We start from the raw sequence: 271,855 nt of genomic DNA on the forward strand, positions 1-271,855 counted from the left end.
GACTGTCTCTGACAGGAACTCAGTGGCAGGCCCTTTAATCACCTCCCCCTGGTAGGTGCAGCCTTGCCAGGCCACAGAGGAAGATGATACAGCCAGCCTTGATGAGACCTGATAAGCCAGGGTCAGAGAGGAGGGGAAGAGGTCCTCCCTTATCAGGTAACTAGGAAAAGGGCATAGGGGGAGAAGAGGGAGGATGGATGGGACTGGGAAGAGACAAAGGAGGGGGCTACAGCAGAGATTCAAAGTGAATAAATTGTAACAAACAAATAAATAAAAATTTTAAAGGTATATATTCTAAAGAAAAGTATAAATCCAGGCCAGCGAGATATCTCAAAGGGAGGGGCTCTTGCTGTACAAACATGATAACCCGAGTTCCAGCCAACTCCCACATTGAAAGGAGAGAACCAACTCGCCAAATTTGTCTGTTGATCTACACACACACACACACACACACACCAAAATAATTAAAAACTACAGGGGCTAGTGACATTGTTTAGTGGTTAAGAGCACTGGCTGTTCTTCTGGAGCACCCAGGTCTAATGCCTACATGGGAGCTCACTACCATCTGTAACTCCAGTTCCATGGGATCCTTCCTCTGGCCTCCACTGGCATCAGGCACACATGCAGCACACAGACATACATGCAGGCAAACACCCATATGTGTATAATGATAATTTTCGAAGATTGTTTAAGAAGAATTTAAAGTGGAGAGCTTTTCAGACAGTGTTCATTTGGAGTCAGTTTTGCTCACCTCAGTCCAGACTCCCAATCAGACCATAAAAGCTTGAAAACACGTAGGGAGAGGAAGTGTGCCAGACACTTTAGGCCTATTGCACCGTGATAGGGTGTGTGGTCATTTCCTGCTTAATTGTGGTGTCTTTTTTTCCTCCTTGTAAGGGTGAGGGTAATTCACAGAGATCCTCTTGAGCTTAGGATGTGGAAGGATGAGTTTTTCATTCTCTGTCTAGGGTGGCTTTTCTTGATTGGTGGAAACAGCTAATGAGTTCACTCCATTGTCCTCCACATGCCTGCCTTCTCTTTTTGCTGGCTAAGAGACTCTTCAGGCCATCTAATTTTTCCTCCTTGAATCTAAAAAGATAAAGTTACTGGAAATGTCACATCCACATCCAGGTAAGTGTCCACTGACTCTCCCACTGAGATTAATAACCAGTGTAAAACTTTTTTGTAAAGAAAACCAAGGAAAGCAAACCCAACACTTGACCGTAGGACTTCTACAGTTTGGAATGATTTATGTTATTTTTGTTTGTTTTGTTTGAGGCTGAAACAGTCCTGCTAGGTGGCCCAAGCTTGTCTCAAACCTCTAATCCTCCTGCCTCAACCTCCTGGGTGCTTGGGATTATAGGATGTTCTGCCATCCAGCTTGATGCTACTTTTGAAGAGAATTTAGATCCTTTTCCCTTTCATCCATCAGGATTCTTTGTTCTTATGAGAGAATTCCTTAATTCATACACAGTCCTTAAGGACTGGACTGTGAAGCCAAACAACTTGGGTTTATATTCTGGTTTGGTCACTCTCTGAGCTTGGGTTTTTCCGTGAACTGATGGTGAGAAAAGAATGTGGGTGCAAGCAGCGAATTTGAGAGGCTGTGGTAGGAAGACCAGAAAGGAAACTGGGACATGCTGCAGTAATGGTAGCCAGTCAACATGGTACGCCCTGAGAAGCAACACCCCACAGACTGTTCAAGCTTCCATTCACCGCCTCCATGGGAAAGCTATAGCGTACACACACAAAGCTCGCCACCAAGGAATAAGGAAGCTATTGCTTATATATCAGCTTCCATCTTCTGCAGGCTGAGGGTTGCTAGCTGTGTGTGAGCTCTCTAGAATCTGGAGACTGTCTCCTTGTACAGAAGTATTCTCTGGTGACTCTTGCTGAGAACAGAAAGGACTGTTGACCCCATGAGACCAGTGGGAACCAAGAGGATATGGGAGCTACTAATTGTTCCAGCCCACTCTTCACAGCCAGATCCACTCATGCAACTGTCCTACCATTGAGTTTTCAACATGTCTAGATAGGTTTTGCAAATGAAAGTAAAGATTTATAATAGGCTGGTTCATCTAAATGTGAACCCCCTCAAGAAAAAAAAATGTGTTAGAAACATACTGTCTGGTGTAATGCTATTAGGAGTGGGACCAAATGAAAGACTTATAGGTTAGGAGGGCTCAAACTTCATAAACAAATTAATGCTAATTATTATATATAGGGGCTTAAAGCTGTAAAGTTGACCTTTTGTTTGACCTCTTTCTCTCTTCCCTCCACCCCCATCTCCACCTCTTGTTTCACCCTCCATCATGGGATAAAGCAGCTGAAAGTATCTTACCAGCTGTCAACATAGCATGCCCCACTGGCAGACCTGTGAGGAGATACTTTCCTCTCTTTAAATATTACCCAGTCTGTACCATTCTGTTATAGCAGCACAGTACAGGCATGCTAGTTACACGGCTAGTGTCTTCTGCTTTAGACTGTCTAAAGCTTTCAGCCACTCTTCTCCACACAACTCTGCACCGCCCCCCCATGAATTTCCCTGCTCTTAGTAAACCCTCATCATTCTCAGTGTGTGCCTAGCAGGTTAGCTAGCTTCTGGTCTCTGTGTCCTTGCCAAGCAGTGATAGTGTAGTTGTCCACACACTGTGTGTAAACACACCACAGAGTGACCCAGATGTCCCCAAAGATCCAGGCATATTTCCTGCTGCCACTGTGTGGAAGTAAGCCCGCCCCTGTGGTAAACTTCATCAACGGACCAGGCCAGGATGGAAAGTCTTCTTTTTGAACTAACCTGTTATAAGTTACCTTTTTGTTGCTGTACTAAAACACCATGACAAGGCAACTTGCAGAGGAAAGAATTTATTCTCGCTTGCAGTGCCAGGGAGTTAGAGACCATAATGGTGAACACAGTGTGGCAGTAGACAACAAGCATGGTGGAAGGAACAGGGAGCTGAGAGCTCACACACATCTTGAAACATGAAGCAGTAGAAGCTTCATGTGAGCCTTTTAATCTCAAAGCCCACTTGCCACTTGCCCCCCAGCAAGTCTACACCTCCTAAACCTCCCCAGACAGCACCCCCAGCTGGGGACAAGGTGTTTAACTGCCCAAGACTCTGAGGTACATTTCTCATTCAAACCACTACATTGCCCAAGGACCATATGATAACCAGATGGCATGTATAACACTACGTTTAGAGAAGTTTTATTTATATTCCTTGATATTAGATTCCATCCACCTCTTTCTCTTTTTCAACTGCCTGGTTTCCTTCAGCAACCAGTACCTTCATTAGGCAAAATGCAATGTGGAGTTACAGAAACAGGAAGCACATTTCCCCAAAGATGAGGATGAGGATGAGGTCGTAACTTCCAACTTTAATTTCTTGAACTTGTCTTCCAGAGGCCCAGCATCACTTATAACCAATGCATGTGTTGTTTCCTGAAGCCCAATATCCCAGCCCATGGCTTTAACTTCCCAGATAGAATTTTAAGCTAAGCTTTCGCAAGGCACCTGACTTTTTAAGCAGTCAGTAAATAAGGCTGTTAGACCTGTAAACGTTGATGAGTACTCTCCTTGAGAGTCTGTATTCAGATCATAAAACCTCATGAGAAACATCACATGATGAGTCCTCAGGAAAGACAACCCTTGGAAGTCTGAAAATTCAAATGTGTTGAGGTTTATCACTGTCATTAGTTGTTCACCGTCTTTCCATCCCAAGACCCTGTGCTCAAGGTCATCAGAAGTAAGATCAGTTTCTCCCTGGATCTCAATTCTTCCATCTGAAAATTAGGTATAGAATCCCTGCGCTCATTACCTGCTGATTAAGCAGCATGTGGGTGCAATGAGTTCTTGAAGTTAAAAGGATGGGAAGTAAAAGCAGGTGGATGAGACTTGTCTATACAGTGAGCTTGAGGTCAGCTTGAGCTACATAAGTCCCAGGTTGGAAGACTTTAGTTTTGTCTGTTTGTCTCTTTTGTGCTGTTGTTGAAAATAAAGTTGTCTTGTACACTATATCCTTATCATAGTTTGTTCTACCTTATCTCTTCCCAGCTCCTCCCTCTACCTTCCTATCTCTCCACCCTTCCAGCACTTAGCCTTCTTTCTCTCGCCCAAGAAAATAAACAGGCAGAAGGGTGTGGTAGATCTTTGTGAGTTCAAGGCCAGTCTGGTCTACAGAATGAGTTGCAAGACAGCCAGGGAGATCTCTGTTACACAAAGAAACTCTGTCTCAAAAAACAAAAACAAAAAAAAGCAAGGATACAAATAAAGGAACAAACTAAACAAAGAAACAAAAGATCAAAAAAAAAATAAATAAAAGAAGAAACTAAGGAAAAAACATCAGAAACACATGCACACACCATAAAAACTCAAAACCAGGAACCCATAATACAAGGTTTATATCCTTTGGAGGAACTGATTTTACTTTGTAAGATGTTAATTGGAGACAGCTTTTTGGTTAAGAAAGGGAGCTTGTGTCTGCTGCTGTAGTCTCTCTGAGTTTAGACGTGTGTCAGTCGTGTTCTGTCTGACAGGCACTGCTTTCTTGGTGTTTTCCACCCCACTGGAGCTTCAAATCTTTCCCCCTCTTCTTTTGCACCTGAGCCCTGATGGGATGGGTTTGATGGAGACACCCCATTTAGGGTTGAGGCTCTAAGGTTTCTCACTCTGCACGGTGTCCAGCGGTGGGTCTTTATATTAGTTCCCGTCTGCTGCAGAAGATGGTGCAGGAGATGATGCATGGCTGAGAGAAACTCGGACCTATGAGTAGAGCAGAATGTTGTCAGCAGTCATTGTGTTGCTACACTCCTTTCAGGCAAAAAAGTAGTATTTGATTTACCCCTAGGTCCATGACCTATCTAGTCTCAGGCTCTTGGCCACCTGAGCAGTGTAAAGCCTGGGTTCCATCTTATAGAGTGATCATTGATATATATATAGGTGGTATATTCAGTAACAGGGACTTATCAGTTTGTGGAGAGCAACCAATAGCCTCCTTGGCAATAGTGTTAGTTGTTTGGGGGTTTTCATGGAGCCACTTTGGCCAACAACTCTATTAGATGTAACCACTGCAGGTTTCACTTGGTGGGAAGACACCACTTGGTGTCTATTTGGGGCTTGTTCCTTCCTGTTCCTTGATGATTCCACTTAGATTTCTTTGATATATGTTTATACTTGAAGAAGCTGCTGCTGTATTAGATTTCCATATAACAACACCTCGAGTGGCCCTTAGTGTTAGCTGTCCCTCCCCATATTTCCTCCCCATCTCTGTTTCATTCTGAGTAGAGGCCACTGTAATGCTACTTCATATAAGTTTATATGAGAAGTAATTGTTATCCAGGCACTAAGGTACATTCAGAAAGCTGAAGCAAACCAGTCTAGGCAATGGAAAGATATCACAAAATTCAGTCTAATTTACTTTAAATTACTTTCAATTTACTTTAAATTGTCTGTCCTGTAAGAGTTGGAATAGGAGCCATTGAACATTATCTTTAGAAAAGTACATTCATAGAGTCGTCTTTTGCAATGTAAGAACTAGGGTTCTCCAAAGAAAAAGAACAAATTACATATATAATATACATACCTCCATATGTGTGTATGTACATATATGAATGTGTGTATACATATATGTACATATATATGTATATATATATACATATATATGGTATATATATAGAGAGAGAAAGGGAGATTAGATAAATGATAGATGGAGAGACAGATAGATAATAGATAATTGATGATAGATAAATAGGTAGATAGATAGATAGATGATAAATTAGAGAGATGATACATAGACTGATAGACATGTAAGAGTAAATTTGTGATGAGAATCAACCCATACACTGTGAAACTGAAAAAAATCTCACTATAAGTTGATCACACACTGGAAAGCCAGTGATATAGTTCAGCCCAAAGCTAGAAGAAAGGCTAAAGAGAACCAGGGAATGGGTTGTAAGGCCCAGAGCCCTAAAGATCAAAACCAAGAACTCTGATGACCCATGAAGACAAATGTGGATAACCTAGCTAAAGAAAAGAAGACAAATTGCCCCTTCCTTCACTTCTGTGTTCTATGTGGGCCTTTGTATCCGAAGACATTTTCCACCCACACTGCCAAGGACAGTCTCCTTTACTAAGCCTGCCCATTCCTGCTGGCGTCTTTGGGAAGCACTCTTAGAGTCACGTCCAGAAGCAGTGCTTTCCAGATGATTATCACTTAGCCTGTCAGGCTCACACGCAAAGTGAATTATCATGGCTGTATTTCTTGCTGCCATTCTAGTCCCCAAACCTAGTCTTGCAAACCTCGTACCTCTTCTCCTTCTGTCACATTTCCCTGTCTCTTTTCAGATGCCCATCTCCTCACTCCGGTATCTGACTCCGGTATCTTACATACATGTCCTGTGCTTTATGTGATGCCTGGAAAGCTCTCTTTAGAGTCTCCAACTTTGTCCTCAGATTTGAACTTGAATATTCTAGTTCCCTTCCTGCCCAAATTCTTCTTCTTTAACCAACCTCCAACACTAGAACAAGAATTTTGCTGTTACACAAAATAACAGAGTATAATTTAACCAGTAAACATGGACAGCTAAGAAATTTCTAACCAAGAAGAAGAAGAAGTCAATTAAAAGAAGTGATAGGGCATTTGGTAATGTCACAAACAGCTGTAAACACAACCACTAAAATTCGGTTCATCATTTAACATATTAACATACCACACAAAGGGAAACCATGCCTCAGGATGGCTAAAATATAAAGTCACAGTAAAAACTCATTAGCTTGAAATAGATTGTGAATCAGGAAACCACAGGATGCAATGCAAAAAGCATGAGCCTAGGCTAGTGGCACATAATGGTGACACATTACAGGGGAGTGCCTATTTTAACATTTTAAATCAAATTTTGTTGATAACTTTGCTACTAACATATTCACGATATGGCTCTGAATAAAAGACTTAGATTCCTAGGATGCACTTTTTTTTTTCATGTTAGAATTCAGCACTTTTGTGGTTCTTCCCAGATCTAAAATTCTCTTCCATGAACTGAGTTAAAGTTCAGTTTTGCACCATCCATGTAATAAGTATTCCCTTCGGTTATGTGCTTGAAATGTCTCCCTGTTAGAGTATACTTTCTTGATAATTCTATATAAGATAATGTCTCGCTCTTTCCCCATGGTTCTCCCTCATATTATAGCACTCTTGTGTATTACTCATCTGCCTTCTGAAGCAAGGGCTTCGGTATCTGAGAGCAGGGCCACAGATGTGTCTCTATCACCTAGCACAACGCTTGACCCCTTCTGTGAGGCCAGTATATATGGGGCTCAGTGTATAGCTGCTGTGCTAACACAGGACTTAAACAAGCTCTCAGGAATACAAACTTGAGAAGAATGTGAACGCTGTTTAAGAAAGCAAGTTTTCAAATCTCTGGATCCTGTTTCGGAAGAACTCATTGCTGCAAAATTAATGTAGCTAACTCCACCCCTCCCCCTATTTCCTTTCTTAAAACCAACTCCTCCAGGCAATGCTTTGCAATCCTGGTCCTAATTATTCTCCATCATGAAGGTAATCCAACAACACACATTTCTAATAAAGAAGATTCAATTTTGTTTATTCAGGCTGGCTTTCTCTAATTACAGTGCTCCAGACCATGACCGTTTGGTAGCAGAGAATTTATTGTCATATGCCATGCTGCTAATCCCCTAGAGAAGATGTTTTAGAACGTAGTCTTGTCTTCCATTTGGTAATGTGACTTTCCAAATTTTTGTGCTGGCTTTGCAATGTTAGTTGCATGGTTTGGGACATGCTATATAGCTACTCCAGGTCTTCATTCCAGCATCTGTAAAATATGGATAGTGATTATTCGAGTTTGTTTGTTTTTTCCTGCCTTCCCAGTCATCCTCCATTCTGCCCTGTGTTGAAATCTGACTCAGACCTCAGAGCCTTGGATCCTTGGACTGGAAGAGCAGGACACCCTGGTAGGAGATCCAAAGGCAGAAGGAGTAAGGTGGAGGAGTAAGGAGTAAGTAAAGGCTAGGCTTTACCTCATGGGGACTTTACTGTGAGGGGCTACAATCTAAGTACTATCTCAGGATAGCATTTGTTTCTGATGATGCTGTACACTCATCTGGCCCTTTCAGAACTGAGGTGCTGAGTTCACAGCTCTGACTAGATACAATGTCTTCCTTGAAGACTCCCCTGATCTTTCCCAAGCTTCACAAAGTTATCTCCCTAATAATGACTGTCAATCCTTGGAGCTGGTGCTTTCCACCATACACCAAAGACTGTCCAAAGTTGCAAACATACACAGTGGAAACTGAAAAGATGAACACATGAGAGGCCCTTCCAGGGACTTCGTCAGTTCTCGTCTCCTGTTAATTACCACCTACATTAAGTCAGTGGGGAAGAGTTTTATAAGATGGCATGTTAGCATGTGTGAAAATATTGTTCAGAATCCAGAATCTCTACGGAAAAGAACTTGCTTTGACCTTAGAGAAACTGGCTCTGTCCTAAGTGTTTTCCTAGACAAATTGAGATATTTGACTCCGTCTTCTGTAGGTGGAGAACAGCTTTCCTGCCGTAGCCCTTCAGGACCTGAAAATGCACACGGGCTTCAAATTCAGCTTCACCCCTTCTTTCTTGTGAGCTCACCTTCTCTGCTGAAAAGATACAGGACAGTGACAGATCAGATGTGTTGCTATTCCACATCCCCTGGACTCACCTGTTCCTAGCTGTACCTTCTAGACAACGCCATTTGAAGGATCGTCCACACACAGCCATTTCTCTGAGACTGGTGTCTCTGGCTCCAGGGCCAGCCTCGGCTGTGTTCTACAGCCTCGTTGCTGGGCCTACAGAATGCTTTGCTGAAGCAACAGCTTTTGCCCTCTGCTATTCTGAACTTGGCTCTCTTAGAGCAGTAGGCCCTTACATTTTCATCCTGTTTGCCTATCTTCACATGTGGTTTCCACCTCTGGTGGCTTTCCCTTTTACGTGCCCTCTGCTATCCATAAGCACAGCGAGCACCGAACAAATGAGAGGAAGTAAGTAGACGGGCAAGGGAAAGTGGTCAGCACAGGTTTGGGCAGCAGGAAAACAAACAGACGAACAGACGCTTGGCTTTTCTCTGGTAACTGTGAGAATGGCAGAACATGGGGCACACTATGGGGACAGGAGCAATGTACACCAAATGATAGGCTATCACACATGTCACTCAAATGCAGACTATAAATGAAAGCTCCTGAAGAGAAATTATGTCTGTAGAAATTGACTGACTGATTAGGACTGCAGTTCTATGGAGAGATTGGAATGTTGCAGGACCAAAGGCTAATTACCTGATCTTTGGGCTAGTTCTAGTCCTCCGAAGCAACCATTCCTTGCCCACCTCTGTGTCAGAGCCAGCATCCTGTGACTAAAATCTCATCACAAAGTTTGAACACAGGAGCCTGACACTGAAGTCTGTACTGAGCTCCACACACGATGCAGCCATCCAGCAGAAAGCCTTCAGTCTCATTTCCCAGTCACTGATACTGTTCTGTAAACAGACAATTTCTCATCGCACCATTTGGATTCATCATCATTGGGCACAGGAAAATGAGGCTGCTAAAAGACAGCACGCAGTGTCACAACTGTATCCTTCAGCTAACAGTGATCTGGTGATGGCTCCTAAGTGTGAGACACTGTGCCAATCACTCTTTGAACCCAAGTGTCCCGCTTTGCAGCTCCCAGATGAGCTGATCAACATGTGACAGACTTGGAACTGACCTTGCTGTGAACTGTTCAGTCAGATCTGTGGCATCTGAGTCTTGGGGAGAAATGAGTTTCATATTTCATCACAGAACTGTGACTTGGATTTGGACAGTGAGTCACACAAATTTGAGAGGGTGAACAAGCAGCTAAAATCCTCCTATTTGGATTTCAAAGTCAAGGAACAGCACATCAGTTTTCATCTGATTTGAGGAACAATGCTTCAGTTTTCCAGCACCCCAGGCCTGTACTCTGGAAACTGCAAAGCACCCAGCTCTGTGGCCTCCTCAGGGTAGAGTTTTACAGCCATGGGGTGCTTTGACCATGATGTGTGGAAAGAGTGAAAAACAGGACAGTTTGGCCATTTAAGGAGAAGAAAAAGAGTAGACCAAAGATGAAGGAAGGCAGAACTGTTTGCCTCACAGCCTGATGTTAGCCTAGTAATAACATGCCTCCCAGACAGCAGGAGGGAACACCACCAAGCCCTGCATGCTTGTTTGTTTCTTGGTGAGCGAGGAAAGGTGTGTATCCCTCTGGGAATCTGCCACATTTCTCTGAATTTGAATGTTAGTAAGTGGGCCAGAACTCGGGAGCCTCATTTCTTTGATAATGAATTTAGGAACCTAGTTTCTTTGTGTGAATCATTACATGACAGGGCTTCTCTCTCACATGTTAGCACACATACACACAAGAAAAGCCAATAAGCTTGCCTTTATAAAACTAAGATATCCCTAAGACTGAGTAAAGAAGAAAAAGTAGGGCAGATATGGGGGCAAGGAAAGAGGTAAAGAAGGTAGCGATTTATAGAAAGAGTTGTAAAAGTTAAAAAGGCGAGTTTTCGAGACCATCAGTTATAGGACCCTAGGGCTGCTTTGCCATCAGGTTTTGGTCAATACTTGATTCAGAGTTAGACTCATTATGAGTTTAGACTAGAACCAAAACCAAGGTGAATGTGGTGATTTTTGCAAGTTCCAGGAAGCTGATCTGAAACTGGTAGGCATTGCCTTTTCTCCTTCACTTGCTTTTGTTTGGTTTTGAGATCTACTCTCACTATGTAGACCAGGCTGGCCTTGAAAGCACAGAAATAGGCCTGCCTCTGCCTCCCAAGTCCTGGAATTAAAAGGTGTACACCACTGCACGTAGCTTCTCGTTCATGTTGCTTTTGACGTTTTCATAAAAGTGAATAAAAATGTTTGAAGAAAGGAAATGGACACAGAATGTGCTATGCTGCGCATTTTAGATTCTCTGGAGTGTTATATCTACAGGGTAGGCAGAGGATGACTATAGTGAGTACATGAGTAAGGAAACTCATGGCACTGTATATCATAACTTTGGGGTGTAGATGGTAAGAGAAGAAAAATGACCCAAGCTAGCACTAGTCACAGGGTATTGCCTTGGGAAGCCCAAGAGACAAACAGGGTGGGGAGTGCTCATGAGCCAAAGGTCAATGGTGAGTCAAAGGCAGCCTCACTAATCAAGGCAATGGCCAAGTGATGCTTATTGCTAGAATTAGATCTTGGTCTTGGGTTTCTGTTATCTACAATGCAAGGTGGGTGTGGCTACTTCATATGCTAATAAACCATGTGATAACAGGAAGTGTCTTAAAGATTTGTTGAATGGGTGTTGGTGAGTGAGCAGTTCTATTAAAATTTATGTGTCATTTATTTATTTATTTATTGGTTTGTTTGTGTATTTATTCCTTTAAAGTTTTCAATATTTCTTTTATTTTTCTGAGATTTTTTTTCTCATTAATTAATTTATTTATTCACTTTACATGCCAATCTCAGCCCCATCCCTCCCTTCCTTCCGGTCTCATAATCTTCCCCCACTGCCTTCTCCCCTTCTGCTAAAAAGAGGGGAGGCCCCCAATACCCACCTACCCCAACACATCAAGTCATATCTAGACTAAGTGCATCCTCTACCACTGAGGCCAGACAAGGCAGCCCAGCTAAGGGAAAGTGATCTAAAGCAGGAGACAAAGTCCATGTCAGATACAACGCCCACTCCACTTGCTAGGGGACCCAAATGAACACCAATCTGTCTATCAGTTATATATGTGTCAGGGGCCTGGGTCCAGTCCATGCATGCCCTTTGTTTGGTGGTTCAGTCTTGTTGTGCCCCCTTGGGCCCAGGTTAATTGACTCTGTTGGTCATCCTGTGGAGGTCTTGTCCCTTCTGGGTGTCTCTATCCTTCCCCCAACTCTTCTACAAGATTCCTGGGGCTCTGAGCTCGGCCTAAAGTTTGGCCTGGGTCTCAGCATCTGTTTCTGATCTGCTGCTGGGTGGAGCCTCTCAGAGGACAGTTACGAGAGGCTCCTGTCTGCAAGCATAGCAGAGTGTTGTTAATACTGTTAGGAGTTGGCTCTCTCCCATGGGGTGGGTCTCAAGTGGGGCCAATCATCAGTTGGCTATTCCCTGAATCTCTGTTCCATCTTTATCCATGCACATCTTATAGGCAGCATCAATTTTAGGTCAAAGGTTGGTGTCCCCCTGCCTCCACCAGAAGTCCTGCATGGTTATAAGGAGGTAACCAGTTCGGCCCTCCATATCCCCTGCTGTTAGGAATCTTGGCTAGAGTCGCCCTCATATCCTCTAGGAGCCTACCCTGTCACAGGTCTCCAGCCTGTCCCAGAAACATCCCTATCCCATCGGTTTTTCTTCTCTCACCCAGTCCTCTCACATTGCACCCCCACCCCATCCCATGCTCCCACATCTGATTCCTACTCTCTCTCCCCTCCCCACTTCCTCTCCCTCCTAGTTCCCTCTCTATCTACTTCCAATGTCCATTTTATTTCCCCTTCTCAGTTCTATTAGGATCCATTTGTCTGTTGTTTTAAAATATTAATTTGTTACTGTAGGTTCATGCTTGTCATAAGGACTAGAGTGTTCCACCCTGTGTCAGAGCCCACGGATATCAGGTCTCTGTGGCTGTGGGAGGCACTTGTCTTTGTCATCTCAGCGTCTGGGGCTTTTTGTTTTGTTTTACCTACTTCACCTTCACAGAGATCCTGCGGGAGTCCAAGTGAATACTGAGAATATTCAGTTTACTTGGAAGGTTGGGAAAAGGAAAGACTCACCAGACCCAATCCCTTCTCATCCTCTCTTCCTCATCAACTCCTCCTCCAATGATCTCCCTCTTCTTCAGACTCTTTTCTGTTTTCTGGCTTTCTCATTCCTATCTACTGTCTGTTTGGTATTGTGTCACATTCAATGGAGATGTTGTAGACTAAACTAAAAAAAAAATCAATCTAGATATTCACAATTTTCATTTTCTGATAGATTTATGTTTAATAATGCTAATATTCTATATATTTGGAATCCCCTTCCTTTGTTGACATCCTATGATATATATTTTGGGTTTTTGTATTATTTCTAAATTGGGAGGTGTTAGAGTCCTTAGCCTCTAGGTGTCCTGAGGCTAACTTATTTTTCCCCACCATAGTCATAGCAATTGTAACATTTAAAAGGTTTGTAAAAGAAACAAGTAGAACAATGGAAGCTTAAGCGGGTGAAGTTTTATTGAAAAGTCTGTAGGAGCCTTTACCTAGGACAAACTGGAATGGATCTTCAAAAACATGTTGAATCCTATTAGGCCAAGAAGAAAGAGGATTTTAGTGAGAGGAAATGTTAAGTAGGGGAAGAACCATAAATGTCTAAATGGCAAGCAGAGAATAGAAAGCAGGCTGGAGTAGTGATGTCCACCTAAGCTAACACAGGGAAACAGATGAGAACAATCTGTGATGCCTACCTTTGGGGATGGTCTTATAAGCTACAACAAGCCTTGCTCTAGACAATTTTGGATACAATTTTAAAAACCATCACCATCCTGTAAGCCAAAGGGAGTAAGATAAACTTAAAAACAAAGGTATCTGAAGCCCTGAGGGTAGGACTGGCATCTGATCTCCCCAAGGCCTAGACCCAGGAATGAAAAGCTTCCCTAGTCTTGATTCCTCCATTCCCAACCAGCCATGTGCTGTCTCACCTTGACTTCTCTGCACCTGTCTTAGCCTTTCCTCTCTGTGATTTTCCTGTGAATGTAATTACACACACACACACACACACACACACACACACACACACACAAAACCCACCTCTCAATTCCCACACCCCATTTCTTCAGTTCAAATGACAGATAGAAAGTACCTGCACTTTGGCTCCTATCAGCATAAAGTAACAACTCTGCCTTAAAGGAAATAAAGAGAATAGTTTATTCTAAGCCAAATATGAGTGAATATATCCCAGAAATCTGCATTCAAGTCACCATTAGTGCTCTACCGTGAACTTTCATAGTCATAGAACAAAAGAAGTGGTGAATAACACATGTGCCAGTTTATATCGGCAGTGATGAACTGCATCCCTGAGCAGCTGAGTCTGATGTAAGATTCACACATTCTCAGCTTTAGGGTTGGTAGAAGTTAAAATGCATGATTCATTCTAGTTTTTATCCAGAAGTCCAGTGGATGTTAGGTCAGATGCAGGAGTTGATTGCAAATGTCTTTTAAAAGAGACTAAGGATGAGTACTCGATCACTGACTCTTGGTGTTCAACACTTCACCTTCCCATGATCGCAGTGCTCTAGTCGGCTAGGCTCAGTCTACAAGCTCTAAGACACAGATGTGGCGTCCTCAGAAAACCATAGTTCATACTTTCAATTCCATTTTTTTACGAAAAAGAATTTGACCATGTGGTGGTACAGCATGGAATAAGCCTGACTTCTGGGCTCACCTCCCAGGCAACACTTTTCAGAGACAGAATATAGAACTTTGGGCTGCTCAAATGCACTAAAGGATGCCTTTAGTAGTTTCAAAGCCAAACAAGTGTTTTGGGGCTGGGGAGGAGATAATGAAAGTTTATGATCTTAGTGTCAATAAGATGCAAGATGGGTCAGAATGGAAGATCTTAGAGGCAAGAAGACTAAAAGGCAGTTATCTGAATATAAGCTTTGAAAACTAGAAATCATGTGGCCATGGTTAACCTGACCACTGATTTCTTTAAAAAAAAAAAAAAAAGTACATTTGGCTCCATTAAAAATACTCTTAACCACCAAAGAAACATTTCTTAATTTGTAATTCAGAACCAAGCTGTTTGATATTACATGCTACTTATGCTTTGTTGGTCTGTCCCTCTTTGCCCAGTGGCTGTCCAACTCCCTGCTTTGAAGTTAGAGCTTGGATAACCTAAATTAATAGCAGGAAACCCATATGACTAGGTAATCCTCATGCTATCGCACTCTAACTATTACACAGGGCATTATAAATTTCATTCCCTGAAGCTAGGCAAAATTATTTGCTCATCTGTTGTTAATAAACTTGATTGGTTAGCTGAGGTCATGGTTGTTGGTCTAAATCCATGAATTGGACAATCAGCTTCTCTCTTTGCCTTGACCACAAACCATATCCTCAGAAGACTTCAGCTCCAGGTTCAATTATGTGAGGGTTAGAAAACAAGAAACTAAAGTAATACCCTGGCTCCGGAGCAAAATGAAAATTCTATCATCCTTCCACCATCTTCTGCTTCCTCCCGTTTCTGGGACGACCTGTTTCTCCCTGTGTTTACAACACTCAGTGGTCCTGTGTGTCATGCTGGCCTTTGACATTAGGTGTCCTCAATCTTGCTTTCACTTAGAATGTAACAATACTACATCAATATCTTTGTGTGCTGTGAACAACTCTGTTAGAATGGTGGCACAGACCTGTAATCCCAGCACCCAATCATCTGAGACAGGAGAATCATGACTTCATTCAGTCTAGGATACCAAGGAAGACGTTGTTACAGAAATAAAAAGACAGAAAACCACCGCAATGAAGCAAATTACACAGCCTTACACGTCACAAAGTTCAAAGGTAAAGCAGTGAATCACTTTGCTAGGGCTGTCATAGCCAAATGTCTCAAACTGGATACCCTAAACAACAGAAATTTATTCTCCCAACTCTGTAGGTTGACAATCCAAGATCAAGGTTTCAATAGGTTTGTTTTCTTAAGAGATATGACTCTTGCTCTCTCTCTCTCTCTCTCTCTCTCTCTCTCTCTCTCTCTCTCTCTGTGTGTGTGCATGCACTAACCTTTTCTTCTCATTACAAGAGTTAAAGGAGATTAGAACTCACTCACGTGATTGATGACTTTATTTTAATGATCTTCTTATAGGCACTGTCTCCAAATCCAGCCTTCTTTTTAAGATATCATGGATTAGAATTTTAATGAGTGGGTGTGGAGGGTCATTTCAAAGTACTCACCATGCAACTCTAATTCAGAGGCTAAATATGTATCCTGTTGCTTTGTACAACAAATATTGAGCTAATAAAAAAAATTAGCTTAACTCCAAACCAGATGCAGGAATGACTTTAAATTTCTCTTGGTTTTAAGTTTCCCAAATTCTAAACCTGTTATTTGTTCTTAACAGTTATGAGACTCCTAAAATACGGAAGGCACTGTGTTGAATTTGCTAGAAAATTGCTGTTGAACCAAGTATGGTTTTCCTCTGGCATCTCTTACTCCCGGCTTCTATTGCCGAGCCAATTCTCTCCCTCTCAGACTTAAAAGCAAGGCCCCTACTTCTCCAGTGAGCACCACAAGGAGCAAGGGAGACAAACTCACACCAAACACCAGTGTGCACTGTTGAACTTAGGCTTGCCAGAGCAAGAAGACTTTTGAAGTCCTATAATCTATCATATCCCTCATTTCACAGTAAGAAAACTAGGGCTCAAAAATCCATGATACAGTGACAGAGTGGTACAATGATACAGTGGAGCATTGGCAGCTAGATTATAGCTTGATCAAGACTTACCTGGCTTGGAGAACTGGATCTAGCATTTGTGAAACCATTTGCTTTATATCTTAGTTTCCTCCTTTGCAAAATAGAATTAGGAACTCCCAATCTCATAGAGCTTTGTAAGAATTATGTACCTATTTCATCTGAGTGGAAATGTTCCCTTCTGGAGGAAAGAGGAAGACTTTGAAGACTCCGAAGTAAATGAAACTACGAGCCTCAGGAAGCTCATGAAACTTACACAACTCAAAAGATCCCTCCCCAAAGTGATGTAAGTGATACCAATTGCTGAGAGAGCACACCGGCAGTCTGAGCTGCCTAAAAGTTAGGCATGGAGCTGCAGAGATGCTGTTTTCATGAGTCCACAAACATGCAAGTGTGGGCTTTTTACCAATTCAGCTGCCTTTGAGTCAATAACGCATCTATTAGCAGTCCCTTATCCATAGTCCTACAAATAACTTCAATAAACACATTGGCTCACTAAGCTAAGCATGGATGGAATAGTTTCTTTGTTTTTCTTTGGTGCCCTGTCTGGAATGAAAGGGCATACAACAGGAGTGTGAGAATATGAAAACAAGCACACTGTATAGTCCATAAAGAATCCCACACACTTGATAAAGGTCAACTATATTTATGACAGTATTTGGGGCGACTGAGGAGACTCCCTATTGAGTTGATTTCCTCTCTGGCTCTTGGGATTCAGATGGAAACCAGGCCTTCATTTGTCAATAAAACCCTAGAAAGAGATTCTCACTTGAAGTGGGATTTGGAATAGATGACTTCTAATGTTCTTTCTTCATGATCCCTTAAAAGCCAAGAACACTATTTGATTTATGGCACTTTCTAAGATAACATTTACTCTACTCTGCCTTACAGTATACCTGTGGCAGCAACTCTGGGGTACTGTTTCTGATTCAATATGAGAAAAATGTGCCTCTTTATTCATTCACTCATTCTTTTGTTCACTCATTTATTCATTCACTCATTCTGTACAGTTGCAATGTGCTTATAAAATAAGCTCAGTTCTGCGTTAGGCACAGTAAAAAAGAAATATTAATGAAGGCGAGCTTCAACCTTCAGGATCTTTTGGTTCATCAGTGGAAGCACACAGAGAAGTTAAGTGAACTTGTACACAACAATGCCTTGAATAAAGAAGAGAACGGAAGCATGTAGCGGGTAGTGGGTGAGTAAAGGATCCATCTCTGTGTTCAGTGACAACAAGAGCAAAATTGAGTTTTGAAAGGTAGGTCCACTGTTCATATGGATAAGGTATTATAGAAAGAGGTAACAGAATGGTCAAGGAATCAGGAATGAAACAAATGCTGAATTTTGATGGTCTGCTTTGCCATACTGAGAAATTAGAGGATATGTTGCATAGAATGAAAGGTCACAACAGACTTCATTTCTTTTTTTTTATCTTATGTTTTATTTTTTTTACAATTAATTCATCATATATTCTGATTGAAGCCCCCTCCTTCAACTCCTCCTAGTCCACCCTTCCTTCCTCTTCCTTCTATCCCCTCCCCCTAGTCCATTGAAAGGGGGAGTTCTCCACCTTTGCCATGTGCCCTGGCTTATCAAGTCTCATCAGGACTTCCTGGATCCTCTTCCTCTGTGGCTTGTCAAGGCCACATCACCAGGAGCAAGTGATCAAAGAGCAGGCAATGGAGTTCATGATAGAGGCAGCCCCTGCTCCCCTTAGTAGGGAAAGCCACATGGAGACTGAATTGTCAATCAGCTACATCTAAGCAGGGGGTCTAGGTCCTCTCCATGCATCGTCCATGGTTGGTGCTTCAATCTCTGCAGGACCCCCTGGGCTCAGTTTTGTTTTAGCTCTGTTGGTCTCCATGTCCTTCTATCTCCCCCTTCTTCCATAAGACTCTCTGCACTCAGCCCAAAGTTTGGCCATGAGTCTCAGCATCTGCTTCAATATCCTGTTGGATGGAACCTTTCAGAGGACCCTCTATAGCAGGCTTCCATTCTGTTCCTTCTCTTCCACTGCTTCTGGTATCTATCCTGTTTGCCATTCTGAATGATATTTAAGCATCCCTAGGGGCTTCCTTGTTATTTAGCTTCTTTATGTCTGTAGCTTTTGGTATGGCTTTCCTATATTATTGGACTAATACCCACTTATAAATGAGTATACACCATATGTGTCTTTCTGGTTCTGGGTTACTTCATTCAGGATGATCTTTTCTAGTTCCATCCATTTACCTACAAATTTCATGATTTTCTTATTTTTTAATAGCTGAATAGTATTCCATTGTGTAAATGTGCCACAACTTCTTTATCCATTCCTCAGTTGAGGGACATCTGGGTTGTTTCCAGATTCTGGCTATTACAAATAAAGCTGCTATGAACATAGTTAAGCAAATGTCCTTATTGAATGATGGTGCATCTTTTGGGTATATGCCCAGGAGTGGTTTAGCTAGATCTTGATGTAGTGCTATTCCCAATTTTCTGAGAAAATGCCAGATTGATTTCCAAAGTGGTTGTACAAGTTTACATTCCCACCAGCAATGGAAGAGGGTTCCCTTTTCTCCACATCCTCTCTAGCATATGTTGTCACTTGAGTTTTGATCTTAGCCATTCTGATGGGTGTAAGATGGGATCTCAGAGTCATTTTGATTTGCATTTCCCTGATGACTAAGGATGCTGAGTATTTAAGTGTTTCCCTGCCGTCTGATACTCCTCTGTTGTGAATTCTCTACTTAGCAATGTACCCCATTTTTAATTGGATTATTTGATTTGTTGGTCTTTAGATCTCAAGAAAGCAGACTTTCTTCCTTGACTTCTGCTTACTTAATCCAGTGCATTGCCTACTTTGCTCACTCTACCTAGCTGGGAGCTCTTTCCTGCCTCCTTCTAGTCTTCCATGGTAGTGGGAGGGAGACAACAGTGCTCCAAGAGATGTGTGGTCCTCTTTCCTGAAGCTGAAGTGCCATGTCGAGGCCATGTTTGTTTTGTGAGAAACCCTTGCTACTCCGTTAAGTCAGTGACAAAATCGCACATAAAAGAAATCACACCCTCAGCCTTTCTGATGTGTGAAAGAGTCTCCACACTATGTGTTCCTTCATCTCGGGACATGGCTGGGCTTCTTGGCGCCCTGTTCCACAGTTTCACATTTGGTAAAATGGAAATTTGATAAATTATCAATCATACCAATTTTATGCCTGATAATTATGAAACCAGTTGGAAAAAAAATACCCCACAAATGACTTTTATCTGAGTCTAAAATAGCTCAGTCAGGTGATGTCATAGGCTATTCCACTTCTAAGTTCTGGATTACTGGGTAATTTCAACAAGGACTATCTTGGGCAATTACTGAGTTAGCCACACTCTTGGTTTACTGCCTTTTTCAGCTTTTACAGTGGAGTGGAGAAATGAGTCACATGTTACCACATAGCATTTGTGTGCTCTTGAACTTCAAGCCATCCTATTTAAAATGCCAACCACTATGAAGGATATTTAAGGAAAAATAATAGAATATCCAACTTTATATTTAAGCAGCTTACATCTCCAAATATTCCAAACTTAAATATGAATGCTTTAGAAAGCAAAGACGATTCCAAATTTGGAAATATACCCTCTGCTTAATTTCACAGAATGTGGTTTTTTTCCCTCTCTCCTTCAAATTGGCAGGTTATATTTGTTAAGTTTTATGTGAAACTTCTGAGTTTCGAGCAATTGCATTAAAATTAAGTGCTTCTTCTAGAGTTGGATCCAAGCCAATTAATAAAAAATGAGGAAATGACTCATTGAAGAATGTGAAATACTCCATATTTTAGAAGTTATATTATCTCCTCCCACACTCACTCAACGAATTTGAGCAAAATCTCCAACGGCACATACAGCCTCCCTCCCGTGCACATGCGTGAGCTAGCAGAATGGTGCTGGAGACATGTGAGCAGAATGAACTTGCCCATGCAAGCCGCATTGTATAACCATTCACTGTACTAGACCCTTTTTTCAAATTCTTTGTACCCCACATGTGAGAGAGGCTCTTGGAGTCGGAGTTTGATAACATTTAACATCTTTTGAACTTTGATTAGCAAGCTTAGAGCTATCAATTTCACCTTGAACAAGAACGTCAATTTCAGCTCACAACATCTGTAAAGCAACAGAAGCCGTTGGGGAGGAAGGCTAGGCCAGTGATAAAGTTTCTCTATCACGTTTACAAAAGAAACACTGAGAACTCTGAGCACCAAATCCCAAGCTGCTTACACGCTCCTTGTGCTCAAGACATTGCGTAAAGCTACTCATTAAGCAGCCTTTCCAAAGAAAAGGCTGGGGAGCCTAACAAGATAGGCAGTGTTCTGGGCTGAGCTATTAGACCAGACAGAGAGTAGTTCCCTTTTTAATCATGAGAAGAAAGGGCTTTTTTTTTTTTTTCACCTTGATCATGCATCCAACCTCAATTAAATGTGACAGGCATGGAGAGAAATGAGACTATTTGGGAGGAAAATGAAAGTAAATACAGCTTGGGTAGGGGAAAAAAAAAAAACAGAGGAAAGGCTAAACAAAAAGCCCAAATGGAGAAGGAAATGTGCTGGAGCTGTTACAAAAGAAACAACAATCAATGCGAGCAAGCTCATGCATCAGTTTATAGGCAAGGAGCTGAAAAGGAAGACAGAGCTTGAGGGGAGGAAAGGAAAAAAGGAGCAGGAACAGGGTATAGCATGTACTAGTACGCGTGATAGGTGGCTCATCAATCTTTACTGAATTTTTAAAACAGTGAGACATTGTGCCATGGGAATTCTAAGACTGCCCACTGAGGAGATTGTATCATCCACGGCATTTTTGTGTAGGAAAATAAACAAACCACAGGCCCAGCCTCTCTTCTCTAAACATGACTGCTTGCCCATTGGTGAATACCCAGCTCTTCTTAGCCTAAGAATGTGTTCCTGGAACACCACCTATAACCCACAGGGGAAATCTATCTGAAAAGGTTGCCCTAGGTCACACACCCACTTACAAGGAAGCCTGTGATCTACAACAGTTCATTTAGGATTTCGATATTGCTCTCTCTGTGACACTTCATTGTCCTTTACAGATCTTTGCCTACTGCAAGCGCAAGTGTGCGCGCTCCTTACGCTGACAGGGCTCTAAATTCCAGCTGTGCCCTGGGTGGATGTGTTTCTCTTTCTCTCTATTGATCTTGTCCAGAAGCACAGATGCCTGCCCGCTTTACAGAGGGTTATGAAAGATTTCCCAAAGAGAAGGCTGATGGCTGGTGGACTTGAGGATTCGGGGGCTCAGGGTTTGACGATGGAGGAGATTGGAGCTGAGATCTTTATATATTGATGAAGTTGAAGGTTAAGAGCTCACTCTTGGAATTCAGGCATAGAATTCAGCCTCTGCTTGTCTATGCGACAGGAATGAAATGTCTCCAGGGACTTGTAAGCAGACTGGGTAGGGAACACATACAAGCCAATGATTATAACTCATTCAATAAAGAGCAGAAAGAGGTCTTGTTTTGCTTTTTCAAATTACAGGATGTGGTTTTAGTGTAATTTTTATAAATCCTGATTCAGCACCATGTGAACTTGCTGTTATATGTAACCATAAGATGCAATTATAGGCAAATAGAATGTTTGGACAATCTCTTGGTGGTGATCTCGTTAGGGTAATTTTCACCTTCACAGTGGTTGCCTAGACTCCAAATCATGAGAAAGAAACATCATTTATACCTTCATTGTAGCACTCCTTCAGCTAAAAGCTAGCTTTAGGCATGAATTAATTGCAACCTCTTACCCACCCACAAACCCAGTCTGGATATGACTCTTAAGGATGCTACCCAACCCTGAATCCCTGATGGGGCTAGAACTTGAAAAGCAGCTTGGGGTGGTGACTGGACAAGCATCTATCAGTCTGTTCAGATCCTTAACTCAGAAAACTTACTTCTGGGGTTGCAGACAGGGCGCCGTTAGTAGAGTGTTTGGCTGGTAAGAATGAAGCACCAGTTCAATCTCCGGCACCACATACACCAAGAGTATTGGTGCAAGCCTGTAATCTGTTAAGAGGAGGAGGCAGGGGTATGGGAAATTCATGTTCAAGGCCTGCTGTGATTCATATGACTCTGGCTAAAACCCTAAAATTTTTAATTAAAAATCTCAGTTCTAAAGCAGTCATCCAGGACAAATGATAGCAAAAGCATATGATTTAAAAAAAAAAAAAAAAAAAAACGCCTATTTATCACAACATTGTTTTCAGGAGCTAGAGATGAGAATCCATCTATCTAAACATTAAGCCACATGGGTTAGTTCATCTACTATAAATCTGATTATTGTGTGATATGCTAAGATAACACACAACAACATGGAATCATCTCAAGATACTAAAGGAAAGAAAACGGAACTGTGATACAGTGGAGAATGGAACCAGGCAGGGTGGGGCATGCCTGTGATCCCAGCACTCAGAAGGCTGAGGATGGGCTGGGGACTTTCACGCTAACCTGTCTGAAAATAAAAGAATGAAATAAAACAAAACCAGAGAATATGAGTTTATTTTGTTTCTTTAGTAGCGCGCGCGCGTGTGTGTGTGTGTGTGTGTGTGTTTGCACGTGTGTACAATGTGAGCATGCTTCTTCAGTGACTTAGACTATGGGTGATTTTCCTTTTAATTTCTGTTCTTCAGTAATGAAATGCTGAGTTTTCAATTATTAGAGATGTGTAATGACTAAAGAGGCTAAAAACTGTAGACAGAAACTGCTTTTTTCAAATGGAAAAAACAAAACAAAAACAAAAACAAAATCCAAAGCTTATATTTTGATTGCTGCATATAGAACCTGTTTCTTATCTGCAGCTGCTGGTACTCTGCAAAATAAGTTGGTTAAGCAGCTGTGAAGGGAAAGAATCCCAGGTGAAAGACTAGGATTACATTCCTAGGGACATTCCACATCTCCCTGGAATTTGAGATAGGGCAACATGTCTCTATCTCACTGGCTTAAGACCCAATTGTTTGCCAGTGAAAGTCATTACCACTGCCCTTTCTGTAGACTGGGTCCCCCACGAACCCTCTTCAAGTATTTAAGGTCCCTGCCTCATGGCATCTTGAATCTCTAAGCCTTGTGTCTGCTCACTTATTCTTGGACATTTGGAGGAGACCCAAAATCTAGCAGCTCCACTAGGACATATCCAGACTCTTAGGTCAACACCCTAGTCCTTCAGGCTAATGTCTTAAGATACCCAGTAGGACCAGCTGTAGAATGCTTTCTCCAGGCAAAATAGAATGAGATTTCTTCTTCAAACTTTCTGAGCATTTCAACACAGCAAAGATAAGAGGATCAATCACAGCGCCCTTTGTGACTATGCAGGCTGCCCTCATATGGCTGTCTAAATACCAACCCCGTAAGTCTCTTTAGCTGTAAAGTATGGGCAAATCCATTTGTTCCAGACTTTGAGAGAGGGGCCCATAATTAGAAATTGAGAAAGTTAAAGGGCTTTACTTAAAGGTGCTAGGGATTGTAATTCATTAAATAGATTCATTTATTTTGATTTTATGTGCATTGGCATTTTGCCTGCATATATGTCTATAGGAGGGTATTGGATCCCCTGGAATTGGGAGTTACAGGCAGTTGTGAGCTGCCATGTGGGTACTGGGAATTGAACCCAGATCCTCCAGAAGAGCAGCCAGTGCTCTTAACTGCTGACCCACCTCTCCAGCTCTTGATACCACAGATCTCTAAATTCATGTTCCAAAGGAGGCAGGAAAGGTGGGCACATCTACTAAGCACACAGGGCTCGTTTGTTACCAGGCAGTGATTTCTCAGTGGAGAAACTTGAGTTGGAGGACATGGTCATGGGGTCAAATGACAAAGGCACATATACAATAAAAGGTCCATCAGCCACAAGTTGTTGATGGGTAACTTGGGTCCCTATGTGCAGTGTAAATATCTGTTCTACATGCCATAGTCATAGGGCAAAAGTCACCAAAGTTTGAATTTTTAGGCAGCCGCTAGCACAAGTCCTGCATCTAATGGCCTCCAGGCTCCACTGGAAAAGGCACTTCCAGTGTTGTTTCCATCATGGCTTTTCCTTTAATTTTTCACAAGAGGCCATTTAAATACAGTCAAGATGAAAGGCTGGTAACAGAACTCTTCCTAGCAAGAGCAAATTCCATATTACTGTGTTGTAATAGACAGCCAAGATGAAAGGCTGGTAACAGAACTCTTCCTAGCAAAAGCAAATTCCATATTACTGTGTTGTAATAGACAACCAGATTAGTCCATGGAGTCTCCATGTCAGAGAAGAAGACAGAAGAGGGGGGAAGTGAGAGAGAAAGAAGTCTGTGGGGGATTGGGGTGGGATGGGGTTGGTAACTCAAGCAAGGAGAAGGAAACCTCATAGCTCTTAAACTGACTGACCCTTTTCTCCTTGGAACCACCAACCGTGGGTTTCACATACCTATTATTTAGCAGCTTATTAGCCAAGGAAAGGAGTTCATTGGGCAGTTCATGAACAGAACAAACAGAAACCTGTTACCCAGAGTTTGACGGCGATCAGAGCTCCAAAGTGATAATGTAATTAGCAGTTTCACTTTTTTTCCCCTTAAAAAGTTCAGAAAACTGAACAGACAGGACCTCCAAAGAGGAGCAAAAACTAGGGGTGGACCATGGTGGGAAGACTGTCTTGTAGCAGATTTGGAGTCCACTGCAACCAGTGCTGGGTGTTCTGGTGGGACAAGCCGCTTGACTGCTCTGTATTGTCACCAGAGATCACACTATTCACAGGCCTTCTGGGGGGAGAAAGGAAAATAGAAGGCTTGGTAAGTTCTGTGGGTGGATTTCCCCCAGACTATCCACGTAAGTATTAGTGAGCTGTTATCCTAAGTAATAGCCCCTGGATGTGCAACAAAGGGAAGCGATCAGTCACTAAATATACACTCGGGTTGTTTTGAAGGAAATGGTTTCCTTTCCTGTATGTAAGTTCTCAAAGTACATTAGTACAAAGTGTTTCTTTGAAAAAATGAAAAATACCCACCCAGAGGTAAGTCTTTCACCTTAAAATTTGGACAAGCCTACTCCTCCTAGAAAGGTCATTGTGGTAAACAAAGGAAAATATTTCCTGCCTGTAGTTGTAACTAATTTATTTCGAGTAGCGGTGTGTGTTTCTAACTATAGTGTAACACAAGGTTCTGGACACGGCCTTGAAATATGACTTAGTTCATACTTCATCTAATTTTCACAAATGTCTTTTCCAACTGTACTGAGAGTCTATGTAGATGTTATCCCTGGGTCATTATGGATCCTCAGAGGAAATATTTAAGGACGGAGCTTTGCACTATTATCAGCATTTGAAACCTGGAAAGTGAATAGCTAAGTTTGCCCATAATGAGGCTCCACAGGTCATGGAAGCACAAAGAACGTGTGCTTTGGCCAGAGCTGATGACACCCTTAGTGAGATGTGCCATTAGCTCCCAGGGATCCACAGCTGAAGAAAACCTCAGAAGCCACTGTCCTCAACAAAAAAGGATTCATTAAAAGCTTCCAGACCTTATTGCATGTCCACAACTAGGCCTTTTAATGACTGTGTTGTAAAAGGTGGTCAGACCTCCACAGGAAGATGCGTGACCATGATACAGTAATGTCTTCATATCTAAGAGCCAAATGTGGTCCAGTAGGACACAGGTTAGGACTCAGCCTCTCTGAACTGGCTTCCTTCTCTGAAAAGTACAACCCCTTCTTTGAAAACTCCAAGCCTCAAATTGTGCATGAGGTCAGCTATTCAAATGTGTTTTGTAAAGTTCAAACACTGGGTATATAGTGTCAATTAGGGAGGGAAGGAGTCTTAACATTTAGTGGCTGATATAACATCATATGAAGGAATTTTGAGCCAAAAATACATATATATGTGTTTTGTTTTTAGCTGAGGAAATTTCATGAGACATTTAGAAAAATTAATTGCTTCACTCAGGCCTCCACTAAAAACATATTCCTGCCAAAAGTAAAGAAGAAGAAGAAGGAAAAAAAAGATACACCCGGTGAGTGAAAGCAATTTAAATTTCTCTCGAGGCAAACTATATTTCTAGAATTATGCATTTTTAGAAGTAAATATCAGAGGAATGAATTTTAAAGTTCTAAGATTGTATAATAACCTGTTTTAAAGCACTAAAAGAGAAAGCAGGGCAATGGTATTAAACTTGAGCCACACTTGGATTCAGTTATCTGAAGAAAAGGAAAAAGTGGAGAAGAAAGATGAAGAGGAGGAAGGATGTAAAGAAAGAAGAAAAAGGGAGGTCTGAACTAGTTTCTGCTGCTGGTGACCTGGCTGAACACGGAGGCTACACTCTGGACTTAGAGGCTACACTCTGGACGATATGATTTTCCACTGTTTTACATTTGCCCTTTGACATTTGAAAATCATAGTGTATCAGATCTTACTGAAAGCACATTCCTCCCAAGCAAGCTAGGACACATTTGCAGAGGAAAAACTTTTAAAATATAATGGTGGCTGGAGTGGGGGGCGGGGGCACTTCTCAAAAGGTGTGAACTCAGAATTGGATACTAAGGGAGAGGGAGCAAGCTTTGAAATACAAACAGAAAATAATACAAGAGATTCAGTTGTTCATTCCCTATTCTGTTCCCTTCTGAAACAGGACTGCCAAAAAAACAAGCCACCCCATTCTCTCACACTCACATTCTATTAGAGGACACAGAACAGAAAAACAAGGGAAGTCCATCAACAAATGAGCAGGATAATAGCAATTGGCAGTGACCAGAGAATGTAGTAGAGTGATCAGCAGACATGTGCCACATCTGATGGGGCAGTCTGTGTTATGTTTTGCAGGCAATTCAACTGGCCTTTCCTTAGGGACCCTTGCGGTTCTAACAACGTCCTATGTCAGTCAGTACCTGCATCCTATGACATCATGTGGGCCAGGTACATAGAGACTTGTCGGCCACTCCCACTCTCTTGCTTTCTCTCCTTTCTCTGTTGGGGCACCCCCCACACACACCATGTCTCTCTCTTTCCTTTTCCTCTCTATCGCCCCACCTCCATCCAATAAATCTGTTTCCTATAATACCTGTTGTGTGTGTGGCATCATTTTTAAATAAATACTAACAGTCTGGAAAGGACTAGCCAAGGAGGCAATATTGCAGCTGAGACCTAAGAATGAAATTGAAGGAGCCAGGAAATGGAACTCCAGGCAGACAGAGTAGCAAGTTCCTAAGGCTTTGATGGGGAAGAGTGTTACTGTTTGGCATGTTTGGCAGAAAAGATGGAGAAGCAAGCTGCTGGCTGGAGCCTATGAGAAAGGAAGAGATGATGGGCCATGAGATTGCAGGGGTAGTTAGTGCCCAGAACTTCCAAGGATTCGTGTTTGATTTCTGAGCACAACTGTAAGCCATTGAAAGATCTGAAAATTGACTTGTGGTGTGCAAAGTTTATTGTGCTTCAGTGATGATCCAGACAGTAGTGGAACTAGGGACTGGTTAGGAGTTTCCTGCTATCAACAGAGCAGGAATGGAAGAGGAGAATTAAATTCTTTGGGCACAACCACAAAGCCCAGGAAATGTACTCTATGTGAAGCAATCATTTTAACTACAGTCTCATGTCCTAGAGGCTGGCTTGGTATATAGTTGTGGGCGACCTTGAACTTCTGATTCTCTTGCCTCCACTTCTGGAACTCTGGGATGACAGGAGTACATCACAAAAGCCAGCTTTATGGGGGCCCAAGGATCTGTGCTGAAAGCACCACACATTGCTACTTTCTTATATCAACTGGGTAGCTCAGGAAAAGAAGTATCTTTTTACAGATGCAGGTTGTATCAAGCCCCAACACACAAGTAGTCACAAGGAAGAAGTTTCAACTTATATAGTAAGGGTGCCCAAGCACCAGTCCCTCCCTGAATGTAGCCATTGAAACTTCTAGAAGCTCAGAAAGAGGCAGGAGTAGCCTCATCATTCTTGCAACCTTCCCTTTTGAAGTCGGGCATGGAAACTATTAGAGTTAAGGAAATGACTGAAATAGTTTTCCCCAGTCATGAAGTTATATCAGCTCAAAAGCTCCAGGAACATTCGGCATCCTCAAAGCTAGGGTGGTAAGCCCCAACTTGCTTGCTTTTTGCACATAAATGAAGATAATTCTTTAAATTGAACTTCTCACTGAGATCAGAAATGAAACATTCCAGCTTATCACTGGTCTCTAACAAAATTTGGAAACAGCCTGCCTTTGTAGTCAGGATTCATATGAAACAGTTCAATGGGTGGAAAGTATCTTTGTCCATGTTTGGCTGTAATTGTTTCATTCTTGAGGTTTCTTATCTACAAAGCCTCCCTGGACAAGACAATCACCAGAGGCTTGTTTTTTGGTTTGTTTGTTTGTTTGTTTGTTTTGCCTTTATAAGCATGGGAAGCATCTCCATCTGAACCACAAAGCAGACACAAGTATTTGGACCAGACCCCACTCTCTAACCTTTGATATGTCTCTCAATATCCCAGCATGCAAGACTCCAAACACAGGAAATCTTGACTGCAATTGCTTCAGTTGTTGCTGTCTGTTTATTTAATTGATAACAATAACTGGCATTTCCTTCTTCAACTTTGCTATTTTAGACCATAGAAGATAGAGGCCTGTGTGGAGGTTTGGAGGTTTAAGTGTTATAGGAAAAGAAAATGTCAGAGGTGACTTTATATCTTATTTATCTATCTATCTTGAAGCTCTCGAAATAAATAGAGAAAAATAAAATATCCCCATGATCTGGAAGAAGAATTGGGTTATTTTCCTCATTTAAGAAAAGCAGGAGCATCCTGGATCAACAGTGGCTGGTGTCAGGTCCCAGAAACTTGACTTCCTCTCTGGGTCTCACAGGTCCAGAGGACCGCCTATAGCTTCAGGATGTTGGCTCCTTGCCCAAAGCAATCCTGTAAAAGGGGGAAGAAAGGAGCCCAAGAGGGGAGAGTGGAAGCCCATGATGATTCAGGCTCTCCTCACAATTTAACTAGCCCCTAAATTCCCAAAGCAGAGACTCAGAAGAACTCAGGGAGTGACCTTAAATGGTATCATCTTAAAGACTCTCAAGAGACATTCACCCTCACACATACAGTCCTTGGCCAAACACCAGGACACCACACACACCACACACGGAGGGGCCAGAACACAGGCCAAGCTCAGGGAGAAGAAGGTTAGGAGAGGCTTCTAGGAGGTGATATCTGGATCACATGATTTTCTGTAGCAAGGACTCCAGCATTTCAGACAGCCTGAGATGTGCTTTCATTTTCAATCTGTAATATCTCTGAAAGTTGGATTCAACTTTTAAGCAATGGAGACTTGGGATGGGTCTGGGGTCAGGTGGCTTCCCTAAAAAGGATGTGACTGACAGTTTTGAAACAATCTTGAGTAGCCTGTCACCCATTCATTAGAGTTATTTGAAAGGCAAACGTTACATATGCGGGTTTTAATTGACATGTTACATTTAGTTACTGAGATACTAACAATAATCATAATCATTGTTTATCAGACATGAAATTGCAGGACAAGGTGGGAGAGGTTTATAGTAACAGAAATAGATTCAGGGACGTTATCAGATGAGCCAAGGCTGATGCTGCCGACTTCCTACAAGATGCAAAACTGTCTCTACAGTTGTATGTATTGTGGTGTTAATAGACACTGTAGTTTTCTCTCTTTGCTGGTGGTACATATTTAATGGTGCCTTAACTTAATGGACATATTTGGTCACAAGGAACAGAACCCCACTCACTTTAGCTTCAACCGAAGACACTGGTGTTCTAGAGCACCTTCTCACAAAAGAGAATGTCAGCACAGAGCTTCACTCAGTGACTTCACAGTCACTTGAAATACACCCAGCGTGGGAGCAGTTTCACATTTTAGAAACTGGCAAATTCTACAAATCGGGATTTTGTTTGCTTCTTATGAACTGACTTTAAAACGCACTACCACCACAGGGGGGTTCACTCTCTCATGGACATTTGCTAAGTTTGGAGCCAGGTAATAAACAGTTATGAAGATCAAAGCTACCTGCCAACACTGCTTTCCTCCCAGGCTTCCTGGAGCCACATTCTCTGTTTACATCCACACATCTCCAATTCTCCTTGCTGCAGAGCACCAGAGATGCCTCTCAGACAAGGCTTTTCTAGGACTGTGGCTACGGTAGGGTCTTGAATGAGGAATGGTAGAGGCAGAAGAGAAAGAATGAGCTTCTGAAATTGTCTTCCAAGGAAACGGCTGGGGTTAAAAAGTAAGATTAGGTGGGGTATTTCAAGCAGTGGGAACTGGCAAGTACAAGTCCCTGGTTGTTGCTGAAGGGATAAGTAGAAATGGAGGGGCAGAGATGAGGCCAAGGAAAGGAGCAAGGTGGGACACGGGGCCTTGTGCAACTGATTAAGGCCTGCAGTTTTTATTTTGCACCTGCAGGATTAAAAAATCAGAAACATTAAATCCGGCAGACCTATGGTCTAGAGGTTCCTCAGTAAGGTGTACCCAAGGTAATCTGAAGCATGAATTTATGGATGAACACTGAGTGACTCTTTCCAGGTCTTGAATGTGTCTCATATAATCCCAAAGAGGCAGTAACTAACACCTCCCCTCCCACACCTCAAAGAGCAGTTAGGGAGGTGAATGATATTATCAACATGAAAACCCTGTAGGACTGTAAGACATGGTTCCAGGATGAGAGAGTTACTCATCTGTAAAATGAGGGGTTAGCTTAGATGGCTATAATGTACATCTAGTTCTCAAATTCTACAACTCTGTTATTATCCTTATTATCTGACGACCATGCTAAAATTACAGGTTTTATGGAAGCACCCTCCCCTCATCTCACCAGAAAGACTTCATGCGAAGCCTCTTAGGCTGGGGATGCCACTTCCTGGGTGGTTGTTTCCAGAGTGACACCAATAACCAGAAAGTTATGCAGGGATGGGAACTGTTTTGATCTGAGTAAGAAAAGGAAATTGATTTATAAACCAAGAAGTTGAACTAAATCTCTTAAAAAGAAGAAAGACTTTTTCCCCTCTATGCATCACATGTAAATTCGTAACCAGATCCCTCATTTGGTAAGTGCTCTGGTTTTTTTAATGTTGCATATTTTGCTACAACCAAAATACCAAATGATTTAACAGTGGTTTTAAAAAAAAAACATAGATAAAACAGGGAGGTTTAGAACCATGAGGTTTGAACTTCTTTTTCTTTGTCGTTCCTAAATTGCCCTTGAACCTCAATGTTTCATGTCTGGTAACTTTTCTCATGTTTTAGAAGCGGAAAATAAGTAAAATAAAACACTTTTCATGGAGGCAGCTCATCAAAAGTGGTAACATTCGTGACTAGTTATAGACTGGAGCCTTTGCTGGTACAAAGGACTCTTTGTGTCAGACACTAGGCAGACAGCCTTGCTTGCCTTTAGATCTCACAGAACTCCCAGTGAGATGCTCCTTTTTGTCCCAGGACAGAGATGGGAAGCTGAGGCTCAGATCTACTAGTTGCTTGCTCAGGGCCTCACAGCCAGCAAGTGGTAGTGCTGGGATCCCAAATCACAGAGCTTGGCTCCACACTTCCTCCTTGTTGTTGCTTTACGGCGGCTTATCTCTGGCCACTGAATATAATTTCCGAAAGACTGCTTTTCCAAAGCCAAAGATAACCCTGTCACCTATATGAAGGTAGAAGGATGTGGGAATAATTTCAGCTAAAACAGAAGCTCTGTGGTCTGAATTTGCAAAGAATGAGTCGTCAGAACAAGCCTTATCACCTATGCCAAGGTAGATGAAACGGGACAATTTTGCTGAAAGAAGTGGGCCAGATGGAGAGGATCACTTAGCAAGCATTTCCCCCATGTGCAGATTATAAATGAGAAAGGGAGGGGTAAGGAAAGAGGGGGAGAAAGGGGAAGGGTAGGGAGATGAATACAGAGAGGAAGGAGAGGAAGAAAATACAAAATGGGAGGGAGGTCTATTAGAAGGGAAAGGGTTTCCGGGAGGGGTGAGAAGGGAGAAGAAGGTAATGGAAGGAGGAACATAATAAAAATGTTTTATAGGCATAAATGAGTTGTCACAATGGCAGTCGCTACTCTGTACAATTAACGGATACTGTTGTGGTTTGAGTACTCTTAGCCTTGTGTGTTTGGTTCCCACATGGCGGCTCTCTTCTAGAAAGCTGTAGAACCTTTAGGAAGTGGAGACTAGATGGAGGAAGTGGGTCACCGGGGGCAGGCCTTGGGATTTGACAGCCCAATTGCACTTCTAATCCACCCTCTGCTACTTCACAGCTGTCTCTGCCACCATAGTCTCTATCTTTTCCTCCTTTTCTTTTTGTTATTTATTATGTATGTCTTAACACATGCTACAGTATACAGTTACATAGAGAACAGAAGTCAATAGTTAGTTGTTTTCCTCAACCCTTCCCCATCTTATTCTTTGAGACAGTCTCCACTGTCCCTGGAGCTCACCTATTTGACTAGACTGACTGGGTTATAAGCCCTGAAGATCTATCCCTGAAGGTCTATCTCTTCAGCACTGGCATGAGTTGCATGCCCAGCTTTTACAAACTGATGTCCTCATTCCCACTTTAGCACCTAAGCGTTCATATCCCTAGTCCAGATATCCAAAAAAATGAATGTACTTCCTGAAGTTGTTCTTGTCCAGTATTTTGTCAAAACTTTGAGAAAAGTAATTGATACATGTAGTAATAAAAAGCAGAAACAATAAGTAAATAACCTCTGACATTTGTAACAGATACACACCATTCATGCTTTCTGGAAGGTACCACCTAAAACATCAAAGGCATCACATCTGTGGAAAGACTGAGTCTCAAAAGTCCTTTGCCCCATAGCGAAATGGTAGGTTCCTCATCCCAATTAGCTCAGTGAGGACTTGAAAGAAGAAAGAAATTCTCTATCCCAAACCTGGCTCCTCCCTAGCAGTTGATCAAAGTCAAATAAGCAATTGCAGCTGTTTCTCCCTATAGTTAAAATGATAAAATTCATGGGAAGTAAGAGCCTGTGGAAAAGATTCTCTCCACATTTCCGAGCAATGCTCTTCATTCCAACAACTTTTTCCCCCCTTCCAGATGCCTTTAAACAGACTTTTCAAAGACAGGCAAGGAAAACCTTTTTAAAAGTATCTTATATTTTTTTCTTTTCTTTGGTTAACCATAAGTGTTAGTGAGGTACAAAAGCCCATGGGTGAGGAAGTCAGCAGATCAGTTCAGAAAAGCACTCTATTTCTAGGACATAATAAGCAGGCAGAGCAATCACGTGGTGCATTTATTGAGCAGTTACTAAATGCCTCCCTGTGTGGGCTAAAAATCCAAAGCAGTTATATATTAACAGATGCCTGGGAACTAAACTTGGAACAAACAAAAAGCAAACAAGATTTTTAACTAAACTATGGTAAATAGCATTGCATAAGAGTATGAGAACATTAAATAGCGAATTCTAAAGCTCTGTTGCCATGCTCCAGTTTGGGGGGTGCTTTCCCCTGGCTGAGGAAAAATGGCCTCTCTTAAATCCTTTTCATCCATTAGACACAGTGGCCAGGCTCTCCTGCATTTCTGGCTAGGAGCTGGGAACACAAGAACTGGGCTCTCCCTTCCCCTGTGATTGTATAAGTCCCCTCACAGCCCTGCCTTCTCCATCACCTCCTGCCCCCAGGAACGCAGACTGTGGGAAGGAGCCATTCACACTGACATATGAATTGGCCAACTATATATCAACTAAATTTTATTCAGACTGTAAACATGACTACTGCCATGTTACTGCACTATAAATCTGTTTCTTCCACTTGTGGGGAAAGACATTCAGATGGCATTAAAGAGATCTGAGCAGAGGAGGAAGGGCTAGAATTCCCTCAGTCCTGTCAATTGAAATGACCCTGAAAATCAAGTTTAAAAGTCAGCTCTTTGAAGATCCCTTCCATAATATCGATTTTAATGTGGGATATTTTTTCCCCAAAACACTTTCTGAATGTTCTTGTTTGTTTATGTATTCATTTATTATTTGTCTCCATACACTTTGCTCTTAGCACTGAGAGTAAGTTACTTTGTGTTGTGGTTAAAATATTTGTCTCTCTCCAATATTCGTATTGAAACTTAACCCTTACTGAAACTGTGTAACATGCTGGGGCTTTTAGGGTGACTTGGGTCATGAGAAGTTGGCCGTCATGGGCTCAATGATGGCCCATGCTCAAGGACTAAGATGGCACCTTTCTGTGCTGCCCGTCTCTTCTGCCCTGTGAAGGCAGGGACTTGGAAGGAGAAGGCAGCTCCACCAGACAGTAAACCTTTGTGCCTTGATTCTGGACCTCCTAGACTCCAGAACCATGAGAACTATGCGTCTGCTCTCTATAACTTACCCAGCCTAAGGTATTTCGTTAAAACATCAAGAACAACGCACACTTGGTCATCTTTGAGTTTTCCTCCTTCCCCATAGTCTGACACACTAAAACATGAGAGGCTAACAGAGGGTCCCTGTTGAGGGGACATACAAGTGCAAGAGAAAATGAACGGACGCCTGTATTTGACAAACTGATAGTGTTCCTCAAGACTGGTTGAAAAAAACTCGGGAACCTAGAAGAACCGGGCATTGGTCTCTATGTTCTAGTAGAGTGGCAGGCAAATTACAGGTCAGGTGTTTTGATGACTAAAAGTGTTATTTAAACCTAATCACACCCATTAGCTTACTCTCTCTAGAGCCACTTCAGGCATCCAGTGACAGAGCCCAGTAATTCTGCAAACAAGCCCACATAGGCCACAATCTGAACACATTTATAATCTGAATCTTTTAGAAAAGAAAAAAAAAATCTGTTGATGCCACAATGACGTTGATCTGAAACAGTTAAATGCCAGATTGTGTGACTTGTTGGGGGTGACATTCAGTGCCTTTTCCTTAAAAAAAAAAAAAAAAAAAAAAAAAGTTTACCTCCTAAATCAAAAGTGACTTTCAAAAAATCAGTATAAATAAAAAAATCTTTTACCTCAAACACACACCAAAAAAAAAAAAAAAAAAAAAAAGTAAATCTTAATGTCTTACTAGCCCTCTATTGTGTTAGCTGAAGCGGGGGAGGTTGTTCTGCCGTCACCCACATCTTGCTTTTGTCCCTCTGCCCACGAGGACTACCAGGAGCTCTTCAGATAATTGTAACTCGGGAACTCAAGGCCAGCGAGGCTGGTTTCTACTTTATGCCACAGTTGCCCAAGGCGGGGGTAGGCCCCTGAGCCTGCGGTGAGGCTCACACAAGGTCCTAAGCGTCTGCTTGTGGGTGAGTCCTGCACCTCCCTGTACGTCTCCCCTCCCACAGCAAGACTCACTGTCATACCTCAGTTCGCCCGGGGATGGGCGTTCAATCCTCCCACAGAGGCAAGTACTGAATGTCTGTGGGAACCTTAAATACGTTGGTTAGGAGGGAGAAATACCAGATAACTAGCAGTGGTGGCACACAGGCTGAGGCAGGAGAATCATGATATCCAGGCTGGCCTAGATACAGAGGTAAGAGGATCTGTGTCAAAGAAGCAGGGTCTTGTGCTGGGGAGATGGCTCAGTACAGCGATTGCCTGAGGACCTGACTTTGGATTCCAGGAACTAATAGAAAAAGCCAGATGCAGCACGGTAACCCTGGCCCCAGGGAGGTAGGCAGATTCTTGGGAGTTTCTGGTCAGCCAAGATAGCTAAATTCAAAAGCTCCAGGCTCAAAAGAGATCCTGTGGCAGATGATAAGCTGGAGAGAGACAGAGGAAGATAGCGGATATTGACCTCTGGTCGCCACACTTTTGAGTATCCTTGTGGCGTGCACACACACCAAAATGTATAGACAATCCACGATTCACAGGCACACACACAAATAAAAAGTACCACGTTGAAAATTAGGACCACAATTCTAATCCCTAGTAGAAGTGCATCCAAACACAGTGAAGCAAGAATGAAGGGAGCTCAGAGCACTCGGTGCTTCTTCCGAGGACCCAGGTGTTGGCGTAGGTTTTTTTAATTTTTTTTTTTTTTAAGATTTATTTATTATGCGTACAATCTTCTGTCTGCATGTAAACCTGCATGCCAGAAGAGGGCACCAAATCCCATTACAGATGGTTGTGAGCCACCATGTGGTTGCTGGGAATTGAACTCAAGACCTCTAGAAGAGCAATCAGTGCTCTTAACTTTTAAAAACTCTTTTATTTCTGTTTTTTTAAATATATTTTTCTCCCTACTCCACCCCAATTTCTTCCAACACTAGGTAGGAGAGAGAAAGGGTTAGTGGGAGAGGGGGCGCAGTTCTCTTAGCTGTTTCCTGCTGGTTAGGGTTGTTGGGTTTCTTGGAGCTGGTCCAATCCTCATTTCAGGAAACTTCTTGTTTCACAACAGCAACTAGGAGCGGCAAGGGGGAAGTAGAAGCGTTGTTCGTTTTTCCTTCACACTCTCTGGGCTCTGACATTTATTCTCTCTCCAAGAGTCCTCAGATTTAAACATTCCGCAGCTGGCGAAGAGCTCCTCTCAGAGCCTGCATGAAGAAAATAGTCTGCTGCTGTGGACCATCTGAATCAGTCCCACATCCCATACCTGGGACCAAAACAAAAACATGTTTCTATCCACAACACCCAGGTATGAATTCTAGTACCCACATGGCAGTTAACAACCAGCTGTAACTCAGAGGTTCCAACATTTCTCTTGGGCATTGCATGCATATGGCACAAAGACATTCATGCAGGCAAAATACATACATACATAAATTAAAGATAAGTTAATCTTAAAAAAAAAAGAAAAATAATGAAGGGACTCTTTCCTGAGGTATTTTGAGAATCTATGAGTTCCAAGTGCTGCTCGATTCTGTTTGGTTTTAAAGAAAGAAAGAACTGGTTGACTGTAATAGTCTATCAGACACATTACTAAGTTTAACTTTCAAACCTATTAATACCAAATAGTCTACCAAATAATACCAAAGCAACACAAATAATATTGAGTTCAATAGAACTTCCCATAGCGCTCTTCATTTGCCTAGAACGCTCAAGATCTCCCGGCCTCCTCCTGTGTCTGCCGGGAGGAGAGATGTTCTGCATTCCTTCACATAACTGCAGCATGCCTCTGTGCACAGCACAGGAAATATTTGTCTCTTAAAGTTTCCCTATCAGGACTGCGGGAGGGCTGGCTTGCTCTTTCAACATCTTAACCAGCACACTTTGGGGAAGAAGCACAGATCCTAGAGCCAGAGAGTCAACTTTTGGGTCATGAGCACTGTAAAAGAGCAGAGTCATAGTACAGCCAGGGAAAATCCAACTCTTGCTTGTGGGGAATCCCGGGAAAGGATCCATGAGGAAGGAGTCATTTGGAAAGAAAGATGGGAGGTACTAGTTAATGGTTTCACTCCAGCCCAAGGCTGAGCTTAGTTATGTCCATGCAGCCAGTGTGACTGGCCATTTCTAAAGCAATATAGCATGTGAGTTTACCACTGATTAAAGTACCTGGTCTGCTTGAGCATGTGACACCATTTCCACAGATGGGGAATTCTAGATTTCCCAATGTAGCCTGGACTGGCTCCAGCTCATAATCTTGTCTCAGCCTCATGAGCATTTTTAATTGCGGGCACATAGCATCACACCCAAGCAAAAAAAATGATCATGTAGTGCCACCTTTCCCAACTGGAACCTGTATATTAGTATTAGGCATAGGAAAGTGATGTACAGAAGTGAGATTGTCTTAGTCAGCTAGGGCAAACCAGAAACAAGTCCAAGACCAAGGTGCAACAGGAAGGGTTTCTTTTGAGGCCCTGCCACTTGGCTTTCAGACAGTTGCTATCTTGCTACCTCTGCACAAAGTCATCCTTCTGTGCCTCTGTGTCCTCATTTATTAAAATGAGCACCGAACTAGAATATGGCACACTCAAGCAGCCTTATTTTACCTTACCTCTTTAAAGTCCCTAACCTTCTTCCCCAAGTCACATTTTGAGGTGTCATGGTATAGAGCTTCAGCATAGAATTCAAGTTGGGGAAGTAGAATTCTATCCATAATATGAACTGCCCAATACATGCTTAAGAAACTGAAACTCCTGATTCTGACCACAAATCAACAGTATTACATAGCACTGCCTTCTGGAAGTTCCTCGCCAATACTTTGAATATACATACATACATGCATGCAACTTTGATGTATTGTTAAAAAAAAAAAAAAGAAAGAAGAAAGAAAAAAAGGAGAGGAAGCAAGAAGAAGGGCTAGAGTATAGAGGTAAGCATATAGTGTCATCTACCAGCTTTTACTTTCTAGAGACCCAAAAAACACAAAGAATTTTAGTGGTGCTGTCAATGCCATACAATGGTGGTTCAGTACAGTCTATAATTTTTTTTTAATAGTGGAGAACTGTGTAGTGGGGACAAGTGTAAAGAATCTTCTGAAGAAGCCAAGATGCATAATAATATCATCTATATTCTTCTGAAAATGTCTTTAATTTGCTCTTAACCTTCAATGGTAGTTTAGCAGGGTATACGATTCTAGGATGAATTATTTTCTCTCAGTACAACGAATTGTATCTTTAGGATCTAGAATCTCTTTGGTTGAAAAAAACAAGTAGTTAATTATTCTTTACTGAGTGATGCCATCATTTTCTCTAGGTCTTTTAATTAAGTCTATGACCTTAGCCTTTCAAATTTTCATCACATTAGAAATTCGCTTATTTTTGCTTGATTTCTCTACCAAGCTGAAAAATCATGTTCTTGCTAATTCTGAATATTTATGTTTATCATCATCACATCAAACATTACCTTAATGTTCTTCTATTCTTCTAGAATTCCAGTTACATGAATTTTGAACATTTTTTTTTCCTTTCAAGCCATTTAGCTTCAATTTCATTGTTTCTATATTGTCATCTCTGCATAGAGCACTGTGCAACAATTCTGAAACACTTCTAATTTACTAAATGTTTTTGTGCTGTATGCTATAACAGAATTCCAGGGGTGAGTAATTAGCAAAGATTTTAGTCCTCACAGAGTTGGATGCTGGAAAGTCCACACTCCAGGTGATCAGCATCTGAAGAAGGCCTTCTTTGTTATGAGCTCAGATGTCAGAAGACAGAGGACCTGAAGGAAGAAACCTCGACCCCTCACCTGGCAGGAGAAGTAGGCTTCATTTCTGTATATTCTTTTCATTGCAACACTGTAACCCATTCCCAAGGATGGAGCCACCATAACCTATGTGCCTTCCATCATGCTTAAACATTGTTTCAGTACATGACGTTTAGGTAATATGTCCAGATATATTAATTCTCTCACTATTTATGATAAAGCTGCTTTAATCCACCCACGATGCTTTAAGTTTCAATTGCTAAGTTCAGAATTTATGGAAATTAAGTTTAGTTCTTTTAAAAAAGCTTTTTTATTCTTGATGGTCTTTTGTTTGTTTCTTAAATTTTCCAGCTTGATAGCTCACAAATATTTTAAGGATATTCATTTTGTAGTTTTTATTAATGGATGAAACTGCCAAAATTCTAATTCTGCCCTCTAGTTTCTGCTGACCCCAACTTAGGGTAGTTTGTTTCCTTATGAACTTACAATTTATGGTGATTGTTTCTGTGAGATTCCTCTTAAAGATCAGAATCCGAAAAAAATCTGGCTGAAGGAGTATCCTCTCACATGCTTTGAAGCAGTCCGAATTAAATTCATTTTTTATAAAATATTTTTCTACCCAAGACTCAACAGACCACAGAAGTATTTGCACTAGAGTCTCACAAGGTCAAGTTTTAAATTATAAACTCTCAGAAAATTCTTGGTTTTGTTTGTTTTTCATTCCTTTGACCACTACCCAAGAAACCCACATTTCTTTCTGGACTTTATTTTGGCAGAGGATGATTTTTTTTTCCTAACCCAAATTTGTTTGAGGATGTGGATGTTTGATATCCTGGGCTTTCTCCTTTGCAGAGAACAAAGCTCCCACGATCAGTAGAGGCCCACAGGCTCTGCCTGCATTTCAGTGCTTGGTGTCACTCTGGGTGCCACATTGTGGCCTTATGAATCTCACTTTAAGATCTGATGACAAAAAAATTATAAATTTATAAAATTCCCTGTGTAAAAAAGGGGAAATCACATGAGTGTGATCACCTGTGAACAAAGTTTTTTTTAGAATGTTATGTACTGTCTAGATGAGAGGAGGAGAGAAGGTGATCTAGCAGAGGAACAGTAAATGAGTTTTAGGAGGACTCAGTGGGCTTATTGAAGATAAAAATGGCCCGGGACAAAGTCCACTGGACTGTCTGAGCAGACAATAGATTGTTAATGATTCTCTGTGGAGCCAAAATAAAGGATACTGGTGTAACACAGATCTGTCAAGAAGCGCCGGCAGGTTTCAGTGCTTTCTTCTATGGCACAACATTTGGAAAAGGGACCAGAGGTAATTGTTTTCTTTCTTGGGGTCGGGGTACAGACTTTAAGAAGACAGGATACTTCAGAGGAAGCTCTCTTGCAACAGGTAGTGCTCCCCACATTCCTTTAACGTGAAATAATCCACATTCCAGGAGGTCATAATTGGGGATGATGTTCCCCGGAACCCTTCATCTTACAGTAACAGAGAAAGCCAGTATCCAGTCTTGATTTTCTACTAGTGGAAATCTAACTTTGTATGGTGTGTGATACCCCAAAGTTGTAACTCTTCCTTTCCCTTCTTCCCTTTTGGTGGTGTGTTCACATGGTGCCTCTCACCCAACAAAAGATAAATGATGAAGCTTTTCCCCACCTCTTTCTTTTTAAAAGTTAATTTAAATTTTAATTAAAATTAATTTAAAATTTGTTTTTGACAGTATCATAGACATATTCAAGGAGGCTTGATTATGCTCACCCCACTTCTCAGTTCCTACGATAGCCCCCAACACATGCCCCTCCCACTTTCATATCCTCCTTCTTAAAAAAAAAATGTATGTGTATGCTGTTTTGTCTACATGCATCTATGTGTACCACAGGCATGTAGTGCCAATGGAAGTCAAAAAGGGGGCATTGAATCCCCTGGTTCTGAAGGTTAGAAGTTTGTGAACCAGCATGAGGGTGCTGGTGCTGGAAATTGAACACAAGTCTCCTGAAACAGCAACAAATGCTCTTAACTACAAAGCCATTTCTCCAGCCCTGCTTTTTCCCCCCAATAACCCACTGAGTCAGTCCAATTACTACTACCTCCATGAGCATGGGAATGGACCCAAACCAGGCCTAGTGGCTTTCTCTTCCTTCCTGATGCCTGCAGATCCAGGTCTAGAACTCCCAACTATGTCTCCAGCACCACATCTGCTTGTGTGCTGTCATGCTCCCCACCATGATAATGGACTAAACCTCTGAAACTGTTAGTCAGCCCCCATTACATGCTTTCTTTTATAAGAGTTGCCATGGCAATGGTATCTCTGCACAACAATAGAACACTGGCTAACACAGGTGCCAAAGTGTTAACTAGAGAGCTGTGTGTCTGTTTTGCAAGAGGTAAGGAAAATTACTCCTTTTGGCAGAAGGGAACCAGCTTCACAAACTCCTGAGCAATGCTGGCTTTTATCTAACTACCAGAAACCCTCTGTAGTCCATGTTTAGCTCACTTCTGGATATCTGGACTGCCTTTTGGAGTCTGGGGACCTGAAGTCATTTGGACCTGACAATTATTAGCTTGGGAGCTGTGTAGTGTGGTAGGTAGTTCTCAGTGCTGGCTACATTGGAGTATAAAGGCAGCTGAGGAATAGTTTGCTCACATTCCACAGTGCTATAAGATTTCAGCAGAATAATATGTTCACCTTTCAAGGGCATGGCTGGTCAGGTAATACATCTTGGTAAAGCCATAGAATGCTACTGAAGAACCAGAGAGCAACATAAAATCACTAGCTGCCTTCTCATGCCGGCTCTTTTTCATGGAGAAGTTTGACGTTTGGTCGTCCACCTCTGATAGTTTAACAGTCTACAGATAAACTGAGCATAGGCACATTAATTCTGGGGAAAGGATGCGAGAGAAGCCACACAGAGAGCTTGGAGTGTAGATGAAGTATCCCAGGGAACAGCCCTGGTGGTGGGGAGCCCACTTCTGTCTGGGCCAGGTGTCAGACATCAGATGTTTTCTTTCCATGAAAAGATGATTCCTAGGGCAAAAAGGAGGGTGCCAACAGAGGAACAGCATCCACTGGTTATTTACTCACTAACAGCTTTCCTCTATAAATGTAAACTTCTTGAGAAAGGGTAGCCTCTTGCAACAATTGCTGTGTTTGGACAGGTCTGTAGGTTATGTGAATAATAATAAACCGGAAGAATTCCAAAGGCATACATTAGGATGAGGTATTTACTCTCTCACACTTCATGCTATCTCTCCAAGTGGAATGGGGGTTCTGTAAGGACCAAAAATATCTCTTATTTCCTTGTTTAACTTTGTAACTTATGAATTATTGGATAAAGTTTCTTTGTAAGATCTTGCAAATCGTATCCTCTAAGTTACAGCCTATGGGTTCCACTCTTTACTTTCCCCTAGCTTTTATGACTCTTAGAAGATGCTCCATATTACCGCTAATAGTATTATTTTGCTCTTATTCTGTACCAGGCAGAGAACATGTGCTTCCTTTGCATTAACTGTTTACTGTCCAAAAGGTACAGTCTGAAACCAAAAGGACTAACTAACGATTTAACATAGCTTTTAAGTATAGATGCCACTTACTTAGTTTTAAATTTACTATCTGAGCACATCAGCTTTGTGTGCTTAAAAAAATGTTTCTTTCTCACCTTTACTTAGTGTTTAAAAGTAAAGAGACTCTAAAGACCAGTTCCACCATGATTCTGACAACAGCTCTGGGCTGGAAAAGTACCCTCTTTAGACCTTCTTCAGAGGACTCAGCTCATAAAATTTCTCCCAAGAAGCCTTCTAGTTTCTGATCAGTTTCCCTCTCTCTGAAACAAACATTCAGGAGAGAATGCCCAGACTCTGGGGCAGGACACAGAATCTGGGTCAGCAAGGGAGGACCAGGAAGAGGAGGAAGACATGGAATGTTCCCATAATTTATATTTGCTAATATGAGCATATTAAGTTGTAAGCAGAGAGCCCTCTTAAGACACACAGTTTAAATAAAAATGTTTAAACACACTTCCCAGAAGCCTACAGAGCAAATACGAGATCCATTTAGAGCTCCTCCTCCCTTTCTCTGTCCCTGAGCTCTGTGTCTCTGGGTAAGAGGTTTCCCAGCCCTAGTGCCAACTTCTTTTGTCTTCTGCTTCTTTTTAAAGGGCCTCCAAAGTTTTCTTCCTTGTTACACAATTCAAAGTACCTACTTCCCTCTGGGTGACCAAGAGCTGCTTGGATATCTTTCATCCCAGAACTTTCTTTGTCCCCACTTACTGCTTTACTATTATAAAGACAATTCATCTTCCTGCCTTTTGTGTTCTCGGGGTTCTAGGAATCTAGGAGAGCCTTGCTTCCTGCTTCCTTCCTTGGTTTCCACTGGCTTTCTTTTCCCCAGCTTAGCTCTGTTGAAGGAACATTTGCTACAGACACCTCTGGATCCTCCAGTTCCGCCCTGCTTTCCAACCAGAACATATTCACAATCATCTTCATCCTCCAAAACTCAACCCAGAAGTCTCAAATGAGAAATTATAGGGGTTTTTTTATGAGAAGCAAGGATGAATTTTATCTTAGAAGACTCCCTATCCTGAAATGTGAAAACCCTACCCAGGTGCACATTTGGATAGCTGGAGGAATTTGCACTAAGGAAAAGCAAACAAGAGTTTGTGGAATTCCGTCGAATATTTTCACAGCGGTTCAGTCAAGCACCCTAAGCAATAACAGTCAGCCCTGTGTATACCTCCGCAATAGGGAGATCAGTTTTGAAAACAACAAGTCGTCCATTGCATGAGGTTACTGAGGATGTGAGAGAGGATGGAAAAGTGAAAAAGTGACAATGTCAGAAGTCAAATGCCTACAGTGTTTGAAGACACACATTAGCAGATTAAAAAAAAAAAAGTTATCAGTAGAAACAGTATTCAGATTTACCACAGGTGAACTAACTAGATAGAGGAGGAGTACAAACTAAAATAGCCGAACTAAGCAGGACCTGATGTACCTCAAGTGGAGAGTATGAGATTCTCAAAGCTCATGTTAAGCACCATAACAGAAAACAAAAGCAGAAACAGCAGCCGGGCTTGGAATCCTTCTTTCTAGAGCAAGAACTTGGATCATTTGCGAGGCCTCATGCAAGAGCCACTGTACCTTTGTTACTTGGTCTCGGTTTGAAAGGCTTAGAGTCAGAGACAGCTGAGTCCAGCCCAGCTGGGGTAGCTAACCCTAGAGGGCCTATGTGATGGCGACCTAAGAGAGAGAGAGAGAGATACTGATGTCACAACCCACACGAGACCATTTTAAACAGCATCCAAGGATATGGGCCTGAAACACTGTTGTGGAATGCTATCCCCCAGGCATAACTGACTGATATCAACTGTGTGTGTGTGTGTGTGTGTGTGTGTGTGTGTGTGTGTGTGTGTGTACATATATGAATGTATGGTTGTAGAGGTCAGGGCAAGATATTGGGTGTCCATGTCTATCTATCACTCCCTCAGTGCCTTAGGATGGAGTCTCTCACTGAACTGGAAGCCCAGGTTTTCATGTGGGTCCTGGGGACTCGCTCACACACAGATCTTCCTGCATGAATTGTAATTGCTCTTAGTCACTGAGTCATCTCTCCAACCTCCTATTACCATATTAATTAGAGCAACACACACACACACACACGCACAAAAACCTCACAAGATTAGACCTGTTGATGTTCAGACAGAGTGGAGTCATTAGATCCTCACCACAGACCCCAGCTCCCCCTCCCTCCCGTGTCCTCCACCTCCTGTTGCCTGTGGTTCTGCCCCAGCTGCAAATGGGCCTTAGCAGGTGCAAGTGTATAAATGGATGGTTATTGAAGGAGAATTTTGGAGAGATGAGGGTGCTTTGGGGTCATTCATGCTCCTATAAGCCCAATAAGTTCATTAGTTCATCAAGCTGAACTTGGATGTTGTGACTTTGGTCTGCCCTGGTGTTTTATGCCGAGGCAGGCAAGGGTTTCTTTACATGTCCCGGGAAACTTAACTCATTAGACACTCAGTGGTGAATTTTTTTTTTTTTTCATTTTCTTTTCTCTCAAAGGTGACTTTAAAGGGCTCCTGAGACCGTGACGTCTAGCAGAGGACACTCAAAAAGCCGTGCACTTGGGGCCTATAGACTCAAATGCCAAGGTACTGCTCCTGACTGTGCAGCTGGTGAGGGCTGCTTGAGATGGTTTTAAACCCTTTAGAACACGTTCTTCCGTAGCCTGAATGTGGGAATGCTTTCTGGCATTTCTGATGAGCACAGTAAAAAAACCAACTTGGCACCAGGATACCAATAAGGATTAGCTTAAACTGTTCTAAGAAACAAAAGGCCAAGGTCAAACTCTTCATGCCTTTGGTTGATTGTACCCAGGGTGATGCCAGCTGGAGCTTTATCCATAATCAGTTTTCTGCAGAACTGGAAAAAATCGAAGAGATTGATCGTCACTTGTTAGTAGAGGTGGCCTGATGCCCAACAGACTAATGGCTAACAGGATCATTCTAGACTTGGGCAACCATGTTTAATTGTTACCTCTGCCAGTTTCTAGTTCTGTGATTTGGGAAAATTTCTGCATCTGTTTGAAAGTCAGTTTCTTACTTATAAACATAGGTTGACATACTGCTCAATTTGGTCCGGGTATTAGGAGAAACAATACTTGGGAAATCCATGTTAGCTCTCATGCAGATAGGAGCGCACAACAGTTAAGGATGAAGGTTCTCAAGCCAGGCTGTCCTAAGCTGAATACGTATCTACCACCTGATGACTTTGGGCAAATTACTCTTTCTGTGCCCCAGGTCCTTCTGATCCATCAATCTGACATAAGTATTAATTGACCTAACATGCCCACAAGCTTAAGATGTTGTCAGTTTTTGCCTTTGGTCCTCTATTCAGACCTGCCCAGAATTTGCAGCTTGCCCTTAACATCGAAAAATGCCACAGAGTGGACACTGAAGTGTATGGTCACTGTAGCTGATGTATATATCACTTAGAAAAGAGCTTGATATGTAGTGAGTCCTAAAGTGTAAACCTCAACCATTAAGGCAGTGCCACCAAATAGAAATATAGCGCAAGTTGAATAAAAATTTAATTTTCTTCTAACCATCCGTGTTGGTGTGTGGGACTGGGAACTGAACCCAGGACACTGTGCCTGCTCTAGGCGAGCAGTCTACCACTTTAAACACCCAGCTCTAGCAACTACATTTTTTTTAAATTAAAAAAATACAGGTAAAATGATGTTGACATAAAAAATACTAACATTTCTATTCAATATAAAAAAAGAATTTGATTTTTTTTCTTCCTACTAGTACATGAAATTGTGTACATTTTGCATCCATAGCAGATCAGTAGACCTGTAGCATCTGTCACCACCAAACCAAACAGGACAGCACTGAGGAGCTGCACTCCCAAGTCCTGGTCAGAGTCATAAAGCTTCTCAGGTGTGTATTGCCAAGGGTGGGATGCTCAGCTCCCCACTGCCTTCGGCAAGAAGGGTACTAAGCCAGGGCTTTCTGTAGCCCCTGCCCTGAGCAGCCGTGCAGCGTAGCTGAGAAGCAAAGCTAAACAACCTACCTTTAGAAAGGCATCTGCTGGCTTTCTGATAAGTCTAAAACCCACAAAGCAATTAGTGTTTGAGACTGCTTTACCACCCCCGGACTTGTTACATTTTGCAATCTAAAGTTGCTTCACTAATGTTTTTCCTGTGTTAGTGGCTTCCTCCTGGGAAATATAAAAAGAGTGTTTTCTTTCTATGAATATTTGAGCGTGTGTGTAGTGGAGATTATTTCCTCCCAGCCTTCTGATTATGTAATGGTTTTCCAGAGCTCCACATTTTTCTCAATCTGGCGGCTTTTTACTAGACATATTGGGGGTGGGGATGGGTTTCAGATGCTGAGTCAGCTTCCCATCGCTGTAACAAAATACTAGAGATAATCAAACTATAAAAAGATAAGATTTAATTAATTAATTTGGACATTTGAGATGAGGTCTCACGTAGCCTGATGTGGCCTTGAATTCACCAGGAAGATAAAGATGACTTTGTACTCCTGATTCTCCTGCCAAGAGCTGAGATTATTGGCACGTGCTATCACTGCTGGCTGAAAGCCTCATTTTGGTTCACAGGTTTAGAGGCTGCAGTCCACGCTCCATTGACTGTGGTGCTCTTAGGCTTGTGGTAAAGCATTGCATGACAGCCAGTGCTCATGGTACAGCCAAGGACCTGCTTCATGGCCAAGAGCAAAGATAAAGAGGGAGCTACTAGGGTACCACAAAAATCCTCTTTAAGGAACACATATCTTGGGACTAAGAAGTCCCTCAGCCTATACCTCCTAAAAGTTTCATCACCTTCCAATAGCACTGTCCTGGGGATCAAGCCTTGGACACACACATGGACATTTCAGATTCAAACTGTAACCCTGACCACATGCAAAATAAAGTATGCTGGTACTTTGGTACTGGGGTGATATATATTTTCTTTGGCAGGGATGGGTAGTTTTCATTTATATTAATTATCTTTAAATATTCCTAATCTGAGAGCCAATCTGACGAGAGATTGAGCAGGGAAGAAGGGCTGTATTAATATATTTAAACTGTGAAAACAAAACTGAGCTTTACCAGTCAATGTAGTTCATTCATGGGCTCATACTAAGTGCTAGATGGCTACGCCCTTTGGAGTTTACAGAGATATGATTAGAAGAGTATTTTAACCTGAAAACAACAAAGTAATTTTCCTTGTAAAGGCTCTGCAAATTAAGGACAGGCTTGGAGGGTCCAACTGAAGACCTTCTGAGAGGTCATGTAGTTCTTTCATTGATTAGGGAAGTGAGACCAGAAGAGGGTGAAACACTTGAGGCTCAAAGCAGAAGAAACGGACCTGGTCATCTGGTCTCCTTGCTTTTAGTGTTTGTTATGTATATGCAATATATGCTGTGCCACAGTTACCGGGCTGGGGAGAAAGGGATGTGACCTGTTTATTCCATCAGTTGTTAGCAGACCTTAGACAGCAGAAGCTCATTTCATTCTCACTGCCCATTTACAGTCCAAGACGTATTCAAATATCTTGAGCTCAGTTAGCATTTCTAAAACTTCGGGGCCAAATGAACAAAAAAAAAAAAAAAAAAAAACAAAAACAAAAACAAAAAAAACAAAGCATGGAAAAGATGATACTTAACCATTTCCATGCAGGAGGGAGAATTTTATCGGTTGTCTAGGGCAGGTGAAGACTGGATAGAAAACACTGGGTGTCGGTTCTGAGTTTGAAAAGAGTGAATCTGCACATGGTTTGGGCACAGTCTTCGCTCCACACATCAGACTTGCTGATGAGGGTTGGGTTAAACGCTAATGAGCCTACGGGAGCCCGGCAGTGTGATAAAGGCTCTTTGCAGGTGACTGGGAAAGATTAGCAGAAGTGAGGACTCGGGTGCAGAGAAGGCTGGTTAGACACTTGTTTAATAGTTTAACTACTTCAGCTTGTCATCAGTTCCTAAACAATAAGCACACACTGACATTTCCACGCTACCATCCTCCCAGCTGCCTTTGATTTAACACGAAGCAGAGGTTGAGAACTCCACGGGTGGTTATGCTCAGCACTGCAGGTTCAGTAAAGGGTATTTAAATAGTCTGTGGTAACTGATTAAATGAACCAAGATGAAAACCTGGGTAGTAGAGACTGCCAGCATTAGGCAAAGTGCTTGTCAGTTATGTTTCTTTTCGTGTGGTTTAAGTTGTACATCACACGTATAAGAGTCCACATCTTTCTTTGAAGTGGCTCCACGCCCCCCCCCCGGGGGGGGAGTACTATCTGTTTGATGCTTGGTGTGATGAAGCAAAGACTATTGAGCTAACCATGAGGTTTTTGTTTTCTAGTTGACAAGTTTACTCATGAAAGCTAAGGCAGGGTGTTGTCTTGGGGCAAGGATCTGTGTAAGGGGTGGGTAGAACACACAGGGTCTGATGTTTACACACAGCCAGGATTACTATACACTGCTGTCAGAGTGGATCTCAGGTCTGCTGGAAATGGCTGGTTTTAGCCTCCCAACGTCAGTAGTAGATCCTAGCAAAATCAGGTACTCCAATTACTTACTCTGGGAAGCCTTCTCTCTGTGTGAAAGGACGCAGGAGTCCCATGGAGCTTTGGTGAGACGAACTTTGCAACTAGCTGGCCACTGGGACTAAAATGCGCGGGAAAGCCTGCTGAAATTAGAGGAATGAGCGGAGAGGTCTGAGATCCTCATAATGAACGCAGAGTAAATTCGGTTCCGAGGTCCGGCCTGGGGCCAGCAGAGGGAAGCTTCAGGGGATCTGAGGACTTCCAACTCAGACACTCCGCTGAGGGCGCTCCTGCTCCTATCTGGCCTGTCAGTGCAAGCTCGCGGATACTTCTCCCAACTCCTGAGAAGGGGAAAACCAAGTTTTGTGTTGCTACCTGAGGAGTGTTAGAAACAGTCGCTTTAACCAACTGGTTCAGCCCAGAAAACGTGAGTAGGTTCTGGTTTACTTTCTGTTCGATTACTGAGGAAACGGAACCAATTCGATTCTGGTTCGGAGGAGCTTGGGTCAGCGACTCTGCCTTCTGCTCCGGACTTGCTTTGCCCAAGACTTGTGGATAACTTGGGATATTGACCAGAAACGAGTACGTTTCGTCCCCTCGTCCTACCCCGGCGGTGGGGCCGGCGTACCGTTGTTCTCACTAACTTTGAGGCGCGAGACAGACCCACGTAAGAGGCTCTGTCCCACGACCTCGCAGAAAACCAAAAGTGAGCGTGGACGCGCTGGACACAGCGGGCGGGGCGTGGGCGGGCCGAGAGCACCTCCCGGCAGGTCCCGGGAGCAGCACCGGGGCCAGGTCACCTGACTCCGGGAATTTGGGGCCGCACAGGGTGGGAGTGGCTAGCACCTCCCTCCCCGAGCCCACGGGACCCAGGTCGGGGGCCGGCGGCCACGTGGTGGTGCTGCGACTGCCCCCGCCCTAACGGCGGAGCCCGGGAGCCGAGCGCCCACTGACCCGGCGTCGGGAGGAGGAGGGACCCAGCGCAGGAAGCCGAGCAGGAAGCGAGCCCGGCGGCCGCGCTTTCCTGGGGAAGCGCCGGGCGGGACAGCCAGCGGGGCCGGGAGCCGAGGCTGCCGCTTGGATGGGGTGAGTGGCGGCGCCGAGGAGGCAGGCCGGGGTGCGGGTCTGGACTTGGTCCCCTTCTTTGTGTCTGGGGCTGCTGAGAGCTCCGGGAGCGGGGCGGGAGTTAGGGTCTGGGTACACGGCTTTGGCCGCCCGCAGCCCGCGGAAGACGGTTTGCAGGGGAAGAGGGAACCGGGAGGATGGTGGGGGTCTGGCGGAAAGAGAGGACCGACCAAGTTAGGGAAGGGGGCTCGCCTCCTCCGGCGGTCTGGCGCGGGGCGTCCGCGGAGGGAGCGCGGCTGGCAATGAATGACCGGACCCGGGAGGACGGTGTGGTCGAGCCCCCGGGGCAGCCCGTCCCAGCTGCGTGCCCTGCCCGGCGTCCCGCTCCCCTATGCCTGCTCTCGGACTCGACCCGCCTCTTGGCTGAACTTGGAAAAGCCGTAGACGGAGGTGCGAGCGGGAGACGCCGGGTGGCTCTGGAGACCCACGGCCCGCTATTGTTCCTTGGAGGACTCAAGGGAGCGGGTGAGCTGGCGGGAGGACGCGGGCCAGACCATCCCGGGCCCACCACGGCCCCCTACCCCCATCCTCCGTGTCATTTCCCCCTCGCCGTAGCTCCCAGGGGGGGCGGGAAGGAGGATGCTGGAGTTGGGGCACACTCCAGGCAGACCGGCCGCTATCCTTCGCGACCCGTCTGGCAGGGCGGGCATCCTTCTTTCAAGTCATCACTGCTGGCTTGGGCCAGTTTGTGTCCGCGATTTAGGTACTGCAGTTTACAGCAGTTTTTCTGTTTGGATTTCGAACCTCGTGTTTTGGGGTGGGAGGTGGGTGGGTTAAGGCAACAGATTGGGGGGTGGGGTGGGATTAAAGCAGATGGAGCCCACTGTGACTTAAAAGAGGCGGGGGTGACCTCACAGAGGCCTGGGCTTTATATAAAGCCAGGCGTTCTTTTCCAAGAAGTCCAGTTCGGTGAAACTTTACTCGCGGATACCGAGTGTACAGATGCACCGACCTGCCGCTTCCCGTCACTCTGGGCTCACAGGTGATTTGAGTGCGATCCTTTTTAGGAAGAATAGTCGGAGCTGCCTGGGACCAGGAGACTCTGCTCATTGTCTCTGGTGTGAGATTTCAAGGCTGTAAAGGCTGGCCTACGGAGGAACTTATTTTAATGTCAGTTAGTAGGATATAGTTAGCTTTTTTAGCGCTAGCTTCTGTCTCCAATGGGTTTGAACATACTTGGAAAAAAATCCAGGGAGTTTGGACTTTGCTTTTTCCCAAGAGCGCTGGATCCTTGTTTACACGTGTGACAGCAATTGTTTTGTTTTTGACCGGTGGGTTTAATTTTATCTTTTGTTATTGATAACATACTCTCAGGGTCTTTTCTCCCTTAGGCTTATAAGGCAGCCAATTTTATCAGCAGATATCCAATTCTTGTTGAATACGGACTGGGAGAGACATCCTGTGCTGGGCTGTCAGTTTCAGCTCCATTCTCAGAGATGCTTCATTAATGAATTTATTGTTGTTTACATCCTTAGATCTGTTTTTATGACTTTAAAGGGCAGTGCAGGCGTTCATAGCACAGTTGAAAGATCTTTGTACTGTTATTGTGAAGTTAAGAATGTATGCCCCAGTCACAGGGAATTCAGTGAGAAAGTAATGTAGTGGCCGTACACATTTACTGTCCCTAGACTACCACTTCCTAAAGTATGTCAGGGGGAAGTGCAAAGGCCATCTCCCTTGTTTTTATTTGCTGTGTGTGTGTGTGTGTGTGTGTGTGTGTGTGTGTGTGTGTGTAAGAGGGGAGAGTATGTATGTATGCTTTCATGTGGGCATCACAACGTGCTTGTGGAGGTCTGAGGACAAGTTGCCAAGTCAGTTCTCTCCTATTAAGTGGGTTTGGGGAATTGAACTCAGGCGGTCTGGCTTGGTAGAAAGCTCCTTTACCTGCTGGGCAAGCCGGGCCCATTGCTTGTTTTCAATGTCACTGGCGGTCAAACTCAGGGCCTGTCAATATGCCAATGGGCTCTACCACAATGTTAGCCCCAACCTGACTGCCACCTATCTCAGTAGGTAAAGATACTGAAATTTGGGTGTAAAGACCTTGGAGTTAACAGGATGCAGTGAATTCTTGTCTTCCCTTCTCTTCCTTTCCTAACCCCCTGTCTTCCAAAATATAAACCCATGTGAAATATTTCAAAGGTAAATAAAAATTGAGCATAGTTAGGCATTCATCTTTCCATTACATTGGTTTAAGACTTGCTAATGAATCCATCCTTCAAATTCCCTCCCTCAGATAAAAGTAAATTATAACAAATACTTTGTCTTTTCTTCTCTGCTTCTAGCCTCAAGTAAGAATGAATGTCCAGTTAGTATGTACGTGGTTTCCAAACATGTTTGATCTTTCTGTGTATCTGTAAAAATGCATGAGCATTTATGTACACAGTTTTATATTGATGGCATAATTCTGTATACAAACAACTTGCTTCTTTAATGATTTTTTTTGAGGTCCATCTCGGTCTTTACTCTCATTGCTTGGCTTCTACAAGCATATGTGAACAATACAGTATGCCCATCCCCTCGTCAAGTGAAAACTGGTTTCCAGGGCTTCATGGGTAAAGGCACCCCTGTTTATTTACTTATTCTTTGTTTGTTTGTTTAGATTGTAGAGTGCTGTCCTGTAGCAGTTCACATCCCGAGACAAGTTTCTTTGTTCACAGATTCTCCCTTCAGCTAGTTTCTGAGATAGTGAGCTCTTGGAGGCTGCATCGATTCATTCATTTCTCAGTGAATATTTAGGTACTGTCTCAGCCATCTGTCAGCTGAAAAAGTGAACAGTGATCTCCTTTAAATTCAGACATTTAGATTAAGTTAGTTGGCTGGATTGTTTTGTTTGGGTTTTCTTTTCTTTTTAAAATAAGAACAGTTCTTCATGATAGCACTGAGTTTTAGGATACTTGTGTTGGTTGTCTGATGTGGGATTGCTCACTCACTGTCCTCTTGCTCATTTCATTTTTAGGCCTAAGGGTTTAATTAATACAGCCACAGAAGCAGGATGCCTGCTCTATGACAACGTGGTTGTGTTAATGGCATAACTTGTCCCTAATGGTACCCAACTCCTCAAAGAGCTAGGCATTTCAACACATTGGCTTCCATCTTACTCCTTCAGACTCTGAAGCTCATTCTGGCCTCTGAGTCATTGTCTTTGCTGTTCCTTTTCCCTGGAGCTCCTCACTCCGACACAGGCTCTGGCCATTTCCCCCGAGGTGTTTGCTCAGATGCTCCCCACCCAGTATATCTTGCGACCTCTTCCCTGCTGTTTCCTGTGTGGCCCTTGCTACTTGCCATATATGTTAATGGATGTTAGTACAGTCTTTCTAAACTAGAGTACAGGTCTATGAGGGCAAGAGTTTTGGGTTTTTTTATTGTGGTTTTCTATGAAGAACAGTGTTGGCACATAGTAGTTACTCATATTGGGTAAATATGACTGACTATAAGGTGCTTTTTTAAAAAAAATTTGAATCAGTGTCTAATTGTGCAGTCCTACTAGTCCGGACTCTTACTCCTACCTCTGCCCAAGGTATAGAATTACAGGGACATGTGAATGAACCCACCTATCAATACTATGCTTGTTTTCTTTTCCTACTTGGTATTTTTCTCCTCTGCTTTCTTCTTCTCCATATGTTGGATGTTCTGTAGTACTCCAGTGTCATTTACAGGCTCTAACAAGATAAAAAGATCTTTAAAAAATGCACTCTGTTTCACTGTGTAAGTTAGCCCACAAAATGCTTGAGGTATTTTTTATCCACTTTCTTGCCTGAATCTAAATTCAGGGAAAAGCGAGGAACATGATGCTTGCTTGCACGACCATCTCTTTTCTTGGTAGCTTTGCCTTCCCAATGCTACTAATGTGAAAGGGGCTGACCTTTCCCTTCCCACAGCATCTCTCTCCAACAGGTCTTCACAGTCAGGAACACCAGACATAATGAATTTCTAAGAACAGAAAAGCATTGCTACAGAGAAGTATGCCCATCACCTTGACACACTCTTATCTAGAACGATTGTGGTATGGGCTGTTTTTCATGGTGGTGGGAAAATGACAACCTTAATCTGAAGGTCTGAGAGCAGCCAGTGTGCAGCCAGTGTGCAGCTAGGGACCTCAAAATACTGTAAGAACAGTTGCATCAGAAGGCCCTTAACTCGCGGTACAGACAACATTCACTGCACAGCACAGGCTTTATTTTGCTGGAAGCCAACTGAATTTTCTCTACCTTGGATGATGAGCATAGGAGTTGGCAGATGCTAGATATCTCAAAGGCCTTTGTGTGTTTTAAAGGAGGGGTGCATTTAAAGTATATATAGGTAAGTGATACTGACAGGCACCCTTAAAAAATGAGCAGAATGTTGAATTACAACCATTTTTGTCCTCGAAAATAAAATGACAGTGAGCTGATCAGTATGGTATGGTTTGAGCTAGTGTTGTCTAACCACAAGCAATGGATCATTTGATCATTAGTAAGATGTTAAATGAAAAGATTTCTTCTTTTTGGTTAATCCTTGCAGGCAATTCGACAAAAGTTAGAAAAGGATTTCTCACCACATTTCCCAGTTTATAGCTCCAGCCTTCTGTGGAAAACAACAAAAACAAAACAAAACAAAAAAACCTGACTTGCTGATGGATATCATAATTTAGCCCACATTTTTTACATTTATTTTTTTAATTTATTAAAATTTATTCACTTTGTGTCCCAGCTGTAGCTCCCTTCCTTGTCCCCTCCCAATCCCAGCCTCCCTTCTTCTTTTCCTCCCATGCCCCTCCCCCAGTCCACTCTTAGGGGAGGTCCTCCTCCCCTTCCTTCTGACCCTAGCCTATCATGTCTCATCAGGACTAGCTGCATTGTCTTCCTCTGTGGCCTGGTAAGGCTGCTCCCCCCTGAGGGGGAGGTGATCAAAGAGCCAGCCACTGAGTTCATGTCAGAGACAGTCCCTGTCCCATTACTATGGAACCAACCCACTTGGAGACTGAGCTACCATGATTAGCCCACATTTTTTAAAGACATTGTTTGGGGCTGGAGAGATAACTCAGTGGTTAAGAGTGCACTCTGCTCTTCCAGAGTACCCAAGTTCAACTCCCAGCACCCAAATGGCAGCTCACAACTCTCTGTACTCAGTTCCAGAGTATCTGGAGCCATCATATAGACAATTGGCTGACCACAAATGCATGTAGAAATAAATAAATCATTTTTTTTAATGTGGTTCTGACTTAAAAGCACATTTAAAACAACATTTTCACTGAAAATGTGCCTTTTTCTTCAGCTTTAAAATTCATGGAGTCTGATAGATGTCTACCACAAGGTACATGATTAGTATTTACTAACTGCTACATGTACAAGCATGTCATTTAGCCCCTAAGTCTAGCCATCTAGGGTAGAGATGAGTTTAAATGATAACCAGAAAACTGGTAGGCTGCAGCAAAATGCAAGCTGAAGTTGAGAAGATGTGCAGGAAGTCCCCCTCCCCCATTCCTTGGAGAAGTTTGCACTTTGTGTCTCCACTGCTCCGCCAGCTGTGTGTTGGTGACTCATGTCCTCTGGCTTTACCTGTGATCTGGTCTAATCCTTTCTGTAGTAAATGGACTTGTCTTGACATATAATTCCATGTCTGTTTGCCACCTGGACATGTTTATCATGATTAGTTCAACCTGTTATTAAGCAAGCAGTCTAAATATTTATTATTTTATGTGTGTGAGTGTTTTGCCGGCATGTATGTCTGTGCATCATATGCATGCAATGTCCCTAGAGGCCAGAAGAGGGTGTTGGATTCCCTGGAACTGGAGGTACAGGCAGTTTTGACATTTTCCCTGCCCCACCCCATGGGTGCTGGGAACCCAACTCTGGACCTCCGGAAACTCAGCAGGTGCACTTAACCACTGGGCCATCTTCCTAGCCCAGTTTCTTTTTTCTTAAATTTGTATTTGTAAATACCAATGGTCATAATCATGTAAGTCCATAGAAGCAGTGTGCGTACTACATCAGTTTTCTTTACTGTCAAAGCCCAATGAAAGAACACTCACACTTCAGGATTGTATCTTGTTATAAATGAGAACAAAATCATCCCCTCAGCCTTGAATTTGCAACTCTCTTGCCACAGCCTTGGAATGTTGAGATTGTACAACATTGTACAGCCCTGGTTTTTTGTTTTGTTTTGTTTTGTTTTTGTTTTTTTCTTTATGATTTCTAGATGAATTCACTTTGCTTAATCAAGAATTTTTGCTTTATTTTTAAAGCTCTATCTTCCCCCTCCCCCTTTTTTAAACTTCCACTGCATCTTTCCAGTTGCTGTTGCTGGCTCAAGTACTAGAACTTAGCCAGGAAAAAAAAGCTCTGGCAGAGCTGGCTGGAAAAGTGAAAGGATCAAGAAAAGTTCCTTTTACACTTGGGCAGCAAGGCCCTCTTTTCCTCCAAAAGGAATCCATTCTTCAAAGAAGACCTTGTTGCAGTAATCCTGGAATATTTTGGCACTGTCGAAGGGCACATCAGATTCACATCAGATGCGGGGCTTGGACCATTTTTCCGTGGAGGAAATTGGCTGATTTCCAATGATGCTATATGCTCAACAATGTTTTCTAAATCAGTTTTAAGAGGTTTGTGGGACTTTTGTACTCTAAAGCAACTTCTGAACCTCCTTGGAATACCCAGGTCTTTGAGAAGCCAAAAATCTATGGAACAGACCTGGAAACCCTTATTGCATGTATGCTGCTTCTCAAGGGAGTCTGTTCGCTTTCATGTGCCTCCACCCCTCAGGAAGGGTTGATAGCATGTCGTGTATGCCAAGAAGAACTAATTGCGGGCTTTATAACCACACTTGGGGAACGCAGTCACTGGTTACCACACTAGCCAGTCCATGCATGATCAACCATGTTTTAGAACTAGTTCCACTGCCTGTAGTGCGATACTATTTAGAAGAAATAGAATGTGGCTCTGGGGTCCGGTGAGATGGCTCAGTGAGTAGAGGCCCTTGCTGCCAAGCCTGAGGATCTGCTGAAAGGAGAAAAAAAAGACCCAAGTCATCTTCTGGCCTGCACATGCACACTATGACGTGTCCCTCCCTCTCCCGCCAGAAAGTTTTTTAAAAATCATTCCAAAGAAGCAAAGTGCTTGTTCTGTGGTCTGACTCTTTCCTTAAGGCCTGAAGATCTCTAAAAATTGAGCTTCAGTTCCTTATCTGAGGGTAACAACCCTTGGTCTGGAATTGGGCCTGTGTTGTCACTTGTTCACCACTAGGCAGCAGCCCCTTGTTTTCCCTCTGAGGGGGCAAGGTGGACAGGCCTTGCCTGACAACACTTAGCAGGAACACCCCAACCTGGTTTCTTCCTCCCTCTTTCCCTCTTCTCCCCCTTCCTCCCCTCCTCCAGCTAGTCCTGGCCTCCTTGACAAAGGGGGCTGTCTCAGAAAATCCTGTGGAATACAGAAAACCCCGTCAAATGCATATCTTCTCACTGGCAAGCCAGCTCTCAGGGGGCTGCTCTTGCAGAGGAAAACCTCTTCCGGTGAGACCTCCACACCCAGGCGGAAGACACTGCCCTTGTGAGCCTCACTCTATAGAGGTGTGCCACGGTGACATCTCAAACCACCACTTTCCAGAAATGTACCACAGCAGAGCCTGGCCCATATGTAACGTTATTCTCTTTCAGCACAACAGGTAGTTGAGCTGAACACCTGCTCCGTGGCAGACACCTTGCTGCTGGGCTGTCAGGGAACAAGGTCAAGGCTGGTCTTATTCTGACCTAGGAGTGTGGTGGGATTTCTCAGAAGTGGCAAAGATTGACAGGAAAGTTGAATGTTTCAAGGTCCCTGAGTGACAAGCCCTGCCCTCATGGACTCAGTATTTCAGGGTTCGACATGTTTGTAGTCTGATACTATCTCTGGTAGCTTGTTGGTGTCTGGGCTGAGGTGGTGGGGAGAACTCATTTTGTGGAGGATGCTGAGACCCAGGGAAATGAAAATAACTACCTGGGCAGTATGTGGCGGAACTAGACATGACTGTAGGTCTGACTGCTCACAGCAGTGGGCTCCTAAACATACATTGTGTGTTTGTGTGTGTCTATCTGTCTGTCTGTCTCCTAACCACAGATTGTGACTTGGGAGACCTGTGTAAAGATAATTAGTATTGTGACAAACACAGACTTGTTTAAACCTGGACAAGCCACTTTAAAGAATACATGAACACTGAGAGTCTCAGGTGAGGCAAATATTGGTCACGAAGGATGGAAATGACGTGGAACCCAAGCACTTAGCAGCCTGATGGCTGAGAGGGAAGAACATAAAACGCTCACACACTGTCAGGGAATTAACAGCTTCTGTTTAGAGGCTCAATTTGACAGGAATGTTCCAAGTGATCTGAACATCTCCTCCCATGAAAGTTGACACAGTGATGATTGAACACTTCTCAAAAAAAAAAAAAAAAAAAAAAAGAAAAAGAAAAGAAAACCGAAGGTGTGCTGCTGTGGTGCTGAGAGAGGCAGACAAGGCATGGTAACCCCCTCCGAGCCACCAGTGGACAGCCACAAGGAAATTAAAATGTGGCTCTTCCACTGGCAGGCCAGGGCCCCAGGAGGGGCTCAATGAACCTCATAAGCCTTGTCTGCTGGAAGGTTATAACACTGGACACAGGGCTGAGCAGCCATTTTTCTCAGTAGAAAAATCTTTAGGCTTCCACAGGCATCTTGGGTTTTGAAGCATCAAGTTGCTTCAAATGCTCTCAGAATCTCTTTGAACTTTTGTTTAGAGATATAAGCAAATCCTTGGATTTTTCTTTGTGGGGCTAGTAGCATTTTTCTCTTGAAATTTTTACCTTTCCCCTGTCATAAACTTCTTTCACTGTTATTAGAGTAGAAGAAAAATGCTGTTCAGTGTAGGATAGACACTATGGCCCGTATCAACATTGCTACAGTGTAGGATTGTTTTAGAGTTGTTTTAAAAACTCACTTTGAATCCACCTTATGTGCATGTATAGTCAGTGTTCTTGATGGATTCTCCTTCTTCAGATGTCATGCAACTTTATTCAGTGTTTGAGTGCAGTTTTACCTTTTCTTTCATTCTTCTAGTCTCTCAAAGCCAGCCAGAGGCACGGTCTGAGGAACCCCTCCAAATGACTTCTAGCTAAAGCTTGTATGGGGTCAGTCCACCGATGGCAGTAGCTTGCTTTCTTCCTCTGCCCTAACGCCACCCCTGATTACTCTTTAGTGCGTATCTCCCCCCCCCCCCAGAACAAAGGACTTTTGAGTCACCTAATAGGCAAAGTGAGTATCTGTGTCCATGGTGGTGAAAGAAAAAGAAGGAGCAGCTCCTACAATCTTGTCACCTCTGCCTCGGGCCAAGGTGGATGCCTGCAGCCTGTGGTCACTTAAGTGTGTGGCTGCAGGGCAGATGTCACCAGCTCTCCCCTGCCTTGCCCCTTGTCCTGTTAGGCAGCTTTCCTAGAAATGCCCTTTAAAAAAAATAGTATCACTGCCTTTCATTATCCTGAAGAATTAACAATCTTTATGGCATTAAGAAACGAGGCAGGATTGGTGAGAATTGTACAAGGCAATATAATTTCTTCAGGCATAGAAATGCCCTAACAATGGAAGTATCGAAGTATTAGGGGTTGTTGCCAGGAACATGGATGCCTCCGCTCCAGCTTTGACTGTCATCCTATCTGAGTTATAAAAAGGGCCACTCCACTTCTCTATCTTTCTGTTTTCTTGGATACTCACGTGCTATCCTCAGCAAAGCTAAGGGGAGAAGGAGTTGACTTGGTGTCTCAATAAACTTGTTGTTTAAGTATGAGAGGCAGGGGTGTGGGAAGGAGGGAGCAGCTAGAGGGAGTGCCCTTCACAAGCTTGCCATGCAGGCTCCTCAGAGGGAGCTCTCTCCTGCCAGCAGCTATTCTAGAGTTGTTCCACCTTTCAAGGAAACTTATTTATTATTATTAATTATTATCATTTTAAGTGCTAAGAAGGTGGATCTAGTCAAGCTTTATTTTTGTCTAAATATGTAACCCGGAGTCATGTTGGGTGCAAAATTTAGACTTTATTGTCGTTAATAAACTTTGCTACTTCGGCCAGTTAAAAGTTTTTATCCTATAGTTTTTCTGATTTGGTAGCTGAAAATGATAACACCATTTAATTCAGAAGTGGTTGCATTAAATAAGGTAGTTCTCATGTGTAATGCAATTTTAAAAGGAAAAAAAAATCAAGCAATCATTTAAATCCCAGCTACCCAAACTGTGGTTCATGATCCCACATCAGCTGAATATAAGGATTGTGGAAAATGTGGCAACAGTGAAGGGTTCTGAATGCACAGTGACCGAAAATTAGTTTAAAGGCAACACAAAATGACTCTGAGGTATCCTGGGCAACGCTTACCCATGATGCACTGCATGAGTTCAGGGTAGCGTTGGTTCGGGACACTGCACAAGGTTTTGCAGTGTGCATGCTCTGAGCCGCCACCCAGCGCCAACGCTCACTGCTTGAAACGGCTCGGCTCAGATACTACATGTTAACTGCAGTGTTGGATTGTGCTTGTGCTCTCACAGAAACACGCTGGCTTAATCACAAAAAAAGAAAAAAAAACACCTATCAAGTCAGTATACCTTTGTATTATCTTGTAGGAGAAAGTTTGGTTTTAAAAATGAACCAGCTGCTGGTTTGAGTTTTATTTATAGAAAATCACACAGAGTGAGTTTGGCCTGGAAGTGACTCTAAACACGTTGCTGCCGTCTTGTGCTGTGTGTTTGTGTAAGGTGATGCACTCAGCATGTGGCAATTATAAATTTGAAATTATCGATCAGCTCTAAGTACAGTTGAAGATCCTCTGGGCCCTGCAGCATCAAATGTTCGGCCAAGATATAGTCCTTCATGTAAAACAGAGTAAGCACACCTGTCTCATTAGTATGCAAGATTGTTTCTTCATTAACAAGTGGTAAAATTATATGAATATATAAGAAGTTAAAAAAAATTAATTTCCTTATGACTTGTCAGTGTATTCTTATTCTGTTACTAGGGCCACAAAAGTTTTTCTGGTGAAAAGCTGGGTGGTAGTGGGGCATGCCTTTATTTAATCCCGTCATTTGCGAGTCAGAGGAAGGTGGATCTCTGAGTTCGAGGCCAGCCTGCTCCATAGAGTGAGTTCCAGGACAGCCAAGCTACAGAGAAACCCTGTCTCCAAAAACCAAACCAAACAAAACAAAACCCCCCAAAAAACAAAACGGACAAACAACAATGAAAAAAGAAAAGGGTTGCAGATGTACAAAGTTGAAGAAGCCCTGATTTAGGTAGATGACACTTGTTTTGGCTGCAATAGCATGTTATAGCTTGCTGCCAACCTCTTAAAGAACTGTGGGTCTATTGACAAAAATTGTCATTAGTAACCTTTGGCAATAAATAAAGCTTGTCCCGTAGGCTAATGCGATGCAGGATAGTTCCCAGGTTTTTTCTTTTTACTAATCCATGACATAGTTATATAATTTGAACAGTGTGAAGACCACCGATTTTTAAGTTCCTCGGAGAACTTCCTTGCTTCAACCACCTTGTCAGCACGGCAGTAAAGTCCTGCTTAAGTTAACCGTGGTGGCACTCAGAATGAAGTGGATGCAGTTACATTCCTTGTTGAAGGCTTTGGAAAACTATCCTCCTGTCCAGCTCCTAAGAGACAAAACTAGAGACATAGTCTTTGAATAGTACAGTATTGGGAGTAACACTGAACCTGCGCAGACCGGATGTCTGTCAGTCTTAAGTAGAACAAAATTGTTAGTTTTTCCTTCTGCCTGTGTCTGTGGAAGCCTTTTAAACTACAGCTTTACCTCTAACTTGCAGTATTTAGTAAATTAGTAAAATTAAGATACTGAGGTAATGTTAAAGCTGATAGCATGTCCATTTTAAAAAATTTTATCTTGCTCCATTAATAATAAAGTGAAATGCTTTCGTACGTAGTCACTGCATGGAAAAATGTAAATTGTCATCAATAGATTCATGTCCCAGGTAGAGACTATATGTGCAATTTTAAGATTCTTAGTATCCACAACATGGAAGGCATAAAATGGATAATCCATTCAAATGCTTCCATTTCGAATATGTAACTAACACAACATGTATTAGTGATAACAGGCGAACATTTCTTTTTCTGAAAAACCCTTGTGTTCCCCGTTTGCAGCGTACCGTGGTTTACATCAGTTACATCTCAAATGTTCCGTAGTAATCTGTGGCAAGCGGCGGCCTTGGCTAAGTAAGACACCGTCGCCTAGGTGTGGTAGCTAGCACCACTTGGGATCTAGAACCCTGTCAGTGGGGCCGGGGATGTGGCTCAGCAGTAGAACTTTTACTTAGAATGCATGTGGACAGTCCTAGCTGTGTCTACGGGGCACAAAAGAAAAAAGGCGCCATGTGCTGTTTCCTGCATTCCAGGAACGCTTATGCTTGCCTGGGGCGCTCAGCCATGAGACCAAAGAGTTGCAGTACATTTGTTCAGTCTGTCTGACTAAGCTGCCCCAGTTAGCTTGGGTTTTCACCTCCACTTGGGTTACTCCTGTGCAGTAGCTACATGGCATAACAGTTATAACAGATGAGTTCTGCCTGTGCAAATCTGTATTCCTGTTTTTGTGCAAGTGCATCTTTCACATGGATTTTTTTAGTTTAGCAGTATTTTTTTATTTTAGCAGTAAGGCTGATTTTGTAAGCGGCAGTTTTGTGATCCACCTATCTACATGAGCTGTGCCTGTCCATGGTAGTTCACACTAAAATCTGAGTGTGACATCGGAGACTTCTCATTTCTGCATGTCCACTTAAATAGCAAGGCCCTGAGTAGCCATGTGAACCTCGTAGCATCAAGTACAAGGTATGTAGGTCTGTGGCCGTGTAAATTGGGAGGACATTCAATCTTATTTCCTTTACACAGAAGCTATTTGCCTTTTACGGTGGAGCAGCAAGTGCTGCTGCTCCAGGAGGCTGGCGTGAGAGTTGTCTGAACGTAGTGTTCAAATGCCCAGGCGTGAGAGTTCAAATGCCCAGGCGTGAGAGTTGGGGCAGCAGAAATCAAATCTGGGATTCTTTACCCACTCCCGTTCTTCTGCTCCCAGTTTTTGTCATTCACAGGGATAACTTATAACATGTATGTGTCCCTTGTTCTGACACACACTTAACACACCCCACGACTGGGTAAAGACAAGTCATAGGCCGAATGGAGCTGCTGTGATCACTGTAAGTGACATTGCCAACACTGCCAAACTGGTGGAAGGCCCGAGACTGATGAAATACATAGTTAGCCAACTTTTAGAAACAAAATATGTTTTTAAGACTACAGCAGGATATTAAATATAACCCTGCCTAGAGCTGTCTTCTCACTCACTGTAGAGAGTTTTCACAGCCAATGCCTTCACATATGGACCTCCTTTTTTATGTTCTGCCTTTGATATCTTTAGAAACAGCTTTACTGAGGAGTTATTTATATCCTGTCATGACTGACTTCACCAATTTCGGTATACAAGTCAGTGACTTAATAAATCGACAAAGATGTGCGATCCCCCGGCCATTTGCAATCACTCCCATTGCCAGCCATCCCCAGACAACCACTAATCCACTTTTGCCTTTAAATTGTCTTTCTCAGACATGTCATAGACGTAACTCGTGTGTCGTGTGGTCTTAAGTGTCTGCCTTAGTATCATGCTTCTGGGCCTCACCCATGCTGGATCCTGGCAGGCAGCTGTGCCCACCATTGTACCAGTACATCACCAGATTGGCACCGTGGGAGGCAGCTGTGCTCCGTGCCATACTGTCAGCACACCCCGTACTGTACCGTGGGGATATACACAGCACATTCCAGTTTCCTGCAGGTAGTCCTCTACTACATAGAGATGTCAGACTTTATTTCCTGGAGTTTTACTCCTGAGCAATTACGAATGTGTCTATAAATAGCCAAGTACAAGTCTATGTGTGGATATATGTTTTCTTTTCTCTTAGATACATACAAATAGAATTGCTAAGTCAAATGATAAGCTTATATTTAACTTTTCGTTTGTCGTGGTTTTGGTTTTTTGAGACAAGGTTTCCCTGTGTAGCCTTGGCTGTCCTGGAATTGCTTTGTAGATCAGGCTGGCCTCGAACTTGCAAAGATCTGCCTGTCTCTACCTCCCCGAGTGATGGGATATGTTTAACTTCTAAGGCATGTGCCAGACTGCTTTCCACAATAACTTTATATTTTCACTTTTTTCTTTCTCACTATTGTTATGATCATACCCGAAAATAGTAATTTATTTTTGAGTCAGAGCCTTACTAGGGAGTCTCAGTTGGTCTTGAACTCCTGACCCTCCTCCTTTAGCTTTCTTGATGTTAGGATTCCGGTGTGTTCTTCCATACCCAGTAGACCTATTTTTTTTTTTAACTTAATAACAGTTAAGGAGTGGATCCCGGAAGAAGGAGCTAAGGAGCCCTTGATTAAGGGTCAGGTATTAGGCCTATGTAGGCATTGTCTTCCTTAAGTGGGGAACACGGCATGTGCTTAGAAGGTGATCCTGAAGTGAGCATCAAGTGATAAGCAGTCTGTTGAGAACATTTGAGAGACTGGAAAACTAGCCTACATGGAAGGCATTGGTTCTCAACCTGTGGGTCATGACCCCTTTTGGCACACCTGTCTCCAAGAATATTTACATTATGATTCATGGCAGTAGCAAAATTGCAGTATGGAGAAGCAATGAAAATAATGTTATGGTTGGCGGTCACCACAACACGAGGAGCTGTATTAAAGGGTCAAAGTATTAGGGAGGTTGAAAACCACTGCCTCGAGGGATAGTGGCATCATGTTTCTTAGTCCGAGAAAGATTTGCATTGCCGAGATAGCTTGTTTTGTTAAGGCTGAGGTTTTGAAATCGGATGGACTTAGGGCAGGAGCTAACCATGGGACTTCTTGGTCTGCTCACTCCAGCATGAGTAGCAGGTTTGAGAGGTGGGAAAGCAATGTTGCCAGAGCCACGGGCAGTTTCACATCAGTGCCTAAGGCTCTGGCTGACTCGTGGACTGACATCAGTCCTGATAGATGTCAGAATTTATATCTAAAGAAGAAAGATATATTTGGTTCTCAAGAAAAATGCCATCTCCTGGATAACTGCACGTTGTGAATATAAGATTAATGTTCTTAGGAAAGTTTTAGTGCATGCCTGTTTGGATGTAATATCACAATGACATTTATGATCCTAAAAGAATGTGCTCATTTATTTTCTTTGAAGAAAAAAAAATGAGCTATTACACTATCTTAGAAAGATCTTATCGCCAAAAAGAAAATCTTTTAGAAATTATTTAGAACATTTAAAAATGCTAGCTGATCCACTTTATGGAATACAATAAGATATTCTGGTGTATGTGTTCACTGTGAATGACAGAATCAGTTATTAGCATATTCATGAACTTAAACATTTCTTAACACATTAATATTTTTTAAAGCCTGTACTTTAGTTCAATCATAAATGATACAGCATATATGAAAGCACCCAGCCCATAGTCAATGCTCAGGAAACTTTTCTCATTTACATATTTACATATATCTATCTGATTTGAAGAATTAACAAGATTTATGAAATATAATCATAAAACTAATTTGTGTTCTGCTCAGCTGTCTGAAAGGGTGTGTTTTGTATCTTCACTTTTCTGATTTTTACTGATTTTAAAAAGTTCCATGCTCTGTTTCAATGGTTAAATACTCTACTCTGAATTCCAAACTTAGAACGCCTGATTCCTTGTTTTTTGTTTTTGTTTTTGTTTTTTTTAGACATTCTACCACTGAATCATATCCCCAGCCTAGAATGTCCAATTTCAGAAAATTAGAAAAAGATAAAATGGAATTTAAAGTTAAATCATTTTCCATTTTCTTTCTGTACTTCTCCCACCTCCTCCATCTTCCTGTCATGGTTTATGAGTTGTTAAGAGTCCTGCTTTGAACAGGGTAGTGGTGCTGCATGGCTTTAATCACGCGGGAGGCAGAGGCAGGTGGATCTCTGTGAATTCGGGGCCAAAGCTACACAGAGAAACCCTGGGGGTGGGGCGGGGAGTCCCACTTTGATAAAGCTGGAGCTCTGGAGGACTGGGATCTGGAAGTTCAGTTTTAGTTCTGTGGCTACACAGTACTGTTTTCTCAGAGCTGTTTAGGGGTTCTGAATCTTGTTTTTGAGATTCAGGGTGTTAAGGATTGAACTGTGTGCTCCCAAATTCATACGCTGATGTCCAAATCCCAAGTACCTCAGAATATGACTATATTTAAAAATGCAGGTATAGAGAGAGGTAAACAAAGGTATATGGTCAGGCCTCCTCGATGAACCGTGATGTCCTCTGAAGAGGCAATTAGGGCAGAGGTACACAGAGGAGAACAAAATGAATACCAAAGAGAAGGTGGACATCCACAAGCCCAAGGGAGAGGCTGGGACTGGAACCAGCCTGCCTGCCCCTTCCCAGGGGGCTTGCAGAGCTGTGAGGACTATATTTTGGTCAAGCCCTAGCAGTCCCCTGATCCTTTGCTATGGCAGCCCCCACAGAGCAGGGGTACCACTGGAGACTCCTCCACTCTCTTTCCCCCACTCACATCTTGGGGGTTGTGCAGAGGAGGGCAGCATTGCTGGTCTCTGGTTCTTGCTTCTCTCCTAGGCTGTCAGCTCTCCCCATTCCGGAGGTCTGAGACCATCTGTGGCTGACTGTCTGCGCCTGACACGTAGGAAGCATGTCTACACACAGATAGAGCCCAGCACTGAAGCTGCCTGCCACACAGAGGCAACTTCTTCCTCCTCACTCTAGAGTGTAGCCAGCTTCTCGCACACCTGTTAGGTTCTCCACGTGTGACTCGGACATTTATCTAATTTTTCCAGAGTCTCGTGCAGGAGGCTGAGTAGGTCTGGGGGGAATCGCTGCATGTTTTTGTTGTTTTGTTTTGTTTTGTTTTGTTCTTTCCAAAGAAAGATCCCTTCCAGTCTCTCCTTTCTGGTCCGTTAGTCTGCATGTGGAAAGGCATTCAAGGTCATTGCCACCAGTTTTCTGCTAAATTCCTAAATCCTTTGGAAACTTGCATTTTGGGCTGGCCTCACCGGAATGAAATGCGTTGCGTTTTTTTGTGCTTCCATTTCAACACACACTCATTCGTTTATAAGGTGTTTGTCCAACTAAAGTGTGAAGTCTGAAGAAAGCATTGCTGAGGTTAAAGGTGAAACTGTGGCCCTGTCTACAATGCATATGTAATATTCAAGTCTAACAGTTTTGTATTAATAATAATGCCTTGTAGGAATTATCAAGATATTTTGATTAAGGTTATAGTTAGAAGAGATTAAGCTCTGACTGAGAATTGCAATTTTTTAAAAAGAGGAAAATTAATAAACCTGTTTGTATTTGATCATTCAAATGCTATGACAGCAAGGATATGCATTTCTGATTGCTTGGTCCTCATTGATTAAGGCTCTTTATGTGCTGATTGGAGATAAGTGGTGGAGAAAATGATTCGCTGACTCATTTGGCATTGAGCAGGGGAATGCCCATGCTAAATAAGGCCAATGGTAGAATCTCGTGGAAATTATGGAATAGGCAGATTGCCTCGCAGGGAATTACTGGGCTTGCCCACAGCTGTCTGCACAATCAGGATGACAAAAATCTCTCTATTCTAAGAACTTGTTTCCAAGGTTCTGTTTGATGATTCTCAGTCTCTGCGGAGCCTAACAATTCAGCGTCTGCCACTTGGCTGGGCTTGGCATGTGGCTGTGGAAGATGGGCGGGGTAGGGGGGTCAATGAGGAAGGAGGGGAGAAAGGCAGAAAGGGGAATCATTGTGTGAAGGCATCACAGGCCAAGGGAGCTTGGAGCCTTTAAGTACTCAGTGCTTTGATCAATATGTGTCGAAACCTAGTCATTATGTTGCCTTCACACAAATCCCAGTGAAGCTAACTGATGTACACTCCAGACCAAAAAGAACTCTGCTGAGGTTAAAGGTGAGCAGGCACCTAATTTGTATCTTCGCCCCAGGCCATCATTCACATTGATTGATGATGGTTAGGCACACGTAAGCAAAATGAAAATTCTACCCTGAAAAACCGTCTATTCCAAAATTAGTGGGCAGCCTGAGATGGAAATTTCCAGATTTTTCTGGAAAATGGTAGCAGGGCTGCCGAACTCTCTAGTGCTAGATTCTAAAGTCGTCCATCTTGGGGAGGATCGTGGAAAGAACTCTGCGACGATTCCCAGTGAGTGCCCTCGGAATCCTGAGGGACACTGGAGGTGGCACAGATGTCTGATTTAGGCCTGGAGGGACACCCTGTCCGTCCCACTTCTCCCCCAGCCGAAACCCTGTGGTTAAGGCCACTTGAAATCCTGTCCCATTTATAAAGGATTCTCTGATTTGTGTTGTTGCCCTCAAAGATTTCCAGGGATTATGAGTATTACTACCTAAGTGTAGGAGTCTTTCCCAAGGCCACTCTCTACTTGTTCCTTGCATCAGTTGTGAGTCTCCTATGTTGCCAATTCTCCTCCTGTAGCCTGCATGTCCAAATGTCTTTAGAATTCAGTGTTATAGACTAGACTAGTCTGCTATAGAAAAATTGAGTGGGCTAGGGGAACTATTTACCTGGTCCCGATCCTTTGTTTCTGAAGCTGACTAGTAACTCCTGGAAAGGTCAGCTAGGAGGCCACGCTAAAGAAGCCTCAACAGGGTCAGTGAGATGGTGGCTCTGTGAGGGCCTTCTTCCTGGAATAGTTGGCCTGGAGAGGCCTTTTGGAGAATGTTTTTGTTCTGCTGGTTTAAAAGAACCACACATTTGTGTAGCCCTTGGTCGGAATCCATCTTTGTTGCTGAGAGATTATTGTCCAAGGAAACAAGAACTATTTTGGTTCCTCGCACTTGATGTTTTTGTCGGTGTGGATTTTAAATCTGATGTTCTTTATAACTCAGAAGAGGGAAAAAAAAATCTCAAAGCTTGTCTGGGTGCATGTTAGTGTCATGCTGTTACTGAGGAATCCATGCCATAATTTCCACATTCCAGATGCCAGGATTAGCTAGACGGCCTTGCTCCCCTAATTCTGTGGTAATTCAAAAGATTTGGGTCATGGGGTTTGGTCTGCCAGGAGCTAACGTGTTCTTGTGATTCAAACACTAAATATGTGTGTATACAGCCATGGTCTGCTTTCATGAATTAGTGTTATTACTCATTGGCTGTGCATGGCCAGGTAATTTCTTTGGTAGAGTTGGGTATGAGATTCTTCCTCTCACATCTGCTCCCAGCTCCCTTGCCCTGTTGTGTGAAAATTCCAATATAGTAGCTGCTCAGAAATAGTGACCTTAACCACTTGTCTAGTATCTGGAGTCCAGAGAAAGTGCTTCCATATCTTATTGTATGTCCTTAACCAAGTTTCACCTGATGGTAGCTATCAGGTGTCAGGGGCCAAGAAAATGGTCTCTGTGCTGTGTTGGTAGTAGGGTGAGCTTAAACTTCAAATCAGTGATGGCATATAATAGAGAAATAGCTAAATAAATCTTGTAGGTATAATTACCTTTTACCAGCTCCAACGTAGAATTTTTCTAATTCTAAGTATTGGAGAAGAAAGGAAGAGTTTTGTTTTGCTTTGTTTTTAATAACAGCTTTGTTGAGATTCCATGTAACAGCCAGTCATGCATCATGTCCTGATGCATAGTCAAACCATTTTTAATATGTTCGCAGGTTGTACTGCCATCATGACAATAAATATCAAAACATTTTATCACCCCAGAAGGAAACCTAGACCGACTGTACATATTTTAAATAAGCAAATCTAACTTTTTTTTTGTTTATGGTCAAGGCTAATGGCAAAGTATTTTGATGGAGGCTTTAAGTATATGAGCTAAGGCTCTAATTGAGAGCTATAGTACTGTTTTTAAAGAGAACAGGAGTGTTGCATATGGTCTTTCATAATGAGAGGACAAGGATTTATTCTATGCTGTTTCATCCCTGCTGCTTAACGTGAGTCCCATCATGTGATGATTGGGAACTAACGATAGATGGTATGTTTTAGTGGCATATTTTGAATTAATCAGATAGCAATTTCAGCAGAGTGGATAAAGTGTTATGATCTGCTTGAAGTGAGAAAATGAGGCCAGGTTGTTTATCTATAGGTGTTGTCATCTTCCTGTGCATGTTTAGTTTGCTACCTTTCTGTGAATACCTAATGACACTGCTCTTCAGCTCTTTGGCTGCAATTCTCCTGTAAGGTACATCCAAGAAGTTGTGATGGGGATAATTAATGAATGATGAGGCGCACAACAGATTTTATATGACAGAGGTTTATTGGATAGAGATGAAGAGAGGGAAAGAAGGGGAGCAGGACATGATGAGGGGAAAGAGAGGGGGTGCCCCAACAGAGAAAGGGGAGAGGGCCAAGAAGGCTAGAGGGGAAGCAAGAGGCAAAAGAGGCCAAGAGAGCAAGAGAGAGAGACCACGCATTGGGTTGTTCCCTTTAAGGGGCCCAGTAACCACGCCTTCTGGGTGTGGTCACCTGGCCTGCAACACATGATAATATCATAGGTTGCTAGGCAACCCAGAAGCAGGTTCCTAAATACTTAAAAGTTGTACATGGCTAGCCTGAAATAGGCAACTCAAGTGGCTTTTTCAAGGACTGCCATTAGTGTCTCCTTGCTGTAATTGTATGTCACTTCACCCAGCACAAACTGTAGTTCATCCTGTGCATTGGAATTTGGACTGTAAAATCCCAGTTGACCAAAGGAAAGCAAGTCTGTGTAACTTACTTTCACAACATCTTCTAGAAAAGAAGATTCTGAGGTATCAGCTATGGGCTAGGTGACCTCCCACTAGCCATGGCTTCTGGTGTTAGCTTCTTTTACAAATACCAGGATTAATACCTCTAATTACACCCAGTTGGAGGTCTTGTTTCTCGGGTTACTAATCTGTTTCCACAATTGTCTTTAAGCATCAGTCTCTCTCTTCATGGAGCTATATCCATGGACCACCCAGCTCTCATACAGTCAAATTCTGGGCTCCAGGAAAACATTCATTTAGTAGTTCATACCTTTCCTTTAGAAGTTTTGGAATTTCTTACTTTATTTATTCAATTCTATCCAAATAATAGTTTGAATACTTATCACTGGCAGGTTTTTAAGGGAATAAAAGGGGGGGGAGAAAGCCAAAGATAAACATACACACACACACACCAACCCAACACCCTTACAACTCCTGTGACCTCAAACAAAATCTTACCCACTGTTGCCTGAGACCTTTCTGGGAATGAAGGAGTGCTGGGTGGTTCTGCGTTGGTGGGCTACACAATCTGTGGTTCTTCCCAGCTATGGTTTCTCTTCTCTCCCTCTCCACTGCATTCATTTGATCTCTTTCCCTCTTTCCTTGGTTATTTTGAAACAGTGGGAAGAATTGAATTTAAAGGAAGGTTTCCATTGTTTAGAAATGGTTGGTCCAGTTAGCCCTAGGTAGTTTGGTGGTATTTGTTTATTACTATTATTTCTGTTTTGCAATCATTTCATCAAAAAAGCAGTTTGTTTTCACATGGGAAGAAAACAGCTCAGTTTTGGTTTATCAGTGAGGTCCACTTGGACAGGTGTATTGCTTGTTCTGTTCTAGGTACTCTGTGATTAAGTCCTGAGCAATTAACAGTGTGTAATTATAGTCGATGCACTTCCTAAGGCAGTGTGCATTCTGTCACTTCTGCAGAGGCTGAGAAAAGTGGAAGGACCTTGAAAGGTCTCACTCAGTGGCATGTGACCTCTAAATAAATGCCATCTGAGTTGTCATGCCCTTCATCCACGGGCTCTATTGGATGGCGCCAGCAATGATGGAAGCGAACACATCAGAGGGTAGCGTCCACGTGACTTCTGGAGGGCAGCCACAAGACTGTCAACAGAAGAGGGATGAGTAGTCATCCACCTTATCATGTCTACCCCACTTCTGACCTCATAAATCATGTTTGTTTCAAATAAGCATGTGGAGGGGGGCTTTGAATGGCCTTTAAGAACAACAGCTTAGGAGCATTAAGCATTTACCCACCATTCCATAGCTCCCCACTGTAAGGGTGCTGCTAGTTAGAAGTTCGCCCCGTTACTACTTCTGTCATGTACTTACTGAGTATTCACTGTGTTGGGAACTTTCCACGAGATTATTCGGCCCTTCTGACCTAAGTGCCCTTTGGTTTCTTTTTGATCTAGGTTAGTGAAAACGATAAATTCTGTACTGTATTTTAACACAGGTTTTGGCTTTTTGGTTTTGAATGTGAAGTTGTATAGGACAGTGGGAAAGTATGCTCTGGGATGGCAGAAAGTGTTAAAGTCTTTCCAGAGTCTTGACCTTTTCGTCAAGACCAGTTGGAGGAATGGCAGGTAACTTGTGGAATCCAGTGAAAACTAGGAAGTTTCTTCATATGTGTGTATGTATGTATACAACATGTAACATGCATGTGTTTATATATATACCTACATACATAGTCTGAAAAACATGTCAATTTTCAGGGGCCTAGAGACTTCTCCTAAGTGTGGTAATTCTAGCACCAGCTCAAGAGTTGCTGAGTCTCAAAAGGCCTAGAGAGTCTTACAATGTTTAGAGTAGGCCCCCTGAGGAATGAGGTATTTATGAGGGAGATTTTGTTGTTCCTGGCATTCTCTACCAACTACACTGTGCACTTAGGAGGATCACAGGAGGGAGGCAAACACTGGAAAAATAAGGAGTGAACAGCATGTGGAATAGGAACTTTTGTCTATCACTATTATTCCAGCCTTCGAAAGAGGGTAAATTTTATAATTGCAAAATGAAGGGTGTATAAAGAGATAACTTCAGTAGACATGTATTAGTTTTGTTTTCATTACTATAATGAAATGCTCGTGGCTGGTAATACTATCAAGAAGGAAGGATTATTTACAGCTGTGGAGGTCCAAAGGATGTTTCTCTAGAGAAGGCCTTATAGCAAGTGACAGTGTGGGAGGTCCTGAAAAAGTGAAAGCTCAAATTGCCTGAAAGGCAGAGATTTAAGGGTCAATTTACTCCTACCTCAAGAGACCAGTATTCTCTTCAGATAGGTCTCCCCCAAAGACCTGAAGACCTCCCACCAGGCCTCAGCAAGCTTCCAGTACAATCCCAGAGGCAAGCCACACCCCAACCACAGCAATGCAGATAGCCAAGGCTTGACTCACACATGTTCTACTTTTAATGCTTGGAAACTTATCTATGGAATCTAAAAGTCTCAGTCACTGAAGCAGAAGACTAGAGTGGTTATTGAGAGGGGTTGTTGGTGAGAAGCCAGGGGATTGAGTAAATGATAATTAAAGTGATTCTGCTTGACAGGAGGAATGGACTCAGGAGCTCCACTGTGTAGCCTGGTTACTCCTGTAAATGGCGGTCTGTGTACTTGAAATGACTAGGACTTAAAGATTCTCATCGCAATAGTGAGAAATGTGTGAAGTAATGTGGGGGTTAATTGGCTCATTTGCATTTTGCAATGTATACATATTTCTAAATATTACACTTCATATGTTAAGTATATGCAATTTTTATAAGTCAGTTAGATAAATGAGGAGGATAAAATTTTTTTTCTTCTAATTTGAACTTGTCAGAAGGTCTGAGGGAGGGTGCATATCCTGAGTTGGTGAGCTTATGTTTTTCGCTGCCTCCCAGCTGCTCACTGACAGTCAATTCAACCCAACCCCATCTCCTCCTCGTAGACCAGTGTTGTAATCCAATCAGGGAAGACAATCTGGAGTGTCTATTTGGCAATCTACATTCATTCATTTTTTTTTCCCCTCTGCTTAGGTGTTGACAAATCTCCTAGGACTTTGGAAGGCTGAATGGACTAAACATGAAGAGCCTGAAAGCGAAGTTTAGAAAGAGTGATGTAAGTATGCTGTGACTCACGGTCTGGCTGCTCCACCGTGCTCCACCAGTGCACAGAAACAGCCCTGCTCCTGCCCTGATAAGGCTCTGGGTTAATAAACTACAGATTTCCAAAGCACTAGGCGCCAGCTTAGTGTGGTGTCTGTGAATGAACGGGCTTTAGGTTTGCTGTTTGGGTGTACAGCTTTCAGAACTGCGTGTAATAAACTCTTCAGGTATACGTTGCATAGAAAAAGGAACAGTCAGATTAAAGAATCAGTAAAAGCTAGTATTTCTAAGATACCAAGATCCTGATTTAGAATGTCATTTTAATAACTTAAATTTATACTTATTATTGATTAATACATATATTTTTGTTTTGAGAAAGAATCTCATGTACAATGGATGGCTTTGACCTGATGGCAAGCCTGCTTCAGCCTTCTAGGTGTTTACTCACTACACTTGGCCAGAGTAGGGGTGATTAAGGAATTAAATTAGCAACATTGTTCCTCTTAGTCTTTTAGAAACTTGAACTTAGTATCTGCTGTTTACTATTGCTTCACTTCCCTGCAAATTCTTGGGGTTCTTTCTTGTTCACTGTCTGTCATAAAAGACTTTGGATTGGAGGAAATGGAAATAGGATCTAAATCACGAAAGTCTCACATCAGAGAAGACGACAAGGGGTTACATAGTGATATATTCACAAATTCTTAGCTCCGCACTGTGCTGAGATCTGAGTCTTGTAACGAGCTGCATTCCAAAAGCTTCAAGCAAAGCGGTTGCACTAGAGAAATACATGGAAGAGCCTTAGATAGAAGCCCAGATAAGTCCACCTTCAAAATAGGCTTTGCTCTATTACTGCTTAAGATTACATAATTAAAGGTGAGCCTGGATTTTTGTGCTTCGCCATGAATTTACTGTGGCAGGTTGGCACAGCTGCCTGCTTGCTGTGAATAAGGCTGTATCTTTATGGCTTGCGTGCTACATGCACACATACCTACTTATCTCTTAGACTACGTTGTGACATGTAGCTATGTACTTACTGCTCTGATAAGAGGCCAGACAAGATGCTTTGGGGATGACTACAAAGTACCGTTTCATTAAAAAAAGGGGGGAGGGCGGTGGTAACAAGAAATCTTGTGGAAAAGCTCACTTCACTATTGAGGTAGATTAACTATGACCTAGAGACTGTCTCGTGACTTGAGCAAGGTCAGACAGCCAAACCATTTGCCCCACAGAAGTCATGTCCGTTCTTCACATGCCACTCCTTTATCATGCCCACCCTCTGGGCAGTGGTACTAAGTGTGCATATCACCTTTGGCTTCAATTAAAGAGGAAAGGCAAGTAACACACAGCTTTGCCCCAGTTCCGGAGATACAAGTCTGTAAATTGCCAAATAAGGGAATTTGGGGAGGAACTGTAGGTCAGTGGAAGAGCATTTGCCTATCGTTCGTATGGCCCTGTGTTCAATTTTCTAGGACTGCCAAGGGTTTTAAAAATCTGTTCCAAGAGAATTTGGACAGCTTCCATCTATACACATTGAGATTATTGTAGCAGGGTCTCATCATCTGGGGGTTGTGGTCTATGAACCAGGACAGGGGGGTGACGGCTACGTATCAGGCGGGTTGAAACACTTTAAATTGATGGCCAGAGAGAGGGTGCTGCTGGAATATCAGTTTTAAATAAAAATTGAAACATTTCCATGAATTAAAAAAAAAATCACAATAATAACACTAGTAAAAGCTTCTGAGATTTGGCAGCAAGAAGGTCTTGATTTTGGCAGTGACTGCTAAGAAGGAATGTCCAAGGAGCGGCCCTGGGGGAGGAGAGCAGAGGAAATTGGTTGAATGGAGCCAGACCAATCTACAGGGCTTCCCAAATTTATCCCAAATTGTTTCCTCAACCTACATCACCGGATAACTAAATGGAGGGAATGAAAACACAAAAAGAAAGCGCTTTGCAAACAAACTCCATTGTGTTAGCCGCCATATGGCGGTCCTGAATCTAACTGTTTAACTTTTCATATCTTATCCTCCATACTCTACCACATACGAGATTTGTTCTTGCCACCAAGCTCACTTGATAGCTGTCATAATTAGCAGTGTTTCATATTAAGGAACTGAGGCCCCAGAGAGATGCAGCAATTTATATAAATTCCTGTAGCTCTAAGTTGTGAAACCAGTTTTTGCAGCCAGGTGTTAGAAGTCCAGGTTTCCTCAATACAGGAGTTTAGGGTGGAGATTCGGGGTTTTGAAATGGTAGCGATATCTAGGTAGCAACTCTGAACTTGGATTGAGTTTTATGGGCGTGGACAACTGTCTTCGTCTTCTGATCCTCAGTCTTCATCTAAACAGTTAAATGTGCTGTTGGAGGTCCGACACACATCTTAGGGCCTGATGCTTAGAAGATAGTTGGTCAATATGTCTTCATCCTCCTGAGGAACTTACAGATTATAAAAAGGAAAGACCTAATAATTTACAGGCTCCAGGGAGAAGGAAAACAAGAGTGGGGTGAGTGACCTGGAAGCAATTGGGACATGCCTTTCTTTCACTTGGAAGTATTCAGTAGATGACTATATGTATTACTAGTTACATATTCCAAGAAAGCAGGGTTACCTAATGATTATGTTCAATTAAAGGGGTTGAAGTATAATCTTTACTGAAGCACATGGTGTCTCCTGAGTGTCCTGAGCCATCAGCCATCCCACCTTGTTCCTGCTTGTGTGAAAAGGAAAGGGAAGAAAGGGTTCTTTGTGTTTCTAAGGGTAGGTAGGCCAGGATGGCAGATCAGGTTTGTGATTACATAAAGAGAAGACAGGTGACCTGCTGGCGTGATCACGTTTCAGCCAGGCTGTGCGTGGGAGGGCTGCAGCCAGGTGACCTTGTGGCTATTGAGCTGAAGACTCAAGGTAAGCCATAAGGTGACAGTGGCAGTAAGTAGTTCTCCGTGGGTGGCCTTCAGGTCCCTAGGCTGCTGTAGGACCATTGTGCAGGTGGAGATTCAGTCAGGGCGTGCTCTCTGGAAGCCTCCTCTGCTGATTCCCTGAGTAGGGCAGCTTTATTTGTATGTCATGGGGAGTTTGATGTGAGGCTGTAGGCTATGGTTAGACAGATCCCTGACTGTGTTTAGGACCCCACAGATAACCTACAGACGCTGGTGAGGGGCTTCTGAAGTGGGTACTTGTTTTCAGTTTACATTAATAACTTGATTTGGGGCATCCTTACACGTGAGCTAGACACTGGAGAGGAGACACAAAAGTAACACAGAGTGTTGAGATTTTGTTTTTGTTGTTGTTGTTGGTGGTGGTGGTGGAGGATTTATTAATTTATTTATTTTTGTTTGAAAATAAGGGTGCAGTTGCACAAACTTGACCAACATATGGGAAGTGAAAGCTTGAGGATTGGGAGTTCAAGCCTAGCCCTGGTGGTGTGATGAATCTGTCTCTCCACATCCCCACCCCCACCCCTAGAAGCTGATAAACCTAGGTAGGAAGAGAAAAATAAACACGTGTCTCATATACTCAAGACAAAACAAAAATAGAACATGGTACTAACTGGACCTTCAAGGTGAGCCTAGCCAGAAAACCGGAGCTAGATGTGGGGACTAATTGTTGGACGGTGAAGCCAGCTGGCAAACACTCTCAGTTTTGACAGGGCCAGATAGGGAGAGTCTAGGGAGCTTTGTGAAAGGGGAGTTTCAACCCAGGGGATTGCTGTGAATGGAAAGGCTGATGTCAGAGTGGTTGGGGGGCAAAGGCTCAGCACATTGAATCCCGAAGACTTGAGGAATCCAGACAAGTGCCTTGCTTTGGGGTATGGCTATGAGAATTTTTCGTGAGAACACCCTAAAGTATGCATTCTGTTTTTCATATGGGGAGGGTGACATTCCTGCTTATGAAATAAACCGAGTCCAAATCATCATTATTTATATCCTTTCTGACTGTCTTTTAGATCATTTATCTTTTAGTTCACACATAGCTCCATACCTTTTGAAGTATTTGCAGCAGCTAGCATGTAGTTCCATGTGGAAAAAATCAGCTGTCCCCAGGAGAAATGAGGTCAGAAAGGTTGGGATTTCCCTTTGCAAGTCAAACACTGTGACTTCTGGAATGTCCTTGCACACGCCAGAGTGAAATGGGTAGAAGTTTTGAGGGATGGGAAATGAGATTGAAAGATCTTTGTGACAAACCCTGGGAAGTACCATTCCAGCGTGATTGAGGGAGCAGAGTTTACTTTGTGGGTGTGTGTTTGCTTTTACGAAAGATTTATTCCAAGTTATGTGTTCCATTATAGTAAGGATGGGGCTTACATAGCATGGAGAAAATCAGGGCAGCCGGTTTCAAATGACTGCAGTCAGAATAGAGTAAGTGGATGGTGAGACCTTAATGTAGCAGCTACTGACAGCTGAAGCCCTGAGCCAGCCAAGGAAATGCCCACACCCCGTGAATCTTGAGGAACCAGGCATATCCTGCTCAGTCAGGATCTGAATTTGTTGCCTGTTGAGATAATAGTTCTCATGAAGGCCAAAGACATTGCTGCCAAGGTTTTTTTTTTTTCCCGCCTAAGTTTTTAGACATTTATACTAAGTTCTTATAGATGTCATTGTGTACACACACACATGCACACATACACACTCACGGGGACTATAAAATTATAGTTTCCCTATAGACATACAGTCCTGGGAGGAGACATAACTTTAAAAGGTCTGAGAGATGACCCCCTCCGGTGGAGGCAGGAGACTCCTGTAAAGAGCTGGCGAGAGCTCTGGTAGGCGATTCTCAGGCTGCATACTTTCCAGGTCTTGTCAGCCTTTCTGAAACAGAGAATCTTCTTGCCGCCTGATCTCACCTTGTGTTAATTGGCCAGGTGCCATAACAAGGTGCTACAAGCTGGGTGGCCTAAACAACAGGAATTTATTGTCTGTTGGGTCTGAAGGCTGGAACTGTGTTAGGGCCGGTGCGGAGAGGGCTGTGTAGGAGAGCCTGTGTGTGCCTCTCCCGGACTCTAGCTGTTTACAGAGAACTTTGGCTTGTGGGCATGTTATCCCAATTCTAGCCTTCATCATTGTTTGACATTCTCTGGGTGTATGTGTCCACATTCCTAGGTTTATATTGGATATACTTCCAGGGATATATATTGGATTAGGGCCAGTTGTATTGTATTAGGACCACTTTGTTGACCTCATTTTAACCTATATTAACATGTAGACTTTTTTTTTTTTTTTTTTTTTTTTGTAAAAACTCTACTTCTTAATCTAAGTAAGGTAACATTCCGATGTGGAAGTTTTAGTACTTCAGCATAATTATATTATGGATATGACACAGTTCAAACACAGTTCAACCTGAAGTGCATTTCTATTTTAGAATAGTTTTTGTTGTTTTTGTTTTGTTTTGTTTTGTTTTTTATGTTGCTACCTTTTCCCACTGAGTACACACAATGAAGAGACCCCATCCCTTCATCCTGTGGATGATTCTCTGTGTCTCAGGAGGTAAGAGCATGATAGTCTTGCAGAGTGTTTTCCAACCCAATGCATAGAAGTTAAGAGTAAACATTTTTCTCTTTGTTTTAAAGATTTATTTGTGTGTATGTGTGAAGAGGGTGTTGAGTCCCCTTGGGCTGGAGTTACAGATTGCTATAGGCATCCTGATGTAGGTGCTGGAAACAAGAGAAAGCACTGTTCACCTCTGAGCCATCACTCTGGCTCCACATTTTAATTTATATCCTATCTTTCTCCCTTCCCCTTCTGTCTCTGTTTTTCTGTCTCTGTATATATGTATATGTGTGTGCTAGCACATGTGGAGGCCACAGGTCAATGACGTCAAGTGTCCACACCGTATTGATTTATTCATTTTTGAGTCAGGATTTCTCACTGAACCCAGAGCTCGCCAGTCTGATGAGGTTGGTTGCCCAGCAGGCTGTGGATCCTCCTGTGTTCCCCACATTCCCCTGTGCTGGGGTTACACATATGCACCTCCATGCCTGGCTTTTACATAGTGTTAGGATCCATGCTCAGGTCCTCATGGCTGTGCAGCAAGCACCTTTCCACCGGGTCATCTCCTAATGTGAAAACTCCCTACTTGTTCATCTCCTCATGGCAACAGTGAGAGACATTCCCATGCATTGCATGCTGACCACCATACAAGGCCAAGTCCTTCGCATACTGCTTCTTGTTTTATGTTCAGACCTTATCAGGTAAAGACCATCTAATGACAGAATTTTACAGAGGAAATAAGGAAGGCTGAAAAGTGATCTGGAAAAGTCCTGGGTGCTTTGCTTGCTGAGCGCCACATAGATCTCAGATCAGCTGTGAAGGGGAGGCCGGATGTTCCCCTACTATTCACTGGAGCCACCGTTGCATCCCTTTGTGGTGCTCCAAGGCTGGCTCAGGGAGTCATAACTTCAGCCATTGCCCCAAACGGATTCTTCCTTAACCGTGGTATTTTCCAGCAGGAGACCAATGTGAAATGACCCCTAAACTTGGGGAAATCTGATAGTCTACAGAGAAAACGAGTCACCTGTGTCATTGTCTCTTTATCTCTTTGTTATGAATTATTTACCTGATTATTTTCAATGAGGGCTATTGTGGGACCTACATGTTTTCTTGCTTGACAAATTTGTTGTGTGATTTTTCTTTGGTGACGAAACAGGAATTGCTGTGGAATCATCCTGTAGAGGTTATGAGTTGAGTTTCTGCACAGAGATCTTTGTTGTATAAAAGTGTAGAGTTTCATTTCTATGACCATTGGGTGGGGGGAGGTCAGCTAAATATTCAGTTGTGTCTTTAAAGTTGCTGGCCTGCACTTTGCTTCTCCCTCAGTTCCAGGCTCCATTGAAAGGAGGAAAGGCCTTGAGCCTGACTCACACAGTTATGTCCGTTCCCATTATTGCTGAGAATACTCTCCCTGTTTTTGGAAATGATGCCTGAAAGTATTTTGTTTTATGTCTTCATCTTCTTAGGAGCCTATTGAGCTGATGCTCCAGCTTTCTCCTGGGCTTCCCCATGTAGCGCTCTGTTGGGGGGAATAGGATAGGTAGAAAGAGAAAGTCCACGGAGCCACATGCACTCTCCTGGTACATGCTTGGTTTGAAACATGTTTCCTAAGGCTCAACTGAGGGTGGGAGGTCATTTATGTTCAGCCTTTGTTTTTGGAGGGTTTTTGACAAGAGGTCAGTGCCAACTCATGAAGCTATCCATTCTTTGAAAACTTCTTTTCTAACCAGGAAGCTGCAGGATCCTTCTGGAACCCACTGGATGTATTAATTAGTGATTGGATAATGTGTTAAAACAAAATGCCAAAATACAGTGACTCTTTCCCTCTGAAGTGAAAGTTTCAAGCATCCAAAGGGTCTGCAGCACGGTTCCCTGCATAGATTGTACCAGACCCCAAGCTATACTTCCCTTCTCTCCCCTCCAAGACTGCCTCTGCCCAGGCCCCTGTGAGTCCGAGCGTTTGAAATGGTGCCGATTTAAGTGAGACGAACGGAAAATACAAGTCATGCAGCAGATTTCAAAGACATCGACGTGCCCCACCCTAGTGTGTTAAATATTTGTGTGAAATCTTTGTCACTGTAAAATACTCAGCAGAATGCTGACGGCCTAGATCTTACAAACCAGTAAAGTTTATTTCACTGGCTTCTGTTTATGTATTCTATTGTGGTGATCACAAATTTATTTGTTTGTTTGTGTGTACGTGTGTTGGGGGAGGGTGCAGTGTGAGAGCACACACAGGTACACACCTTCCATGGTGTGCATAGAGAGGAGTGAGAGCCAGCTTCACCTTTTTGAGGTAGGCTCTCTTGTGCTTCCTGCCACTACAGTGTACACTGCCAGCTAACTGTCTAGCATTCGGGCCATTCTCCTGTCTCTGCTTTTCAGTTTTGCTGTGGGAGTACCGAGGTTACAGCTATACACTACTGCATCTGGCTTTATTGTTGTTGTTGTTAGTTTCTGGGATGGAACTTGGGTCTTCAGGCTTTATGTAGCTAGTGCTTTTTTCCCCCCACTAAGCCATTTCCCTAGCCTCAGAAACTTTTTTCAATGGTGTAAGTTTTCCAATATAATTATGTTGGACAGTACTTTTCTGGGCTTGCTAGCTGTGTTGCATGGTCAACCTTTAAGTTTTAAAGACAGTGAAGTATAACATTTGCACATTTAAAAGATGTGCCGAGTGGAACATTTGTTGCCCTCATGTAAAACTTGAGGGAAACAGGTGATCATATTCTCTATCGCCCAAAAGACCAGCTAAACCTCAAGGGCCACAGTTAGTTCAAAGGAGAATGGATATTAGAGACAATTAGCATCTCCATAAGCAGGCTTCACAATGTCATTTGAAACTTGAATGTTAAAGGCATTCTAGAATGTTCTCAGTCAGTCAGTTAGTGACTTCCTGCTGTTGGGTGCCACTTGCCCAATAGTTTTGTGTTGGTATAAACCTGTGGTAGCAGGCTGTTTCACATGAAATTAAATGCCTCTCCCACACTAGGAATGGAGACTCCTCGTGGATGTTATCAGCTGGAAACATTAGGTAATTAGTCAAGTTTTTCCTTCAAGGCTAGTAATCTAGTACTTGAATTGATCTGATTAGATGTGGGATTAATAAGGGTCTGCTTAGGTGTCATTTATGGTTTTAATTTTGAGGTTGCTCACACAAATAAGATATACCATAATCTGATCTCACACCTCCATTGAAAAGGCTGACAGTTGTGTCATCTCCCAATTACATATTATAAACTTAGTTTCATATTACCATAAGCTTATGTATTGAGTCAATGTGCATCTTAATGTTCTATTGTGAGGAGACACCATGACCCTGGCAACTCTCATAAAGGAAAATAGTTAATTTAGCTGACTTACAGGTACAAAGGTTTACTCTGTGATTATGTGGTGGTAAGCATGGCCATGTATGGGCAGACATGGTGCTGGAGAGGTAGCTGAGAGTTCTACATCTGTATCTTCAGGCATCAAGAAGAGAGAGTGACGCTGGGCCTAGTTTGAGCTTCTGAAACCTCAAAGCCCACCCCAGTGGTACACTTCCTCCCACAAGACCAAACTTAGTTCAACAAGGCCAAACCTCCTAATTTTACTCCCTAAGCATTCAAATACATGAGCCTATGAGGGCCATTCTTATTCAAACTACCACAATGTGTAATTTATGAACTTGTGAAAGCTGTGTGTTTTCAATTAGGTCATCAAGTTCCTTTGAAACCTAGGTGACAGCTTAATTCTGGAGCTGTGGCCCAGCATTCTGAGCAGAACTCTAGATTTGTTCCAAAACAACAATAACAGCAACAACAATAATAACAATCTCCACTTCCTAGTCTTGTTCTGCTGTTGGCATACACTGAGATTAAATTAGCTGTTTTGGTAGCCACATTGTCCTCCTCATTCCTACTGGGTTTATTATTAATTCTTTTCCTCAGATGTTTCTTTTCATATAGCTGTCATCAGATACTTGAACTCAAAATCAAGACATTGTATTTATTCCACTTAAATTTTACTGTAGTAGTTAAGTTTATTAAATTTGGCTTTATATTAGATGAACTTATTTCTGTAGTTTTGGCATCACTTTACATTTTAGTTCTTATTATAACATTGCCATTGAGTCATCCACAGTCTTGGTAGACAGGCTCATCTAATTTTAGTCTAAGTCACAAAAATCATTGAGCAGCTAAAGAGCTCAACCTTAGTGTGTGTAAGTCTGGTGTGTGTCTGTTTGTGTGTGTGTGTGTATGTGTGTGTGTGTGTAATAGAGACTATGTGTATGATCTAAAAGATACACACACACATAGGATATTAAATCTATGTTTATTTCCAGATCTTTGCTACTGAGCTACCTCTCCAGCCCTTGACATCATCTTTTCACTAGTCCTAATCCATACCCTTTGGGGTCTGGTTATTCAGCATACCCTCTTGTCTTTTGACTATGTCACTTTCATCCTTGGGTATCAATGTGATACCACCAATTTCCATAATTGATCTTTAATTTTTTTCATCTTTAGTTGAAGTGAAACCTACATGTCCTTTAGAGCAGCATGAAGATTAAGGTGAGACCTGGGCACATAGTAAAATCAAAGTATCTCCTGGCGCCTAGCATAGGTCTGTAACGGGTGAATGCTTGATGATGTTTACTGTCTAACTGAGCTCATATGACTAACCTTTTGCCATTCAAAATCAACTCTGGTGTGTGGACAGCCAGCAAATACAAGAGTTTAGGGAAAGCTTCATGGAAGAGAGAAATGGGCCTGGGGATGGACCAGCTTGATGCAGAAGGTTATGATTAATAGAGGAATCCACTAATGATGAGGTCCGGATGTCAAGTTGAAGTGGAGCAAAGAGATTTAACCTAAGAGCAGGGCTTGTATGGGCAGCTAAAAGGAAATGAAGTTGCACGGGAGAGATGGGTGGCTCTGAGCAGTGTTGAAAGCCCAGGGTGGGGTGAGTTGAAGCTGAAGAATGAGGTTTTGACATGATTATATTCTGGCAGTAGAATGACTGGGGGTTTTGAGAAACTGTAACCAGAGAAAGGGGCCAGGCCTAGGGCCAAGGCTAGGGTGGTGGCTGCTGCTGGAAGGAAAGGATGGGATTTGAGTGGGTGTGGAGTGAAGAGCAGGGAGGGAGCCAGATTCCGGTTGATAATGCAAAGGAAGGTCTCTTCCTGTGGCCACACCCTGCCAGCCCAAGCTAAGTGCCCCTCATCACCTGAGAAATCTGGTGTGGGATTATTTTGGCCTTGCCCATCACCCAACAGTTTGGTGGGGCAAACATTAGGAAACAGTAGGAGAAGATGACACTATTCTACCTGAACAGGGAACAATTGAATAGCACAATGATCTTTTCTGCCAAGAGCTAAACAAGCAACTTCAATTATAATTTGTTGATTCCTTTTTACTCCACGAGACCTGTCCTTGTCCCATTTTCCAGCTGGGGAGACTGTAGAGTAGAGAATCGATGTTGCTTTGCTAGTGCCGATGTAACAAACTCATCAGAGTGACTTAACCCCTGGGTGGCTGGGGTGGGATTGATTATATCCCATTGTCAGTATGTAGAGGACAGAACTGTCGTTCTTTCTGAGGGCTGTGTTTGCCTCTCCAACTTCCTGCAGTTTATCCATTCCCTCATTATTTACCTTCATCCCCAAATGTGCACACTGAGCGCATGTCTGTGCCCAAATTTCCCCTTTTAATAGGAAGCATCCTGTGCTGATTAAGGCCTACCTCATTGATAACTAATTTCTTTGGTACTGACTCTATTCCTCAGGGGGAGGATTTCAACAAATAAATTCAACTTCTAACACTTATCCCCATCCCCAAAGTCAAGTAGGAATTAGGTCTTGTCCCTGGGGTCTTGGCTCTAGGATAGCTGCATTAAGCACAACTGTGGGTGTGCGCACCTGTGGTGGCGTCAGGAGGTAGGGAATAGGGTGATTCCAGCCAACTGAGGGAAAGGCTGGAATCGAATTTTAAATTCCTCATTCCTACTGCAGCTGGCAGCTAACTGAAAGTTGACAGTCCAGGGTAAACTTTGACCAAAACACGCCTCAGTGAAGCCTATTGGGCCAGTCCAGGATTAGCAGTCTGAAAAGCTTTGTGGCCAAAGATAAAAGTAGGGTGGAGAATATGGAAATCAAAGTGGTTAGACCTGTTTTGGGGAAAGATGGAGTGAAAAAAACGTAAAAGGCACACTGGAACATGAGACTTAAGGAGTGTGTGTGTGTGTGTGAGGTGAAGCTTTCAGATTTTAAAAATACAAGGGGTATGATTTCACCTTCTGAAGGTGGGAGCCACAGTTCCCCTTGGATGGTGGTTCCTGGTTTCTGGGCCTTTAGACAATGTCCTTATGCTGGATTGTTTTTTGAGTCCTGGATGTAGAATTTAATAAGGACCACCCTCGTGGGAGTGACAGGAATCTGTTACTGTGGATTCCTGCTTTAAGTGCACTTAGAAAGTTCACCATGCTTTTCATCAGTGGCAGACAGGTGGTTTGCAGTAGTGAACTGTACTCTTGGGCTTCTGGGATTATTATTCCGGCTCCCAGCACCATCCGTCACAGTACTGGGGGAATATTGACCAAAGCGTGGAATGAGATTACTGAGAGTTCTCAACACCGAGTTCAGTGGGTGCTCGTCTCTCATTGAAAAGAAAATCCACATGGCATTCTAATGTAACCTGTGGGATCCTCTTTTATATATATATCACAATGTCTCTGGATTTCTTAAACTATCTATACAGTGCAACTGCTGTGTACACGGTTGTTCTGCATTGTTTAGGAACTAAAACGAGAACACACACATAAACACATCTGTATATTTTTGGTGTAGACACTTTTCCTACATATTTTCAATTTGTGTTCAATTGAATCTGTGGATGTAGAACTCAGGAATATAAAGGGCTGACTATTTTATCACTCTTATTGACTAGTATTAATTCACAATAAAGAGAGTAGTTATCAATTTAGACCTTAAGTATGCTAATAAAGTAGCTACTTTTCTAGAAGCTAGATTTAGACCTCCTGGAGTATTGTCTTATTTTTTTTTTTTTTTTTTTTTTGTCTTCCACAAACCTGTATTTCCAAATAGCACTGTTGGCTTGGCCACTCTTCTGATTCTTGACCCTTTAATGAAAGCCCTATTAACAAGCTACTGGGAAAAAAGGGAGAGTTTGTTCTAGTATATTCATTGTACTGAAGAATTAAGGGTGACCTAGATATTGGAGGAATAGGCAAATTGCTGCAACCCTAGAGAAGCATGTCCTAGTCATTCAAACCAAGCTTACAAAACAGAGCAGCCAAGAAAGTACATATGATAAATTAAAATTATATGGTACATGCCAGTTTTTCTTCTTAGAGAAATCCTGTGGAAATAAGGATGGTCACAACTATTTCTACTGGAGAGTCACCATGGTGATAATTATTTTTTTAAAAATTACTTAAAAAAATAGAAGGTACTAAACTATTTGAAGGGAAAAATAGACTGAGACTATTTGGGCTCCACGTATTATAGCCACTTAAAATGTTGCAGAAATCTGCAAAGTGGTTCCATGTGTTATTACTAAGAGTGAAAGCAGGTTTCTAAATGTGTTTGTGATTTTGGAAAAAGGATGTTTTTTCTTCCTAGAAAATACACACACGAATACATATATACATGTATATACATACATACATGTGTATGTATATACATATATATCTGAGAGGTCTTCAAAGGTAGATCTAAGTTTTGTGAAGACTCAGATACATTAAGATATTTATGATTAGAGAGGCTGGAGAGATGACTCAGAGGTTAAGAGCTCTTCCTGCTTATGCAGAGATCTTGAGTTCAATTCCCAGCAACCACATGATGGTGGTTGCTGTAATGGAATCTGATTCCTTCTTCTGGTGTGCATGAAAACAGAGTTCTTGTATACACCAAATAAATAAATAAATCTTTCAAAAGAGATATGTGTATTTGAGGCCTTTTTAAGAATGCCTTGGAAGGGGCCCTCAGTAGTGGAAATCAGTCCTGGAGAGTAGCCTGTGTCTTCTGCACATTGAAGCAGGTACTTTCTGGGTACCCGTAGTCTGATGCAGAGGCAAGCCTATTTCTTAAAGTTGTAGTAATGTCATGGTGGGCTTTTTTTTTCATTTTTTTAATTTGTATGTTTTTATTTTTTATTTTTTAATATAATTTTTTATTTATTACCATTTATTCACTTTGTATCCCAGCTGTAGCCCCCACCCTTGTTGCCTCCCAATTCCGTCCTCCCCTCGTCCGTCATCTCCTCCAGTGCCCCTCTCCAAGTCCACTGATAGGGGAGGTCCTCCTCCCCTTCCATCTGACCCTAACCTATCAGGTCTCATCTGTACTGTCTTTCATAGTCTTCCTATGTGGCCTGGTAAGGCTGCTCCATCCCCCATCAGGGGGAGGTGATCAAAGAGCCAGCCACTGAGTTCATGTCAGAGACAGCCCTTGTTCCCCTTACTAGGGTTTTGAAGCAGATGCTGAGACTCATAGCCAAATTTTAGGCAAAGGGCAGGGAATCTTATGAAAGAAGGGGAAGATAGAAAGACCTGGAAAGGCCTGGAGCTGCACAAGGAGAACAACAGAACCAAAAATTCTGGGCCCAGGGGTCCTTTCTGAGACTGATACACCAACCAAGGACCATGCATGGAAATAACCTAGAATCCCTACACAGATGTAGCCTGTGGCAACTCAGTCTCCAAATGGGCATTTTTTTTTCTTAGTCAAGTGAAGCTTAGATCCTCAGCATATCTGGGGAATTTGATGGAAATGCAAATTCTTGGTCTTGAACTCATATTTACCTAATCAGAAATTTGGGAGGGGGCATAGTTAGTGCTCTGTATTTCAGCCCTCACTCCCAGGTGATTTAGAAGCAATGGAAGTTTGGGATTTTTACCTGGCCAGTAGTTTCTAATCTTTATGATATATTTCTATATCTACCAAGAAAGCTTTCCCAAGTACTGCTTGCTAAGACTCACCTACTAGACATCCTACTTCTGGGCAGGAGAATGACTGGAGGAGTCTATTTCTCGAGAAGCAGAAGGGTATATGGGCAGGTATGGTGATGAACATTTCCACTAGTGATCTTTCTTGGGACTGTTTAGGGAAAACAGGAAGTAAACGGTAACTTCCGTTTCGAATAGTTGACCGTTGTTTGTGTGGACAGACCTAGAAGTATATCTAAGAGTTGTTTCAGCTGCTCGCTTAAGCTCAGAGTCTGTCCTCTCACTATCTCTGAGCCTTATAGGAAAATAGGGCTTTACAAAAAAAGTGCCTGTGACGGCCTGGCTCAGTGGGTCACGTCTTCTGTGCAAGCATGAGAACTGGAGTTTGTATTCTCATCGTCCACCTAAAAGCTGGGTGTGGCAATTCACACGTGTGACTTACAGTGGAAGGGGCAGAGCTGGGTAGAGCCAGACAGCTCACTCACGAGCACTCTGGCTGAATTGGTGGGCTCCAGGTTCAGGGAGAGTCCCTGTCACAAGGTGGACCATCCCTAGAGGACTGCTAATTCAAACTGCTGGGAGATATCACTTCACTCCTGTCAAAATGGCAACTGCAAAGAAATCTGACAAGTGCTGGTTAGGATGTGGGGAAAGAGGAATCTTTATTTGCCATGCGTGGCAATGCAAACTAGTACAGCTGGGATAGAGGTAACTAGGGAGGTTTCGCTACAGATCATATCACACTGCTATGCTATTCCTGCACTTAACTCAGAGGAATCTGCGTTCTGTGGAAATATTTGCACATATGTGTTTATTCCTGCTCTAGTCACAATACTAGGGAAGTGGAACCAGACTAGATATCCATCAACAGATGAGTGAATAGTGGAAATGTTATATATGTGCACAATGGAATTTTATTCTGGTAAAGAAAACTGAAAATTTGGTAGGAAAGTGGGACTGTCTGGGAAGTATGATGTTAAATGAGATGAACCAAACTCAGAAAGACAAGATCAGCATGCTCTCTTTCCTGTGTGGATCTCACCCTTGTGTGTGTGTGTGTGTGTGTGTGTGTATGGTGTGTTTGTGTGGTGTATGTGTTGTGTTTCTGTGGTATGTGTGTGTCTGCACATACATACACTCACACATGCAATGTGGGTAAAGCTTAAAAACCTAAAAAGGAAACCAACAGAGGGTAAAAGTAGGTGATGAGGAAGGACAAGGGATCTGCAAAAGGACATGTGCGATATGAAAAAGAAAATTAGTGAGGCAAGGTTGCAAGTGGAGATGGAGTTTAGGGGATAGGAGGCAAGAGAAAAGGGAATCTACTAAAACAAACTTTGGTTAGAAATGCCATAATAGGATTAATACATCATATGATAATTAGAAAACTAAAAAGAGAGTGATCAATGTTGACCTCTGCCCTCCCGCTCCCAAACAGGCAAGTGTACTTGAGCATAGAGATGCATACAGAACACATACAGGATCTGCCTCTTTGGGAAACTGAGGATTGACTAAGACAGAAATGCAACAGATACTATTCTTTCTTTTTCCATTTCCAAGTACTTTTAAATTCAGACTTCTGGAAATTTTGTTTTTGTGTTGGGGTGGGGCCAAGGATTGAATCCAGGGCTTTGTTTATGCTGATCAGGTATTCTGTGGTGAACCTATATCCCCAGACCCTAAATATATTGTTTTATGTTGTTGGGTATTAACCTTTATTATTGTTTTATCTTTTAGTTAAACAGTGGTTATTCCTAAACCAGCTGTATACCCAAATCACCACACAGAGACTGGGATTTATTTAATTAACCTAGAGCACAATGCAGGGAAATAGTTACTCCATCTTAAATCTCCAAGTCTGCATAGCTTCATACCATTCAGATTTCCCACACTATACTTGCTTTTAGTCATATCTTAGGTCCAGTTCATCTCTCCTCATGGTTCCAAATCCTCTCCTCCCTGATCTCTGCTCTCTGACCCTTCCCACTCACTTCCTTCTCCTTCCCTCCAGACCAGGACCAGGATGGCCCATCCTATTCTCTCCATTGCCCAGCACTGGCTGGTTGTTTTATTGAAATTACAGAGAACAAATGGTGGCATGTTTACATAAACTTGAGACAGGTGATGCTTAGAATAAACATCACAATGCAATCAGATTGAAACCAAATAGTGGAGTAGAGAAATAAGCATTTGAATGAACAAGGGTAAATTGTATACATTCCACAAGAACATTATACCAGCAGCCAATGATTTTGTAGTTCTACGCTGCCCTTTAAATGATATGTTCATGGTGAGTACAGGTTCGAGTGATAGGTCCTATCTGTGAACATCAGCATGATGCTTCTGTTAGCTGTCACACCAAGCATCATTAGTCAGGGACATAAGCAATTAGAAACTATCTGCCCTCCACCCTCCACCCCCCTGCCCCCCACCATCCCGTGGGCATAAAGGACTACAAGGCTAACAATTTCTGATAGATTAGTAGCAAGTGAGGTATCAGAGAATCAGCTGTTTAATCTTTGGTTGTTAGCATCCTGGATGCCAAGATAACTTCCTCACATCAGCTTCAAGTTTGTGCTCTAAGAAAGAAAGTGAATAGCAAAAACAACAGAAAGCCAAGGCCAGCTAAAGAGCTTTACTAATTAATTAATTAATTAATTCCCTCAGGCATTACCAGGCCTGTGACTTGGCTGCAAGCTGACCACGAATGGGCCTTGGCCCACACCTCTGCTGTTCTCAGCACAGCAACTTGACCAAAAGCTGTAACACTTTGTAACGCCGAGCTTCCACTGCCACCAGCGACCTCATACTAAAAGAGCCAGACTCTGTGGAAAACCTTTTCTACACCCCTGCTTAGCACACTCAGTGTTAGGACCAAGGAACTGATGATGAAATGAAGTTTATTAGATGGAGATGAAGAGAGAGAGCAACAGAGTAAGAGAGCAAGAGAGCAACAAAGTGGCGGGTTGATCCTTTTAAGGAGCAGCTTAACCATGCCTGCCAGGTGCAACGCCTGGCCGGCAACACATGACGACATCATAGGTTGGTAGGCAATCCGGAAGCAGGCTGCCTAAACACTCGGGCCTCACCCTAAGGAGCTCTAGCTGCCCCTCAGAGAAACGAACCTCCGTTCTCTGTCTGGAAGCCAGACTCCAGCCGAAATCTAGGACCCCGCCAAAAGGAGAATGACACTCAGTTATTTTCTTTTTAGTTTTATTTGTTTTGTGGGCTTACATTTTAAAAGATACTGAATTCTAAGGTTAGAATATGTTTAAAAAAATATAAATAGGTAGATTAGATAGATAGTAGATTAAAATATGTTTAAAAAAGATGGATAAATAGTTGAATCTGTTTAATTTTAGAACAGCTTGGGTATGTGCATCTATTTTAAGTGTAAAGCTCATGGAATGTAAATACATGTCAGGTATTTTCAATAAGCATGTAACAGGAATTGAGCTATACTACAAGTCGACTGAAATTTTAGTATGAAAAATGTAGTTTCATAATATGAAATTGCCTCTGATTTTTACCAGAATGATACTTTGGATGAAGTGAAAAAATGTTGTTTTACTTTCACTAGTTTCTTTTTTAAAGCAGTATGCTTCTCTTGGGCATTGGTATGTTAGAGCCTGGAAAGCAACTCAGAAATCAAAATAGCAAAACTCAACACTGAAAGTGAATTCAGGCAGGTCCCTGGAATGTCCTTACATCACAGATGTGAGTCTTCACACTTCATGGTTACTTACATCTGCCTTTGAAGGATTTATGGCCACTTTCCTGCCTTTCACACATGAGCGCTTTCCTGCCTTCTTCTGCTGTATGCAAATAACCCTCTATTTGAGGATATTGTCTTTGTCTACCGTTTGTTCACTGTGCTTTGATACCACTAATTTCAACCTCCACAAAACACATTTTTTTTAATGTTGTGGTCTTGGCCTTTGTGGCATGCATATGCATGTGGTGTGTGTATGTGTTGGTCTGTGTGTTTGCTTCTATGTGTCCTCTGAGCTCAGGAATGTAATTGTTCGGCCCTCGTGTTTTTCCCTGTCCATAGGAGGGAGTTGCCCTTCTTGGAACTCAGCTTTATAACCACTTCCTTATTTTTGTAATGTCTCCTAATATGCTTTCTAAAAGGGGACTTGACCTTCCCATCATCCAGTTTTCCTTGAAGTGTTAAATTACCCACTTAAGCAGTATTAGCTTTCTGTGACCTATGGAATGCGAATGTCTCTCCATTTTTGAATGTGAACTGAGCACAAGGAAGATTTCTCACAAGGTAAACATGAGTATAATAGCATTTAAATATTTTCATTTACATGCTGTCCTCCTCTCCTCACTTGAAAGATCTTTATTCAGAGTATTAATGTCCCGGGCTGAATGTTAGTTCTGAGGTTTGTTGGATACTTGTATTGAACTTTTTTTTTTTTTCTTTTTGCACACTAGAGATTGGGAAACCTCCACTCCTTTCTGGAGGACAGTGCTGGGGATGGAAGCCAGGGACTTGAGATTGTAGGTGATTGCTGTCACTCAACTACAATTCTAGCCCTCTGCTTCTTCTGAAATGTGGGTTCACCCACATACCACAAGCTGACCTGGAACTCAGGATCCACCTGACCCTTGTCTTCCAAATGCACTGGTCATCAAACCCAGCCCTATGTTGACATCGTAAAGGTGATGCTTCTGCCATGGGAAGAATACTTTGATTTTAGGGCCCTTTTATGTTGGTGTTGGACCTGTGGTGTGATTGATTATGCTATGTAATAGTTTTGTGGGTTTTTTTTTTGTTTTGTTTTTGTTTTTTGGTTTAAATTTCTGATTGGTCTAGTTTTTTTCTTTGTTACTGTCTCCTGTTACTACAGCAATGTCTTTCTCTGAACTGCTGACTTACTTGAGTAATGTACAGTGTGTTCAGAAGTAATGTGCTCCACCTGTCAGATAACACAACCTTGAATTTTGTGCTATGGATTGCTTTTTATGGAAAAATACCTTCTTAAAAAAAAAAACTCAGGAAGAGATTTTTACCTTAACAAGAAGCATTAACTCAGTCAAGACCATCGAAACTTCCATCTCTCCCATCAGTTACTAAATTATAGATTATTGAGGGGTGATAACTTCATGAGACATGAGCAGAGAGGCTGGTCCCACAGGTACTGTTGACTTCTGGATTGCATCAGAACTTGGCACATACCATTGACAGAACAGCGTCTGTATTTATCGACCCAAATCCTGCCAGTTACCTAGTCCTGACTCCTGCTAGTTGTTTTGCCTCCCTGGGTTTCCACAGGAGTAAAATAAGATGCTCTCGGAAGTCTCATTATGCTTTTAGAACCGTGTATTTCCTGTCCAACACTCTGTTCAACTCCCTCGGCTCCTATCCACCTTTGCACTCACTGGTAATTGCTTCTTGAAGACAGTGCGGAAGTAGTATATTTTTCTTTACTAGAGCGGTACAGAGTCCCACGGGCATCTGGAAAAAGAAAATACATTTCTTTCTTAAGTGCAGCATGTTCGAGGTGCTCCGGCACCATGTCTTTCAGTCCATGACTGTTCTTGGAATTGCTACCAGTTAGGAACAGCAGGGGAAGAAAGCCTGTGGGCTGTGGTAAGCAGTGATTATCATAACTGGCCTTTGAAATATGCATGTCTTCTTCCCACGTTGCCTTAAGCACAAGCAGAGCTATAGACAGGAAATCCCAGTGCTCAGACCTCTAGAAGACCCACCCTTTCCCCTCTCTTCCTTCTTCTCTCTCTCCCTCCTTTCTTCCCCTTATCCCTTCCCCCTTCTTTTTCTTTTTCTTTATTTTTATTTCTAGTGCTGAAGGTTGAACTCAGAACCCAGGGTCTTGCATTTGCTGGCAATTGTGCTGATGCCTGGCCTCTCTCTAAGGAGAAATAAACTTTGAAAAAAAATGTCAAGAGAGATTGACAGGTGAGGAACCTCAGAGAATGGGGTGGGGTGGAGACTTTTTTTATATATATCTTTTTGTATGTGTTACATTTATGAACTTGCTTTCTTTTGAGAGTCAGGAAACGTCCTGTCAATTAGGTAGTATAAAAGCTAAGCACCTGGATTTTTATGTATTTATAATTGAAGATTTAATTTAATATAGTCTTTGCAGCCATATTTGAAGTGATTCAACTACTAAGTATGAAGGAACTTGGTGTTTTTATGAAATCGCCAGGGCCTGCTGAGATGGATCAATAATTAAGAGCACTTACAGCTCCTCCGGAGCCATTCAATTCCCAGCTCCTCCATCAGGCTTCTCATAACTGTAACAGCAGCTCCAGGTGGTCCATTGCCTCTGTCCTCTTTAGGTATCTGCACTTACCACATGTCCAAACACACGCACACACACACACACACACACACACACACACAAACACACACACACACAATTTAAAATGATAAAGATAAATCTTGAGAGAAACCTGCAGAGTTCTGACAGGATAATCATCTCAGCCATTACAGTTGTCCACTGTTAACTTACCCTTTTCTCCAAAATACAGTGAGGGAAAAGAGGAGAAAACGTTTCCCTCTTAAATTTATGTAGCTCAGATCTCAGAGGCTACAGATCTTTTTGGCTTAAAATACTTGAATATTTGCCAAGTTGTAGCAGTCAGACTGTCAGGTACTGTTATTGTCTCAGAGAAGCATTATGTGTATTTTTTATCGTTTATATATGTGCATCCCTCCTTTTATCTCTTTCTTTCCCCCCAATATTAGAGCTGTGTTGATGTTTGAGATGAAGTTAACTACATAACTCAGGCAATTGTTCTTACATCCTTACCTAGGAAGCTCTAAAAAAAAATTCTTTACTCTCCAGTCCTTCGTCTCCTACAACTGATCAAATATGGAATGGAGAAGGAGGTATAAATGTAAACAAAATATAATAATATACATATATGACAATACAATGAAAACATCATTTTGATGTAAACTAAATATTTAATAATAACTAAAAAATTGATTCAGTCTTACTTGAAAACAGGGGGGCTGGCGTTTTAAGGCTGTTTGGGAGAATTTCAGCCTCATTTGCTTAGCTCCTTCCTTGCTTGTTCTGGCTGCTGGTAGTTTGCGCACTGGCCCTGGCATTCTTGGACATGGAGACATTCCATTTCCAGTGACCCATATTCATACCATTATTTCTCTCTGGATCTTTTCCATGTTCAAATTCTCTCTCTCTCTGAATTGATATACACATTGAATTGATACACCCCGATTACATCATTTTTAACTTGATTACCCCTATGAAGACCCTACTCCCAAATGAGGTCACATTCCACAGTATTGAGTAGGGGAATTAAAACTTCAGCATATGATTTTTGGGGGTGGTCATAATTCAGCCCATAGCATCAGAACATGCAAGCGAATCTCCCTTCAATATGTATATCTTATTTCTTTATTCAATACATTCTAGAATTACCTGTATAGAATGTCTGGAACGAAACATCAGACAAAATGTTTCGTGGACATCATTTTCCCTCTGGAAAGCTCATGTCGAAGATTAGCTCTCTCTAATACAGTTGGGGCTGTTTCCCCCTGTCCATCTCTCCTCCACATTCGCTCAATCTTCACTGTGACAGATGACAAATGAAATCAGAATCCTCTGCCAGTCCTAGGGTTCATTCATTATGTGGGACTGTCCTGAGGTCTCCTTGGAGCTAATTGAGGATGGCAATCCCAAGCCACTAGCGTGATCTTCCATACTTTTGTTTAGAGGGAATGTATTTAGGAAAACATTGAGGATAAATCAGTGAAAGTGAACCTTTAGGTGTGACAAGGTGGTTGTGTCTTTCAGTGCCTATCTTTTAATCTTCAAGGAGACACACATCCACCTACTAGATAAATAAGGTCCAGCAACTCAGGCAGCATCAGTGGAAGAGTCACCAAAGTTGGGGCTAAGCTAAGGAACCCAATAGGTACAGGACATGCACAGCCTTGGCTGTTGACAAAAATTTATATTCTCCTCGGTCACCTAAAGCCTTCTGTAAAGGAAAGGACGCACTTTTTATCTTTCTTTCCTTATATTTGCTATTGTAGTAGAGCTGGCTGATTAAGTTAGTTGGCTGATTTACAATGATACTAAGCCTCTTGTTGCTTCAGGGTGCAGGATTCACTGAGGGAAGCACCACAGAGGTAGGAGATAGACTTCCTCAGACCTGCCTGATGTTTTTAAATGTAAAGAGTCCTTGGATGTTACCTCGAGTATAGCCCCAGAAGAATTTGGTTTTGGGAAAGATCAGGTAAACATGTATGAATATTTATTTAACATAGTAGATCTAAGGTCATGGAGCTGTATGTGACAGGTGAGACATGGTGTTTTTTTAAAACCTGAACTTTTAGCAGACAAGAAAGGGGATATAGGACCTTTACACGAGGAAGAATAAAATTCTGGGGAGAATATATCTGAGTAGTCTATACCAGACTATCTCTGAGTACTGTATCTCTGAGTATCTCTGAGTACTCTATCTCTTGAGTATTCTGAGAACTGTATCTCTGAGTACTCTGAGTATCTCAGGCATGATAGAAATGCATACCTTAAGTGCTTAGAGGAAAGTGCAATATCTATTTTAAGGTAAATAGCATAAGCATTTTCTGAGCACTCCCATTGAAGGTGAAGAGAATTAGTCCCTGCCTTCTGAGTTCCTCTACTTTGGGACCAGTGATGGTGGTGGATCAGGAATGGGATTGGGAGTGAGACTGGGGAAGAACAGACAGTGAGGGAAAGTTGAATGAAGAAAACTGTTATGCCCAAGGAAAAAGGTAAGAAGAAGAACAAAGGAGTAGTTAAAAGATCTTATAAGAAGAGCAGACTAATGGAACGTGAGCTCTGGGCTCTTCTTGGTGAAGCTGACTATAGATCCCCAAAGGTGTGGAGGTAAAACACAGCCAGAGGCATCTGCATAAACCACCTCTTACAGTAGGCACACACCTGAGAGATTAGCAGTTAGTTAATGTAGCAGTCACATGGACTGCTTAGTTCATGAGGCAGAGTCCTTATCACTTCTCAAAATTCTCACCTGGTTACACAGTGTATTCCTTTATGACAGGGAATAAATTCCAGCATGAGTTTCTGAGGAGACGAACTATGGGGTGTGCCTCTCTGATAGACTCATCCCAGTGGGGTAGCCTGGAGAGTCATTACAGGCTTTTGAGTAAGCAGCTGGCCCCAACACTTGTTTTAGGCAATTGAATGTGACAGAGTGAATGTCTTTGGGTTTATCAGATTTGGCAGCCTGGGGTGTGGCTAGCCAGCAATTTAGGTGAGATGGGATGAAGAGCCTACGGAAAAATCAGACTTGGACAGAAAGGAAGCTAGCTTCAAGAGGCATGTTGGAAGTGGGATCAGGAACGCCTCGGTGACTGGAAGATGAATGATGATAAAAGTGAAAGGGAAAACCTGATTTAGTCGTGAAGTGTGGGCTAGCATAGAAGGGCGTAGAAATAGTTTATGACTTAAGAGACTGAAGTGTAGCACTCAGAGGCTCTTGAGTGTGGGAGTCAGACAACAGGGATTAAGTTTGCAAGGTCTGCAAGTAAGCCCCCTCCTGACACACCGTCTGCTTTTTGTGTATCGTGAGAGTGAAGTGAGCTGATGCACTGGTTTTGTTGTCAGTAACCTCTACTGGCCGAGACTGTCATGTGACGGTCAGCCCAGTGCCAAGAGTATTGTTTGAATTCACAGTATTTGAAAATAATGGCTAACATACTACTCTAATAGATCTGGAGCCTAGAAATTTGAGGTGTGGGTTCCTATGTGGCCAGGGCCTTCCAACACTGAAACTCTATTTTGAATTTTTTTAAATATTTCTGTTTTGGAGTGTGGGGCCAGGTAGCACCTTTAAGAGGGTTCTGCTGTCACAAACGGATCATTTAGTTCCTCTCACTGCCACCAGTGAGGGGAAACACCTAGTGGGCCATTTCTAGAGTGTATCTAATAGAAGCCAGTCTTGCTAGCTGTCTCTTGCAGTACTTGATTTTCTCCAGGGTGCCCTACCCTGCCTTTAGTTGCTGCAGCAAGATGGCTACCACAAGACACAGTCCCTTGACTTTGGACTAGAACCCAGAACCCAGATAGACCTATTTCTTCATAATTTCTCCAGTCTGTGATTGTGTGATTCAAGCAACAGAAAAGGGAGCGAATAGGACTTGCCTCCCCCTAGCCCATCCCTGCTGGCTTCTTGTTGCTTCCCCACAAGGTGGGAAAATGACAGAGCTCCCTTGGGTCCTGTGTATATAAGGACACTACTACCCTTCATGAAGGGTCTTTCCTCAAGACCTATTTATCCCCCATGTTCCTAGCTCCGGAGGCTCACCACAGTGAGGCTTAGGATTTTCATACAGGAATTTGTGGGGGGGGGAGGAGACAAAACAAATTCATTGTACATTGGAGCACTGCAAATAGTCCTTTGGAAGAACAGTTTTTAAAACATTTGTAGTTAGAAAAAGGAAGCCGTTCCTCTCTTTCTTGAGGACAGCTTTTAAAGGAAATTTAGAGACCTGTTTGTCTTCTAGGTATAATTCCTAGGATAGTCCTTCTGCCTTGGTGTCTATTATGTTTGCATTCTCTTTTCAACTATTTTTTATTGCATTATATTTACTTCTTTTGTGAGATATTTGGTCTTGCATGCCAGGACATGCATGTGGAGGTTCAAAGGACAACTTGTGGGGGTCAGTAGGTTCTGGGGGGTCAAACTCAGGTTGTCGGGCTTGGTGGCAAGCATTTCTACCTTCTGAGTCTTCTTACTGGCTCTTCTAGGGTCGGGGTTTTTTGTTTGTTTGTTTTTGTTTTGGTTGGTTGGTTGGTTGTTTTTTGTTTGTTTGTTCTTCTTGAACAGTGAGGTATTTTTCCACTAAACATAAACAGGTTTAAATTCTTAAAATAGATTTGTCAATTTTTAATTTATAAAAGCTTTACAGCCATATTTCTCTATTTCTAAGGTGTGCCTGCTAGACCTTTTTTTTTGACAGCTTCTATTCTCTAATGTATTGTTCTTAGAATAATACTTGTGTTTCTGTTTAATTTAATTAGTCTATTTTAAAGAGTTTAAAACTTTTATATGTGTGAGTGTTTTGTCTACACGTATGTATTGGTGCCATTTGTGTGTCTCTGTTGCCTGAGAAGGCAAAGAAAAAAAAAGAAAAAGAAGAAAGAAAGAAAGAAAGAAAGAAAGAAAGAAAGAAAGAAAGAAAAGAAAAATCACATTCTCTGGAATTGGAGTAGCAGATGTGCTAGGAATTGAACCTTGGTCATCTACAAGAGCAGCCAATGCTCCACCCCAATATTTATCTGTCTGTGTCTCTGTGTGTATGTGTCTGTGCCTGTCTTTGTGTCTGTATGAGTATGCTACATATAAAAGGCCAAACCAGGCATTGGTTCCCTCAGAACTGGAATTGCAGGCAGCTGTAAGCCTCTCACTGTGGATACTGGAAGGTGAAGAAACACTCTTGACCGCTGAGCTGCCTCTCCATCCTATTGTATTTTTGGAGAAAGACACTCATCCTATAGCCTAGGCTGGACTGACACCTACTCCATAGCTCAGGCTGGCCTCCCAGTTACTGTGATTCTCCTGCTTCAGCAGAAGGCATGTGCACATACCACCATGCCCGGCTTAGAAAAGCCTTTAATATATATTTAGTCAACACAAATGGTATCAGCAAAGTAGTATTTTAAAAGCAGAAACCATATAAATGTGGTGTTTATCTGGGATGGAAAGTGGAAGGAGCCACATTGAGGGCTTGTACATCATAGAAAGCACAACACTAATCTGCTTGATTTGGATAACCAAGTGCTTTCACTCCTTGCTAGTCAAGGTCATATGATGTTGGGGTCTTGATCATACATCTATGTAAGTAAGAAGTGTTGGACTAGATGTTATTATTGGGCAGGAAAGGAGGCAAGAACTCTCAGCTGTAAGATCCAATACTGCATAGTAGTGATTAACTTTATGTTGTACAACGACTACAAAACCAGGAGTGTTTAACATGAAGCGTACAGTGCGCAGATACGCTGCCCAGGCCTGAAATTCTTAGCCCATGATTGTTTTTTTTGTTTGCTGTGTGTGCCTATGTCTCTGATAAAGGACATGGGTGTTGGATTCACTGATTTGTTGAGTTTAGAGCTGCAGTATAACTCAACCTTGAAAGCAACAGCTGTGCCGACATTGTAAGAATATAATGAAAGCTAGCATAGGGAGTGAGACCTGTCGAGCAAACGCAAGTCATCTGGAGAGCTCCCTAATGAGAACCTTGTTTCTTGAGGGGTTGGGGCATTTAGGTTAGCCACAGATAAAAAGACCATTAAAATTTTTATTTATTTATTTATTTTAAAATAGCACCTGGGTACGGTAATGGATTTCTAAATGTAGTCATTTTATTTTGTAGGGTGAATAATTTTACCTCCATTTAAATGAGGAAAGAACAGAGACTTGGAGAACTTAGAACATTTATTTTTCCAGGATTCCACAGCTTGTAGGTGGCAGAGCTGGATTTGAACCCAAACTTATTTACTTATTATTATTTATTCCTTATAGCAGATCATCAAAACATGATAGCGTTATCTTCAAAATCTGCTCACAAATGGCCATTCTTGCATCATGCGCATGGCTACTAGCTCTGTAGTACAAGAAACTCTTCTGTCTTACCAGACTCTTGCTTCCGCCTTTACCCTCTGTTGCTCACCCCACGTTAGTGGCTCACCATCCTCCTCAGTAAAGCTTAGTCCTACTGAGGTGTGTGGAGCCCAGCCTGTGCCCCAGGCAAGGCTCTGCCTGTCCTCTTTGCTCATGGCCATACTGCTTATGGCTTATTTGCACCTTTCCAGTTCACCCAACTTTTGAACCTCAGGACCCTTCACTTACTCTATTCAGATCACACTTGAGGCTTTTCACAACCTTCTCTAGTACAAAATCATGCTTCTGGTTTTACCGTCCTTTCATGTTGACTTTTAAGTACATCCCTGCCTTGGCATGCCACTTGTTTGATGGTGTACTTGTTTGTTTAGGTCCTGTATCCTCGTGAGGAATTTGCCCTGGGTGTCCCACTGCAGCCATTCTAGCCGGGCACAAATGGCACAGCAAATCCTTGCCGAATGATTGAATAGATGGATGGATGAATCACAGCTACCTCGCCTATAAATTTAGGATGTTATTGTTCATCTTCCCAGAATCCTTTCAAGACCAGGCACTTGAAAGGAAGTGAGACTTTAAAAAAATAAAAGTTAAAAAAAAATTCCTGGCAGGAATTTCTGTTTGTATGCAGTACTTGGGCAGTTATAGTACAGCACAAGAAAAACAACCACATTTCTTGTTCTGTAGGAATGTGAAGGCTAAAGAACTCTGACCCTGGGAATGCCTGATAGCACACATCTGGAGCTGTTTTGTGCCATAGACAAGGCAGATAATCTGCATTATAAGAAAGGTACAGGGAGGAATAGGTTGATTGAAATGTCCATGTTTTGAGATACACAGGCATTTTAATATGGTTGTCCCTGTGAATTTGAGACTCCTCAGTGTGGAGCAGTTCTACTGGGGCCATTGTCCTGTGTATCTGGAGTGTGCCATTCAGTCTCCATCCAGCAAGAACACAGAGGGAAGTCAAGATGCTCAATAGCTTTGGCTCGCTTCTAATACTTCTTCCATTAACCTCTTAGGACCTTCTTCCCACAGATACATTTCCATATTCTGCTTCCTAGAATCCTCTTTGAAAGAAAACAGAGAACATGGAGTTAGATCAGCTCCCCCAGTTGAGGTTATTCTCTGCTTCCATCTTTAACTATAGCTGGGAAATAGACCATATTCCGGAGGAGGAAAATGGGGAGTCCTTCAGGCTTCAGCCCCACATTCTTCTCCTATAGCAGTCAGATACTTTTTGTGATGGATGAATTTTTTCTTCTCTATAGTCAATATTTCTTCTGACAGTATATAATTCTAAAGTTGTACTTTTTTTTATGTGTGTGCATGTGTGAGGTATATGTGTGTTTGCACATGTGTGTGTGTGAGGGTGACCATTCATGTATGCAGATGCTTGAGGCTGATACTGGGTCTTCTTCAACCTCTCATTCATCTTCTTTATTCTGAGGCAGAGTCTCTCAGTCAGGCCTAGAGCTTGATGCTGCAATATCATGGTTAATCTTGACAGTTAGATAGCTTTGTGGATTTCCTGTCTCTGCCTTTTAAGGCTGAATTTTAGGCTACCATCCGCACCTAGCCTTTACTTGGCTTCCGAGGCCTGAACCCCCTCCAGTTAGACATATGACTAGTGCTTTTAACCTCCAAGCCATCTTTCCACCCTGCCCCTACTCTCTTTTTCAAAAGTTGGAATCTTATTTATGTATCCAAGGCTTTCCTGGAATTTCCCTATGTAGCCAAGGATGACAGGATGACTTTGAATTTCTCAACTACCAGCCTCCATGTCCTCTTTGCTGGAATTAAAGATTGTGCCACCATGCCTGGTTTATGCAGTGCTGGAGATCAAACCAAGAGCTCTGAATGTGCTAGGTAAGCACTTTACCAACTGAGTTACATCCCCAGAACCCATGCATTTCATTTTATACATTAAACACTAGAGAGAGAAGTGGGGAGAGTGGATTTTAGCTGTGTACTTAATAAAAGATGTACATTTCCTTCATTTTTAAATTAAACAGTGCATAACTGTCCTTGGTTTTCAGACTGTTTGTTTTAAAGAGTCACCACAAAGAATGTCTTTAAATTGTTCACATGCCTAAAGTTAATGATAATAAGAATAAGATTTGTGAAGCACATTTTTTCTTTTCCTCTCTCCATTCAACCGGAGATGAACATCTCACAGGTAGACATTCTGGATCTTGGAACACAGTCAGACAAGATTCAGAAGAAAAAGCGTAGTGCAGTTTCAATAAAATGCACCTTTGTAATTTGGAGTTTCTCATTTATTCCACAGAACTTGACCTCACTCAGCATTATAGTCTGTGTCCTGTCCTCTGTTTTTCCCGCTTGGGAGACCATCCTTGTGGAATGCAGTGACTTAAGTACTTAAGGAGTCTCAAGGGGTGGAAGGTAGGGGTACTCACAAATTAGGCCCTTGAAGTACTGAAGCAAAGGATTGTGGTTGTGAGTTCTGATTGCTGTAGCCACAAGAAGAGGAAGTGTAACTATAGCCATCCTACCTGAAGGGTGGGGGTCGCCCTGAGTACTCAGCTTAGCATCCCTCTGTAAACAGGAGCTGCGTTGCTGCTGGTCTATTGAAGGGAGAAGCTTTTCCAGACAACACTTGGTGCTGGCATGCCTGCCTCATTAACACAGATCTGAAAAGGAGCTGGCTGTCCTTTTCGCAGGGCAATGAACTCAGTCTGCATTCCTCATGTAAAGAAGTTGTTCCCAGACCTATCACCACCATCTCCTCTGGCCCTAACCTTCAGCTTCTTGGGAGAGAGAGGCAGTTGGCTCAACAGGACAGCCTTAAAAGTCAGAGACTGGGAGGGGACAGAGCTGAGCTCACTTCTCTCTGTCTACCTGACCCAACTAAGGGTGTGGGAATGGGAATCGGTGGATGGTAGATCTTCTCTTTTGGCCAACACCCAATGGGAAGCACAAATAAACAAGTTAATGGATATGGCTTAGGGGATCCACTCTCAAAGACCATAATGATATGAATACAGCTTGATAACTGATGAATACCGTCCCTTTGCAACTGTGTTTTCCTGAGGTCACAGTTGTCCAAATCTATCATGTCTGAATGCTAATTACACACAGGACATTGTGTGGTGGATAGTTCCAATAGATTTAGAAATGAAACCCGTGTTCTAAAAGGTTTCTTACAGTTGAAATTTTATTGTACTCCTGGCACAGGAAGATGACACTTAAATATTTGTTTCTCTCTCCTGCTTACTTCCTGCTTTCAAGACAGATTTGAGGCCCAAAATGACAAAGTCAACATTAAATGGAGCTGGGGATGTAGCTCAGTGGTGGTGTCCTCGCTTGACCTCGGCAAGGGCTTGCACGGGATCCCAGCATCCCCGCCCCCGTCGGAAGCTCTTCCCTGCCTCTTGGTGTAAACTTGAGCTATAACATAGCTTTCAATGACCAGTACTATTGAATGAATGACTACTACTCCATTTAATTGCATATAACATTTACAATATGGTGGGTGGGGACAGTTTGTATCTAATCCATAATGCAGACTTTTTCTGGGGCTAGTTGAATTAAAGCTTAATTACTCTGTCTGGTGGTAGATGCTGGCTGTCACCTATGTTCTTAGCTGAGGCTTCTGAGGAGAACCCTCATGACCTTGATGTGGCCCAGGTTTTCTCACAGCATGGTAGCAGGTTCTAGAACCAAGCGTCCCAAGAGGCAGCCAGGTAGAAGCCTCAGTCTTGTTTCATAGCATAGTCGTGAAAAGCCCTCACTCCCACCATAGGCCATCAGTTGAGGATGTCACAGAGTCCCACCCAGGAAAAAGAAATGTACTCTGATGTAGGGTGCTGGTTCTGGAGGATGATAAGGGGACAGCAGTCTTCCCGAGATGCCTGTGGAGTATCACCTGGCACAGTATGGGAGCAGCTGGTAAGTTTATTTTTGCAGGTTTTGTCACTACAGCCTTCAGAGCTGTCCTCAGGTGACTGTCCTGGGTCCTGCCAGCCCAGGGATCAAGGCCTGGAGTATGGCACTTGCAAATTCTGTGCCAGTTTGGAGTAGGAGCTTGGGTTCTCACCCCAAACCAGACCGTTCTGTGTAATGGCTAACCAGGTTGATAACCACGCTCTCTGGACTGTGTATGTTCATAATGGTAGCAAGACATGCTACGACCTTCAGAGCCTGACTGTCCCCCTGTTCCTCTCCTATTACTTGGCCTTGATTTTTGCTGCATGATTAGAACCATGTTCCCTGTCTCCAATTTGCCCAGTAATTAAACTAAAAGTTTGATAACATTGTTCCCTGAGATTAGGACAAAGGCATTTGAGTAAACATAGAGAAGTTGTAATATTTTCTGAGAGGCAGGGGATTGACGATGAACCTCAGAGGGACACAAATTGTTTTGTTTTTTTTTTTTTTAAAGAAATCAGGCTTCTTTCTTGTAGTGTTATCATGGACATTTTCTCCAGAAAGTAATCACTTATCACCCTTCTCTTGTTTGAAAGTGACAAACCCTTGTGGCTAAACAGTTTATAAACTATGAGGTGTGTGAAGCCAAAAAGAAGATTTGAGGAAAAAATATCTATACACAGAGTTTTTTATAATGCATATACATCCACAGCTTAACCTGGAAATTTAAAGGAGAGGTGGGTAATTTTTTGGTTCTTAAAACAAACAAACAAAAACACAAGCTGTGATTTTATTTATTTATTTATTTATTTAACTCTCTGATATGGGCAGAGTGAGTGTGAAATGCTCAGTTGCTTCTAGACTCTGAAAGCCATCTTGATGGCAGCCTCCTTGGCTGTGTGGTGAATACAAGGGATGAGAAAGGTGGAAAGTCTTTGGGAGTGCATGCGTGATACGGTTCTGCATTGTTGTTAAAGTCACAGAGAGACTTCTAACTGTGAGCCATTAGATACAGACACAGACCTGCCTTCTCACACTGTCCCCTTACCTGGTTTGTTTGCTTTTTACCATCACCACCCCATTCCTTCTGCCCTTTGGTTTTGTTTGTTTTCCCTCCTTGGAGACAGGGTTTCTCTGTGTAGCCCTGGCTGTCCTGGACCAGGCTGGCCTCAAACTGATGTCTACCTGCCTCTGTCGACCAGTGCTGGAGTTAAAGACACTCACAGCACTGCCAAGCTTGTTTGTTTGTTTTGTTTTTTAGACAGGGTCTCATTATCTATCCCTAGCTGGCCTGGAATTCTCTATGTAAATCAGGCTGGTCTTGATCCACCTATTGAGTGCTGGGATTAAAGCTATGCACCACCACAACCACCCTTCTTTTCTGTTTTGCCTTCCTCTTATATTACCCTCTTTTTAAAGATTTAATTTTAAATTATATGTCTAGTGTAAGGGCATGTGTCTGCGGGGTCCAGAAAAGAGTGTTGGATTCCCTAGAGCTGGAGTTATAGGCAATTATGAGCTACCCGACATGGATATATGTTCTTAACAGCTGAGCCATCCCTCCAGCTCCTTATGGAACTTCTTGCCTCTTTCAGTATGTTTTGTAAGGTCTTCAGTTTTCCATTGACACTTATTGATACAGCTCACCATTTCTGAAGTCTGAACAAATTCTGTTCAAAACAATGTCCTAAGTATGTATTTACAGAGATTGCATATCATGCATAGCCCAGGACTACAGGGATTTGGCATCTAACTTTATTAGAGAATGATGAACCGTAGTTAAGTAAAATCCTGTCCGTGTGACAAGTCCATATCAGAAATGTAACGGTGTCTTTTTGGATTGAACTTTTGTGGACTGAGCTTTCATGGATTGAACTTGGCTGTTATTTAAATTTTTTTCTTCTTATCTTTTATTTTGTAACCAGTATGTAGTATATTATCTCTTTTCCTTTTTTCTATTTATTTATTTTGTGTGTGCATTATACATACATACACCTGTGGATGGATGCGAGTGTGCATGAATGCAGTGCGCATGACTGGAGGTCAGGGGTTGATGTCAAATGTCTTACTCCATTGCTCTCCCTTACCTTTTGAGAGAGGCTCTCACTGAATTTGTCAACTCAGCCAAGTGTTTCCCCACACCTAAGGCTTTAGACCTCACCGTGGATGCTGGCGATCCACACTCAGGTCCCCTTGTGCTGCAGTCCCAGCTCGACAGCCTGTATGTTCTTGATGCCACACCTGACTGGAGGAGAGCTGCTACTTAGGTTACCTCCACAGGGAGTTCCACACAGGCCATGCTAGAACTGTCTGCATGTTAGAGCACATATTTCTAAATAGACCCTCTGTCCCAGTGACTTGAGTCGTCTTGCCAAAATTCGTGCACGGAGCGCAAAACCCAGTTCTCAGTGTCTCAGAATGCAGTCGTATTTGGACACAGGGCTTGTATAGAGGAAATTAAGTTACCATGAGGTCTTTAAGAGGACCCTTATCCAATTAAACTAGTATGCTTACAAGAGGGAGAAATTTGGCTGTTAGAAGAAACCTCAGGGCTATGTGTGCACAGAGGCAAAAGTGTGTGAATACACAGTGGGGCACTGTCTGCAAGCCACAGAATGAGATCTCAGGAGAAACCTGCTGATGCTTTGCTTAGATTTCCAGACCTTCTGAGACCATCCATTTCTGCTAACAAGGCTTCCCATGGGATAGAGTCCTGTTATGGAGGTGCTAACAACCAACACTCTCCAATTTAGTGAAATTTTGTGAAGACATGTTATGGCATATGCTAACAAGTGAATTAATTTAGTGAATTAGCTGCATTTAATTTAGCTTTTATGGATCAGCTATAGACTTGGCTGACTTCAGCTCAAAACTGACAACATTCTGGAAGTGGAATTCTGTGGTCTTCAGCTCTTTTGAATAAAGCCTATCTATATTATTGAAGGTGCTCATCTTTCCTCAAAGTCTCCTGGTTTACAAGTCTTTGAATAATTTTCCTTCACAGCCATGTCTAGACTAGCATTTGAGCAAACAGCTGGACTCCATGGCTTATCCATGACTACATGTAATGTGGACACAATGATAAAAAAAAAAAAAGTCATAGTATGGGCACATTTTCTAAAAAAGTCGGAATTTCAGAAACTGAAGCATAAAATCTTCAGATGTCGTTTTTGATAATGATGTTTTCACATGCATTACCTGATTTGGTTCTTTGCCCTTGTCTCATTTTAATATATGGATGATCAATATATTGATCACATATTAAAATGTAGCATGCTTATCATCCCTAAATGTTTGTGTGTTGTGCAAGCATTAACTGTGATATCAGCTGTTAACTGTTATTTCCATGTGACTCAGAAATCCAGTGCCCTTTAAGGCTGGTTGCATCAATTGCTTAGTCTCCGCTTTAATGTCTCCGGGCTTTGCTAACCGTGGGAATTCATGCTTTATAAACAGCCCTAGGACTGCTGTTGAGGTCATATTTGAGCGTCACTTTCCTTCTGTTATTCCTTCCATCCATTTAATGGAGGCTTAGAAAACTGGCCATCTATGTTAAGTTGAGCTGCTTTTCTGAGGTGACAGTCTCTGGTAGACTGGAGAGGGGTTCTCCTAGGTTACCAAACTTGTTTAATCAATGTGCTCCTTTAAAAGGGCTTGGGTCTGTTTGAATTGTGATGGTTACAGTTAAAGAAGATGCCATTAAAAAAAAACAAACGACTCCATTGTGATTTAAATAAATCCCCACTTTTCATTCTTGCATATAACTGGCTAATGCCCTAATTGCTTAGAAAGCTCTACCATGGAAGAGGATGAGGACTCCCCTTTCTTAAGAGATTGGATTCCGCTTCACCCCCTTAAGAACATATGGAAATGTATTTGTAGATAGTCTGTAAAGTAATTCAAATTATTTAGATATGTGCAACTATAATGAAACATTTTTTTCTGTCAGTGGGTATAATCTATTGGTAGTTAAAATAAATTTTGTGCTTTATACAGTTTAAGTAGCTGTACTTATGAAAGATGAAAGACCCGAGTGGGACATTTTGGATTACCCTGAGAAACTAGAACAAAATGGATAGGAGAATCAGTATAACCCTGATGGAAGGAAGTCATTCTGAGCTTAGCAACAGCAGGAGCCAAGGTGCACTTTCATTACAAAGCCTTAACTTATTGGGTAGTAGGAAATTGCAATGGCTGCTTGGCTATTGTCAACTTGATTAAACTGGGAATTAACTAAAACCTGTAAAGGTTTTTGTTTTTTAAATTAAATCATTTAAAGTAGGAAGACCCACTTTGAATCTGGATGTTTTGAGGCAGGAAGATCCACCTTTAATCTTGGCCACACCTTTTGCTGGCAGTCTATACAAAGGATGTGGAAAAAGGAACCTTGTTCTCTTGCCTGCTTGCCCTCAACCTCACTGGCATTAGAGCCTGTTGGTTTGAGATTCTGGTGTATATTGAAGACCAGCTGAGACATCCAGTCTCATAGACTGAACAACTACTGGATTCTTAAGACTTTCATTTGGTAGACAGCCATTGTTGGCTTAGCTGGACCACAGCCTCTAAGCCACTGTGTACCTCTAGAGATTCCTGACTAATGCAGAAGTCACGAGGGTCCGATCTTTACTCCTACCCCATTTGTAGGCTAACACCAGACTGAGATAATACTTGTAGCCAAATTAGCTGCCTTTGTTTATTATTTTAAACTTACTACCTCAGAACCAAAACAAGTAGAAGATAAAAGATAAAAGATTATAACCAGTAGCATGGCAGAAGAATTTTTTTTAACCAATAACTAATGTAGCAGCTGAAAAAATGTAGAAAGTGTATGTGCATGCATGGGTGCATGTGTGTGTCAGCCTTGAAGTGTAGTATTCTTCAAAATGATTTGGGAGTAGTCTCACCCTGGGACCTGGACTTGCTAAGTAGACCAGTGATTCTCCAGGACCCAGTCTTTACCTCTCCAGTGCTGGGGTTATGAATGTGTGCCATCATGCCCAGCTTTTTACAAAGGTTCTGAGGATCTAACTGAGGTGGTCTTCATTTCTGCATGGCAGGTACTTTATGGACTGAGCCATTTCCCTAGCTCCAGGAAATATCTTATAATATAGTTTTAAAAAAACAAAAACTCTTGAGAGTATGTCTAGCCATCCAGTGCTACTAAGGAACTCCTAAAACTTTCACCTGCTCTTATATTAAAACAAGACTGGTGCAGAGAATCTAGTCAGATAATGTGCAGACACATCATTATTAATGACAACATTTAAAGCCTACCTTTAATTAACTTCTGAAACTCTACTTCCTTAGAAAATTAGCCCACACTTAATTTCACTTTTATGGATCAGTTGTTAAGAGTATCAGTGATGGTGTGTGTTATAGTTCTCTGGAGGAACAGAACCAATAGAATGTTTATACTGAGAGGGCAGGACAGTGACAGAGACAGATAGATGCATGCATGCACACTTGCAGGCGTGTGCACACACATACACGCACGGGGGGGATTAGAGAGTAAGGGAATTGGGCATGATGGTATAGACTAGTGACCTCTATATTTAAGAATCTGAAATAAGCTAGCCTTAACTTGAGTTTGAGGGTAGCCTAGGATACATAGTAGCCTCCTTTCTCAAAAGACAAAGCAATTAAAATGACCTATTTCTTTGAGAGTATACACTGAAATATTGAGAAATGAAATTATATGCTATCTCAGATTTGCTTCATCATAATCTGTAGGCTGGGATAATTAGAGCAATGATAAAACAGAATGAGAGAAAAGATAGTGTGAGTTGATACTTGTTGAAGTCAAAACTTGATGAAACAATTGGAAAATTTTGGGTACTGAAAAATATTTGATTTTTAAGGCATTAGTATAGTTTTTAAAGGGTATATTATTGAAGTCATGTTTTAAAAAGAGACATGTACCAAAATATGCATGGATATAATGGGGAAGAGTTTATGATCAGGGGAGACAGTGTTCACTTGGTAGCCCCTGGAGTGATATATGGTGTATTAGATAGGGTTCTCTAGAGGAACAGAACTTATAAAATGGATATATATACACATATATGTATTTATACATATAGCTCACATATATGTATATAACTACCTATAATGGGGAGAAGTAGCCATTAAATAAACTTCCTGTATATATGTATGCATATATGTATATATGCACATATGTGTATATGGGAAATTTGGGTATTTCCCATATTTGTGTAGTATACGCACACACACACACACACATACACACACAAATATATGGTATTTATTAGACCGGCTTACAGTCTGTTATCTAGATAGTTCAACAATGGCTGTCTACCAACTGAAAGTCCAAGAATTGAGTAGTTGTTCAGTCCTTGAGGCTGGACTCCTCAGCTGGTCTTCAACATAAACAAGAATCCGGAGGAAGTAGGCTTTAATGCCAGTAAAGGAATGGACGTTCAGGCAATAGCAAGAGCAAGGAGGCAGAGAGAGAGAGAGAGAGAGAGAGAGAGAGAGAGAGAGAGAGAGAGAAAGCTTTTTCTTCCATGTTTTTTATATAGGCTGTCATTAGAAGGTATAGCCCATAAAGATGGGTCTTCTCACTTCGAATAATTTAATTAAGAAAAATCCCCCACAGTGTACACAGTGCTTGGTTTTTATTTACAGATATAGTCAAGTTGACAACCAAGAACAGCTATCACAGAGCACAGAGGGGAAGTTTTTCTCCTTATTTTTGTAGAAATATTTGCCTGGTGCGAAGTAAGAAAAAGCTCAAGGTTTTTTTTTTTGTTGTTGTTGTTTTTTTCAGTGATGCTGTCAGTGCCCTCATATTTTGCTGAGGTTCTTTATGGTTAGAGTTTTACCTAAGGTGTTTTTGTTTAAAACTATAGCAGCCCAGGTACAGCTCAATAGAACACTTACATAGCATGCGCAAGGCCCCCACGTTCAATCCCAACCCTGCAATAGGGCAAACTGAAAACAACGTATAGACAGGTTTCAGGCCTGTCTATAGGTTCTTTATATTTCCTTGCCGATAACCTAAATATTGGGCAACAAATGCCAAGTAAATTAAGGTCTTAAAATCACTTTATGGAATGTTATGTGTCCTATAATATAATAAGTTTATTGCCTCATAAAAGTGCTTTTAATGTATTCGAGTGGAAGAAAATAGGACAAAGTGATTATGGTAGAGAAGGGAAATTGATGGGAAATGAAACATTAACTTAAGTGCAGTAGTAAGTTCTGTATGTACATGTGAACATATACTGCCATGTGGTCACATTTAGTTTTGAAAACCTTACAAATAAAACTGTGTAACTGTTGCAAAGCATGACATATACTTGTAATCTTATGTGCTGTGAGGACAGAGGCAGGAAGGATCCAAGTCCCAGGCCAGCTCAGGCTATACAGGGAGTTGCTGACCAGGTATAACGCAGGCTGGTACAATGTTATACACTGAGAAAATAAGCCCACATACATGTATTTAAACTACACTTATCTTCACCTAAATAAAAAATGCTTTTTCTAACAAAGTAATATATTAAGGGCTTAGTTTATATTTTATGAGAACGGTTTATTTCTATAATTGTGTGTTTTAGATAAACTAGGGCTTAACATAGTTATTATTTGTTTATCTATATACCTGCTTACTTATTTTTGAGTGAGGAAGAAGTTAACTTTCCTACTGTGGGATCAGGAAGATTTGCATTTTTTAGCCTATACAGGCTATTTGTCTTTGTCACATGCTACCTGCCTTGCTGTTCCTGGTACTATTACCTCAACCAACCAACTGAACAAACAAACAATTACAAGTCAGCAGGCATTCCCTTACTAGTTTGTGAAGACAATGGCCCAAGGAACTGGGAGTTGATTTTCTAACACTGTGATCATTAAACTTTCTCTGTAATCGTGGTTCTCTCAAGAGAGGACAGTCGGGAGGTTACAGTTGTTCTACTGTCTGGGTGAACTTGACACTGATTGAAAGTCAGACAGTTGAGGATTAATTAAAGTGAAGAATGGCTTGACCTTCCTGGAGCCAGACATGACCCAGGAGGCTTTTGCTATGGAAAGAGACTCCATTACACATTACTCCATCACCTCTGCGGTCTGGGGAAGGAGACATCTTCCTGATGTCTGCTTTTAGTCTCCCAGAGCCGTGACAAAGAGATAACCACACGCCCTAGGAATGGACTCGACCCTGGAGATGAATTAGGAAGGAAAACTGAGAAGTGGATCAGGCTACGGTTAGCCAGCCTTCCAGAAACTGCTCAAGAGGCTGGACCTCATGGGTGGCCACGTCTACTGCTAAGGAAGATACTTGTTTCCTTCTTGGGCTCTCTGTCTCCTTTGTCACAGTGCTAAGCTGTAACTCACAGCCTAGTACCCTGGAGAAGGTTCACCATCGCAAATCTACCAGGATAGGTTCTTCTGAATCTTAAAATAATGTATGTATTGGGATACAAAGTGAATAAAGTGTAATTAATAAAATAATAATAATAATAATAATAATAATGTATGTAGTGTGTGTGTGAGTATGCCACAGTACTCCTGTGTAGATCAGAGAACAGCTTGTGCAAATCCATTCTCTTTTACCATGTGAGTTTTGGGGCTCGTACTTAGGTCATCAGGCTTTGCAGAGATGTGGGTTTACATCTCTTTGGCCCATGAGCCTTTCCTACATCTAAAAGTTGGAGTCAGGCTTGATTGTCCATGCCTGTCATTTCAGTAGTGTGGAGGCAGAAGTCAGGGTATTGGAAGTTCAAGTTCCTTGAAACAAGCCATCTCAAAAATCGAAAACAAAGCAAAAAAAAAAAAAAAAATTAGCAAAGTGTTTAGTTTTTACAGATAATTTTATGAAATACTTAGCCTGTTGATATTATGAATATGATGAATATAGGGGCGGTTTGTTTTTGTTTTTTTTTGAGGAGGTAGCAGATTTACCCCCATTTTATTTGGAAATAATATTGGCAAGGCAAGCTCTTCCAGGCTGCCCCTCTCTCACAGCCCTTTGCCCTAGCTCTTGTCTGAGGACTTGGGTATTTATAGTCTGTGTTTAGAAGCACACATGTGGCCTGTGCTTATGTTTTCTGAAACACAAGCTGTTTGACTTGATTTTATTGCCCAGAGTGTATGTTGCTTTAAAAAAAAAAAAGACCCAGATGGTTTTTACTATATTTCATTTCTGTGCTTTTTACAAATTAATTAGAGGAGGAATATCAGAACAAGACTAAGGAGTTCGAAGGAGCCAGGATTCTGGAGGAAGTTCTCCAGAATCCCTCCCACCCTTGGAATGTACTTCCCAGAGCTCTGGGCTGTGCTGGGCTGTTCTCCCACAGGCACTCAAAAAAATGTGCTGGATGAATGAACAGCCCAGCTAGGACCTAGTGCCCTATTTATTGAGCACAACATTGAACTGTCTTTGAGAGAGAGCTGATTTCTCTCCAGTCCGTGGGGTGTATGTTCAGTAGGATCTCTACCTTGTGAGTTTCTCCTTTTCTTTGTCTTCCACAGCAGGCGGTATTCAAAAGTTTCTGAGGCCAATCCAAAAACTCACTCTCCAACTTCATTTAAATTTCCAGCATTGCTCCATCCAGCATCAAAACACCTGAACAGGGAGAAGGGGTATTGTGCCCTTGTTCTTCTGTTCTGCTTGGGAATGAGTGACAAAACCCCTGGAATTTGGAGGTGGAAAGGAATTTGGGGGTCTAACGGAGGGGTAAGCATAATGGACATACCTAATTAGCTAGGTATGATGTGCTCTTTTGGCTTATTGGTCCAATAAGCTAGTTCAGAGAGTATGTGCTAGTCTCAGCTCCCTGACTTGGGGTTCTGGCCTCCAGATAAAGCCATTACCAACCCTCCTACTCTTATAACAAGGGTCATATAAATGAATACAGACAGACAGCCTGGTTAGAGTGTCAGTAGACTAGCTCTAGCCTAGCTACATGATGGTGTCAGATTGATATCACCCAGGGCTGTTCATCCTTGTCATTCTAAACTGGGTATACTGGTGGCTTCCCCAGTGCTACTTCCCCGAACTGGACTTTCTTTCCAGTTCTTGTCAGAAGCTCAGAGACATAGTAGGAAACAGCCAATGAATAACCTATATAGTTGTGAAGCCAATGAAAGAGATTTTATGTCTTCCTTTCTTGCAGGAACCCTAATCTCTGTAGGATTCTATTGATTGCCCCCCTTCTAGCTGGAGGCCAAGAGCTTGGAAGCTGATGTGCCTGGAGGCATGAGCACTTCCTTCTTCCTATGGGGAATGGAAGCGTGCTTTGCTCCCCAGTATTCATTAATGCCGAGGCTACCTCTAGCAAGGGCTAGTTCTCTTTCTCCAGTAGTTTGTCTCTGGAGAAGACGCTTGTCCTGAAAGTGTGGTTTCCAGTGCAGCAGCATTCAGGGCTTTGGAAAGATTGCACCACAAGGCCTATAACCCTGTGACTGAATTTGCCCGTTGATGAGTTTGTATTTGATGGTGTTACTTGAGGGTGGTGGAAACTTTAGGAAGTGGGACCCAGTGGAAAGCAGTAGGTTACTTCCCCCAAAGGGTAGATTTTGTTCAGGGTCCATCATAAGATGAGGAAGATGAGGCAGTTTGGCTGTACCTCAAGTTTTCTGCCGTGCTGTTATGACTCACCACTGTCCAAGAACAGCAGAACCAGGGAACCCTGGCCCAAAACCTGAAACCATCAATCAAGATTTATCTTTCCAGCTTTATGATGATCTTTTCAGGTGTTTTGCCAGTTGATGGAGTAACACAGTTACCCTTCAGGTAACCTCTGGAGGAGGTGTGTGGCCTCAATATTTTTGAAGTAAGTCCACAGTAGTTTTGTTCTGAGCAATGACATTGGTGATATCGTAGGGGATTTATTTCTGGTGATTAAGGTGCCGTACTCATCTTAATAGAAGAGAAAGCACTTATGTTGAGTGATATCAGTGATTCCACGGATTGGAAAACATGTCTAAGCTTTTGAACTGAAGTTCAGGAGTCAGGTTGGGAAGGCAGGATCTGTTTGTTGAAGTCAGTATAAGCATGGCAAGACACAGGCATGCATGTACAAAGATGCTTCAGAGCTGCTCCAATATTGGAAGGCTGGTAGCATCCTGGGAACTCATTACATTGTGCTGGCTAGTTTTTATCACCTTGAAACAAACCTAGTGTACCTGGGAAGAGGGAATCTCATAAGGAATTGCTTTCCTTAGATCATCTTATGGACATGTTTGTGGGGGTATTTTCCTAATTGCTGGTTGATGTGGGATGACCCAGCCTACTGTGGTTGGTACAGCCCCTGAACACAGGTGGTCCTGGGTTGTATATGGTAGCAAACTGAGCCAGCCATAGAGATCAAGCAGCATTCCTCTGTAGTCTCTGCTTCAGTTCCTGCCTCTAGGTTCCTGCCTTGAGCTCTCATCCTGGCTTCCCTTGATGATGGATTGCAACCTGTAAGCTGAAATAAACCGCTTTTTTTCCAGAGTTGTTCTTGGTCACACAGCACTGGAAAGCAAATTAGGATGGCTACTTAGCCACAGAAAATGTCTGGCTGTAGAGCTCTACTGCCAGGACACATTTGGTTGATACACAATCCTTAAGAGTCTTCTAAAAGCAAATTGACATGGCGATGCTTTACTTAACCTCTTTATACAAAGGAAAGGGAGTGTATCCCTAGCTCTTGAGTAAAATACTAAATCAGTTTCTTTCTATAGTAGGAAACAGCCAATGGACAGCCTATATAGATGTATATGCAATCAAAAGCACAATGAAAAGTTCTTATCCTTGGGTGGTAGGACTAAAAGTGATACTATTATTTTATTATTTTTTATACTGTGTAATTTCTACCCTTAATCTAGTTTTTTATATATAACTGAATGCTGCTCTTAGAGAGGACTCACTTCTGTTCCCAGCACCTACATCAGGCAGGTCCCAATGCCTGTTACTCCAGCTCTAAGGGGCTCGATGCCTCTAGCTCCCAGGGACACAATCATATATACACACTCCTTCCACATAGTTAAATTGTTTTTTGAAAAATCAAAATTTACACTATTAATGTGATAAAAGGCTAGAATACGAACTTGTGTCGGGTATCTACTAGTTCGAGTGTTCTGTGTGCTTAATTTTCAACATTTCCTCACATCCCCGCATTTTAAAATCCCTTCACAGAAAGTTTTTAGGCAATTATTTTTCATTCTGTCTTAGTTGGCCTAATAACTATTACCTCATTCCACAGTCTGGCTCATATTTCAACAACTGAATGTCCTAAATACTATTTGGCATTTGTAATGTATGTGCTAATTTGGAAAAATGCCTTTATTACAGTATAAATCTTCCAAGTAACTTTTAAACTAACTTTTAAAAGTATCTTGCAGTCCTTATTTTGAAGACCAGAAAATGAGAATGCACTTAATTTGTAAAAAGAGCCCCCAAACACTATTCATCTTCTCTTGTAACTATTTTGTAATTTATTAAGAAAGTATTTCAGGGAAATTAATTTGGTAGGGTTTATTTAAGTGGCTAGAGTGTAATGAATCAGGGTGGAGTTTTAGCATGTCAGGTGATGATGGCATAAGAGGTCTGTTTTCTTGGTATAAGAGGTCTATACAGACACGACCAGTGTGAGCCTGCAACGCTGAGTTAAGAACCTGATGTGGCTCTGATTTCCTGTGACATCACCAGGCCCTAGTCCTGCGCAGCACACATGACACTAGTGATTTGGTAACAACAAAATCACTTATCACTTATTCAGCACCTAATGTGTACAAGGCACATTTCCACATACTTTAACTCATTAACTTATTCAGCCCTCACAGCATGTCTCTGTGGAAAGCAGTTTTAAACTCCCCCTCCAGAGAAATAAACAAAACAAAAACACAAACAATGCAACTAGTTTTAAAATCCTGTAGCTATAGACATACCTTGGACAAATTTTTGGTTATATAGGTTGGAGTTTCAGTTAAATTTAAATATCCTCTTGGAAAGATGCTTAAAAAAACAAATTGCGATAACAGTGAGAAAAGGCAGGGAATCCTTTATTGTTACACAAAAACTAACAGTAATGGTTTTAGTGTTTGCTGTACCTAGTTGTTGTACCTGGTTGTCTAAATTATGTACAATCCCAGTGTGGGATAGAGAGCGATTATTGTGTTCAACATGCTATAAAGAACTAGGCCAAAAGAATGGTCAATGCAAACATAGCAGTAAGTAGTGCAAGATAAAGGGAAAGGTGGCAGCATTTTGAATGGGGTAGAAGGACTTTTGAGAAGTTAAAGAAGATATTATGAGCACAAAATTAGCATAAAATTCATGAGTATAGTTTAGTCATTAAAATTTAGGGTCTGGCCATAGGGCTCTGATTAAGAGGGCTTGGTGCATTTGCAAAGACCCGAGTTTGGTTTCTAGCCTCCATATTAGGCAACTTACAACTGCCTGCAACTCCAGCTCCAGGGGACCTAACCCCTTTTGTGGACTCCAGACACCTGGACTCATATGCACATATCCACACATTGATATAAACATGTACACATAATTAAGACATGACATCTTTAAAAAATGCTATTGGGACTCCTGGGCTTTTCTGAATTAATACCTGTCACTCAGCCCATGTAGACTACTTTCTCAGCAGCATGCTGTTGAGGGAAGGGCGGTGAACTCCAGGAGAAGATGCTGTACTTAAACCTGCAACTCCAACTCCGTCTTTTCATGTAGACCAATGGCAATCAATAGCACATTATTGTCTTTAAGCTGCACATTTATTTTAGAATTTTGTGATTTTGTTTTGTTTTTTTTGGTATAGTATCTAATTTTGCTTCTTGTCATTCGTTTCAATTCACATATTTGTGTGTTCTTATTTTTATTTACTTCTTGATCAACTGGCCTAGATTTAAAAAAACAAAACAAAACAAAACAAAACTATTGTGTTTGGGCAGAGGCAGATTCTATCTGCGCCTGTCTGAGGGTGACCCTATTGTCCTCATGCCAGGGAGAGGACAGAGGTAATGCTTGGTTCCTCTGACCTCTGCTTAAAACAGTCCACTGTTGCTTGGTGAGTGGTGTTCTGGGAAAATTTGAGCCAGCCTGAATTGGAGACAAAGCCTTTGGGGCAGGGAGATAACCTGTTTTTTCCCTGGATAGCAACAGTTTTTATTTTTCCTTTAAATAAATAGGAATTCACTATGTTTTGTACCTCAAAGCACCAGTCTTCTTAACAGCACACCTTTTTAAAAGCTCAGGGTAGGTTTGTTTTTAATCTTTTATACTTTTATTCTTAGTTTTGTTTTGGTTCCTAAATTATTTATTTCCTGGATCTTCCATTAGTAGTATCTTCCTTCCTCCTTTTGCTTCCATTTGTTTCTTTGCCTTGTTAGCCTTTGAGTCCATTTTTTTTTTTCATTACTGAATCTTTTCCTCACTGCTTCCAGCATATTTTAAATTAGCCTCAGCATACAACATTGTCTGACTCCAGATTATTCGGGGCACTGTCATAGACAAATCTCTCCCCTTCTCCCCTCCCCATTGAACGCCCACTTTTTTCCTAGCAGAATGTAATTTTATTTTGTAGAATAAATGTGCTCTGATTACTCAAAGAACTTGTTTTCCTTTAGGTGGCTGGAGCTTTTCTTAGGAATTGTGCTAGTTCTTACAGAGCACATTCATATAGGGAAGGGTGTGTTCCTGTGGACTGTTAAGGAATGAGGCAGAGTGTTGCCTGCCATAAAGCTTTCTTCAAATATCTTATTCCACTGAAGGAGGAAAAAAGTAGAAAGGACCATCCTTCTCATCACTCTGTGTTGGCACTTTGGAAGTCCAGGTGCCTGAAGAACATGTGGTCTGGGGGCAGTTGCAGCAGGAGGCCCTTAACGATGAGAGTGATTAGATGGCAGGAGAGGCCAGGAACAGTGGAGCAATGACCCTTCCCCGTGGGGTTGCCTTCTAGACACATGGACCCCACAGGTCTGTACAGTTGCCCTCCTGTTTATTGTTTTGCTGTTGACAGGTAGTGTGCCTCGTGATGACCAACTGGACGTCAGGAATGCGTGAACCAAGCTTACCACCACTTATCCATCTGACTTAGGCTCAAGAAGTGGGTTTTTGTTGGGCTTTTTCCCAAGGGTTTTCCTAGCAGACAAGAATATAATTTATTAGCATTTGTGGACCAGGGGCCTTATTTCAAATTTGTCCCACTTGACCTAAAACTGAAAGATATATCCCACAGTTTCTAGTTTAGGCATACCCTTCCATCATTATCTGTGGAGATGCAAATTGTCCCTTAGTTTATATTGTGCAGGTCATTTGACTGGGAAAGTGATGTATCATTTAAAACTGTTAGGACTTTAATGAATTCCCCCACAGTTCATACCACTCTGGTAGCTTAAAAAGCAGTGATTCTCTGGGCAAGCAAGATTGTAGGCACTTCTCGGCTTGCTTACCGTCAGCAGTATCTCTCCTCTGCTAGAGCCAGTCAGCAGATCTGAACATGGCCCTGTACACTGTGAATGTGAATATCCACTAAAGCCTAGAGAAAAAGGACCATTATTTAAAAAACAATGGAATTTCCCTTGGGACTGTGAGTAATGACCAAATTAGTTGGCACTTCCTGAATGCTTTACTCTCAGCCGGATACTATTTTAGAAATATCTGATCCCTTTAATTCTCACAACAGCCTCCTAAATAGGGGTTACACTTACTGTCTTTTACTCTATGACTGAAGCACACAAGGATAACATAACTTGCCGAAGTCACAGGATAGAGACAACAGTGTGTGACCCCAGAGGGGCTGATTTCGGGGTCCACACTTTTTAGCATTATATAGCTTTTCAGAATGTTGGGAGTGACATGGGAACTCTGTGTTTTTTCCCTTACTGGTGTCTAGAGTTTGACTTCACTTTGAAAGAAGGGAGCCGGTATGAGGGAGCTGTCAGGATGAACATGTCAAGATAATAAGATTCAAATAGTTGCAGTGGGCAGGAGGAGAGACTGTCTCGGTACAGACTTGAGGACGGATTTCTTTCAATATTTTTAGTAGCAGTGTTGTGTTAAAAGCTCGGTAGACTACTGGGTTTTTTACTTATCCCCTTAGTTAGCATCTGTTCCTATGTGTTGGAGTACCTTCCATTCTAGGTACCCGAGAGAAGATGGAAAAGCCTCAGTGCCTTGAGGGACACAAGTAGCTGAGCACATGATGGCTTTCTGTAGAAGTTGTTTCTATAATAAGAAATAGTAAGTTGTGTGTCCTGGAACATACAGTCTCAGAATTTCAAAAGCATTATTACCTTAAATGATTTCATTGTTTCTAATGGCTGGTAAACTCACTGGTTTTAAATGAGCGGTCAAGTGACAGGTGCCTGATACTTACACTAGAGTAGCATCAAAATCCATGGCCCAGGACATATAGTAAAGCTCTGGCTTTGTTTAGTTAGACTTCTCTCTCTTTCAGTGATTCTTGTTTGTGTCCATTCATCACTCAGGATCTATCTGAACCATAAAACTTAAGGCAAGGCTCCCCATTGGGCTCTGAAAAGGTCATACCTAGAAACTTCCGTGAGGTTTTCTGAAATCTCCACAGCGGCCAGCGTTTTTCACTTTGGATTCTCTGTTGCTCTCAGAACTGTGTTGTTGAAGAGTTGGGCTTTTCTGGGTCTGCCTCGGAGGCCTGTGTCCTCTGGGACCTGGGGTGATGATGGTGTCGGGGAAGGACTCTTCTGAAGTCAGGGACAGACCAGACGAACAGTGACCCTTCCTGCTTACTGTCTACACTCTTAAGAAGCACTGACCTCTGCCTTTCAGCATCAGGCAGAAGTAATTTTTTGGAACTAGATTTGTTTTTTCCCTTGTGGGTAGATATTGTAGTTTATTCTGAGTTTGCTATTATTTGAGTATGGAAAGGCTACAACAAATATGCTCTTTCTTTGAGAACTGTAAGTGTGTAGTTATAAATAAGTCAGTAGTATATTTTGCCTCAAATCTATTAAAATATCTACTTAAGATTAACCTGGCTCTGGGGACACAGCTGAATAGTAGAGCATTTGCGTAGCATATAGAAGCCCTGGGTTCAATCTCCAGCACTTTAGAAAGAATAAGCAGGTAACATCTGAAAACAGTTAAACACTAGGTTTATGTGTGTAGTATTTTGACTACTTAAATCACTTAATAAGTTCTGAGCTTTCTGTTGCAAAATGTATAGAAACTTAGAATAGTGACCTAAAGCTTTGGAATGTCATCTGGTATCCAAGCCATAGTTGGTTCTATTTTCATAGAGTGATTCATTGCAAAGTGTCCAAATGGCATTGTGGCATCCATCCATCAATATGTAAGGTGTGTTATTAGCAACTGGGTTGTACAGTTTGGGAAACTGAAATTCACAATGTAAATGAATTTAGGGCCAGGATTTGAACCCAGCTAAGCACAGTGCATCGCTCAGGGATTGAGAACAAACTTGGAGCAGATCAGTGAGGTGTGCGGTTGCTGCAAAGGTTATGGTGGACCTAAAGTCAGCCTGGATGAAGGATCAAGGGTCATCTGGTGGGAAATGAGCAGCCTTCTCTTTATATGTCACAGTGTTGGTGTCCCGTGACAGCAGAATACCACAAACTGTGAGGCTTAAAAAGGAGATTTTTTTTTTTTTTTTTTTTTTTTTTTTTTTTTTTTTTTTTTAGTTCAGGAGGCCAGAAACTCCAAAGGCAAAGTGTCGTTTGGCTCACATCTGTGGAGGTCCCAAGGAAAATTTATCCCATCTCTGTCCTAGCCTCTGGTGGATGCTAGTAGTCCCATATTCTTAGCTTGTAGGCACTTGAGTGTAACGGGTAATCTCTGTCTCCATCATTAATGTTGTGATGCTTTCTTTCCTGTGTCTCATGTGGTTGTTTGTTTTGCTTTGTTATAAGTAGTTGTTGGGTTTAGGAACCATCCTAAAATCAGGATAATTTTGTCTCTAGATCCTTAACTGGTTTGCTATACAAAGACCCTGTTTATAATTCAAATAGAAGTCTGAGGTAGAGATGTTTGGGAGACACTGTTGAACCCCATTATCACTTATGGCTTATCGGCACCCTAAGATTAGGACATCAAGACTGAGTCTCTTAACCTTTTTCTTAGTCCCCAAATGAATAATAGGCAATTTCAACAGATTTTAAATGCATTGACTATCTCTGTTCTGTCTTGAAAGGATTCTGGGCACAGCAGAAAATGGAATGTTGAGTTGACACTGAACATGTTTCTTTAAGGGCTCTTTTCATGACTAGTAAGTTTCTTTTGCCATCATTTTGTCACATCTTATATTTTAGTAATGGGCATGGTAGAGCATATGGTTGGGAAGAAAACCACTCTGGCCCCTGACTTGGTCTATGTAGACTCTAAAAGATATGTGAGCAGGCTTTGTGGACAAACCCATTATCTGGATGCTCCATGTGAACACACTATTGTACCACTTACTCAAAGAACAAGGCTTAGCAACTGTAGCTGTTTATTGTGTTTAAATACATGTTAAAAATCGTCAGACCATAGGCCATTCTCTCAAACAAGGAATTTTAAATAGTAAATAATATCTTGTGTATGTTTGTACATAAAATTAATCAGAGCTTGCTCTTCACAGAGGTCTTACTGTGAACATGTTTGTAAAGCAAATAAACACGCTTTAATTGCTTTTTCATAACTACCAGCATCATGGGTAGTACTGAGTTTGCCTTAGGTGTGGTTCCTGTGTTTAAAAGGGAGTTACAGAGTCTGGGGGGTATAACTCAGTGTTCAAGGCTGTGTCTCGGCTGTGGAGGAAGGGGAGGAGGGGGAGGAGGGAGGGGAGAAAAGATAGAACATTTTAGTTCTCTTTCCAACCTTAATGCTGTTAGACCTAGTTCTCACCCTCCACCCTGCATGGCTGTCTCTTGGTGTTCTATTTCAGCCAACTAGTTCATCAACCCCTGTCCCAAAAGTATTTCTGAGGCAAGAGCTCCTAGAGTCTAGGATTTGACCTTTAAGGTCTCCATATTCTGACACTGAAACTCTGAGCAAGATCTATGTTCTGAGGAACACTGTGCTTGTCCACCTCTTCAGTTGCTTTCCTGAGGTCACGCTGTAATGGATTGCCATGACCAAATGAGTTTTAAGACCACAGGAATGCATTCTGTCACACACTGACATTCAGAAGTTCAAAATCACAGTGCTGCCAGGGCCATGCTTCCTTCAGAGGCCCAAGGACAGACTCTCTCTCTCTGTCTCTTCTAACTCGTGGTGGTTCCTGAGGTCTTGGGGTGCCTCTCCTCCTGACAGCCCAGCTGTAATTCTGTTGCCATCACTGCAGTCGCATTTCCCATGTCTGCAATCTCTCTTCCTAGAAAGATACCACTCATTGGACATAGGACCCATCTGACACCAGTAAGGCCTCATGTTGATGGCATGTGCAAAGACTATTTCCAAATAAGATCCCAGTCTGAGGCTCTTTGACCATGTTTCTCAACCTGTGGGTCATGACCCCCTTATTACTCTTCCACAGAGGTCACTTAAGACTATCAGAAAATACAGATGCTTACATTATGGTTCATAATAGTAGCAAAATTATAGTTATGAGGTTGCGATGAAAATAATTTTATGGTTGGTGGTCACCAAAACGCAAGGAACTGTACTAAAGGGTCACAGGATTTGGAAGGCTGAGAAACACTGTTCTAAGAAGATGTTGATTTCCCAGTGTCACTGCTCAGCTCTCTATAGGAGATTATGGAGATTTAAATGAAATAAATAAGCTAGAAGGAACCGTACATACAGGAAATGAACAAAACACGCAGTAGCCAGTCAGTTGCCACACAGCACCATCACCCATCATCTCAGCTGTCAATTACTCAGTCAGCTATTGTGAGTCACTCCATGTCACCTTTTCCCTTTAGGGGTGGCTATTCTAACATCTGGGTTATTCCCTGATGTTATCCAGTATTCTCATTTCCTTTCTGAACTTTCACATCTTCTGTAAATATCCTACCTAACACCTAACATCTATAGGACTAAATGCTGGACCTGTCTGTACCCTGTCTCTATAACACGGTCATTTCCAGTTATCTCTTAATGGCATGCCCCATTTCCTTGACCCCTGAGTCTGTGCTTGAGTCCCTTCTCCCAACCTCTGCTCTGGATTAACCCATTGCGTGTGTCCTATTCGATCGTCCAAGAAAACATCACCCGGCATGACCATATAGTTCTTTCATGTTGTTATTTCTGCTCCCCAGTCAGACTTTCAGGCTGCTTGAAAACCTCCTTCCTCATTTTACATTAGGTTCATCCCCTATTTACATTACTCTCGTTCCCTATTGGGAACAGCACTGTGAAGTTTGTTTTGTTCTTTTACTCACCACTGACTATTTGCTTTGGCTTCTTCATCTCCAAGAACGCATGAAGGCCACAAAACACACATTGTGATACCCCACCCCCACAGCCTTGCCTTTATGCCCCTTCTCTTTCCCCTCATCACTGTCTCAGAGGCACAGCACAGCCCACTTAAAGATCAGCTACCCGCCTGAGTCTGCCACCTCTCAGGACCTCTTTTCAGATATCCCAGCATGCTCTCTTTTCCCTTCCATCCTCTACCCACTTATCCCTTTGCTTGTCTGGTCTCTGCATTTTCTTCACTATTTTTCATTGTGAAAGTTCCTTCATTCCATTTCCATTGAGCTATTACTTTCTTCTCTTGAGAAAAGCAACTATACTGTGAATGGAATGACCTTATGTGAGTCCTCTAATCTTTCTGTGCCTTAGTCTCCTCATGGGTAAAATGAGCTGTGAATATTACTGACCTCATGGAATCATTGTTGATCTTAAAGCCTAATGTAGTGAAGTTTCTAGCTGACCATTTTTAGGGATTTTTGTGTGCTTGTTTGTTTGTTGTTCTTGGTTTGGTTTGTTGTTTAGTGGTAATGATATCCTCTATGGGTCTTCACTAGACTTCTGGGTGTGTTTCTGCACTCAAAACCTAGAGGCTCCTTGAGAGACAAGATGATTTTGACCCCCCCTCCCCCTTTTTATTACCAGGACTAAACATAGTTGCTACCTTAGATGTATCTGTCCATCCCAGTATGAATGTAAACAAACGAGTGGCTAAGACCATTGAATTAGATGGAGCAGATTTTCTTTATACAGGGTAAAATTGGATTTCCTCTTTCTAAGCTTATGTCAATCCCAATGAGTCCCTGGTCACATGTTGCCTGGCTTTGCTAATTATTTGCAGAGCTTGGGCTCAGGCCCAGGTACCAGGCAAGCACTCTGCCACTGCACCACCGCCCCCGTGGATTTAGATGTTGTGTTTTAACATCGATCAACATAGTCAGAGAATGGACTATGGTAGGATGATGAAGAATGTAATTTCTGCCTGAGACAAAAGAACAAGTAGAGAAGGGGTTTGTCCATGCTGGCTTGCAATGCCAAAGAAAGAACAAGAAGGTATTCAGTGGCTCCTTTTGCTGTGATGGACGACTGACAAGAACTTAAGGGAGAGTGTTCATTTGCCTCACAGGTCAGGAATACAGTACACCATCTCAGGTCAAGGAGTCAGGACCTTGAAGCACTCATCTCCACAGTCAAGAGTAGAGAAAGAGCGAATCTATGCATGTCTGTACCTTCTGCTCCTCCATTTTTCTGCAGTTCAGGATGCATCCCTGAGCAATAGTAAGAGAGTATGTTGAACTCTGTTGGCAAAATGGCTTGGTTGATCTTGGTAGGATGCACTTACAATTATCTGATGTCCATAACATAGCGTTCAGCATTTATATGGAAAGGCATCAAGAACCATGGAGAGTGACAGATTTCAGGGTGAGTAGCACACACAGTCTAACCTAGATATTTGAATAACCTGTGATGAAATGTAGGGAGTGGAAACTCATTCCCAAATGGACATCTCAGCTGCTGCTCCAGAGTCACTGAACTTATGTGGAAAGGTTTTCATGAAAGTTCTGGGCTTCCTGCAGTCAGAGAAAAGTCAGATATTTATGTCATGAGGCACTGGTAATCTAGGCTTTCCTTGTTTGCTAAAGAGAGCAATCTTGTAAAGCTTCATTTGGATCAGCTCCAGTCTACAGCATCTACCTAATGCACCTGCATCCTTCATCCACATCCACAGCACAGAATGTGTCTGCATCCTTCATCCACGTCTACACCATTTACAGAATGCACTTGCATCCTTTCACCATCTACTGAATGCATCTGCATCCTTCACCCATGTCTCCTCCCCATGTACTGAATGTACCGGCATCCTTCACCATGTCGCCTCTCCATTTTCCTAAATACTACTCCCTGCATGATCTGGCTCACCATCTGGTGCAGAAGTGTGCTTTCCTGACTAAAAGGGTTTTTGTTTGTTTGTTTGTTTGTTTTTCCTCCTATTTATGGGGTTGGCCCTCTGTTTCACACACTTCCTAAAACATACTCCTGGTAATGTTATAACTTATCTTTGCAGTGTTACAGAAAATTCAGCAAAAGCTATGCTGGTCATGTAAAACAAGGTAAATAAATACTTGTTGGATGACTGAACAAATGATAGGGCTTGCGTCTCATCTGTGTAACAAATGTCTATATCCTCTTTATTACTTACATTTAGTAGGTAGACTTTACTGAGTACTGCCTGTCCCAGTGAAACTGTAGAGAAAAGTAGGTAAGGCCATGAAGCTTGCCTGTTTATTGTCCAATTTTAAAGTTTTGACAGGCATGCTATTTTGTTTTTTTTTCTGGGTGGCATGAATCTGAAACCTTCCCAGTACAAATACTGTTTGCTTTCTGCCTTCACCTTACTGATTGTATTGGCAAAGCAATCTGCTCTTCTCCATAAACTGGAGGGGAAAATGAAACGTTTCCAAACATAATGTCTCCAATAGATTTCCCCTGATGGCTGCTCCAGAAGACCAACACACAAGAGTTGCCTCAGTTTGCAGTGGTTTGGGCTTTAGCATCTCTCGTAAGGACTCAAAGAAACTATCTTTTTTTCCTTCCTGGCCACTTGTGTGCCACTAGACTACTTTGCTTGGACTGATATATTTTAAAATTCAATTCTGCCCATCAGCCAGATGTCTATGACCACTGGATTTCCACTAGTTTTCCAGTTTTCCATGATTAAACCAAAAATAAAAGATGATGCCATGTCAGGCCAAGAGCAGATGTTGCTGGTTGCCAAAGTCCCAGCATTCATCACCAGTTGACATGCTGTTTGCTCTCCTGGATGGAAACAGTCAGGGCTCTCAGAGGCCAAGATTCAAGGGAAGAGTTGTGAGCAAGTAGGTGCCATTTGGAAACAATTTGATAGCTGGGAGACTCACCGGCTAGCCACTGAAAATCTCATTTGTGAAATATTAGCAGGAGTGTTGGGAGCCCACATTGAGGGTAAGGTCTGCCTTTCCCACATGCAGCCCTTCATAGCTGACACATTACACATGTCTCTGGAGTCTAACATATGGCTTCCTGAACTCGCAAATGTGGCCTCTTGCTCTGTTGAAATAATGTCTGTTTAAACAGTCTCCTGGAAAAGTGAAGCCGCATTCAATAAAATAATTTCATGTCCAGGAAGCTTTCCCTAGGGTCCTTTAAAATGTGATTTCTAAGGCACATAGTATAGAAAGGTTGCATTAAGGTGTTACCTGCCGCTATATCAATAATGGACTGTCAGATTGTAGCTGTACAAGTAGATGTTTATTGTATATGTTAAAAGATTTATGGAGTATTGGGTAGGCAGGAATGGGCCAGATCAAGAATAGTAAAGCTCAGTGTGATGGTATAGACCTATTGTCCCAGCCAATCTACAGGGTGGGGAAGAAGAACACAAGGTTAAGGCTGCCCTGGCCACAGGTCAAGTTCAAGGCCAGTCTAGGCAACTGAGTGAGACCCTTTGAAACTACTTACATATTTTATGGGTATGTGCATGAACCTGACAGCAGCCTGTGGCTTCACCACCATGTGGGTTTATGAATCTTCCAGAAGACTAAGAACCAGGGTTCAGCAGCAGGTTTGTCTTCATAGTAGACATAAAGAAACAGTTGGGAATGTGTCCCAAGCATCCTTGCCCCAATGTCAACTTAACCGGAAACTGACCCACACGATGTTTTTGTCCTGATATGGGAGAGGGGAGGAGGAGGAGTAACATGTGATTTATTAATTACCAATAGAGAAATACATGTGAAAATACTATATATCTTTATATCTTTATGTAGATAGTTAGATAGACAGATACGTTGATTTCTAACTACCCGGTAGTAACCAAGTGAGTGTCTGTGGAGCCACCAAGCGGGTTGCAGAACAGACCAGGGACTCTGTGTAGTCCTGTGCATCCCCTTCTCACCAGACATAACACCCCAACTCCTAACCACCATTCTGACTTTTACCTCATTTCTACACAATCTGGTTCCATTTCTCCTGCTTTTTTCTTTATATGCATCCAGCCATACTAAGTACAGCTTTGCATGTTAATCTTAACTTCTCACAACACTTGTTTCTAATAATCCTCTGGGCCATAGCATCCCATTTTCTTCACTTTAGCTGCCCTGAGCCTCCCCTTCTTTGACTGTACTGTAATCTCCTCGGGTATTTATAAATGTTGTCTCTTTTGGGTGGTTCAGTTAACATTCTACAACAGATCTTATGGACACATTGAACTTGCATCCCTGAATGAAGGCCTCGAATGCTGCGCTTTTGTAGGAGATAACGTAAGTAGTTCTGGAGCGAAGAAGTCTTCTCTTTTTTCCCATCCCATTCCTGTTAAAGCCTGTGGAGGACAAAATTGGTTCAAATAGATTACCTATCAAGCCTTGGCATAGATTCTGCATGTCTCTGAGAAGTGCCAGAAAGCGTAGTTGCTGGACCATTAGGTCCATTAGGTCTATTAAGACCTTAAATCACTGGGTCGGAATCTTCAGGACAGGACTGGGAGGCAGTAGACTCAGCCAGCACCTGGGTGGGTTCTCATGAGGGAGACACTGGCTCACTCCATTTGAATTTATGAGCTCTGGCATCTTAGTCCTGAAGCAATTTGAAGAAAGTATACACGATTAAAAATCTTGGAAAACTGGCCTTTTTTTGTGGAAAAAGCGAAGGAAGTTGGACTCATTTACTATAATTGTATTTGAAAAAGACTGAAACATGATTTAATTGTTTGCAAGAGACTGAAAGAATTTTATTATGACAGTGCAAATATTTGCTAAGTCAAGAGAGATTTAGATTAGTCGAGAGTTAGCACATACTGAGCATTCTCCAGGCACCAGGGATGTAAGAAACAAAGACTGCAGTTCAGTGTCTTCAGAGAACTGAAGATCTGGGATAAGACGAACTAACCAGAACCCTCGAATCTAAGCCAGGATGCCATTTTTCATCTTGTCTAGACAGTAGGCTTCAATGGAGCTGAGTAGGTGGCCCCTGAGGACGGCAGAACAGAGTAGCAGAGAGAGGTCACCAGGAAGGTCCTGAGAGTCTGCAGGGCCCCGGCCAACAGGAGGTGGTAGATGGCAAGAGTGTTCTAAAGCAGCGGCCTCCGTTGATTTTATCATGGTTCTCCAGTAAGAAGTGGTTATCACTATAGTGCAGTGTGCACCTTTACGCTAGCCAGACTTTTCATGAGGCATTCAGTCTTACTAAAGCTGAGCCCTAGTGGCGTCTTTTCTGTTTTGCTTTTAGGATGTTAGCTTAACCCAGAAGTAGGTATAAAAACTCTTTAAGTGACCAGTGTGGGGCCTGTCTTAAGGGTTATTAGAGGAAATGATTTTCACAGAGTTAGTGAAGCAATGTTGTCAATATATGGTCGTCTCTAGAAACGTTTCTTGATTCTGGAGTACAAATGGATTACTTTGGAATGTCAGGGGAGAATGTCATACTTCATTTCCGTATCCAGCTGATCCTATCTTTTGACTGTAGTTTGATTGAGATAACCTTTACGGTTTCTTCTGGTGCTTGCTTTTAATGTTGTGCCTCTTGGTGGAGGAATAGGGGACATAGGGATACGGGTAGGCAAGAGGAATTGGCTTCTAGATTCCTAAAAGCAGTGACGTCAGAATGCTTCTCAAACAGGCCCCCATGCTGTGCTTAGCTGAGGACATGATATGGCAGGTGACCATGTATGAAGAGGTTCCTGAGGAAGCTAAAGTTTAGAAAAAAGTGGGGCTCGCTTTTCCAGCTCTGCCTTTCCAGTTTGCTCTGAACCCTTCCTTTGTCCAAACACTTGAGGCCCCTGCTGTGTGTGCACACCCAGTTTTCCCCCTGCCCATCTTGAGCCCGTGTGCAGCACCTGCAGACTGAATGGCACTGGACATCCACATAGGAGAATCCATCTTCTCTGTGCTTCGTTTGCTCAGAGGCTCTTACACCCTAGATCAGGGTCACTTCAGACCTCAGGCAAGTGCCATGGCTATACAGGAGGGAGTCCTTTCTTGCCACGTCCTCCCCAGAAATCCACGTGGAACCGATTTAGGGATCCCTCATAATCAGGTTTTTATCTGAAGAGTGGAATAAAGAATTCTCTTAGCAGCAGCCGACAGGAAATCCTTTCTATGGCCTTGCCTAGCTTAAGTGCTTTCAGTCCTGTCCATTAAGATTTCACATTCTTCTGACCGGCCCAATCCAGTTTTAATTTAGTCTGTTTAGGTTAGGAAAGGATTTTAAAGGACATACTTTCCCCTTTCAGGGTAGTGCAGCTAAGGATCATTGTCCCTAACCGTATCTTGATAAAGCTTTCTCTTGTTTATAAAATGACCTAAGGGAAAAAGCAACTGCAGTCTGTTTCTTAGTGTGCGCTACAGGTAAGTAACACTTGTTCGACTAGTAATGAAAGCCAGTGTCCTGGCCGTGCATGTCTTAATGGGAAGCTTGGTTTGTTGTCAAGGTAATTTTCTGTTTGTGAGTGGACTGCTGCAGTAGGAATGTGGATGACGGTAGCCCAGACACCCCTGAATAAAAAAATATAATAGGAAGCCATCGTATAGAGCTGAACTATTTATTCCATGTGGTATTTGATAGAGTTTCTCAAAGTTTTAAGTATTCAGTTCCTCAGCTGTATTGGCTCTTTGATGTGTAATAACTTATTCAGACAACTTTTGTCACTAGTGATATTTTGTTGAGCCATCAGCCTGGACAGCTCAGAGAATCAAGGTCTGGTACATAGGTCAGAAGGAATTGTTCGAGTTTGAACCTTTGGTAACCTTGAACTGTTGGCCGGTTTGGTTTGGTAGCACAGTGCACTTGAGTGAACTGTGCACTAGGTCAAAGGCCTGCATTCTCAGGCACCAGCTGTCAAGGTTATCTGGCCTCTAGCTAATGAGTAAGCTGGCCCGTAGTTCTACATTGCTTCATCTTCTGCAGGGTAGCTAACAGAAGTGACCCCATCTTGGAGTTTGCTGGTGGCAGGTATTTTATTACTGTCGGTATTTTCTTTGGGAAAGCCAGCCTTCATGGGTGTTCCCATGGTGAAGCGGACGGCATTTTTAAAGCTGCTTGCTTGGGAGCAGGGTTTGATTTGACCTAGGGGAGACATGAGCATGGCTGTGGCTGATGATGCTCACCCCTCTTCCTCTACCTTTTGCTCCACAGACCAATGAATGGAACAAGAATGATGACCGCCTGCTGCAGGCTGTGGAGAACGGAGATGCGGAGAAGGTGGCCTCACTGCTGGGCAAGAAAGGGGCCAGTGCCACCAAGCACGACAGTGAGGGCAAGAGCGCGTAAGAGAAAATACTGAACTTTGCATGTGTTTGTTAAGGACTGGGGAGCATTTCAGTGGTAGAGTGTCTGCTAAGCATGCCTAAAGCCCTGGCTCTATCTCAATACTGTAAGAAACAGAAAACAAACCCCAAACACTGACTTCTTCATCAAGGGAAGATTGACCAATGCTTAGGGGGCCTTGAAAAAAATTACCGCTGACCCCTTCCTAACCCTACGCTAAAACATGTATGGGTCTGTTTCCTTTCCCATCCAAAAAAACTCCAAATTATACATTGAACTTTCCCTCGTGGCTGTGTTTATACCTGGAAACAAGCAACCAACAACTAGAGAAGAACTAGCGCCAGGATTGCAAGCAGTTGGCAGACGGGAAATAAATTCTCCCTAAGTTAAGAAAGGTTAGAAGCACTGCTTTCTAACCTTACTGCTTGTGATTTGCTAAACCACTCTTTAGCATAGGTAGTAATTACATGAGCACTGTAGTAAGGTTTTGCTTTATGTTCGCATGGTCAAATTCCTGCTTGCCATAATTAAAACTATGTGAAAGGGGAAGGGAGAAGGAGGGAGGGAGGGAGGGAGGGAGAGAAAAGGAGAGAGGAGAGAGAGCTAGCATCTTTACTCTGGTAGTGGTAATGAGATCAGTGACTTTGGAGCCACACAGGCCTCTCATGTGGACTCTATTATACTTATCACCTCCCAATCCTCCAGTTCCACTTTGTTGTTGTTGTTGCTCTTGTTGTTAAGACAAGCTCTTACTGTATCCCTGGCTTTCCTGGAACTCACTATGTTGACAGATTGGCCATGGACTCACAGGTATATGCCTACCTCTGAGGTGCAAATGCTAGGAGTAAAAGTGTGTACCACCATGCCTGGCTGAGGACACTTGGGGTGCCCTCAGAAACCGCTGTGAGACAAGAGCTTGTGTGCCAGTGGCTTCCATCTCCAGAGATCCCAGGAGCTGGGAAAGAAGCCTAGGTGTGGGGTTGTTCTTGGCAGGTTTCTCCAGTTGGTGACTGGGGTGCTTTTCTGAGAACTCCTAGAAATATTAGACTTACAGCAGAGCTGGCAACCATGGCTTGCTGTCTGTTGTTCATTAAGTCCTGGTCCGTGGCTGCCCCTGAGCTACAAAGGCAGAACTGAATTATTATGACAGAGACCATATGGCTCACAGAGCCACAAGTACTCTTTGAGGGGCTCTGAATGTTTAAACATTAATTTTCCTTTGCGCTTAGGTAAAGCGAATGGGGTAGTTGTCCTTGATCTCCTTCCTGTTCCTCAGAAGTGGAGTCTCTTCGTTGGGACCATGATTCATTCCAGTTAGTGACCCCATGGCTGTAGGGACTGTGTGTGCAGAGCTAGCACAGTTCTCGCTCATAGGAAGCACTCGAAACTCTTCTCTTTCTTACTCCACACTAGTGATTGTCAAGTTAGGGTACTGGAATTGCCTGAGGTGCTTTAAAAGATGTCCCGAATCACTGCGCCGTGGGTGGCCAGGTTGTCTGCTCTTTTGTCCTGAGGTTTTGGTGACAGACGGTCCCTTTTGTACAGGTCTACCACAGCCCCCCTGCAAGTATTCCTTGTTCCCAGGTGTCTGCATAGTCATCTCCGAGGAAGGCAAGATAAGTGCTTATGACAGTTTTGACCAAGAAAACACTCACTGAAAAGACAGCATTTAGATTATTAGCAACTTAGACACAGGGTTGACAACCTTGTGCAGTCTGTTCCTTATTTCCTGTTTATTAGGTGTAGAATAGATGGCTCAGATGACCATGCTCTAGTCTTTTTTCCCTGTTGTGGTAAAAGGCACATCACATAGAACTAAGCATTTGAATGTTTTGCAAACCTACAATTTAGTTTCACCAAGCACTTTCACAGTGCGGTTCACCGTACCTAAGGTCACTCCCGACCTCTCCAGTCCGCCCCCTGATAATCATCAATGAGCTTGCAATCTCTCTGCATTTGCCTTTTCTGAATATTTCATGTAGATGACATCACGTATGTAGCCTCTGCCTCTAGCTTCTTCACTTAGTGTGTGCTCATGATCCATTCATGTTTTGGTGGTATGTCAGTATTCATTCTGTTCTCTTCTAGTGACAGCACAGAGGTTGCACAGAAATCCCTGCCTACATTTTACAAATGATAAACTCAAGGCTCTCCCTGCCTTGCTCTCTGAAGGCATTCACACTGGGAAGTCAACTCTTTTTCCTTTAACGATCCTTACATAAAAAGTTAGAACTATTGGAAGAAAGGAAGAGAGGGGGTGGTCCCTTCTCCAATGCGGGAATTTTCCATACTTCATCATCAGTCCACACTTCATTTTCCTGCTCAGGAAACTTATTTGAGGACTGAATTTATTAACTGGTAACTCTAAGAATTTAAGTTTTAGAGGCACCGTGGAATTAAATCTGATCTGGCTTTATATTTTCAGTCTAATCCAATGGTTGGAATAGTCACACTGAGTAGGTACTGAGAGACCAGAAACCGTCTCCCATATCATCCTGCAGCAGTGTAAAATTGAGGCTTCTGCTATAAAAGGAGTCCCATGTGGCCATCAGTGCTTGCCTGAGCCTTTTCATCTATAGATGTTGGCCTCTGTGTGCTGAGGGTCCCTGTGATCTATATGATTCTGGAAATTTTGGGCTGTCCCTGTTCTTTCTAGGTGCCTTTGGTTGGGTAACACATGAACTGCAGTGCCCTAAGAAATGACCAGAGTCTATGACAGACCGATACTAGCCTTGTCCCCTCAGCTGCAGTTCTTGGCCAGACCAGCGTGGTGGAGCTTACAGAGATGACCGGTGTTCGTTGTGGGATGTAAGAGATGCTTTGCCTTTCTAAGGGATAAGGCCACATCATGAACCTGAAAATTATGTCCTTGGCCATGCTTGGCCTCATTTTCTGTCTTTTCCTACCTTTCCTTGTAGACAGCCCCATAGCAAAAACTGTACTGTAGGACCCTTGTCTAGAGAACTTTTAGGGTAAGGGATTTTGCCGGTAAGTGCACAGTCTTGACTTGGCTATTCAAGGTCATCCCTCAGCTATGTAAATGTGTTCCTCTCATGGGCCCTCCTAATGTCCCTACCTTTTCTCAGGTAAAAATGTCCAAGGATCTGCCCAGGTTCTGTGTCCAGTTACATTCTGTGGTCCTGACAGAACAGGGGCAATAGTGATAATTCCACTAAGCAAAGCCCTGCTTTCTGAAGGACCTGAATCTCATGCAAGGTTAAGCTCCAGGAGTACCAGGGTCAGACCGTTTTGATGGATTAGCTGTGTTCTAGGCGCAAAAGAACGATTTGCTGTGATTGGTATGGAGAAACCTTTTTTGCTTATAATACTCCATAGATAAATTACCTAGGAATGAATTAACATGGGATCCAGGGGAAATAGCAATTCTGGGAAAGCACCTACCCCCGATCCCCTTGCCAAGGGCAGTTTCACTAGAAAAGCACCCAGTTTGTACTCTCCAGAGGATCAGCAAGTCCAGAAGTCCCAAGAATGTGGTGGTCAAAGTATCCATTGCTCAAACGCTCTCCAGAATCTTTCATAACCCCAGACCAGATGGGTAGCTTGGAAATTCCTGGAACTTTTAAAGTTTCTTCCTGAATATCCCCTCATGGCAAGAGGAGAAACTGACAGAAAATTTCTTCCTCTAACGCTGGTCACAGAGAGGTTTAAAAAAGTAAAAGCAGTTGAATGGCTGGAATTCATTTAGGAAAGAGTAAAATGAGGGTGGTGGCGTGGTCAGAGGAGAACAAAATAGAACAGGGCAGAAAGTTATAGCTCCAGGCTGTATTTACAGAGTTAGGCTTGGCTTTTCCTGGCCTCATCTGGTCTCTTTCCATGGGGGAGGTGAGGAAGTGGGGGGATGTCAGGACCCTGAAACCTTAGCGTGGAAGAATCTAATTACTTCAAGATGTTTTGCCCCGTGTTGGATATGCCTTTAATTAAAGCTCTGTGTGTTTGTCTTAGGAACAACCAGACTAAATAAAATCACTACTGGGACCATAGTATTTGAACAAATTCTCGCCAGGGCATATGTACAGAGATCCGGGGAGGGAGGCCAGAGGGAGGGAAGAAGGGAGAAAGAAGGAGAGAGGGGTGGGGGGCAAATAGGAAAGGAGGAACAGAGGAAGGAGGAGAGTGGGGAGGGAGTGTTTAGTCCACATTTCAGAAATCTGATCTCTTTGGCCTTGAAAGCAAGAACTCGTGGAAGTATTTTTAGATGACTGGAACTGAATGTGGAGAAGCAGCTTTGAGCTCCGCGCGCCTGTACAGTGAGACACTTCTCCAGCTGGTGGCCTTTTCTCCTCTCCGCCTTTCTGTCTGCTCAGGATAGGGCTGTGTTAGATAGTGGGCACCAGCGGTTCTGTCTTGGAAATCAAGTCATACCGTGCGATCAGCCTTTTCTAGTTCTTCCCACAAAGGACTTCTAAATTATGTAATAGAATCCATCCCGTACAGTACGTGGTTGCAGCCTCTGCCCCTCTCCGCAGTGTCACTGGACAGCTTCCCTTTGAAGGTTGGTCTTAGATAGCGACAGGCACGTGGGTTCTAGACCGTGTGGACTGAGTGGTTCTCCCTTGAAACTGCTTTGGAAATTGGAGCCCAAGTGATATTCTTTATTCCCTGCCTCCTAGCTTTCTCCTTTCTGTTAATACTTGATGGCTGTACACACTCTGTTTTTGGATCATGCAATTTTTTATTTTTGTGTGTGTGCGTGTTTTGGCTGCATGTGTGCATGTGCGTCCTGTGCATGCCTGGTGCCTGTGTAGGTCAGAACAGGGCCTCAGACCCCTGGGAATGGAGTTACAGGTGGTGTGAGCCACCATTAGGGAGCTGGGAAAGGAAGCCGGGTCCTCTGCAAGAGCAGTTAACCTCTGAGCCATAGTAGCTCCAGCCCTTGCATCAGGTTTTAAAGGTGAATGAATCCATTTGGGGCCCCACTTGACACTTGCCTCTCCACTTGACTTTGATTAGATGGTGAAAATCAGGTAAATCTGGCTGGAAAGAGTAGGTTTCGAATGCAGGCACTTTCGTATAATCCTACCCTAGTGGCTGTCTCATATTTCCTTCCACACTGCTTTTTGACTCCAAAGGACAGCCTTTACCACTCATTCCTGCCACCATAGTGTTCTTCCTAAGTGCATGGGGTTCAGCAACAATAGACTGAGCTCCCAGAACAGGGGCTAAGATAGAGGTTTTCCTTCTCAGGGCTGGAGAGCTGGGTCACGGGTTAGGAGCACTTGTTCTTGCACAGGACCCAGGTTTGATTCTCGGGACTGGCAATGTAGCTCACAGCTGTCTGAAACTCCCCTTCTAGGGTATCTGACATCCTCTTCTGGATTCTGCAGGCACCAGGCATGCGTGTGGTGCACAAATATACATGTTGGCAAGCACTCATACACATTAGCTATAAAAAAAGGATTTTACCGCTCCAGGTTTCTCTAAGGTATTTTGAGGACAGAGGCAAAAGGTAACAAGTATGCAGTGGTATGAATGAGGTATCCCTCATAAGTCTCGGGCATCCAGATATTTGGGGAGGATTAGGAAGTATGGTTTTGCCAGAGAAAGTGTGTCCCTGTGGGTGAGCTTTGAGATCTCAAAGAACGCACACCATTGTATGTGTTTTCTGTTTGTGGTTCAAGAGGTGAGTGCTCAGCTGCTGCTCCAGCCATCACGTCTGCCTACCGCCTTCTACCTGCACTCAACGTGGATAGCCAACTCCCTGAAGCTGTACTCCCCAAATAAGCTCCTTCTTTTAGAGTTGCTTTGGTCATGTTTTATTACAACAGAAGAGTAACTAAGATAAAATTAGTACCAGGAAGTAGAAAACAGTATATACCAAGACGAAATTCTCATCACAAAGGAGATTTATATGCCCCAGAGGGACAAAAGGCAGGGAGCAAGAGACAAAAACAGGAGATGGAGGGAGAAGGGGAAGGGAAGAACAGAGAGGAGAAAAGGATATCTGCCCCTGAGGGACAAAGGACTGCCTCTGGGTAGAGAGGAGACAGACATGGCCCATAGGAAAATGACAGTTTATAAGGCAAAAGGGGAAACCCTATGTTGGGATCAGGGAAGCTTTGATTGGGCATGTTCATTAGGTATAGCCAAAAGAGGGCTTTTGATTGCTGGATTTTAATACTTTGATAGCTGGACCTTGGTGGTCATCCTCAGGAGGAGGAAGTAGCCAAATAAGGGAATAGACCCTGGTGGCTAGCTTTAGTGATGTGATCTAATGTTTTTGTTGGGGGGGTGGGGGGGGTGGATAAAAGGCAAAACCTGTCAGCCACATTTGCCATGCTCGGGTCTGCTAGTGCCCTTCACTGTGTAACAGACTTGACTGACCATGCTAGTTTTTTGAAGGAATGTGGAAGAATGTGGGATGTTGGCCTAGAAAGGCAGCTGAACACTAAGCAGAGTTTAACAAGGTGTCCTGTGCGGAGCTTGGAAGTCAGCAGTCCTCAGATATGACTGTGGAGGTTCACATCAAGGGGTTCCAGAGACAACAGTGTTAGCCACTGGCCTAGAGACTATTGTTGTGAGACTTTGGCTGCTTTCTGCCTGAGAGCTTGCCCAGGGCTAACTTCAAAAGCCATGAAACTAATTTCTTTGGCAGAAATCAGAGGATATTTCAAGACAGCTTTATATTAACTCTGCTAAGTGGTTATTAGTAACACTTGTATACAGGTTTACAATGGAGAAGAGGAAATGGGCAAAAGAAATAAAAACACACAGTTTGGAGAGGAAAAGGAAACTACTGAGCTGGATGTTACAGCCAAAGCTTGTTGCATGAGAGAGGCTGCAATTGTTAGACTGACACTGTTAAGAAGAGGCCGAGCAGGCATAGTGGGAAGGCTGCTGCCTCAGGGCAAGACCCCACCCAGCTGACCTTTCGATTTGTGCAAGGAAAAGGCCTAAGGAACTTTCTCCCTCTAGAAAACAACAACAATAACCTACTGCAAATGTGATTCAAGGGGCCAGGGTTTTTTTAAATTGGTAGTCTCATTTGGCACAGTCATCCAGAAACCCTGGCTTTAGAGTACCGAGTATGCAAGAGTAAAGGAGTCCTGGAAATCTTCCTCGGCAGGCGGTTTTCTATTGCTGTGATTAGACCCTGTTACTGAGGCAACTTACAGAAGCGTTTATGTGGAATGTAGAGCTTACAAAATACCATCATCATAGTGAGAAAATGGGAGCAGGCAGGCATGGTGCTGAAGCAGCAACTGAGAGCTCACAACTCAATCCACAAACAGGAAGCGAGAGAATGCTGGGAATCTCAAAGCTTGCCATGTCTGAAGGAAGTGTCCTGCTTCCTTCAGCAAGGCTGCACCCCCTAAGCCTTCCCAAATAGCATCATCCACAAAGGAACCAAGCAGTAAAGTGCAGGAGAACAACAAGGACGCCTCATTCAAACCACCACACGATAATATGGATAGGAAGCATTTTTAATCACCTTAGATGATTTAAATGGTCAGTCCAATTAGTCAAGCACCAGTCAGGACACTCCACAGTGAAAACCCATCTTTCAAACCAGGCTTCCCAACTCATGTTATACTCTGACAAGTTACAGGTGGGGTGAGAAAGCCTGTGGAGGCCAGGGAAGTTTTTTCCTAGTCATGTACACACAACACACACAGTTCAGGTTAGTAAAGTCCATGTGTACAAGTTAAGTTAATTTTGTCTTCCGGTAAATCTCGTTAAAGTTGCCCTCTAGGGAAATATGTGTTAAAGCAGAACACCATCTTGCTGAAAAATTATGCTGTAAATGGAAGACATAATCAGTAACGGTGAGTTATGACAAGAATGGATTTGGAAACTAGGAACCACCAATGAAAATACTGCTTTAAAGCTGTTTGCAGATTTGGATTAATTAAGCAGTCGTCCTACCTGTAGTATATAACACTTGGGTGACAGCAGCAGGGAAATTACTACACGTTGGTGGCCAGCTTAGTGTACGTAACAGGACCTTGTCCCAGAACATAAACAAGTTGGGATAAGTATACCAAATGAAGAATTTTAAAGATGGCAATGTGTAATTGTTGCCCGGATCTCTGGCTGACCTCCTCCTCCTCCTGGATGGCTAGCAGTGCCTTCTAGGACCGAAGCTAGGACCTGGTGTAGGGGTCAGAGAGATCCTGGGAAACTCAGTGACTCTGGTAGAGAGAAGAGCGGGGAGGGTGGGGTTGAGCACACAGTCAATGACCTTCAATCACTCACAGGAAAGAGGGCATCTGGAGCAAGTGGTTCTCATGCTGAGCAGCAGCCAAGCAGTTCAAGGGTCAAGGCTATTATGATCACTAGTGAGTGCCTGTCCTTCACACATCCCCCTTTTAGCCCTGGGTACCAAAGTGCCAGCATCCCTAAAAAGTCAGCGTCTCGAGACTGTCTGGCGTGTAACCTCCACAAATCCCTAAGTGCCTGCATTTATCTTGTTTCCTTATCAAACTGCCAGAGTTACAGTCAACTGAGGGACTGTTTATAGAGACACTAGACAAGGCATCTTCCCCTTGTTATACATTTATCACAGTTCATTTATCGCTCCCTTTTCAGCTTTCCCCAGATATATCTTTTCTGATGGTCTCACTTAATCTTGGAACAAGCATCAAAGAAATAACTCAGAGAGAAACCCAGAAGTTTCTGGGATTAATACACATCACCTGCTCTTCTTTCTAGGCACGTGTTATGTTCAAATCGTGGGTTCCTCCCTTCCCCCCTCCCAGCCCCCAGGGCCTCCCATATGCCAAGCTGGTGCTATGCCCTTGAGCAGCAACCCCCAGCCCTGTAGGCTTTCTTAGATTTAAAATAAGTCACCTTCCATTGCTGTGTCCACACTCCTGCCCCCTTCTCCAGGAGAACCCATCCTAGAAATATTAGTACCGGCTATATTTAATAACAGTTCTGGACTTTTTAAAAGTCAGCAGTCATATTTATATTCATTACTTTTCATATTTCTGTGACAAAATACAAGGGGTGGAAGGAACAAGGAATGGAAGCTTCCATTGCCTCAGTTTGTCATGGTGGGAACTCAGCTGCAGGGTGGACTCTGGAACGATCAGTGGCGGGGGGAGCAGCAGAGACCCTCTTACCTCATCACAGACTGCAAAATCAGAGAACCCAGGCAGGAACAAGGAAATAATAACCGATTTCTACCAGCCAAGCCCTACCTTTCCTAGAAGGCTCCTTGACCTTCAAACCGGTGATCCAGCACTTTAAATAAGAACCCGTGGCAGAACACTCTGCAGTCAAACACCACACTATCTTTGTATTCTTCCCTTCCTTTGTACCCGTCATGAGGCAGCAGAAGTTCCATCTCTCAGTCTCCTCTGTGGATTCCTGCTGGAAGCGTGACCACTGGTGGCATTAAGCTGGTCCATAAACTCGAGGGCGGCAGGGCTGAGGCACTGACCCAGCGGGTACCGCTTGCCCTGCAAGAGTGAACACCAAACTTCGAGTTGCCAGAGCCCATTTAAAAGCTGGGCATGTGACACACACCTCTGTAATCTCAGCTCCTATAGGGAGGATAGTAGGAAGAGGCAGGAAGTTGGAGGGCCAGCCAGCCTAGCATATGCAGTCGTAAACAGAGACCCGTAAACAAGGTAGACTGCAAAGACCAACACACACACACACACACACACACACACACACACACACACACACACACACCATTTCTTGTGATAGGATTGTCCAGTTGCCTAGCCTCATTTGAGCTCTGAGACCTATAATTTGGTTGTTGAAATAAACAAGTGCCATAAAGCATTTAGGTTGTATTTGAGTCAGTGTTTTAGAACTGAAGTAGGGTTGTGTGACCAGATGAATAGACTAAGGCTAATGGATTTGAGCGACTTATGGATGACTCTAAACCTGTGGGTCTCACTTTAGTTTTTCAGACTTTATGAGCTGCTCTTTTGTTCACTTTCTTGTAGCAGCCTGTGCCAAAGCCTTTAAGGTGAAATGCCTGAGAAAAGATAGGGTTGAGACCAAAACCAAGTGTGGTTCATGCTCCTTTTGATATTCTACTGACCCTAAAAATTGAAGGTACATCAGAATCATCTATGAGCCTGCTGGGTAAGAGCCTGAGTAGTCGCTTTTCTGCCTGGCTAACTGCTGCTGCTGCTGCTTCTGGGGCACCATTGCACACCTTCATTAGGAAGCAAACTAGCTCTCAGCCCAAGGACACAGTTTTTCTCTCAAGAGCCTGTGTCACAGCCAGATAATAATTTACAATTATATCAGTTCATTTTTGTACCTAGACTTGAAAAAAGTGAAAAAAATAAAAATTTCACGTTATCTTTAAGAGGGAAGGTAGGAGGGAGAGAGAGAGAGAGAGAGAGAGAGAGAGGGAAGAGGGAGGAGAGAGAGAGAGAGGAGAGAGAGAAGACTGTTGTGTGCTGGGACAGTTGAAAGAAGCAAGACAGCTTCTGTTCTGTCAGTGTGCGGTCTGGTGGGACAGACGGGCAGCAGGCAAAGGCCGCTTCAGACTATTGTCAGGTACGCTGAGGAAAGTGAAAAGGGCAGGCACCACTCTGACTAAGCTTGGGAGAGGCAGCACAGGTCAGGTTGCTCAAACCTTTTGGAGTAATGGCTCTCCTGGAATAGCAAGGCAAGACTCTGAGATGGGATGGTACCCCATGGGCTCAAGAAAGAGCAAGGAGCTGGTGGGCTAAAGCCCAGTGAGTTCTGAGAGTGGCAGCAGGTGAAGCTGAGGAGGAGAAACCAGGACACCTCACATACAGCTTTACTCCATGACCAGGACTTTGGATTAAATCACAGTAAAAAAAAAAAAAAAAAAAGCATAACTTTTCTGAGTTTCCTAAGATGATTTAATTTTTTTCTCTCTCCACAATGACATCTTCTAGAAGGCATACAATGAAAATGGAAGCAAGTTTAGGTGGTTGGGGATGAGATGCCTCTTTATTGCAAAACTGAGATTCTTGGCTCTCAGCAACTGTGAGAAGCTCGTCTCTATCATGATCTAGTCCTGAGCCTCTTACTGACCACAGGGAAGTGGGAGAAAACTTACCTCAGCATTAGGGCAGAGAGCCAGATGTGGTGGCACAAGCCTGCAACCCCAGCATTCAGAAAGCTAAGACAAGAGGATTGTTATGAATTCAAGACCAGCCAATGTTGTGTGGCTGGACCCTGTCTCAACCAAAAAAGCATTAGGGCAGTGAATTCACATTCTGGTCTTCTATGTATTCCTTAGCTTCTTTGAACCCCAGTATCTTTGTGAAACAAAGATGTTCAAAGTCCCCTTTCTACAACTGGTAATGTTTAAATTCTGGATTGTAATTAGTGCTGGTAGGTTTTGGGGAATGCTTATTTCTGTTTGCATGTTGGTTGCCCGGTTAATTTGTAGCTTCGTATGTTGTTTCCATAGTCAGGAGAGATGTTGAAGTCTCATAGTAGTTCAACCATGTGACTACCAAGAGCCCATATGGTAAAAGACAAAAGAGTTTGGTTTGAGGAAGATTTTCTGTAAATGAGAATGCCTGAAAAGTCTGTCTTCTGAAAGTAGCCCCAAGAGTGTCTTTCCTATACACGTCACCTGGCAATCAGGAACCAGGAGATTTATGTTTACTCTTTCTTTAGAAACTGGAACTTGCCAAACTGAAACTCCTCATGGGCTTTGAATAGCAGCTCAAGTCTCCTTCTGTTGAAGAGCCTTGGGAAATATCCCACCCTGCTCCTGAGGCATTTGTTTCAGGGAAGTTTGCACAATTCATAACTCACTGTGTGGTTTTGTAGAAAGGAAACCTCCATTGCTGGCTCTTTGCTTCAGTGCTGGGAGTGCTGGCTTGCATTCCAGCATCCCTAAGCTATCTCACGGAGAGGCCTATGGTTGCTTTTGGCCAATGCTTCCAGTTTTTGGTTTAACATTTCTGATGTTTTGTTTTGTTTTAAGGGTAGCTCAACCATTGAGTTAGAATCCACGGTATAGAATTTCAGTAGATTATCTGCTATTGTTGGTGGTGGTGTCATACTGTTGCTTTAAACTAAAATTTAGCCATCACCATGTAACAACGAAATGGCTGCCAGTGTGGTACCTAGACCTCTAACTGCTCCCCAGGCCACACTCTCCTCCTCTGCTTCTCCCACTATCCTATTCTCAGGCTGCCAGGAGCTGCTGCTTGAGGCTAGGGGTATTACCAATGTATTGACTTTCTCTTAAGGGGATAGGAGTCAGGGAAGAGGGGGATGGGAAGTGAGGAAGGGAAAGTGTAACAGCAGTGGGTACTGAAAGCTTGGATGGTCCAAGTGTCAAAAGCAGAAGCATCCCAAGTAGCAATAAGCACAACAGGATGACAGCAGCTTTGTGTAAATCACGCCCCTGCTTGTTTGTGTCTTCTGGTTACATCTCTGTTGAGAGCTGGGCTGAGCCTTATGAGCAGGGCTCAACAGTCCCTGTTAAAAATAAACATGACGCCATAGGGCTTCCTTTTTTTTTTTTTTGGAACATAGATGTGAAATAGGTTTTAATGCTAAGAGAGTATGTTTTTAAAGAATATTGAAACAATGGGCATCCTGGCAGAACATACTGGTGTGGGGTTCTGAATTTGTCCTTCATTTAGGGCAATGGTTTTTGTTGTTGTTTTTTAACTTTGGGTGTATAGGAACTCCACTGACAATCTAGCACAGGCAGCTTATAACTCAGTAGCATCTGGGGTCTAGGTAGGGCTTGAGGGCTTGTGTTACCTTCCTTCCTCCTTCCCTTCCTTTCTTCTTCCTTCCTTCTTCCTTCCTTCCTTCCTTCCTTCCTCCCTCCCTCCCTCCCTCCCTCCCTTCCTTCAAGATTTTATTTATTTACATGAGTGTCTGAATGTATGTCTGGGCAGTATTCATGGAAGCCAGAAGAGGGCATCAGATCCCCTGGGACCAAGGTTCAGATGGTTGTGAACTGTCAGGTGAGTGTTGGGAACTGAACCTGGATCCTATAAGAACAGACAGCGCTCTTAACTGCTGAGCCATCTCTCCAGCCCCCACTGACCAGCTCCTGGTCGGTGAGCCACTCTGTGAGTAAGCAAGACTAAGGTTACTTCAGCTCTATCAGAGGCTGAGAAGCCCCTCTATGTAACCCTGGGCAGGGACCATTATCTTTGTCCCAGGACCTTGCATCAGAGGAGTAGACACAAGATTCTTAAAATTTCCTGCCTTCACCGAATTCTTGACCTACCTAAATAAAACTATAAGTAAACAGAGTCTTTCTCTAACTATGTAGACTCCTGAATGACAGTTTTAGTTTTTAGGAGATAAATAAGCAGCTTAGGTAGGGAAGGAACTGAAAGGTGAGTCCTTAATTTGTTTTGCATTCACTCTGTTATATTTATTTTAGGGGAAAGTTCAGCTGATAATCAGCTGACCTATTTCAAAGGGCTCATCGGAGAAAACCGAAACGTGGAGCGGTAAATCCGTTCCCAGCAGCTTACAGCCGCTTATAGCTCTGGCTCCCGGGCGATGGGGGTGGGGGAATAGAACCCATGCCCTCTCATGGACCATGTGGTCACCCCATACACATGGAGTGTGCACACACACACTGATAGAAACAAGGTTTTACCTCTGGAAATTTTATGTTGTAATCAAAATTCTCTCATTTAAATAAAAAAAATTGGTAGCCCAGAAATCTCGGCTAGGATGCAGAGAATCAGAAGACCTCTGCATTGCTGTCAGAGGTGTGTAATGAGGCAGAAGGTTGAGAACACTTACAGGTGCCTAAGCAGCCTAAGGGAGGACATGCATCTAACTGAGTGAGCCCACCACTGTGCCGACCTGCCGGCCCTTAGAGCGCACACCGCACAAGTACTCTGCACGTATGTTTTGGTAGTAGCCCTACTTTAAAAGTAGAAACAACCCACGTATACTTCACGTGATAAGTGGAAACTACATTCATGAACTTGCAAGGTAGTGAAGTTCTGATAACACATGACTGTGCCTTGGAAACACGGCTCTTCCTGAAGTCAGGGCTGGCGGACCACACACTGTATGCTCCCATCTCTAAAACATGCTCCCAGGGGGGGCATGTTAGTAGGAGATGGGAAGCAGATTGCTGGGTTTTCTTTTACTCTTTTGAACTGGCAGGACGGAGGAATGAGTACCTCCTAAGAGGGATGGGGATTTTCTTTTTAAGCCATTGTAGAAAATGTGGAATTACAGAGTGAGTGTTAATGGCTCCAACACAGAGCCTTATGTGTTAGCATTTGGTCCTCAGTGAGCAGTGCTGGGGTTGGGGGAGGGGAAGAAGCTTTAGGAGCCTAGCCAGAAGAAGTAAGTCCTGGGCACATGCATTTGAAGGGTCTACCTCATCTGAGTCCCTTCTCTCACTTTCTGACCACCATGGTGGTAGCTCTCTGCCGCACTATGCCATCCCCACCATGGTGAACTGAAGTGAGTAAAATAAATCTTTCCAAGGTCAGAGATTTTTGTCATAGGGACAATAAGTCTGACTCTCACTGTGAGATTGTTTGCATACCTTTGTGACTATGCTAAAAACAACCGAACTGTACATCTTATAAATGTTCATTTATATGCTGTGGATCATACCTCAATAAAGTGTGAAAATGTGCTCATTTTATTTCTTCACTCTTTAATAGAATCATGCTTCAACATTAAACATTGATATAAAGGCTTTGCACAGGGCTTTTCCACCTAAGAACAACACATTTTGAGATAGGAGCTGTCTCGTGTTCTTAGTAGTTAGCTCTGGCTTCTACACATTAGCTGGGGTCCCATTCCTCCCCTTTCTCCATCAGTAATCAAAACCGTCTTTGAGTGTAGCTAAATTCTCAAACCTGTGCACGTGGGCATGTGAGTGTGTGTGTGAGTGTGTGTGTGTGTTGTGGTTTGTGTTGTACAAAATGTTCCCTCAGACTGGCTAACTTTTAGAGTTCAGTCTAAGAGCTGAGTTTCATAATAAGGGGATTTATTTTAGTCACTATTTCTAAGTGCTCAGAACAGTATTTGACAGAGATGCCGTTTCTATATGGCAGTATGTGTGTGAATAAATGGATTTAGCTGTACTGGCAACAGTACTTAAAAAGCACACAAGTATAACAGTATCAAAAGCATCTCATACCTGAGGTAGCACATATTCTAACACCCCATGAACACCGTCACAAAGCGTGTTTAGGGGGGAGTTTGTGTGTAGGTTTAATGTAATTTACTGCATTGGTCTCCTCTCATCCCTACCTGCAGTATTCTATAACAGACTGATTGGGATGCCAACTGTTAGGTGGTGACCCGGGGCGCTCTCCATCCCTAATCCTGCAGTAACTGTAGGTGCCTGCCTGCTATCTAGGCGGGAGCTGGTCCCTGCCCACCAGCCCCCTAGACTGTCACCTCCGAACGTGTTCACACTTACCACTCTACATAGGAGAAGAAACGCGCTCCCGTCAGCTACAAATCAGAGCTTTGTCACCAGGGAGTCTTGCTTTTTCTACCCAGAGAAATCCACTTGAGTGTCGGTTCTGCTTCTGCTCAAGTTAGAGGCTAAATGTCAAGGTCTTGCTGCCGCCAAGTGCTGCTCTGGGGATTGTCACTTCTCAGAAAGGTGCCAGAACTTAAGCAGCTTGAGTGTGAGCCTTAGACCAGGCTGCTGTTGGGTGGGTCTCAGGGCCTGTGAACGTCTATAACTGTGTTCCCAAGTTTCCAGTCCCTGGAAATGCACACAGCCTTTATCTCCTGCCCCCACCCCTTCTTCGGTTTTAGAGCAGTGTTGCCAGATCTAAATTATGTCCTTTCTGAGCACCGAATTTCTCTGGTTAAGCAACATGTCACATAGTCTGCTCCCTCTTGTGTGGGCGAGGCTATAATAACCGGTGGCATTTGTGGGGGAATGTTTATTACACATTGTACGTCAGTGCCTTTACGTATAAATTCTTTTATTTCTGACAGACCATGTTACCAGTGAGTACATTGAGACACAGAGAATCCTTGCCCAAGATCACACTAACGGATGGCAAGACGCATAGGACCTCCTTACCCCTGCTCTCTTATGATGCCTTCTCAGCTCATTTCCCTTTCTGCCTTCCCCTAAGCTTTCATAATATTAGAAGCTTTAGTTTTTGAAAGTCATGGGCATTAGGAATAAAAATGAGGATTCCTGAGGTTAAAGCTTTAACATAACTAGATGTCCAAGTTAAGTAGACAAAAGCAGTAGAGTCAAGGCAGTGCTCCTGCCTTGCTCTCTGTCCTGCGGCATTTGCCCTACCTTTGATTAACAGCCCATAATAATGCTGGGGAATGTACCCTATCAAAACCAAACCCACAGTAGGAAATATGCATTTTAACGTTGGCTTTAGTACATGGAATGTGCTAGACTTCTCACTTAAGTGATTTTTTTTTTTTTAACTTTTGGAGAAATGTAATCTAAGCACTTGAAACTAATCTCTACTTTGGCATGAGTATATTGGAAAACTTTTATTGAATCACCATATTCTGTGTAATTATAGTTATATATGCTTCTCATAAAGCACTTTAGCTAAAATGTCAGTGTTTTAATAACCCAAGTAATGTGGCAATGGAAACTATTTTTTCTTTTCTGGAACTAGCTTAATTCTGTTTGTAAAATTATCTCCAGTTACATCTATTTTCTTTCTGAAAATGACATAAATTCATCCTTTTTATGTTTGAAAAAAATCCATATGTATCACATTTGTTTATTCATCCTCTTTCACTGGACGCTTAGTTGGCTTTTTAGCTTAGCTGTTGTAAATATTGCTATAGTAAACATTATCTCTGTGATGTCTTGACTTGGCGTCTGTAGGGAGCCGATGGGGTCCTGAGTGAATGTGTGGCATTGGCACAAGCATGGCCGTGTCAAGGATTTTAGGGCCTCACACTCTGGAGAATAACAAGGCCTTCCTTCCCTTGATCCCAAGTACAGATGCTGAGAATGGGTCACCTTTAGCTGAAACCAGTAAGTATAGAAAGTACCAGCCTCAACTTTCTCCTCCCAGATGACTGCGGCCTGAGACTGCTCTCCTGCAGTGAGGACCCCACCCCCGTATAAACTCATTCACCTCTTCATTCTGCTGGATATAATAACAGTGCTGAGTTTCCATCAGAGCTCGTGGCCCACTCAGTCCCAGCTTTACACCTGTCCAAGGTTCCTGATACCCCAGTCAGGTTGATCAGGTTGTGACAGGTGACCTTTGACAGGTGACTATGTGCTAGCAGTGGTGGGACTGTATTTAGATACATGAATGGAAAAGGCAGAAAAGGGAGCTTTTGGGGAGAGGCAGAACCGTGGCCTTGACAGCATTGGTTGGTATGGCTGAAGACAAGCTCTGCATGGCAATGAGGAAGCAGAGTCAAGCTGCCTAAATGTGACCCTCCCTGGGAGCGTCACCAGGGTAAATGGAGCAGGGCAACAGATGGGGAGCTTGTAAGCCCCTCGAGTTTGGACAGAAATGACAACAATCTGGGATTAGCTTTGGGGAGGTAGATCAATTTTATCTGGGGTGAACACAGGTTATATAGAACTTTGGGGAGGGAGTAGGGATATCCAGGGTGGGCAGAGGTCATGACTGAATTGCTAAGATACTGAGATGCCTCATTTATATGAGGAAGCATTCCAGGAACACAGGTGCGTGCTGAAGAGGTTCTTATTGCGAGACTGGGAATTGGACCTGTAATTTTCCTAACTATATGACATTCCTCAGATAGAGGGTGTGGGGGCCCAGATCCCCCGGGGAAGAGAAGAATAAGCCTTGCCAACAAAGTGAGTCCTCCATTTTACAGAGGCCTCGGGGCTTTCTGACACTGGTAGACCACAACCTCAGCAGCAGAGTTTCCGGACACCTGGACTTTTTTTTCTTGTCTCCTCCATCTCTGAAAACACCCATCGTTGGTCAAACTTAACCATGAGTCAGAGTCCCTGTGGCTTATTGGAAGTAGTCCATTACAGTTCTCCACTGTACCACAAACCCAAGGGTAAGAGCTCAGGGCAGACCTAGAGAGACCGTATGCTCAGACTGCATACTGCACCCCGAAAGTAGGTTCACATACTGCCTTTGGCTTGTTCAGCTCTGCTACAGATTTCCCAAGTCACATGCTCTTTGAATGGGACTGAAGATGCCAAGGGGAGGTCCTTCTCTCTCTGGCTAAGTGAGTTGGAAACTTCTGGCAAAGGCTCTTTCTTTCTTGTCGGGTGGCATGTCTATATGTACCTAGTCTACTTAGCTTCTGTGTGGCTGTAGGATACAAAAACACCCAGAAACGTGTCTTCTCGGGATACACCTCGAAAGGATGACGTGCTTATTTTTGTTGTTGTTGTTGTTTTAATCACACGGACTAAGAATTACTTTCCTTAACTAAAAGTATGATTATACACGTGTAGTATTAAATTGCAAACATGAGTATCTGTCCTTGTAGTGAGCTGTTTCTAATTATTTGTACTTTTGGTATTCTATTAAGAGCAGGAAATAGTGACACTTCCTGTAAAATATGGAATTTCTATTTTCTGTAAGAATTTTTTAAAATGGAAAATGGTGAATTATTATTATTATTCTATTATTTTTTTATATGACTACATAAATATTTGTATAAAGAACTTCTTTACAGGCTTAATACAAAGTAAAATATTAACTGGAAAATATATTTCAGATAATACATATATTTGATAATATATGTCAAAAAATTCATTAAAATATATAAGTGATAAGTTATATTTGAGTTATAGTATATTAATTTGTTAATTTATTTATTAATTAAAATAAATTAATTTTATTTATTTTATTAATTACAGTTTATTCACTTTGTATCCCAGCAGTATCCCCCTCCTTTGTCTTCTCCCAATCCATTCACTCTCCCTCTCTCATCTTCTCCCATGCCCCTCTCCAAGTCCACTGATATGGGAGGTCCTCCTCCCCTTCCCTCTCACCCTAGTCTATCAGGTCTCATCAGGACTGGCTGCATTGTCTTCCTCTGTGGTCTGAAAAGGCTGCTTACCCTTCAGGGGGAGGTGATCAAAGAGTCAGCCACTGAGTTCTTGTCAGAGACAGTTCCTGTTCCCATTACTAGGGTACCCACTTGGAGACTGAGCTGCCATAAGCTACATCTATGCAGGGGTTCTAGGTTATCTCCATGCATGATCCTTGTTTGGAGTATCACTCTCAGAAAAGACCCCTGTGCCCAGATTTTTTGGTTCTGTTGCTCTCCTTGTGGAGCACCTGTCCTCCTTTCATAAGAAGCAACTCCCCCTTCTTTCAGAAGATTCCCCGCACTCTGCCCATAGTTTGGTGATGTGTCTCATTATCTGCTTTTATACAATGCTGGGTAGAGTCTTTCAGAGGTCTTCTATGGTAGGTTCCTGTCCTGTTTCCTGTTTTCTCCTTCCAATGTCTATCTTGTTTGCCTTTCTGAATGAGGCTTGATGATCTTACCCAGGGTCGTCCTCCTTGCTTAGCTTCTTTATTAGGTGTACAGAATGTTTATCCTATCTTATAGGTCTAGTATCCACTTATAGGTGAGTGTATACCATGTGTGTCTTTCTGCTTCTGGGATACCTCACTCAGGATGATCTTTTCTCGTTGCCACCTTTTGCCTGCAAATTTCATGATCTCCTTCTTTTTAATTGCTGAGTAGTATTCCATTGTGTATGTACCACAATTTCTGTATCCATTCCTCTGCTGAAAGACATCTGGGTTGTTTCCAGATTCTGGCTATTAAGAATAAAGCTGCTATGAACATAGTTGAGCAAATGTCTTTATTGAATAATGCCCAGGAGTGGTGTAGCTGGATCTTGAGTTAGCACTATTTCTAATTGTCCGAGAAAACTCCAGATTGATTTCCAAAGTGGTTGCACAAGTTTACATTCCCCCCATCAATGGAGGAAGGTTCCCCTTTCTCCATATACTCTCCAGCACATGTTGTCACTTGAGTTTTTGATCTTGGCCATTCTGATGGGTGTAAGGTGAAAAATCACTGTTATTCTCTTTTAATAGCAAGACACAAGCATTCTGCAAGAAAATAGTTGGAACGTCCCTAAAATACGGGGGGGGGGGGGCAATCACCTTGACTAAATTCTAAATCAAAGCCAGCCGGGAACACTAGAACACAGCGAAATCACATTTACCTGCTAAGTGTGTGTCCAACAAGCACTGCTCCCAGTATAGATATATTTAGACAGGCTGGTGCACCCTGAGCAGTGCTGAGCAGCCGACGGGGCAGGCTTTATATCACCAATGTTATATCAGTGAAGTACAGCCACCGCTACGCACATCAGTCACCGCATTTCCAAACCAGTAAAGTTTTACTAAGATGCAAATAACTTAGAAAGTGAATTCTGGTGGTAAAGAAATGTTACACATATCGAAACAATGTGGTTGGGACTGGGTAGGCCTTGATCGGTTGTTCTTTACAGAAGAGGGAATTTAGGCTCAAGAGAAGCTGAGTGGACTTCCCCAGACACGAATAAGGAGCAGTTGTTTTCTAGCTGCTGACTTATGGTCAGACCTGAAGTACCCTCCTCTGGCAATCTGTCCAGCCACTCTGTGTAGCCGTAGAGACAGTCTGCCAGCACACAGCCTGGATTCAAGTAGCAGATGTTGGGTCTGCCAGTTGACTGTGACTCCAGCCCTGAAGGCAGAGCCAACTGTGCAAGTCAACACTATGTGGGCATAATTCAGAGGTAGTCCTGCATAGGAAGCATCCCAAGGCACCCCTCTCAAACAGAGCCAAGGCAGAGGAGGGAGGGCTTGTCTGCCCCTTTCCATAAGAGCGGGACTGAGAGGAAGACAAGCCACCACTGCATGTTGGAGAGCCTGTCTGGTCCTGAATGCCCAGTGAAATCGTTCATTGCTTCTTTCAGCCCGTGGAAGTACCCTTTCCCGGGTACCTGCAGAGATGGTTACTATGGTATCTGAAGGTTAATCCTTTTAATAGCATTCTCATGATGGCGAACATTGTGTGTGCTGTCAAGTATCACTGATTTCTGGAGCCCAGTTGGGGAAATTGGTGCTGTTTGTACCTGTTACTCCTGTTGACCAACTGCAAATACAATAAATATTACCTTAAAAAGCTGTTATGAGGGGTCTTAAGAGATAGCTTAGAGGTTAAGAGCACTGGCTGTTCCTCCAAAGGTCCTGAGTTCAATTCCCAGCAACCACATTTTGGCTCATAACCATCTATAAAGAGATCTGGTGCCCTCTTCTGGCATGCAGGCATATATGCAGGCAGAATAATGTATAAAGAATAAATCTTTTTTTTAAAAAAAGCTGTTATTAAAATTAACAGATGATATATAAAAGTGGATAAGATATTGGACATATACTGAAAACTCAACCAAAGTTCTCTGTGGCTTTCTTACTCACCTGGAAATAGCGGCAGACTTGGCTTGTCCAAGAACTGACCATTGTGCTACTTAGTAGAGTATTTTATGTAAAAAAAATGCTTTTGCTGTAAGCAATGGATAGGGGGGAAAGATGATGACTTGTTACTTAGAAACTCAACCTGGGGTAGAGACAGAGACAAATATGCAGTGAATCTCACTTTTTAAAGAGCCTTGTCTTTGGGTTGAAAGGCTGAGAATCCAGTTCCTGCTCCATCACTTAATAAAATATGATGGTGATTGACTGGAGCCGGGTAGATCAGTGGTAATATGACATTCTGGATTCAAGCCCCAGCACTTAGAAAAAGTGTAAATGGAAAAAATGAGGAAATGGCCAGACCACAGTGAGGCTCTGGTCTTCACTGTGAGGTGAAGAACCACGTCTGCTTGGGTCTCTGAGGGTTGTCGTGGAGCTCTGGTAAAGAAACATGTGCCTGGGGAGGTGAAGCCTTGCTGGAGATGAGTGCTGAGGTGATGGACTGCTAAGGAGGTGTGTTGTCTTCTCTTCTTGCAGTTTCCATCTCGCCGCTGCGAAAGGACACGTGGAATGTCTCAAGGTCATGGTTACCCATGGTGTGGATGTGACTGCCCAAGACACTTCTGGTATGTGGTTCTCAACCTCTTAATCAACAAGCCAGTGTGAGGATAAGTATCACGGAGGTGCTACATGTTCATTGTGGAAAATTCAGCATCTGCAGACAAGCCAGAAGCAGGGGAGGGGGGGGAGAGGGAGGGGGCATCAGTGGTGAAGCTCTGCCATTGTTTTATTATTTGTCCTTCCGGGTGTTTTCATTTTCTGTGTGTCTGGTCAACTGGAGACTGTATGTTTCTCTTACTCCAGTATGGTACTTTATATTGTTTTCTAGGACTATATGTGTAGATCAACCAATATCTCCTAATTCTTGATTTTATGTAAACTGGATAAATGTGGTAGGTTACTGGTAACATATTTCAGAGCCAGCTTAGACAGAGGATGACTTTCCTCTTGACCCTTGCTGTACTGCAGTGCCTCCAGAATCATCTGGGAACTGGGAGAGGTGAAGGAAGAAAGGGAAAGAAAGAAGGATGAAAACAGTACATCGAGGAGGAAAGAGAAGGGAGTAGAGGGGAGAATGAGAATGTAATGTTTAGTGTTGTCAGCTCTACAGAATTTAGAACTGATGACCTGGAAGATTGGTCCTGGGCGTATCTATGGGGGTATCACTGATGATGTTGAGGTGGAAAACCAACCTTGATGGGAGATCTTGGACTGAATAAGTGCGGGGAGGATGAGCTGAGTGCTGGCATATATGTATCCATTACTAGCTTCTGTGGATATAGTGCAGCCAGCGACCTCAGGCTCTTGCTACTTCCTTCTTGTGGGGGTCTGTAACCTGGAACTGAGCCAAATGAACCTTTCTCCCATAACCTGCTTCTGTCAGGTTATTTTTATCACGTTAACATGGGTGTTTCCAAACCTTCGGCAGAGTGCAGGGAATCATATGAAAGAAGGAGAGTTATTATGATGTGGAAAGGATAGGAGCTCCACAAGGACCAAATTTATTTCGGCACAGGGGTCTTTTCTGAAACTGACATTCCATCAAGGACCATGTATGGATATAACCTAGAACCTCTGCTCAGATGTAGCCCGTGGTAGCTCAGTAACCAATTGGTTTCCCATAGTAAGGGGAACAGGGACTATCCCTGACAGGATCTCAATGGCTGGCTCTTTGACCTCTCCACCCCCTAAAGGAGGAGCAGTCCTGTTAGGCCACAGATTAGGACTTTGCAGTCAGTCCTGATGATAGCTGATAAAACAGGGTCAGATGAAAGGGGAGAAGGTCCTCCCCAAGCAGTGGACTTGGAAAGGGACAGGGAAGAGATAAGAGAGGGAGGGTGGGATTGGGAGGGAATGAGGGAGCGGGATACAGCTGGGATACAGAGTTAATTAAATGTAATTAATAATAAATAAAATAAAATTTTAAAAAATTGACATTAGATGTCCTCATGGAGGTGAGAATATCTGAATCCACCCCTATCCCTCACATGCATAAAAATAAAAACAAATTTATAAAAAAACAAAATAAAACAAAACAAAACATGGGGGTGTTTCCTAAAAGCTTCCTAGGTAATACTATTGTGAAGCCAGCGTGGGCAACAATGAGCAAGGTACATGAAAGGGAAAGCAGGATAGCCTTGTCTTCACAGCACTGCCCTTCAGCAAGTAGGCCCTGGGGTCGGAGGCCTAGGATATGTTCTCTGTTGGCCACATGGAAAGTTCAAGCTAATGACTTCATTTGTCTCTTGCACTTGACAATCTTAGGTTTCTAAAAGGATTACAATAAGTTTTACTGGGCTATAAAACGGGTATAACTGCACAGACTTCATCTGGGATTTTCATTAAGCTATACTGAATTCCTTCCTCTCCTTTCCCTAAGTTGCTAGAACAGCCATTTTGGGGATCAGCCAGGTGTTAAAGGCTATTGTTACCCACAAGATGGTTGGAAACCTAATGTTTCAGAATGGCCTTCAAAGTCTGCGGCATGTTTGACTCTACTTTTCCTTTTTTTTTTTTTTTTTTTAAAGTAATTTGCTAGTTGGGAATCTTTATACTTTGAGAATGGTTGTGTTTGTTTTCTGGAGAAGCCAAAAATAAGATACTGGTCAGTTATCCCATTCCTATATAAGCAAATATGAGTGGCTAACATACCTCCAGTAATGTCAGCAAGGGCACTTGCTCTCTGACAAAACTACAGTGTCAAAGAAGTGGGCTGTCCTGGGGTTCTAGCTCACTGCTTCTTTTGTTAGGAAACAGATTAGCTGGGAATCTAGTTATTCTATCATATCCAAACATAACCCTTGTGTCTCCTTAAAGAGACAAATGATCTCCTTTGATATATGCTTGTGATAGGAAAGTATGGGGGAAAAAGAATGCAAAGAAAATAACAGCTTCTACTCCTACTAGAAAGAAAAAATATATATTATGCTTCTTAAAAAACAAAACAAAAAAAAAAAACAAAAAAACATGTTCTTTATTTAGCTCAAACTGCATTATAGAATTCTGTCCTGCCTTTTGGGGTGTGTGTTTGTGTGTATGTGTACATTCATGCTCATGTGTTTGCAGGTGCACTTGTGGTATGGAAACGAGAGGCCACCCTATGATGTCATTCACTGTGTTTTTTGTGACAGGGTCTCTCCTTGGCCTGGAGCCTGTTAAGGGGGCTATGCTGGCTGACCAGCAAGCCCCAGGCTCATCCTAAATCAATCCATCCCTGCCTCTCCAGTTTGGGGAATTATAAGCACACACCAGCATGCTCACCTTTTTATTTATTTTATTTATTTTTAATGTTTGATTAATTTATTTGATGAAAAGAACTAATGACTGCCACAGAAAACAATCACAATTAGACCTGCTTTTTTAAATAGCCAGTTCTCAGGGCATTATTTCAAGTTTGGACTTGTAATAGTTCTCTAATTGGTCCCTCTGCCATCCTTTTTCTCTTTACATCACCACATGAGTATATTAGTCTTCTTAAGACATAGCCCAGAGTATGCAATTTCTGCTTAAAACTCTTCAATGCCACCTCATTGCCCACCAAATTAAGTAAACTGTACTTAGCATGATGTCGTGGAAAGAATGCTGTCAACATATCTGTATGCTCACCTTTTTTAAATGTGAGTTCTGAGAGATGGAACTCAGGTCTTCATGTTTCCATGGTAAGCATATTAAAAAGTTAACACCAAGCCATTGCCTTTTATTTAGCATCACACCCTAATCATTTTCCCAACTAAGCTCCTAAAGAATCTAAGCATTTTTAAAAAATGATCATATGTCTCTACTGGACTGCTGAGAGTCAGGTCAGCAATGCACCCTGAACATCCCAGCTGCACACCACCTTCTTGTGGACTGAAATAGCGTGAAGTGGCACTGGAGTCGGTGCTTGAACCATCTTTGAGTCTCTGAGGTGCTGGCCAAAGGGAACTGATTGAAATTGGTGACTCTGAGTGCTCTATGGCCCAGGATGTTGTACAACTGTTCCACGGAGTCTCACAGCCTTCAGTCACTTCCTGTCATCTGACAGCACCCCATTGAGGCCAGCACCATGCTCCTGAGGCTTCACTGTTTTATCTGGCCTTGGTGAGGTACTGGCTTCTCCAGTGATTGCATGACACTGGTAATAAGAGCGAGCATGACAACAAATGAAGGAAATGTCTGCATGAAGAAAAGCATATTGGGTGTCTGTCATTGTCTGGCCCATGTTGCTCACATTTTCCCTCCATAACAATGAGGATAAACTGATGGCTTCTACTGGCCCTGCCTGTGTCTCTCCAGTGACCTGGGCTCTGGTACTCACTCTCACTGTCCCTCTCAAGAAAATGAGGGAAAGAAACAAGTCACTGTGCCTGAGTGGGTTGTCTTTAGTACCAAATGGCTTTTATAGTTAGAGGTCAGTTAAAAAAAACTCAGCTTTGACAAACTGTTTTAGCAAACCCACCTTAAATGTTGCACAGTGTTACTGAGATGCAGTGGCCTTCAGTATGAAAATCTGCTGAGAACTGTCACAGAGGGGGGATACAAGATGGCAGCGACCAGCACACACCGTATCTGAGGGGAAGAGGATCAGAATCTCCGAAATTGCTGAGTGGAGGAGCAGCTGAACAGAAAACAATGACATCATGGCTTCTGGGAAGAAAGGGGACAAACCCTGAACTGAGAGCAATAGGATACAGGTCAACCTCGGACTTCTCCTGGGGACTCAGTTCCCATGCACTTCCCCTTTAATGTGCAGAGGCACCACAGACAGCAGAGGAGGCAGCAGAGAGGGCCCACAGTGGACACAGCACTTAGCACAGAGCACAGTGCTGGCTGCTCCGAGCACAGAACTCCCTGCTTGAGATTTGAGACCGAGAACATTCAATCCCCTGGCATTTCCCCACAACAGGCCTCCCTGCTCCCTCCTTGGCAGAGGCTGAGGCTGCAGAGGCGGTCCACCATGTCTGCCACAGAGCGCAGAGTACAGTCCCCAGTGCCCACAGTTCCTAGCATAGAATGTAGTGCCTGCAGCTCCACCAGGCCAACCAGGCCTGTGGCTCTCCAGGGCCTTACAGAAGGTATCTGTGCCAGAGGCCTCCTAGTTCTGCCACAGTGGCTAGACTCCCAGTGGACCACAACACCAGGCCCCAAGTCCTGCAGCAACATAGGGACTCTTGGGACAGCATTATCAACATTGAAGCCCCTGCTCTAAGGTCTACCAGTAAAATCAAGGCAAAGAATTCCTGGAACCCAGACAGATCTGAAAACCAGAACGACAGTATGACAGGACTGCAGACCACTGAAGTATTCAGGAAATCAGTGCAGGCACATTGCACCCACAAACTGCACCCACTAAAAGCACTAGCATCCACACACCCCTGCACCTGCTCCCACCGCATTCCAAGCATCTACACTCTCTAGCACTCTCTCCTTCAAGACACACTTTGACACACACTTCCACACTTGCTCCCCCACAATTGCAACTTTGCGCCAGTGGCTCTTCCTACCTTAGGTACAGCTGAAACACCAACACACACTCTCAAACCAGTGGACCTCTCTCATCTTCCTGAAGAATACTGCAGACACCAGAGAAAGACGGACCCAGTCTGAAGAACAAATAGTGAAGGTTACAGATAAGTAGATGGCCAGAGGTCTGCATAAGAACACACCCAACAAAAATCAGGACATCATGGCTCCACCAGCAACCCCCAAAATCAATGGATATTTTAATTCATCAGAAAAACAGAAAATGACTTTAAAGGTATGCTTATCCAGTTATTAGAGGCACACAACGAAGAGATGAACAAATCTCTCAAAGAAATATCCACACAAGTAGAGGCAAATAAACAAAGCTCTCCAAGAAATACAAGCAAGTACAGGTGCACAAGTAGAGGCACAATTACTGGCATATAGAGAGGAAACAAACAAAAAATAGAAGCCATCATAGACAAGAATCAACATTCAAACAGATGAAGGAAGTGGTGCAAGGTGTGAAAACAGAATTAGAATCAATAAAGAAAACACAGAGAAAACCCTGGAGCTGGAGAACTTAGGAAAAAGATCAGGAACCACAAAGGTAAGCATCACCAATAGAATACAAGAGATGAAAGAGAGAATCTCAGGTGCTAAAGATAAACTTGATGAAATTGATACTTCTTTCAAAGAAAAAGTAAAATTGGAAAAGTCACAAACACAAAGCATCCAAGAAACCAAGGACACCATGAAAAGATGAAATCTAAGAATATAGGAATAGATGAAAAAGATTTTAGGCTCCAAGGTCCAGAAAATAAGAAAATCATAGAAGAAAATTTTCCCAACTTAAAGAGATGTCCATAAACATACAAGAAGCCGACAGAACATCAAATAAACTAGACCAGAAAAGAAACTCTTCACATCACATCATAGTCAAAACACTAAACCTACAGAAGAAGGAAAGAATATTAAAGGTGGCAAGGGGGAAAGGCTAAGTAACATATAAAGGTAGACCTATCAGAATCACACCAGACTTCTCAACAGAAACTATGAAATCCAGAAGGGCCTCGGCAGATGCCAAGCAGACCTTAAGGGACCACAGATGCCAATGGGGACTACTATACCCAGCAAAGCTATCAATCAACATAGATGAACAAAGCAAAATATTCCATTACAAACCTAAATTTAAACAATATCTACACAGCAACCCAGCCCTACAGAAAATACTAGAAGGAAAACTCCAATCCAATGAAAACAGCAACACCCAAGAAAACATAGGATACAGATAATTTTAGTAACAAAAATTAAAAGAAAACAAGCAATGAATCACAGTAACACCACCAACTCCACAATAAAAGGAATTAACATTCATTGGTCACTATTATCTATCAACATCAATGGACTCAACTCTCCAATAAAAAGACACAGACTAACAGAATGGTTGCAGAAACAGAATCCAACATTCTCCTGCATCCAGGAAACACATCTCTGCAACAATGATAAACACTACCTCAGAGTAAAGGGCTGAAAAAATGTTTTTCAAGCAAAAAGACCCAGAAAACAAGCTGGGGTAGCCATCCTATAATATCTAATAAAACAGACTTTCAACCAAAATTAATCAAAAACAGATGAGAAGGGGCACTTCATTCTCATCAAAGGAAAAATCCACCAGGAGGACATCACAATTCTGAACCTCTATGCCCCAAATACAAGAGTGCCTACAATTGTAAATGAAACATAGTTAAAGCTTAAATCACACATCAATTCCGACATCAATGGTGGGAGACTTCTACACTCTACTCCACAAGGGACAGATCATCTAGACAAGCTGAATAGGGAAATAAAGGCAGTTACAGAGACCCTAAATCAAATGGACCTAATAGACGTCTACAGAACTTTTCACCCGAACTCAAAAGAGTATACCTTCTCTTTAGCACCTCATGGAACCATCTCCAAAATAGAACATATAGTCGTTCACAAAGCAAGCCTCAGCAGAAACACAGACATTGAAATAATCCCTTGTATTCTATCTGCCCACCGTGGGACCTAAAGCTGGACCTCAACAACAGCAGAAATAGCAAAAAGCCTACACGCACATGGAAACTGAACAACTCCCTACTCAATGACAGCTAGGATAGGGAAGAAATAAAGAAAGAAATTAAAGACTTTCTAGAATTCAATGAAAATTAAGGCACAATATACCCAAACTTATGGGACACAATGAACACAGTGCTAAGAGGAGAATTCAGAGAACTAAGTGCTTTCGAAAAGAAATTTGAAACATCTCATACAAGCAACTTAATGGTCCACCTGAAAGTCCTAGATAAAAAAGAAGCAGACACATCCAAGAGGAGTAGGCGGCTGGAAATAATCAAACTCAGGGCTGAAATCAATAAATTTGAATCAAATAAAACTTTTCAAAGAATCAATGAAACCAAGAGCTGGTTCTTTGAGAAAATCAACAAGACAAACCCTTAGGCAAACTAACTAAAAGACAGAGAGGAACTATCCAAATCAGCAAAATCAGAAATGGAAAAGGAGACATAACTACAGACACTGAGGAAATCCAAACAATAATTAGGTCTTACTACAAAAGCCTATATGCCAAAAAATTTGAAAATCTAAATGAAATGGACAATTTTCTTAATAGATTCCATTTACCAAAATTAAATCAAGATCAGGTAGAAAGATTGAATAGTCCTATATCCACCAACGAAAAAGAAGCAGTCATCAAAAGTCTTCCTCCCAAAAAAAACCCAGGGCCAGATAGTTTCAGCACAGAATTCTACCAGACCTTCAAAGAAGTTCTAACTCCAATTTTCTTCAAACAATTCCACAAAATAGAAACAGAAGGAACATTACCAAACTCATTCTATGAAGGCACAGTCACCTTGATACCTAAACCACACAAAGACCCAACCAAAAAAGAACTTCAGACCTCTCTTATGAACATTGATACAAAAATAATCAGTAAAGTACTGGATCCAAGAACACAAAAAAGATGTCATCCACCATGACCAAGTAGGCTTCATCCCAGGCATGTAGGTGTGGTTCAATGTACAGAAATCTATCCATATAATCCATCATATATATATAAATAAAATAATAAAAACATGGACAGAGAAAACCCACATGATCATCTCCTTAGATGCTGAAAAAGCATTTGACAAAATCCAGCACCCGTTCATGTTTAAAGTCCTGGGAGAGATCAGGGGTACAAAGCACATACTTAAACATGGTAAATACAGTATACAGGAAACCTATAGCCAACATCAAACTAAACAGAGAAAACTTAAATCAATCCCACTGAAATCAGGGACAAGACAAGGCTGTTCACTTTCTCCATATCTCTTCAACATAATACTTGAAGTCCTAGCTAGAGCAATAAGACAACTAAAGGAGATCAAGGGGATACAAACAGAAAGGAAGAAGTCAAAGTATCACTATTTGCAGGTGATAGGATAGTCTAGATGAGCAACCCCAAAAATTCATCCAGAGAATTCCTTCAGCTGATAAACATCTTCAGCAAAGTGCCTGCAGAAAAAATTAACTCAAAAAAGAAAAATCAGAAGCTGTCCTGTATACCAAAGACAAAACGAGAAAGAAAGTGGGGAAAGAACACCGTTCATAATACCCAGCAAAACATCAAGTACCTTGGTGTGACTCTAACCAAGCAAGTGAAAGACCTATATGAAAAAAAAAAAAAAAAAAAACTTCAAGTCTCTGAAGAAAGAAATTGAAGAAGATATCAGAAGATAGAAACATCCCCTGTGCTCATGGATTGGTAGGATTAACATTAACGTAGTGAAAATAGCCATCCTGTCAAAAGCAATCTACAGATTCAATGCAATTCCCATCAGAATACTAACACAATTCTTTACAAAACTTGAAAGAAAAATTCTCAACTTCATATGGAAAAACTCAAATCCCAGAATTGCCAAAATGATCCTGTAGAACAACTGATCATTTGGAGATATCTCCATCCCTGCTCTCAAGCTGTACTACAGAGCAATAGTAATAAAAACTGCATGGTACTGGCATAGAAACAGAATGGTGGATCAATGGAATCAAATTGAAGACCCAGAAATAAACCCACACACCTATGGATACTTGATTTTTGACAAAGAAGCCAAAACCATACAATGGAAAAAAGACAGCATCTTCAACAAATGGTACTGATCTATTTGCATTTAAAAATGCAAATAAATCCATATTTATCACCCTGTATAAAACAGAAGACCAAATGAATCAAAGACCTCAGTATAAAACCATACACACTAAATTGGTTAGAAAAAAAGTGGGGAAGAACCTAGAACTCATTGGTACAGGAGACAACTTCCTAAACAGAACACCAACAGCACAGGCTCTAAGATCAACAGTCAATAAATAGGACTTCATGTAACTGAAAAGCTTCTGTAAAGCAAAGGACACTGTCATCAAAACAAAACAACAGCCTACAGACTGGGAAAGGATCTTTACCAACCCTATAACTGACAGAGGGCTAATATCCAGAATATATAAAGAACTAAAGAAGTTAAAAAGCAACAAATGAAGTAATCCAACTTAAAAATGGGGTACAGAGCTAAACAGAATTGTCTGTAGAGGAATATCAAATGGCAGAGAAACACGTAAAGAAATGTTCAACGTCCTTAGTCATCAGGGAAATGCAAATCAAAAAGACCCTGAGATTTCACCTTACACCCATCAGAAGCCTAAGATCAAAAACTCAAATGACAATACGTGCTGGAGAGGATGTGAAGAAAAGAGAACCCCCCTCCACTGCTGGTGGGAATGTAAACTTGTAGAACCATTTTGGAAATCAATCTGGCGCTTTCTCAGACAATTCAGGATACTGCTTCCTCAAGATCCAGCTATACCACTGCTAGGCAAGTTTACAAAATATGCTCAAGTACACAACAAGGACATTTGCTCAGCCATGTTTGTAGCAGCTTTATTCTTAATAGCCAGAACCTGGAACCAACCCAGATGTCCCTCAACAGAGGAATGGGTGCAGAAATTGTGGTACATCTACACAGTGGAATACTATTCAGCAATTTAAAACAAGGAAATCATGAAATTTGTGGGCAAATGGTAGGATCTAGAAAAGATCATCCTGAGTGAGGTATCCCAAAAACAGAAAGACATACAGGGAATATAATCACTTATAAGTGGATACTAGACATGTAATATAGGATAAACGTACAAAAACCTGTACACTTAATGAAGGTGAGCTAGAAAGTGGACCCTGGGTAAGAACATCAATTCTCACACAGAAAGGCAAACAGGAGGAGGGACATTGGAAAAAGGAGAAAACAGGAAACAGGACAGGAGCCTACCACTGAGGGCCTCTGAAAGATTCTACCCAGCATTGTATAAGAGCAAATAATGAGACTCATCAATAAACTTTGGGCAGAGTGCATGGAATCTTAAGAAAGAAGGCAGAGTTAGAAAGACCTGGAGAGGACAGGAGCTCCACAAGCACATCAACAGAACTAAAATATCTGGGCACAGGGCTCTTTTCTGAAACTGATACTTCAACTAAGGACCATTCATGGATATAACCTAGAACTCCTGCCCAGATGTAGCCCATTGCAGTTCGGTCTCCAAGTGGGTACCCTAGTAATGGGAACAGGGACTGTCTCTGACCTGAACTCAGTGGCTAGCTCTTTGACTGCCTCCCCTGGATGGGGGAGCAGACTTGCCAAGCCATAGAGGAGCACAATGCAGCCAGTTCTAATGAAACCTGATAAGCTAGAGTCAGATGGAAGGGAGAAGGACCTCCCCTATCCCTTGGAGAGGGTCATAGGGGGAGATGAGGGAGAAAGGGTGGAATTGGGAGGGGATGAGAGAGGGGGCTACAGCTGGGATTCAAATTGAATAAAGTAATTAATATAAAAAATAAAAATTTAATTTAAAAAATTGGTTACTGAGGGTCTGGAGAGATGGCTCAGTGGTTAAGAGCACTGATTGATCAGGGAAATGCAAATCAAAACGACCCTGAGATTTCACCTTACACCCATCAGAATGGCCAAAATCAAAAACTCAGGTGACAACACATGCTGGAGAGGTTGTGGAGAAATGGCAACCCTCCTCCACTGCTAGTGGAAATGTAAACTTGTACAACCACTCTAGAAATCAATTTGGAGCTTTCTCAGACAACTAGGAATAGCGCTTCCTCAAGATCCAGCCATACCACTCCTAGGCATATACCCAAAAGAGGCTCAAGTACACAATAAGGACATTTGCTCAACCATGTTTGTAGCAACTTTATTTGTAATAGCCAGAAGCTGGAAACAACCCAGATGCCCCTCAACTGAAGAATGGATACAGAAATTGTGGTACATCTACACAATGGAATATTACTCAGCAATGAAAAATAAGGAAATCATGAAATTTGCAGGTAAATGGTGGGACCTGGAAAGGATCATCCTGAGTGAGTTGTCCCAGAAGCAGAAAGACACACACGGTATATACTCAGTCATATAGACATATAATATAGGATAAACCTACTAAAATCTGTCCACCTAAAGAAACTAATCAAGAGGGAGGACTCTGACTAAAATGTTCAATCCCCATCCTGAAAGGCAAAAAGGATGGACATCAGAAGAAGAAGAAAACAGGAAACAACCTAGAAATCTGCCACAGAGGACCTCTGAAAGGCTCTGCCCTGCAGACTATCAAAGCAGATGCTGAGACTTATGGCCAACTGTTGGGCAGAGTGCATGGAATCTTATGAACGAAGTGGAAAATAGTAAGAGCTGGAGAGGACAGGAACTCCATAAGGAGAGCATCAGAACCAGAAAATTTGAACACAGGGGTCTTTCAAGAGACTCATACTCCAAACAAGTACCATGCATGGAGATAACCTAGAACCCATGCACAGATGTAGCCCTTGGCAGTTCAGTGTCCAAGTAGGTTCCATAGTAATGGGAAGAATGACTGCCTCTGACACCAACTGATTGGCCTGCTCTTTGATCACCTACCCCTGAGGTGACCAGGCCACAGAAGATGACAATGCAGCCACTCCTGATGAGATCTGATAGACTAAGATCAGAAGGAAGGAGAGGGGGACCTCCCCTATCAGTGGACTTGTGGAGGGGCATGCGTGAAGAAGGGAGAGGGAAGGTTGTATTAGGAGGGGAGGAGGAAGAGGTTTATGGGGGAATACAAAGTGAATAAAGTGTAATTAATAGAAGTTAAAAATACAAAGGGGGGGAAAAGCACTGGCTGCTCTTCCAAAGAACCTGGGTTCAGTTCCCAGCCCCACATGGTAGCTCACAACTGTCTGTAGCTCCAGTTTGAAGGGATCTGACACTCTCATACCATGCACATAAAATAAAGTAATTCTTAAGAAAGAAAGAAAGAAAGAAAGAAAGAAAGAAAGAAAGAAAGAAAGAAAGAAGAAAGAAAAGAGAAAGGAAGGAAGGAAGGAAGAAAGAAAGAAGAAAGTAAAGAAAGAAAGAAGAAAAGAAAGAAAGAAAGAAAAATCTGTTACTGATACTCAGACACTGCCATTTATTGATTACATTATTATCCTCATTGTTGTCATCATCATCATCATCCTGCTTGGCATGTAATTCATTTCATAGACAGGCAGGCCTTAAATTTTCAGTAACCCCTCTACCTTTGCCTCTCAAACTCTAGGATTACAGGGATGCACCCCTATGCCTGGCCCCTGAAGGGATTTTTCAGCAATGGTAGGGTCCTTCTTTCAGAATATGTTACAATGATGCTCTCTGCTCATTGTATTCACAAAATCTATAGGAGGTCTAATATTTGGTACAGAAATTGTGGTACTTTTACACAATGGAATACTACTCAGCAATTAAAAACAAGCAAATCATGAAATTGGCAGGCAAATTGTGGGATCTAGAAAAGATTATCTTGAATGAGGTATCCCAGGAGCAGAAAGACACTCATGGTATATACTGACTTATATAGACCTATAAGATAGGGTAGACATACTAAAATATGTACACCTAAAGAAGATAAAAAAGTAAGAGGACCCGGGGTAAGATGATCAATCCTCACTTAGGAAAACAAATGGGATGGACAAGGGAAGTAGGAGAAAACAAGTAAAAGGACAGGAGCCTACTGCAGAGGGCCTCTGAAAGACTCTACCTAGCAGTGTATTAAAGCAGATGCTGAGACTCAGAACCAAACCTTCAGCAGAGTGCAGGGAATCATACGATAAAAGGGGGAGGTAATATGACCAGGAGAGGACAGGAACTCTACGAGGACAAAATATATCAGGACACGGGGTCCTCTATGAGACCTTTTCTCTAACCAAGGGCCATGTGTGGATATAATCTAGAACCCCTGCTTGGAAATAGCCCTTGGTAAGCTACCTATCCAAGTGGGTTTCCCTAGTAAGGGGAACAGGAACTATTTCTGACATCAATTCAACGACTGGCTCCTTTACCTTCCCCCTACACCCGAGGGAGGAACAGCCTTGCTGGGTCACAGAGGAGGACATGGCAGCCAGTCCTGAAGATACCTGATAAGCTAGGATCAGATGGAAGGAGAGGAGGACCTCCTCTAGCAGTGGACTTGGAAAGGGGCAGGGAAGAGATGAGGGAGGAAGGGTGGGTTTGGGAGGGAATGAGGGAGGAGGCTATGGCTGGGATACAAAGTAAATAACCTGTGATTAACATAAAAAATAAAAATATAAAAAATAAAGCTGTATAATGATAAAAAATAAACAAAACAATTTATAGCAAAAAAAAAAAATTAACTATTGAGGGTACACTCTGGTGGTGCACACCTTTAATCGCAACAGTCTGGACACAGAGGCAGGCAAGTCTTTGCGATTTCAAGGCCAGCCTGGTCTACAGAGTGAGTTCTAGGACAGCCAAAGCTACACAAAGAAACCCTGTCTCAAAAAAAAAAAAAAACAAAACAAAATGAATTGAAAAAAAAATTTAATATCTCTCTTTTAAGTTGTCCTTCCATATGAAATGCTTGGAATTCTGATAATTTTTATGGCTGCCCCAATGAATCTTGGAGGAAGAACATGGGTCAACGCTTTAAATAGCTGGCCTAACCTAACTGAGATGGTCAGCGTGACATCTCAGCAGCATCAGGCTGTATATTTATTGTATAAAATCATGGAAAGCTCACGTATTTGCCTCCTGCTCATGGGACTTCTTTTGGCTCACTTTTTATTCTCACTTACTCAGTAGGCCATTGAAAGGCTTTGCCCTTAAAAACAAAAACCTGACAACACAACAACAAAAATAAATAAATAAATAAATAAATAAATAAAATAAAAATAAAAATAAAAAAAATTGAGTTTGGTTTGGTGGCCTTTATCATGCAAATTTAGACTTAGTTGAAACCCAAAGGTTTTGGAAGAGGCAAAAGAAGAGATTAAGGATGATTTGCGTATTTTACAGCCCTAAATTTTCTCTAATCTCTTGGTGTGTTTTTCCTAATGAAACTTCTTTAGTTACAAAAAATATTGAGATGAGTGAGAGTCTGAAGTATGAAAACGTAAAACTCAGTAGTCCTTGGAGGGGTGAAACCTATGAGTCCTCCTCCACTAGCACCTGCAGTTGCTAGACGACTTGTTTGACTTTTGTGTGTTTGCTCGCTTTTGTTTTTAAATTTCTGGGTGGCCTTCCATTCTATTAGACATCCTAATCCCCCTCAAGATTGCCACTTTATGAAAATGGAAAAGGTAACTCTGGACAGGATGTATTGAGGCATGCTTTTAATACCAGCATTTGGGAAGCAGAGACAGGCACATCTCGGTGAGTTCATGGCCAGCCTGGTGTACATAGTGAGCTCCAGGACAACCAGAGCTGGGATGAAAAGTGTGGGTCTAGAATGTCTGATTAAGTGAATATTATCTTTTCTCATCCCCTATCTTTTTTTTTTCTGAGACTGGGGCGGGAGTAGGTAGGGGAGGAGATAGTATGTCACTCAATGTCACTCAACGTCAGACATTTTAGAGGGTGATTCATAATAATGGCTACATATTATATAGTTCATGTTTTAACTTCAGATAAAGAAAATCTTTTAAAGTATGATTTATGATGTTTGACCTGCTACTAATGCATGTATGTGGGAGGGTCGTGAGAGGTCACAAGACAAGGATCAGCATACCTGGCTGTGAAAACACTCCAGATGGTGACACTCAGGAATGGCCTTGGGTTCTACACTGTGCTTTAAAGATAGGGGCAAAGGGACAGTGTCATAACTAATAGTAAAACAGGTGCTGTCCAGTCTGCTTCCTGTCTGGGAGTGCAGCAAGGTGATGAGGCCTGTGCTTTAGTGGTAAGAATTCATGTACAGAGAAGGATGTCCTTAAAAATGTCATTTACATATGTGTACAATTGTAAATAATAACCAGTTAAATTGGTGATTTTACTGTAGAAATATATCCTGAATTTTGAAACTGATCTTTAAGGAAATATTTTGAGGCATATCATTTTGGATATTGTGTAGTTGTCATTTCTTAATTATCTGCATAAGTATTTCCAGATGTTGAAAAATGGCACAGGCATATGAATACCGTGATGAGACATCACGGTACACTGCTAGCCAGTTCTTCCCTCTTTTCTCTAGAAAGCTTCAGCTACGGAGAAATGATCATGTTGGTAGTTCAGAGGAAGGTGCTTAAGTCACTTTCAATATAGGATCATTTAGCGAAGTGTCACCTGACACTCTGGGTTTGTAATGATCAGCAGTCTTTTTATTTGTGTACAAGGATCTGCCAAAATGAACGTGAATTATGGTTGCCTTGCTGTTTGTCTGTAGGGAAGTTGCTCCCTGACAGCCCAGACATATCCACAGCTGTCTGGGAGCCAGGAAAATGCATCTTCTCCTTCCAGTGGGCTTCTGTCATAAATAACGCATTCTGTCCAGGAGAATTTTTATTTGGAGAGAGAAATTGGTTTTAGTGCTAGCAGTGAGAGACCTCTTGCTTCAGTTTGGTAGTGTCTGGGAATGATTTGTGATTTGGATTTGAGACCAAGTGAAAAGTACTATTCTGCTATTTAGGGATACACATCGCAGGGGAATAGATTTTTGCTTCTCTTGACATCAGTCAGTCACTTACAGGTATGACCAGAGCACTGGAAATGAAATGAAAGCCTGATATTTAGTTATGGTACCATGTTTGTATATTCCTACCACATTGCCTTTGGACAACTATGCCTCTGTCAAATGAATGGTGTTTGTGTTGAACAGCTTTTTTTTTTCCCAGAGTAGTCAACAGTTAATGCATTGCATGCACAGTATAAACAATCCCCAGTTTACAATCAGGAAGTGTTCCAGAAGCTCATTTGTAAGACATTTGTTTAAAGTCTAAAATGTAGTTGTCCTTAGAAACTGTAGGATAACTGGTGGTTACGGAGGCCAAGCTAACCACCAAAGCCTAGTAAATGCGGAGCAAAATGAAGCTCAAAATCTCAGACATCCTTTCATTCTGAAAAGGAGAGGGGGCACCCTGGACCTAAAACAGAAGAAAACAAAGAAATTCTTAGTTCCCACTTTCAAGGATCTTTCTCATCCTTTTAAGAGAGGGTTGAGGGATTTCTCCTACTCCAACTAAAAAATGCTTTTAATCACTCAGGGTACTTTTGCAGAGATTTGTTCTTTTGAGAATATGATTTTTTTTTTTTTTAAAAAAAAATGTGGCTCTAATAACCTTTTTTTACCCTCTAATCCTTAAGGTATTTCTTAGGCATGTGATTATTTAGTAAATTCTAGTCAGTGTTGAGTGAAGACTAATCAAAAAGAAACATGGTACTTTGGAACTGGGCCATCAGATAAAATAAATTGTTTCTCTAAACTCATAGGTCTCAACTCTAGGATCTTTTATGCCCTTAAGGGATATTTTGTAATGTCTCCTAATGGTGTTGATTGTCACAGACTTTTTTCTCAAGGGTAGAGGGTAGTATTGAGGTTGAAACTGGGTTTGAAGCAAGTTCTAAAACAGAGGTTGCTTAGGAGTGTTACCTTGGGAATATGTTGGTCAAATAAGTTGGGAAAGAAAAGATCTAAGGCTTTCTTAGGTATATTGAGTTGGCTGGCAATTTTAGTGAGCCAGCCATTACAGACATTGAAATTAACATATGATTTAATTCAAAATGGCTAGAATATATTGAGAACCAGCTGTTCGCCGGTGGGGTTGTACGAGCTAAGAACTCAATAGAGTGAGACAGAACTGTAGGGGCAGGGGACCAGATAACCAAAAGGTAGGTAGGTAGGTGTGTGTGTGTGTGTGTGAGAGAGAGAGAGAGAGAGAGACTTGATAGAAAGTATATGTCTGACTCCAGAGCTGAGAAATGGTGTAAGTACTGCAAGATATGAAGTTTTATGAAGAATAAAGAAATGAAGCAGAAAACCAGTGTAAAAGGAGTTAAGGAGGAAATGGAATTTGTAACAGGTGGGACAGAAAAAAAGGCCTCTTTTGGGACAAGTTTTCAAGTATCCCAAGATGGCCTCAAACTGTATAGCCAAGGATGACCTTGAACGGTCTGGGTGCTGATGTCACAGTGCACCAGAATGCCACATTTGTATCATGCTAGGTATTGAACCAGGGGCATCCTGCACACTTACGGAAGTACTCCACTAACTGAGCTCCATCAGTCCAGGAAAGACCTTATTTAAAAGGCAGCCTTTATGTTGAATTTGGCGAGAGCAAACTTCAAGGCTGTTTCAGGGGAAGAAAATCCAGGCTAAACATACAGCAGTTATAGAGGCCCCGGTGCAGAGGTCCATTCCAGGTAGCACTTTGGGATTTTCTGAAGTTACCTGACTGCTGAAGCACCCAGGCCTCAATACTGCAGTCCTGAAAGGGACTTAAATGCTTTAGCATGCATGTACAGAACAAGGGCTTGTAAAAACCTGAAAACTTCAGGGTAACATTCAGTCAAGGTTGACTACGTTTTGAGGAGCGGGAAATGAGGGGTCAAACATAGCAGAGTATTTCAGTTTCTGGAACATTGTCTGCTGGCTTCTGGGCTGTCTTTTCCAGGTTTCTAGGCCTGAGGTATTCTATTCTGACGTGACTATTGTGGACATGGGGCATTTTGCATACACATGTCAACTGAATGCAGTATTGTGTCGCCTGCTGCTCAGAGCTGAACAGAACCTGCAGGGAACTGTGGTTGGAGCCTCTGAATGTTATCTGTGGGTGGGATGCTCCATGGTCACACTGAAGAATGTGTGACCTTAATCTCTAGAGGAACAGTCCCTTCTTTGTTAGAGACGAGTTTATTCCTCATAGCAGTTAGAAACTACGTAGGAGGCTGCGCTATTCAGAAAGTTCTTGTCCAGCTTTTACGTTTACCCAGTGCTTTGCTCTAACAGACTTGGCTGTTTGTTTTTTAAATTAAGGTCTTTGATGTACTTTAAATTATAAATGACAACAAAGGCTAGGGGAAGAGGAATTCATTGGCTGTTTGGTGGGAGTGAACACCAGTGCAGCTACTATGGAAATCAGTGTGGAGCTTTCCAAACAAAAAAATAAATAAATAAAACTACATTATCACCTACCATACCAACCCCTGAGCATCCACCTAAACGACTTACCACAGAGAAACTCTCATACCCCTGCTTGTTGCTTCTCTGATCACAATAGCAAGAAGATCAAGCTAGCCTAAAATGTCTAACAGAGAAGTGGATAATGAAACTCTACTGCATATACACAATGGAATTGTATCCATCTGTAAACAAATGAAACTAGTTTGCAGAAGTTTGCAGAAAATGCTGTATTGAGGTAACCCAGGCCCCAAAAGACGAACACCACATGCTCTCTCATGTATGGATTCTAGCTTCTAAGGGTTATCTTGCAGGTGTAGATTATGAAACTAGAGAGGACCACATGCTCTCTCATGTATGGATTCTAGCTTCTAAGGGTTATCTTGCAGGTGTAGATTATGAAACTAGAGAGGACCTTGAGAAAGGGGAGAAAAACGGCTTTAAGGAATGGGGTTAGAAGAATGCTAGAACATGTGACAAGAAAGTAAAAAGGGGAATACTTAGAGAGAGAATGAAAAGGGAGAGGAACAGGTCTGGGGGAAATCAACCAAAATTAATATGCATGAAAATGCTATAAGGAAACCAGTTAAAAGAAAAGAAAAATTGGTGTGTGTGCATGCGTGCGCCGGTGTTTGCGCACGCACGTGTATACGCAGGTGCTTTAATGTGGCCACTTTCCCCAATATTTACCTCTTAATCTATTTAGGTCACAGTGCTTTACATATCGCAGCCAAGAACGGCCACCCTGAGTACATCAAGAAGCTCCTTCAGGTAAGCAGGTCACTGAAGGTTAAAGATGTGCCTCTTTGTTTATTCAGTTTAATGTAAAGGTGATCGTATCTGTGAACGGAGAAATACCTCTTCTCAGTACTCACCCCCTCTGTTCTAAGCTCATTTGGAAAGGACAGCCAATAACAAGGTTGTTTGTATGGCAACTCTACTGGAAGAGAAATGGATTCTTACCAAAATTCGAGTTGCCTTCTTGGGATCAGCCTTTTTGCTGCCTTATTCAGGTCCTCTTTTCTGAAAGTCAGCTTTTCAGGAAACATTTTCCAAACTGCAGTAAACCCCCGGCTCACAGGCACTGCAGTGTCCTGGTGTTCTTTCTATAAATTGCTGGTGGGGGTGCGGTCCTCCTGGGTAAACACTTTGGCCATTATGTCTCGGTACGTAACTTGATGAGCTTTTTGTTAGTTCTTGATTCCTGTTTATGTGCTAGGTTTTATTCTTATTTGTGATTTTTGGACAACCCCCTGGTTTGCTGACTTTGCCAGGAAGTTTGTAATGATCCCCTAAGGTGATGACCTCCGTAAATTTGTAAAGATGCGTATTTCATGAACCAGCCCCCCCAATAGCAGCCCAACAGTTAATGTCCAGCTGTTGCCAGTCAGAATGCAAGCTGGCTATTTTCAGAAACAGCGTGGAGCAATAAAATAAGTGTTTGGAGTACTGTCTGTCCTGTCAAGCTGTCGTCCTGGTTCTCACAAGCACTCTTTGAGACCCAGCATCTTGCTTACATTGGGCTTTGAAATTCTAAGGCAGAACTGTGGTCAGCCCTCTTCACTGATCACACAGCTTCTTGCCTTGCCTTTTATGATGCCCGCTGCTACCCATTCCAGGAATATTTAACTGTAACAGGTCTTTAAAGCAAAATTCAGGAAAAATAGATCGGTGTTTATGATGTTGACTTAGGAGAGTTCCTATTGACCAGTTAACACGAAGATTTTCTTACTTACCTTCTACAGGACCTGTTCCTCAGGATGAAGGAAAAAAATATGACTCTTGCCCAGAGTATCCTGTATCTCTCCCCTGGGTCATACCCCACTTTTTTAAAAATATGTTTTAAATTCCCATTCTGCCCCAGCCTGTGCATCTGGCTCCGATTTTAAGGAAGATTTAACCTGACAAGCTCTAAGTCCTTGTGGGCTAGGACCAGATATTCTAGCCTCTAATGTAATTTTATATCTGGTTATGCAAATACCATGGTTTTTCTCTGAAACCTTTGAAGCCTTTAAACAGTTCCTTGTGCTGTTCTAAAATTAGGCCAAAGCCTTAGTACATAGTAACTTGATCTCTATTCTTCTTCCCACAGCAGAGTAAGCATTTTCACTTAAGGTAGCTTGCTCTACCTCCCCTGGCTTGTACTCCATCTGAATATTTTTCTTTCTAAATGACTGTAAGGAATTCAGCCTTCTGTGGCCCCCTGCTGGGCTTGCATTGGGTCCCAGACATCTCTGACTAGTTGTTCACTTCTTGCAAATGAGGCTGTGTAGAAATGAGACCCCTTTGGCCCCTGCTTTCCTCACCCCACACCTTCTGCATTTAGTGTTCTCGCTGAGCCCTTGGTCTTGTGCCCTGTGCCTTGGTCTCTAAGCCCTGTCTGTTTGCTGGAGATATTTCTGCTCTCCAGTTGTTACCATTTTCAACTTCCAGCTCGTTAAGGGAGTTAGCACAAATAGTACTTTGTGGAGCCCTGCAAGTTCAAATGAACTGTCTTCCTTCCCCATGGCGTCCTCCTACCCTCCCTCATATCAAGTGCTTCCAGGTACTATGCATGGTGCTAAGCATTAAGTATCTACCAGCAAGCAGGGCAGTGGCTCTCTCAGTGAAGTTCACAGTCTGTTCAATAAGGAAAGGAATAATTAGAAACTGCAGAGCACTCAGAAGGAAAGTGGTGGTTTCTAGGGAAGCCCTCATAGGGAAGGCTTCCGCTGAGATGTTTAAGCTGAGATCTCCTGTCATCAAAGTGCCAGCGGAACACATTCCAAACAGAACAGCCAGTCACGGGGCATGAGCAGGCAAGGTTCTACTGGTTAGGGTAGAAGAGAGCCAGTGACTGAGTCAGAGGCAAAGAAATGAGAGAATGTGACACAAAATGCAAGGCCTTGTACGTCGTGTTGGGCAGACAGTGACTTATACAGTTTTATAAGTGTAGAAAAGTGGTTAAAAGGGCTCAAAACAAATGAGGAGACTTACTGGAGGCCACACTGTGTTCATGGAGATGCTGGCTAGGATGAAGCTAATGAGAAGAGAAGAGGGCATCTCTCATATATGATTCGGGGAAAGGATCTACAAGATGTGGTAGGTGAGATACTGGAGGAGGAGGGTCGAAATCAAAGCTAATTCTATCTCATTGGGCAGATTGACAGTGGTGGCTGGTATCCATAGAGACCATAAAAACTCAGAAAGGAACAGGCTAGGGATAGAGGTGTGGAAAACTTGCCTTTCCAATATGTATGAGATGTCAAACCAGAGATCTCAAGCAAGTACAGTGGGTTGTCAAGCCTGGGCACTCACAGGTGACACTTTTATATGAATAATGCAGCAGGCCCCAACAAGATCAGATCATGGCTTCACCATTGCCATAATTTGAGCAATTTATTAACTTATTTGTTTCCACTGGAGATGGCTGCAGAGATAGTTCTCTAACTTGGGTTGTTAACAGATTTAAGGCAATTGCTGAGCCAGAGCCTGCCACCTAATGTTCATATAATACTCACTGCTAATGTTAGCATCTGCATTTGGGGGTCACTAACAGCTGGATGTAGGTATAGATGGGATTACCAAGCAGAAGGCTTTGGGGGGGGGAGCAGTGACATGTGAGGTTGTATGTTTTGTTAGAGGATGGCGGCCAGGGCAGTGGGAGGAAGCCACAAGAGGCTGAGACAGAGATCCCTGAGAAGGCAGAGAAGTGTCTAGAGAAGAGGGAAGACTTATGCTGAAAGAGGACAAATGTATAGGAACTAAAAGACTGATAATGACCTTGGCTTGCGCCATCACTATGGAATCCCCAGGGCAGATTCCTGACCTAAGTGGATTCAGGAGTAAATACACAGAAGACAGATAACCAGTACTTGACTTGTCCAAAGCTGATTTTAGAAAGGGGACAGAAAAGTGAGGGAAGAAATGGGAAAAATACACACGTGGGATATCTTTAGAGCATTTGCATTAACCGATGGGGTTGGAGAGATGATATAAGAGAGGAATGAGTAACCGGAGCAGCAAAGGAGTGACTGTAGCTGGTGCCATGATTATTTGGATATATATCTTCTTCCTTGTAAAGGACTGTAGGCCTGCAGAGCTCAGAACGCAGAACTTACACATGTGTCTGCCCTTCTGGAAGAGTGGTGCTTGAAGGGGAAGGGGAGACTCAGTAATATTTGTGCAGTTCCTTGAAGACACTTATTTTTTGTCTGACAGTACAAAAGCCCAGCTGAAAGTACTGACAACTGCGGGAAAACAGCTCTACATTACGCAGGTAACGTTCATTCTCCTACTCGTCCTTTTCTGCTCTAAGACACTGTCCAGTTGTCACGTTCTTTACTGAACTCTTGCTGGAGCTGGCTTCTGTAGTTCCCTGGCATTCCCATTTGACTGAGTCTGTAAATCATACAGAGATTTATTAAGGAGTGCACTACAATCAGTTTCCCGCCGTGCAACCAGTTGCCGTGGTTGATGGATTCAACTCAGGCTGAGGACAGCTCAGTGGTAAAGGGAGTGCTGCGCATGTGCAAGGCTTACACGCCAGTGCACGAAGTATACATGCATGTGTGTGCGTACACCTGTATATAGATTTTCAATTGTTGATTCTCTTCACATCCTTTCTCCTCTCCTCCCAGTCTCACTCTCCCTCCCCCTTCCTCCCTCTGCTATTCCTCAGAATAGTGGAACCCCCCCTACCCACCCATCCCAGCTCATCAAGTCACATCAGGACCGAGTTTGTCCTCTTCCCCTGTGGCCTGACAAGGCATTCCTGTCAGGAGATAGGAACAGAAGCAGACAACAGAGTCCATGTCAGAGGCAGCCCCAGCTCCCCTTACTAGTGGACTGACAGGAAGCCTGAGCTGCCCATTGGCTACATATATGGACCTAGGTCCAGTCCATGCATGGTCCTTGGTTGCTGCTTCAGACTCCACAGGACCCTCTGGGCCCTGGTTAGTTGGCTCCGTCAGTCTTATGGAGCTCCTGCCCCACCTAGGTCCTTGTTTTTACATTTTTAAGCCAACTTAAAGATTCTTTTTAAAGTGGAGAGTAATGAGCACTTGTGGATTTCAGGGCTGGAAGATGCTGGGTTTCGTTTTTGTTTTTTTAATCTGGGGAATCACGGTGAACATCAGTTGTATTTGTACACCTTTGGCTTGACTGTCACAGCTTCAAGTGACAACTATTGATGCTCAAGTCACAGCAGTGGTTAAATATATGCTTAATCTTAATTCTAGTTGTAGAAAATCCAAGTCCTGTGAGAAGCTAAATCAAATGCTTGCCTACAGGCAACTGGGAGTCCATGGCTGGAGCTTTGGCTTGCGCTGAAATTAAGCAGTGTTTTCAAACACCTGTTACACAGCCTTTCTAGCACCCTTTCTCTTCAGTGCAGTTTGCCTGATGGGCAGAAAGTGGACTCTTCCTTCTCAGAAGTGGTCCCCTAGGGTGTTTGTGACTGACTGTGGTGTTTGTCCTTCCTCAGCTGCGCAGGGATGTCTTCAAGCTGTGCAGGTCCTCTGCGAGCACAAGAGCCCCATAAACCTTAAAGACTTGGTATGTACCAGGTGGACACTAAGGGAAGTGGGGTTGCGGGTTTCTACCGAGACTTTAAAGACCTTAGTATTTGGAAAAATTCTATTTCTTTTCAACCAGAATTTTTTTTTCCTGTAAAATGGCTTATATGTTAATCCTTACGAATCTCTAAATCATTAATATGTTGCACTGTTTGCTTCTTATATATGTGTATTTTTATAAGTATGTATGTATTCTACTGTTAACTCAGATATGAATACGCCTTTGTTTCTTGACTTATAAAAATAGAAAACTTTGTATGTTACTTGTCCTGTTGCTGTGACAGTATATGACAGCAGCAACTTAGGAAAGGAGGATTCACTTTGGCTCACACTTTGAAGGTCAGACCATCATGGCAGGAAGGTCTCAGCAATGGGAACGTGAGGGAGCCAGTTACACTGCATTCATAGTCAGGAAGCAAAGGGAGAATAATACACTTTCTCAACTTGCTTCCACCTTTTTGTTCCATTCTGCCTGATACAGTGGGTCCTTCTATCACAATTAACCTAATTTAGAAAGTCCCTCATACAGATGTCCATAGATTTGTCCCCGAAGTGATTCTACATCTTTTCAAGTTGATCAGTGCAAACTGCCAGAGATTTCTAATTTGAAAGTCTGTTGCTTTCTTTCTGTTTATGGGTTTCATCTTAGATGACTCCTAGAATTTCCCAACTCTAAAGAAAACTTTTAGTCTACTTAAACCTTACTGGCCTATTACAAAAATAAATTTGTCAGCCTATGGTGTGTGGTATCAGGGTTTAAAGACATACTATAGCATGAGAATTGACATGTATACACTTGCCCTTAATCAAGCAAATACATTTACTTTCTCTGAACCTCAGGACAGGTTAAACATCTCTATTCCCAAAGTCTCTGATACCTACATACTCCACAGCCTGAAACTTGTTAAGCCAACAGTATGATGCCACAACTGCAACTCTATTTCATATACATGGCTGAAATGCATAAATTACAAAGTCTTTCATATAAAAAAAATACACAAATGAACATCATATGTAGCTTTGGATCTTAATCCCAGGGTACTTTATTATGCAAATGGTCCTTATTCTAAAATCTGGAACACTTCTACCATTGATTTTTGTATGTGTGTGTTTTGGTTTTTTGTTTGTTTGTTTTTTAGATTTACTTTATGCATAAAAGTGTTTCACCTTAATGTATAGGTGTGCCTAGTGCCTGCAGAGGTCAGAGGGCATCAGATCCTAGGAATTGGAGTTATAGATGGTTGGTTGTGAGCTACTTCAATTGCATCTGGGTACCCTAGAAAGCAGCAAGTACTCTTTAACTTGAACCATCTCTCCAGCCCCAATAATATTATTTTAAAGCTTAGATTTAAAAATTTACATGTGTTCTTTATTTGGGGGAGTACAGAATGCTTGAGGTTAGAGGACATATTAAGCAAGTCAGTTCTCTCTTTCCTACATGTGAGTGCAGAGAACAGAACTCAGATCTTAAGAAAGAGCAGCACTTGCTCTTAACTGCTAAGCCATTTCTCCAGCCCCCATTTACTCTCATCTTAACACACTTAGTGTGTATACTCTCTTACATTATCACACAGAGCCAGTGATAGCTCATGCAGCAAGCAGCTGAAGCATCTGGGACTTCCAGAGAAAAGATAAGTCAGTGAAATATTACATAAGACTTATGTTTAAGTGTAACGGGTCATTACAGTTTGTATTTCACTTATGCTTAGTGTAATGGTGGCCCTAAAGGGGCATAGAATATCACGGTGGCAGAAGGAGTTAACTAGCACTACAAGTCAGGAGAGAGATGAGGAAAGGACAAGAGTTTTGCAGTCCTGGTATTTGGAATTGGGAATTAAAATCTGAATGGAGTTTCTCTCCTAGGATGGGAACATACCCCTGCTTGTCGCAGTGCAAAATGGCCACGGTGAGGTCTGTCACTTCCTTCTGGATCATGGAGCAGATGTCAATTCCAGAGACAAAAATGGAAGGTACCACAAATTCAGGCAGAAGTCATAACTTCAGTCATACCCACTTTTTTTTTAATGCTGTGAAGTAATTTCCTTTTTAATGTTCTACCTTCCTGATCATTGAGAATCTGTTTTGACTTAAAGAATAATAAATTCCCAGACCTCCATGGTCAGAATTTCTGGCTGAATCTGCAACAAAACTAATTAAATATTGAATTGAATAAGCCATATCCTGTGATTTATTTTTTCTATCCTAAACAAAAGGAAATATATTGGGTGTGTTTAAAAATGATTTTAAAGCCGGGTGTGGTGGCAAATTCCTTTAATCCTAGCACTCAGAAGGCAGAGGCAGGTGAATATGTGAGTTCAAAGCCAGCCTGGTCCACAGTGCAAATTTCAGGACAACCAGGGCTACACACAGAAACCTTGTCTTTAAGCATCAACAACAAATAACAGAGAAACCTATCTTGAAACAACAAAATAATAATGACAATGTAATTTTAATAATGTAAGTTATTTAAAATACTGAGGTGAAAGAATCCCACCTCTATCATTGTACACCAAGTATGGTGAACTGTCTATGCTGCTTGGCTAGATAGAGCTTAATGTTTTGACTTAGTCCAGAGTTTTAGAAATGCAACATTATTTCATCTTGACAATATTCCACTTAATTCCTCAGGGGGTTAACTGCATTTAAGCCTCCTTTCCTTGTTTGAAAGACAAATGAGTCCCAGGAAAGGATTCCCACCTTGGTCATTACTAAATTATGTGTTTGTTTGTTTTTTCTTCTCTAGAACTGCTCTCATGCTGGCTTGTGAAACGGGCAGCTCGAATGTTGTGGAAGCCTTAGTTAAAAAGGGTGCAGACCTGAACCTTGTAGATTCTCTTGGACACAATGCCTTATATTATTCCAAACTCTCAGAAAATGCAGGAATTCAAAGCCTTCTCTTATCAAAAATCTCTCAGGATGCTGGTATGTGAAAGAAAATAGCCAATGTTGTTTTAAATTTATCCACTCATTTTCCTCAAAAGGATAAAGGTATTTGTGCAATATGATAACTTTTATTATTCTTCTAAACATATGCTTGATGAAAAATGAAGTGTTAAATGTTGTGTATGGTGTGTGTATATGTGTATCCATGTGTCCATCCACCCAAAATTTGCAAAATTATATGAGTCATTATGGTTCTTAACAGCCTTTTTCTTTCTTTCACTTTTTCTCTTCAGATTTAAAGGCCCCAACAAAACCAAAGCAGGTATTTATCTTGGGGACGAGGTGCTTTTTTTTTTCTTCTGTTAATATGAAGATGTTGAAAATAAACATTGTGGTTCATTAGGACAGTGATAAAAACTGGCTGTAAATACTTAAGGCAGGACTGGCATAATTTTAAGTAAATGATTTGTTGTTACACCGGGGCAAATATTTTCTTAACAATTTTATTCTATTGTTTCAAAATTATGTACTTCATACTCACTGCCATTTATTTATTATATCTATTTAATAAAGTACAGTGATATAGGCTGGTATGAAAATGTTCAATGTGGTTAAATCTTAAAACTAAATGAAACTATATTAAATATATCCTGTGGGTAATTTTATATATATACATATGTGTGTGTGTGTGTATGTATGTATTGTGGAGATATGTATATGTACACATATCCATAGCCATGAAATTGTTAAGGTATTTGTGAAAAATGAGAAATTTGGCCTTTTAATTGTAATTGTAGTTTTTAAAACTATCATTGCTGTTATGCAGAGTAGTGATGGAGATGACTCCTTATTGGAGTTTTTCCTAAAAGCATGTTGGCTCTCTGGGTATATCTGGCTGGTTGTATATTTATACAGCAAGGTTTTTAAGACGTAGAAAGCAGGAACTTAATAGCAGATTTATTTATGCGCTAACTGTTGCTTATCAGGAAACTTTACCTATGAGGCTCTCCTTTTCCCTCAGTTTTAAAAGTGGTGAGGGTGGGGGTGAGTGGGAGCCGGGCAGAGGTGTAGAGCTCTCTGCGTTAAGAGGGAAAGCTGACTGGGAATGCATTCTGTGCTGTAAATTATGATAGGCATGCCTTCATCTTTTCCATTTCTGCACACCTCCTTAATCCAGTTTTGTCTGTTTTTTTTTTTTTTTCTTAATCTTCTTGCCATGAAAGCATGTGTTGCTGGAAGAACGCTTAGAACATGCACGTTACTTATTGTTCTGTGGGCAGTATATTCCAGAACTTGATGAAGTTAGGAATGCATAACTATCAGGTTGTTCTCATGTGTTTGCTGCAGCTCCTTGCTCAGACTTTACTAACATAACTAACCCACCTCCATTCTTTGGACTGTGATAACTTTCAGCATGATCAAGTCTCTAAAATAAGCTCAGAAAGAAGTGGAACTCCAAAAAAACGCAAAGCTCCACCACCTCCTATCAGTCCTACCCAGGTAAAAGCAAAAGCTAACGAACCTTCAATAAAACCAGAAGCCATCATTCTGTATCTAGGTCAAGGGGATGTAGTGACACTGAGCCCTAAGCGCACATTCTAAATCTTCATTAGTGCATTTAAATTTCAAGCTATGGGGCTAGGTATGTAACGTAATGATAGAGCACCTGCCTAGTGTGTGTGAGGCCCTGTGTTGGATCTCCAGAAGAGCATATCACACACACACACACACACACACACACACACACACACACACAGAGTAAATGACAGTGTGAGTAAAGGACAGCGTCAATTATTAAGCTGGAATATTGTGGGTTTATCTATCTCACAATTAGAATTTAACAGTGTATTTTTTTTTAAGCCTCAAGAAAATTCCTCTAAATCTTATGACAGCTCTTTGTCCAAGATAATCTCAGATGTTGTTAGTTCCTCATATTAACAGCTCAAGCAGAACACAGAGGGGAGGACTGGCTAGTGAAGAGATAGAAGACAGTGAATTTTAATTTCTTAAAATGTTGGTACAGTGTATTTGCCCTCCTTTCTCCATTTATGGGTGGCTAATAGTAAAAGTTTTTGTTGCTGAGTTCATAGTCACAACTTCAGGGGAACAAGACCAAAACAAATATATAATGTCAAATAACAACAGGTTAGGTTTTATTGCTACACAAGCATAGGCTATCAAGGAGATAATCCATGTTTAAATAGTGGAGAGGACTGTCACATCTGGTAAGTATTTGTAAATATGCTACCATATTCATTAATAGTATTCTCAATCCACAGTAGAACTTCATAGATTTTAAAAGCTGGTGCCAGTTAAGATAGCAGCATTACTTATTTATCGATCACAGCTTTCAGAAATAGTTGAAGCAACTGAGATGCCTTGAGAATTCCACCCTGAATTAAATGAAAGCATACATACCTACTGTTAGGTTTACCCACAGGGACTAAACCATGGATTGTTCAGCACCAAAGAAGACAAGACTTGGAAGACCCATCCTTTATTAGTAGTTTTCTTTTTCTTTTTCAGTTGAGTGATGTGTCTTCCCCACGATCCATAACATCTACTCCACTTTCGGGAAAGGAATCAGTATTTTTTGCTGAAGCGCCCTTTAAGGTATCCCCTTTCCATCTTCAAGTTTCTTACAGTCAGAACCATTAGGAAGTTGTACTTTGGATGAAGTAAAATTTATAATTCTTAAAATGCATCCCATTTACATGGTTGGTCACCCATTTACATCCTCTGACTTAGACTTACTAAAGATAAACTCTGAAACCCATTCCCTCACTTTGTCACTTCCTTTACTTTAACCAGGCTGTATTAATGGACTCTTGAGGTGAGCACCTAAACAGGGCAACATGAGGAAGTCATGGCCCTGTTGTTAGTGTCCTGATGTCTTCTAATATGGTTGTGGCTCAAGGACGAACACATTCCAGCCAATGGTACCATGAATTGTAACTTTCTAGAGTATGAAAGACTCTGATTCCTAACAATGAAAAACAAAACAAGATTTTTTTTTTCTTTTAAATGACAACTATTAAGCCAGGGTGGTAGCTCAAATCTTTAATCCCAGAACTCAGGAGGTAGGGGACAGGTGGATTCTGTGGGTTCAAGGCCAGCCTGGACTAGTGACCGAGTTCTAAGACAGCCAGAGCTACACAGAGAAATTCTGTGTCAAAAACAAAACGAAATAAAACAGACAAGTATTTGGAATGGCTGAAGTTTAAAAAAGACCAGGCATTATTGAAGATGTGATAAAGTAGTAGACCTGTCATATTCTGCGGGTGGGGTTAGTATTTTGTATGTCTAACAGTTTTTTTACAAGTTAAATGTGTGCCTACAATATGATAAAACCCTATCTGTTTACCCAACAAAAGAAAAATATGTCTCTACAAAGTTGGACACTTAAATGTCACTGCTTTATTTACACTACCCCTAACCTGGACAGAGTATAAATGTCATCACTAATTCTAAGGATACAGGTAACAAGATATGTCTGTATGAGAGAATATCACTCAATGATAAATTGCAGAGAAAAATGAGCTGCACGCTGTGTAAACAGTACCAGAAATGGAAAATCATTATTATGAATGGAAAAAGAAACGGCTACAAAGATACCCTTACTATATGACATTCCATTATAGCAACTTAAGAAAATGAAAAAAAGGGGAGTTCTGGCTGCCCGGGAAGGAAGCAGGCTGTGATTGGCTGTGACAGGGAAACTTTGAGGGGGACTGATGGAGATCTGTGATTGTCATAGCGCCTCTGTCTGTACATTTGTTACAGTCTCATGATCTTGTCAGTTATCAAGGAAAGCGGTTTACAGTGTGCACCTCAAAGCTGAAGGAAAAGGACAGGAAAGCTATCTGAAAAAAGATAAACCTGTCAAAAATAAGCCACTTGGTTAACACTGACCAACTTTGTGTATTCCTATCGTTGTAGCTCATCTAGATGAAACACTGATTTCTGACAAGTTGCTGTGTATCTAAAATAAGAGTGTTTAAAGGTCTAAGGAATATTGCCTTATATTGACAAAGGACAAACAATGTTAAGGGACTAAACTATCAGTCCAAGGCCATGAAAATTTGTATTCTCTTATTTTTCCTCCCTGAGAGCTATGTATTATCACATCTTTTTAAAAAAATTAATAGCAGAAAATTTAACAAGTTGTATATGTTAAAAAAAATCATTCTGTTTAATATATTTTAGTGAGTGCAAGACTCAGATAAATACCATTTCTGGTTAACATTATTATAAAAGTAATTTTTCCTATCTCAGACTTTTGTACATAGTCCAGAAATGAGCTATTACATAACTAAAGTTTCTGAAAAATATCTGAGAGCGTATCCTCGGCAATATGTAATATTTTTAAAATTATACGTTTATAAGCAATTGACTCCTTAATGTGCGTATATTTTAACCGTGCTTCTCTGTGAGAGTTTCTACCGTTTTACTAGTAGCCTAGCACCAGCTCTTTTAGACTCAAGGAGGGAAGTTAGTTTGCTTCTGAAGTGTGATGGACACCACGTTTAGGAGAATTCATTAAAAGTAACTTCTGTGTTTTTACATACAGGCTGAGATCAGCTCCATACAGGAAAACAAGGACAGACTGAGCGACAGCACTACAGGTAAAAACAGGAAAATTGGTTTTCCTTCCTTCGACTACAGTTAGTTTTTACATGTTTGCACAAAGAGAGCAGAGGCCAGTTAAGCACTGTATGTAAGGTGGTGAAAACCAGCCTGTGCCTATCACAGGATTGCCAGCAATGCATGGGCTCTGCCCTCTATACTGCCAAGGGCCTCAATTTATATGTTAAAGGATTAAGTTTGGTTATTTAAAAAAAATATCTGTTTTCATTTGTCACTGACAATACTTTCTCCATTTATGAATGCAGGCAGTAAAGAGCATTAGCAGCTCTGACATAATTTCCTGTCACCTTATTCCCGTAGACATGTTCAAATACCATTTATTGTACCTCCCAGCAAAAGTATGGCAGTTATTGGAACTCCTCTCATTCTTAATATTCAGTGTGTTACAAATAAGCTTTCAGATTACGGTAGCCTATGTCTTCATCTCATACATTTACAGTTTCGAGATGCAGTCCGTAGTTTTACAACCTAAGCCCTTACAGCATCACAAGCACCTGTGCTGCTACCACAAGCTACCCACAATGCCCTGGGCCCTAAGTACACCCAGATGAAGAGAGTGCCAGTAAATCAAATACAGTTACAGCAGCTTCACCGAGACACGGAATGGTGTCTTTTAAAAGTCTCTCCTAGGATCACAATTCTGAGGCTAGCCTGTGCTATGTAGTAAAGCCCTCTCTCAAAAAAGAAAATGAAAAAGAGTCCCCTTTATAAGAGATGGAGATGTCTAGACTTACTGTGTCTCGGAGGAGTATATCTTTAAAATTATATTTAAATGATTCTATATTATTTCAAAGGTCCCCTTTTTCCAACATTTAATTTCTTAGAGTATTGTACATTTCATATATATGTGGATCTGTGGACTTCAGAAATTAAAATTTCCAATTCCTGGTAGAGATCAATTAATGTAACTGAATAAATGTTACATCTGGAGACATTAAAAGAATCCATTATATCACAGAAGTCATTTAAACTTCAGTTGCTTAGAATTGTTCTCATGCCCTCATTCTGTTAATTCATCTCCCAAGAAAATGAGTACCCTCCGAGCTTCATGTCTGGGGGTGGGGAGGGACTCAGAAACTGTCAGGTAGTCATCAGGCATCAGAATAGGGCCTTATTATCAGACCCGAGGTTTTCTGTGAAGAACCATCATTCTTGCATGCATGCAAACCAGGATTTTCAGCTCCGCATTAGATGGCTGTGGAGAAAACGAGAATCACAAAGGGCATCACCTGCTGTGCGCTTTGCACGTTCTGTCACCTGTGCCCCAGGATGCTGCCCGGGGAAGAAGCACAGCTGGACCACCCAGCACAGCGTCATCAGGTAGACATTGTCAGGGGAGCCTTTCTGGACTCCGAGGGCAGTGCGCTGTGATGTTCTGAGGCAAGGCCCTTGTGTTGGGGAGCGCTCGGCTCAGTGTTCCTTTAACTGTTGTCTTGCTATGAAAATTGGTACATTGAAAACATGTGATCCACCAACCACGGTAAATTTAGTAGGACTGGAAGAGATCATTTCATGCTAGGTTAGTCAGTGAATGCTTTTAGGAGACCTCGACCGTGTCCTGAAGGGTCCACGCATGGACTCTTATAGGTGAACAGGGAAAGACTGAGATGTGTGTGGAGAGTATCGACAGAACACAGCAGGAACGGGGAATGTGAGGGAAAATGGAAATGGAGGAAAGGTTTGGTAAGTCATGAACCTGAAAGAGCAGATCTGAGGCGGACATAGATGTTCTGCTCCACCTAGGGAAAGTTTGTGGAAGGAGAACCAAAGAACCAAAGAAAAGACACACACACACATACACCGCCCCCAGGATGCATTAGGAAAGCTGTGCTGGTGCTCTTGTGCAGGCGAGGGAGGAACACAGACTTGGGAAGTCATCTGCAGAGTGCCCGAGCAAGGTGCTAACTCCCAAAGTAATCAGGGTAAGAAATAGGCCAGATACAGAGACTCCTCTGAAAGACTCATAGCTGCGATGTAGGAGGCACAGAGAGAAGTGAAGAGTCAGAACTGAAGTGCATGGGACACATACATGCACGGCCTCCCGCACAGCTGTGTCTGTGTCGCGCTGGGCTTGCAATTCCACACAGGAAAACACGGGCACCAGCAGAAAGCTGCCGTTGCTCCACCTGGCTGGGTGGAGGTTAGAGGAATAACACCTGAATTTTTCCAGTGTTGCTTTACCCTTCCCTTCTCTTTTCCCAAGGAGCTGACAGCTTATTGGATGTAAGTTCTGAAGCTGACCAACAAGATCTTCTTGTCCTCTTGCAAGCAAAAGTCGCTTCCCTCACCTTACACAATAAGGAGTTACAAGATAAATTGCAGGTTGGTAAACAGACGACCGACACAGACAACTCTGTGGGGTTAAAGCATTTGTCTGTTCAAGGGTAGTTGTTCAAGGATAGTTAGGTATATTTTGCTTTAAATAGCCAAGTTTCTTTAAATAGTAAGTTTCTTTTTAAATCTAGTTAGCTTTAAAACGTTTTAATGGCTTCACATTATTTGCTTATCAGTATTGATTAATTCTATTTCTGGAAATTGCTAAATTATGTATAATTGTGTATAGTTTGATAAGTATAGCGACAAATAATGAATTTTAAATATAGAATAAAGATAAAATTCGTTTATATAGGGCTAAAGAGGTGGCTCAGCAGTTAAGAGCATGGGTTGCTCTTCCAGAGGATCAGGTTCAATTCCCAGCACCCACATGGTAGCTCACAACTGTCTGTAACTCCAGTTCCAAAGGCTCTGGCACCCTCACACAGACATACATACAGGCAAAACATCAACGCACAAAAAAATAAATCTTTTAAAAAATTCATTTATGTAAATAAAACTAGTATATGTATGTGTGTGTGTGAGAGAGAGAGAGTGAGAGAGACCGAGAATGATATATGGCAGTTTTCATCTATGAAATTTTATATTTCTATTTTTATATACATTAAGTTTTGCTTTTTTATTGTTTGATAATTGGTCACTTTCTCCCTCCCATTCTCCTCTCATCCCTCTCCTTCTCCTACTGAAGTCCTTCTTCCTAACAAACCCTCTCCCACTTTGGTATATTCTGTGTGTGACCTTCAGATTTTAAAGTTTTCTGCCCAAGTTATTCACTGGAACAAGAGCAACTAATCAGTGGCTACACCACTGAAGAAGGAAATGCCCTCCCCCCCCAACAATCCTTAACAGCCAGTGGTCCCTCAGGAAGGGGTGGGGCCTCATGGGCCCTTAGCCCTTAAGGAATTGCCTACAGGCCCAGCCTTGTGCAGGTCCTGTTCAGATAAGCAGAGCTGCGGTGAGTTCTGAAGTACAATGGCTGTTGAATGTGCAGAAGATGTCTCTTTGCTGCACTTCTCCCCATCCGGCTCAAGCCTTTGCTCTGCCTCTTCCATGATGCTCCCCAAGCTTGGAAGCTGATGATGAAGCTGCCCCACTTGGGAGTGAGCAGTCAGCCTACCATCACCTATTCCTCGCACTTTGTCCAGCTATGGGCTTCTACATTAAATGTCATGCACCTATGATTAGAATCTTCTCTGATGAAGACTAGGCAGAGCACTAATCTGTGAATAATCTATGTATAAAGACCTCAGTACTGAGACAGTGGCCATTTAGTAAAACTAAACAATAGTAATAGGTTCCCTCCCTCCCTGGGGTCTATGATCTTCTGAGTCACAGGCTCTTGACCATGTTTGTACAGACCAGGTCTGAGTTCCCTACTGTAGGGCGGCCTCAGACCCAATTAGAAACATCATACTGCTGTTGTGTCAGGCACATTATCTTGCCTGGCAGGTCATTATTGTAGCTCACAGAGTTCACCAATGGTAAGATTGTTGATTTTTCTTTCCCATCAGCCTACACAGCACCTTCTGGACGTGAAAGTCAGCTAGCAGGGAGGACGTTTCCAGCTCAGCTACAACTTGGTTTCTCCTTATCTTGTAACCAAAGTGTATTCTGGTGGGCAACCAAGAGCAATGTAAATAAGCTGTATTGTTTCAGGGGCCTTAGGGCTTCTGTAGTCAGCACTTCAGAGGGAGGTGTTCCGTACAGCCGGCTCTGGGATTGTCAGTTAGTAACCCATGGCTTCCAGCAGGAACATTGTTCATTCATGGAGAGCACCTCTCTTCAAAGTCTGCCTTTTTAGATTATAATTTTTAATATATTAATAAAATAAACAGTAAGTGTCCACATGGTTTTTCCATTTATCCTTAGTTTTGGTTACCTATCCCTCCTTCCCCCTCCTCATCCCAATCCTCCTACCCAGCTCCTTGCTTAGACCTTTACAACAATGTGTAATGTTCATAATACTAGCCACTGATTTAGTCTTACGAACCTGAAGAAAAAAAAAACGTTTTTTTTTTTTTTTTTTTTGGACAATTGAAATGATATGAGAAACAAAGAAAAAATAGAAGGTTTCACAGATGAAACAATTCCAATCTTTTAAAAATAAAGAAATGACCTGTCCTAGAAGAACACCAAATAAGCTCACACTGTAAGTCTGGCTCTTGTGTCACAGACCATGTGCTTTCATGATCGGTAGAACACATGCAAAATTATGGCACTGCCCTTCCATACCTAAGCTTCAGGTTGTCCCTTGCATTCCAGGTATTTGCACACCTAGCCACTCCTTAGTGTTACTTACATTCCTTGTTTTTTTTCCCCAGGCCAAATTGCCCAAGGAGGCTGAAGCTGACCTAAGCTTTGACTCTTTCCATTCTACCCAGACTGACCTGGCCACATCCCTGGGCAAATCTAGTGAAGCCCCTTCCTCAGATGACAAATCATCTCCATCTGTTGAGGACCCAGTGGGGAAATCCACTGCTGACTGCGATGTCAGAATCCAGCAGCTGCAAGATACCTTGCATGATTTACAGAAGAGATTAGAGAGTTCCGAAGCAGAGAAGAAACAGCTCCAGGCTGAACTCCAGTCACAAAGGACAGACCGAATATGCTTGAACAACACAGAGATTTCAGAGAATGGCTCTGACCTCAGTCAGAAACTCAAAGAAACTCAGAGCAAGTATGAGGAGGCCATGAAAGAAGTCCTCAGTGCACAGAAGCAGATGAAATTGGGTCTCCTCTCCCTTGAGAGTGCAGATGGCTGTTTGCATCCCCAAGAGGCGAGGATCACTGATGAAGAAATTGACGCACTGAAGCAAGACCTGCAGAATGCCTTGGAAGAAAGTGAAAGGAATAAAGAGAGAGTGAGGGAGTTAGAAGCAAAGCTTGTGGAGAAGGAAACAGTGACGAAACCACCTGCAGAAGAATGTGAGGAGATGAAAAGATCCTACTGCTCCATCATTGAAAATATGAATAAGGAGAAAGCATTTTTGTTTGAGAAATACCAGCAAGCCCAAGAAGAAATAATGAAACTAAAAGATACACTGAAAAGCCAGGCCTTACAGGAAGCCCCTGATGATGCTGGGGACATGAAAGAGGCCATGAATAGGATGATAGATGAACTCAATAAACAGGTGAATGAGCTGTCACAGCTGTACAAAGAAGCCCAGGCAGAGCTGGAGGATTATAGGAAGAGGAAATCTCTGGAAGATGCAGCTGAATACATTCACAAAGCTGAACATGAGAGGCTGATGCACGTGGCAAACCTTTCTAGGGCCAACGCGGAAGAAGCCCTGTCCGAGATGAGGTCTCAGTATTCCAAAGTGTTGAACGAGTTGACTCAGCTCAAACAACTGGTGGACGCCCACAAAGAGAACTCTGTGTCCATCACAGAACATTTGCAAGTGATAACCACACTTCGTACAACAGCTAAAGAGATGGAAGAAAAAATAAGCAACCTCAAAGAGCACCTGGCAAGCAAGGAAGCAGAAGTCACAAAGCTGGAGATGCAGTTCCTAGAAGAGAAAGCTGCCATGACCGATGCAATGGTCCCCAAGGATGCCTATGCAAAGCTCCAGGCATCCTTAGAAAGTGAAGTGAATGTGTTAGCAACAAAATTAAAGGATTCGGTAAAAGAGAAAGAGAAAGCCCATTCAGAGGTCGCCCAGGCTCGAAGTGAGGTCTCACAAGTGAAAAGGGAGAAAGAAAACATCCAGGTTCTCTTGAAATCCAAAGAGCAGGAAATAACTGAACTTCTGCAAAAACTCCAGAGAGCTCAGGAAGAAGTTGCTGGGATGAAAAGATGTTCCGAGAACTCTTCAAAGCTGGAGGAGGATAAAGATGAAAAGGTTGGAGAAAGTTGTGGTTGGATTTCTAGCACTAAGTCCTAACAAGGCGCCCCAGCTTTTGCTGTACTGAAGATTTATAGAATTTGTTGGTAGCAAATTTGTTGACTCAGAGATTCCGTGCATGTCTGTCCTTGTCACCAAAACCACTCTCATAGCCTGAAGAGCCAAGTATGTTGATAGACACTTGTAATCCTAGCACTTGAGAGGCAAGCCTGTAGGGCTTTTAAAGATGATTCTGGGTATGGTGCAAAGGATGGAAGGAAGCAAAAAGAAGTGAATTTCTCCCACTCCCTTATGTTCTGAATGGCATTAGAAGCCCATTCATTTTTACCCAGGGACTGGTAGGGTAACATAAGAAATTGTTTTCACTTTAAGGCAAGATGTCCAGAGGTGTTGAAGCTCCTCAGACTTACTGTCCATTTCACCAAGAAACGATGCCCATATTGACAAGGAGTGAGGCACACCTAGAGCTTTAAGATGCAGTCTAGGAGTTAAGTCTACAGATATTGTGTGACTCTGTAGCTGATCAAGGATCATTTCTGGTCGGGCGGTGGTGGCACACGCCTGTAATCCCAGTGCTCTGGGAGGCACAGGTAGGTGGATTCTGTTTGAGGCCAGCCCATTCTACAAAGCGAGTCCAGGACAGCAAAGGCTGCACAGAGTAACCCTGTCTCAATAAAAACAAACAAAAAAATCACTTCTTGATTAAAAAAGAGCTAAAGTTCTCCGTGTCACAGAACAGATGTCTTCAAATAGTGTGTTTGATCCTTGTTCCAGTTTAGATTTTTACTGCACCACTTTTAGAGAGGAACATTGGCGTTGTAGCTTTTCTTACCCTCATACACTCAAAAACACAATAGGCTTTCTCTGAATGGCACAGGCACCAAGGTCCTTACTGCTTTGTCTGAATTTGTTATGCTTTATTTTATGGATTTCCTTTAAGAAATAAAAAAGGAATTGGACTAGAGACTCAAAGAAATGACTGATGTTGGAGGTATGGAAATACCCAGAATATTGCTTCTGCAGACACATTACTAGCTTAGTAATTGAATTTTTTAAAAAAATTTTTTTTCCAGATAAATGAGATGTCAAAAGAAGTCCTGAAACTGAAGGAGGCCCTGAACAGCCTCTCACAGCTTTCCTACTCCACGAGTTCATCCAAGAGGCAGGCCCAGCAGCTAGAGGGGCTGCAGCAGCAGGTCAAGCAGCTCCAGAACCAGCTGGCTGTGAGTGTGCTTCTCTTCTCAGCCTGTGGTGGGGTGGAGGCTGAGCAAGTTTGCTATCAACTTAACCGGCCTGGCAAAAACACCGAGTGAGTCAAGGAGTCAGGACTTGTTGGTGAGAGCAAGCGAGGGAGACGCCGGTAGACTTTCCAGTTGCAATGAGACAGGTTAGCTGTACCTCTCGCTGGGAAGGGAAGATCAGGCGAAGGAAAGGACCCTTATATTCCCTCATCACTGTTTTGTCACTCTCCTTCTTCTGTGGTGCTCACTCCTCACTGTGGCAGTGATGAGAGAGCATCTTGTTGTTAGAGGGTAGTTGTATACATAATATTTGTTGTATATATAGTATTCAAAGTTGCTTCTTGGTTTTCCTTCCTATTTTACTACCCAGGAAGGCATGTACTCTCATATTTTTGTATTCTATGGCTATTCCAACAAAATACAAATTTGTTTTTAGACACAATCATTCTAGAGAATAGAACTCTGAAAATCGGTTTTACTAGATTGCCGTCAAAGCGTGGCCAGGGCTGCTGCTTCATGAGGCTGAAGGGAGGATCCATCTCGTTGGCTGCCAGCATCTAGATGCCTCCTGCCTCCTAGGGCTTGCAGTGCCTCGCCTACCTTCAGAGTGTACCACCTCATCTTCTGTTTGCACCCTCTTACCTCCTCTCTGTGCTTCTGACTTTCTTCCAATCCTTAGGACACTTGGCAAGACATCTGAAGCCTACTCAGATTATCCACAATAATCTCTCCTTCTTTGTCTTTAAGTCCTTAATGGTATCTGCAAGATCCCTTTTGCAGTTTAAAGATGTATCACTTATGTGGCTCTTTTACTCTCGGCAACAGCTTTTTCAAAGGAGTAATAGTATGGAATCTGGATGAAATGGGAAAGGCAAGTTATGAAGCTGATGTAGATTTGAGAGGCTGGGTGTTAGGTGGATCCTTCACTCAGATATTAAAGACAACCAAATGATGAGAGAAGTAGGAATGGAAAGGAAGCTATTGAATGGAGCCAGCTATGGTGGCACACACTTCTAATCTCAGCACTCAGGAGGCTCAGGCAAGAGAATCACTGTGAAGCTGAAGCCAGCCTGGAATACATAGTGAGGACCAGGCCAGCCTAAGCTGCATGGGAAGACTCTACAGAGAGCCTTGCAACATGAACATTAAAGCTTCAGAGGTGGGATAGGAAAACTAGCTCAGATTCAGACGCTGGTGATGATGAGAGAATAGGTATTGATGAACATTTGTAAATTTTATTTCTTTTTTTCTGAGACAGGGTCTCTCTCTGTAGTCCTGGCCTTGCACTCTGAGATCCATCTGCATCTACCTGGGATTAAAGGCATGCACCACCACCGCCCATCTCATTTGTAGATATTTTTTTAAGTAACCCATATTTAATGGTTTTAATTTTCATAATAGAGACAGAACTCATTCTTTTAGAATGAGGAGAGTTGGGACGTGGGTGAGGACCACAGGAGCAGTCACGAGGGAACTTTAGTTCCAACCCAACAAGGAGTGATAAATGTACCAGCCCCAGTAGGAAAGAGCCATTGGGACTGAGGCTGTTCCTCATTTCTGTTCTTGGAACAACTAAATACCTGAACTCCTTGGGGACTACACAGCATTACCTATATACAATATCGCCTATTCATTTTAATGAATAGATTTTCTTTTTAACTAAGTGAACAAATACTCAGTAATTGTAAAGTTACAAATTAAAAAAAACTTTAAAAATTTCTATTATAAAGTTTACCCAAAACTTAATAACTCTTAAATAATTTCATTCTGCCTTTCATCTATTTCTTACAACATTCACTTACAATGGATGTATCACTAAGTGTGTGTGTGTGTGTGTGTGTGTGTGTACATGTGCGTTTCAGATTGGGATTATCATAACTACTTTGTCCATAACTATTCTTCTAACATTGCTATACCAAAATAATTAAAATAGTGACAAGTATTTAGGGATTCACAAGCCAGTGAATTCAGCAAATCTAGTAGTTTCCTGTGCCAACATACAGAAAGAAGCTGATGCGTAGCACCTGTGACAGCTTTTTGTACTCAACATTTTCTTCTTTAAAGACCCGCAGACCCCGAAGCTTGTTAGTAATGTCAAGTTGTCTCTTTCTAGGAGTGTAAGAAACAGCACCAGGAGGTCGTATCGGTTTACAGAATGCATCTTCTGTATGCTGTTCAGGTATGGAAACACCAGTGACATCCTAAAGCAATATGGCAGCCTAGCCAAGCATCGTAGCAGGCACCTGTCATCCCAGAAACTGGGAGGTAAAGGCAGGGGTTCAGTACCATTCTCTGCTACATTGTGAGTTTGTGACCAGCCTGTGTTACATGCATCCCTGTCTCAAATAATATTAGTAACAATAATAAGGCAGCCAATGTTGCCCAAAGTGCTATCAATAGACTAGCAGAATGAACTAAAATTAAAGGAGAGTCTCCTTTTTTGGAGAAACCTCAAATGCCTTTTGCTTTGTCTCAGATTTTATGTCAACAGCCTGTGCCTTGCCTACTGGTGGTAGAATCATTATTTATTGAGAGAGAATATCTTTGTGAAAGATGTATCTGTCTTTCTCATCTTTAAATAAAGACCCAGGCTTTATTTAATAGTGATGCCAATATGCTCAGATCCATCAGCACTGCTTTGCTGTTGTGTTTTGCTTCTGGCTAGCTGGAGTGACATTCACAGCTGAGACCCTCTATTTTGGTAGACTCAGCTATCCACCAAAGGGAACCCTTCTTGCCTCATGGAAGTGGGAAGAGGGTAGCACTGACATTCTTCTGAACATCAAGGGAATAAGCAAAATGCTGTGGCTTGGCCATCTCATTCCCCAGGGGAGAAGGCGCCGTGACATAAATGAAGTTCTAATGCATATCTTCTGTGTGAATTTCCTAGGGCCAAATGGATGAAGATGTCCAGAAAGTTCTGAAGCAAATCCTTACCATGTGTAAAAACCAGTCTCAGAAGAAGTAAAATGGATTCCTTGGCAGGACACTGCCCCTTGTTGCCTCTCTTTGTGTCACCAACCACTGCCATTGTTCTCACCCATGGTGTGCACTGTGACTTTTTTTTAGCTTCTTTTCTAGCGGTTTCTGGGAACCAGTCCCGAGAGACAATGCCCTCCTCAGAACTTTGTAGGTACTTTAGACCAGGAGAGGTGAAGGTCCCTGCCATCTCTTCAGAATCTAGAGCTGGGATCAGCCATGCCCAAAAGTCTGGTCTACCTTCCTTGGTACCTGAGCATCCAAACTTCCAAACATCCAAGCTTCAAGGAGTGTTCTGCTGAGGCCTCCATGCAGTGAAGTGGTCCTTGGTCTCTGCCCTTGGGCTGTGCCATTCAGCACGGGAGAGCAATTTTGTCTTCCGCTCCCCAAACATGATTTCATTTCTAAACAAATTAGAATGACACTAAAAGTGAGTACTTGAGACCCTTTATCCTGTGGATTTAAAAACTCTAATCTTTTCCCTCTAGCTGCCTTATATCTCATTGCCCTGCTTATCAGTCTCACGGTTTCATGAGTACTATTAACTAAAATGCAAAGTTTTAAACCAAGAGTGAACTGTCCTTAAAAGCTTTTAAGTAGACAACATACTGAAAATTTTCTATGCAAACTTGCCTCCTGCTGTTCTCCATGAAGCTCAGGAAATCCAAATATTTGTATTTCAACAAAGGACAGTAAACTATGTGTTTACAGCCAAAAGAAATGCCTCATGGTTCTTAACCTCAATTTTTTTAAAAAGTGTTTTTTTCCTCTATGATATTTTTATTGGCTTTTAAAGATGTTTTCATAGCTAAACCCCTAAATAAGTGAGATTAGATTATATTAACAGTATTTTTAGATAACCATACTTAAGACATCTTAAAAATGTAACCTTTTCCTCAAAAGTTTTTAGCTATAGCAGAGGGCGGTTATATATTCCAAACTAAGTATGAGCTGCCCCCATTACCCCTAGGACTTTTTGTAGTCTTCTGACTACAGTAGATCCTCTTTCCAGTTGAATTTGTAAGCACCAAAACTCTAGCACCCATAAATAATTCCTGGAACGACTGTTAGTTCCAATCAGTTTCTCCATGTTGAAAGTAAAAGCCCTGACATGGTAACATGGTGCACAGAAAAAGTCTTGGGGGGAAATAGTCTGTTGACCTGACTTTCAGGGTGAAAAATGTTTGACTTGCTTGCAGCTTCTCTTATGGCTCCTTTCATGAGGGAGATAAACGGAATATAGACCGTTCAGAGTGTTAATAAAAGCGGAGGCCCACTCTGACAGGGCCCATGGACTAGAGGGCTGCCTAGGCTCTGAGAGCGCTTGGCTGAACTAGGTATGATCATCTGTGTTAGGTAAAGACCAATGCCAGCAAAACAAAAGTGGCTTTAGGTTGGCAGTGGTGCTTGTCTGATTACAGCTAAGCATTTCTCAAAACGCCCCAAAGAAATGTGAAAGGGTTTGCCACAGAACTTAATGACAAAGCCAACTCCCCTCATACCCCTACACAGAAATGCTGCAGAGTGTAAAACTTGAGACATTTTGTAGGATGCCTGACAGAGTGTAGCCTTTTTCTTATGTCAGGATGCATATTTATTACAAGTATTCTGGTTAAATATTGAAAAGTTATATGCTGTAGTTTAGCATTGTTGTCTTTGTAATTTACAGAAATTATTGCAGAAAATAAACTTGGTCCATTTTGCATCCCTCTTGTCGTGTATTTGTTAGCAGACCTGTGCTTTTAGATGACTGTTGGTAACCCTTTGATGTGATAGTTTTTGCGTTCTGCTCCACGCCTGGCCAGTGGCGTGCTCTCCACCCTATCACATAAGAATACATCCTCCTGCCTCCAGGCTCTGGCATTCATCCTGAGTGCTGTTCCATTTCGGGCCAAAATGTTTTTTGTTTTTTTTTAAGGGGAGACTATTCTAGTGCTCAGGGGGGCAGGAAGATCAGGAATGCAATAATTGTTATCCTGGGTTACATAATGAGAGATTCATTATGAAAACAAATGAACAAATACAATAAAATCAAACAAAATCTCTTGTAGGACCAAGGTTTATGTTAAATTCATAAAATATCCAATGGGAAAGAATATCTGTTGCTTAAATAGTAGCATTATTTACCGTAAGATCGTATAGTAACACCATTTTCTTTCATTCATAGCTTAAGTCTTCCATACCTACATCGGTTGTTATTGATGCTTTATGTTATACATTGACACTTGATTTCACGAGATTTATGTGTGTGATATTCAGTTTATTTATTTGAACCTTTAATGTTCCCCTCCTCCACCACCCCCACCCAAAAAAGTAAAAGAGATAAAATGTAAAGGAAATGCTTTTTTTTTTTTCTGTTTTAATTGTCAAGTGCACACTCCCCAAGAGAATAATTGATATCACTGGAGCCAGCCTACCAATGCAGCGCAAGATTCATAGGGATGGACACTGGCCAGGAGGAGTACCCTCCATGACTAGAAACCGGGGTATTTCTCGAGGATGAATTAGTAAGCTAGAAACAGATATTTCCTTCCTTGCCTCTAACCCTTCATGTACCTCTCCAGAAACCACAGCTATTAAGTGGGTGACCTGACCCAGTCTTATGTAGGAATGCATTTTAATGTGGAGAGTTTTTTTTTTTAACTGCAGAACTGTACTTCATAGCACTATGGTTTAGTCAACTGTTTCCTCAGTCTTTAATCTGTAAAGATTTTGTGTCTATAACAATGATATAACAGCTATCCTATGTATCAATGCATTCACACTTGAGGATTTTTCAGGTAATTTTTTTTAAATACACACTTTATTATTTTAAAAAAAGTCATAGCAATATCTGACATTCTATATTGGTTAAAAAAATGAAACGACTAATATTTGTTTATAAGTGAGTGTATATCATGCCTGCCTTTCTGTTTCTGGGTTATCTCACTCAGGATGATCTTTTCTAGTTCCATTCCTTTGCCTGCAAATTTTAGGAGTAGTATTCCATTGTGTAAATGTGTCACAATTTCTGCATCCATTCCACCATTGAAGGACTTCAAACTGACCATTTTTACGCTGCCCTCCCTCATGATTGAGGCAATATGGAGAGTGGAGTATTGGCCTCATTGTGTGAGTGAGAAATAATGGTCTTCTCTTTCATACTGAATGAATAATAGAATATTTATTCTATTTGTTCTTACATAAACTTTGTTAAGGCAGGCTCCAGAGCCCTCAATCACTAGGCTCACTCATCCTCAGATAAACACATGATTCACCTGTGGGGGAGAATGCTTCCCAAACATGTTAAAGGACAGCTTCTTGCACTATGACAACTCCAGTAGCAGAAACACCGCCCAACAATGATGGAGGTGGTACCTTTTGAGAAAGTTAAAAAGTGCACTACTAGGCAAAGAGCTGGAAAGGGGAGCAGACTCAAGAAGCAGGAGATTTCTGTCCAGCAGCTCAGGGCTGAGAACTGCTGAGCATTGTGGGAGGGCATGGGAGCCTGGAGAAATCAAAGAACACAATGAGCTCTTACAATGGCTACCACAAACGGCTCTTCAAAAACAGCTAAGAAATATGAGCCCATGGAGAGCCATCCACAAGGAGAATGTCCCAAGAGATGGGAGTGAGTAGGAATGGAGCGATTCCTTCACTTGTGTTGTTGTTAGTCAGGCCTCAAGAGAGAAAGAACATGCCGAGTTAAGAACTTACTGTGTACGAGACTGTAAGAGGATGTGAGGGACAGAGAAGAGCAAGGCACAGCTAGATGGAAATGAACAGCCAAAGATGTGTAGTAAAGGCTTTCTATGTGTTGCTTTCAGAGGGTTTTGGAAGCAGTACATTTAAATCAGACTAACTACTTGCCTCCCGAGGGTTCTATTTACACAAACAAACTTTGGAATCTAAATAAGTATGTTAACTTATAGACGGGGCAAGAGATAATTCAAATTACTAATCAGTTGACCTTAAAATAAGATTGTCCTGGATGATCATTAGGAAAGGCATAACCTAATATCAGGGTTCCTAGAAATTTTTTGATGGCATTATTTATGTTTGAGTATGTATACACACACATATATATGAGGATGTGCCACAGTACAACATAATTCTCTTCTCTCCTTTGAGTACGTGGGTCCTTAGGATTGAACTCAAGTTGTCAGGCTTGGCAGCAAGCACTTTTGCCCTTTGAGCCAAATCTTGCCAGCTCACCAGGTGTCCTTTAAACTGGAGGAAAGAACAAGAAGTAAAGGGAAGGATGAAAACAGTGACTCAGCGGCTTTGAAGGCAAAGGGAAAATCTTAAAATGAGCTCTAGAAAGCATAATTAAGTAGGCTGTCTTATGCACATTCTTGCCCAGTGACCCATTTCAGATTTAGTTTTTGTTTTTAAGCCAATAAGCTTATCGTAGCTATAGGAAACTTATACATGACTGTACATACTAAATATTAGTAAGTCTGCTCACAGGGTCCTGTCATCTTGTAGGAATCACCCGATAGGTGAAAGGATTGCCTAGAAGACTGTTCTTTTCCTCATCCAGTCTCTTGTCTCCGGTTCCTTTTATTAAGCTTGCTCTGCTTCAGAACCCTTACAGTAACACTGTTTGCTGTTAATGTGTGCAGGAGTTTGAGTGAGAGATGTTTCCTTATAAGTTCACGTGTTTGAACACTTGTTCCCCAGTTGGCCCTGTGGGAGGTTTGCTGGTTTAAGTGCATAATGGGAGGTGGGCTGAGAGCGAGCATAGCCTCTCCCCACTTCAGCTTTCTCTTTTCCCTGTGCTGGGTAAAGGTGATCAGCCTGCTTCCTGCTTCTGTCATTTGCTGCCATGCCATCACCACCATTGTGGATTCTAACTCTCTGGCACTGTAAGCCAAAATAAACAAGTGGCTTTAGGTCTTACTATTTTATCACAGCTACACAAAGGAACTAAGACACCATACTACAGTGTTCTCCCATTTACATTAATTTGCTAAATTCTTGGAGGTCTCCATTTAGATGCTACTTGTCAGAGAAGCCCTCCTAGACTACACTGTACAAGATAGAATTCCCCTTTCCATGTGACTACATTAATTCCTCACCTACCTTTACTTTTTTTTTTCCTTTTTATCATTTGCCAGCAAGATAATCCAGCTGAGTGAATGCTTGAGTGAGCCTTTAATTGCTGTCTGACCTCTCACTGGGGGCTTACCCAGCTTTTAAGAGGCCTTTTCACTAGTAATTCATACAATGTTGCTTTCTACTACCTAAGTCATGTACCTTTTTCCCCCCTAATTTGCAGAAACACTATTATTCATAGCAGCCATTATTTTTTTGTCATTTCCTAAGTTCCAGGAAAACAAATATTTTTCTTCTTGATGTTTAGCTTTGCTTCTAGTTCTGGTCTCAATTTTAAATTTCCCCCCAAGGTCTCATTAAAGGCCTGATGTCTAGTGGATGGCGTTACCAGGAGGTGGTAGCAACCTTAGGATATAGGGCCTAGCTGAAAGAGGTGGGTCCTTCAAAAAGCATGCCCTTCAAGATACACTGGGATTCATTTTCCTTCTCCCTCCCTTTTCTCTCTCCTCTACTTCTTAATTGCCATAAAGAAAACGCTCCCCCTGCCAAATTTTTCAGGCCACGAGTCTCTACTTTGTCACAGGCCTTAAAACAACTAAGTCGAGTAAACATTATAACGGAACCTTTGAAACCATGAGCTGAAAAAAAAAAAAAAACCCTCTTTTCTCCATTTAAGCTCACTTTCTCAGGCATTTTGTCACAGCAATTGAATACCGACCAACGCACTGGTGCTTCCAATAGGCATCTGGTACATACATGCTCAATAGTGATTTTTGTGGAGAAAGCTGGATGGATCCATAGTCTAGGAAACTTACAAGTAAACACAAAGGTGAGTTAAGCTCCATGATGAGACTGTAAGGCAGGATAAATGTGGAAACTCAGAGTGAAGTCAGGCATGAGTAAGAGGGACCCCCAATAGGTCATGTATTTGAATACTTGTTCAGCAAGGAGTGGTACTATTTGAAAGAATAAATAGATGTAGCCTTGGAGTAGGTGTGGCCTTGTTGGAAGAAGTGTATCATTGGAGGTGGGCTTTGAAGTTTCAAGGGTCCAAACCAGGAGTATCTTTCTTCTTCCTGCTGCCTGAGGATCTGGGTGTAGAACTTTCAGCTGCTACTCCAGTACCATGTCTGCCTGCACTGCCATACTCCCACCATAACAACAATGGACTAAACCTCTGAAAGTGTAAGCAAGCCCCAATGAAATGCTTTTCTTTATAACAGTTGCTGAGGTCATGGTGTCTCTTCAACATGACATAAGGCCTCTGTACTAGTTTGCTTCCTGCTGATGTAATAAGCAACATGACCAAAGCATCTTGGGTAGGAAAGGCTATTTCATCTGACAGCTTACAGGCCATCACTGGGATCATGACAGGAGCTCAAACAGGGCAGGAAGTTGAAGCAAACATCATGGAGGAATGTTGCTTAGTGGCTTGTTCCCAAGCCTATGGCCAGCTACATTGCCTCTGCAGTCCAGGCCCACCTGCCCAGGGACAGCACTGCCCATACTTGGTTAGGCCCTCCTTTATCCATCAGCAATTAAGAATGTTCCACAGCCATGCCCCACATGCCAGTCTTATGGAGACAATCCCTGGACTGAAACTCCTCCATATAACTGGGCTGTGTCAGCTGACAGCTGAATCTAACTAGGAGAACATCTGATTCTGCCCAGACAGGGAAAAAATTGTTCCAAAAAAAATCACTTGGATTTTCTTGTTCTTATATTTCATAGTTTCTGGGATTAGAATCCTTTGAAAGTGTATCTATCAAAGCATATACTAAGACTCATAAGCAAACCTTGGGCAGAGTGCAGGGAATCATAAGGAAGAAGGGGAAGTTACGATGACCTGGAGAGGACAGGAGCTCCACAAGGACCAAATATATCTGGGCACAGGGGTCTTTTATGAGACTGTTTCTCTAACCAGGGACCATGTATGGATATAACCTAGAATCTCTGCTCAGATGTAGCCCATGGAAGCTCAGTATCCAAGTGGGTTTCCCTAATAAGGGGAACAGGGACTGTTTCTGACATGAACTCAATGGCTGGCTCTTTGACACACCCCCTCCCCTGCCTGAGGGAGGAGCAGCCCTGCTAGGCCACAAAGGAGGACTTTGAAGCCAGCCCTGAAGATACCTGATAAACCAGGGTCAGATGAAAGGGGAGGAGGTCCTCCCCTATCAGTAGACTTGGAAAGGGACAGGGAGGAGATGAGGGAGGGAGGGTAGGATTGGGAGGGAATGAGGAAGCAGGAAACAGCAGGGGTACAAAGTTAAACTGTAATATTTAAAAAAAAAAATCCTTTGAAAGTAATCACATTAGATTTGGGTCATAAAAGTCTCAAAGAGTTCTCTACACGTTTTCTTTTCTCTGCAAAGTCCCTCCAAATGCTCTATTTTTTTTTGTTGTTGTTTATTATTCAGCTGTTTGTTTATTTGACACATCTCATAATGTGCCTTTGGCTAAGCTAGTTCTTGCTGTGTGCAGCCCAGGCTGTCCTCAAATTTGCTTCGGTCCTATTTTTACCTATGAGGTACTGAGACTGCCTGCCTTTACTTTGGGATTAAGGGTGAGAATGAGTGACAGACAAGAACTATGGTGATTAATGCATTCCATTCCAGAGCCATCCAGGAAACAGTCATACATGTTACCGAGATTTACTTTTGAGGGGCAGGGTTTCGATGGCACAGAAAGAGAAAGTATCAGACACTTGGAACATCAAGGCTTTGAGGCCGTCTGAGTTTGCCTTATAAATTTGCAGGTGAGAGCAACTTGCTTCTGTTCAGCACTAATTAAATGGAGGCAGAATCACTGTCCTCTTTAGGAAGGGAAAGTCAGTGTAAATTCTAGTACCACACTAACGGTCACAATGAGTGACAAAACAAGTGTTTGGAAAAAATGAACTTTCCCTTTCACAGACTAAGCAACAATTTTAAAGCTATTTCTTAAAACAAGGGCTAAAAATCTGATTTGATAGTGGCCAACTTTATTATATATTAGACAACATAAAAATAGATTCTTCCTTTTAATCTCCATAAATGTAAAAATAATCAGTCATGGGGTCACAAAAAACTTCATAGAATCCTAGAACCAGAGAGGCTTTTGAGACCAAGAGGTACGTATATTCTTACAGTGTAGTGAAGGAAACTGATAACCACAAGATGTGACTTACACCAAAGCCACAGAGTCAAAACGGTAACGCTGACATCTTGAAACCGAGTTTATCACTCTGACCATCATTTCACACTGAAGATTCTCTTAGGAACCAGAGAATAGACAGGGCAAATTTTTGGCTCAGGAACTTAAGAGTACAGATTTAAACCTTGCATTTATAGACCATCATTTTTATTTATTATATATGAAAACAAACTCATTTAAATGTTCCAACCTTGAAAGGCTTTCTTGACATTCTAGTGTCAATGATAAATTTCTACCCAGATATGTAAGAACAAATGCAAAACATACAAAAATCTCAGGCTTTCTCCTTTTTCTACCCAGCCTTTCTTTTTTAAAACATGAGGGCCTTTCCTGTCCGTTGTCAAAGGCCCAGTGCATAGTAGGGTTCATTATAGTGCTTTCTAACATATGCCACAGCTAGCGCGGTCTTCACATCTATGTAGTTCTACTATGTGCTTTGTGGCCTTGGGAGACAAAGCTACGTGTGATTTAGGTCTAAGTGGTATTTGCAGAATGTGCCTTTCTCCTTGAAATGACAACCATCTGTCAGCTACTGACCCATTCCTAAATCTTTTCCTGTACTGTTTTCTTCAACAAAGCCTAACTCTAACCTTATCCACAGATAAGGTGATCCATCGATGGTGACCCAGAACACCCAGAGACTACTGGGGTGTAGGTTGCTTCAGGAAGACTGGACTGGCTAGCCAAGAGTCATTGCTGAAAACACCCATAGACACAGCAGTTTGAAAACCATCAGGGTCCTGAGGCCTGGTGCTCCTTCCTTTCTTCCATGGATTTATCCTCAGTTCCTTCATCGTCACGAAGTTATGTCCCTGTGCGACGGGCACTACAAGACCACAGAGGCGAGGCTGACCGCCAGAGAGCTTGTCTTACATGCTGGTGCTGCGGGACTGAAGTGCTTCGCGTTGCCATGGTTCTGGACCTCCGTGCAAAGGCAGGGTTCAGTCCCCATGGCAACGCATTGTCGCCAAGTCAGAAGCCTAGCTTCCGTGAGGCGCGACAGGGCCCATGCCGGACACTGACCGGAGGCAGAGGAGGTCTGAACTGCCTAGCCTGGTGAGAGAACGAAAAGGCGTTTCCGGGTCGGGGAGCCAGAAGCGCTCACCAACTTCCGGTGCAGGGTGCCAGAAGATGAGGCCAGGTTCACAGGGTGTCCGTCTTTAGGAAGCAACAATAGAACCACAAAAGAATCAGCAAGAGATTTGACCTAGAGGGCAGCCAAGTGTAATGTCCTAATCCAGGATCCCGTGCAACTGCATGGGAACTGCCTGTAGGACTTTGAGGACTCTGAATGTTAAAGTAGAACTTAGAAAGGGAAGTTAGTCATTCTACCCATCCCATTTTTGCAGTTGGGTGCTCTGGAGTTTGAGTAGGGAAAGCTACCTAAGTATTCTTCAGGGAGCGACTTGGATGGTGTTAATATTCATTCAAGTGTGCATTTAAGAAATGCATTCCACAAATCAAACCTCCAATGCAGTTTTCAACTTTTTCAACAGCTAACATCAGCAGCATCCTAAGTAGGCTCTTGAGTTTCAGCCTCTTATCCAGAACTTTCTATTATGAGAATATGCCATACTTTATGCCATACTGAAAACTGATTGCATTTGATTCCGCTTTCCCTTGGCGCTGCCAAGGGAAATAGATGAATAGATCTATTTGGGGTGAATAGATCACCATAGTTTGGATGATTCAGTAAATGTAAAAAATATGTTACTTAAGAAATATTTTTAAAAGAACTTTAGAGATATAGTATACAGCAAAAATTAGGAAAAAGAAATTTAACCCTTATAGACACCTTCAGTTTCTTCCTAGGAGTCTCTAAACATGGGTCTGCATAGTCTATTTGTAGACTTACATTATCCATTTAATTTAACGTCAGTAGCATCCAGTGGAGGGAAAAACAGAATGAACATCTTGGCTCTTCCCCCAAAGCTGATCTCACATGTGATTCTTGGTAGGAATATGAAAGCCACGCCCATCCGCATTCCAACCGTTAACAATGACACCGACTGGGACTTCTGCTTCCACCTGTAAGTACTGACAGTACCTTGACATGATGCTCGCTGGCCAGAAAGCGTGGGACTTGCCACTTCAAGCAAAGCCTGGGGGAAAAGCTTGCCTGCCCTTTCCATAGAAGACAAAGGTGCACAAGTGTGCTGTATGTTAATAATACGGAATAACATCCGTTTGTGTCTACAACTTCTGAAAGTTGGACAAAAATTGTTTTTTCCTGATTCATGTACTTTCCTGAAAATGTAGAAGTAAAGCAACATTTTAACAACTCTAGTAAAGCCAGTGAGAAAAGCATAACAAAATCAGTGAGTACGACTTCATGAAATAAAGAGGCAGTGAACAAAGAAAAGCATTTTAAAATTATCTTTACTGTTTTAAATTATGTGTTGGGGGGGTATGTGCACGAAAGGGGTGTACACCTGTGGAAGCCGGAATAGGGTACTGGGTGCCCTGGTCCTGGAGTTACAGAGTTGTAAACTACCTGACAGGAGTTCTGGGAACTGAACCTGTATCTTCTGGAAGAGAGGTAAGTGCTCTTAACAACTGAGATATCTCTCCAGTCCTAACAAACCCATTTACATCCTGATAAGTAATCTCCAGTGAGCAGAGTCTGTGTGCCTGTCCCCTCACAACTCTTCGAGGGGGCGCTGTCTGGAGCATCAGTGCTGCATTATGTAGATGGTTAATTATAAATCAAAGAGAGGACGGGCAGTTTGCCCAAACTTTGCACAGCTAGTTAGATGTATTGAATACAGGTAGTCTTTTGACATTTGGAGTTGGATAACTCTTCGCTTGGGAGGTTTAGAAGCATACCTTGCCTTTACCCACTAGATGCCAGCAGCACTGCTCGGTCTATGACAAAAATATCTTCAGACATTGCTAAATACTCTGGGGGCCACAATCAGCCTTAGATGAGAACCATTGCTTTGTACCAGGACCATTGTGTAGAAATACAGCATAAACAATGCCTGTATATATCAGCCATCTATATCATTTAAATTTTTCTGATAGCCATAATTAAAAAGTAGACAAAATAGTTATAATTTTAATGCTGTTTTATTTCAGTATATTTAGGACATTACAACTGCTAGATATTTTATCCTAACTGCTAAATATTTTATACTATTTTTTCCATAGATATACAAATTCAGCCTGTCTTCATGTTTTCGAGAACATCTTATTTCTGTCTAGCCGTATTTCAGGCTCATAAAAGCCCCCTGTGGCTAGTGGTTACTTTATTGGAGAGAGCTAATATAATACATCATAAAATATCTTAAGGTTAAATGTTATAGAACTGTAAACATGGAGTTTAAAAACTGTAGTACTTCAGAGCTGGGGAGGTAGCACAGCACTTAGCACACTCTGTGCTTCCAAGGTACTGGAGTTCAACTCCTAGCACCCATGTGGGAAATGATAGTTGCTTATAACTTCAATTCCAGGAGATCATAACCCTCTTCTGGCCTCCCTGTGCATGCACAAGGTACACAGACATGCCACACAGGTAAAACACCCATGAAAAAAATAAATCATCTAAAAATGTAGAGTTCTTAATATAGTTTCTTAGAAATTTTCTGATTCTTTAAATATATTACCAATCAGGATTCATGTTTATGTCAAAAGATGGAATGATTCACAAGTCTATGAAGGCTTCACTCAACTTGCCTGTTCCTTCTTCTGACTTGGAGATATCTCAATTGCCATGAATTATAATTGCCATGTGGTATCTCACATCCTGTGTCTCAACTGTCATCTTTCTTATCTTGCTTTAGCTGGATGTTCAATGTTAACTCAAGGATTTTTGTTCTCAAATCACCTGTGAAAGCCTCATTGATTGTCATACTTTAAGATTATTGTTGAAGACTGCTGCCTTGGTCTTAATATAATCTCATCCAATGCTTAATTAAAATATTAGAGCTCACAATTTTTACTATCCATAATGAGTAACAGCTTTCCTGAATTAATGGATTTAACTTCTGCACCACATCTACAGAATAAGCAGCTCATCAAAATTTTCTAATGAGTGAAAAATGTTCTTCCCATTAGCAGTTCTGAGTTTATAATCGCTTGTCACAGGTGTCCCTTCTCCTTGGTATTTTTAAACATTCTAAAGACTCATGTACTTGTTCATATCCTGCCTTGTTCACTATGTAACAAATTGTTGAAATTTACTATGTGCTAGATAGGTATTAGGATTTGAGAAATAAATGTGATTCAGACCTGGCTTCAGTGGGATTTTCTTCTAGAAGACCAAGACTTCTTGGGGTGGGGGGAAGCAATGTGGAGGGTTGCATGGAGAGGGAGGAATCGAATCAGACTATAATGTGAATTGCATTAAGTAAAAATTTAGAGAAAATTTTGTATCCCCTTTGCACTGTCTCTTTTGTTCTTAGAGAATTTCACACAATGTATTTTCATAATAATTTAACCCACTTACTTATCCACCCAACTTTGTCTTCTATAAACAAACAATAAAACATTATCAAGTCCAATCTGTACTGACCATATACTCTTGGGTTTATAGCTGTCCACTGGAGTGACACCATTAAAAAAAACTGACTTTTTTTTTACTACTTCTTTCATTTTTATTTCATTTTAATTTTTTTATATTAATTACAGTTAATTCACTTTGTATTCCAGCTGTAGCCCCCTTCCTCATTCTCTCCCAATAATCGCACCCTCCTTCCCTCATCTCCCCCCTGGCCCTCTCCAAGTCCACTGATAGGGGTGGTCCTCCTCCCCTTCCATCTGTCCCTAGTTTATCAGGTCTCATCAGGACTGGCTGTATCGTCTTCCTCTGTGACATGGCAAGGACGCACCCTGCTCAGGGGAAAGTGGTCAAAGAGCCATCCACTGAGTTCATGTTAGAGCCAGTTCCTGTTCCCATTACTAGGGAAGCTACTTGGACACTGAGCTGCCATGGGCTATATCTGAGCAGGGGTTCTAGCTTATATCCATGAATGGTCCTTGGATGGAGTATCAATCTCAGAAAAGATGCCTGTGCCCAGATATTTTGGTTCTTTTGTTCTCCTTGTGGACCTCCTGTCCTCTCCCCCTTTTTTCAGTTTTGCTTCTTATATAGGTTGGTTGAAAATATTAAATCACCCTTTTTGTGTGAAAAATATGTATAAAATTTTTATGCAAGAAACATTGATTGCTAATAAGTACCAACTGTTTATATTGAGAACATTATTGATGCTGTAATTTTAGTATTTTCAAATTTCATATCTTTTAACCTGTTGGCTTCAATTATATGGAAGCCTTATTTCTATTGCCAGGCAAGAGTCCCTTACCTCACTGTTATATTGTAAGATAAAAAACTGACTCTTTCCCAGAATCCATGGCTTGCTAATAGCAACTCAGCTAGGGTTGAGACTTCATGTCCATCTCCTCTCTCTGTGCTAGCATTTTTGTTTGGCTTAAGCTTGTCAGGGTCTTATACTTACTATCACAATGGCTATGTGTTCATAAATGCAACCATCCTTTTGTGTCCAGAAAACACTTTCCTTAAAGTCCTCTGCTACCTCCGGCTCTCGGTCTTTCCACTCTCTCTTCTGAAGTGATCCCTGAGTTTTGGGAGGAGAGGTGCAACATATATTAGTTACTTTTCTATTGCTCCAATGAGACACCATGATCAAGGGACCTTAAGAAGAAAGACTTATTGGGAGTTTACAGTTTCAGAGAGTGAGACCATGACTATCATGTCAGGGAGCATGGCATGCATGGTGCTGGACTAGCAACTGAGAGTATATGTCTTAAGATACAACCATGATGCAGAAAGAGTTAACTGGGAATGATATGGGATTTTGAAACCTCAAAACCTATCCCCAGTGATACATTTTCTCCAACAAGACCATACCTCCTAATCCTTCCCAAACAGTTCCACTGACTGGGGACTGAAAATATATGAGCCTATGGGGGGCCATTCTTAATAGCACATAATGTTTGGGGATCTACAGGACTTCACTTGCCAACAACTAAAAAAGAAGTAGCCCATTCATGACCCTGGATTTTTGTTAGCCTGATATATCTAGTAAAAGCATTGTTACCCCATTATAGGTAACTCCATTTAAATTCACCAGCTGTACTTCTCTTGGACATATATAGGACTGTATATTATACTTCAGAGATACCTGTTCATCCATGTTCATTGCTGCTGTAGTCACAATAGCCAGGGAATGGAAGACATCTTTAATGTCCATTGGCAAATGAATGGATAATGAAAATGTATATTTACACAATGGAATATTATTCAGTTGTTAAAAAAAAACAAAATTATGAATTTTTCATGTAAATGGATGGAAGAGGAAACAATCATTCTAAGTCAGGTAACCCAAACTCAGAATATACAAATGTCATGTATTTCTTTCATTTGTGGATATTACCTTTGGATCTTCAATTACATATGTTGCATTTGTAATAACCAAAGAGGTCCGGAAATTAGTAAGGGGCCATGGATATGACCTTTCAAGAAAGGGGAGAGAGAACACAGTGGTATTAAGGGGACCAATGGAACAGGAATGGTTAAATGGAGCATGGGGGAGAGAAGATAGGGCACAGTAGAGGAGGAAATATGGGGAATAATAACTAACATTAAATAGTTTTTGAAAAGTCACAGGAAACATACCACTGGCGAATCATCATAAAGAACATATTATACACACAGAAGACAAGTTGGAGTGGAATGTTCTGATCCCTGCTTCTGAAAGAGATCTCCTAGCAGATGTCTAGGATACATCTTGAAGGAAGGTCTAGCATTCAGCAGACAGATAAGACCCCAGTTTATCATTTGCCTTCCAGTTACATTATACCACCAGCCTTTCTTCTGGTTTACTAAGGCGCATTTAACTGTGGAAAGGCTGTTCCTCCCTGGCCTGACGAGATGCTCCTCTATCCACATGACCTGGCATGCCTGCTTGTCTCTGGGTATGTTATTTGGAAGAAGACACTGAGTGGATTACATATAATTTTTTCAAACTTAGAGTAAAAGATAACACTTGATATTTATCCTGTCATACCTTCCTCAATTCTTTTGAGGGAAGAATTGAGTAAATATGCATTACCCAAGTAATCAGTGCAAAAGGAGAGTTTGAGACAATATTGCTTTGATGCCCATATGGGCCTTGAACTCATAATTCCTCTCCCTGAGCTTCCTGACATTTGAGGCATGAGCCACTTACTACAACTGCTTAAGAAAGAAAAGCTTTATTTTTAAATTTAACTTTATTTATTACAGTTTATTCACTTTGTATCCTAGCTGTAGCCCCTTCCCTTGTCTTCTCCCAATCCTGCCCTTCCTCTTCTACCCCTATGCCCTTTTCCCTAGTCCCCTGATACGGGAGGATCTCTTCCCTTTCTATCTGACCCTAGCTTATCAGGTCTCATCAAGGCTGGCTGCATCATCTTCCTCTGTAACCTGGAAAGGCTGAAAACCCCAGGGGGAGGTGATCAAAGAGCCAGCCACTGAGTTCATGTCAGAGACAGCCCCTGTACCCTTTACTATGGAACCCACGTGGAAACTGAGCAGCCTATGGGCTTCGTTTGAACAAGGGGTCTAGATCCTCTCCATGCATGGTCCTTGGTTAAAGTATCAGTCTCTGCAGGACTCCGTGGGCCCAGGTATTTTGGCTCTGTTGTTCTCCTTGTGAAGTTCCTGCCCCCTCCAGGTCTTTCTCCCTCTTCTTCTATAAGGAATCAGGCACTCTGCTCAAAGTTTGGCTATGAGTCTCAGTATCTCCTTCAATACCTGGTGGGTAGTCTTTCAGAGGTCCTCTGTGGAAGGCTCCTGTCCTGTTTCTTGTCTTCTCCTACCTTTGTTGTCTATCCTGTTTGCCCTTTTGAATGAGGATTAAGCATCTTCCCTCAGGTTCTCCTTCTTAAGGACTATAGATTTTAGTATGTTTGTCCTATATTATATGGCTAATATCCACTTATAAGTGAGTATATATCATATGTGTCTTTCTGCTCTGGGTTGCCTCACTCAGGATCATCTTTTCTAGTTCCTGCCATTTGCCTGCAAATTTCATAATTTCATTGTTGTTAATTGCTGAGTAGTATTCCATTGTGTAAATGTACCACAATTTCTGTGTCCATTCCTCTTTTGAAGAGCATCTAGGTTGTTTCCAGATTCTGGCTAATACTAATAAAGCTGCTGTGAACATAGTTGAGCAAATGTCCTTAATGAATGTTGGAGCATCTTTTGGGTATATGCCTAGGAAAGATATAGCTGGATCTTAAGGTAGCACTATTCTTAATTGTCTGAGAAATCACCAGGTTGATTTCCAAAGAGGTTGTACAAGATTACATTCCCACCAGCAATGGAGGAGGGTTCCCCTTTCTCCACATTCTCTCCAGCATTATTAATTACACTTTATTCACTTTGTATCCCCCATAAGCCCCTTTCCCCTCTCCCTTCTTCACACATGCCCCTCCCCAAGTCCACTGATAAGGGAGGTCCACCTCTCCATCCTTCTGATCTTAGTCTATCAGATCACATCAGGAGTGGCTGCATTGTCATCTTCTGTGGCCTGGTAAGGCTGCTCCCCCCCAGGGGGAGGTGATCAAAGAACAGACCAGTCAGATTATGTCAGAGGCAGTCCCTCTTCTCATTACTATGTAACCCACTTGGACACTAAACTGCCATGGGCTACATCTGTGCAGGGGTTCTAGGTTATCTCCATGCATGGTACTTGGTTGGAGTATGAGTCTCTGGGAAGACCCCTGTGTTCAAATTTTCTGGTTCTGTTGCTCTCCTTGTGGAGTTCCTGTCCTCTCCAGATCTTACTATTTCCTACTTCTTTCATAAGATTCCATGCACTCTGCCCAACAGTTAGCCATAAGTCTCAGAGTCTGCTTTGATAGTCTGCAGGGCAGAGCCTTTCAGAGGCCCTCTGTGGCAGGTTTCTAGGTTGTTTCCTGTTTTCTTTTTCTTCTGATGTCCTTCCTCTTTGCCTTTCGGGATGGGGATTGAGCATTTTAGTCAGGGTCCTCTCTCTTAATTAGTTTCTTTAGATGTACAGATTTTAGTAGGTTTATTCTATGTTATATGTCTATATGAGTGAGTATATACCGTGTGTGTCTTTCTGCTTCTGGGACAGCTCACTCAGGATGATCCTTTCCAGGTCCCGCCATTTACCTGCAAAATTCATGATTTCCTTATTTTTCTTTGCAGAGTAATACTCCATTGCAGCATGTGTTTTCACTTGAGTTTTTTTATCTTAGCCATTCTGATGGGTGTGAAGTGAAATCTCAGGGTCTTTTTGATTTGCATTTCCCGAATGACTAAGGATGTTGAGCATTTCGTTAAGTGTTTCTCTGCCATTCTATATTCCTCTATTGCAAATTCTCTGTTTAGCTCTGTACCCCATTTTTTAAATTGGACTACCTGGTTTGTTAAAAAGAAACTAAAGGAGATCAAAGGAATACAATTTGGAAAGGAAGAAGTCAAAGTATCACTATTCACAGATGATATGATAGTATACTTGAGTGACCCCAAAAATTCTACCAAGGAACTCCTTCATCTGATCAACATCTTCAGCAAAGTGGCTGGATACAAATTTAACTGAAAAAAAAATCTGAAACCCTCCAAAAGACAAACAGGCTGAGAAGGAAATTAGGAAAACAACAGCCTTCACAATAGCAACAAATAACAAAAAATACCTCAGTGTAACTCTAGCCAAGGAAATGGAAAAAAAAAAACCTTCAAATCTCTGAATAAAGAAATTGAAGAAGATATCAGAAGATGGAAATCCATGCTCATGGATTGGTAGAATTGACAGTGAAAATGGCTACCCTATCATAAGCAATCTACATATTCAATGCAATTCCCATCAAAATACCAACACAATTTTTTTACAGACATTGAAAGAACAATTCTCAATTGCATATAGAAAAACAAAAAACCCAGAATAGCTAAAACAATCCTGTACAATAAAAGATCGTCTGGAGGTAACTCCATCCCAGATCTCAAGCTATACTATAGAACAACAGTAATAAAAATGGCATGGTACTGGCATAGAAACAGGCTGGTGGATCAATGGAGTCAAACAGAAGACACAGAAATAAACCCACACACCTATGGATACTTGATTTTTGACAAAGATGCCAAAACCATACAATGGAAACAAGATAGCATTTTCAACAAATAGTGCTAGTCTAACTGGATGTCTACATGTAGAAAAATGCAAATAGATCCATATTTATCACCCTGCACAAAGTTAAAGTCCAAGTGAATCAAAGACCTCAAAATAAAATCAGACACACTAAATCTGCTAGAAGAAAAAGTAGGGAAGAGCCTTGACCTCATTGGCACAGGAGACAACGTCCTAAACAGAAAACCAACAGCACAGGCTCTAAGATAAACAATAAATGGGACCTCATGAAAATAAAAAGCTTCTGTAAAGCAAAGGACACTGTCGTCAGAACAAAATGACAGACTACAGACTGGGAAAAGATCTTCACCAACCCTATATCTGTCAGAGGGCTAATATCCAGACTATATAAAGAAATTAAGAAGTTATACACCGAAAAGCTTTATTTTTAAAAGTTTGCAATGGATGGACTCTTAGAAAGCATTGTGATTATGAAAATTATTTTTATGGGAGACATTTCTAATTACCATTGCTCTAAAGGTGACATAATTCTGTTTATTTGAGATTGTTCTGATTCCTTTTTCTGGCGATGTTAGGCCATGACCTCTCTCCTCTATGTTCACACTTCCAGTCACCCCTTCACACTGCCATCGGCCTTGCAGTCAGAGATTATTTATACTGTTGTTAAGGTGTATAGGGTGTGTCTTTGGAGAATGCTCAACTTGGTTCTTCCTTACCACATTGGTTTCCGTTTCTAACACAACAAAAGAGCCACTCACTCCTCAGTCTGTACTAGACCTAGCATGTTGCTCTCTCTCTCTCAACAAGCTGCTTTCTCTTTAGTTAATTACAAATTACACATTGACGTTTCTGAGATAGCTCTTTAACTTTAGGATCTTCAAATTGTCTAACAACAATCTCTTTTTTAGATGAAGAAATGAAGTTGTGGAACCAATAGCAATAATAATATTGAACCTTAAGGATGCAATTACAAATGCTGTTCACTGTAACTGTGACTTATCAGTATTACTTCCTTTAGTCCATCTAATGGCAGCAAAAGCAGGCATTCATTTTATCCTGTGTTTATAGAAAAGCCATTTAAATAATGGCTTATTTAAGAGTGCATGGTTTATAAGCAGAGGAGCGATGATTCTAATACAAGGTGGCAAGTTTACCAGATATTTACTTTGAGCTACCTCATTGCGGGCTTAGGTGCCAGGTCCTGAAAGTAGTGTGAGTTTACTGTGTATCTTTAACTTAGAAAGCAAGTTTATATCCCCCAGCTGCAAGTATTTTAGTCTTCTCTTGTGTCTTTTTGTGAATCCCAATTCATGCCCTTCTTATGCCCACAGGTCACAGCAAACCAGGATCCCAGCACAACAGACAGACAAGTTGTTTACTACTGTAAACAACTATGGAGAGACTGAAGAAGACATGACCGTGCAGGAAGAAGAGTCAGCTACTGACTTTATGTTCGTGCAGAAAGACAGGACAGTTGACTGTATGTCTTTTCCAAAGCAGAAATTAGCTCAGTCCCAGAGGAAAATTAACCACCTCATTAAGGAAAAAATGGTAAACAAAATAGTTACTGGGTTTAGATTGCCATTTACAAATGCGCACACTATGTGAGATAGCCTGCCTTTACTGTATAACGATGCACTTGAGGGAGACTGTTGTGCGTTGTTGTAACCAGGAGAACATATAGCAGAGTGTAGTCGGGGAGCCAGGATACCCTCCAGTTCTCTGTCCACTTTGTTGTCTGCTCCTCACAGGAGGGCTCATGCATTTAACTTTTAACCAAGCGTGTACCATTCAGTGTTTGTCATATCTAGTTACTGTTTCGTTAGCCTTACTTACCGGGAAAGGAAAGGGTCAGGATAATGTCGCAAGAGGCCAAGAATGCTAGTAAGTCAAGCAGACACTTGCTGCAGGTAGGATCTACGCCACAGTAATATCAACCACAAACCAAAAGTCAAGAACAGAAAGTAGCAGAGGTAAGAGTCCAGATGAAGATACATGCATTTCCAAAGCTCAGCAGGCCTTGGGAATTCACAAGTGTATAAACAAAACTGTTCAAAACCTAGGATCTTGAGATAGCGACATATTGACTTACCTTATCAGGACACAGCCACCAGCCTGCTCTTAGACTGTGATTTATCAAGAGAGGTTCATACACTGATTTCCAACACATAAGCTCACCCACTGACATCTGGCCATTCGTGGTCAAGGGGAAATGATTCTAAAGTACATGTGAGGAAAGCAGAGAGAGGGCTCAGGGGAGGCTGTGAAGGCCCTTAGAGGCAAACAATGTTGACACTGCTAATGAGTATCTAAGCCTACCTCTGCAAACTGTCCAGAGAACTTGCAGTGGACAACTGCCACAGCCTGGATCTCCCTCAGCATGCACTCTGGAAATACCACATCTGTAAGCAAGAAAGTACCATCTTCTCCACAGAGCCACTATACTTCTTTGTTTCTGTTGCTGTGGTAAGCACCATGACCAAAAGCAACTTGGAGAGGAAAGGGTTTCTTTATCATACACTGGCAGATAACAGCCTGTCACAGAGGGAAGTACAGGCAGAAACCATGGAGAAAAGATGCTTTCTAGTTTTCTCTCTCTCATGCCCAACTAGCTTTCTGCCCACAGTGGGTATGGGCCCTCGTACATCAATTAGCAATCAAGAAAATGCTCCACAGACATGAACTGGAGGCCAGCCTGATCAGAGCAGTCCTCCATTAAGAGCTGCTCTTCCCAGGTGACCCTTGTAAGCTCCACAGACATGAACTGGAGGCCAGCCTGATCAGAGCAGTCCTCCATTAAGAGCTGCTCTTCCCAGGTGACCCTTGTAGGCGTACTTAAAACAACAACAACAACAAAAGCTTTCATTTACATTTTTTTATATCTTTTTCTCCCTACTCCAGTCCAATCACTTCCAGCACCCCCAACACCAGGTAAGAGAAAGGGTTAGTGGCAGAGGTGGTACAGTTTTCTTAGCTGCCTCCTGCTAGTTAGGGTCATTGGGCTCCGTGAAACCAGTCCAATTCTCATTTCAGGAGCTCTCTAACTTCTTGTTTCACAACAGCAATGAGGAACAGCAAGGGGGAAGCAGGAGTGTTATAAGTGGTTATTAATATTTACTACCGGTTTATCTTTTAGTAATGCTGCTGTTAATCCTCAGCAGCTGTATAAACAAATCACCACACAGAGACTGGGTTTTTAGTTAACCTAGAACACAATGCTGGGCAATATTTACTCCCTCCTAAACTTCCAAGCCCTCAGTTTCTTAACATTTAAATTTCCCACATTATACTTGCTTTTTGTGAAATCTTGGGTCTGGTTCATGCTCCACGTCCACCAAACTCTCTCCTCCAGCTCTGCTCTCCTCGTGCTCTCCTCTCCTCGAGCTCCTCCTCCTTCTTGCCCCTTCCTGTTCTCTAGCTCCTCCCCTCTTTCCTGTCCTCTGGCTCCTCCCATTGCACAACATTGTATCTAGTTGCTTTATTTGTGTCCTGTTTACACAAGAGTTGAGACAGGATCCTTATAGTGAGTATCACAATGCAATATCCAGATTGAAACCAGAGAGTTGGGGGTGGGGAAATCAGCATTTGAATTAACAAGGGTAAGGCATATACATTTTAAAAGAACATTATACCAAAACAGGAGCAGCGTTGTTCTTTTTTTCCTTCACACTCTCTGGGCTCTGGCATTTATTCTTTCTCCAGAGTCCTTAGATTTAAACTATCTGCAGCTGGCAAAGAGCCCCTCTCAGAGCCCGCATGAGGCAAATAGTCTGCTTCTGTGGACCATCTGAATCTGTCCCACATCCCACACCTGGGACCAAAACAAAAACATGTTTATATCCACAATAGACTAGTTTGCGTCAAGTTGGCAATGAAGACCAGCCAGCATAGCAAGTAGTTTTTAAGGTTTGAAACTCTTTGGCCAGTTTAGATAATGGAAATATTTATATCTTGGCAGTTAAATGCCACTCCGTCTAATAGTCACAGCCCTGCAGGACAGGACACTACTGTGAGTAACAGTGGAGGGGTGGCCTCTAAAGCCCACACTAGTGGCATTTCCTTCCCAAGGACAAGGAGTGTAGAGGTGAGGCACACTGATAAGGGCCAGCCAGTCCAACTCAGAGCTTCTAGGATTTCTGGTATATATATATTTTAATGCTCAAAATAGAACTTAATGCTTACTATGGTTAGCCCATAATTAAATCTCCAAAATGCTGATTGTATATTCCTAAAGTATTGGGAAATGTCTCTGGCATCCTTCAAAGAAGATGAAGGACCTGGGTAAGGTAGGAAGTGTAGGCATCAGGAGGGAGGTAGTCTGTGGGCCCATATGAAGGGTTACTATATTTTAAGTTGGATATAATTAGATACTTTTAAAAATTATAAATCACGTGAACATGAACTAATGATTTTTATACTATAACTCTTTATGGTAGATGTTATAGGCTTCTAATTTTAGGAAAGGAAGCTGGGATCTGGGTGACTGCCCTCAAAGCAATGTATAACTAATAAACATGACAACGGGCTAGAGCTCTAGCTTTTGATCCCATAAAGTGCTATTTCCTGTCACCTGGTATCTGAATTTGTTGACCACTGTAGCCCCTGGATAACTATGTAAAGTTGCCAACACATGTATTTCATCATTTCTAGAGTTCTCTGCTGGGCTCTTTCCTTTACTCTGTCTTTATCCATATTACAAGAGGTGATCCAGTCCCTGGATGCTGAGACTATACCTCCTCTGTGCATGGTCCTGTAACAGTGAATGAGAGGGATAAGCTCTCTCTCTCTCTCTCTCTCTCCCCTCTCTTTTTTGAGACAGTGTCTTGCTGCATAGCTCTAGCTGTCCTGGACTTGCTATATAGACCAAACTGCCCCTATTTCATAGAGATCTGTCTGCCTCTGCCTTCCAAGTGCTGAGATTAAAGGCACGAATCATCACACCCAACAGGAATAAACTTCTTAAGGAAGTTATAGTCTATTTGGGGTGGCAGATCATAAACAAACCAACAGCAATTTCAGATGGGAGTACCATGAGTTAAAAAAAAAACAGGTAAGACGTAGCGAATGGTTATTTTAGAAAGGTAACCAACAATAATAGTCTCTGAAGGTGAATGAAATGAAAGTGAAATCAGAGACTGCAGTACTCAAACAAGCATCTCAGGTTGGGGAGCCCACAGTGGAAGCTATTTTGCCCTATTCAGAATCAGCTGGGCAGTGTGCTGCAGCAATGGAATAAAGATGAGAAAGGAGAGGGGTAGAAGAATAAAGAAGTGATTACTGTAGGTCCATACTGAGCACAGCTGGACGCCCCGGTAAACACTTTGGATTTAATTTCAAAATAAAAAGGATAATTTATTTATATGGGACAGTCATATAAGCTAAGTCTACTTTTAAAGGATTATCTTGCCACATAAAATGTTTAAAAGCATTTAAGCTTATAATAATTGTAAAAAAGTACCTGCTCACTATTTGAGGATGCTCATGAATGAACTTTTATTATGAAAATTGGTGGCAAATGGAAAAGAATGATCTTGTATCCTGCCTTTCCATTAAAAACTGTACTATGGGTTAGCCAAAAAAGAAGATGGGGAAATTTATTTTTTTTAATTCGTTATTATTGATGACTACATGTGTGTGTGCACATGTGCATGCAACATGGTACACATATAGAGATCAGAGAACAAGTGTGTAGAATCTGTTCTCTCTTTCCACCGTTACATGTGATCCAGGGATTTAACTTTAGATCACGAAGCTTGCATTTTTAGGCATCAAGTACTTTTATCTACTTAGCCATTTAGCCAGTCCTGAGGATTTTCATTTTAGAGAACTATTCCAACATATTAGGAAGCAATGATGGAGAATTAGGAAATTGTCACTTATATTCTTTTATGAATTGAACTATGTAGGTGTGCTAGCATCAGGAAACAAGACAAGCAAATATTATTTTATGAAAGAAAATAATACCATACTTACAAAGCAGTTGTGCTTAAATATTTTTTAAAGATGACCTGGGCATGGTAGCACTCAGTACTTGGCAGCGGCAGGAGGATCATAACTTTAAGGCCAGCCTGAGCTATATACCAAACACCAAACAACAACAATTTTGAAAAATTTCAAAATATTAGGCATATGACATGATTGTTATTAAGAAATTGCTGTTAACATTTGGTGATAATGATTTTGTTTTCTACTTCTTTTTCTTATTTTGGTTTTTTGAGACAAGGTTTCTGTGTAATACTGGCTGTCCTGGACTCACTTTGGAGACCAGGCTGGCCTCAAACTCACAGAGATCCACCTACCTCTGCCTCCCTGAATACTGGAGTTTCAGGCGTGTGCCACTGTGCCTGGCTTGTGGTTGTTTCCAGTCTCACATCTTTTAGAGCTATCTTTGAGATATAAATGGATGAAATAATACAGATTTTCTTCAGTAGAAAGTGAGGGTATGGAGATGTTATAGGCCTGAGTAAGACTGACAATGACAGGAAACAGGAAAGTGATGAAGTTGTGTCATTCACTCTATCTGTAAAGAAAGTCTTCCATGACAAAGTGTTAAAGCAAGGTCTCTGGCTATTAGAAGACAGAGTGTGGGAGACAAGAGTGGCAGCAGCTAGGAAGGTGTACTGTTGAGTCACATAAAAGATGGAGGCGGCTGAGAGACAAAGGACTCAAAGTAGAAATTAGAACAGCTTGGTTTTAGGATATATGTATGAGGTGGAGCCAACCAGACTCAGTGTGATGAGAGATAATGACAACAGAGATGCCATGCCAATGCCATCCTGCCCTCTAGTGGGCCCAATCCTGTTTTCTATCCCTTAAATGACTTTCCCCTCTTTGCAGAATACCAAAGCGAACAAGGAGCTGATTCGGTGTTTCATCCTTTCTCAGATTATTTTTGGAAACGAACACTGGAAATGTGCACAGGCTTTAGCCAACCTGGCTTATGGTTACCTGACACTGAGAGGTACTTGCTTTCCCCAGCCTGTGAGGCCAAAGTGAGCCTCTTGGGGGCTGGGATGAGCGGGAGGGCCCCCTATTTGATTCCATGCCACGCCTCATCAAGAGAAAGGAGGAGTCCATGGGCAAAAGAGACAGTGTAGCTTAGTAATAAAAAATGATGGTGATGACAGTAGTTACTGAATGCCCACTATGTGCCAAGGTGTAGTATATGGTTTTTAGTCCTCACAAATCCCTTCTGGGTTTTGTGAAGACTTCTGGGTTGTGGTGGCATATTCCTTTAGTCCCATCACTCAAGAGGCAGAGCTAGGCAGATGTCTGAGGTCTACTCCATAGTCTACTCCATGTGGTCTACAGTGTGAGTTCTAGTACAGCCACAACTACCCAGAGAAACCTTGGATAGGTACCTTGTTCTGGTACAGGAGTACAGGCTTGAATCCATTTACTAAGACTGGAACCTGAGTAAAAGCTCTGGGCGCAGGACTTCTCATTAAGGGCTCAATAAATATCTTCAACAGATTGAGGCATTTCTGCAACAAGAGTGAGTAGGAGCTGAGAAGTGGATATTCTATATGAAACCCCTTATTCAAAACATCCTAGACTCTCCTCAGTTCCAAACGGTGAGAGTCCTTACTGAAGTCAAATAAAACTTTCCTTCCCATGGTGCTTCTGGTTATGATGTTTGCCTAGCAACAGAAAAGCCAACTAGAATAGTTGGAAACTGAAAAGTAGATCCACAGCTAGGAAAACATGAGTTTGGGGTCAATCAATACAAAGTAACAAATAGAAGCCATAGGGTTGGACAATTTGATCAGAAAAAAAAATGTAAAAAGAGGATGAAAGAGGGCAGAGGACACAAGAGCAGAAAGCAGGAGTTTTGGGAATAGACAGCAAGGAGGGGAGGCAGAGAAGAAAAATGAAGGGCTGTGTCATGGAAGTTACAGGAGAATACGGGATTTCCAAAAGAAGTGTGGTCTGGTCTCAGGAGTGGCAGTTGGTAGTCAGAGGTCAAATGAGGTCAAGTTTGGAGACCTAATGGAGATGGAAGTTGGGTCTCCGTTAAGATTAAGAACACTGTCTGGGCTTTGAGAAAGCCTGATTTATAGTCACTACTTAACAGGCTTGGCTAGAATTCAGACTTGAGGAGATGGACAGTATGAAGTGAAAAGGAAGGTCTGTCTGATCTTAACATAAGGCCAGAGGCTATTTCTTATGGTGTGAGTAGAAGATAACCATGGTCAGGCAATATGAGAAACTTGTTTCATATTCCTTTGCATTGTCAAGCACAAACTGACTGGCAGGTTTACCTTTCCAATTCAATTCAGAGCTGAGTCCAAATAGGTGAGGAGGTGATCCCACAAAAGATGGTGTCAACAGCCTTTTCTCTGAAATTCACAGTTCTTTCTGCTACTTGAGTTGGGATAAGAAGTTAAGATGAGAGACTTCTGTGTTTTATTGGTTTTTTTCTAGGTGGGAAAAATATCTAGTTAGAAAGAAGTACCTGACTTTAACTCTGAGTCCCTGACACTGAACCTAGACTTTTTCTAGAATACACTGATCACCACCTTTGACTGAGAGTAGCCTCATGCCTCAGATTTCAGTTGTAGTCTCTACCTGGTCTTCCCCTTAGGACTCTTCTAGTGTTTGTCCCATTGACTGGAACAAGGCTTTCAACATCATAGACCTTTGAGGGAATAAAGGACCCCCTGAGATTTACTTACTCTTATTGTTCTTGATCCTGTAACTGCTTTTAAAATGGACAGATGGACAGAATGTATGAATCAGCCTATAGTGGGGAAGGAGAGAACATCCATGCATGTGTTCAGACCTGGCTGCACATGTGCAAGTTTTATAGAGATAAGAACTGCTTTTTTGTTTTCCTCTGTGTCCTTTCCTGCATTGGAATACAGATGTCAAACCCAAAAGGCTGATTTCTCTCAATAAGCAATCTTTTAGTAAGTATTTTGAGAGCAATCTGAACATACGAAAGGAATACCAGGAAGAGCACACTGAGAATATAATGTGTAGACACACCTTCAAAGAACTTAGAACGGCTTATGTTGAAGTAAGCTACCCAGAGACCTGTGAGAGCAGGCGTTTAAGGTTAATGTTCTGTAATTAATTTAAATAAAAGCCCTTGGAAAGGTTGAATGGAGTCATTCCTGATGGAGGCAGTACGTGGTCGATGGTATGTGTGTTTGTGTGTGCATTTGAGAAAGACTGTGGGAATTGATAGGGTGTAGTTGGTAGGAGAAAGCATGTTGAGGTCATGTTCTAATGAAAGACTAGGGCAGAGGTGAAGGCTTTGGCCGGTGATGTGGGGCACCTGTTAGACAGCAGGGAAGTGCCGTATCTAGCCATGATTTGGACCAAGAAGATGAACTTGGGAAGGGGACTGTGCTGGGCAGATAACAGCATGACTTTTAAACAGGGGCTAAGAACGTTGTGCTGCTATAGTAGGTGAGGATGGCTGCTGGAGATTTTCCAGCTGAACAATGAAAACATCAAAGCAGCCCTTTAGCTAAACTAACCTCGCATGCTTTCTGTGTTATCTGGATCTAATACTAAGGCTAAACCGAGAATGAATGGGTAAAAAAGTAAGAATTCGGGAGCCTATGAAGAAAAAATAATTTTTAAAACCAAATCCCATTCCCATGAATCTTTCTTAAATACTCATTTAGAACATACAGGTAAGGTTATTCTTTGAAAATTGGTTATGGTACTGAAATATTAGAAACAAAGAATTTGTCAATAAAGAACAAGAATGAGTATGATTTATGATTTACACAAAAGGAGTATGAGTTATTAACAAGTATGAAGGACCTCTACATACTGTCAAGGAAATATCTGAATGCATCTTTAGGGAAAAGGGAATCACAGTGAAGTGTACCATTAGAATTCAGTTCTTCCTTAAAGATGGAGCTGGTTTCCGCCTTCCACCTTCCCGATGGTGAGTGCTGTCTGTCACAAACAACTCCATATTTGGCTAAGGCTGAGGATCTGGCTTGCTTCCGTGTATGTGGACCTATCTGCATTGCCCACGTGGCACGCTGGGGTTGGCTATCCAGAGGCTATTTAAGCTGTGGGCTGGCTTTCCCCAGGGACAGAAGATTGTTCAAGGTTCCTGAATAAACTGCATTGAGAAGAAAAAAAAAAAAAAAGAATTCAGTTCTTCCTGTGTTAAAAGGAGAATAGACAATATACAAGAAAGAAAAGAAAAAATATAATAGAGAGTAAACCAGACTGGAAATTAGGCCTCAATGTCTGCCATTTCCTATACCTTCAACTTTTTTTTTTTAAGATGTTGTATTATTATTATATAGCCCAGGCTGGCCTCTAACTTAACTATGTAGTTGAGAATGAAGTTGAACTCCAGGTCTTGATCCTCCTCTTTCCATCTCCCAAATGCTGGCTTGGTTTTAGCTTTTCAACCATAGAAATAAATCATCTATCCTAAAATAATCATTGACAGGAGGGCACAGCAGCACATTCTTGTAGCCCATAGCAGCTAGGAAGCGGGAGCAGCGATAGGATCACAAACTAGAAGCCAAACCACAGAGAAGTTTGAAGGCCAGCCTGGGTTACATGACTGACATCCTGTCTTTTCATCAACCCCCCCCCCAAAAAAAAAGGTGAACTCCCAGAGGTGACCTTGACACCAAAGATGCAGTTTTCATTCACAAATAGGTCCTGAAAAGGAGAATTGCAATTATTGTGTAGAAGGTTTTTTGTTATTGTTTGCTTGCTTACTTGCTTGCTTGTGTGTTTGTTTTTGAGCTAGGTTTTCACTGTATAGCCCTGCCTACCTCAGACTCATAGAGATCTGACTGCCTCTCACTGCTGGCATTGATGGCATGCACTAGCAGGCCTGCCTGGGTGCAGGCTTTGGTGTGTTGATTTTGAATTGCAGTAGAAAAACCTTCTTACTTGGCGTTAGAAATCTGGAAACAAAATGTGTGGATCAAGAAGGAAAGTCATAAGCATGAGGACAATTTGAGACTAAGACCAGAGAGGAAATGTGTATGTTATAAGCATTGAAGGGAGCTATTGTAATTACAGGAGTCCATAAAATGTCCAAGATACAAAGAGAAGAGGAATATTCAAAAAGACTTAAATATGGACATGTTAATGAATAGGAACAAAGGGAAATGGGAAAGACTTACTCAGCAAAGAATTGAGTACAAAGGATCAAGTAAAATGTTTCAGCAATGTGGGGAGTAAGAAATTGTGATTTGTGATGTATGTGGTTGGACTTTGGAAGCCTTAGATCAGTTTCTCCGCAGTAGTCATAGCATTAGACAGATTCCAGGGATAAGTTCAAGGAACAGGGACCAATGATTATGCTGCACATTCTCTTGTTTTGGTTTAGTTTGATTGGTTTTGAGTCAGTGCTTCATTTTGTAGACCAGGCTAGCCTCAAACTCATACTCCTCCTGCCTAAGCCTTGTGAATGCTGGGATGACAGGTTTGCCACCATGGCTAGCTGGATTACATGCTATATATACTACATATTGAAAAAGATGAAAGGAGATAGGAAGGAGAGCTAAAAATGTCAAAAAAGAAGACATTTTATAAAGGAGATACAGTAATATTTTAGGCAGAGGGGGGAACAAGTTGGGAAAGAGTATTGGAAGTGTCTTAGTGTTCTACTTTCTGTGAAGAGACACTATGGCAATGACAACTCTTATATAGAAGAAAGTATTTGATTGGGGCTTGCTTACAGTTTCAGACATTTAGTTCATTGTCATTATGGTGGAGAGTGTGGTAGAATGCCGGAAGGCATGTTGCTGGAGAGGTAGCTGACAGTCTTCATCTGGATCCACAGGCCATAGGAAGAGAGAGACAGTGGGACTGGTACACTTCCAACAAGGCCACAGCTACTCCACCAAGGCCACACCTCTTCATCCCTCTCAAGTACTGCCACTCCCTGTTGGCCAAGCATTGAGATATATAAGACTATGGAGGCCATTGTTATTCAGCACAGGAAGGATTTTTTTTAATGGGGTAGCTGGATATGGATACATAACTGTAGTCCCAACACTTGGGAGACTGAAGCAAGAGTATTATTATATACAAGCCTGTGAAGAAAATTGAATTCAGGCTGTTCTGGAAAGAGATCACATCCAAAGACGACCTAGTTTTTGTGATTTGGCTGGAATACAAATATGTCTTTAATCCAGAAGACAAAGGCAAGAAGTTATGAGTTCAAGGCCAACCTGGTATAGAGCAAGTTTCAGGTAAAGAGAAGCTTAGATTCAGGCATGGTGGTACATGCCTTTAATCCCAAACAATGAAGGTAAAGATAGTTTGTAGAAGGAAGCATTTATGTTTGAAAGTGATGCCTAATTGAATGGCAGAAAACAGTGATGAATCAGAGAAAGATGTGACAGAATAGGATATGCCCAACTATCATGAGAAGAGAGAGGAAAAGGTGCAATACAAAGAGGAGAGGAGGCAGTTTTACTGGGACAGTAATAGAAAGATAGGTTGCAAAGAGAGAGAATTCAGGTGAAGACTGAATGCGCCAGAGAATGAAAAGGAGGCAGGAGATTGGAGCAGATTGCTGGAGTTAGTTTGAGGTCAAACAGAGGAATTCCAGGGCTGAGAGAGAGAGAAGCCAGACTGAATAAGTCAGCTGGGAGGAGGAGTTTGAGCCAGAACAGCTGAGTTGAACCAGCTAGCCCAGAGCTCAGTAAGTCTTTTAAAAAGAAACAGTGAGGTCATTCAGCAGGAAGTCTCAGCCATTGAAACATTCTAGGCCTAGGTTAGAGTGTATGGAGGTTAAAAGCTTCCAAGACTAGGCCTAGGTTAGCTGATAGAGGCAGTGAGCCTCCCAGACAAAAAATGAAGGAGGAAAATAAAAGTTCCTTATATAACATTTGGGCTACATAGTGACACCCTATTCAATCAGTAGGTTGGGAGGGTGTCCACAAGAGAGCAGAATATGTAGGTGGCTGTTGCTCGATGAGATAAAGGATGCCAGAAATGGAACTCTGCTTCCAACTGCCCTGAGGAGAAATTCCAAAGAGCTTGATGACACAGCAGCTGAAACAGGGCAGGCAAGATCACCAGGATAGCTTGGCAGCAGATGCTGAGCTGTCTCCAAGTGCACAGGAAGGAGCATACGTATGTGGACAAGCAGTTTCCTGCTCTTTGGCTAATTATTAACGGGACAGTAAATTAATCAGTCAGCTTGTTGTAACTGGAAACTGTCCAGGTATTCCGAGCTCTGTTGTAAGTGCTACAAAATCAGAAAAAGGAAAAGTCATGAGTCTTTTTTCTCTAATTAGAAAAAAACCCGGTAAGGACACAACTGAGGATGATTTAAAGCAAATCCAAACAAACACTCCCACGGATGATCTAGCCTGCAGGAAGCCTAACTCCAGCTTAAAGTGAGGTTGTATTTGAGAGAATCTAAAAGCAGACCCATGAAAAATTCTCAAAGTTAAGACAGATCCAATAAATTATTCAATAAGGGGAGCTGACTCTAGGAATAATAGTGGTTACTGTGCCAGACTCTGTTCCAGCACCACCCAATCCTTTCTCATAAACTAAATTTATCTGTGAGAGCAAAATAAGATGGAAGGCATTTAATTTTTCTTTTTCCTTTCTTTTCTTTTCTTTCTTTCTTTTTTTTTTTTTTTTTTGAAATGAGGCCACTTAAACATTTTACTACATTCTGTCTTAACAAAATTGTAAACTTAAAAAACCAACTACCCCCCCCAAATAAAACCTGGTAATATAATGAACTGTGGTTAAACTTAAAATAAAAATTTGGATTATTTTAAGTGGCCAGTTAAGAGAAATTCATTTCAACATATTTTTGGGTAACAACATTTATTTATGCTCATTTCTTGGAAAATGTAAAAGTCACCGTCAAATTCCTGTTTTTGAGTAAGTGAATCACTGCCATGATGCTTTTAAGGTTAGAGTTTGGAAATGCAAAGAGTGAAAGGAGGAGCTACAACTCCTAACACCTCAGTGAAAACTTTACTTCTAAAGCACATTCTATGTATTTGGCAGTTGGAAAAAAAACCTGAAAACAAAGCTTTTCTTGTATAAAATGCTTAGTTTTTTTTAAAAGTAATTTATCCTGCATTCTAAAATTTAAGCCATTTAAATATCACAAAGTTATCCTCTTAGGCCTTACAAAAGATAGCTACCTTTAAGTATTCTAAACAAGAATGCTTTTCTATTTAGTTACACTGGTGGTTTCTGTGAAGGTGTTTTCATTGGCATCTTTTAGGAAAATAAATCTTGAGGCACAGGCAAACTAATTTGTTCAAGATTACAAGTGTGTGGCTATGCCAGGACTTATTTCTAGGAAATCTGACCCTTGACCTTGGTCTCTTGTTTGATAGTAACATCTTAAACATAAAAGGTGGCCAAAGGTGACTGCTTTCAAGTGACGAAAGTGACCTCAAAAGACTGGGTCACTTTGAACAGGCCTGAGTCATGTTAAGAAACATCCAAGGTGGGCCATGGTGGCACACACCTTTAATTCAGGACTTGGAAGGCAGAGGCAGGCAGATCCCTGAGTTGGAGGCCAGCCTGATCTATAGAGAGAGTCTGGGCAGTAGTGTAAACTGAGAAACTCTGTCTCAAAACACCAGAGAGAAACAAAGATAGACATATAGAGAGTAGGGAGGAAGGAAGAGGACAGAGGAAAGAGAGGAGAAAAACATCAGAAAAAAACCTGCCCACACTAAAACAAATCATTTAGATGTTTAGTAGACAACTTTGAATCCACTTTGCAGTTCATAAATACTTATCTGTCATCACTGACTCAGGTTCCTGCAGGCTTTACTGCCACTGATTTTTACCTCATTTATGCTCCTTAAGTGCAGGGGCTGGGTGGAGGGTGCAAGAGTGGTTATGTCCCTGGCCTGGAAGGACAGGTAAAGGAAAATGATTGAGCAACCACTGGGATTGAAGACATGGAGATTAGAGTTGTAGGAAGAGATGATGGTACAGCTATGACACCCTTCATAGAAGGATCCAGAAAACATCTCATATGCCTATGCACAGGCATTTCTTGATGTGAAAGGATTTACTTCAATTAATAAAATGCAAATTCACTTTAAAATGTCATTGATAGTAACTTCAGAGGGTATTTTATCATGCACTTTCTCCAGTAGTATGTGCCATAAAAATAGTTGCCATCGGTAAATCTTAGGACTACTTCAGACATAAACAAAGCAATTTCATACATGAAAAGGTTGGAATGCATTTCTCCAGAACAGTGGTTTCCAAAGTCTTGAGACCTAGTTCCCCTTTCATTAAATGTGCTTGGGTGCTCTTCATTCATTTCGTTTATTGCAAATCAGGTTCAACAGTATTAAGATATATAATACTAAAAACAGAGGACAGGAGAAAGAACAGGCTAACAACAGCACAAAAGTGTAGATCCCCTGATATGCTATGACACCTCACATGCCCACAGGAGTACATGCACCACACGCAAACCAGAAAGGATGTGAATGCTGTGCTTTCCCTTTCAGTGCTTGCTCTGAAGTGTGATGGTTCCAGACCACATAGTTTGTTTAATCCCCATTGGTTGTCAGTTCAGCATGTTCCAGGGGAACAAGGAGTGTGGACACAGCTGTATAACTCATTGGCAGATGGTCCTCCTGAAGACAGTTTCTCTCAGAGATATCACAGCCAGCCCAGGCACTGGAGCAGGGAAGGTGGGCCTGCAAAGGCCTGGGGATGCTTCAGGGCAGGTACCTAGTTGTTTCACTTTCACTTAATCCATCCAGGAAGAAGGCTATGCTGATCTGGGGATGTTTAGTTAACTCCTCCACGTTTACCTTTCTTGCTCCTCAGGAAGCAGGGAGACAACTGAGTTGGGTTGATGCACTCCCAAGGGTCCATGTGATTTTGGAAAACAACCTATTTGATAAAGACTGTGTCAGTTTGCTATTACATTATCTTGGATTTTTAAGACACCAACACCAGCTTCTAATGTCTCACTTTTGGAGTCTATTAGTCGATGAGGAATGTCACCAAGTACCTGACAAGTGAGACAAAGTCACAGAATTTTAGCATCTTTGTTTTGAATGTGTCCTCTCTAAAATTCAGGTGTCACCAATGTGAAATTATTAAAAGGTGGAGCAAATTAGAGATGAATAGATCTTGCAAGTGATCCTCCCTCAAGGATGAGATTGTGGGCTCAATAAAAGAGGCTTCAGGAAGCCCTTTTTTTCTCATTGATCCTGTGAATCTTGCATGTGAATACAGCAAGAAGTATACCTACATGTAGATGTCTTGATCTTAGACTACCCAAGTTCTGGGATTTTTAAAAAATTAATTAATTTTTTTATTAATTACAGTTTATTCACTTTGTATCCCAGCGATAGCTCCCTCCTTCATCTCCTCCTAATCCCACCCTCCCACCCCCATCTCCTCCCATGCCCCTCCCCAAATCCACTGATAGAGGAGGTCCTCTTCCCCTTCTATCTCATCCTAGTCTATCAGGTCTCATCAGGACTGGTTGCATTGCCTTCCTCTGTGGCCTGGTAAGGCTGCTTCCCCCTCAGGGGGAGGTAATCAAAGAGCTAGCCACTGAATTCTAGGCTGTCTCCATGCATGGTCCTTGGTTGGATTATCAGTCTCAGAAAAGACCCCTTTTCCCAGATTTTCTGTTTCTGTTGCTCTCCCTGTGGAGCTCCTGTCCCCTCCAGGTCTTTCTATCTCCCCTTTCTTTCATAAGATTCACTGCACTCTGCCCAAAGTTTGGCTATGAGTTTCAGCATCTGCTTTGATACACTGCTAGGTAGAGTCAGAGGCCCTCTGTGGTGGGCTCCTGCCCTGTTCCCTGTTTTTTCCCTCTTCCAATGTCCATCCCATTTGCCTTTCTGAGTGAGGATTGCTCATCTTACCCAGGGTCTTTCTTCTTTCTTAGCTTCTTTAGGTGTACAATTGTGTGTCTTTCTGCTTCTGTGATGCCTCACTCAGAATGATCTTTTCTAGATCCCACCATTTGCCTGCAAATTTCATGATTTTATTTTGTTTTGCTTTAAATTGCTGAGTGTATTCCATTGTGAAAATGTATCACAATTTCCGTATCCATTCCTCAGTTGAGGGACATCTGGGTTGGTTCCAGATTCTAGCTATTAAGAATAAAGCTGCTATGAAAATGGTTAAGCAAATGTCCTTGTTGTATACTTGAGCATATTTTGTATATATGCCTAGCAGTGGTATAGCTGGATCTTGAGGAAGCACTATTCCTAATTATCTGAGAAAGTGCCACATTGATTTCCAAAGTGGTTGTACAAGGTTACATTCCCACTAGCAGTGGAGTAGGGTTCCTCTTTCTCCACATCCTCTCCAGCATATGTTGTCACTTGAGTTTTTGATCTTAGCCATTCTGATGGGTGTAGGGTGAAATCTCAGGGTTGTTTTGATTTGCATTTCCCTGATAGCTAAGGATGTTGAGCATTTCTCTAAGTGTTTCTCTGCCATTTGATATTCTTCTATTGAGAAGTCTGTTTAGCTCTGTACCCCATTTAATTGGATTACTTGATTTGTTGCTGTTTAACTTCTTGAGTTTTTTATATATTCTGGATATTAGCCCTCTGTCAGATATAGCGTAGGTGAAGATCATTTCCCAGTCTGTAGGCTGTTGTAATGTTCTGACGACAGTATCCTTTGCTCTACAGAAGCTTTTCAATTTCTTGAGGTCCCATTTTTTTATGGTTTGAATGTTTTTTATTAATTTTTATTTTTTATATTAATCACAGGTTATTTACTTTGTATCCCTCCCTCATTCCCTCCCAATCCCACCCTCCCTTCCTCATCACTTCCCTGCCCCTTTCCAAGTCCACTGCTAGGGGAGGTACTCTTCCCCGTCCATCTGACCCTAGCTTATCAGGTATCTTCAGGAGTGGCTGCCATGTCCTCCTCTGTAGCCTAGCAAGACTGTTCCTCCCTCAGTGGAAGGAGTGGGGGGAGGTAAAGGAGCCAGTCATTGAGTTCATGTCAGAAATAGCTCCTGTTCCCCTTACTAGGGAAATCCACTTGGTTACTGAGCTACCAGGTGCTATATCTGAGCAGGGATTCTAGGTTATATCCTTATATGGTATTGATTGTTGATCTTAGAACCTGTATTGTTGGTGTTCTGTTCAGGAAGTTGCCTTCTGTGCCAATGAGGTCAAGGCTCTTCCCCCACTTTTTCTTCTAACATATTTAGTATGTCTGGTTTTATGTTGAGGTGTTTGATCCACTTGGACTTTAACTTTGTGCAGGGTGATAAATATGGGTCTATTTGCATTTTTTTCTACATGTAGACATCCAGTTGGACCAGCACCATTTGTTGAAGATGCTATCTCTTTTCCATTGTATGGTTTTGGTTTCTTTGTCAAAAATCAAATATCTGTAGGTGGGTGGGTTTATTTCTGGGGTCTTCTATTTGATTTCACAGATCCACCATTCTGTTTCTATGCCAGTACGATGCAGTTTTTATTACTATTGCTCTGAAGTACAAATTGAGATCAGGGATGGAGATACCTCCAGATGATCTATTGTTATACAGGATTGTTTTAGCAATTCTGGGTTTTTTGTTTTTCCATATGAAATTGAGAATTGTTCTTTCAAGGTCTGTGAAGAATTGTATTTTGATTTGCATTGAATCTGTAGATTGCTTTTGGAAGGATAGCCATTTCCACTATGTTGATCCTACCAATCCATGAGCATGGGATATCTTTCCATTTTCTGATATCTTCTTCAATTTCTTTCTTCAGAGACTTGAAGTTTTATTCAAACAGGTCTTTCACGTGCTTGGTTAGTGTCACCCCAAGGTACTTTATGTTATTAATGGCTATTGTGAAGGGTGTTGTTTCCTTGATTTCTTTCTCAGGCCTTTTGTCTTTTGTATACAGGAGGGTTACTGATTTTTTTTTTTTTTTTAGTTTATTTTGTATCCAGAAACTTTGCTGAAAGTATTTATCAGCTTAAGGAGTTCTCTGGTTGAATTTTTGGGGTCACTCATGTATACCATATCATCTACAAATAGTGATACTTTGACTTCTTCTTTTCCAATTTGTATCCCCTTGATCTCCTTTAGTTTTGTCTTACTGCTCTAGCTAGGAATTCAAGTACTATGTTGAAGAAATACAGAGAGAGCAGGCAGCCTTGCTTGCTTTGTCCCTGATTTTAATGGGATTGATTTAAGTTTCTCTCTGTTTGGTTTGATGTTGGCAATAGGCCTGCTATATATTGTCTTTACTATGTTTAGGTATGTGCCTTGTATCACTGATCTCTCCAAGACTTTAAACATGAATGGGTGTTGGATTTTGTCAAATGCTTTTTCAGCATCTAAGGAGATGATCATGTGGTTTTTTTCCTTCAGTTTGTTTATATGGTGGTTTTCCACACATTGAACCACCCTTCCATGCCTGGGATGAAGCCTACTCAGTCATGGTGGATGATATATTTTATGTGTTCTTGGATTTGGTTTGCAAGTATTTTATTGAATATTTTTGCAGCAATATTCATAAGAGAGATCTGAAGTTCTCTTTTTTGGTTGGGTCTTTGTGTGGTTTAGGTATCAAGGTGACTCTGCCTTCATAGAATGAGTTTAGTAATGTTCCTTCTGTTTCTGTTTTGTGCAATAGTTTGAAGAGAGTTGGAGTTAACTCTTCTTTGAAAGTCTGGTAGAATTCTGCGCTGAAACCATCTGGCCCTGGGCTTTTTTTGGGAGGGAGACTTTTGATGACTGCTTCTATTTCCTTGGGGGATATAGGACTATTCAATCTATTTACCTGATCTTAATTTAATTTTGGTAAATAGAATCAATCAAAAAAATTGTTTGTTTCACTAAATTTTCAAATTTTGTAGCATATAGGTTTTTGTAATAAGACCTAATGATTGTTTGGATTTCCTCAATATCTGTAGTTATGTCCCCCTCTTCATTTCTGATTTTGCTGACTTGGATAGTTCCTCTCTGCCTTTTAGTTAGTTTGGCTAAGGGTTTGTCTATCTTGTTGATTTTCTCAGAGACAAACTCTTGGTCTCATTGATTCTTTGAATTGTTTTCTTTGTTTCTAATTCATTTATTTCAGCTCTGAGTTTGATTATTTCCAATAGTCTACTTTGCTTAGATATGACTGCTTCTTTTTTCCTAGGGCTTTTAGGTGTGCCATTAAGTTAATGTATGGGATGTCTCAGACTTCTTTCTGGAGGCACTTTGTACTATGAACTTTCCTCTTCGCACTGCTTTCATTGTGTCCCATAAGTTTGGGTAAGTTGTGCCTTCATTTTTGTTGAATTTTAGGAAGCTTCTAATTTATCTTTTCATTTCTTCCCTGACCAAAGCTATCATTGAGTAGAGAGTTGTTTAGTTTCCATGTGTATGTAAGCTTTTGTCATTTCTGTTGTTGAGGTCTAGTTTTAGGCCATGGTGGTCTGATGGGATACAAGGGATTATTTAAATCTTCTTGTATCTGCTGAGGCTTGCTTTTTGACCAACTATATGGTCAGTTTTTGAGAATGTTTCGTGAGGTGCTGAAAAGAAGGTATACTCTTTTGAGTTTGGATGAAAAGTTCTGTAGACATCTATTAGGTCCATGGGATTTAGGACCTAAGTACCATTATTTCCCTATTTAGCTTCTGTCTAGATGATATGTCCCTTGGTTAGAGTGGAATCTTGAAGTCTCCCACTATTAAGGTGTTGAGATCAATATGTGATTTGAACATTAATAATGTTCGGTTTATGAATGCATGTGCTTTGTATTTGGGGCATAGATGTTCAGGATTGGGGTGGATTTTCCCTTTGATGAGAATGAAGTTTTCCTCCTCATCTTTTTTGATTAATTTTTGTTGAAAGTCTGTTTTATTAGATATTAAGACAGCTACTCTAGCTCATTTTCTGGGTCTGTTTGCTTGAAAAATCTTTTTTCCAGCCATTTGCTCTGAGGTAGTGTTTCTTTATTGCAGAGATTTGTTTCTTGGATGTAGCAAAATGTTGGGTCCTGTTTCTGCAACCATTCTGTTAGTCCATGTCTTTTTATTGGAGATTTGAGTCCATTGTTGTTGATAGATAATAGTGACCAATAAATGTTAATTCCTTTTATTGTGGAGTTGATGATGTTACTATTAACTGTTTTCTTTTAATTTTTTGCTGTGAAGTTATCTATATCCTGTGTTTTCTTGGGTGTAGTTGATGTCATTGGATTGGAGTTTTCCTTCTAGTTTTCTTTGTAGGGCTGGGTTTCTATGTAGATATTGTTTAAGTTTAATTTTGTCATGGAATATTTTGTTTTCTCCATCTATGTTGATTGAAAGCTTTGCTGTGTATAGTAGTCTGGGTTAGCATCTGTGGTCCCTTAAAGTCTGCATGACATCTGCCCAGGCCCTTCTGGCTTTCATAGTTTTTGTTGAGAAGTCTGGTGCGATTCTGATAGGTCTACCTTTATATGTTACTTGGTCTTTTTCCCTTGCTGCTTTTAATACTTTTTCTTTGTTCTGTAGATTTCCTGTTTTGACTATGATGTGACTTGAGGAGGTTCTTTTCTGGTCCAGTCTATTTGGTGTTCTGTAGGCCTTTTGTATTTTAATGGACATATCTTTCTCCAAGTTGGGAAATTTTTCTTCTACGATTTTCTTGAAAATATTTTCTGGACCTTGGAGCCTGGAATCTTCTATTTTTGTTTATTCCTATTATTCTTAGATTTCATCTTTTCATGGCATCTTTGATTTCTTGGATGCTTTGTGTTTGCAACTTTCTGATTTTACTTTTTATTTGAGAGATATTTCAATTTCTACAATTGTACATTCAGCTCCTGAGATTCTTTCTTCCATCTCTTGTATTCTGTTGGTGATGCTTACTTTTGTGGTTCCTGATCTTTTCTCTTAAGTTCTCCAGCTCCAGGGTTTTCTTTTTGTTTTCTCTTTATTGATTCTAATTCTGTTTTCATGTATTGCACCATTTCCTTCATCTGTTTGAATGAGGATTCCTGTCTTTCCATGATGGCCTCTATTATTTTTTATTCATTTCATCTTTATGTGCCTCTATTTGGGTGGCTATATTTGCCTGTATTTCTTTGAGAGCTTTGTTCATTTCCTCTTTATTTGCCTCTGTGTGGCTATGTCTTTGAGAGTTCTGTTTGTTTCCTCTTTATGTGCCTCTAATAACTCGATAAGCACTTCTCTCTTTAGTTAAGCTCTTCCAGGACTAGTTGGATTCAGGATCAGGTTTAGAGCCAGTCCAGGGAAGGCTTTGTTCTTTTCATTGTAATTCACTATGGGGGTTCTGCACGTTTAGAACATGTGAGGGCTGTGGGCACTAAAGGCTGGTCCTTTCAAATTGCCCATGTTGAAAATTGAGCTGAACCCATGCTGTGAACAGTATGCTCCAAGGCCAAAAGCAAAACAATTTTTTTTTTTTTTGGAATGAACCAGTGGTATGAAGTGAGGAGTAGAGGCACAAGAGGCTTATTTGGCAGGAATGAATATGTTTACCAGCCCTACATGCCAGCAGAAAGTGTGGGAAGTGAACACTGCTCCTTGTTTTCTGTAGAATGGAAGAGAACAGGATGGTATCCAACCCCCCTACTTTTTTTTTCCATCAGGAAGAGGGAAATATGTGAGTTAGGCTTGATGATGAGGCAGTATCCAATAGACAGTGTTCTCCAGTCTACCTCCTACCTCTGTTAACTGGACAAACAGCTTACATAAATTCTCAGGAGCATGAGATTTTTCTTGGAAAACAGCTCTAGCTGGGGTTTGGCATTCCCTGTGTCTTCCTAAGTGAGGGGCCTCACTGCAGTTAGAAATTGAATTCTTGTGTGTGTTTGTGACCAATTAGTATGACCAGCTTCATCTTGGATTGGACAAAAAGAAATCTCAGATGGAAGTAATTACATTCCAAAACCCTTGTATTTATAGAATATATTTTCCAGAAAGCCGAACGCTAACCCTGTGTGTCTCTGTGTACTTGGTGAGGGGCAGTTTTCTTAATGAGTCTCATTTGCCATGTAGAGAATGGAGAAACTTGGTGAGTTGAAAAGGTCATGTGGCACTTGCAGCAGAATTGTGAAGGGTTCACTCAGCTCCCACCCCTGTCACTTAGTGACCTTCAAACTAGGGTCTTAAGATCAGTGCCAGGAAAGCTACATAAAGATCATTTATGGAGTTCAAAATAGAACTTCCTCGACCTGTCCAAGAGATTCCAGCTTAACCAGGCTTAGATCTAGGGAACTGTTCTTATATATTCCAAATACCATAATTTACAACAGGAACAGTACCTGACAACCACACTGTTTACCTGCTGCTCTTTCAGGAATGCCTTTGACTGGAATGTGCTTTATGTAATATCTTTTTTTTTTCCTTGACACCCCTTGTCTAACTCCTTCAGGCCTCCCAGCTCAGGCCAAGAAACATGCTCAGTCGGCTAAGAGCACACTGCTCTCCTGGAAGCAAAACACGACCTCAGACATGGAGCGAAAGGAAATCCTAGAAGCTCTTGTTGTGCTCTACTATACCTTGGGGATAGCCTGGCTCCTACAAAATCAATATCCTTTCTTTTCCAAGTCCTCCTGGTAAGCAAGGTTACAAGCCACATGCCAGATGGGAGGGGAAAATGGAACTGGCTGCGTTCCAACATCTAGGCCCTCCATAAAGTGCTTGCCCACCTAAAAAGGTATGTGTTTTATTTGTTTGTCTGTTCCTATAAGCCCAAAGTTGAGGCATGGAGGACATCTCGCTAGCAATGCACCCCCATAATCAAATGGAGTGTTCTAAGTCTGGTGGGCTTGTCATGGAATACACAAAGTCAGCATTCACAGTGCATATGTAAGTGGTAGTTGTGGTAGCAGTGTAGGATTGGAGACAACGGGAAGGAATTTAAGGTCTACATTAGCAAAATAGCCTTCTTTCCTTTGTAATTCCTTGGAGAACTTTTTGAACAAGTAGATGGCTTTCTCCTTGGAGATTTTGATTTACTAGGTCTGGGAAGCTTCTGTACCCCGAGATGCTTGAAAGTCACAGGCAACTAAAATATATAGCAGACTTACTGGTTTATTGAGTTCTTGATCATATTATCAGTTTTTAATGCTCTTGAGAATATTACCTATGAAAACAGAAACCAAGCAAATAGACCAAGGAAGTTCTCCGTAGCTCCCTGGTATATCACCTTAGATACTCAGTTTATTTCAGCTTCTAGTTATAGAAGTTCTATTCAAGATCTGCTGGCTCTTCTTCTTTTGGGGCCTGTAGTAAGACAGAGCATCATGGCAGGGGTGTCTAGTGAAGTAGAACCACTTAGCTCATAGCCAGGGAAAAGATGAGAAACAACAAGGAAGGTGCTAGAATACCACTGTATTCATCAAGACCATCTCCCCATGACCAGTGTCCACCTGTCAAGGTGCCACCTGCTTCCAGTAATGTCACACTAGTGTACAAGCTCTTGCTGCACATACCTTCAAGGACACCAGAGAGTAAAATGGTATCAGTGTCTATCCTCAAGAAGCTTGATCTTTGTGTGTGTTCCCCCCTCTTGAAAGGTGTGAAAAGAAGTACAGTTCCTTAATATTATTAAGCACTCTGAGCTCAGCATTCCCCATTTCTACCCCTCTACACATCCTCGTCTCTATTGGTTTTGTGGTCAGCTTGCAAAACTGATATGTGGTTTTCCAATGTCATACCCTTTGGGGGGAGCGGTTGAAATTCGGGAAATAGAAGGATGTTTGGGAATTAAGGGGATTTTCTTTCCTGCTATTTGTCTCTGGCCCCAAACCTGCTTTTCTTGGATTTTTTTTAAATGACTCAAAAAGTCCCTTTCAGTATAATTATTTCCCCTCTTTTCCCATTGCTATGAAACAGTTTGGTAAAAATGAATAACTGTTGTTGAGTAGTCAATGTCTCTAAAGGAAATCTAGTGTAATTTACAGTTTCCGTTCATTCCCGCAGACTCTCACCACTCCAGACCTGATTCAGGAGGCCACCACAGGAAACCCAAGGCTTTGTTCTTTTCCAGCGAATTCTCACTTCTTGATGACATACACATGGAGAATAGAGAATACAGTTAAATAGCCATTTTCAAGCACTGCTTTGTTTTCCTGAGGGCCCCTTTTGTTAGCTTATAGACTGCTGTCTCTCTATAGTGGCAGGTAGTGTGCTGGGAGTTACCCTTGACTCTTTCACTGGCAAGCGATCATATATCCACCTGCAGAAAGCAGAGAGAAATATGAAGGAACTGGAAGAGTTAAACAAGGGAAGCATTTGTGAAATCCAAGTCTCAGAGAAAGACCTAACCATTGCTTTGGGCAGGTAAGATCTAGCCATAAAGAAGTGGAAACTTTTGTGAATGAGGTCTGGGGTTCTTTTTGTTCTGTGACCTGATAAAAGAGGGGAAATGTTCAGAGCAAAAAAAAACTCAATGGTCAACTAATAATAAAAGAGGCTAAAGGCCACACTTGATCCCCACAGCCACCATGGAGGTGGTCAGTATTGTGCTTTTCTCAAGAGTAACAGCAAAGAGATTAAACTGGTTAAACAATTGGTCTAAGGCAGTGGTTCTCAGCCTATGGGTTGTGACCTCTTTGCAGGTTGTATATCAGATATCCTGCATGTCAGATATTTATATTATGATTCATAACAGTAGCAAAATTATAGTTAAGAAGTAGCAATGAAGTAAACTTACGGTTGAGGTCACCACAACATGAGGATCTATATTAAAGGATCATAGCATTAGTAGGGTTGAGAACCACTGGTTTAAGGTAATTTCCCTTATAACTTAGATCTGTGATCTGAATTCACCCCTTCATTATAGTAACTCTCTCACACTTACTTTGGGATTGGTTGTTTTTCTGAGTTGCCTCTTTTAGCATCAAGTGTGGCATCTTAACAGATAAGGAAAGAACACTTAAGACCTTTAATAGAAGACTGTCAGAGCTATGCACAGACATGAATTTTTAAAGGAAAGCTCTGTTCTGTATAGAAACAAAGTCCATGGGGTTTGTTTAAGCCAGAACAAGACTTAAAACTGTTTGGAGTTAAGGATCCTCTGAGAATTGAGTATTTAGAAAGGAGAGTGGGCCCATCAGATTATCAGGAAAAAGAAACAATGAAAGTTTAGTGTTCCCTGGATTTTTCAAATATCTTCACATCCTTGAAAGAAGCTGTAAGTACTTGGCACAGTAGGACTGATGACCGAATGATAAATGAATGAAACGTGTGTGACATCTGCCTCCTCTAAACAGCCATGCATGTAGAAGTCAAATGGGACACAGTGAGGACATGTTGGAATGTTCCGAACAAAATCAGACGGCTGACTCAAGTCCACAGGACTATAGTTAGAATCTGGTGACTGTCTCCTGCTGCCACGGAGAACTTAAGAGGTTTCTGCCTGATGTGATACAAGGCTGTGTTCCCTTTTCACAATCAATTCTAGTGTTTATTTTCTTCATTCACACCACAATCTTTGAGTATCTGTTTGTGTGCATACTAAGGGTTAGAATGCCTTCTAAGCATAACACACATCGCACCCAGTTCTGATTTATTTCATTCAATCCTTGCCATAACCTATAAGAGTAGGCATTCTTACTATTTTTATTTTACAAAAGAAAATAAGGCACAGAAAGGTTAGCTGACAGTGACCAGTTGAAGAGCTTGGTTTATTACAGAAATATCTGGATTCATAGCTCATTTTCTGCACCTTGTTGTTATGTTTGATATGGATCATATATCTAGTAAAGACAAATATCTAGTTGTTGGCATACCTTTTAAAAAAAAAACTCTTTTATTTATACTTCCTTTATTATTTTTCTCCTTGGTCCATCCCAATCCTTTCTAACACCCCAACAGCAGGTAGGAGAGAGAAAAGATTAGTGGGAGAGGGAGCACAGTTCTCTTAGCTGCTTCCTGCTGGTTAGGGTCATTGGGCTCCTTGGAGCCAGTCCAATCCTCCTTTCAGGAGATCTCCAACTCCTGAAACAACAGCAACCAGGAGCAGTAAGGGAGAAGCAGGAGCAGCCTTGTTCTTTCTCTTCTTTACACTCTCTGGGCTCTGACATTTATTCCCTCTCCAGAGTCTTCAGATGTAAACTATCTGCAGGTGGCAAAGAGCTCCCAAAATGAGCACGAAGCAGATTGCTGCTCTGGACCATCTGAATCAGTCCCACATCCCACCTCTAGTGCCACCTTTTCCCGTTGAAGGGCAAAGACAATAAGGCAAGATTGTTCAGGCCGAACAACTTGCCAACATCTTTCTCAGAGTGCTTGATGGGAGCCATTCCTAATGACTGAAGAACAAGAGAAGTGCTTTGATCAAAAGAAACACCTATCTGTTTGATAGAAGAGATTATTGTTACAAAAAATGAGTATACAGCCTGCCAGTGCACTTCATCATTCACCCTCATCTTTAGAAGATAAGAGGCTGACAGGCCTCTTGCTCTCCTCAGGTGCAAATCACAAATAGGCAGCCCTGAGTTCTTTTTTATTGAGACAAGACCTCAACTTTGTTGCCTTCAAATTTACAATACTTCTTCAAATTTACAATACTTCTCCTGCTCCTGCCTTATGAGTGCTGGAAATACAGGTGTGAGCCATGATATTTAGCTGAGAGCTTTGGGGTTTATAAACCCATAGGCTTTAACCCGTAACAGCTAGTTGCATGGCTTTAGAAGCCAGCGGTTTGTCTTGGTGCTCAGGCAGAGACTCTTGCTGTGAGCTCTGAGTTCCATCACCTGACAGTAGTTCATCTCCTGGTCTCAGGAGCCAGGCCCCTCAGCTTTTACACACTGATGGTTCTCTAGATCTCCCTGGTGACCAGGCTGGAGGGTCTTGCAGTAGCAGCTTTTAGAGCCTCTTGCATTCTAGTCTTAGCTCTCCAGTTCTTAGCCCAGGCTGTACTCTCTGGAACTCTCCAACACATTTTTTTTTCTGATAAGTAGTCTCAGGCTGAGTGTTACAGGGTCTTGGTGTCTTCTGTTGTGATGAAGACAACAGGTGAGCAATAAAAAATAATCCTGGAGAAGCCTCTATTGGGGCTGACTTTTGCAATACAAGATACTGCCCTAGTGAGAAGCCTCCAGCCTGCTCTGAAAAAACGTGAAAATTTGTCTGCTTGTGAGCCAGAAGAGGTACATGACATGCTTGCACACAGCCTTACATGTACATGACAGCTAGTTCTACCAGTTATGAGTCTCACATATAAACCAATCACATGTGTTATACATGTATGGACTATAAGCCTCAAAGAGAAGCAGATTATGAGGCACAGCTGTTTGGTGCATCATTAGAGTTGGTGCCTTATCCCACCATCACAGAAGATTGTTATTAATATTACAACATCCATGGGCTCTGTTTACATGTATATTATCTCATCTTATGAATTTCTGGGTGATATTTTTCCATTTGCATTTTTATAAAAATTATATGAGAATGAAATATATTCATGGGTTAAGCAAATGGTGGTAATCTGTGGGATCTTGTGGGCAAAATTCAGGATAATGGAAGTTTATTTATAGCAAGGCTGGGGTTTGAGCCAATCGTCCAGATGATTGGCCTATGAAGACAAATTCTTTTCCTGGATTCAATTCTTGGAATCAATTCCTTATGTGTCTGCAAAGTAAGTGATCTCTGCGTGACTTTCCACCTTCACTCTTTTTCTTATAGAGCCTCCTTGGCTACACACAAGATGAACCTAGCTCTGGCATATTTTGAAAAAGCAATTGGCAATGTGATCGTTACCAAAGGTCATGGCACATCCGATCTGATCAGTTTGTATGAAGAAATTGCCCAGATTGAGCAGCTGAGGAAGAACCATGAGCAGGCCATCCAGTATCTGCAGCAGGTTGGTTCTTTGGCAGGGTGGTCAAGAGGCCTCTTGCTTCTCATGATAAGGGATTAAAGTTGGTTCCTTATTTTAACTCTAACATCCTAAGTGGTGGAATTGGTTCCATGTTAACCTTGGCTCTCCTCCAGCCCCATACAAGAGCCTCCAACCTAAAAAAAATCCTGAGCAGAGGCCCCTGACTCTAGTAAACATGTATGTTCTGTGACCTAATCAGGAGTCACCATACCACACCCCTCCTAGGCCTCTCATCTCTGTCAGTGCTGGGAAGAAACCAAGTGTATGTCTACCCTCAGGGGAAAAACACATAGGGGCAGCTGAGCTTGACTTGAACAAGATGAATAGGGTAGACTCACGGTGAGACAGCTCAAAGGTGTTTGCTATGCAATTCTGGTGATGAAATTTGAACCCTGGAATACATGTGAAATGAGACAATAGATTCCAGAGAGTAGCTGTCTGGCCTTCACATGTGTCTGTACATGTGGATTTGGATGCACTCACAAATAATAATAGTCATAATAACAAATAAAATGTAAAATCCCACAAAGGGTCTCCTCATTCAAAACCCATGCTATTTTGTTACAATGTGTCAGACACCCTTTTAAGTTCATTGCAGATGCTTTTATTTCCAAGCCTAAGGTTAAACTAACCAAAGTGTGTCTCACTTGGAGGTAACAAATACTCAGGCAAACCAAAACATAGGAAAAAGTATTGAGCCTATGACATGAAAACCATTTAAAGCATTTCCACTTAAAATTTACTTTAAAATGTTAGTTAAATTCCCCTTCTCTTTTCTGAATAAAAGGCTGCAGTGCCCAGGTCAGCACAGATATGCTCACATGCTATATTTCCTATACTAGAAAAGTAGTAGCATAATCCCACAGTCTTTGTGAAAAGCCAGGTGGTAAAGAAGAGGTGTGGCAAACCGTTTGGCTGAGGGGGATTGGGTGCTGGTGGTTGCACTTTGTTGTGTTTTGGCGGGTGTTCCTGCACAAAGAGACAAAATGAAGACACTGACTATCATTTCAGGGAAAATCAAACTTGTCCCAAGGAACTCGATGACCCTAATCAGCAGGAAGTAGTCTAATGATAATGATGCTCCCTATCCCTTCTATTCTTCTTTCTCTTTTCCTAGTGTTGGGGGTTGGCAGGGTGGAAAAGGATGGTGTAAGGGAGGTAGAAAAAGGAAGCCACAAAGTAGCTAAACACCAGTTATAGATCAGAAAAATGAGGCACAGAGATACCTAATTCAGCTGAAGTTATATGGCTGACAAGTGGCAAAGTAGAGATTTGAACTAAGGAAACAGTGTACACACTTTGCCTTGTGTCTCGGCTCCATAATCAGTGGGATGATAATAACCTTTTAGCTCGAGAGAGTTTTTGGCTGGTGATCTGGTGTGCGTGCATGGTTCTTTCCTTGCTGGTAGCTCTGGGTCAGCTGTTTTCACTCTTCTTTCCTCCTAAGTGGCATACTTTCCATTTAAACACAAACTATTAATAATACCTCTAATAAGTATTATCTTACACTTTAATGGTTACTGAATGCCAGGTGGCCTTATAAGCACTCTACATGTATTATTCTATTTAATGTTTACAGGAATTGTCTATGACAAATACTATTTCCATCATCTTTTTCTCCTATATTTGAAGAAGTTAAGGGACCCTCCTATATCATGATATGTGGCTAAGCAGGCCTGGAGCTCTTATCCGGTGTTTTGTGACTGTCTTTGATTCTGACCTCTTGAGATGCTGAGCTAAGGTCAGTGTCTCCTGGGCGACCTAGTAGAAGTGATGTGGCTAAGACTTAGTTAGAACTAACCACAAGATGGTTATGCCCAGTGTTTGCATGTGGTTGAGTCCTTTAATCTTTCTGAGCCCTAATCAGGAAGAACCATACATTTTGTCTGCATAAGGTGAAAAGACTTGTTCCCCACCCACAATAGGAAGTGGCTGAGCTGAAACTCACACTCCATTCTCACCTAAGTCTGTGTTTAGTTGAGTTGGCTCCCAGTCAGCTAGCAATTCTGACAGCTGTCGAAAAATGCAGTGAAACACTGCCTCTCAGTACTGACTTCTCATGCTTTTCTAGACTGTCAGTGGGTACTGAGCTTGGCATGGTTTCTAGACTGTCAGTGGGTACTGATCTTGTCATGGTTTTCTTTTTTCCAGGCCTATTCTATCTGTGTCTCCTCATTTTCTGAAGTCAGCCCTCAAACAGCTGAGGCGAGTGCTTTACTAGCTAAAGCTTATGCCATGTCCGGAGAATCCCAGCACAGGGGTAGGTGGAGGAGGTAGCCTTGCATTTATCATCATTTATCAGTGACATTTGAGAAGCAAACTGACCAATGATCTATATATATATATATACTCTTAATGGAAAGATAAACTGGTCACAATTTTGTACAAAATCAATTCTATAATTGCATATGATGTACCTGATAACGTCCTTCTGAATTAATTGAGCACCAAAATCGACTATTTCCTGTATTACCCTAGAACGTCTGCCACATTCCCCTCTCTAAGCTATGGAGACTATGCACCCTTAAGCATGGCTCACAATGAGGAGCCAGTTCGCTCAGCCTTTAACTCCTTTTCTCTGGCTTACAAGGGAGAATGATGTAGCAGTTATAATTTTTTGACTTATGTTCAAAGATGATTAACATACTAGAATTTCTAGATGAAAGCTAAGTGTTTAATGAATCCTCCAACAAGACCCTCCTTCCAGCAAAGTTGTCATTGTGGAACTGGATGTCGCTGGAGAGACAAATGAACTAGTGAGGGATGACAACACTAGCTTGAGCAGTTTAATGGACACTGGAGTCTATGGTTAAAGAAACTTTGCTCTGTCTTGGATGCATAGAGGATAGGGTGGGGTCTGCCCCATCAGAGGAATTTGGAATCTGTAGAGAATGTGAAATGTAAAATGTCTTTTCCTTCTGCTTGTAAAAGTAATCCATGCAGATGCATGCTTTTTTCCAGTTAGAGAAACGGGGGAGGGAGGGAGACAGAGAGAGAGAGAGAATTGTAGAGAGACAGAACTATTTTTTTTCCTGTTACTAATTTTTTTTGTTTTTTTTTTTTTTTGTTGTTTGAAGTTTGGTATTTCGTTTTCTCAACACTGAATATTCATTGAAAACTTATTAAGTCTGAATTTTCCATATAAATAATTTTCTCCTTTTAAGATCTATATATACTCATAGTGTATGCATTTCATGTATAACAGATTTAACACTTTGCAGCTACAAGAAATTTGATATATTTGTATGTGAAATATTTAGCCTTTTATGTGAGAAAAAACTAATTCTAAGACAGCTTATATTTTCTCAATATTCTTAATTAAAAAACAATTATTTATTTACTCTCTGTGTGTCTCATGCTGATGTGTAGGCATGCTTGCATGCATGATTGCACTTATGAATGTCATGTGCACATGTGAAAATCATAGGACAAGTTGAGGGAGTCTTTTCTTTGACCATGTGAGATCTGGAGGGTTGAACTCAGGCCATCAGGTTTAGAAGCAAGCTCCTTTACTAGTGAGCCATTTTAGCAGCCTCCTGTATATTTATTTTTAATATTCAAGAGAAGATGTCAAAAATTTACGCTGGAGAAAAAAAAATGTCTCTTCAAAATAAGGTGTCAGAAAAACTGTATTACCACATGTAAAATCTTGGGACTCAATCCCTATCTCTTATCCTGTAAGAAGATCAACTCCACATGTAATCATCACACACCTTAGTATAAGAATGGAAACTCTCAAACTGATAGGGGTATAAGTAGGGAAAACACTTCAGGTTATTTCCACAGTAAGCACGTTCTAATTGTGACATCATTCAGTCAGAAAACAACACCAACATGTGACAAGTGAGATTTCATGAAATTAAATGTTGCACAGCAAAGGAAAAGGTTGAAGAGGCAGCTTACAAAATGGGAGAAAATCTTTACTATCTTTAAAACTGATGAGGTTAATTTTTAGAATGTGAAAAGAACTAAAAAAAAAAAAAAAAAAAAAAGAAGAAACCCAAACAATAATGAAATGAGCAAGCAGTTCTCAAGAGGCAAAATACAAATGGCAATGAGTGTTGGTGGTATGGTGGTGAACATAGAGCCTTCTAAATGGCCAATAAACATAAAATAATATTCAACATCAGTAGCAGTAAGAGAAGAGCACACAGAGGCTAAAGTGAGATTCTATCACCCCAGTCACAATTCACATGAAGGCATGCTTTTGTTAAACCCAAGTAAAACCAGATGTTTTAAAATGTGTATCTTTAAGCCTTATAATTAACTAAGTTAAACTCCAACTAGATTAATTATCCATTAAAACTCAAATAAAAATTTTGATGGATTAAACTTTATAATAAATATCAGAGGTGGGAAGTGGTGGCATACACCTGTAATCCCAGAGCTCAGGGAGTCAGAGGCAGGTGGATCGCTGTGAGTTGGTCTACAAAGCAAGTCCAGGACAGCCAAGGCTACAGAGAGAAACCCTGTCTCGAAACAAAAACAAAAAACAAACAAGAAAAGCAGTTCTAAAATAGAAATAACTAAAATTAAACTCAGAGAAAGGACTTTCTAAGCACACATAAAGGTATACAATGAAAGAATTACAGACTTCAAAGTCTTTCTTTTTTCAAGACAGGGTTTCTGTATGTAGCCTTGCCTGTCCTGGACTCACTTTGTAGACTAGGCTAGCCTTGAAGTTACAGAAATCTGCCTGTCTGCCTCTGCCTCCCTAGCACTGGGATTACAAGCATGTACCACCATGCCCTGCAAGTTCAAAGTCTTAACTAGATCAATAGAACAGGAGAAAAAGGAAGAAAAATGAGGTTTTGGGGAAGAAGGATACAAATAGAAAGGAAGAAGTTAAATCTTCTCTATTTTTAGGTGACGTGGTACTCTATGTAAAATACACTGAAGATTCCACTCTCAAACACAGACATGATAGTCACTTGCAGCAAACTAGTAGGATAGAAAATCAATATACTAATAACAGTTAAAATGGCAGGGTCATTTATATTGGCAACCCAATAAATAACAGAGTTATAAATCTAACAAAATACGTGAGAAGTGGCCATAAGAAGACTGTTAAACCAGGTGAAAACAATCAAGTAAGAGCTATTTCTTGTGCATAGATATGAATACCCATTATTTTTTGAGATTGAAGTTCTTCCTAACAGACCAAACCCTATACTAAGGAAAATATCAGCAAGTTATTCTGTGTACATTGAAAAACTAAAGTTTATATGAACAATTTAAAGAAAAACAAGATGGCTGCCTGGCCTACAACTGTTATGTAAACATGTCCTGATCCAGATTTGAACTTGTTGAACCATTTCATCATCAGGGTAGCCTCCTGGCAAGAAGAGAAAGCCCACAAGGCATTTGTTTAAGGTAGCATCTCCATTTGTAACCCAGGCTGGCCTTGAATTCCTTATGTAGTCCATGCTGGCCTCAAACTGATGGCAGTCTTTCCTGCCTCAGCCCTTGAGTGCTGGAATTATAGGAGTGAGCTACCATATTCTGGCCATAAGAGTACATTTTCAAATAGTAAAACTTGGCAAATCATATCTCTGTATATATACATACTTATATACAAATATATATATATACACATATATGTGTATATATATATAATTATATATGTACATATAATATATACATGTGTATATGAATGTAAATTATATATGTCTATATTAAATATAGATGATAAATATATGTTATATGTTAAATACACAAAATTTCTATCAGAGTTTTAACTAAAAATGTAGTCTTTCATAGCTAAAAGTATTATCTTTCACTGCTCCTGGGAGTCTAATATGGTAATTATTTTTTGGCCTTTAGGATAACAGAACATTTGGACAAAAGCCTTTCCCCCTACTTGAAATGCATGTATCTATTTCATCATGAGAGTACTATCTGATTCTATCTAATCCAGTCTTGGACTTTTTCTGTGTTAATTTTTAATTTTTTCACAATTTATTCATTATATATCCCTATTTAAGCCCTCTCCTTCATCTCTTCCTAGTCCCACCCTCAGTCTTAGACTTTTTCAAGGTCTTTGTGAAAACGCAGGAGCAGGCACACTATCAGCCATGAAAATGTCAATGGAGCCAGAGCTGATAGTAGATGTTTGTGAAGCCTTGAGGTTTGTTTTAAATAATTTTCTCCATTTTCCAGATGCTGTTGAGATATATTTTTTAAGGAGTATTAGTACATATAAAACACTGGGCTCAGAAAACTATGACACTCTTACTACCATTGAAGACTTTTGTATATGGCTCATCCAAAATGGTGAAAATCAGGTAAATGTTATCAAGCCATAAATATGATTCCTATTTTATTAGATATCGATGACCTTTTTTTTTCACAGTTCAAAACTAGAGCTCACAGAAGTCTCAGATAAAACTAGGCAGAACATATGGGATTGCTGTTGGTTATGATACCGATAAAATAATTTGCTTCTGTTGTAATACATGACGTTCTTCAAATCCAGAACACTTTAATCTTAAACCTTTATAAATTTAATAATTTGAGTCTAAACTAGCTACTACTTTTGGCTTTAACTCCTAGTTTCTTTTTCTTGTGGTGGTATTTCCCTTTCAGTCTGACCTTTATCTCTTACTAGCCAGAATTTCATCTTGACATTTAAAAAAGTTAGGTAAAATGCTTTAGATGGTATCTTAGTTATGATGTCTATTGCTTTGCTCTGATGAAACACCAAGAGCAGGAACAATTTCAGGGAGAAAGAGCTTATTTCTGCTTACATCTCCACACCATAGTTTCATCACTAAGGGACGTTAGCACAGAAACCCAAACGGGACAGGAACCTGAAAGCAGTAAGTGAAACAGAGGCCATGGAGGCTTGCTCTTCATGGCTTGCTCAGCCTGCTTTCTTATAGAACCCAAGACCACCAGGTCATGGGTAGCGCCACCCACAACAGGTTGGGCCCTTCCACATAAATCCCTAATAAAATTATCTACAGCTGATATATAGATGCATTTTCTCAATTGGGGTTCCCTCTTCCCCAGCTTGTATCAAGTTGACATAAAAACAAACCAGCACACATACTGACATTTTTACTTAGTGTTCCCATTAGTCTATGTCATTGCTTAAGAAATTATGACCTGAGCTTTACGTATTTAAACACAGTAGAGACCTTTGTGTGTTATGAGATTCTACATAACTCTGAACTGATCAAACCAATCTTGAACTTCCTCAGGAAAATGGGAAACTTGGATGGATTTGACATGGTCTCATTGGCCATATGACAACTAGTTTAAAAGTGGATTAATATGCATATAGTTGATAATTTACTTACATTCATTAATAAAAGCTTTTTGTCACACATAGAAGTGCTTCTATCACTAGTGACATCTTTATTAATTAGTATTTGTAAAATGAAAGAAGCATAATGATTTATGACATTTATGACATTGGAGCCTAGTGGCTCCAAGGTCAATTTTGAATCTCAGTGCCATAGAATAATCACATATCTGTAATTTTACTTTCAAAGACAAATTGTTCATCCTTTAGTAGCTTGTTCTTGTTATATGATGATGCAATAAACATCATGATCCTGTTTATAATAAAATATACAAGCAGTGCTTTACAGCCCCCCCCTTCTAAAACCAGACATCCTCTAGGATAGCAAGCTCTTGGGAAAAGATAAAAAGGGGCCTGAGTGCAGGTGATTCCTAATCTATCACACAGCAGGGTTTTGAAGTGATTATTTTGCCATTTAGAATGGAATCACCATGAGGGCAGGAATTGTGGTCTGCTTTGTTCACTGTGCACCCAGTGTGTGAAATAGTAACCAGCACATAGTAGGTGCTTAATACCTATTCATGACTTCACCTAATTCATAGTAGGTGCTCAATTTTACTATACATCTTCTGCTCTAAAAAGGAATTCTTTACCCTCCCTTCAAGCCTGATATGAGCTCATTGTAGCACACTAGAACAGAAATGCATATGAGTTGGTCATCTGTTTAATAGACCAGAAGAGAAGGAAATAAAGGCCACATATGCAAAGCCCATGTTAATCTGATACTTTGTCTGGGGAAACTGGCAGCTTTCTCCCTGATGCTATAGAGTAGGAACAAGAATGCCCACTATCAATGCTTTCTTTTAACCTTATACTGAAAGTACAGCCAAAGTGAGCAGGCCAGAAAAAGAAACAAACAGTATTCAAATTAGAAAGGGGGCTGAATTATCTCTTCCAAATGATGAAATGTTACATAAAGGTCCTAAAGATTTCTCTCACACACTCACACTTAAACTAATGTTCAACCAATTTAATTTAAAAGACAAAATAAATGCAAAAATATGTTTTGTATTTGTGCACTATTAATGAAATATCCAAAAACCAAAGTAGGAAAATAATTGAAAATAATACCATTACATAAGTATTAAAAAAGAACATACTTAGAAATAAATTTAGCCAGGTTGATAAAATATTTTTGAATTCTGAAAAAAAAAATAGAGAAATCTTTTAACTGTATCTATACTGAAAAATACAAGGTGTAGAGTTTTGAGATTCCTGAATTATTGGTATTGTTTCCTGAAAAGCACCAGTTGACATACTTAAAAATATATTATTTAACAACCTCTACCCCTAAGGCTCAAGGGAGATTGCAGGAGAGGAAATAAATTGTTAGAGCCAGAGGACCAGAAGGACTGGTGAGATGTTTTTTTTCTGGACAGAACATGTGTGTGGCCCTCATGAACTCTCAACAATAAAACCTGCCCAAGACTGTGGGGCCAGGGTACCATGGAATCGGGAGCAGCCAGTCTTGTAGAGTGATGTCCAGCCCTGAAAGTCTCATCTCAAGAGCGGTAGGAATGAGGACTACTCTCTCCCCTGCACTGTGCCTGCATGTCCCCCACCTCTGCCACTCAGGTTATAGGTTAGATTTCCTTTCTCCTTTAAGGTCATATCCAGCAAACACCTAGAATTCCTCCTCATGCAAATAAGACATTCCTAGCACCCTGGCCCCAGCCAATGATGTACACTCACCCCAAAAGCCTCCACCCACTCCCAAGAGGTTTAAATAGCCTTTGTTCCCTCCAATTAAAGGAGCTTCTCAATGAAGCCAGCCTCCTAAAAGTATGGTCTTATGCTCACCCACTGCCACTGAGGTCTCCGTCACCCCTGGCCGTTCCTGCCCACCCCCTGCTTCCTCTCCTCTGGACCTACAGGCCACAGTTGCAGAGAAATGGGAGGGGGTGTAGCCTGAAGGGCAAAAGACCACACCAGTCAACATACCAACTGGGCAAAGGATCACAAAGCGCTTCTCCCAGGTGAAGAGCTTCAAGGCAGTCAGTGGCTGATGAGGGAGGGAGAATTAAGTTTCCCTCAGGTATGAGACCCCTAATATGTTGCCAAGCCTAGAGGTCATGAACTTATGAGGGGAATGTGGAAGAGTATATGAAAGAAGTTGGAGAGAAGAGAATGAAGAGTAGAAAGAAGGTAGATACAGCATACTCAGATATGGTGGAACTCGCCTGTGGTCCCAGCATTGGGGGAGGCAGAGGCAAGGGAGTATCTATGAGTTCAAGGTCAGCCTGGTCTACAAAGCAAGTCCAGGACAGCCATGGCTACACAGAAACAAAACAAAATAAAACAAAACAACAACAACAACAAAAAAAAAAAAAAACAACACACCAAACCAAACCAAACAAAAACCCATAATCAAATAAAAAACAAAATATGTAAGCTATGTTTTGTTCAGTGTGCACATAAAAGATGACGACTATATGTTCAACTTAGTTTGAAAGAAATGTTCTGTTTACACATTCCAAAATGGATAATTAAGCGATGCCATATACAATTTATGAGAGTACAGCAATAACTAAAGCCCTTCACTCACTCTAAATAAAGTACATTTTATATGAGAACACCAAAGGCCATGGATAGCTAAAGCCATTCAAAGCAGAAAGTACACAGCTGGAGCTATCATATTGTCTGACTTCTAACTACAGTACAGAGCCAGAGTGATAGGTGCTATGGTATTGGCACAAAAACAGACACATAGATCAATGGAACATGATAGAAAACCCAGAGTCAAACCCAAAACACCTAATCTTGACAAAGGTGCCAAAAATATGCGCTAGAAAGATGATGGCCTCTCTAACAAGTAGTGCTGGCAAAACTGAATATCTCCTATAGAAAAATCAAATTAGTTCCATATTTCTCACCCTGAACACTCAAACTCAATCAAGGGCCATATTTTAAAACCAGAAATGCCAAGACAGCTAATGAAAAACATAAAACAAAACAAAACAAAAAAAACCCCACACAACCAACCAACCAAACTGGAGGACATAGGCACAGGTAACCTTTTCTAAATAATCTCTCTCTAGCACAGGAAAGTACCCCAAGGATCTACAGAACTAATTATATGAGATTTAAAACCTTCTTTATAGAAAAGAAATTAGCATCACAACGACTACACGGCAAATCTTAACAGTTACTCCAGGCAAGGAGCTGATGTTTAGAATATATATAAAGAAATACAAGGATTAGAGACCAAAGGGGAGGGAGAGAGAAAACTACACGATGTCCTGAACAGAAAGTTCTCAAAAGGAGAAACACAAATGCCTAGTAAACGTTTTTAAAATTGTCTGTTACCTGTAGCCAGCGGAGAAATGCAAATAAAAGCCATCTCATGAGGGATGGGAAAGAAAACAGGACCACAAAAACAGAAAACTGGGTGTTACCAGAATCTTCAACATTTTAAAGACGCACAACATATTGGTGAAGAGTACCCCACGGTGTTTATTTCCTGTACTGCAGGGTCTCGCATCACTGTCTCTACTTCTTGCGCAGACATTCTTGACTTAACAATTACAGAGCTGTGGTCAGTGAGGCTATGGCTCAGGCTCAGGCTTATAGCTTGCACCAGGCCCTGGGCTCAGTCCCCAGTACCAAACCCAAAACCAAATAAAAAGTTTAAAAAAAAAGTACCTAGTGGTGGTGGCACTTGCCTTTAATCCCAACACTTGGGAGACAGAGGCAGAAGGATATCTGAGTTTGAAGCCAGCCTGGTCTATGCACTAGTCTTAGGGTTAGGGTTACCAACCCACCTAAGTGAGAATAGCTAACACAAAGGAAAAAATGGCAGTAAATGTTTAAGTAACTTTTATTCTTCTGAAGTAATTGTCTGAATCTTACTGTCTCTGTCTGCTAACATAGGCCTAGTCCTAGAAGCTTCTAGTCTCCATACAATCTAATCTAAGCCTAGAATGTTTTAGCCTCTGAGACTTATTGCTGAATAAGCCCACCCTGTCTAGCTCTTTCTGAACTTCGGCTGTCTGGTTCAAGTCAGCTGTTCAAGCTCAAACTCCTTTTCAAGCTGACTGAGTCAAAACTGGCTTTTCTTTTGGTGTCTTCTGACTAAATAGCTCTGCTTGGTCTCAGACAAACTATGACTCTGTTCTAATCTTCCGGCTCCTTCTAATTCCCTGGGTCATTCTGTATTTATCTATGTCTAGCTTGTTCTTTCTTTAACCTGTCTCTGTAAAACTCTCCTGGTAAAACTGCCTCCGAATTCCATGAACAGCACTGCCATGAACTCAACTCCACTGCACTGCCTCTCAACTCAGTGACTCAGCTGATCTGCCTGAACAGCACTGACTAGAACTCTGCACCCTTCTGTCTCCCGAGTGCTGGGAATAAAGGCGTGTACCACCAAGTCTGGACTTAAGCTTTTCTTCACCTGTAACATGCTCTATACCAGGCTAGCCTTGAACTCAGAGATCTGCTTGCCTCTGTTTCCTGGGATGAAAGGCGTGTCTGTATTCCAGATCATACAGAAGTTCTTTGACATGATTTCTTGCCAAAGTAGCTGTGTTCTGGATTAAAATTCCTCTACAAGTAAATAGTGACAATCAGGATAGAGGCCTCTCACAAAAGTAAAACTAAAACTACCACATAACTATTCCACTTCTGAGTATATACTCAAAGGACTCTCTCTCTCTCTGTCCTACCACTCAGATCCACATTTAGTGCTTTTTTCTTTTCACAGTATCAAGGAAGCAATCAGCCTGGATGTCCATGGGGTAAAGAGTAGATGATGGTCTTGTGGTACACTAGTGCAGTAAGACTTAGTTAGCCCGTAATAATCGATGTTTTCTGGGAGAAGAAGGAACTGGAAAGCAGTGTACTAGAACAGTGGTTCTCAGGCTGTTGGTTGCGCCCTCTTGGGAAACACAGATATTTACATTATGATTTATAACTGTAGCAAAATTACAGTTAGGAAGTCTCAACTAGATAGTTTTATAGTTAAGGGCCATCACAACATGAGAAACTGTATTAAAGGATGGCAGCATTAGGAAGGTTGAGAACCACTGTACTAGGAGGTAGCCTAGGCTCAGAAGGACAAACACTAAATGTCTCCTTTCATATGTGGATCCTAACCTCTGTTAAGTGTGTGTGTTCAGGCTGAGCATGGTGGCACAGACCTTTACTCCCAGCACTGGGAGGTCAAGACAATCAGAGCTCCATGAAGCTATCCTGGCCTACATAGCCGGCCAATCATGGCTTCATAATGAAAACCAGCTTCAAAAGGGAAAGAGAATGTGTGTCCACATGGGAGTACATAGGAAAATAGGAAGGGGCCATTAGTAGCAGGGCCAGGGAGAGGCTTTAAAGAAGAAGGCGGTAGGGAAGACAGTGGAACACTGTGGATGGAAGAGTGCTGGGAATAAGGGAGAGATGTCTGGGCAGGAGGGGTGTGTATGTACAGGTGTGTGTGGAATTAATCTAATGGACTATGTATACAAATCTCATGGAAGCCTGCTACTTCAAATGCTAACTTAAAAAGTAAATCTTGTATTTTTTTTTAAAAGACAGTGCATTGGGAAGGCAAATGAAGAAAATTGACATGATGAATGATTTATGTTCATTCACAATGAACTTTTTACTTCATAATAAGTCGATCAGGGTGAGCACTGTATTGAAAGATGAGCTTTAAAACAAAATGCCAGTGCTATGGAAGAAAAAAGGGAGGAAAAAACTTCTTTGAAGACCAAAGAATTACAAAAACAGAAGTGAAAAATATGGTACTTGACTAGACAGCCAAATTTTTAAAATTATGAATAATATTGTCAAAACAAGGAAAATTTATGTTAGGTTAACAGTATTGCATCCATATAACATTTAGAGTGACAATAGTATCACTCTGTAGAACAGTCTTGCTCTGAGAAGACACAGGCTTTGATATTTAGGAGCTAAGTTTCTCAATGTCCATAATTTTATTTTTAACAAACCTGTGTGCCTATGTTCTTACGTTCATATATATATTTATTTACTTAAGAAAGACCAACAATAAGATAAATATGGAGAAGTGATAATCAATTGTGAATCTAGGTGAAAATTTTATGAGTGTTGATTCTACTATTCTTTGGCTTCTCTGAAAGTTTGAAAAGTGGAAGAAAGAGAAAGTCAGGGCTATGGAATGTTGGCTGGTGTTGAATCCTGACTCTATGGGCAATGTGACCTTGAGAAAGAGCTTAGCTTTTATCAAGCTTCTTCTGTAGCCTGTAGAGTAAGTGCAACGACCCTTCCTGTCCCACAGAACAGTGTGAAGATTAACTGATAGTATACACATGAATTAACTGGCACTAATTATCCACTGGAATCATTAATTCCTAATAACATAGAGGCCTTGGGTGAGTCATCATAGCTGGTTTTCACTAGTAGTATCATGTGGGGTGAGAGGACCCATTCGTAATGTCACCTTTTCACAATATCCATGGATTAGAACTTCTAGGTTGATTTTGTTTTTAATTTTTATCCCCTAGGAGGCTTACAGACTGCTAATGTCTACACTGAATTCTGACAACTATGGTGACTGTTGTGAAAAAGTGGCTGAAACCTTTTATAACATGGGCAGCGTCTGTTTTGCCAAAGGAGAACTTAGAAAGTCCATTCAGCTGCTAAGGAAGGTGAGAGAAGACAGGCAATCTCTAGCCGATTATATTATTATTTTTTTTTTACATTTTCTTGGTGGGCTTATTATAAGCATAATTTGAGGAACAGTGTGTATATATATGCATGTGTATTAGGGTTCTCTAGAGGAACAGGACTGATAGAGTAAGTACACACACACACACACACACACACACACGGATTTATTAGAGTTGCTTACAGCCTGCAATCCAGCTAATTCAGCAATGGGTAGCTATGGAAACAAAGTCCAAGAATCTATCAGTTGCTCATTCCATGAGGCTGGATATCTCAACTGGCTTCAGTTTATGTTGGGATCCTGAAGAAGTAGGCTCTAAAGCCAGTAAAGGAATGGACTTGCGAGCAAGAGAGAGTAAGGACAAGCAGGCAAAGAGCAAAGGCTTCCTTCTTTCATGTCGTTTATATAGGCAGCCAGAAGAAAGTATGACCCAGATTAAAGGTGGATTTTTTCCACCTCAAAAAACCTAGATTAAAAGTGGGACTTCCCACTTTAAGTGATTTGATTTAATTAAGAAAAATTAAGGATCTAGGAAGAATCCCATGAAGCCTTGCAGTGAAAGGTCTCAAGGACACTGTGAAGGGGAAGCCTGTCTTGCACTGCAGGCCTACCAGAGTGTTGAAGACAACAGGAATGTAGATTGTCTGCCAAGGAAAGCTAACAGCCAAGAGAAGCCAATTGCGCTGCAAGCAGGAGGACCATAAGAGTAGGTTTGTGCCCCTTGGAACTCAGATAATGTCATGGATTATATTGGATGCTGTACATGGAGGTATACATACACACACACATATATATATGTATATATACATATATATACACATATATACATATATATGAATATAAAAGATTTTTCATATATATTTATTATATATACATGTATATATGAAGTAGTATATATGAACCATCTATAATGAGATCTGCTGTCCTCTTCTGGTGTGCAGATATACATGCAGGCAGAACATTGTAGACATACTAAATAAATATTGAAATAAAGAAACAAACAAACAAAGAGGGAGCTTTCTTGCCTCTTCTACCTTGTGAAGTTACAACAACATGGCTGTCTCAGGACCAGGAAGCAGAACCAAATCACATACAAAAGATTAAGACAGCATCACTGCATCTTCTACTTGCAAGAATTCAACTTAGAGATTAGGCTTCTGAAAGCCTAAGAAGAGGTATGTTGTTGCCAGCTTTTTTTTTTTTTCTTTAGACTTGTCTCTACTACAGTCTTGGAAAGGAGTGGAAGGCCATTGTAATGGTGGGTGATTGCCATGAGGTCTGAAAAGTCTTCAGCCCGGAGTCTGCTCTCAATGAGATGGAAATGGACAACTATGCTAAAGAAGACTGGGGCTGGATCCAGAACTGCCCCAGAACTTCAAAGAAGAGGAGAGAGCATCAGCTGTAGATGCTGAGCAGAGACCCTCTGTACAACAGAGGAAAAGAATCATACGGATGAAATTCTAGTGACACTTTTGATTGATTTCTTTTTTGGTAACTTTGGTTTCACATAAAAGAAATTAAAGGATTAATTGACAAAATGTAGAAAAGACAGATATTTAGAAGTTATAATCTGTGCTTGAATAATTGTAATTAATCTCTAATTAATGTCAATTTGGTCAGCTCTATATATCAATGAAACTGTTTTTCCAGTCAATACAATGTATATAACAACTACTCCCAAATGTTTCCTGATGCTCTTATGGAATTCATCAATTTCACATTATCTTCCGGTATTAGCAAAACAGCAACAACAATCAAACCAAGAAAACAAAAACAGAAACATGGGTCAGTGGAATTGAGGACCCCGGAAATAAACCTACACATCCAACTAATCTTTGACAAAGGTGTAAAAAACATGTGCAACATGTTCCAACGAGGGGGTTAAGGCTTCTCATAATATTTCCTATAAGCCCACACCTGTTTGTCTATATCCCCCATTTTTATTCATTATTAGCCAGGTAGAGCCAAGTGATTGTGGTGATGATACTTGCTTTTTTGCCCAATGCTGGAATGCTAGTAAATTTAGGTATGCCCTGGTTACTCGCATGCCTCGCTGGGTCCCTGTGCCCGTTGATGCCCCTCATGCTATGACTCTCTTCAGACAGAAAAGGGATCTTGGAACTACAGCCGCCATTGTTACTGCCATCTCATTGGCGGCTGTTGGAGCTACCACTGTGGCATTAGCCATGAGTCATACTGTGCAGACTGCTCAGACCCTGAATAATCTTTTAGCCAATGTAGCTTATGCATTAGATGTATAAAAAGGAATTAATGCTCAACTAAATGGAGGCTTGATGGTGTTCAATCAGAGGATTGACCTCGTGCAGGAGCAAATTGATACCCTATGGCAAATCGCTCAACCTGGCTATCAATGAAAGTATGCTGGACTTTGTGTCACTAGCATACAACATGAGAATTTTTCCCATGCTGCAAATCTGTCTAACCAATTGTCTAGCTATATTTTAGGTAATTGGACTGGAGAATTCGATACTACGATGGAGCAGCTGAGAGTGGCCATTGTCACAGTAAATTCTACCAGAGTGGACGCAGGACTAGCCACAGGATTATCACCATGGATTGCTGCAGCCATGAATCATCTGAAGGAATGGGCTGGCATGGGAGCGTTAGCAGGCCTTCTGGTGTTGGTCTCCTTGGTTTGCCTGTGGTGTATATGCAAGATCAGAGTCTCACAACAGTGTAATGCAGCCATGATCATTCAGGCCTTTACAGCCATTGAAGCAGGACAGTCTCCCCAAGCATGGTTGGCTACCATAAAAAGCTAAAATGTTATGCTCAGGATGCAAGGCTAAGCACTGCACTCAGGGTCAGCCGCTTTCGACCCAGAGAAGAGCAAGTCTGATTGCATGCGGGTTAATGCCCCAGGTCCCACCTCTGAGAAAAAGGTATCGGACGGGTCTGATGCTCTTTGGGTGGATGACACCTAAATGAACATCAGTACAAAGTCCCAATTTATTTCTAATATCAGAGATCAGACCTCTACTCTTGCCTGATGCGTCTAAAACAAAAAGAGGGAACTGTAGAGAGCTGCGTAATGCCGCGCCTTAAAGAGGGAGCTGGTTTCCGCCTTCCACCTTCCTGATGGTGAGTGCTCTCTGTCACAAACAACTCCACATTTGGCTAAGGCTGAGGATCTGGCTTGCCTCCATGTATTTGGACCTATCTGCATTGCCCATGAGGCACGCTGGGGTTGGCTACCCAGAGGCTATTTAAGCTATGGGCTGGCTTTCCCCAGGGTCAGATGATTGTTCAAGGTTCCTGAATAAACTGCATTGGAAAAAAAAAAACAAACAAAAACATGCATTGGAAAAAAGACAGCCTTTTCAACAAATTGTGCTGGGGAAATGGATACCTACCTTCAGAACAAGAAAGAGAAAGTTAAGGAAGTTTTAAGAGGAAAGCTCTGAATGCTTATGTCGAATGTCATTGATATCTCAGATAATGTACCTCAAGGTCTAAAACAATCCAAACCTCCAAACAGCAACATGTGAGAAACAATAAAGATGTGCCATTACTGACTGCAGTGGATATGCAGTTATACTAGACCCCACCAACATATTAATGAATAAAGGAAATGTGGTATGTAAATAAACAGAGTGGAGTTTTATTGAGGGAAGACATCATCACATTTTTATCTCAAATGTTGAAACTGGAAGAGAGAGAGAGAGAGGGAGAGAAAGAGTAACATGAAAGTAGAAAAAATAACTATGAGAAGAGTCTAAAGGGGAGGGGGAAGAAGAAACAAGAGAGGTATTAGAATATATGTGACATGAAAGCAAAAGGAGGGACCAATTTGGGATGAGGAAGGGGGCCTTAATAAGGGAAATGGGCACTGGTACATAAGAAAAGAGTAAAATGATATATGCATACGGAAATGAAAATTTCACAGTGAAACCTACTGCTTTGCATGCTAACACATTTAATAAAGATTTTTCTGTCTGTGCATGTGTGTTCAAATTCCTCTGTTCCATTGATTTATCTGTTTAAATGCTAATGCCTATCAAATAATATAGGTTTAAAACAAGGCTTAAAGTTGGGGAGGTTTAGTTCTTCTTCAAAGTTGTTAATGAGCTTCTGAGTTCCATTTTTTTTCCATTTCCAGAGGAATTTTACAGTCACTATGTCAATTCATAAAACTTGCTGGAATGTTGAGATTGCATAGAAAGCCCATATTTGTTTGTAGGGATTGGATAGTTTAATAGTATTTGTTATCTCTCTCATGAACATGGATCACATAATTAATATAAATTATAATTTATCACAGTTATATTTTGTAGTTTCCAATGTAGAACTCTTGTACATATCTTCTCATAGTATTTGTTTTCTGCATTATTTAATTCTATATAAAATCTATCATTTTGAACTTTACTTTCTGATTGTTGCTGGTATATGGACACACAGTTGATTTAGATCTTGTTTAATCTTGTGTCCCATGACCTCAATATATTTACCGAACTTGTGAGCTCCTGTACTGTGTTATAGATTCTGCCAAATTTTCTACAATGATAGTTATATCATGTGCTAATAAATGCTCTATCTTTTATTCCAAGATAGATGATTTGTATTATTTCTTTTTCTTATTTTATTGCACTGGTTATAATACAAGAGCTGTGTCAAGTAGACATGATGAGAACAGACACCTTTGTCTAATCCTAAGCTTTGTAAAAAAGTTACTTTAATTTTCATTGTAGGAGTTGATGTCAGCTATACATTTTTTTCAGACATTTAATTATTTTGAAAAGTTTTCTTTTCCTTCTGAGTTGGTGAGAATTTTTAATTAGAAGTGGGTGTTGAGGTGCTGGAGAGATGGCTCAGAGTTTAAGAGCAGTGGCTGTTCTTCCAAAGGTCCTGAGTTCAATTCCCAGCAACCACATAGTGGCTCACAATCATCTATAATGATATCTGGAACCCTCTTCTAGCATGCAGGCATGCGTGTAGGCAGTACACTGTATAAATAATAAATCAATAAATTTTTAAAAAAGAAGTGGGTGTTAAATACTATGAAATTATTATTCTGTCTCTATTGTGATAACCCATAGCTAGTTTCTATTTAGATAGTCTTATTTCATTGTTATCAAATTCTCAAGACCACTGATTTTTTAAAAAAAAATCCATTTTGAAACCAGTTGTTAATCTTACCTAGTTTATTTTCATGTCAGACATCTTTTTCTCTGGAGTTTGATTAGGCCTCTTTATATTATATATACACTTATCCATATCTCTTTTTAACCTTAAAATAAACACACACACACATACATACATAAAGGGAAAGAGAGAGACAAGCAGAGGATATAGTTCCAAGATAGTAATGATGATTTTAATATACTTCATATATTTTTTTGTGATAGGGTCTCACTGTAGCTCAGCTTGATCTTAAACTCATGATCTTTATTGCTTCAGCCTGCTGAGTACTATTGTTACATAGGCCCATCCTACTGTGCCTGACTTGTTGGTTGCTTTTGAGTGGTTACTTTTTAAAACTGTGTTTGTTTTTCATGCTGAGTAATCTTTGTTTGGATACCAGAAACTATAGATTTTTTTCTTATGGCTTTTTGAGATAAGGTTTCTCTGTGTAGCCATGGCTGTCATGGTACTCACTCTATAGTGTCCTTCAAATCAGAGATCCACTGGCCTCTGCCTCCTGAGTGCTGGGCTTAAAGGCATGTGCCAGCACCACCTAGCTGACACTATAGATCTTATTGGGTATTGTATCTCATTCATATTCTTACAATTATTCTTGAAATTCATTCCAGTTAAACTAAAAAATGTGGCCCATGCCTTGCTTTGAAGATCTCACATGAGACTAGACACCATTTAGTCAAGGGTGAAACAGGCACTAGCCTGACCTGATGTAGATGCCAGGTGATCCGCCCAGCAACCCCCTCCTCCAGATGACTCCTTTCTGTGCTTTCTGCATTTTCCTTTAATGCATGGGCTAACCATTGCTGTTTGAGGGAGCCCTACCATGATATTGATGGTTTTCCTATGAAGGGGTCTCCTCTTTGTTACCATTCTCTGAGTCTACTTGAAGTCTCAGCTTCATGAGAGATTCTGGTAAGAATAATTTATCTCTTCTCTGTGTGATAGCCCAGAAACTCAAAGTGGTAGCCTGGGATAATCATGCTGTATACCACACTTACTTTCTCTCTTTAAGACAATCACAGTCCTTTATTGACTGATGTACAGTGTCTTGGAAATCAGCTCATACATTTTGTATACATTCTATTGGCTGTTTGAGAAAGAGCTTAAATTTGTGTTGGGGTAATGTTTGTACACTGTGGGAAGGTGTGTCTCTGTTACTGTTCTACTGGCAGGGAGATGAGCATGGACACATTTTGGTATTGTTATTTGTATGGATCATTACCTGCCTTATATCTTATAAACACTCCTCCATCATTTGTTGGTTTAATAAAGAACTGATGGCCAATATGTAGGCAGGAAAGGGAAGGTGGAACTTCCGAGCGGAGAGAGGGTCTCTGTGAGAAGAATCAGACATTGGAAAATTTGCTAGCAGGACATGAAGATGGATAGACGCGAACAGCAGCAAAGAAGTAGAGCTGCCACATACAGGGTCATGGCAAGATAGCCAGGATAAGCTTAGAGTAGCTGATAGTCTGCCCAGCTAAGGCTTTAGCTTTTACAAATATTAATAAGTCTCTGTGTCTTTATTTAACTGCTGGCGGGTCAAAAAGAAGTCCCGCTATAAATCTGGTTCTGCTATTCCATTTTATGTGAAAACAAATGTCAGCAATAAATTTTCAAGAAACCTACCTAAGAATAAAATAATCAGCATCAGAATACAAGGCAGCTTTGAGAGATATTCATGGACTTAAATTCTGTTTATTTAGTTTGAGTTATTTGAAAATCCTGACAGAAACCACTGTTGTAGTCGTCATGTCTTAAAAGGGAGTCTATCAATGTTGAATGTTCTTTTGGTCATCCATAGCAACAGGTACTGTAAACTAGATTGCATATATAGTGCATGAAGGATACAGAAAGTAATTAGACTGCTTTTCTCATTGGTCAGAAACCAATGGAATGAAGCACAGGCATTCCATCTGTAAACTTGTAACAGCCCAGATCCACTAGTCTGTTTCTGGATTAGGTTTGCAATTGATGCGTTTGCCCAGAGTCTCTTTAACCTGTTCCATTTCGCACTTCATCTACAGTGTCTGATGGTTCAGATTCTCATCTATGGAAATGAGCACACTAAGAGCAAGAAGACTAAAACCCTTCTTTACCTACTGCAGAGGTAAGTTCTGGGTCTGGACACAACCATGTCAGCACTATGGGTATATGAACACATCTGTCTCTGATCCAGCCAGGTATTAGTGACTTACCTAGTCAGACAAAACTATTATCTCAGCTATGGGTTTTTGTCAGATTCTATACTGGAAATAATCAGTTGATCTCTTAATAGCTTAGGACCCAGAATTATAGGAGTTGCTATATATTATTACATATGCAAATACCTTAAGCATGCTGCACATTTTAGCCAAATCCTGTAAGACAAGGTCTTTACTGACAGTATGAGAGACACAATATTGTATAAATAAGGATTTTTACAAAGTCAATAAATGAATACATTAAAATTATTTTTCTCATTTATTATATCTAGGTCTCTAAATATAGGCATGTTTGGGGCAATTTAGCATAACCAGATTTTTTTTTTATGCTTAGATTTAAGCCAGAAGAAATGTTTGCCCCCATTCTCCTCCTCTTTCATATCAGTGATATTGGTACATCTCAATGTGATATTGATCTTAAACTATTCCCTTCTAAGAAAAAAGGAACTAAATTAAGTGTTCACTAAAATCCTCAATTGAGCTAGGTCCTGCTTAGAAAGGATTTCCCTTAAACTTCCATAACTACCCAATATGAAGCTCCCGTTTGACAGAACAGAGTCCAAGGTTTTGAAGACTTTTTGTCTTCTATAGTCTTAGAGATTGGGATCCAAGCAAATGTGACTCAAAAGGCCTGTGCTTTTCTCAGTACTCTAACAAAGAGGCCATTGTTACTGGGTAAGGTTAGGATTCTGATTTCATTCCACAGAAGGGTGCCATTCTCAGCAGATGCAGCAGGTTAGGCAGGATGGAGAGATGAGCTTGAGGAACATGGTAGCCCACACTATCCGTGACAGTTTCAGTCAGCCATACCTGAAGTAGGCTCCTGTCTATTCAACATCATCCAGGGAATTGGGTTTCTCAGTCCCCTTCTATGAGGTTCATGTTAGGGACTCAGAGGACCAGCCTCACAGAAGCAGGAGATAACTTGCTCCCTGCTTACAAGTGTATATAAATGCATATTTCTTAATCAAAACAGAAAGTGTGAAAAATTAAAATAAGATAAATAAAATAAGATAAATAAAATATAACACAAGCTATTTTTGACTCATAAACTTCACCTGGGTAGGTATGTTTTTCTCTCAGAATAAAACTGGAGCTTAGAATGTTTGGGTATTTTGTTTTGTTTTGTTTTGTTTTTTTTTTTAAAAAAAATCACATAGCCGGTAATGGTGATAAGATTTGAACTAAAGGTGATCAGATTCTTTTCTTTTGCTATGTAGTAAGGACTTCAGTGAATTTGAGTTGTACGAATGGGTTCAGCAACTTGGCTAAGAAGTTCCAGAGCCATTTTCCATATGAAAAAAACGGAGAATCGATTTACTTAGACTTAGTGTGCCCAGGAAGAGGCACAGCTGGAATTTAACACAGACCTCTCTAACTTCAGAACATGGCCCCCGAAGGCTTTCACTCTAAAAGCAGATCTAAAACTCAAAACTCCACTGTTCAGCTCTCTCATCTTATAGCACTCACTCAGCGCACCGAGCCTATAGTCATGTACCACTATAATGATGACACCTCCCTCAGCAAGTACGCACTTCCCTCTCATCTCTGCATTAATGCGACTGTCCATAATGGTCAGGTTTGGGCAAGCCTTAAATGTTAAATGTTCACTGATTGTCAACATCATCATAGTATATCAATGATAGTAATTCCTTTTCTGGAGAGTAGATTTAATGAACCAGAATGTTTAAATAAGTCAGATATCTAACCATATTATTATTTTATATAGGATTAGGGTAAGGAATATTCATGACTGGAGTAAAACTTAGGGTTTTAACCCATTTGTACCACTTTGGAAGTACCTGAACCTGAGCAAATCATTTACCCTTCTTGAGCTTTGGATTCTTCATCACTAAAGTGTAAATATCAGTAAATCATGAGTTGTCATGACTTTTAAGCCAAGTCATGTCTATGCATGCATTGCACAGTGTCCAGCAGAGTATGTACTAAATCAGTGTTAGCAAAACATTTGTCCTTCCCTGCCTTATAGAACACCCTCTGCCTCTTACTTTTAAGGCAACAAGTCAGAATAACTGAAATTGAAGGAATTGTTGTCTGAATTACCATATTTTATGTTTGAGAATTTGACACTCTGACCTATTTAAAGTACCTTTTGTGTTTTGAAATTACTATTAATGAAACAAACAAAAGCAACATGCATTTTCAGGGAAGAAACACAGGCTCTTTCCACAAAATTAGAGCAAAAAATTCTACCCAGCCTGTATTCAAACAAGAGAAACCTCAGAACTGGTGAGAGCTCAGTCAGTTAAGGGAACCCACTGCCACGTCTGAAGATCTAAATTTGATCCCTGAGACCCACACAGTGGGAGAAAAGAATAGACTCATGCAAGTTGTCCTCTGATCTCCAAATGCATGCCTATGCATACCATGTCATGCACACAAAAATACACACACAATATATATTGATAGATTGATAGATAGAGAAAGCAGAAAAGATAGATAAATATATAGATACAGAGACATATAGATACATAGAAAGATATGAGATCAACAACTGGTCAAGGTTCAAAGAATAAGTGACTGCTGAGTGCCCAGGCCTGAAAGAAACTTCATTCATACCTTCCCTCTTCCTGGGGCTCAAGGATCATTGTGGAAGGAGGAGCAGAAAGACTATAAGGGGCAGGGATGGTTGGATGACTGCAGGGAAACAATGTCCGCAGCATACAACAGTTGTTCATATGAACTCATAGTGATTGTGACAACATCTGTACAAAATCTGTACAAATTTATGGCACACATGTAAAATTATGTAGGCATTAATAGGGATCTGAGGCTGTAAAAAATTAGGAAGCAAATTTGGGTGGGTGAGATGAGAGGTGGATCTGGGAGGAGAAAGGGGAGGAGATAAGATGGTCAAAATACAGTGTATTTTCTAAGACTTAATAATATATGTTGGTTTTTTTGAGACAGGGTTTCTCTGTGTAGCCTTGGCTGTCCTGGATGACTTTGTGGACCAGGATGGCCTTGAACTCACAGAGATCCCACTGCCTCTGCTTCCTGAGTGCTGGGATTAAAAACTTACACCACTGTGCCTAAATATTTTTAATTGTTTAAAAGAGAAACCTCCAGATAAATGTAGTGAATATATTTTCTCAGTAGCCTCAGGTTGACAATTGCCATAGAAGGAGGAGAAATTAGGAGACTTTTGTGGAAGTAAGTACTGAAGCCAGGCAGTCTAAGTTTCTTTAGGTTCTTGAACTTCAGTTGATCAGATTTCAGATTCCCATCCTCTCACCACGTAAAGAATCTGAGGGGTTTGCATCTGCTTATGGAGACACCTGTTCACACCCCAGAGCCCATTTTACATATGGAAACAGTGAAAACTGAGTTTCTAGAGTTACTTTGCCCAGGAAGAGACAGGAATACTGGGACATAATGTAGGTCTCTAATTGCAGATCTAGATCTAGCTAGAATCCATCCACATAAGGTGGAGGAAGGCTTTTGAAGGCCTCTTTATTGTTACATCAATAAAGGTTTTTCTTTCCCTGAAACAAGCCCGTATCTCATTTTCCAAGAACTGCTGAGCAAAGCCATGGGGCAGTTGCCAAAGCCCAGATGTCCAAAAGCTGTGCAAGAATTGCTCCTTTTGCTTCAGCATCTCACTGAAACAATCAGTCCCAGATGTCCTGGGGCTCTGCTCATTTTCCCATGTGCTCTAGTATGCTTTGCACCACCTCCTTCAGGAACTCAGTGAAACACTCACTGGCCGGCCATGGCCAGCAGCCTCAATTCTTGTCTTTTGGAGCCTTTGCAAAGCAGTTGGAGCAGAATGGGCCATTTGAGGTAGGAGTTAATTCCAAAGCAAAACAATAGCTCAAGGGCATCACATAAGATTTCAGTACATAGAAAAGGCAGAGAAAACATCAGATTTGGAAATAAATGTGAAAGTTGTTTAGTTTAAATTTTATCTGAGTTACAAATATACTTCAGTTGTTTGTTTTTCCTTTTATTATTATTGGGTTATTTTGAGATAAGGTTTTTCTGTGTAGCTTTGGCTGTTCTGAACTTTGTTGACCAAGCTGGCCTTGAACTCATAGACACCTGCCAGCCTCTGCCTCCCTGACTGCTAAGAGCAAAGGCATATGCCACCATGCCCAGCGTGCACTTCAGTTTTAATCATTCCTAAATCAAGCTCCTAAGAATGAAGAGTATTTAATATGTTTAAGATATTTTCCTTTCAGAGAAAAAAAAATATATAAAATCAGTTTGAAATTAGTCTGTAGCATGTTTTTTTTAAATATAATCATAAACAAAAATGTCAGGGACTAAATTGTGAAGCCAGAACTGTGAGTGTAAACTAGGTGCAGGAAGGGATTAGGGTCTCAAACAAGGTACATGACTGTAATACCAGATAGAAGAGGAGCCAGAGAGGAGTCTTCCGAGCAGTGTGAACAAAGCTTAGTGTCATGAAGGTGGTTGACATTTCTCAGGAAAGCAAGTAATAAGTTACATGAATAATTACATGCTGTGGGTAAACTTGGAGTGAAATACTATACTATATTTAGTATAGTATGGGGCTATACTATACGGCTATTATAGACTATAATAAATTGTTTGGAACTTATTTAGAAGGCAGCCATCAAAATATTTTGAACAGGATATGATAGCCAGCTGCTTGCTTTCAGACAGTAACTCTGATAGCAATGGCAAGAAAGATCATACGTAGGAAGAACTACAGCTTAGAAGGCAGATCTGACCCCCTGGGAGAGAGGTGTTGAGATCCTTAGGTACCTAAGCTATAGTAAAAGGAAGGTAGAGATAGACTGAGAAACATTCTGCATTCTATGTTGACAAACTTTGAAAGCAACTAGATGTAAAGTGTGGCAGTGGCAAGACTCAAAGGTGGCTTTGAAGTCTTTGGCTTGACAAGTGGATGAATATAATGAACAGTGCCAGCAGAGGAGGCTATTGTGGAGGATGTCTAGGACTTAGGGAGATAATGATTTACACGTTGCTTGTGCTACGTTTGAAGTACTCCCTGTACACCTTCTTGGTAATGTTTAGCAAGCTGCTAGCTTGCTAGTGACTTTAGCTCTCTGCCTTCACATCTTTTATGGCAAGTAGTGACTCCTAGGCCAGTAAGAAGCAGTTCTGGCATACCTTGTCTTTGGCAGAACAATGGGGAACTTATAGTCAACAGCCGTTCTGCCATGCCCACAAAATAGGTAGGAGGGTCCAGCATGGAATAAGGCAAGCAAAGTACACACTTCATCTCATGGTCTCTTTCTGTTATTAAATACCTGGAGCAATACTTGCCACTCAACAGCAAAATGCCAGGTTTGGTAGTGGCTGGTTTATTAGTATTTTCTGGCTGTGGCCAGGGGAAGACCTATATCATTATTACATATTTGCTATTCAGGGGGCAATCCATTGTACAAGAAGTAGCTAAAGGAAACAATAAAATACAAAGTGTGAGTTCCAGATTAGAGCTCACTGTGCAAGGAGGCTAAAAAGGAGGCGGTAGCTAGGGGACCCAGAAAAGCCTTCAGAGTGTAACCACTGAGCTGTTTCCCAAAGGGTCAATTCAGCCAAATGGAAAGGGGAAGCCATTCCAGGAAGAAAGAAAAGTGTATGCAGAAACTGAGTGGAATAAAGGAGGGGAGTGCCTGGGAAGAATGGTAAGTAGTTAGCTTTTGCACAGGGCTGCACTTTCTGGTTGGGAATGCTCACTCCAGGACGTGCACACAGGCTACCTGTGGAGGGAGAAAGGGCTGCAGCAGAAATCAGCTTAGGAAAAAAACCAAGCAGAAATTAACAAAGTGACATGGTCACTGTGCTGCAGAACTCCGCAGGACATTGAATACAACAGCCTCTACCTATCTCTGTATCTTTACAAACCAAACTCTTTTTGATACAGCCAGTGACTTAAATTTTAGCAAATGAAACTTTAGACTATCTTTAGGACCCAAATAGACCAAGTTGGTTTTGTTGAAATCAAAGGGTATAAGACCTGTTTGATCTGAGGGCTCAAGAATGCTTTTGTAGTTTGGTAAAGAATTCGGGTCCTACTTTAGGGCATGATGAAGTCTTAGGATAGTAATTACGTGAACAATCAATCATTTATCCAATTGCAGAAACCTAACTTTAACATGTATGTCCCTATGAGCTAATTGTTCCTTGTGATTCACAGTGATTGAGAGTAGAAGCTCAAATGGTGGACATGGTGACTTCTGCCCAAAGTCTCAGCTACTTGGGAGGCTGTGACAGACAGAGCACTTAAGCCTTGAGGTCAGCCTAGGCAACACAGCAGACCACAGTTTCACTGTAGCTCTGAAAACAGGAGGGGCTGGTTTCAAACCACTAATACTTTCTAGTTATATGTAATCCTGATTTTCTTGTCTATAAAATGGACTGCTGTAAGAAATAAGGACTGCTGTAAGAAATAAATGAATGCTTGTGAAGCGTTCATTCACAGTAACCATGTACTAAACTAACAGCCATTTTTTAAAAATGTGATTTCATTGATGTTTAAAGCAAAGAGGAGCAGTGGCTGGCTGCTTGGGCAAACTAAGCTCATGGACGACATTGTTCGTTATCATGTCAAATGGGACCTAGAACCCCGGAAAACAAAA

The 271,855-nt window shown here is 41.7% G+C and overlaps 2 protein-coding genes across 4 annotated transcripts; both read left to right on the top strand.

Annotated features, from left to right (window-relative positions):
* The first annotated feature begins 49,833 nt into the window (after positions 1 to 49,833).
* On the top strand, positions 49,834 to 198,536 carry Rai14 (retinoic acid induced 14). 3 transcript variants are annotated; one of them, XM_021656353.2, is made up of 18 exons: positions 49,834 to 49,965; positions 74,396 to 74,477; positions 132,918 to 133,048; positions 154,883 to 154,971; positions 174,051 to 174,115; positions 177,545 to 177,602; positions 178,809 to 178,879; positions 180,763 to 180,869; positions 181,643 to 181,821; positions 182,076 to 182,104; positions 183,196 to 183,282; positions 184,309 to 184,395; positions 186,353 to 186,407; positions 188,633 to 188,751; positions 191,085 to 192,608; positions 193,685 to 193,834; positions 195,966 to 196,031; positions 196,743 to 198,536. In XM_021656353.2, exons 2-18 carry the CDS (start codon positions 74,442 to 74,444, stop codon positions 196,818 to 196,820), a joined length of 2,931 nt encoding a protein of 976 aa, XP_021512028.1. In that variant the 5' UTR covers positions 49,834 to 49,965; positions 74,396 to 74,441; the 3' UTR covers positions 196,821 to 198,536. The 3 variants fall into 3 exon arrangements, with proteins under 3 accessions (XP_021512028.1, XP_021512027.1, XP_021512030.1); XM_021656352.2 differs by lacking the exon at positions 49,834 to 49,965 and adding an exon at positions 50,397 to 50,624; XM_021656355.2 differs by lacking the exons at positions 49,834 to 49,965; positions 183,196 to 183,282 and adding an exon at positions 50,399 to 50,624.
* Positions 198,537 to 206,795: 8,259 nt separating this feature from the next.
* On the top strand, positions 206,796 to 270,867 carry Ttc23l (tetratricopeptide repeat domain 23 like). Its single transcript, XM_060380452.1, has 11 exons — positions 206,796 to 207,093; positions 216,516 to 216,735; positions 222,022 to 222,145; positions 238,493 to 238,649; positions 240,280 to 240,405; positions 243,754 to 243,931; positions 246,101 to 246,209; positions 250,109 to 250,233; positions 257,735 to 257,878; positions 265,086 to 265,168; positions 270,801 to 270,867. Exons 1-11 carry the CDS (start codon positions 206,888 to 206,890, stop codon positions 270,865 to 270,867), a joined length of 1,539 nt encoding a protein of 512 aa, XP_060236435.1. The 5' UTR covers positions 206,796 to 206,887.
* The last annotated feature ends 988 nt before the right edge of the window (positions 270,868 to 271,855 follow it).

Source organism: Meriones unguiculatus, chromosome 3, assembly GCF_030254825.1.
Source record: "Meriones unguiculatus strain TT.TT164.6M chromosome 3, Bangor_MerUng_6.1, whole genome shotgun sequence".
NCBI lineage: Eukaryota > Metazoa > Chordata > Mammalia > Rodentia > Muridae > Meriones > Meriones unguiculatus.

What these genes read in the sequence shown, in the direction of transcription:
- Rai14 (XM_021656353.2), top strand. Translation starts at nt 74,442, where the DNA reads ATGAAGAGCCTGAAAGCGAAGTTTAGAAAGAGTGAT. An exon ending in GACTGCCCAAGACACTTCTG is followed by an intron (nt 154,972 to 174,050) that starts GTATGTGGTTCT and finishes TAATCTATTTAG; the next exon opens with GTCACAGTGCTTTACATATC. An exon ending in ACATCAAGAAGCTCCTTCAG is followed by an intron (nt 174,116 to 177,544) that starts GTAAGCAGGTCA and finishes TTTGTCTGACAG; the next exon opens with TACAAAAGCCCAGCTGAAAG.
- Ttc23l (XM_060380452.1), top strand. Translation starts at nt 206,888, where the DNA reads ATGGGTCTGCATAGTCTATTTGTAGACTTACATTATCCATTTAATTTA. An exon ending in TGGGACTTCTGCTTCCACCT is followed by an intron (nt 207,094 to 216,515) that starts GTAAGTACTGAC and finishes TTATGCCCACAG; the next exon opens with GTCACAGCAAACCAGGATCC. An exon ending in CTAACCATTGCTTTGGGCAG is followed by an intron (nt 240,406 to 243,753) that starts GTAAGATCTAGC and finishes TTTTTCTTATAG; the next exon opens with AGCCTCCTTGGCTACACACA.